The following is a 280,424-nucleotide window of genomic DNA, read 5'->3' as shown; positions in this document are numbered from 1 at the left end:
CAAGGCAGTTTCTATTCAGATCTGTTTTCTTGGTTAGATTTTGCAGACCCTACTGCATATAGTCCGATAACAGTCACTGAATTGGTGCTTTGGCTAAAGACCCTATTGGATGTTGTCAGATAAATGTTAATGCACTGGTGCTTTAGGCTGATTGTGATCCACTTCTATAAAAACCTCTTCCACAGCCTGAGCCTTTTTTACTCAACACTTGTCTGCTTGATATTCAATGAAAGGCTCATATTGCTTTTGGATGTGAAATGGAACTGAGCAAAGAGATGTCAGGAGAAAACAGATGCTGTTAAAAATGTAGGGAAAAGGTTAGGGGGTTTTCTGAGGGGTGGGGTTATTTGGTTTTTTTCAAAGGGAGAAAATTATCACAGCTGATCAGAGTAGTTTATGAGGTTTCTCCAGCATTTTGAGACACTAGCAGATTGGCAGTAAAATGTGTTTTCCTCAGCCAGCAATATGACTGGCCAAAGCAAAGAGGGTCTGGGCAACAATTACTACATAAGTAGGTTGACCTTTTGGATAGGAAAGCAGTAGAGTAAAGATGATGCAATGTATTATGACATTTCACAGTCTGCTGGTACTAGTAGATTGTGTGCTCTCTGTAAATATAGCACATGAGAAGGAAAACAAATTACTAGCCCCAGAAAAATCAAACATTACATCAAGCTACTATTGCTACTTTTTCCCAGTGTATCAAGAGTGTTACTCCATTTTTTGCCATGAAGGTGAACTAGCACATTTTAACACAATAGTGTTTCTATGCAATACCACCAGGAGCCATTGCATCAGAAACATCACATCAAAATCATCATTACAGGCCATCTTCATGAAAGGATTGCCCTAGAATACAGGGAAGATCTTGAAATCCTCTCACGCAACGTATGAAAATACTTACTGATGCTAGGGGCATGGTACTGATCTCCGTTACACTGGTATAAATCAAAAGTAATTTCAGTGAATTCCAAAGGCCTGAATCTCCCTTCTATTACACCATTTTTACACTAGTGTGAGTCCACTGACTTATACAGAGTTACACTAATATAGAACTGTTGCAACAGCCTGGAGAACTGGGCCCAAACTCAAGGAAATCAGGGAGAGACTAGAGCACATCCTGTGACATTATGGTTTCTTCCTAGGCCCCACCTTTCAAACACCATTCCTTGCACCCAAAGTGATAACAACAGAAAGACTCAGAAAGCAACAGCCCAGAACTTTCACAAGGAATGAAAAACAACATTCCTTAGAAGTATTGAGGTTGATTGTGTCTTCTTTTGTCTTGTCCTGTAATAGAAACAATATTCCTGCTTTGGGACAGCCTCAATAAATTACTTTTGTGGCTATCCAAATGCATTGCTCCAGAATTTAATCTCATCTGTTCCTCCATCTATAACACGGTCATTTAAGCAGCTGACTCCATGACATTTGCAACTCTGTAGGTTTAAAAAAAAAATCTATGGATTCAAACACGAATAAATGCTGCTACTTCTCCCTCGGCCTTAAAGTTTAATTGGTTGTGCAGAATTTTCTCTTGAAGCCTAAAATTAGCAATTGTGCAGCATGGTCCATGTCCAAAGCGGTGTGTGAATGATCCTCACCTCAGTGAGATGTTTCTGGAGCATTTCTGTGGTTTTATGTTCTTCTTATAAATGTGATATGCCCATTTAGAAACCCCTATCACAGACATTCAGTCTCAGGCATATTAACCTTTTAAATACATGCAATTTTATTAAAAGTTTAAGAGGTAAACAATTTTCTTATAAAAATGTCTGTGCTGTTCTTTAGATGGGAGTTAAAATATAATGGCCCAACCACCCCAAAGGGGCTTAAGGATTGCATCACTGACAGTCACAATGCCTTACTTTTAGGCACCTAGAAAAATCACAGGGAGAACACTGCAATCCACAAAGCCTGAGTTAGGTGCCTAGACTCTTATGCAATTAATGGGGAACAAGCGGCACCTTAGAATATGATCCATAAAGCCAGCACACTAGGTGAGGGGCTGCTTAAAGTAGCTAATGGGAGATGCCAGTGAAAGGGGTGCATGCTAAGCCCTGACCCTCTCTTGGAGTATAGTGACTAAGTCTGGTCTGCAGGGATGAGCCTATCCTGCTTGTAATTCACAAACTGGGAAGACAGGCATTTGTCTGCCTAAGTCATGTGTGGGGCCTGATCAGAGGCCACCTAACTCCACACAAATCAGCTGGGGGTGAAGAATGAGCCCATCCTCTTTTATAATCTTTAGCCCAGTGGTTAGGGTACTCACCCAATGTATGAGAGACCCCCAGTACTGCCTGACAAGAAGGGATTGGAACAGGGATCTGCCAACTCTTAGGTGAGTGCTCTAGCCTACAGAGTCATTCTAACTCACACTGGCCCAATTAATTATTATTCAATTAATGTGGAAGAGGTTGAGGGAGCTCCACATCAAAATATGCCATAGCCTAAGGGTTAGGGTATTAACTTGAGAAGCAGCAGGTCCCTGTTCAAATCCCTCTTCCTCAATAGGTGGAGATGGGGGGGCTTGAACCAAGGGGGTCAGCCACATCTTAGATGAATACCCTAGCCATTGGGTTAACGGTTACCAGGGAGGTGATCCTTCTCCTCCTTCCCAGCTAGCTGTGTGTGGAATTAGGCAGCCTCTGTGCATACCTACTGGATCAAGCCCCATGTGGAACTTGGGTGGCTGAACAGTTTTTTTTTTTTCCCCTGGTTCACAAATTGCTCGAGGGTATAGGCAGGAAATAGGCACCTGGGTGCCTAGAACAAGGCAGCAGTGCACGTGTCAGAGACAGAAACATGGGGATTAGGAAACTTTCACTGCAAAGACGTGGGCATAGAGTGAGTTTTGGCACATACAGCGTTAGGCAGCAAAGAGGGAGCTTTGTGGATCACAGGGGTGCTTATGTACCACTCAAAGAAACTAGTTTAGTAATAGGGATGGGCACTTCTATGCAAAAATGCACAAGTAATTATAAGAGCCAAATCTTCTACTGCCTTGCCTGTTGTGTAGTCATTAGCATCTCTGCAAAGTAGGTGTCACATGCTATCAAAACAATAATCACACACCAGCGGTAGCATCAGTGCTTAATTTGTAATGAAAGAGGGGCCGGGGCTCAAGCAATATTTTTACTTTCATAACTGACGTGCCAAGTCCAGAGGTGTGGGGCTATGAACTGCCAAGCCGAGAGGTGCTGGGGCTCAGCCCTGACAAGGCCTGGCACAAATGAAGCACTGGGTAAAATCATAGAATATCAGGGTTGAAGGGACCTCAGAAGGTCATCTAGTCTAATCCCCTGCTCAAAGCAGGACCAATCCCCAACTAAAACATCCCAGCCAGGGCTTTGTCAAGCCTGACCTTAAAAATATCTAAGGAAGGAGATTCCACCACCTCCCTAGGTAACGCATTCCAGTGTTTCACCACCCTCCTAGTGAAAAAGTTTTTCTTAACATCCAACCTAAAACTCCCCCACTGCAACTTGAGACCATTGCTCCTTGTTCTGTCATCTGCTACCACTGAGAACAGTCTAGATCCATCCTCTTTGGAACCCCCTCTCAGGTAGTTGAAAGCAGCTATCAAATCCTGCCCCATTCTTCACTTCTGCAGACTAAACAATCCCAGTTCCTTCAGCCTCTCCTCATAAGTCATGTGTTCCAGTCCCCTCATCATTTTTGTTTCTCCGCTGGACACTTTCCAATTTTTCCACATCCTTCCTGTAGTGTGAAGCCCAAAACTGGACACAGTACTCCAGATGAGGCTTCACCAATGTTCAATAGAGGGGAACGATCATGTCCCTTGATCTGCTGGCAATGCCCCTAAATATACTTCCCAAAATGCCATTGGCCTTCTTGGCAACAAGGGCACACTGTTGATTCATATCCACCTTCTCATCCACTGTAACCCCTAGGTCCTTTTCTGCAGAACTGCTGCTGAGCCATTCGGTCCCTAGTCTGTAGCGGTGCATGGGATTCTTCCCTCCTAAGTGCAGGACTCTGCACTTGTCCTTGTTGAACCTCATCAGATTTCTTTTGGCCCAATCCTCTAATTTGTCTAGGGCCCTCTGTATCCTACCCCTACCCTCCAGCGTATCTCCCACTTTTCCCAGTTTAGTGTCATCTGCAAACTTGCTGAGGGTGCAGTCCACTCCATCCTCCAGATCATTAATGAAGATAATGAACAAAACTGGCCCCAGGACTGACCCCTGGGGCACTCCACTTGATACCGGCTGCCAACTAGACATGGAGCCATTGATCATTACCCATTGATGAGCCCAGTGATCTAGCCAGCTTTCTATCCACCTTATAGTCCATTCATCCAGCCCATACTTCTTTAACTTGCTGGCAAGAATACTGTGGGAGACCGTATCAAAAGCTTTGCTAAAGTCAAGGAATAACACATCCACTGCTTTCCCCTCATCCACCGAGCCAGTTATCTCATCATAGAAGGCAATTAGGTTAGTCAGGCAAGACTTGCCCTGGGTCAATCCATGCTGACTGTTCCTGATCACTTTCTTCTCCTCTAAGTGCTTCAGAATTGATTCCTTGAGGACCTGCTCCATGATTTTTCCAGGGACTGAGGTGAGGCTGACTGGCCTGTAGTTTCCCGGATCCTCCTTCTTCCCTTTTTTAAAGATTGGCACTACATTAGCATTTTTCCAGTCATCTGGGACCTCCCTCAATCGCCATGAGTTTTCAAAGATAATGGCCAATGGCTCTGCAATCACATCTGCCAACTCCTTTAGCACTCTCGGATGCAGCGCATCCGGCCCCATGGGCTTGTGCTCGTCCAGCTTTTCTAAATAGTCCCGAACCACTTCTTTCTCCACAGAAAGAAGTGGTCACCTCCTCCCCATGCTGTGCTGCCCAGTGCAGTAGTCTGGGAACTGTCCTTGTTCGTGAAGACAGAGGCAAAAAAAGCATTGAGTACATTAGCTTTTTCCACATCCTCTGTCACTAGGTTGCCTCCCCCATTCAATAGGGGGCCCACACTTTCCTTGCCTTTCTTCTTGTTGCTAACATACCTGAAGAAACCCTTCTTGTTACTCTTAATATCTCTTGCTAGCTGCAACTCCAGGTGTGATTTGGCCTTCCTGATTTCACTCCTACATGCCTGAGCAATATTTTTATACTCTTCCCTGGTCATTTGTCCAATCTTCCACTTCTTGTAAGCTTCTTTTTTGTGTTTAAGATCAGTGAGGATTTCACTGTTAAGCCAAGCTGGTCGCCTGCCATATTTACTATTCTTTCTACACATTGGGATGGTTTGTCCCTGTAACCTCAATAAGGATTCTTTAAAATACAGCCAGCTCTCCTGGACTCCTTTCCCCCTCATGTTATTCTCCCAGGGGATCCTGCCCATCAGTTCCCTGAGGGAGTCAAAGTCTGCTTTTCTGAAGTCCAGAGTCCATATTCTGCTGCTCTCCTTTCTTCCCTGTGTCAGGATCCTGAACTTGACCATCTCACGGTCACTGCCTCCCAGGTTCCCATCCACTTTTGCTTCCCCTACTAATTCTTCCTAGTTTGTGAGCCACACGTCAAGAAGAGCTCTGCCCCTAGTTGGTTCCTCCAGCACTTGCACCAGGAAATTGTCCCCTACACTTTCCAAAAACTTCTTGGATTGTCTGTGCACCGTTGTATTGCTCTCCCAGCAGATATTAGGGTGATTGAAGTCTTCCATGAGAACCAGGGCCTGCGATCTAGTAACTTCCGTGAGTTGCCAGAAGAAAGCCTCGTCCACCTCATCCTCCTGGTCTGGTGGTCTATAGCAGATCCCCACCACGACACCACTCTTGTTGCTCACACTTCTAAACTTAATCCAGAGACTCTCAGGTTTCTCTGCAGTTTCATACCGGAGCTCTGAGCAGTCATACTGCTCTCTTACATACAATGCAACTCTCCCACCTTTTCTGCCCTGCCTGTCCTTCCTGAACAGTTTATATCCATCCATGACAGTACTCCAGTCATGTGAGTTATCCCACCCAGTCTCCGTTATTCCAATCACATCATAATTCCTTGACTGTGCCAGGACTTCCGTTCTCCCTGCTTGTTTCCCAGGCTTCTTGCATTTGTGTACAGGCACTTAAGATAACTTGCTGATCATCCCGCTTTCTCTGTATGAGGCAGGAGCCCTCCCCTCTTGAGCTCTCCTGCTCGTGCTTCCTCCTGGTATCCCACTTCCCCACTTACCTCAGGGCTTTGGTCTCCTTCCCCTGGTGAACCTAGTTTAAAGCCCTCCTCACTAGATTAGCCAGCCTGCTTGCGAAGATGCTCTTCCCTCTCTTCATTAGGTGGAGCCCATCTCTGCCTAGCACTCCTCCTTCTTGGAACACCATCCCATGGTCAAAGAATCCAAAGCCTTCTCTCCGACACCACCTGTATAGCCATATGTTGACTTCCACGATTCGACGGTCTCTACCCAGGCCTTTTCCTTCCACTGGGAGGATGGACGAGAACACCACTTGCACCTCAACCACCTTTATCCTTGGTAGCATTGATTTAAGCAACTAAGCAAAGTACAAGGCAGTGGAGAACCAAGCTTTAATATAGTATTATCTTGCTTCCAGGAGCGTCAAGAGTCTGTGAAATATCACAGTGATGAGAGGCAGAACACTAACCTTTCTCCAGAAGCACCTCCCTTGTTGGCTTTCTGGTCCCTACTCTCTCTCCCCACACTCAAGTTTTGGGAACCCCTGCCCCCAGCACACCTTTCTGGAGCTAACTCTCCACATTTAGCAGCAAAAAGCAGCCAGTTTGCAACTACCTGCCTATTTCTCTCTTCCAGTTAGCAACATCTGTTCCATTTTCTCTCTATTTTACCTTTCTGATTGTTCAGGTGATAGCATATTCTTAAGCAATGCACTTCTCTCCTTTGGCTGACTAATGAGTGGTACTGAGGATGGACACTTCATCACGTATCTTCATTACGTGAAGATGTTCTCAGCTGGTAGGATAGCAGCAAAGGGGTGGGTCAAATCTTCAGGGCTCGTCACTGCTTTTAAGTTTAAAAAGGTTCAGACACTCATGACTTAACCAGAAGGCCCAACAGTTGACCCATTTTTTAGCTGAAATTATCTCCACTCACTGATATTATTTCTATGGTTCTCTTAAGTTCTCAGAGAATTACTTGGCTGTTGTGCAAGCCAGAGCTAGGAGAGATTCCACAGCTGCAGAACCCCATTGATATTTAGTGACAAGCAAAGAACTGCATTTTTTTCCAGAGCTCAGCTGTTTGAAATTTACTGAATGCAAAATCATGGGTAAGTTACAATGTGTTAATTACTTTAAATGCTTCTGTAGTATGACACAGTTCATGATATGCCTTTGAAAATTATAGCTCATGCACCTACTGTGGTGAGTAGGCATAATTTCTCCATCTTTTTATGCAGAAATTAAGAAGAATGGAAAGAATCAAAACTTTCAAGTTAATTGCATCCCAGTCAGGCTTTTATTATCTGAAATATTTTGATAATTTTTGAGCACCCCTAAAAATCTGACAAAGAGGTAAATGGCTGGCATGAATGGCTTTCTCTGACTGACCAGAGAATTGACCTGTCAGTCAATGGGAGCTTTTGGCTGATCCTAGTGTGTTGTTTTTTTTTAAAGCAGAAAAGAATTTTATTTGTGTAACACTTACAAAGAATCACCAAAGAGGATAAAGCAAAACTATGCAACAAAACAAAAGCAAACAGAAGGTATGACACAGCAGCCTTCAGGAGGGAGAAGTGTTCAGGCTAGCCTGGTCCCAGAGCGGGGGGGCTTCCTCGACACTCGTGGTCTTCCACCCCCTCGAGTTACCTAGTGCCACGCCCAGTGTCACCGATTATTCCTCTCCTGAGAGTGCCCAACAAGATGGGCACGGCTGCGGGGTGGGCGGGATTACACCCACGTGTTATAGGACCCCTCCTAGGTGACAGTGATGATGGTATCCACAGCGGAAACGGCTGGGGCTGGGGTCTCTCGCTCTTCCCCTCAATCAAAGGGTCAGACGGAGGGAACCAGACGGGGTCACCGAGCAGAGAACCTCGGACAGCGCCCATCGCTCCTCAAAGGCGTCAAGGGAGTCGGTGGACGCTGCCCAGAGGAACTCCGCCCGGATACGTGAATGTACTGAGGATCGGAAAACGGCCCTACAATCGCAGGACGTTGATCCTAGTGTTATGTAAGGGTTTGGTTGGAGAATTCAAATGGTCACACTTCACATTGCAGTGAATGGCTTGACATATGCTGCTCAGAACAGAGAGTGTCTGCTGCAGCTAGGAGCAGGTTAGTTGTGGGGTCTGAGGTAGATGTAAAGATAAATAATGCATTTGTTTAACACATTTTCTTTGGGTTAATGGGAAGAAAAACACAGTCGTCTCTGTGAAGTTCTTCCTCTGATGACAGGAAATGACACAGAAAATCTGTGGGGCTCCCTGAGTATGTTCGGTGGGGTTCCTCTCAAAAGATTGATTTTTATATCATATTGGATGAATGAGATGGGTAGAGTCCTGGATTCTGCTCTTGTGAAGAATCACAATTGGCTTCTATGACTGGAGAATTGCATCTGGTCTCTGTGACTGTGGAGCTTCCAGGGATTAGCAGTCTGATCAGTCTACACTTGGATTTTACCCCCTTCTTATATGTAATTCAAACACAACAGCAGAAGATTTGATAGAATGTAAAGCAAAATAAATGTAGAACTCTCTGGTTAAGGAATATGAATTAATTGTTTTATAGAACTTCTGTGTCATACTATATTTATGCATAGGAACCAAATCCTGGTCACAGTGTAGCGAATGAGAGTTTTGCCATTGATTTAAATGAGACCAGGTGTTAAGAATACTTAAGACTATCTAAATCTATCCCACAAGAACACTAAAGAAAGGAAGATCCACTGAATATATACTAAGAACTGATGTTACAACATGAAGTCCTGTGTCTTTTCCCTAAAATGCTTTCATCTGACTGCAAAAATACATATTTACAATTTTTGCATAAAATTTAAGAATGGATTGCTTTTAAAAATAAAAGTCAACATGCATCAATATCAAACTCTGAATATTTTACAGTTTTCCTTTAGTTACACAGGTGAAGTTCAATGGAGTTACACAGGCTTTTGTTTTGAAAGGAATCAGACAGTCTGCCCTTCATGGGTAACTTACTTGCAGCAGAAGGAAATGAAGAAATAATCTTCATAGTTCTTATTGATCTCGCATTGCATTATCACAAGCTGGGAAGTCAAGCTATTTATTGACTGCACTCTGGAGAGCCACCTCTAATTAGCTCAGCTTTTGCAAGCAAACGTTACAGTGCAGTGAAAATACAGCAGGCTGTCAAAGTGTAGGAAGATGCGATATTACAAAACAGCTGTCATTTTATTCTTTACTAAATACATTTAAAATAAATCACAGTTAACATGACTGTATTTGATGCCTAAGCAGAAGGTGTTGGCTAACACTTTCAAGATGACACTTTTCTCATTCTTAGTGGTAAAAATATCTAACAAAATTTTCAAAAATTCTTCAGTATATTTCATCTTGAAAAAATATGGCAGAAATCAAGGAAATGGAGTCACTGAAAATATGCTTAATTAATCTGGATGAAATCCTGCCCCCACTGACTTCAACATGGCGAGGATACCACCCTCTAATTTAATATTTAATGCAGGCAAACATCACCATGCAGAATAAAGTCACTAAGGCCAACCCTGCATTCCTTGTGCACTCAGGTCTCACACTGAATCCAAGATTTGTGTGTGCAAGGAGTACAAGATTGGGTCTTGCACTGGTAAATATAACAATGTAAGGCCCCCAAATCCTCTAAGCTCTTCTGCTCTGGCCAATGCAGAGCAGTCCCATAGACATACCTGGAGGGCTCCAATTAGGATTGAGGCCTAATATTATGATGAATAGAATCCCCCACCTGCCTCCTTTTCTCTCTCTCTCTCTCTTTTAAGTTCTCTTAAGTGTCTGGGTTCTCTCTCATTCTGGGACATCTGTAAGAGCATGCATAATCTCAACCATAAGCCCTTCCTTCCTAAATAAATTCATTTCCTTTTTTCGTATCACGTTAGTTGCACTGCTAGAAACTAGGTGGACTTTCAGAGGCATTTTTCCAAGCTTCTTAAATTCATTACAGCTGAAATTTATTAGATAAATAGTCACAAGATTTTCTGTCTAAAATTGGAGCTTTCTTTGGGTTTTTTCTGAGCAAACCTACAAGAGTTCAGCCTGGATTGAAATGCTGGGTTTAACAAACATCAGTTTTAAAAATAACTCCTTTCAATTACTGAGCTAGAAATTGGAAAGTCAGTACAACATCAATAGGCTGTTTTTTTCTATTGAATGTGAATAATTTTTACAAGTGAGATGTGTTCTAACCTTTTAATTTACACCTTCGAGACATTTCACTGAATCACTTACAATTATAACTTCTTCCCTTTTATTGCATATGGTTTGCAAACCAAATTTTAAAGCCCAGAATAAACTTTGAGGCCTGATCCAAAATTCCTTGGCAATTCAAATGCCCAGTGAGAGGAACTGTAGTTACCAAGGCCCTGATACTGAATTTCTTAGGACCAGATTTTCTTTAGCTGCCTAAATAACTTTGTAAATCTGGCCCTTAGTCAATACTAACCAGCTGGATGAACTGTGCCAGAGTCACATTTTCTGATGGTTTGTTCGCACCCACTACTAACTTAGCTCTTTCAGAAAGTAAAGAAAGAGAGGTGTTATTCTCCATATGGCTTTAACAGTACGTCTTTAAAACTCATATTTAAAAAAAAGGTCCCTAGAGGAAAATGCCACAATGTAAACCTTTGGTTTTCTTCCAAGATACAACTTCTAGCTTTACCTAATTAAAATCTGGCAACCTAAGAAAGCATTTTTACAGATTGATACAGTAACATCATTGTAACCACCCATCTCATTCTAAATAGCAATTTTCTGTTTAATTAAACTATATCCTATTGAGAGCTCTTCATTTTCAGCAGGTTTTTTTTTTAAACTATAAAGAAAAATTATGGCCCATCCCAGTCTTACTGAAGTAAACTGGCAACTCATGCATAAAGCTGGATTTGCTTGAGGTGATGACCTGCCTCTTTTAAGTACCCCTTTCTAAATAAGCCTTAACTTGACTCTGCATATTATGAGACCCAGACAGAATAGTTTCCACAGTTGAATAAGCAATGTTAACTTGACCAAAGCTTGACTTTGAAATTTGCAGTCTATCGAGAACATAATCTTTAAAACATAGAAGTATAGTCACTTAGTTTTACAAGAAATTCCAACAGACTATTCTATATTCTCTTTATTTGGTCAATTTTCTATTACATTGTACTTTTATAGAGTTCTGAGAAGTTTGTTGTCTTTTTTAATTAGTATATTTCTTAAGTGTATTTTATCAGCCCTATGTGTCCACCTTCGTTTTGTGAAGAAATCGCTTTGAAAACGTCAAGGTGAAATAAATATCAGCTCACTGAGGAAACGGCTGACCCTTCGGGACAAATTCTGATCTTTGTTACACCAATGTATATTTGGAGTGAGTTCACTGGCTTGACCACATCATCTGAGACAGATGAGATGGAGACACAAAGCTTGTCCCTAACTCCAACTACATGTTGGACAAGAGTGTTGATGAGTTGGAACCTTGCAATAGAGAGACTTGGGCAGAGGGTTAAAGTCTTACAAAAGTGATGACTAAGAGGGCATAGGATAGAGGTCTATCAATCATGAAAGGTGTGGAGAAAGTGAATAAGGAAATATTATTTATCCCTTCACATAACACAAGAACCAGGATCATCCAATGAAATTAATAGGCAGCACATTTAAAACAGACAAAAAGGAAGTACTTCTTCACACAGTGCAGTCAACCTGTGGAACTTGTTGCAGGGAAAGCTGTGAAGACCAAAACTATAACTGGGTTCAAAAAAGAGTGAGAGAAGTTCATGGAAGGTATATCCCTCAATGGCTATTGGCTGAGATGGTCAGGGACACAACCCCATGATCTGGGTGTCCCTGAACCTTTGACTGCCAGAAGCTGGGCCTGGATGACAGGGGATGGATCACTCAATAATTTCCCTGCTCTGCTAATTCCATCTGAAGTATCTGGCATTGGCCACTGTCAGAAGACAGGGCACTGAGCTAGATGTACCATTAGTCTGACCCAGGATGGCTATTCTTATGGTCTTAAATTCTTAATCCTGTGGGATCTCTCAGGAAGAAACAAAAGAGCTACTCAAAAGGCAGTTTCAGAGTATTGGATGTTGTAAGTATTCCAATGTATTCCTGGTCTGGAGCCCTATTACCCCATTCATAACAAAACCGAGGAAAGTGAGGATTATGAAACATTCTTCAAAGTTACCTAAAGGCCAGATTTTGCATTACCACACATGTAGGAAGGAGTAAGATTGCATTAGGGCATCCCATACTGCAGCTCTACGTATTTAGGAGAGCTGAAGGGCCATACCTGAGCTGCTTCTTCCTCCCCCAAATCACTGATGGTGAGTAGGCAGAGCCATGACCTGCCTTTGCTACGTACCAGGTAGCAGAGTTGGCTGGATGCATGGCAGGGAGCACAAAAGAGTGTCATAAGACCAGCCATGCCCATCTAGCCCAGTAGCCTGTCCATCTGGCACTGGCTGCTGCTTCAGAGTGAATCAACAGAACAGGGCAATTTCAAGTGATCCGTCCCCTGTCATCTTTGTCTAGTCCTAGTTTCTGGCATTTGGAGGTTTAAATTACTCTCCTTCCTATTTTTCCTCTTGAACCAACCGGAAGTCCGAGAAGGCCTTAGAGAGGCTTTCCTTGGGCTTGGCCTGATGTGCCTATTGGGTGAGCCATAGGCTTGTTTAGACTAAGATAAAAGTTGTGGTGTTGGAGCATATTTGCCAACATGTTTTAGTTAGCGTCTTTGAAAAGTCAATTGTAGAAAAGGCATGCTGCCTTTAACATGAGCTAAAATGGTTGAATTAAAGCTTAGAGAGGAGCCTAGGTTTTACTCGACCAGTTTAGCACATGTTAAATGCAGAGTGCCTAGTTTACACTAGATATTTTTAAGTGTATTAGTTACCACATTAGCTAATATATGCTATCAACAAACCTTTTGCCTCAGTCTAGACAAAGCCTCAAAGGTACAAGGTAGCTCTTAATAATGACTAGGATGCCACCACAAATTTTATTTTTGCCAAACACCTATCCTGCCAGATCGAGAATATATTTATGCTGGTCTGTAACGTCTATGTTAAACTGCAGTAATGTCATTTAATCTTGTGTTTGGAAAGCACCATGCAAGTGATGTATAGAAGATTTTTAATATTAGTGATAGTAATTACCCCAGCCAAAATCTTCCCCATCCAATTCAGGTGTTTATCTCAGCAAGCAGAATTTGTTAGGTTAGATGTGAATTAGAAACTATTTACTGTAGGTAGCACATTTCTAAAAGTAGATTGAATTTTCCTTGAAGCTTTGACATTCTCTTGCCAAACTTCACACATCTCATTTGATTTCAGAAGAGAAAAAGCAAATGCTGAAATTTCCCTCACCACTTTCCATGGAGTACTCACAACAATAAAATAGAAGTATTTCTAACAATGCCAGCATGCATTTTAAGTAGGGAGCAAATGCCCATTTCCTTTACAGGCAAGGAAGTCAAATTTCATACTGAATTTCATGCCATTTTTTTCTCTTTATTGGGAGAAATGTAAATTCTCTGTGCAAATTGAACTACTGCAGTTCAGATAAACAGTGAAATAGAACTGAGAAGGACGGAACTAAATTACTTCTGTCCATCTTAACATGGCTTTTTAATGAATTTTACTTATACAACCCTGAATCTTGCCACATTAAATTATCACTTCAGCCATGCTCACATACTTGTTAAAGTAGTTTAACCAAGGTGCAGCACGTTATGGTAATGAGGATATTTGAAAGCAGAATGGTCACAGTGAGACTTAATACCTCCCTGAATTTAAATAATTTTTTTTCTAAAGTGACAGCCCATTAAATCCCTAAATTGTTTTATTTGCCACTTATAAGAGTCTTTGCTTCGTCTTTGGGGCTGACAGACTAATAAAACAGGCTTTGGAAAATGTTCAGCTTCTATAAAAATAGGGCTAATGTGACACGCACAGCTTGTGCAATGTGATGATTTTTTTTAAGCTTAGTAGAAAGTGAGACTGTAGATCATGCAGGTGTTTTTTTTCCTCTGAGAAGAAATAACGTTTATTACTACATTTATAAAATGGTTGAAAATGTAGCCACAGCAAAATGTTCTAGACATTCTTAAAAAAAAACCAAACCTTTTCATCAAGAAAATGTCAGTATATTAATTTTATTTCATTATGACTGCTGCTTGAACTTTAGAAGATGATGTTACCCCATTTTAGTAGCTCACTAGCTTTCTTTTAATTCCTGTCACAGAGTTCAGTATGAAGAATATTTTGAAATATCTAGTTGACAAAGTTGAAATGGCTCTTTTTAAAAATTATATTGTGGGTTATCTTCCTCCCCCTACACATATCTTTTGAGTTGAATTTCACTCTTGTGAAAGCTCCAGCCCTCATAGGCTAGGTCTTCTAGCTTATTGAGAGCTATAATCATGGAAATATTTCATATTCTTCTATAACATACCAAAAACATTTAAAGGAGTTTATGGCATGTGGTAATGTTAATTTGGTAATATATCAAAATGACAAATGTACCATTTCACTTGCTCCAGAATTAGAAATATTTTTCCAGCTTCCCTTCTCCATATCAAGCTTTTCTAACTCACGTATCTTATCTTAGTATTCATTACTAACACCAGTAGGAAAGGCTATGGAGATTGCTGAAATTATTCAAGAAAAGTGCTTTTCATTGTATTTCACCAAGAGGGTAAATCATCTACTTCTTTGAACAATCACTAGTTAATCTTCCTTTGCCTCCTATATTCTTTTGTTTTTATACAGGCCAGAGTGCTGCTTTCTACAGGACTTACTTATAATCTGCAGTGGAGATGGGCCAAGATTTTCAAAAGTGACAAGAGGCTTTGGATACCCCAATTGAGATTTACCCCTTGAGATGAAGGGGGGTTTGGTTTTCAGAAAGTGCTGAGCAACCACCCACAGAAAATCAAGTCCCTGTTAGTGTGTCCCAAAAACTGAATCACCCACAACCACTAGTCACTTTTGAAAACCTTGACCCAACCTTTAAAAATTCTATGAATGTTGTTTGCCCTGACATATACTTTGTGTAACCAAATTGTTTTCACTAGGGTTGTATGAGACTTAAATCAGGGAGGAAAATGGCCCATAGGACCAGATCCTCAAGAGATTTTATGGAAGTTAAAAGCCCAAATACCTTTGGGGATCTGAGCCTCAGGGACTATGAGAGGCATTGAAAAAACAAGGGCCATTCATTTTTAATCACAGCTCCTCATTGATTTCAAGATGAGATGCAATGCAAAAATGAATCAGCCAGTAACTCTGCTAGGTAAATGTTTTTGGTTTTTTGCTAGTGATGTAGACCCTGCTGTGGATAAATGGGCCTGTTTTTCATTTGAAAAAAAAAAAGTGAAAAATAAAATAAAACAACAAAATAGTATTAAAATTTCCTTTAGAGGCTAGAGATGGGATATTTCATTTATTCTGCAAATTATAACGAAGTTTAAGAAACTTGCTTTTTGTGGGACTGAGAAAGCTTTAGCATTGTCCACAAATCCGAAGAATGTTTCAGTAAAATTTACAAGGGAAGCATTTAGTTTTAGTAGTTTTATCTTTAAACATTTTTAAAAGAGTCACAAGTCAGAGACCAATAAATAAGTTACTTTAAATGACATTTGAAAAACATACCATTGCAATTTCCTCAGATTAAATGTAATGCTCATTTGAACACATTATGTGTAAATAGCGTCCAAGTCCGCCGATGGATATATGGTGTCTCCTTGTATCTGAGTGCAATATCGGGTGCACAAAATGTAAACACTTGTGGGTAGTACACACTGGCTTGAGTAGGTATTCAATATTAGTCCAAAAATGTTTCCATTTTATCCTTTCCTTCACCCATCCCCACTGTATCCCAGCCTCCACTGTCATGAAAATCAGATTGATTGCTTTATGCTAGACTTAACTTCCCCCGGGATATTTTTGCTACACATTCCAGCGAGAGAAGAGAGAGAAATTGTTAGAAATTGGTGAAATGCCTGCTTCAAGGGGTGGAAATATGATTTCTGCCTGGGACTGGGCTAATTCCAGGTAATAAATAGTATTATGAAACATATAGGTTACTTCATCTGATGTCATATCATCTGAGGCTGTGACTATTTTATGAAGAATCCCAAAGCAAAAGACTGGCTGGATGTAAAGTATATTTTGGTATGACTGGGCTGTATCTCCATAGGAGCTGAAGCAATTAAAGCAATCATGCGTGCGAGGATATGAACTCTTTGCTGTACCTATACCCAACCTGAATGCTGATCTAGACGGACCTTACTTTTCTGCAACTCTGTTTTGGTGCTTCAGTTTTATATCAATATTCAGTCAGAGAGCACCTAAGCCAGTGCTTCTCAAGCTATCTGATGTGGGGGACCAGCAATTTTTCCCCCCTAATGTGCGCGCAGACTGGCAGCCGATGGCTCGTGGACCGGCACCGGTCTGCAGACTGCCACTTTGAGTAGCACTGACCTAAGCAACCAGTAAAAACAAAAACTACTGCTTGACTAGCACAGGCGTTTTTAAGTTGCAGGACAAACAAAATTGGTCTGGAAACCTGGAGTATAATTCAAAGATGGTGTTGCATCAGTCTAGTGTGCTTTCGTGCAGATTTCATTTACAGATTGATACCCTTTGTTAGACGGCTACTATGATACCATCTTTCCTCAGGACAAAAGGTTAAGATGCCACCACTGATATCAGCACAGATACTACTAAACCAATGTCCAACCTGAAGAGGAGGGAAGAATTCATGATGTTTTATCAATGTTGTATGTTTGGTGTGGCAATGACAACTGTGACATAAACCATCATATCTAGTTTGTGGTAGTGGTGTTTTGGGGTTTTTTTTTAATAAAAACTTATTTGTCACTCTGGACAGCCTGCTATAGAGAAGAGTTCTCAGTGCATTTTTATAACTTTGGTTCTCTGTATGTACATTGTAGGGGAGTCTGAATTTTTATTTGATGTTTTTCCTCATAATTGATTACAATATTGTGTTCTATTAACTTTTCCTTTCTTAAAATTAAAATGATGACTTTTCCATTTTTTATTTTATTTTATTTTTATTTTTTTTGCTATGCAGACAACCAGCTTTATGCATTATGGATCCAGTTCAGAGTATTTAAGCATGTACTTAAGTCCATCTCTATTCAGCAACAGAGTGGTACTTAAGCTCTTGCGTAAGTGCTTTGCTGAATCAGGACTGACAGTTCACAGAATCTAAACACATTACCTCCAGCCAGAAAAATCTATGGCTGATAGATCCTCAGTTGGCATAAATCATCCTGGTTCTATTTCCACAAGTTGACCATCTGCCCCTAGGGTCCACTTCCAGGCTGCTTCAGTCATGCTGCCTCTAAGCCATTAAATTGAAATTGGTCCATAATGAGAGATCCTGGAAATCTGGTGTAATTCTGCCAGCTTTGTGCAAATTCTCCCCCAGATTCTATGGAAAATTTTGGAAAATCCTTAGATTTTTGTTAGAAGAAAAATCACTCAAAACACATATGAAAGCAATTGTTTAACATAATTGTATCTCCGTGGAGTAGCTTTAAATAAAATTGATTAACTTCATCTAAGCCTATTTCTTTTTATTTTAATATAATCATCTCCAGAACTACAGTGGTCTCCCAATCCTGCTAGACTTATTTTCTCTCATCCTATCTTTGAAGGAAAAAAAATTTATTATTTGCATCTTTAAAATTTGCCACCTTATTCCAGTAGAAGGTAGTTTCAAATAAATCCAGCTGTTTTGCACAGAGCACCCTTCCAGTCATAGGGAGGAATGAAATGGGGGAGAAGGCAGCTGGGGGTAGGGGATTGTTAGTGGGTTATAGATAGTTATAGTAAGCCAAAAATGCAGAGTCTCTATTCAGTCCATGATTTTTAGTGTCTAGCAAAGTTATGATTTTAGTTCCGAGGCTTGTCTTTTGAAAGAGTTGTGCAGGTTTCCTTTGAGGATGAGAACTGATAGGTCTGAATTACAGCAACTGCTTTGTGAAAAGTGTTCACCCAAAGGTGATAGGGTATTTTTGTCTTTTATCGTTTTCCTATGTGAGTTCACTCGAGAGCTTAGAGATTGTCTGGATTCACCCACATAGCTGTTATTGGGTCATTTAGTGCCCTCAATGAGGAACATCACATGTTGCGTTAGGCTTGTGTATGGATCTTGAAAGGTGTGTTGTAGGGAGTGTTGACTATTCCACCAGTGGATGTGTGTATAGGGTGTTAATGGGCCACCTCACCTTGAAATGTCCCTTGAAATACGTGTTAACTACTAATGCAAAACAATCTGTTCCACCTTGTATTTAGCTGTGACCACTCTTGAGTATGTTTCCTATACCTGAAGAATAACCTTGAAAGCTTGTGTAACCTCGAAAGCTTGTCTCACTCACCAACAGAAGTTGGTCCAATAAAAGATACCACCTCATCCACCTTGTCTCAGCAGTGACGTAGTTAGTATTGACATTTAAATTGCAATTATTCAGCTTTAATGTCAACATCCCACTGAGACAAACAGGGAAGGTCGCACCTCGCTGTTGTTTCATTGTGCATGAATGCTCAGAAAGATACCACACCCCTGCTTTACATTCAGAAGGATAGCTTTTTAACTGAAGAAAAATCAGTATACATTTGGCAGACAACAATGGGGAGAGACCCTTAATCCATCCCATACAGCTTGGTCCTGTGAGGTGCAGTGGACTTGATGGCATGATCCAACAAAGCACGTAATCATGTGCTTAACTTTAAGCATGTGAGTAGTTCTATGGAAGTCAATGAGGACTACTCCTGTTTAAAGCTAAGAAAGTGCATAAGTGGGTTGCTGAATCAGGTTGAGGGGCTCAGCACCTGGCAGGACCAAACTCATAGCATGGAATTTCCATAGCACATATTTCCTGTGGCTCTACCAAGGACGACTCTTTGATAGATTGTTTTCATTTTCCACCATTCCACATTTCTTATCTTCCTCATCCCATATACTTCTCAGAGTCTTCTCTTCTGACTTTCGCTTTTCCTATACCTCCTGTCTTGCTGATTACACTCTTCTGTACTTTTCTTGTCATTGGGCCCACTTTCTATATTGTCTGGCATCCTGTGTTATTCTTTACTCATGTGCAAAGAAGATGTTGGATGGTACCACACTAAACACCCACTTTGCATTGGTGTAAATGACTGCACAAGCTGCAGAGCAACAAAGGATCAAACCCCTCACCTTATTTACCACTGTTTCTTTTGCTCTAGCTAAGCATTTTGAAACGCTCCAACATTTGCAACAGGTGTGTTTTGCAGAGATGACTTTCTAGGAGCCTTTTCTGTCAGGAGGAACAGCTCTAAGCCATCAGGCCCTCTTCTTTCCTAGGCCAGCCTGACACAATGCTAATGTAATGCAATTAATGTACTGGTCCAGGAAGAGTACAAGGCTTGCATGCATGTGTGTACCTACGCACACAGTATTCGTTTTATTTAGCTGCTATGTTGCTCATTGCATTACTTTTAGGAGTTCCTGGCCTTTTCCAACATGCACAACTTTGTACTGAGCAATCCCATATATTGAAGACTGACATTAGGAGGCAAACAAATCATCCTTTCCCAGCTACTGAAAGTAGAGACTCACATGATGTATCAAGTCTAAACAGCAGGGATCCTTAGACGGCTCTTTGAATTTTCCTTGCCGCATGTTCTGCCTCTCCTCTAGTCAAGCTATCCAACACGCCCAGTTAAAATATTGTTCCTTTCCCACTGCTTCAACTATGTCACCCCTTTTACTTTTAACTCCTCTCACAGTTTTTCTCTCTCTCTATATATATATATATAAATAAATCAAACTTCTCTTTCTTAATTTTGCAGCTCTGCACCATCAACATCTCAACCTTAGTTTCCTCCCTCCCATGTCATTCTGCTTTTTCTTATCATTTATTATTAGTTCTGTTATGGTAGCTCCTAAAATCCCAATCAAGGTGTAGGGCCCCATTGTTGCTAGGGATTGTACAAACAAGTAATAAAGAGAACTCATTCTCCAGCCAGCTTACGGTCCTGCCCGCATCTTCTGACAACACTTCTTGGTACCAGTGCCGCACCTTCAGCAGCACAGCTGCCCCTATGCAGCTGCACCGCTGTAAGATCTCTAGTAGAGCTGCTCTGTGCCAGTGGGAGAGAGCTCTCCCATCAACATAGCGCTGTGCACATTGCCACTTGTGCCAGTGAAACTTATGTTGCTCGGGGGAGAGGGGGCAGGTTTTCCTCACGCCTGAGCGTCATAAATTTTGCCAACATAAGTGGTAGTGTAGACACAGCCTTACTCTCTGCATCATTCCATGTGAAAGTGCATGCCTATTTTCATCCTGTAACTTCCCTTTCAAAGTATCACTTCCTCTCAGATCTCACTTCGGCTGTTTTCCCCCACTGCTGACTTCCACGCATGCGCTAGCTCTAATCCCCCCCTTCTGCCATAATCAATAATATTTTAATATCAATTAAAAATAATAATCAGGATTTTTGTTACATCAGGTCTTTATCCAGGGATTATCTTTCTTTTAATTTCTACGTGTCATGCTAATTTTATGACCCCACATCGATGTTTAATAGAGTTGGTTGCAATATTTTGCATATTTTGTTCTTGTTCTTAGAATTTGAAATATTTTGACCAGCCCTAATATTAAATGATAGCAACTTGGCTTGGATTTGAATAAGTGACCTACAGATTAAAGATTACATTGCCTGTTACCAATGTCACACACTGAATTATTGGATGAGAAACTTGATTGGAGCTGCAAGGTTCCATACAGCTTTAGGATGAAAAGGGGAGTGTATACAGGGATAGATCCCTCCTCTTCTGGATGCTCTGCTTCCCACTGGCCAGCTAGAGAGATGTAAGCTAATTAGTTCTTGCTTCCCACATTTATTTAAACCCTGGGCTGGGTTTTCTTAGTCTCTTGCCTCATTTTTAGTTGAGCTCATTATCTCTCCCTATGGTTATATGATATAGGAATTCTGTTTTAGGTTGCTTTCGGTCTGACCAACTGCCTCTTTAAGGGGTCAGGAAGGAATTTTTCCCACTGAGGACAAATTGCTGGGACCTAGTGGATTTCTGTTTTGGTTTTTTTTGCCTTCCTTATAACATCATGGAGACATGGGTTAAGTAGTCATAGGATTTAGGAATTTAATATGAGGAATTGTATTAACTGTTTGTTCATCGCAACTTACAGCCAGCATCCAGTGCAGCTAAAAGGCCAGAGAATCAGCAACCAGAAAATAAGAGACATGAGATTTTCTTGGTGGACCATATGTCTATGGAAAAAAGAAGACCTGAGGCTCTTGCAAACCAAGGTCCCTCTTTGGTACCTTCTGTACCTTTCACAGTGGGGAAGGTGAGAGGATTCAGCAGAGCTAGCTGAATCCTTGGGGTAGGCATTTGGAGTGTCTACCCTGAGTTGCAGGCTATATGATAGATGCCTGAAAACACCACGCTGGACAATCAGCCACTTAAATGCCCAGTCTGGGGAGATGGGCAAATAGTGCCCCGTCCAATGTTGCCATTTTATTAAAATGGCATCTGCCATTTAAAATCCATTCCTGTGTCTGTCCTCATTCTCTTTCATGTCCTGATCAATGCTAGAAGCTATCGAGCTTCATCAAGTGCCACTTGCTTTTTGTTGTTTGTTAAATGACTGCTGTGTGAGCCTGACAGTCGTATAATTCTGAAAATATTTTAACATGAAGATCTAGTCATAACTTTGGAATTTTCTTTTGTGTGATTCTATAATATCTGTGTTAAAGCAGATTAGCAAGAAAAACACTATGCCATTTGCATTCCAAGCACACCTGAAAGGTACCTGTGTCAGACTCCCGAGCCATACCTGCAAATGAAATAAAAATCTAATATCAAGCAAGTAAATATAATTGCACTTGCTTAATAGTAACCATCTCATGGTAACCCACCATTTTCTTCCACCTCTTTATGACTTTAAGAAACATTTGGAAAATATGTGTTTATGAATTACTTACCTGTGTTGAAGCTATTAAATTAGAGGCCTCTCCCTTCAGTATAAAAAGTAGATTAAAACTCAAGTCATTTCATGGTCTGACTCTGCAAAGAATGTCAATAAAAGAGAAATAACATTTGTACAGTTTAGTAAAGCACGCCAACCTTTCTTTAGAACACAGGAATGAAATTATTTTCACAAAAATAATTTGCTGAGTCCTTTTAGCTTCACAGCAGTATTTTTGTAATATATCATGAAAGAGGTGAAAATATCTGTCTTGAGCTGCATGTATTCTTATCATTAACACTTAATAGATTTAAGAACCAGAGCAGTCAAAGAATCCAACAGAACTGTCTGAAAGGTCAGTTATGTCAGTCCCAGCTTCTTTTTTGGAGGAATTTGTGTTTTCCTCTGCAATACTATGACAGTCATTATAGGGTAGCTCTAGAAGTTTTAGCCACTGTGTGTCTACTTTATATTATGCTATATCATTGCTGCTGTTAAGTGTCAAATGCTGCTTGAGATATTTCAGCAATCTATAAGCCTATTTCCTTGCACCGATGCTTCAAGACTATGGGAGAGTGAAGTTATTCTGCAAGATTACATCCATTGCTATATTAAGTGGCACAAAATCTCCTTGTCATTCTAGCCTTTGAAAATGATGATCTAAACTGAGTGATTGTGCTCATATTCTTTATTTGACTGGGTGGCTGCCACTCAGAATCTATCTTAATTGATACCAAATGACTGTGACCGTAAGAAATGAAAGAAAAGCATACAAAAGAACCTACAAGTGTGTATTTAAAATAGAAAAAGGTAGTGTATGTGATGCAGTGTGAAGCGCTGTGTACAGTTAATCATTTTCCTTCACACATTTGTTCTGTTCCATGTAATAGCTGACTTGCATTCTAAAAATTAGCTAATTAAGAATGTCGTTTTTTCCTTCTTTTAATTTTAGAGGGACTTTTAGAATTCTTAAACCAAACCCATTTACTGTGAAAAAGCTGCTAATTAAAGATAACATAAAACAATCACATGCTGTACTGAATGTGGTTAAAGCCACCAATGTACTGAATAATCTCAGATAAATTCAGCTGCTGATGGGAACATATCCTGCTGCCTCTTTGATACTGCAGATATTTCCCTGGGAGTTTCACATCTATCCATTATTTTAAAACGCCATAGTCTCAATGGCTTAATACTTGGCAACCAACCCAAACCAAAGCATATTCCTCTTCACATTGTGGCTGTGACTTCCCCTTATGATGCAGCACTTCATGTTGTCCATCATAACGTAAGCTGATGTGATACATTCTGTAACAAAAATGTTCACTCCCCCAGCAAACGATGCCCAGTGACCACAGCCCATTTCTTTTTTCCCCAGTTGATAGTGTTAATTCAAACTGCTACAGGCTGGTCTTCCAAGAAATTGTGATTGTAGGTAACCTACCGCTCCCACCTGGATATTTCAAAGTACTATTCGTTTTCTTCATAATTCTCCTCCTCATTTGTTTTACTCATTAATGTACATATAGCAGCCCAGGATGAAGGGAAGCCAGCTAATATGCCAGGCATGAAACCTGAAGAGCTCTGTGTAAGCTCAAAAACATCTCCCTCACTAACAGAAGCTGGTCCAATAAAAGATCTTACTTCACCCACCTTACCCCCCAGGCATAAAAGACTAATTTATTTAATCTTTGAAACATACTGGATCATTTTGGAAGAATTTCAGGATATTGAATTAACTGATTTAAATCCAACCTTGTTTATATCTCCAAAACGTCAGACCAATCCAATGATGCTCAAATCCCCCATCTTGGTGTATGCAGAGAAACTTACTATCTTGGCATCAAATTACATGCCAATTTAGGGATGCTAGCTAAATCCAGTCTCATCTTCAAGAAAATCTCTGACATGAACAAAAAGAAAAGGAGTACTTGTGGCACCTTAGAGACTAACCAATTTATTTGAGCATAAGCTTTCGTGAGCTACAGTTCACTTCATCGGATGCATACTGTGGAAACTGCAGAAGACATTATATACACAGAGACCATGAAACAATACCTCCTCCCACCCCACTCTCCTGCTGGTAATAGCCTATCTAAAGTGATCACTCTCCTTACAATGTGTATGATAATCAAGTTGGGCCATTTCCAGCACAAATCCAGGTTTTCTCACCCTCCGCCGCCCCCCCCCCCCCCCCACACACACACACAAACTCACTCTCCTGCTGGTAATAGCCCATCCAAAGTGACCACTCTCTTTACAATAAGAAAAGGAGTACTTGTGGCACCTTAGAGACTAACGAATTTATTTGAGCATAAGCTCGGATGAAGTGAGCTGTAGCTCACAAAAGCTTATGCTCAAATAAATTGGTTAGTCTCTAAGGTGCCACAAGTACTCCTTTTCTTTTTGCGAATACAGACTAACACGGCTGTTACTCTAAAACCTCTCTTTACAATGTGTATGACAATCAAGGCGGGCCATTTCCAGCACAAATCCAGGTTTTCTCACCCCCCTCCCCCCGCTTTTTCAAAAAACCACACACACAAACTCACTCTCCTGCTGGTAAAGCTTATCCAAAGTGACCACTCTCCCTACAATGTGCATGATAATCAAGGTGGGCCATTTCCAGCGCAAATCCAGGTTTTCTCATCCCCCCCCCGCACACACACACACAAACTCATTCATTGTAAAGAGAGTGGTCACTTTTTGCGAATACAGACTAACACGGCTGTTACTCTGAAATCTGACATGAACAGATGCTCATTGAGACAAAGGTTCAAATTCATCCTTTGTATAATTCTATTAAAATTGATGATGTTTGCCAGGGATGAATTTATTCCAGGGAGTTCATTGTTGACACCAAGGCACATATTCAAGATGACTGATATACCATGTGATCTCAATGGAATCAACACAAGTAGTAAATTGAGCAATGAATCTGATCGAAAAAGATGATTGGAATTAAAGCTGTGGTGGGTATATACATAAACCAGTGTAACATGAACACCGAACTAAGCTATATTTAAAGGGATAACAGCCCTCATGCTTCAGAATGTGGTTGCCAGCAGGGACTTCTTAGAATGAGAACAAGTACTATTAGTCCATTTCTTTCCTGGGTATATTAGGATTGCTTTGAAGGCATTTTGGCCAGTGGCAGGATACTAAGAAGACTAATGATCTGGTCTACAGGTGGCTCTATTTACAGATGATATTTACAGTTCTAATTTGAGACAGATAAAACACAGAGAAATGTAAGCGTTATATTTAACGACAAAGACACTCTCATATGAAGAATATTTCCCTTCCCCTTTAAAAAAGGAACATTGGGCCTTATTCTCATTTACACTAAGGCATTGTTCTGGAAGCCTTGAAATGAATGTAACTGTTTCATTACACTCTAAGGCCCCTTTACACTGCCAGAGAGGTGAAGAGGCTTTAGTGTTAAAAATAATGGACTTGATTCTCATTAATATCATTGGGAGAGTATTAGAAAGCTACTTGTAGGTTAATAAATGAGATTGGTAAGAAAGTTAAATATAATTATGTTAGAAATATCTCACATATCTATTGCACATCATAAATATGATCAACTGATGACCACTTTACCTAAGCTACCATTATTTTGGAGTTCTAATATAGAATTCCTCCATGTTGAGTTAGGAAACTGTCATCTATAACATTTAGAAATTCTAAGGATCTTTTATTTCTAGCAGCATGAGACCTCTAACATACATCAATAAAATTGAAGCCTCCCCCCATCACACAGGTTTTTTCCCCCTACACATTATCTATAGGTGTGTGAGGAGCTAGTCATCCTGTTTTCAAGTGTGATTTGGTGCTCTGTAGCAGACACCAACTAATACTCCATCTTGTTCTTTATCTGTTAGCACACTGATCTATAAGCACTCAAGACAATTTTCTTCTGAATTATCAATGACTTTGAAATAGGTAATGCCATTTTTGACAGAGTGCCACTCCCCTTCCCCTTTTGCCCACTCAACACTTCCTAAATATGTTATACCCATTTATTTTCACATTCCAATCATTGGATTCATTGCACCAGGTTTCAGTAATACCAACTAGATTAAGTTTATGCTCATAAATGAGCAATTCCAATTCCTTTTCTTTGTTACTCAGGCTGCTAGCATTGGTGTAAAGGCAATAAAAGTATTTCTTCTCAGTAGGGGGAGGATCAATACCTCCCTGCAGTCTTTTGTCTTTTATTGCTCAGAACAGATTGCCTCTTAAGTAAAAGACTGCTCAGCACACATGATGTTGGAGCAGCACCGGGGTGGGGGGGAGGGAACTTCTCTACCTGCTTCTAATATCAAATCAGGCAACAATGGGCCAAATACTCTTCTTCCATTGGCAAAGCACAGCATAGCTCAGTAGGATTACACCACAGTAAAGAAGAGGAGAATTTGCTTTTAAAGAGATCAACAAATTGATGCTTCTGACTAAAAATTTGTGCCGATAATTTTTGTAAGAAATATCTAAGACTACTACAATGTAAAAAGATTAGCGGGAAACTTTTTTCTGTTTTCTCAGTTTATTTTGTGTATTTGACAGTGCTTTTGGAATAGTCAGTTTCAACATTTCCCACACATGGGATGTATTGTAATAGAAACAATACAATAATTGCCTAAGGGCCCTTGCAGTCAGGCATGGAGCCACTGGTGAGGCCTAACTTGATTTCCCTTCACCCAGAATATAAACAAGTCCACCAAGCAGGCTTCAGATATTAAAGAGTGCCCTCTTGGGGGGGAATGGGGGATGTCAGTCATTTATTTAACTGAAAGTCTACCACAAAGCATAAACAAAACCTTCATCCCAGCTTCCTAGTTAACAGATTGAGTCAGTCCATCTGCCCCCAGGTGAATCTACATCTTGCCTCTATCCAGTCTTTTCAGCTGGAGCTCTCTCAGTTCAGATCTCCTGCTACTACCTGGATAGAGCCCTTCTCAAGAGTCAGGGGTTCGTGCAGATCTGTCAAGGGCAGCTCTTCCCCTGGACAGCTTGCAGTTCCTGGCAGGCCAGGTTTCCTGCCACTGTTTGTGACTCCCCCTGCTGAAACTAAGTCCTCCTGGATCTCTGCCAACTGCAACTCTTTCTCCAGAATTCTCCCATCTCTAGGAACATCCATCTGGTAAGCTCCCTAGAAGTTCTCTAGCTCCAGAAACACATCCTATACTCTCCCTGCCTTAGTAGCACACCTTCTACTTATTTCCCCAGGTAGCTCCCATCCCAAGAATCTTTCCCTCTCCCTCCTTTAACTGAGCTTGGGGACCTTTATTAGGTCCAGGTGCTAATTTACTACTTAACCCTTAATTGGCCACCTGGCCAGTCAGTTGCCCCCAGATAGACCTTCAAAAGGCAGTCACAGACAGACTAAGGCCCCAATTTGCTTTAAGAGGTCTGTTGCCCTTTGACAGGCCCAATCCGGATTAGGGTGTCATTGTGCTCAGCACTGTACAAACGTATAGGTAAGCATTGTTCTTGCTCTAAATAGCTAACAGTCTAATTAGGCAAGACAAAGCAAGGCCTTGATCCTGCAAAGACACACCTTTGCAATGCAATGGGACAGCCTGTATGTACAATTAAGCATGTTCTGTTAGTGTTTACAGAATCCAGGCGCAAGTGAGCATGTAGCCACCTGCAAAGAACTTGGGGGGAGGAGCATAGGTTGCAGGAGGAAAATGTTTGGAGGAGGCACCAGGAAGTCAGTCTGTGTGCACAAGGTTGGTACTCTAGCTGCAGTTGTTGTGGTATTAGTAACTAGTATGAGGTACAGAAAATGGATTGTAATAACATCAGGAAAGAAGTGGGATAGGAGGGAGAATGTAAGAGTGCTAAGGTCAGATGGTTACATAGATATACTTTCTGTACAACATGATGGTTCCAATTCAATTAAACTTTTTTTCCAATCATTATTTTAAAAGTTCCCTTTCACACTATACACCCCGCCCCCACACACAACCTTCCTAAACATTGCTCATCTTTCCCAACTAGAAAACCTGACCCTGGGCCTCAATGCCTACTATTTTAGTCATTTCCCCCCACAACAACCCCTCTGCTGAGTATTGCTAATTCCTTTATAAAAATGAACTACCCCATAGTTCCATCAGCCAGTGAGTCCTCTTTCTCCATGTAAGATCCCGTCTTTGTAAAATGGGTAAGCCACCAGGGTTCCATCACTCTGCCTAATGTCCAGGGAAGGCAGGAGTTGATCCCTGCAGGTATCAGATGCAAAAGGGCAGAAAATCCATTGATGAGTTATAAAGCATACACTTTGAGGTCAGAGAATGTGAAAGTGCCATGAAGGTTTGTCTATTACCTAACTGGCAACACTAGTCCCCCCATTTTTCCCCCACTTCCAGAAATCATTCTCCAAACCCACCAAAGAGCTCAGAGCTCAGCAGCAGGGCATCTGAGGCTGTAAAGAAAAAAACCCTGATGTGATCGGGGGGCTGCATTATTGCTTGGGCCATGTGTCCTCAAAATTCTGCCTCTGAAAACCCAGGGCTGAACTAATACCCTGCTCCTTTGTGCTCATGGCAGTTGCTGTTGGTGTAGGCATTTCAGAGGAGAGAAAAATACTTTAGAAAATAGGAAAATGGTTATAAAACCACAAAGACTAGCAATGGGATTCAGAGGCAGATTTAGTACCATAATGGGCTTTAACTCTTAGCTCCTTTTTGGATATTCACAAGATTTTTAAATGCATGGTGTCCCTTTTAAAAGAAATATTATCAAGCTAAAAGTAAAGGGCCAGATCACCCACTAGATCTGTCCCTGGGAACCTCCCTGTTTGGCTCTTACCCCCTCTTTGAGAAACGGAGGCCCAGCCACTTCTGTATCACCATGTCCTGCTGACCCCCGGTGCTGAGGAGGGCACTCCATGTGATCCATGGTTTGCACAATAGTGAGGGTAGAGACTAGATGCACCAGGAAGAGGAGCTGGTGGGCTGGGATCAGGTTCAAAGGAGATATGGATTGTCCCTATCCAACCTCATTGAGAATTACAGGAAAAAGTAACAGTGTGGGGCTGTATTAACTTTTCTATGGAGTCTCCCCATGTGGGGTACAAAAGCAGCTGCTGCCAGACTGAGTACCTGCTGGGACTGCACTTGCTCCTCCACCTATTGTAAATGATAAATTATACTGTCTATCGTAAAGCCAGATTTGGCCAGATTTTCACAGGAACAGAAAGATGTACCCCTGACACAGGGACCCCCCCCCAATTTCAAGTCACTTCTCCAAGGCATAAAGGCACTGAAGTGTCTCAACAAAATGGTGGTAAGAATGTTTTTAACATGGGCAAAAATAAATTTTCCCTAATCTTATTCAGAAAAACAGCTGAACCGTTCATTTTAGGTGAAATTTTTCAAAATAATTCAGCCTGAGGCAGACATTTGGAATGGAAAAAATCTCAACCCAAATGGTTAAAGTTTGGAAAATTTGTACACAGTTGAAAAGAGGGTCTTATAATGGAAAGTGTCAGGGAAACTTAACTATCAACGTTGCTACTAGCCCTACTTTTAATAATAAATCAGCGTACCAAACCTATTACTGCTCACAGATAGGAGCATCTTGGAGATGTAATGGAGGGAAGAATTTGGTTTGATCTTTCTCCAGTCCTGAGTGGTCACAACAAGAAATATTTTTTATATCCACTCTTCCAATGTATGCACCAAGATAAGTGGATGGCATCTCTTCCCTCTAGGCCTGTGGCAGTGTTTCAGTTCACATAGTTACAGGGCAGTGTGGAGAGATAATCAGTTTAAACACTTCCAGGACAATCTCACTACAGTGACTCTGGGCTTAGCTATAAACAGGGTTTTGAGAGTTCCACCACAGTACAATCCATATAATGCCAGAGAATTGTAATCCAGAATCTAAGCTTTCATTTTAAAAATAACACTTTTCAAATATGAAACAATGCAGCAGTGCTGCCTTTCTAAGTATGCAAACAGCCTGAAATAATGGCTCTGAGGTGTAAGCTGCTCCCATTCTTCTTACTGTGGTGTTAACTACAAACCCTAAGGATCATAAACAAAATGTCAGCAATATTAAATATTTTGCTGCTAAATATGTTAGCAGAAACATCTGATGTGCTTATTTTACATTCCCAAACCCACATTTTTCTGGGTGCCAAAAATCACCACCCGTCTCTTTCCCAGTTGCCAAAACATCCAGATTCCCCCTTGACAACTCCTAGGCTTTTGGTTAAACCTCACATTAGTAAAGATTTTTTTAAAAAATCTACTTATTTTACTACTCCAGAAATGCTTTTCTATCCACTCAAAAGATGAATAAAGATGATCTCAGTGTTGAAGAAGACTTGAATGAATATCATGATGAGGTTACCAGAAATTGTTAGTTTTACTACAGGAATGAAAGTAAGATATTAAGTCCCTAATTCAAGAAAGCATTTGGACAGTAGGGTCAAAGCAAATAAACAGAATTTAATATCAAAATGAATAGCACAAGTAATACTTTACTGACTTTAATACCCATTTTCATATTGAATTTAATAAAACTGCCATAATTGAATTTATCTGGAACTTTGGCACAAAATGTTCAGTCTGCTGAACCAAAATGCCACAGAAACCAGAAAGATTTTGCCACAGTGCCTCAGAAACTTGCAGGAGAATTTCAGTCCAGTTTGCTGCAGAGTTCGTAAGAGAAGGCCTTGGCTACAAATGTACTATCATACACTACAGTGAATATTTTCTAGGAAGGTGTCTGACAGTCACTGATGCTTCCTCCCATTAATGCTCCTCCTTCAGTTTGCCTGTAATGTGTGCTGTGTCAGACTCCATATTCCAGTTCAAGCAAAACATTGCCAAAATTATTTATTTATTTTGCCATACTTCTAATGCTTCTCTAGAGCTTGGGTCTGAAGCACAAGGATAGGTTGGTCTTCTCAAGTTAAGGCTCAACTTTCAAATTTTTCCTTGTCCATGAAGAGTAATTTGCATTTTCACAGATAGAGCTCTGTGTTGCAAACTGTGTTTGTATATAAAATCTCCTTGAATGCACTTCTGTACTTTCAAATCAGAAAACATGAGTAAGGAGAAACATTTCAAGATGGGACCAAATCTTCCACAATACCCTCCTTCCCTTGACACCAGCTACTAGGTCACTACGATGGTTGCCTATAATAGGCATGGCTGTGAGATATGGTTGATATGAATGCAACACTATGGGTGCAGGAAAATGTGTTAGTTAGAATCATGCCAAACAATGATTTGAAGGTATAATTGAGGCTATGTTGTTTATGGTTGCTCATGTCTTTGCCTTCATATTTCTCTTCTTACTCTTGATTCTAAAAACTGCCCCATTATTTTCTAAAATACCAAAAGTATTATCCTTATATTAGCCATATAACTATAAAATATTTTACAGATGTTTTGATATAGCACAAAAATCCTAGATTTAAGGAAAAGCTAGTTACTGGGCTGACTCTAGGGGAAGCAAATGTTATGTTGGAGACTGCAGTGATGAGTTTGTTTAACATGAATATTTCCAGGAATATTGCTGAGATACGAATGAATGATAGAACCTTCAACCTGGTTCTGCAGTACCACTATAGGTGTAACCTTACTGGCATGGAGTTACACTGGTGAAATGGAAGGGGGAATCAGACCCCACAGCATTGCTATCCTTAAAGGCTTTCAGGTGAAGCCTCTGCTTCTGAAGATATGCCTTGCCAATGTCCAAAACTACATAGAATGAGAAGCTTTCATGTCAAGACATGAGTTTGTCTAGTCACTGCTGTAAAAATCAAAATTAAATACTTCTGTACTTCCAAATCAGAAAATATGACTAAGGAACAACAAAGAACCGCACAAGAAACATTTCCAAATGGCACTAAAATTCATATTGAAACACCCCTTAAGCTGCTAGTCAATATAGCCTCCGCTATTGTGTCAAACTTCCCCAGTCTGTCACTTTGCTAGAAATAAGGAAAAACCTCATCTGAACTAGATCCCACTGTCTGCTTGAAATAGACTCCACTTGTGGTCTTGGAAACAACTAATCAATAAACACTTTAAGATCAAGAATTTATTTCCCGTCACTGTCATACCTTCTATGTAACTGGCACGAAACACTAGAAACCTTCTTTTCTCGTGTGCTCAGTAGAAGTCCCTTTTCCACTAAAGTTAGCATTTAGTTCAATACATCCTATTTTGATCTCTTATCATGGAAATATAGCATGGACCATTGGTTATATTGGCTTACCACCAAGGCCCACTTGACAATGAAGTGGCAGCAACTTTGCCATCACTTCTGAAATGTTAACCTAGTAGAGAAAAAAGAATTGGTAAGCAGGCCACTCTGTGTTGGAGGATACTCAGGTTTGCACGACTGAAAGAGTGGGATACAATGTAACAACCAAACCCAGGGAGAACACGTTTCTAGCAATACCATACTTTATTTCATGATCAGTCAATCTGTACATCTTCCTCACTATCTAGTTAATCTTCTCTGAACTCTCTCCAATTTGTTAATATCTTTCTGGTCTTAATGTGGTCAGAGCTGGGGAAAGAACTCCTAGTTTTCCTCAAGTGATGTTATTTTTTTATTAGGTACAACAGATATTACTTTAGTACGTCTGATATTCCAAAAATATTGTGGCTGGTCTGATTTCATACTGAAATATTCTTTTTGTATCTCTTGGGAAGTGGGGGATCCCATTAAAGAGAATACATAAAAAAAAAGTCTGATTCTGCCTCTGACGTAATAGTGCAGAACTTTTCCTGTGTAGAAAAAAAAAGATTAACTGTATAAATGCATAAGTAATTGAGTTGTATAAATGTACTCTGATGAGGCAAGATTTCAAAAACCATCAGCAATGGAAAGTACAGCACTATAGATCCACTGAACCACTTAACAATTGTATCCAAACCTCTGAGTACTTCTGACATTTGACCTACAATAAAGATAATTTATTTGGCCTCTTCCCCTCCACAAAGAAAACAAGCTAATGGCTTATTGTTTGATAAGTGACTTCAAAGGAAACATTTCTCATTCTTCAATAACAATATCAAATCAATTGTAGAGGTCTTTACTAAAGTGAAAGGTTGTGAAGACTCTTTCAAAAGTCCTTAGCTTAGCTCAAGAGTTTGCAAAAGTAATGTGATTTTTTTTCCCTTTGAAAACTGTTTTCACTGAAAGTGTGAAATCCATTCAGTTATCACAAAGAAAATAATCTACGGTCTGATAAAATTTATGTTCTAATATAGTCAAATACCAACTATTTCCTCCTACTAAAGCCTTATTAACCAAAATGCACAATTGATGTGTTTCTACTTCTTCCCATTTGTTATTGCAATATGATTTTGTTCAGCTTATCAAGGAATTGCTATTTTCTCTAATTTTGTCTCTTGCAACAAAACAAAAACCAAAGATTATCAACAAGCAACTCAGATGAAAAATGCTCAAAGTTGTAGAAATTAGAGTGGTTATGATGTTTGCTGGGTAACTTATTTCAGCAAAGAGCCAAAAGTGTTGACTCCAAAGTAGCAGACTCGTGTGCATATCTCTTATGCCCTAATACTGCAAATGATAGAGAAATCCTGAGATCTAATTTTAAAACACAAATTAAACTGGACCTCTTTACAGAAGATAATAGTAAGGATTCCAGTCTCAAACATGGGAGTTCCTTTATAATTCTCTGAAAGAAAAACTATTTAATAGGCCCATATTTAGATTTAGTGTAAACGGGTTAAACGCCATTGAGCTCATTGTAATTGTACCCACCTACATTAAGTCTGAATTTAATCATTAATATTTTATATCAACTGCCTCAGCAACTCACAATATGAACCAAAGTTTGAAGTCTATTTTAGGAGTTACAGTAGATGGCTTGAAATTTTATAAACAAGACAATAAGGATAACACTTCCAGTCCCAAGATATTCATTCTGGAATGAAAATGCTTTCTAGGCAAGGGAGAATATGATTTTAAATTGAGAGGCAGATAAAAATTGATAGTTTGTGTTGCCTTTCAAGAACATTTACCATAGACATGTCTGCAGGATTATGTGAACACATCTTGTACCTTAAGTGTAAAATTCTGAAGTTGAGAATGTTTGGCTTAGTCTATGAAACCTTTTATTTTGAATTGTGCCTTCACTGGTCCTAGATGCATTAGGTATGAAAGGTTGTGCAGATGACATTTATAGTTTTTCTTCGTTTCAGAGTACAGTCAAAAGTGTTTTAATCTTTCAGGAAACAAATGTTATCGTGAAAGTAATCTTTGTAGGTTGGTCTTCTACTGGTGCTTCTACTGTAAAATTCTTGTAACTTCCTGACAAAAAAATCTTATAATAATTTGATTGTAGTATGGGGACTAAATTTTTTAAAGGATATTGGACAAAAACAGTGCAATTTCTCTAAGTCTCTCATGTGTACATGGAATGAACTGAAGTTTCTGTATTTGTTTTAGAATTTTTTTTTCATTTTATGGTAAGAATAATCCATAGTGTCATGAACTCTTCTTGACAGTACTAGAAGAGGAATCATGGCAAGAGAAGAAAGGGTGTTTACTATTTCCATCATGTTGACTGAATTGTCTCCCAACACTTGCCTTTCAAAAGAATGCTGTTTGGCAATCAGGATCTGTTAGCCATTTTGTTTCTGTCCTATTATACACGTAATTGGAACTGTCAAATATAGTGACCAAAAATTATTAGTTTTACTATAGGAATGAAAGTAAGCTATTAAGGCCCTAATGTGAGAAAGCATTTGAACGTGTGTCTAAGTCCATCCATGTACAGGAAAGCACTTAAAAAATGTGCTTAAGTGTGCTTTCTTGAAGAGGAGGCTTTCCTGAATTAGGGCCTAAGGCACTGTGCAATTTCATCTGAAGATCTTAAAGCACATTCAAAATATTATAATAAATAAGAAAAAAATGTGCAAATTGTGTGCTGAGTTCTGTTCAATCACCAATAATATGAAACAGTTCAAAATGTAAGTGACAATTCTAAGCACTCTTAGTTCTGAAAGTGCAGGATGTCCTCTGAACTGGTACACATACAGACTGAGTAATGGAACAGAAACTTGTATAATGCACAATCAACCTTCCTGCAGAAAGTGTTGAAGATACCTTGAAGATGTCTCATTTCCTGCATAGAGCCAGCTCTAGCCATTGCCAATTTACACCAGCCAAGGATGTGGTACACAGTGTGAAAAAGTTTAAGGGTTGGTTGAAAGCACCTCAGAAAGATTTTTAACACATAGATTAACTGAATGTGTGAAAAAACAGATTGGCAAAACAAGCCATAACAATTGCTACATAGATATATAGGCAATATACACAATGTCCCAAGAGAAAGTATACAGGGATAAAAACACTAAGATACTAAATAAAAGATACTAAGTTGCACAAATATGTCATGGTTTTCATATACACAATATGTATGTGAAAATATATGGAGAATTTAATTGAATGTTTAAAGAAAATGTCTGTAACGAGCCCACTCACAGATTGCGAAGCCAGAAGTAACCATTGTGAATATGTAGTCTGACCTCCTGCATAACACAAGCCATAGAATTTTCCTGAATTAATTCCTGTTTGAACTAGAGGACATATTTTAGGAAAACATCCAATCTTGATTTAAAAATTGCCAGGGATGGGCAATCCACCTTGGTAAATTATTCCAACGGTTAATTACTCTCACTGTTAAAAATGTGCACCTTATTTCTTGCTGTATTTGTCTAGCTTCAATTTCATGAGTATGAGCAGACATGATTCCTCTCTTAACAAGTTCAGCCTCGATCCTGCAATTCTTTGTGCTTCAATGGACTGCTACCCCATTGATGTTGTGTTCCATGTATGTGCAGAGGTTTGCCCACAAAGAATAAATGGCAGGATGAGGGTACAGTGACCATATTTCCCAAAGGGAAAACAGGACATCATGCGGGGCTGGCCCCAGCCCTCTCTGCTCCTGTGGGGCTGGCCCGAGCTGTTCGCCCAAGCCCTCCTCCCCATACTAGATAGCGTGACCATATTTCCCAAAGGCTGGGACTGATGTAGCTGCTCGATTGAGCCCTGTCTTCCTCCAGTGTGAGGCTGGGGCTGGCATCACTACTCACTCAAGCCCTGCCTGCCCCTGCCGGAGCCCTGTCTCCCCGCTTTGCGGGGCTGCATCGCCGCTTGCCCCCCTGCACGTTCCTCCACACCCCCCTTGATCAGTTGGCAAGAGCAAATGGTACAAATGTCCACTTTTGCCAAAAAAGTCAGGATGGCAGGGGCAGGGCTTAAAAAAGGGACTGTCCCAGCTGAAACGGGATGTATGGTCCTTCTAGATGAGGGCCTTACACTCAATTTTTCTTTACATGCATATTCAAGTTATAAAAGGAATGAGTAACAAATGGCACCTTCTCACTTGATATCTGCTCTCTGTGGGCCAAAGTTTCAAAAAATGGCTAATTAATTCACTGAGTTTATATCTTTTGGTTAAAGATTCTCTACCACTTGTGGTTAAACCTCATATTGGTAAGATTTTTTAAAATCTATTTATTTTACTACTTCAGTTATGGAATGCTTTTCTAGCTACTCAAAAGATTAATAAAGATGATCTCTGTGTTGAAGAAGAACTGAATGAATATCTGTGATGGAGTGATTAGGCCCAGAGGCCCCTTGCTGGGGGCCTCAGTCTCTTGCCACACCTGTCCCAGAAAAGGAGCAGCAGAGGAGTTCTCCAAGCAGCCTATAGTGGCAGCAGGGAAGCAGCCAATCAGGGCCCAGGAGGGCCATATAAAAGGAGCTGCAGAGCCAGAGACAGTCAGTTCCTTGCTGGAGTAAGAGGAGTGCAGGTGATATTCATGACTGGCCAGTGGGAACTGCAGCACCATGGACAGCTCAGTGATGGCATGCACTGGGAAAATGAGGAGTCTTTCCTAGCTGGCTGCTGGGCCTGCAGTTAGAGGATCCCTGACGTACGGGTGAAGCTTTAGCAAAGGATGGGGCCGGGGAGAAGTGGCCCTGTGAACTAAAAGCAGTGTAGTTAAAGGGACATGGTGGCATGTGGCTGCTATTTTTAGGGTCTCTGGACTGGGACCTGGAGTAGTGGATCCCTCCCATAGGTCACTGGGGAACTGGCCTACAATTGAAGGGAAATTGAACTACTTAGCGGCCATGGTGAGGCCAGAATAGACCAAGAGGGTGAAACCATTGCCTCCCAGAAGGAAGCCTGATACCAGGGCTAAGACTATTTAAAGACTGCAGACACACCTGACCAGAAGGGGCACTCATTAGAGCTGGATGCCACCCTGTTACATCTATCCAATTCATTCCTTCCAGCGTTGAGTATATTTACTTTTAGTGTCTGCAGCTGGTAAACTTTATGGCAGTAGCCCAGAGGTTTTCAAACTGGGGCATGCCCTCTTGTGGGGGAGGAGGGGAGCATGGAGGAACGTTTGGGCCAGCAATACCAGGTGGCTCAGACTGGCGACATACAGCAGGACTCAGGGATACTTGCCACCTCCACTCTGTTACTCACCTCAGTGCACCACCCAGCCTGACTACAACCAAAAATTGTAACTCAAAGGGGAGGCTCAGCTCAAAAAGTTTGAAAACTGCTGCCAAAACAGTAGCCAAATATGCTAAAAGTGTAATATTTGAACCTAATCAATATTATTTGATGATGACCTACCTTTTTATTTGTGGGGTCTACTTACTACTCAAGCTGATTTGAAGTTGTTTGTATCTCAGACAAGGACCTAATGAACATTAATAACCTTTCTGCTTTTACAATAAGTGAAAGACCTACTTAGGATCCTGTTTCAATCATTTGTGTTATTTTTCTTTTAAATTAAAATTGAAAAAAATGTGTGTGGACTCAGACATATTTCCATACTAAAGAATTATCACATTTCCTCTATGACTGATGCCAAGAAAATTAGTCTTGCCCATTCTCTTTTTAATAATACTGTGATAGGATGTAAACTCCACATTGGCACTGAAAGATTAAGGGGAGCTAAGGAACTCAATTAGTGTACCCACCTGGAGAATGGACCAGGACTAATTTAGAATGAGTCCCAGCTAGAGAGGAGCTAGGTGGTTACTACAAAGGAAAAGCTTCAGAGTGGAGGGACAAGAAAGTATGTGAGCCTTGGAAGTCTTGCCTAAGAAGATGCTCTGGTAAGGGTCAGCAGAGACATGGAGCAAGTTCCAGTGGGGAGCTCTGATAAAAGGGCAGGATCTGGACCTAAAGGGAGAGAGTCTTTGAAGATGTTCAACTGAGGAATGGAGCAGGGGAAAAGGTCAAGCCTGAGGAGGGCAGAAGTTGGTATAAGTTTATATCTGCCACTGGAATTGTTGGAGGACCCTTGTGAGCCTTGGGCCTGAAGAAGGGTGAATCTTGAGAGGCTGTGGAGCCTGAGAAGAATGCAGATACACAATGCTCCCAAGAAAAGGCTGTGGGAAAGGTCTGCTGACAGGCTGAGGCAGGATAAGCCCAAGAAGGTAGAAGAGGATGGGTCTGAATGGACAGTCCTTGGCTGCTCACTATAGAATCCCTGGGCTGGAACCCAAAAGACACTGAGGGCCTGGGTTCCCCTATCATGCACTGAGGAAGGTTGTGGGAAGTCCCTTGACATAAGGAGATATGGACTCTTGAAAGCCCGGAATCAAGAAGGTGTATGGATCATGGGGCCCTGAGTTGTGGGCTAAAGACCTGATGTAAGGACACTGGATTATATTGTTGGTGGAACTTTCTGTTAAATCAGGAAGGGGCACCAGAGATTGGGGGGAAACTATAAGTACCTGGCTGGAGGGCGGAGTTATGAGAAGAGGATGACCAGAGAAGGGCTGGAGCAGTTATCTGTGGGGGGTATTAGATGAAGAAAGCTATACCATGCCTAACCACAACGTGGTGGCTGCCAGTAGTGAGTCCACTCTTCTACACGCTCATGTTCACTTCTAAGTGAATCTCCTCTAGCTGTCAGGAGGTTTTATCATTCCCTTTTGGAGGCTGGAATCTGTAGGGTGATCAGATATAAAGACCACAGTATAAATGCTCAGTTAGATCAGCTACTAGACCAATGGCTACCTTTTGCACCTCCGAGATGTTTTATTTTATGTTATATATGGTCTCCAAATTAATAATTTTCAACATTCACAATATATCTTTTGCAGTGAATCTAGATTCATGAACTATAAAACTGTAAAAACACATACAATAACATAAATTGCTTTAATGCTAATAAAAAGAATAATTGCATAGATACTGCATTTACAATGTGGTCAAGTTATGGCTGCTATGGAACACTTACCTTTGAATTTCTTGACTTTTAGATGCAATGGGAAGAAAAAGAATATTAAGGTATTTCTTGGTTTTCTTTTAAGGAGAAAAAGAAGCTGCAGTAAGCATGTAGGTAAGATACATTCTTAAGTACACGGGATCTCATAGTAAACTAAAAACAGCTTAATTTATTTCTGTATATGGCTCCCCAGATAAATGCATGTACATGAGGGTATATCATTATGGGCTTGTCTATGTTAGCAGATTTAGAACCTGTCACATATAGTCACATACACTGGACTTAAGCATTTTCACCACACTGATTCTGCTCACCCTGTACTCAATGGCAAATCTTCCCGTGACTTCAGTAGTACAGGGTTGGGATATATGTCCTTTAGCTCTGCTCTGCCAAAGTCTTCTGGACCTGGTGCTCAAAGCACCTGACTTCCTGCTTCATTTCTAGCAACACAGCTGGTGCACCAGTGCTGAAAAAGAGGCACAACATTTGCTGTTGTAGAAATAACAGAGGTCCACAACATGACCTACACTGAAAAAGGAAGTGGAAACTCATGGATCAAGAATGAACGGTATGCAATATTCAAACACTGATGAAGTCATTCTTTCTAAATCAAATTTCTTTAGGCTGCAGGTTTGTCATGGTGGTCATGGAAGTCACGAATTCCGCAGCAGCAGTAAAGTTTGGGTGTGGGAGGGGGCAAGGGGTTGGGGCACGAGATGGGGTGAGACAAGCTCTGGGTGGCGCTTACCTCAGAGGCTCACCGAAGGTGGCAATGTCCCCCTCGCTCAGCGGCTAGGTGGAGGCATGGCCAAGCAGCTCTGCACACTGCTTCCACCTGCAGGTACCACCCCTGCAGCTCCCATTGGCCATGGTTCCTGGCCAATGGGAGCTGCGAAGCCAGCGCTCTGGGTGGAGGCAGTGTGCAAAGCTGCCTGGCCACGCCTCCGCCTAGCAGCTGAGCGAGGGGGACATCGCTGTTTCCAGGGAGACCGCCCAGGTAAGTGCTGCCCAGAGCCCATCTCATCCCATTCCATGCCCCAACCTCCTGCCCCCTCCCACACCCAAACTCTGCCGGTGCTGGATGGGAAGGTGCAGAGCCAGGCAGGGAGCCTGCTGGCCCCGCCAACCCCCCACCCCATCACCAGCGGGGGTCCCAGGCCATGAGCTGCCACCCGTGTCCCCCACCCCCAGCTGCCGGGCCACCCTCCTCCAGCACCCACGGGGGCCCCTGGACAGCCTTCCCCTTCCCCCCAACAAGTTTTATTCACTGATATTTTTATTAAAAGTCATGGACAGGTCACAGGCCCATGACCTGCCATGACTTTAACTAAAAATACCCGTGACTAAAATGTAGCTTTAGTCATAAGGCCTTTGTTCTCACTAAGGACTAAGGGCCCACCTCTGTTCTCTCCTATGTTCATGGAAATCTTCCATTATTTCACTGGTGTGTAATTAAGCATTAGAAACTTAAAAAATAAAGTTTTGCTCTTCACATAAAAATGTACATGCAAAAATACCTTAATATAATTTTTATATGGTCAGAAATCAAAAATGGTCATTTAAACATGCAGAATTAATATAGTCTTTGGGCTGCATGAGAAACTTCAACTCAAAGGGTAACATTTTGTAAAAAGTTGAAAAGATGAGCTTATAATGAAGCATTGCTTCTGCGATAGCATAATATCCTGAAGGTATTTGTCGTGTCATTGAGGATGACACATTTTCCCTCCATTGCAGCATTCCTATAGACTGCTCCAGGAAATCAAGCTGTGACAAACATCTGGATACCTCTGTACACAAATGGCATCACATTTAAAGATGAGCAGCTGGCAACAGAAAAATCAGTGGTCCATGTAAGATTACACATTACAACATGTTCTCAGTTCAACAGGAATATGAAGAGACTGAACTGCTGACGTCAACTGAGATTTGTGTGTCAGCAAATGTTCCTTGTCATGCCACAGACCATTCAGCCATGAAAAACTTACCTGGAGAACAATCTAAGGGATAGCTGACTAATATTTTTCCATTTAAAAAAGCTGTTATGACTGCATGCTTTGAAGAGCACAAGGAAATGGGAGACAATGGCACAAAATACTGTCTGCATTGAAATGACAGGTGTATAAGCCTAATGCATTCAGAGAAATCAGACCAGCCTAATCTTAAGAAATTCATCAGGCTGAAGCTATTGAAGCAACTGAAAGAGTTATTAACACAAAGTAGAGGTTGCTTCGTTATTTGTCCAACAATGGGCTATGGATTCCTGGGATGAGATTTTCCATAAAAATGAAGCATGAGAAAACGGCAGCGCTATCTTTGTGAAACCAGAGCTCATCGTCAACACAACATGTATGGAGGAGCAAAAGAGTATCGGTCTTGACCGTCAATATGGACAATATCTACATAACATCCATTTATAAGCTTCCAGGGGAGCGATTTGCCTTGGAGTCCAGGAAATTTAGATCACAACAAAGCACACATGATCACTGGTGACTTCAATAGCCACAGTGTCACATGGGGTTATAGCGAAAACAATGAGAATCGTGACTTGGTCAAGATGTGGACCGAGGTATAACACCTAAATCTGATCCATGATTCAAACCTCTCCGGGTCATTTAATAGCTCCCGATGGAAAGGAAGATATAATCCAGACCTTGCCTTTGTTGATAGCAACATAGAAGTTATGTGAAAAAAAGATGTTGGAACCCATCCTGCAAGTACAACACAGACCAACTGCAATCAGTGCCACAGCAGCCATAACTCCAAATTTGACATCAATGCGTAAACACATCAATTTCAAGAAAGCAAATTGGAGCGGCTTCTCTGAACACCTTGACAAAAAATGACTCGCATTGATCCAGCCTCGGAGAATTACAATCTGTTTGTGAATCGTACTGCACAACACCTCCAAGAGGTATATACCTCGAGGATGTAGAACTGAGCACATAGTCGGCTTCACTCCCTTGCTAGCAGTCGAATATAAAAAATACCAACAAATGTTCCAAAGAGACCCCTTTTGGGAAGACACTATTGTGGCAGGGACAGCCTTAACAAGCTTCAAGAAGAAAGGCAACAGAAATGGAAGGAATACACGACCCACACTAGTAGGAAAGCATGACTGACCATTCACAAATTGAATAATGATTCAAAGAAAGTAGAGCAACATCATAGACAATCCGGTGACAGACCAGCTTCTGCTCAGTGTGAAAGCTCTGGACAAAAAGCCCAAAATATTAATTAGACAGCAAACTGATCTGGAAGAAAATTGTTTCAGCGAACCATACACAATAGATGAACTCAGTGCCAGAATAAGTCACTCGAAGAACAGCAAAGCACCTGAATTCAACATATCTGCATGGAGCAAATTAAGCAATCTGGCACTGCAACCAACTTATGGGTATTGTACCTTTTTAACAATTGCTCATCAACCCTGAGATTACCTAAATGATGGTGACAAGCCCATGTGATAGCTCTGTTGAATCCAGGGAAGGATGCCTCTGACCCAAAGAACTTCAGGCCAATATCACTTCTATGCCACCCTTCAGGCCAATTTCACTTCTATGTGGTATGCACACCCCATCCTCCTTTGGGGCATGGCAGGGTTGTGAGACCACCATGGTTACAGTCTTCCTGGAAGTCTTTAGGCTGCAAGCGGCACAGCCCAGAGGCCAGAGACAGTACGGTGGCCCTTGGGGTCAGGGCAGTGCAACCTAATGGCCAGAGTCAATTACAATGGGCCTTGCATTCAGGGTAGCACGGCCTAGCGGCCAGAGTCAATATAACAGCCCACTGACACAGGGCAGTACGGCCTAGTGGCCAGAGTCAATTACAGTGGCCCTTGCGTTCTGGGCAGCGTGGCCTAGTGGCCAGAGTCAATGTAACAGCCTAGTTGCCAGGACCAGGGGGTAGCCATCAGTGGGGCGGCAGCCTGGGTAGGGGGGCCTGGGCCCACCTGACTCCACTGGGCCCCGACCCAGGGCCCTAACAGTGGAGGAGTGGTCTGCCAGTGGGTCAGCTAGAAATCCCATGGAAACATGCTGACCTTACATGGGTGGGAGATACCATTCGCTCACCCTCCCTAGGTCACTTCCTACCATGCTTCCAGAAGCTGCGGTCCATGGGGCATCAGGGTCTCTAGACTCCTCAGTGCAAATGATTCCCTGGGACTCCATTGGCCACAGACCTGCAGTCCTGCTCTCAGGATCTGTGGCTCTCTTCAGCTGGAGCCTCCGCCAAAGGTCTTTCCCCTCCAGTGGTCAGCCTAGAATGAGCTGGGCTGCTCCCTCTTATACTGAGGCAGCAGCTGGTGCATGACCAGCATGGTCTGAGGGGCAGGACTTCATTCACCCATAGTGTGGGGTTAACCCTCTCTTGTCCAATGCATGGTATGCACACATACCTTTATAAACTCCTCATTCTCAGTCACCTCTCAGCTCATATCGAACAGCATCTAATACTAGAACAAGCCAGATTTAGACCAGGAAAGTACTGTACTGCCCAAATAGTAAATATCACCCAACATATTGAAGATGGATTCAAGTGAGGAATGAACAGGTGCTGTGTTCATAGATCTATCAGCAGCATACAATACAGTCAACCACAAAATTTGCTTGCCAAAATCTACAATATGATGCACAACTAACACCCAGTGCAGCTTTCTCTTTTGGAGAACAGACACTTACATAGAACTGTGCAAGAAACAGAGCCATTGGAGACAATAACTAAATGGCCTCCCACAGGACAGTGTGTTAGCCCAATCCTCTTCAACATATATACCAATGACCAGCCCATACAGAGCAACACAAGGAGCTTTATATACGCCGATCTATGCATCCCTTCACAGGAGAAGGACCTTGCCACTGTCAAGAATAGACTGAAATGTTCACTGAGCAACCTCTCGACTTATTACAATAAGAACCAGCTGAATATGGTTGCCCTGGGGGTCAGGGCAAGAATATGACAACCTGACCAAGACACAGGTGATGGCCTTTCACCTACGCCATCAAGATGCCAAGTGGAAATTAAACATCACCGGGGCGGAATCCCATGGGCTAATCATCTGAACCCTGTCTACTTGGGGTGACATTTGACCAGACCTTTTTCTTCAAAGCACATGTAGAGAAGACGAAAGGGAAAGTTACCACCCATAACAACATCCTCAAAGCTGGTCACCTCAAAGTGGGAAGCCAATCCATTTACTTTGTGAACCACAGCTACCACCTTGTGCTACTCCAGAGCAGAGTATGGCTGTCCAGTGTGAGAACAATCTTGCCATGATAAGAAATTAGACCCCGTTCTAAACAACAGTTGTCACAGAATAACCGGAAGCCTAAAGCCAACACTAAAGGAAAGCCAGTACTTACTGGCTGGCATTGCACCACCTGATATCAGGAGGAAGGTAGGAAGCCAAAGGAAAAGATCACAGCAGATGGAAGATCCAAGACATCTATTATATGGTCACACAGGAGTAATCCAATGCCTTAAATCGCAAAAGTGTTTTGCCTTTGACTCCAGCAGCTGGTAAGGCACAACTGAAGTTATGGAATGAAAGACTATACGTGCAGTCAGATGCACTGAAATAGAGCTGGATCCTCAGGAGGACCTTCCTGGAGGGCTGATACAGATGGTCAATGTGGCAATGCCTGAACCACCTGCACACATAAACTGGCAGATCAAATGGGACTACTCTAATTACAAGAATATATTCAAGTGCGGTGAAGTGCAGACTATGGAGCACCTGCTTGTTTGCCAACTCTTTGGGGACACCGGTACAATGGAGGACCACACTGAAGAAACAGAAAGAACCATAGCTTGCGCACGGTTCTGGAAAAACATTTACTTTGCGGCAAGGACATGAGAAGAAGAATGATTTGTCCATAAAGGAAGGCATGGTTCCATATCTTTGTGAAACAAAATGAGATGCCAACAGAAACTCGGAGTAAGGCTATAAAGTTAATATGTCCTCTTAGCCTTTTGTGGTGGAGGGGATGAGTGGTGGTTTGATGGGGGCTGCGGGGGTCTTACTCCTTTTGGGATTTATGGAAACATAGTTTAAGAGTTATGCTATGAGGATTATTGTGGATTATATGATATTGCAGTTTGATATTTCCCCTTGGCTGAGCAGCTAGCCAATATTCAAGCCTTTGTTGGGTTTGTTTCTATTAGGAGGAGACATTTATAACACTTAGGTATTTCTTTAGTGCAATCCTTTTTCATTACACAGAATGTCCCTAAAGTCCTGTTTCCCTGAACATAGTAGGACCAGACTGGAGGCAACTTCCATGCTCTCAATTTTTAGGAAGGCCTTTCCAGCAGTCCTGTGCCCTAAAGGTGCTCTCTCAACTACCTCTTGGGGTTACACTCCTGCAGCTTCTCTCGCTGCCTGCTAACTTCTTGTTTCTTTTCAAACACACTTGGACACAGCTGCAACCAAATCAGAGCAAGAGTCCCTGAATTTGAAATCGGTCCCCAAGCAAAATCCTTGGGCCACATGGCTCATCTTCTACTCAGGTCTGAACATGATAGTCTGTGTCTTGGGAAGTGGCTTTTATTGTTTCAGCTGTCACTAAACTAAGGGGCATTGAATTTCTCCCTCATTTAGCCTGATTAATAGATGGCTAGCATGCTCAGTACACCTAGGTGCTGGAACTAGGGGGTGAGTGGAGCTGCCGCACCCCCTGGCTTGAAGTGGTTTCCATTTTATAAACAGGGTTTACAGTTTGGTTCAATGGCCCTCAGCACCCCCCACTATACAAATTGCTCCAGCACCCCTGCTGGTGCACTCCAGCGAGGGCTGTCATTGCTCACAGGTCAACAACTTGCTTGCTGACAGCCACCAGCACTCCAGCACCACAGTATAACGCAACGAAGCCTCCCTGGATTTGTAATTTAATTGTATTAAGGATACATATCCGATGCGTCTGGTTTGGACAACAGCTTTGGTTTGGACTGCTGATCCATCACCGGGGAGGATGCTTAATCTGTGGTAGTGCCATTTCACTTGTAAATACCTTAATTTGTTTAATCAAAAATATGGCTGCATACCATTAACAGCGCATATTTTTGTATTGAGGAGAATTCTACTCACCTCACGCTTCACATATAAATCTCTTTATTAAAAACAAACGTACAGTAGACCGTCTATAATTTCCCTATTGACTGGGAGACCCATTGTGAATTACTCAATCTTACAGGTTAGCAAGTAAATCAATATACACACAGTGTAATGGTGATGCATAACTCAATGAGAGCTGGGGGGAAATTTTGGAATAGCACTTTTTTCAGTGAAAAATACAAATTTGGATTGACTGAACCGTTTCATGAGTATGTCAGTTCTGGTAAATTGCTTTGGTTAAAAAGAAAAATCTTTGGAGATGTCGAGATGTCAAAATGACCCATTTTGCAATTAATGAGTCAAAGGCAAAACACTTTTGCGATTTAAGGCATTTGATTACTCCTGTGTGACCATATAATAGATGTCTTGGATCTTCCATCTGCTGTGATCTTTTCCTTTGGCTTCCTACCTTCCTCCTGATATCAGGTGGTGCAATGCCAGCCAGTAAGTACGGGCTTTCCTTTAGTGTTGGCTTTAGGCTTCCGGTTATTCTGTGACAACTGTTGTTTAGAACGGGGTCTAATTTCTTATCATGGCCAGATTGCACAATGGGTGGGATTTTGCACAATAATCTTATCATGGCCGTTTTCACATTGGGTGGGTTTTTTTCTGGGCTGGATTCACACATTCTAGATTCAAAGATTCTAAATCTTTAGCCCACAGGCTAGGGCACTTCCTGGGATATGGGAGACTCAGATCTAGGGCAGGGATTTGAACACAAGTCCCCCCCTATTCCCCGCTGAGTGCTCTAATTCCCAGGCTTTGGGTGTTCTGGGGTCGAGTGTTCTCATTCTCACCTACTGAAGCTGTTCTGTTTTGAATAGTTATTGGGCCAGAGAGAGCCGCTGTAGCCCAGTGTTTAGGAAACGCCCCAGGGGAGGGGGTGGGATACCGGTGTTCCACTCACTGCTCCTCTATTTTGTGAATCTAGCTCTTCGTTTCCTTTGCTTTTATTCTACCTATCCAAAACAAAACACTTCATTCAACCTGAAACATTTTCTGACCTTCAGTTTGACCTGAACCAATTTTTTTTCTTTGGAACAGTCAGCAAACTGAAAAATCAGTATTGACAACTCTAAACTCAATTTACTCTGTCCATGTATTTAAACAAGTGTAACATAGCTTAATACATTTAATGATATACTAATAATGAACTGTATAGTTTGCTAGTCAATAAGTCTTAGTAATATGAGACTTCAGTATAATATTCTGCTGTTCATCTTTGAGAAATCGGGAGAGACTGCTGTTTAGTGTGTAAACTAGTGATGTGGATAAGGGAGGGTCCACTGTGAAATCAGATGTAAGTGTAGTTTTTACGACTGTCTCTAGGGGGCAAGCTCTGGAAGCAGAGACCTCAACATATCACAAAATGAGGCCCCAGTTTTGTAGCATATTTAAAGCATTTCCAGTACATTTCTCTAATCTGAAATTATATGTTTTAGAAGAGTGAGTTTCTCATGGAAATGTATAGCCTCATGGTAAAAAAAAAAGAAAAAGAAAAAAAAAAGGAACGTTGTGTTACAGTGAAAGAACCACACTGGGGAAAACTCCATTCCATTGGGTGAAAACATAGCATACGATTTTAGAACATAAAGCAGCATATATTGTGAGTATGTAATCACAGAAATCAGATCTACAACAGACCTATCAGATTATCCAGTCAGTTTCCTTGTCAAGACTGAAATGAATTTTGCACAAATTTTATATATGTTTTGTAGGGAGTGTTTGTGCTTTCTGCAAATCTGAAAAACACACTTTTGAATAAAAGTAACTACTCTGTTTCAGAGGTGAGTATGGGAGGGATGAAATCTCTCCACTTTGTCATAACAGGCCAGGTAATGGATTAACATAATCAGTGTTGGTCTTCTCTTATAGCTTATTCTTATTTGGGTTTTACAAGAAAAATGCTATCAAGCTTTGTAATCCAGTGCAAGCAGGGCAATCAATGGCAAAACCCACATTGACTTAAGTGGGCACAGGATCAACCCTTGGATTGTAAATTCTTGAGGCAGGGACCCTGTTTTACAGTTTTTGGAAAGCATCAAGCACATTTGACATTATAAAAAAGAATAATAGCTTTGGATAAGTCTGATCTAAAATAATCCTGGCCCTTGATTCAGAAGCAATCTCTGATGGTTGGAACATTCTAACAAACTATTGCTTAAAATTTACCAAACATACTGCAAGGCTCCCTAGCTTAAAATAGAGGATTTAGGGTTTTTTTCTATGGCTTTTTAATCTAAGGCATTCAAATTTTTCAGGAACAGATTTGCAGGGTAAGGAAAAGAGGATTCGTGCTGCAGTGGCAGGTCTCCACGTTATGCATTAAGGGGCAGATAATACCAGGTATGAGTATCACCAACTATTATCCTAGTGGAGATTGTAACCTAGAGAATACAGAAAGGACTTTCTTTACTGAAAACTCTTGTACAGTAAATGCGATATCCCTCTTTTGTTAAAAACAAACTTGTTTGTAAATGAAACATTGAGATTCAATTAAAGTAAAAATCCATTAGAGCAGTTCCAATAACACTAAGGGTCCATAAAAGTTTGGATATATGAGGCCAGTCAGACAGTACTGTTGTGGCCCACACCATTTCTAGGACTTCTAATGCTAGCAAAACACTTCAACCAGATTCTCATCTTATTTATACTGGTTTTGTACAGTTGTAACCACATTGATTTCATTGCAGTCACTCCAGATTTACACCAGTGTCAAGAATCAGACCCTTTATGTCCACATGCGGAAATTCTGTGAATATTGCAGATGAATTGTTAGTGCTCTTATGGTTGCCCCATCTCTGACAAAGTCTCAAAAATGCCTTTGCTCATGTTGGTTTAAATCTGTTTCAGGGCTACTACAGTAGGAATCCAGCGTTTGCAACTGTATTGATGCAGCTATTCCTCCCAGTGCAATCTCACCATGCTCCAGCCTTTCCTTCAGCAATTATTAAGGATGAAACTCCCTCTGCATTCTCTCTTCCCTGCCATGGTGAGGGTTATTGGCATTTAATTCTGTGAGATGATCACCTCCCCAGCTGGATTCAGCCACTGAACTAAACCATTGGAACTACAAACCAAATTAGCAAAAAATAACTATAATATTAGTATTATGGGATGGCTGGTAGCATACCTCTTATAAAGGTCGACTGACATTTCCCATTATAAGAACCTTCTACAGTTGCATATAATTTTGTCAAAATCTAACTGTTTGGGTTGAAATTATCCATTCTAGCTCTGCCTCAGCTAGAATCAGTCCAGCTGTTTCTGAGAATAAGGGTAGAAAAATATACAGTATTTTGCAATGACAGAAAAATGTGACCAATTATTTGAGAAGCTCGAGTGCCCCTATGCTTTGGATAAGGCCTTGATATTTGGCAAGGCAATGACCTTTGTGGCAGTGATGTGCCTTTTGCTGTTTCTGTGAAAATGCATCCAAATTTGGGAACATTATAAGCCTCTGAAAATAGCATTTCCACATGCTCACTAGAGACTTGCTAGAGTTAAAGATTCCACCCTCACTGAGCATGCTCAAGCCTCTCACATCTCCAGTGCTGACCAGACTGGTCACGCACTATCCTCTACAGCGCAACTTTCAGGGTACATTATATATTGTTATCTCTTTTGACCCAAGCGGTCAGCCAATATTGTCTGTTGGACACTAGTCTCATGTGATGTAGAAGGTGGAAGGTACACAGAGAAAGAGGCAGGGAATTTCAAGGGAGGAAAAAGGATAGTACGATGGTAGTGTAGTTGAATGCTGCCCTGGGAATCTGGATTCTACCCCTGCCTCTGCCACACAGTTTGTGTGTGATGCTAGGCATGTCACTTAAACCAAACTTTTCAGAGATGGTCTCTAATCCTGTGATCTTCATTTTCTAGGTGCTTAACTTAAGATCTTGGGGTCTGACTTGCAGACCTGCTGAGCACTCACAGCCGCAACCGATGTCAATGAAAGCTGTGAATTCAAAATGTAAACTCTATAATGCTAAATACTCGGAAAAAATCTGGCCTTAGGTGTCTCAAATTGGGCACTTAAAATACGTTTCACCTTAATTCTCTTTGTGCATCTGTTCCCCATATATGAAATGGAGATAATACCATCCACTCACTTAATAGGGTCTTTGTGAAGGAAAAAATAGTGTGTGAAGCACTCAGATACTACAGTGATGAGCTCCATAGAAAAGTTCATTAGGAAATTAATAATCCTGTATTCAGATTATTTGAAAAGTGTGCAGTAGACAAAGCATGGGGTTACACACTGAGTAGTGAGCACTGTCAGTCCTGTGCACTGAATGAGGCAAGGCTCCTGTTGGAAAAAGTATATGATCATGTAATAAAAGGCTATATCACCATGCATACACACAGTGGGGCAATCCTAATTCTAGCATTTCCTAATGTTGAGTGCTTGAGATTCTAATCTTAAAATACATCTACACAGCAGGTGGGAGGGTGCTTCCAAGTGAAGGTAGACCTACACTAGCTCCACTAAAGCTAACACACTTTAAAATATCAGTGTGGCAGCAGTGGCATGGGAACCAGCTTGGGCTAGGTGTCCAAGTCCAACCCCATCTGATCCCAGGGTACTTACTTCTCAGAGACTAGGAGGTGGGCAGTCATGCCTAGTGTTTACAGCAGGAGTCACTCCTAGTGGTTGGACAAAAAGACACTAGCCAGGAATTGGAGCTGAGGGTCAGAGCTGGGTTACTTGAAGTGAGGGAAGGCAGGATCAGGGTTGGGTCCAAGACAGGAGCTATTGCAGACAAGGGTGAATGCTTTGAGCAGCTGCCAAACTCCCATGGCTTCTGGGCTTAAGAGCTGGTCTGCTGACTCTTCCCACCAAATCAGGCAATGTTGCCACTCAGACAGCCTACTACAGGCCAGCTGTGCTCATTAGGGTGCTCAGAGACTGGCTCTGCAGGCCCTGATTCCTGACAGTATGGCCCTTTGAGGTTGCCTCGGGACCAGTTTCTGGGGATACTTTCAATAGAACTCTCGCAATAGGTCTGCGGTGTGGATGTTCTCTACTGGTTCCCGAAGCCATTCATCTGGCCGCTCTGAGTCTACCAGGTACTGGATCCTTCCCCTAATTCACCGAGAGTCAAGGATTCAGTGGGCCAGGTACTCTTCCTGTCTGTGGACTGTATGGGTGGCAGTGGCAGATTGGAGTGGTTTGGGTTTGGGTTGTCAGCGTAGGGCTTTAAAAGTGACATGTGAAAGATGGGTGGATCTTCAAGGATTCAGGCAGCTGTAACCCTAAGGCCACTGGCTTTACCTGTTCTAAGATCTTGAAAGGGCCCAGGTATTGGTAGTCTAATTTAGTGAATGGGCAGCTCGATTAAAGGTACTGGTCAGAGAGCCACACCTTGTTCTCTACAGACAGATCAGGGTCCAATCTGACAGTCTTGGTTTGCATGGTGTTTATAAGGCTTTTCTGGCAAACTACAAGTGTTCTCTGAGCTCCCAGTGTAGGTGGGAGGCTAAATCTGCAGCGGCTGGTACTGAGGAACTCATGGGTAAGTCTGATTGGAAGTGGAGGTGCAAACCATAGTTTGCAAAGACAGGCTCTTCTGGGTTGAGGTAGGGGTTGAATCTGTGAATTTGGCCCAGCAGGAAGAGCCAGTTGTCCTCGTGGTAACTTGGAAAGCAGCAAAGATCATCAACTTTTGGAGCAGTGACTCTCTCTGTTTGCCCATTAGTAGGTGGATGTGTGGAGGGATTTGATGCTAAAGAGTCTGAGAAATTTCTACAAGAATCGGAAGACAAACTTGGATCCCCATCCAACACAATGCCTGTCAGTAACCGTGGTAGTGAAAGATCTTTTCTAGGAAAAGCCGAGCTGTCTCCCATGCAGTAGGAACAGCAGGGCACAGGATCAAGTGTACCATCTTAGTTAGAAGGTCAACACCAATCAGGATTATTGAGTGTTCCCAAGAGTATGGCAGTTCTACAATGAAGTCCATTGATATAGTAGACCAAGACTGCCAAGGAATGGGCCGAGGCTGGAGAACTCCTAGTGTTTTTGATTCTGGCTTCTTGGTACAGGTGCAGAGGTCACAGGACCTAATCCTTGATGTAAGCTTGTAGGACTGGCCAACAAAAGCTCCTTGATACTAGATTCAAAGTCTTGAATTGGCCAAAATGGCCTGCAAATAGCAAATTGTGGTGCAGTTTCAATGCCTGAAGCTGAGATTGTACCTCCAGAACATACCTCCTTGAGAGAGGAGGCTTGTGACAGAGTGTGCATACCCCACATTGGACAAGAGGGGGATAACCCCACACTATGGGCAGCGGAAGTCCCGCCCCTCAGACTGTGCTCATCCTAGGCTGCCAGGGAAAGACCTGGGGTAGAGGCTCCAGACTAAGAGCCATCACAGCCTTTGCCTGTAGGAACTGGACACTCTGAGACCCAGACCGGAGGGCTGCAGCTGATGGAGCTGCAGGGAATCACCTGCACTGAGGAGCCCAGGAGCCCTGATGCTCAATGGACTACAATGCCTGGAAACACGGTAGGAAGTGACCCAAGGAGGTTGTGTGAGTGGTACCTCCCACGTGAGTGAGGTCAGTGTGTTTTGGTGGAAGTCCTGAGCTTGGGGATAGGTCCTGCTTTGAGCAGGGGGTTGGACTAGATGACCTCCTGAGGTCCCTTCCAACCCTGAAATTCTATGACCTAGTGGCAGAGCACTCTGCCACTGTCAGGGCCCTTGGTCAAGGCCCAGTGGAGTTGGGTGGGCCTGGGCCTCCCTACCCAAGCCACCACCTCCCCTGGTGGTGGCCCCTTTCTCTTCCACCTTATGTGCTGAGACTACTTCTGAGCCCGTTTTCCCTGCCAGCTTGGGACAGGGACAGTACCCTGGCTTGTTGAGCCAGACACGCTAGCCTCTGCAAACACAGACCCAGGTCTGAACCATGTCCCCCCCCAAAAGCTGCAGACTTAACTGAAAACAGCTTAAGAAGTGTTCCTGTCTCTAGCACCCTGACACCCAGCTCCCAATGGGATCCAAACCCCAAATAAATCTGTTTTACTCTGTATAAAGCTTATACAGGGTAAACTCATAAATTGTCCACCCTCTATAACACTGATAGAGAGATATGCACATCTGTTTGCTCCCCTGGGTATTAATTGCTTAGTCTGGGTTAATTAATAAACAAAAGTGATCTTATTAAGTTTAACAAGTAGGATTTAAGTGGTTCCAAGTAATAACAGACAGAACAAAGTAAGTTACCAAGCAAAATAAAACAAAAACATGCAAGTCTAAGCCTAATACAGTAGGAAACTGAATACAGATGAAATCTCACCCTCAGAGATGTTCCAATAAGCTTCTTTCACAGACTGGATGCCTTCCTAGTCTGGGCCCAATCCTTTCCCCGGTACAGTCCTCGTTTCAGCTCAGGTGGTAGCTAGGGGATTTCTCATGACTGCAGCCTCCTTTGTTCTGTTCCACCCTCTTATATAGCTTTGGCACAAGGCGGGAATCTTTTGTCTCTCTGGGTCCCCACTCCTCCTTCTAAATGGAAAAGCCCTAGGTTTAAGATACACCAGTACCAGGTGACATGGTCACATATCCTGTGAGACCCCAAGCCTTCATTCTTCCTGGCCTGACTCACAGGAAGGCTTGCAAGTAAAAAGAGCCATTTACAACCAGTTGTCCTAGTTGATGGTAGCCATCAAGATTCCAAACCACCATTAATGGCCCACACTTTGCATAATTTCAATAGGACCTCAAAGTTATAGTTCATATTTCTAGTTTCAGATATGAGAATGGTACATTTATAAAAATTGGATGACTACACTCAGTAGATTATAAGCTTTGTAATGATATGTTACAAGATACCTTTTGCATGAAGCATATTCCAATTACATTATATTCATACTCATTAGCATATTTTCATAAAATCATATGGAGTGCAACGTCCCACTCTAGTGACAAAGTTGGACACTTTGAGCATGATGGCGGATGGTAGAGGTGGTTTTGTTGAAGTCTCTCCACATCAGAGTATACATGATGATTGTGGAGGCCTAGTCTTTCAGAGAAAATTAGGACATCATTCAGGTAAATGATGACACATTGGTTCAGCATGTTCTGAAGATGTCATTTATAAAATGCTGGAAGATTGCCGGGATATTGGACTGCCCAAATGGTAAAACCAAAAACTCAAAGTGGGCATATAGGATATGGAAGGCAGTCTTCCATTTGTCTCCTTCCTGAATCCTCGCCCAGTTATAAGCTCCATGGAGGTCAAACTTTGTGAAGATCTTGTCAGAGCGGAGTCTTTCAAACAGCTCATTAATATGTGGTCAGAGGTAGGTAACTGTGTCAGACTGTAATCTTGTTCAGAGTTCAGTAGTAGTCAGAAGGCCAGAGGGATCCACCTTTCTTCACCATGAAGGTGACCAGGGCTCCCACTGGGGACATAGAGGGGGGAATGAACCCTTTCTGTGGGTTAGTTCTGGAGGGCCTGAAATTCTGAAAGGGAGTAAATACACCTGAAGGGAACCTCTGCTTCCAGCTGGAGGTTGATGGGGCAGTCATAGCTGCAGTAGGGTATCAGCTTTCTTTTGGAAAACACGTCAGCATAGTGTTGATATTTAACAGAAATCCCTGGGGCTGTTGGGGAGGTTCGTGGGAGTTGCTGGGGTTGCCTTTGGATCCTCTTCACTTCTCTAAATTCTTTGGAGTACCTAATCAGCAACCTTTTATAGCTTGTCCCCAGTTGGCACTCAGGAAACAGGATTGTCAGCAAGACAGGAGTCAAAGCATGTGATGGCTGAGCGCCAGTAGATGCATGTGTTGTGGGCAATGAGCTAGCCAATGCTAAGGCAAAGCGCTGAATTTGGTGCATGAATTAGCCCAAATTGGAAGGCCTCAGTGGCCTCAAAGGGTAGTTATCTCTAAGGGAGCCCTCTGGTGGGTGACTGGTCCCAATGAGACAAGTGACTCTTCTATAGAATCCACTAACTCAGGGTGGGGTCCTTACGTTGGATGAGAGCCTTGTGCGCTCAGGTGAACTCCAGATCCATTAAACTGCCTGAGGCATCCTAGTCCACCAGCGCTTCTAGAGTGGTATCGGGCATCACAGAGTGCCAGAGTTGAAGTTGGAGATTGTTGGATGCTGATTGGCCATAAGCAGGATACTGGTGGACAAGTTTTGGTGTGGACTGCTGGGGAGGAGTGGAGATGGAACTGGCAGGGCTGGTGGAAGTCGGAAGGACCAATTTTTTTCTTGGCAGTGTTTGGTCAGGCAGTTGTTGATCTTGATTCCTAAATCGACTAAGGCATCCAGGCTGGTCAGTGATTCCACCCTGCCAGTTCATCATTACTATAATCATTTAGGCCAAGTCAAAAATAACCCTGGGCAGCCTTGTTACATTCAGTGTCTACTACCAAACATCAGAACTCCACTGCATATTTAGCAACTGGCCATTGTCCCTGACACAACACCTGAAGCGTGGCTTTGGCCATATACTAGTAACTTGGGTCATTAAAGATCACCACCATTGCTTGAACAAAGTCCTCAAATTGTCTCAGAATCAGGCATGATTTTTTCAGGTGCAGAAATGCCAAATCAGGGTCTCCCCAGTAACTTATCCCAATTGGGATTGCAGACATAGCAAAAATGAGAGCTGACTTCATTTAGGAACCCATGAAATTTGTCACAATCACCAAACTTGTCAGGCAGGGGAATCTTGGGCTCATGGGGAACAGCAGTCAGAGCTGAAGGTCATGCAACTAAAGTTTGCAGGACTGCATTCTGCACCTGGAGGGTGGCAACCTAGCCTCGCACTTCCTCCATCACAGAGATATTGGGCCTTTGTAAGGATCTCTGGTCACCAGATCAGCTCTAGTTCCTTTGTGGTTGATTGTTTTAGGGCTGCTCAAAGTGTCAGGATGTGGGCAGTTATGCCTAGTGCTAAGAGCAGAAGTCAGTAGCCAAGAATAGAGCCCAGGTTCAGGGTTGGGTTACCTAGAGCAAGGCATGGCACAGGCAAGGCTAGGTTCAAAGCAGGGGCAGCACTGGGAACAAGCATGCACAGAAACTATCACAATCCTGGGCAAATACTTTGAGCAACCCCCAGACTGCTGGGCTTAAGAATTGGTCTGCTGACTCTTCCTGCCAATCAAGCAGCCTGCTACTAGCCAGCTGAAGTCACTGGGCTGCCTGGAGACTGGATTTGCTGCAAGCTGTGATTGCTGACAATACTTAGATGGTTAGCTCATACTGCTACCCATGCTGCTACAACCACATTTTAGCATACTAGCTTGAGTAGAGCTAGTGCATGTCTGGCTACCTTTGTGGGGAAGCACCCTCCCAGCAGCTGTGTAGACATACTCTTGATGTTTTTCTACGTAGTTTTTTGTGTGTAATTATATGATGGAGGTTGGGTGGCTCCCAGAAAGCATGTCTTTGATGGTTAGTTAGATCTTGTTGAACCTATGGGTGTGATAAATGCTGCTCATTCAGGCCAGCTGAGGGAACAGTTAAATGCTCCTACTGAGAGCTGGGGATTGATTTGGGTGGATTTGAGTCAGAAACCCCTAGGATGGCTGCAACACCCAGGAGACAGCAAGGGAAGCACTGGAAGCGTGGCCCTGAGTAAAAGCCAACAGAGCTTTTTCAGCATAGTTCTGGCTGGGGAAAAAAGCTTGGAACTGGGAGCAAGCAAACTTTCTTGTCACTTGATCCTATTACGTTAAGGGAAACAGAGCTTTGTGTATCTTCTTTATAAACAGAATTGCTTTATACTTGGCTATCATCAATTTCTGCTCCTAATGGAAACCCACATGACCTCATATATCAGCTACCTGCTAGAGTCAAAAGGAACAATATATAATATGTATTCATCCAAGTTCTGGGGAACTTTGCAGAGAACCATGGGATAAGTGTTTTAATATACTAATGTAGCCATAGTTGGCTGAAGTGCCATAAACAGACATTTCAGTGGATTTATTTACCCAAACCAAAATGGCTCACTGTGGACACACCAAATCACTGCAGGAATAAGTGATGCTTGGCTGCAATTTTAACACCCTTCTCTAGTATAAATGGCCTTGTAGAGTTATGTTGTAAATACCTCCCTTTGTGCACCGCATTGTGCTTAGATATAACATTCTGCATAGCTTTTGGGAGTTTAAATCTCAAGCAATATGAATGCCCTTCCTGTCATAAGCTCTCCACTTCATATCCAATATTACTGCAATATTACTTGCTAAGTTAGTGCAGATCATATTGATGATACTTTAGTGTAGTCTTTTTGTGAAATTTTTCATTTTAGAAACAGACATTCTGCTTTATAGTGTGTTCATATTAAACACAATACGTATTAAAATGGTTTCAGATCAATTACAATCTATTATGTAAATATGTATTAAATATCTACCAACTGGACCATTAGTTGGAAAGATTTGTCTGAAATGCTGTAATAGGGTGATATGATGGGGTGGACTAGGCCCAGAGGCCCTTTACTGGAGGCCTCAGTGTCCTGCCACACCTGTCCCAGGAAAGCAGCAGTAGAGGAGTCCTCCAAGCAACCTACAGTAGTTGCAGGGAGCAGCCAATGAGGGCCCAGAAGGGCCATATAAAAGGAGCTGCAGCGCAAGAAACAGTCAGTTTCTTGCTAGAGCTAGAAGAGTACAAATGGTGCTCTTGACTGGCCAATGGGAACTGCAGCACCATGGACAGCTCAGTACTGGCAGGGACAGAGGAGGTGCGAGAACTCCTGGCTGGCTGCTGGGCCTAAATTTAAATGAGCCTTGAGGTAAGGGTGAAGCATTGGGGAAGTGGCCCAGGGAACTGAAGGCAGTTTTGTTAAAGGAACATGGTGGTGTGTAGATATCATTCTTAGGGTCCCTGGGCAGGGACTTGCAGTAGTGGGTGGGCTTGGGTCCCCCATAGGCCACGTGGGAATTGGCCTACAATTGGACAGTGATTAAGCCCCCAGAAGGGGAACTGAACTACTTAATGGCCCAGCTGGGGCCAGAGTAGATCAAGAGGGCAGAACCATTGCCTCCAGGGAGGAAGGTCTGAGAGTATGGTCCAATATCAGGGCCAGGACTATTTGAAGACTGCAGGCCCACTTGACCAGAATGGGTGCTCATAAGAGGTGGGTGCCACACTGTTACTGGCGAACTTTTTTTTTTTTAAAACCTGCCTTAAATACAGTCGTGTCCTGAGGAGTACAATGGCTTGACAAAACTAAAAGCACAAAGTCAGATTTCTCTTAGCAGGCATTCTGACCATTAGAATGAATATTTTTAGAACTCCTCACTATTAGGGCCTTTAATGCCTCCACAACTGTGATTGGCAGGGGCCTTTTTCCCACCAGCATGAGTCAGCATTTTTTCCCAATTTTTTTTAATCAAACTATTGCCCGACAGTTTCCTAAAGCCAGCTTCTTCTAGTAGTACTTACATAACAACTGCTTTCCCTGATTGCCGTCTTCCTGCTTCTAGTCTCCCCCGTACAACAATTCTCTTGATTCTTTCAGATCTTCCCAGTTAAAGGCCCCTGGCTACTTTCTTTACCACAGGCCTAAACTACTCCTGCTACTCTGATGTACCTACAAGTCCTCTCCACTGAAACTGGTGTAAATCTGCACAGCTGTGTTAAACCTAATGGGGCTAGGCTGACTTATGCCAGCTGAAGACCTGGGCCTAGTTCTCTAATCTGTTGTAGGCTCCCTCATCTCTCTCAATATAGCTGGTGTGGGTCATAAACTTGAAGGCTCCCTATGCTTATTCTGGTTTCTCTCTACTATGAAGCAGCTGAGGAAAGGAAAAATCCTATTCAGCCAAATGGGACACCAAAGCTGCCAACCAGCAAGTTGTCTGGTAGTCAGAAAGGAACTGCAAACTAACTTTAAAATCATGCACGTTAATCTCAACTAGGTATTTATACTTGGCTCATCACCACAGTATCTGAGAACCTATGTCTGACCTCAGTCTGAGAATTTAAACTGGTCTATTCTCTTAGGTCCCAGTCCTGCTGGTGAGACCTTCTGCAGAGTCCTATTGATTTTATTGGGACCCTACAGACACACAAGGGTCCATGTTTGTGCATCCCAGTGTAGAACTGTAACATTAGTTTCCATGTAAATTCTGCCAAGCAGCAGAAAGAATGAAGGCATTGCTATTACCCAGCTATTTACTAAATTCTTTCTCTCTGGCTCTTCTTAATCCATTATGTCAGACTCCAAACTGGGAAGTTTCACAAAGTTAATTATATGTAGCTGCCTAGGGGGGGAAAAAATGCAGACAACCAGCAGCCTTTCTTGACATAACTACATTTGATATCAAGATAACCTGGCTGAGTCAGCCTAAGAACATCTTTCTTAGCTTATCATGAAACAACAGTCTTGCCTTATAAAGCAAGGGTTCCTAAGTCTTTGCCACTGGTACCTGGCTAGCTACCCTCCCCTTATGCAATGATCTCCAGGGTATGAATCCTCTGAACTTAGGGTTACATACAATTTTAATCAGCCTCAGTGATAGGGGAATTGAAAGCCAAAGCTGCAGTAGGAGCTTTTGTAGGCATGCCTGAGACAGACCTAATGTCTCCAGGAGCTAGAGTGCAGCTGCTGGTACAAACACTGAAAGGCTGCAGTGAGTACCCCCCTCTACTGCCTCGTGCTCCATGAGGGAAGGCAGAAGGCATTGCCTCTACCCCTTTAAGAGGCTAGTACCACAATGGACAAAGGCACGGCACCATCCTTGTGTTTCCTGAATGCAGCGATTCTGATTGTGCCCAGCACTGTGCCCAGTGACTTGTGACTATTCCCCTACCTCATGCACCTCTGTAGAGTGGGGCACAATTTGGATCTTACTGACCTACTCTTATAAAAAGGGCCTACATTATTACTGATCCAGAACATTAGAATGACTGTGTTCTGGGTGATTGCTGCAGAATATAGTAAGGCTTTTTTTGGTTTGTTTGGCTGGGCTTTTTTAACACATATTTGCAGACCATAAGCTGCCCTCAGACTCAAGGGCTGCATGGCTACAGCTGTGTCCTCTTTTCTTTCCCTGACCTCTTCCATTCTATCCTCCTCCTAACCTCAATGTGCTTTTGTGCAACTAGGATTGCCCATAACTTGGACAAAAGAAGGGCTTTAGCAGGACTGCTGAGGGAAGGGGGGAGACAGGTGGGATTTTCAAGCCCTACATTTTCCCCACTAAGTACAAAGCCCATGTTACATAGCAACAGTCCTACCTATTAATAGTTGAAAGGTGGCTTCCCTGGGTCAATTACTGGATCCTTCTTTACTGCACAAATCATTATTCTCGCTCTGCAACATTACTAATTGTATTAAACTATTTTGTGTTATGCTGCAGAGGCCAAGATCAGATCATTTCTACCATTACTGCTGAGACTGGTCCCTAACATGCTTAGCTGAGGAAGATAGCTCCTGTATTGTTTTCCCTTTCTGTTCTCTACTCCTTGTAGAGAGGAAAAATGATGCCTGGAAATCTGTCACTGGATTTCCATGCATACCTCTTATAATTTCTGGAAAGGTGTGTGGGGGGGAAGCTTATACAGCTGCCAGTCCTCTAATATGATTTTTCTAGAAAAAAACAGACCTGGCCGCTCTATACTTCAGAACATTGTCACCAAGAAATGAGAGAGGTGGGAGGAAGTGTCCCCTTCATTCTCCTGACATGATACAATTAGTCCAAGTATCCTCAGAGCTGTAAAGTTCTGAGCAGCCTGTGCCTGGAACTAGATTCTGATTTCACAGGGGGAGAGCTGGCATTTGGCTTCTTAAGCAGGCTGTGTGCAATTGCTTAGGGCCCCAAGCAGCTCCAGAGGACCCCCCTATTCATTATTAGGATGTGTTGTGTGCAAGCGAGGGTTCTCCAAAATATTCCTGCTTAGGGTCCCCAATGGGCTAGCATGGGCTGGGTGTAAATGCAGAATAGCGCTTCAGGGTTACACCAGTGTAAATGAGATCACACCCTCTGTCCAAACCCTCTCCTCATCCCGTCCCAGCCATGTCTGCAAATTCATTCCTCTTTCTCTGCCTGGGAAGAGCCGTGAGTCATGCAAGCAGCAACTCCCCGGAGCCCGCGCTCGTCCACATCCCAACACCTCTGCTGCAGAGCGCGGCGGCAGCCCGGGCTGCGTCCCGCCGGCAGGGAGGGCGGGGAGCGCAGGGCGCACCAATCGGGAGGCGCGGTGGGCGCGCGGGGCGGGGCCGGCGTGACGGGCTCGGGCGGGGCTGGCTCCCAGCCCGGCGAGCGCTGCAGGTGGGAAGTTGGTGCCGCCGCCGCTTGGCTCTCTCCCGCTCCCGCCGCCGTGGGTGCAGAGCGCGTCAAAGCAGCCGGGGACGGCGGGAGAGCGCGCGCGCGCCTCTTCCCGGGTGCCGAGCCGCAGCTGGGACTCCCCTGCCCTGTGCCCCTTGTCCCGGAGAAAGGGGCGAAGGGGAGCATCCTCCGGAGCGGCAGGAGGACCTGTTCCTCGGAGGACTCAGGTGAGGTGCCTCAGTTTCTTGCCCCCCAACCCTCGCCTGCTCCTTGCCCTGCTGAGCCCCAGTTGTATTTGCACGCCCCGGCCAGCGCCGGATAACGATGCGCAGAAGGAACCGCTGTGCTGTCCTTGGCTTGAGGTCAGTGGGAAAGGCTGGTGGACATCGGCTGCTCCTGCTTCCCTGCCTGCCTTCCCCAGTCTGTTCAGCCGGGGGGATGCCCGGCGCGGACTTCATCCCTGCCCATGGACATATCTGCCCGTGCGTTGCCCTGTGTCTGCGGAGCTATGGGTTAAAACAGCTGCTCGGAGCGGGTATAAAATCTCACACTAGACTGCGGTGGCAGCGGGCTCACGTGCAGCAGCGCGGCTCTCCCAAGCTCTGTGAAGTGCGTCTTCAGTCGGGCACGGGGCTGCAGGAGCTGGGCGATCCTCTAAGCTGGGCTCGAAGCGGGTAACCTGCAGCTTTCAGCAGCCGGCTGATTTCATTGCTTTGATTTTTTTCCTTCTGTGCAAACCCAGGCTTTTCTCTCGCTCCCCCGCTAATACATAGTTTCGAGTTGCTGTGGGGCTTGTTTCTTCGCTATCGGTAGGAGTTGAGCTGCAAGCGCGCTTGCTTTTTGCTTCTCTCCAATGTTATCAGCTGCTGCGGGCAGCGTCGGGTGCTGAGCGCGATCCTCCCTCTCCTTTTTGACTCCCTTCTCCGCTTCCGAAGCGGAAAGGTGAGAGGGGCCCGATCCTGCTCCCACTCAAGCCCACCAGATGGGGAAGCTCCCAGAGGCTTCCGCGGGAGCGGGTTCCAAGCGCAAGTTTGCGCCAGTAAAAGCCAATGGTAGTTTGGTTGGTCATTGACTTCACTGCTCCCAAGATCCTGCTCTGGAAGCTTGTGATCTCTTATTTTGAAGGCTCTGACTCGTTGCAGATTAGGCTGTAGCGTTCTGTATGCTGCCAGTCATGTACAACTGTCTACTGCTGTAATGTAAGAGTCGTCTTTGAAATCCCTCGGCGCTGGGGAATGCCGCTCCCCCGTTCATATAATGTACCCTAATTGAAAGGAACATGGAAGGCTTTAATGGATATAACGTAGGGGATTGTAGGTGGCTGTTTACATCTCCCAGCTATAGTTATCATAGGGTGGCTGGAGGAGAGGGTGTGCTAAAGGCTCTCTCCTTAAACTCCGCAGCAATGCACGTTCTTCTTTAGTAAAATCGCTTTGGGATCGGACTGTTTTCAAGTGCGTTTGTGCTCTATCTTTCCTCCTTCGGAAGACCGCGATCTTGTGGGGTTCCTGTGAGTGACCTACGGGCATTACTAGGCACGTTGCCTAAGCTAATGGACTCGCTGATTGTCCGAGCGTGTTGCTGAGATGAGACTTGCCCAGCCACTAATAGCTCGGTGGTTTCATTTCATTGTGGTTAAAAGGAGGCGCGGGTCGTTCAGATGCGTCTAAAGGGGAGGGCTGGGAATCTGCTGAAAGTTGTTTCCAGACACACGGCGAGCTTTAAATAGCCACAGGCGCAGGGTTGTAGCGCACTGATGACAAGCAGAGATCCTCAGAGTACAAAGTTAAACACTGAATCAGCAGATTCAACGTGGGTTTTATCAGTGACTGGAGGTTTTAGCAGCATTATACGAACAACTCATGCTGATGTTGCTACATGCATTCTTTTTGACTGCTATAAAAAGAGCTTGCATTGTACACGTGACTCGGACCCAGGACTACAACGCGCTATAAGAGCACCATTTTAAATTGTCTAAAAATTGCCCATTTATCTGCTCTTTTTTCTTACAAAATGTTTATACTCAATATTAAATTCTAATGATAAATATTGGATATGTCCTAGCATGAAAATAAGATACATAAATAGGAATATGAATGGATAAATAGAATGAACAACATGATTCTAAAAATCTTAACTTCCACTGCCTCAGGAATGAGTTCTTAGGGGCAATTTATGACTTTTAGAAGCATTTTGAAATGCATGTGGGTTGTGAAAGATATTGTAGGACTCAATACAATAACTTGAGCATTTAGAACTTTGCATTTTGTCAACAGTTCAGCATTGGGAAGCCATTTTTCTAACTTTTCCTGACAGATTATAGAACCCAAAATGATTATTTTGGGACTTCAGGTGTGGTTTAAAATGATTTTCCGCAGTTATTTGATTTGTAAGGCCTATTTTAACACCTGACATTGGCATTTGTGTCTGGCTGCAGGCTTTTGCCTCTGGCAGCATAATGGGAAAAGAAGAATCCCTAGGTGCCACTATGTATCTCTGTAGAGCTGGGGCTACTCTCCTAATGGAAGTGTTAATAGTCTGTGTTTGTGTGTTTTTTTTTTTTTTTAAAGGAAAGCCCTAGCCCTTTTTTAAAGTTGATTGTGGGTCAGCTTCCATTTCTGTTACATGAAAAATCTAACACTTGCTCATCCTTCTGACCAGATACATGGGTTTTTCATAGTAATACAAATACCATATACTTCCAATGTATGATTTGCTCCTATTCATGTATAGTCCCTCTCTACTATTGTATGGATACTTTAGCTCAGGCATTGCTGCTCTTGATCTGAAAATGATGCCCACTCCAGCATTGAGATTTTTTAAGATTTTTTTTTCAAAAGTACTTCTGTAGAACAATCTTTTTTTTTCCTTTTGGATTTCATAAGAATGCAAATATCACATGATTTAAGAACATTTTTCTATGGACTATTTTCCTTTTTCCTCCAGGACTTCCCACCTGGCATTCCTATGTCAGATCACACAAGCTGAGCACTGCACTATTCTATAAATACTGTGCATTCCTTTTTTTTTTTTTTCAGGAACGAAGTATGACCACTTCCAGCAAGTGCACTTAATGTGAGGTTGTTTGCCAAATGGTCTTATTTTTCCTTGGTTGTAATTATAAGAAGAACATAGGAAAACGGATTAATTGATTTTTCCCAATCCTCCCCCATCCTTGCTGCTACAACATATCCTCCAGCATGCGATTTATTGCAGACTCTAAGAGGGAAAATTTTGTAGGAGCCCCTTGTTCAAACATTGGCTGCACACTGCTGCCTAGAACAAGCTTATGAAGGCACTTTGTTATCTAACATAACCTTATCTGCCATTCCAGAGCTTCATAACAAACTTACTGGAACATGGAATGACCTTAGAAAGGAATCTTTCAATATGACATGCGGCGTTCTTCTACTTGGAATGGAAATGCTGCACACAGAACTGACATTTTTAGATTGATGCTTCTAAACTGATTCTCTAAAGGGAGTATAGAGATGGGTGGTGCATTAAGTGGAGGGGGGATTTTTTGTTTTGTTTTTTGTTTACTTGTGGCAGTACCTATTTGAAGAATGAGTATATTGAGAATTCACAAATTCTCATGACATCTATATTAGAGAAGAAAACAGATTGCATTTTAAATCTAAGGAAAATCAACACTTCCTCTGTCATTTGCGACAGCCTTTATCTTACTAATAGTCTAGGAAGAGTTTGCTTCTGACCATTTATGCACACCTTCAGAAGCCCCAGGTTATTAAGACTAACTAAAAGCTAGTTTGGTGTACTAAAGCCTGTTGGGTTTCATAGTAACAGCCGTGTTAGTCTGTATTCGCAAAAAGAAAAGGAGTACTTGTGGCACCTTAGAGACTAACCAATTTATTTGAGCATGAGCTTTCGTGAGCTACAGCTCCCTTCATCGGATGCAACCGATGAAGTGAGCTGTAGCTCACGAAAGCTCATGCTCAAATAAATTGGTTAGTCTCTAAGGTGCCACAAGTACTCCTTTTCTTAAAGCCTGATGGCAGCTCTGTTTTTAAACTTTATATTATCTTACATTTTATACATTATATTTCTTCCATTAAAAAAATACTTCAGAGTACTTTATAAATTGTACGCAGGAATCACTTCATCTACTGAAATGCTGCCATCTCTGGAAAGGAATGCAGGAGTAGTTTCAGAATGCACTGGAACACTATGCAGCAGCTTAAGACAAGAACGGATGAAAAATATTGAAACTGTAGGGGAAATTTATGCAGGCAGAATATAATGACCTAAGATGACATTTGGCCTGGGCACTGAGTCTAATAACTAAGCTCTTGCAGAGTTTAATGAGAACTGGAGCATTGGTTTACATTTTGTCAGAAAGATGAGCCCTTTGTTTGCGCAGTGCCCCCTAACATCATGCTGGAGTATTGTTTGAGTGCTGACTCAGTGGTAAGGTCCTACTGGATCTTAAACACACTACCACCTGGGGTATTTTTGGGAGGGTCTGACAGATATCATCCAGAAACAATCCTGCTTAGCTTGTGAGATCTGATGACCTTCAGGCTGAGAGTGTGGCTGTAGACTAAAACAGTACATTCGGGTTTGAAATTTTTAGCTGCAGATAGAGGAAATTTGGGGATTTGCATTTGTTTTATTGAAGGACAATGTAATTGGGTGAGTACCTCCACTTATGCTATATAATCTGTTAAATTTCAAATGTGCGAATCAAGCTGTGAAGACCTCTTGGAGCACTGAGGTATAATTTGAGAAAGTGTAATGCCTAGTTTACCTATGTAAAGTCTGCTGTGTCACATTTTGAATATCCAGAACACTCCATAACAAATTTAAAAAACATAGTAAGAGAACCAACAAAGTAAAAGAAGCAGAGGCAAAAGGGCATCCTTTAAAAAGTGGAAGTTAAATTCTGGTGAAGAAAATAGAAAGGAGCATAAACTCTGGCAAATGAAGCGTAAAAAATATAATTAGGACGTCCAAAAAAGAATGTGAAGAACAGCTAGCTAAAGACTTGGAAAGTAATAGCAAATTTTTTTTAAAGTACATCAGAAGCAGGAAGCCTGCTAAGCAACCAGTGGGGCCACTGGACGATTGAGGTGCCAAAGGAGCACTCATGGCCATTGCGGAGAAACTGAATGAATTTGTTGCATTGATCTTCATGGCTGAGGATATGAGGGAAATTCCCAAACCTGAGCCATTCTTTTTAGGTGACAGATCTGAGGAACCGTTTCAGATTGAGGTGTCATTAGAGGAGGTTTTGGAACAAACTGATAAACTAAACAGTAATAAGTCACCAGGGCCAGAGGGTATTCACTCAAGAATTCTGAAGGAACTCAAATGTGAAATTGTAGAACTACTAACTGTAGTCTGTAACCTATCATTTAAAATCAGCTTCATTACCAAATGACTGGAGGATAGCTAATGGGATACCAATTTTTAAAAAGGGCTCCAGAGGTGATCCCAGCAATTACAGGCTGGTAATCCTGACTTCAGTACTGAGCAAACTGGTTGAAACTATAGTAAAGAACAAAATTCTCAGACACATAAATTAACATAATTTGTTGGTGAAGAATCAACATGGTTTTTGTAAAGGGAAATTGTGCCTCACCAATCTACTAGAATTCTTCAAGAGGGGTCATCAAGCACGTGGACAAGGAGGATCCAGTGGATATAGTGTACTTAGATTTTTTGGAAAGCTTTTGACAAGCCTCACCAAAGGTTCTTAAGCAAAGTAAGCTGTCATGGGAGAAGAGGGAAGGTTCTCTCATGAATTGGTAACTGGTTAAAAGCTAGGAAACAAAGGGTAGGAATAAATGGTCTGCTCTCAGAATGGAGAGAGGTAAACAGTGGTGTCCCCCAGGGGTCTGTACTGGAACCAGTGCTGTTCAACGTATTCATAAATGATCTGGAAAAAGGGGTAAACAGTAAGGTGGCAAAATTTGCAGATGATACAAAATTGCTCAAGATAGTTAAGTCCCAGGCAGACTGCAAAGAGCTACAAAAGGATCTCTCAAAACTGGGTGATTGAGCAACAAAATGGCAGATGAAATTCAAAGTAATGCACATTGGAAAACATAATCCCAACTATACATATACAATGATGGTGTCTAAATTAGCTGTTACCACTCAAGAAGGAGATCTTGAAGTCATTGTGGATTATTCTACGTAAACGTCCACTCAATGTGCAGCAGCAGTCGAAAAAGTGAACAGAATGTTGGGAATCATTAAGAGAGTAGGGATGTAAAAGGTTAGCTGATAAGCATCAGTCTTATTGGTTTCAGTTAATGATTAAACTCCGCTGCCAGCCGGAGGGGCCTCCAGGGGTGGCAGCTAGCAACCCCATAAAAGGTGGGGGTGCCACAACACACCTCTCGCATCCTTAGTTCCCCAGATAAACATTTAACCATGTAACTGATAAAATTTTAATCGATTACACAGTTAATTTTTTTTAAATAGCTATTTACACTCCTATAAGAAAGGGATAGATAATAAGACAGAAAATATCATATTGCCCCTCTATAAATCCATGGTATGCCCACATCTTGAATACTGTGTGCAGATGTGGACACCCATCTCAAAAAAGATATATTGGAAAAGGTACAGAAAAGGGCAACAAAAATGATTGGGGTATGGAACGGCTTCCATATGAGGAAAGATTAATAAGACTGGGACTTTTCAGCTTGGAAAAGAGACAACTAAGGGGGGATATGATTGAGGTCTATAAAATCATGACTGGTGTGGAGAAAGTAAAGAAGTGTTATTTACTCCTCATAATATGAGAACTAGGGGTCACAAAATGAAATTAATAGGCAGCAGGCTTTAAATAAACAGAAGGGAGAATTTTTTCACATGATGCACAGTTAACTTCTGGAACTCCTTGCCAGAAGATGTAGTGAAGGCCAAGACTATAACAGGGTTCAAAAAAGAACTAGATAAGTTCATGGAGGATTGGTCCATGAATGGGTATTAGCCAGGATGGGCAAGGATGGTGTCCCTAGCCTATGTTTGCCAGAAGCTGGAAATGGGTGACGGGATGAATCACTTGATTACTTGTTCTGTGCATTCCCTCTGGGGCACCTAGCATTGGCCACTGTTGTAAGACAGTATACTGGGCTAGATGGACCTTTGGTCTGACCCAGTATGGCTGTTCTTAGGTTCCTGGTTTCATTTCTTTTCAAGGCATTAGCATCCTATTCTGACATTGCTTAGCACTTTATTTAAAATTTACATTTGCTAAAGATTCACAACATACAGAAAAGGTTAATATTTGGCAAGGAAAGTTTGTTTGCATAAAGCTTTTCCATTTATTTTAATATTCTGAAGTTGTCTTTACCAATTTAGCTATGACAGTAAAATATAAACATCTTCTATAGTGAAACTTTCCTTTCTTTGGCACCTCAGACAATAAAAATCTAAAATCATCAACAATAATGAAGACTTCCATTATCTTTCCTTTCTCTCAAAATATAGGAATATGTAATGGCCAGATCCTGCAACTGGACCCTCGTCCCCATGTGAAACAAGTTTCAGGATCAGGGCCTTGTAGTTACTTTGTATTTTTCAATATAATATTACTGAAAGATGTGCAGTGCAGTTTGATTGTTTTCTTCATTGGACAGCTGACCAAATTGAGTCTGATAGTTAATACTCTGTGTACTGTATTAACTCTGTGCTAGACTGACATTCTTGCATTTCAGTGGTATATGATTCGTTTCAAATCTTTCTTACTCCTAACCCATGGGTTAGGATGGATCCAAGATGAATCATAAATGTTTTTAGCTGAAAGGCTTATATGCATGTAAGTGTGAAATAAATGGCTGAAATTTTGCACAACGCTTTGAACACTTACTCCTTTATTTAGGATTTGTGGCATGATGTATGAGTTGCAGTTCTTACCACCAAATAGGATCAGTGGCAATGCAACAAGTAGTACACTTGCACATATCATGAAGACTGCAAATTGGAATCAGACCCCAGCAATAGAAACTAAATAGATATTTCTAACAACAAAAGATTCTTATGTGGGTTGTGAGTAGAGGGTTCACACTGAAAATAGGAAATAAAAATCCACTGTCCTCTGAAATATTTACAGCTAATATGATGGCTGAAAAACTGATTTCAGCGTCTGGTGAAGAAGTAATTGACCCTAAAATTGCTGCCTGGAGCTGAGAACTGAACCAACACTTTCAGCTTCATAACCGTTGTCGTGCACAAATGGAGCGGGTAAGGGTGGAGAGAGAGTACATAAGGAGAGCAGTGAGAATTTTAAAAAAGTCTTACATTAGACTATGTCTACAGAGCAATTATCTCCTTCTTACCCTAAATCAAGCAGCTACCATGTGGTATGTACAGCAGAAAATCTAGTAGTGACCTAGAAAGTGGGAATGAAAACATGGGCCATCACCTATTGCTTCTGCAATATTTACAACACCCAACACCAAAAATCATGAGATGGCTCAAATTTGAGATTTAAAAAATATGTATCTCTTTTTCACATGCCTTCTGATATATATATTTTAATTTTAGTGGGAAGCTACCAACTCAGAATTTGTGTATGATCATCTCGGGTTCAAAACTGAACCTTAGGAACATACTCAGAAATTCAGGCTTCTCTGCTCACTATGTGGGGACTCCATGTAGCAGCTCCTATCCTCTAAGGTTGGGAAGTTGACATTCTACTCCTCTCCATCTCTACCTAAACAAGATAAAAAGAAAAGGAGTACTTGTGGCACCTTAGCGACTAACCAATTTATTTGAGCATAAGCTTTCATGAGCTACAGCTGTAGCTTATGCTCAAATAAATTGGTTAGTCTCTAAGGTGCCACAAGTACTCCTTTTCTTTCTGTGAATACAGACTAACACGGCTGTTACTCTGAAACCTAAACAAGATATTCTCCCTCCATGCTTCCCCGTAGTCACTTGCCCCTTCCCTTTCTCCTCACATTCTCCTTCTCTGCCCTACCATACCACATTTCCCTGCATCCCTCCCAGTCTGTCGTCGTACCCCGCCCCACCACCACCCATGTGCTTTCCCTGCACCACTCTGTCAGCTGCTGCTTTCCCATGTTTTCTTGACTCCTCAATTGCCTGATCATTTTACTAACACATCCACTTTTCTGCATCTCTACATTCTTCTGTCACCTGTCTGCCTTCCCAGAGTGATTAAATGCCCACCATTTTTTGCTGGGGGTAGTCTCGCTTTCACTTGTGAAGGCTGAGAGGATATGGTAACAATTCTTGCTGAGCACAGCCTGTTGCTTCAGTCCTATGGATAGTAATGGTAGACAGTAGCCATTCTGAATAGGGGCAGAATGTCACAAGATTGAAGGCAGAAATCAGAAGTTAATGAGAAATCTTTCACAAAAAAAAAGTTCACAAGACCATCAGTAAAATCCTGAGAGTTGGCAACACTGCTTCCTCCTTCACCCTGCCGCATTCTCCAAGAAAATTTGTTGGCTAGTGTCAGGGTTCCTCCCCCACTCTGAACTCTAGGGTACAGATGTGGGGACTCACATGAAAGACCCTCTAAGCTTATTCTTACCAGCTTAGATTAAAACTTCCCCAAGGCACAGATTTTGCCTTGTCCTTGAACAGTATGCTGCCACCGCCAAGTGATTTAGACAAAGAACAGGGAAAGGACCACTTGGAGTCCTATTCCCCCAAGCCCTACACCCCATTTCCTGGGGAAGGCTTGATGATGATGATATCCTCACCAATTGGTACAGGTGAACACAGACCCAAACCCTTGGATCTTAAGAACAATGAAAAATCAATCAAAATTCTTCTTTTAAGAATCTATTTAAAGAAAAGGTAAAAGAATCACCTCTGTAAAATCAGGATGGTAAATACTTTACAGGGTAATCAGATTCAAAAGATAGAGAATCCCTCTAGGCAAAAAGGCCTACGTTACAAAAAGACACAAACAGGAATACACATTCCCTCCAGCACAGTGAATTTACAAGCCAAAACAAAAACCTTTTTAACTTTACAGGAGTTGGAGGGCTTGCATCCTTGATCTGTTCCTGGCAAAGGTATAATCACACAGACGGACAAAAGCCTTTTTCCCCCCCTCCAGAATTGAAAGTATCTTGTCTCCTCGTTGGTCATTTTGGGTCAGGTGCCAGCAAAGTTACCTTAGCTTCTTAACCCTTTACAGGTGAAAGGATTTTGCCTCTGGCCAGGAGGGATTTTGTAGCACTGTATACAGAAAGGTGGTTACCCTTCCCTTTATATTTATGACAGCTAGCAAGCTGGCAAATATATCCTCAGTTAAGAGCTTGGGGGGAACACAGTTGAGAACATATTTGCTAATTTTATTTTTATGGGTGGAAAGCAAGGAAGGTAAGTGTGGGAGAATTCTCACACTGATTGCTTTGGGGGAAAATAGTGAACTACTTGTCTGTCACTTCTGGGAGCATAAACTACAGGAACAGACCTAAAGTAGAAATTTTTCTAGGGTTATTTTTAAGAAAATGAGGTGTGAGCAATCAGGGTCTTTCATTTTTAGTCTGTTGCGGTGCAGCCAGTGGCACTGAAGTACATACTGCTTGGTGAGTGAGTAGGATTCTTCAGACAAATGGTAATTCTTGCTAGTTGGCTACCTCTTAGTTCTATTTCCAGTTCAATAGTATGTTCTGACACTTGCAGCCTTTTCATTATAGACATGAATGGGAATTCACAGTTTTGTACCTGCCACGAACTGTGGCCACAGTTTTGTATGTACAGTTCATTCTTACTTTTCCTAGTCATTCACTTGTGGGTCCAAACTGAGTTCAAAATTACACCTGAAAAAATGTAAGCCTGATGTGAAACATCTAGTAGCCTATGAACCGGTTGAACTCATTTCATTTGGGTCACTTGGTCTGGGTTCATGACTGGTGTGCTGGGGTGTGTATGGCCGCACCCGCTGGCTTAAAGTAGTAATAACAAAATACATGGTTTCTACTTGCAGTACACTTAGTATAAAAATTGTTCTTAAACCACTGTTCATGACACAGGAACATTACAATTTTTGATGATAGATTGTAATTCTGTCCTTAAAATGTGGATTAAGCAATGTTGTCTACACATTCCTCTCTAATACTTATTGGATTGGAAAGTAAAACATTTAACTTTAGCTCATGGTCGCATACAAACTAGAATGTAGATGTAAAGAGCTTTTACTTACTATGCCTATTGATGCTAAAGCTGGTTATGAAGATATAGTTAAGGTTGTGGTCAAATGTAGACCGAATGACTTTGTTCATAATGCCTGATGTTAGAGAGGATCTTGTTGCTGCAACAAACCCGGGATTCTTCTGGCTCTGGTAAAATGGGTAGTGTCTGATCATAACATAGTTATTGTGAAAGGAATAGCTGATGAACAATGTGAAACGTACGTGTGTGTGACTGACTGACCATTGTGTATTGAATACAAATAGAATGACCTCACTTTATAATATAATCTAGGGTTCAAGAATCTGGTAGTAAATCTGGTTCTTGATGTTACAAATCCTGTGGCAGATTACTACTAATCTATTACAATTTATATATCGTGTCACTTCAAAGTGCTTTACTTCATTTCAGCCACCAGCTAAACATATTTACTTCTGGGATGAAATGTGGCAGTTTTATAACAGCACTTTAGGAATAGAAATGACAAACACAGCTTCAAGTTAAAAATGCATAGGGAATCCAGGTAGGTAAAATGTACTAATCTGTAATTTAGTCAAATTGGCATACAGCCGAGACACTAAACTGACTTTTTTTTTTTTTTTCAAAATGTCATGGGCAAGGCCAAAGTGGTGGATGGATGCAAGTGACATAGGCAATACAAAGGGAGTTGCGGTAAAATATTTGCATGAAGTGGTCAAAACAATTTATCAATATATCTTTTTGCTTCTTGTAACCTGTCTCTCTTCTCTCACCATTGTATACACCAACATTCTTTACTTCCATAGTAGTAGACATTGGAAGTACTGTTGGGGGAGGGGGGGAATGACAAGTGACTCGGCAACTGCTATTCATAGGAGTGTTGAGTATTGGTTGCAGTCTCCTTAGAGCCTGTAGATTATTTTTCCCCTGATGGCCCATCAAGGACATTATTTCAGCACCAAGTCAGAAGGAAAAAGTACCACCTTCTGCATTGCCAGTTCTGCTTTTTGCAATGCTTTGAGTCTTCTGGACATCTAAACACTGATCATGCCAGATTCTGCTTACTTTGTGATCTGATCAGATCTCAGCCCAATATAGATACAGTGGAGCCTATTATAGTGCTTTATATTTTCCAAAGACACTGAGGGCTTGTCTACACTGGCAATTTACAGCACTGCAACTTTCTCCCTCCAGGGTTGTGAAAAAACACCCCCCTGAGCACAGCTAGTTTCAGCGCTGTAAAGTACCAGTGTAGACAGTGTACCAGCGGTGGGAGCTACGCCCCTTGTGGAGGTGTGGGTTTTGGGGTTTTTTTTGAGTGCTGGGAGAGCTCTCTCTCCCAGCACTGCACTGCAACCACACAAGCCATATTAAAGCGCTACCACGGCAGCACTTTAACATTGTCAGTGTAGACTAGTCCTTGGGTTGAAGAATCTGGGCAGGCCAAAAATATCTGATGGGAAGATTATTACAAATCTTTGACAGCAGATTAAACCAACTTTATCTTCTTGGCACATTTTCAGTATTGGCAGTTTCTTATGGTACAGGCAAACTGTGGTGATCAAATCATTAGTATAATAAAGCTACTATTTCTTTCTTGTCCTTTCTCTTTCCATTAGAGTCCATGTTGTTTTCTTTATCTGACATAGTAACTCTGCACTTAGTACCTCTAATTCTCCCTTAGATAATATGATTGTTTCTGGAATTCATCTAGGAATACAGACTTTGGTCTGCTGTTATATACACACAAAATATTCTGGTTAGTCAGAGATGCATCTAGAAATTTGTACAGTGTCTCAAAATAATTCCATCCCCCAAATTAAAAAAAAAAAGCATGCTAGTTAACTATTTCAGGATATATTTTAAATTTTTCTTAAATTCTGCAGGTGTATTCTATTAGGCAACTTGATAGCTGGAGTTAAGAGTGAAATTTACTTCCCTGAATACAAGAGCTCTATCAATGACCTACAAAATCCATTGATGGGGTGGGGTAAGCTTTAATGGGAAAGACTTTCCTGGATTTTTTTTTTTTGACCATACAAGCACTTCTTGACAGCTCCAGTCAATGGAAAACCTGCATTATTTTGACTTTGGTTACCACATACCTGTTGAAATTACCAGAATTCGGGATGGATGTGATAACTTCTTATAGATAAGGAGTGGGTGAAAACCAGCAGCTTTCAGTTGCACAAAGCTTTTGCATATATTGCTAGCCCCCAGTAAATCAAGTCACATGAGACAGGATCCTGAAAATGACCATTCAGTGTGGTCCTAAGTCTTTTTTTTTTTTTTTTTTTAATTCTGTCCTAATAAATAGTATATCTCAGTATTTAAGGGGTTAGGTGTGTGTATTATCTGTGAAAATGGCATTCCTTTTCTATGCACTGTGTAGATGCAATCTTTGCTGCCTAGAATTGTCAAATGAAAAAAATACAAATGAAAAGACACACTGTTCTTCTAAAGCCTTGTTATGATGTCCTCTTTGACAGACCACTACTAAACCTTAATTTTTTTCAATGCTGAAATATGCTCTCTTATTTCTTTGGTACTGGATTATTTTATGAAGATTTTTCTGTGTTCAATCCAGTTAGTCAATTGATAGAAACGATTCTGTAATGTAAACCAATTTAATGTTTGTTTTTACATAAAACAATGATGCTGTTGTCAAATTACTCAATTGATTTTCTTTTTCTTTTCTGTTTTTACCAATGATTATGGCTGACTGCAACATGAACCTGATGTACTGGATGAAACTCTGGCCCATGAAATTTGGATAACTTTGGGGTGAGTCTTGGAATCCTCTTTAAGTCATTAATGGGGGTGTTCTCCCCCCCCCCCCCGTCCAGTGGAAGGAAAAGAGCATTAGTAAACTAGGATTGGATTTAATGAAAGATCTATTTTGTGTGCCAGAAAGAACTGCATGAGTGTAGAAGCAAAATGAAATTGTTATTAAATCTGGTGCTAATGTTGCTGGGGTCTATTTTTTCCCCCTAAGCTCTGTTTTGATATTGGCAGAAATGTGGAAGATAACATTAAGAGGATTAATTCTAAATGATGATTTTATGAGCTTTAGTATTTATCACTCTTACATAATTGACATGAAAATAATTTCTAAACTATTTTATGAAGCTTACAAACAATTGTACCTAAATATTTTCCTTGGCTTATAATGTTTCTGTAAATCATTCAAATAAAAAATTAATTCATTATGTGACTTTTCAGAAATATAGTATGCAAATCAGTTCATTTTCTCATAATACCACTGTTGCTTGTGGCATGAATCCCTAGAAGAGGTATATAACATTGTTGACTTGTTTGCATTAAATACTGTACCACAATTCTTGTGTATGTAAAGGATTTCCAACCCAACTAGTCTCTGAGATTGTTTAAAAGTAAAGCATCATAGCTACTCCATATTCTTCTTCACTTTACACACAAATTGAGGGTAGAATACCAATGCCAGATGAGGCTAGTATATCTAGCATTCTGGACTTTCTGTTAAAGGTGGTTAGACTGCTGCAGATAAAACTGTTTCCTGCAAACATATCAGCCAAGAGACCCATTCCAGAAACATATTTGGAACTCTTAATATTCACTCAGAATTGTTATAGGATTAAATTTGCCTCTTTGAAAAACATAACTCAAAATGTTTTTCAGTTTTAGAAAGCTTTAAACCTAACTCTTGGAATTATCAGCATGACTCTTATTGTGACACAACAGCATGAATCTTTCATTTAGGGCTAACAGACTGAGTTTTTTATAACTAGTGGACTCAATTCAGCAAAGCATCTACTTAGATCTGAACAGAGTTGAGCATCATCAGTGATTTAGATAATGGCATAGAGAATACACTTACAAAGTTTGTGGATGATACCAAGCTGAGAAGGGATGCAAGTGCTTTGGAGGACAGGATTTTAATTCAAAATGATCTGGAAAAACTGGAGAAATGGTTTGAAGAAAATAGGATGAAATTCAATAAGGCCAAATGCAAAGCACTCCACTTAGGAAGTAACAATCAGTTGCATACATGCAAAATGGGAAATGACTGCCTAAGAAGGAGTACTGCAGAAAGGGATCTGGGGGTCATAGTGGATCACAAGCTAAATATGGGTCAATAGTATAACACTGTTGCAAAAAAAGCAAACATCACTCTGGGATGTATTAGCAGGAATGTTATAAGCTAGACACGCAAAGTAATTCTTTGGCTCTACTCAGTCCTGATTAAGCTTCAACTGGAGTATTGTGTCCTGTTCTGGATGTCACATTTCAGGAAAGATGTGGACAAATTGGAGAAAACACAGAAGAGCAACAAAAATGATTAAAGGTCTAGAAAACCTGACCTGTGAGGGAAGATTGAAAAATGGGTTTGCTTAGTCTGGAGAAGAGAAGACTGAGAGGGGGCAGTTTTCATGTACATAAAAGGTTGTTACAAGAAGAAGGGAGAGAAATTCTTCTCATTAACCCCTGAAGATAGGACAAGAAGCAATGGGCTTAAATTGCAGCAAGGGAGGTTTAGGTTGGACATTAGGAGAAACTTCATAACTGTTTGGGTAGTTAAGTTTTGGAATAAATTGCCTATGGAAGTTGTGGAATTTCCATCACTGGAGATTTTTAAGAGCAGATTAGAAAAACACCTGTCAGGGATGGTCTCCTAGATAATACTTAGTCTTGCCATGAGTGCAGGGGACTGGACTAGATCTCTTGAGGTCCCTTCCAGTCCCGTGACACTCTAAGCATGTACTTACCCTGAATTAGAGCCATAAAACATAACCTAAAATTCAAAAGTGGTATGTTGTAGATTTCCCACTAAAATGCAAGTAGTGTGGAAATGTGAGTAGATGTTTTTTTATTCTCGTGTTTTAATTCTCTGTTAAATGTGCACAGGCTTCATCATTAGCTGCTTTTTGTATTGTAGTTGGATTTAGTTATTTGTGAATTAATTCCCTTTGTTATTGATTTCTATCTGATATGCAGCAAAGATCTCTCTTCCATCCCTCTTCAGATGCCTAGGTCTTAGAAGCAGAGGGAGATTATCTGGGCTACTTCTAATACAACAGAAGAGGGTTAGTTGTGGCTTCTATCAGAACTCATCTGCTAGAGGTGATTGCTCAGAACCATTAAGGTACCCTGGCTTGTCATGCCCCCTTTTCACTGACTGCACAGGTTCCATCCATGGCACTCCCCACCCCTGCTGGCCTGGGGGTAAGAGTGAAGGACAGGAACCCCATTTGGAGAAGACAAACATGGCTTTTTAAAGAATTCCCTAATAAAAACTGGCAAATTTATTTTTTGTTGTACCTTTCCAGGGTGATGCCTCTTAATCCCTTTTTGTTGACCCTGTGCTCAGGCCGCAGAGCTTTTTGTCTCAAGGCAGTAATGTGAATTCAGGGTCCTGGAGGGTAATGGCCTTAATCATTTTCCATATGTTTCATGCTGGATGAACATACGTTGCACTACTACTTCTTCTCATGGATACCTGTTGTTCCTCAGAAATGTAGCTAAAAATGCAGTTAAAGTGGCCTTCTGCATGACTGATGCAAGGTAATTTCATAACTGAGTAGCAGTGGGCTCTGTAAGTGAGCTGCTTCAGATTCCCCTTCTTTGATGTGCTAAGAAGCCTTCATCAACCTGAGAGAGTAATGACTCCTGTGCCCAGGAATATGTTGCATATTTTCTCTGCTATACATACTAATAAAACCTCAAGTCTGAGAACTATTGAAATATATTGTTCACTATCAAACTTCACCTTGTATTTTGTTTTACTTTTAGGCTACCTTAGTTAATATTTTACAACGTAAAAGTATAACTGACCATTCATATGCTGCATACACAGATGCCACTTTTAATACCTTGTTTTGTGGGGCAGAGGCACTTCCTCATACTGTTATAACTAATGATGATTAAAATGGACAAACTTTGTTTCACCCAGTTTTCATTGTTGTAGTTTTGATTAAATCTGGGGCTGAGAAAAAGCAATCTGGTTATATTTGAATGTCACAAAAATATAACATTTTTATAACAAAAATGTAACAATTAGAGCCCAAGTCTTGGTAAACAAGCTAAGTGTTATATGTCTGGTGACAGCATGGTTCATTAGTGGCTCTGAATAAAGTTCACTTTAAGCACACATGCACAACAGAAATGTGATATGCCACAAAATCCATGCCAAACTACTGGCAGAGCTGGCAGCCTTTACTCATTCAGCTGCTGCCTTGAAATCTTGTATGATCCTTGCTTTCTTGTGGTCAAAGAATGCTCTGCAGTCTGATCCTGATGAGAATCCTAGGTTATCTGATGTGAAAGCCGTAGTCAAACCAGCTGTTGTAACCAGGACAAGAAGGGTTGTTTTTTTTTAAGAAGTTACCAGTGATTTTGGTTGCATTTTTTGGGGGGGGGCATGGGGGTGCCTAATTGAATGCCTTTATAAGACATTTTTTAAATGGTGGGTTCTCAGCAGTTTCTGAACACTGGACTTCCTTAAGGTGTCTTGGGTTAGGCACTGAGGATTGCTAGTTACTTTTGAAAACTTTGGACCTAAGATCTTTTGAGATCCTATGAGAGAGAGAGATTGGGATATCAGCAAATGTAAGATGCAGATTATTGTTTTGGGAGGAAAAGGGCATTGGTGACTTCACAGAAAATGTGTGAGTTGGTGGTGGTCTGGAATCAACCAGAGCATGGGTTGTAAAAGGAGGGAAGGGAAGAGAACTGGCTAAATGGATGGAAGAGATAAGATTTCAGGAAGAATTTGCACTTGTAAGGTGCAAAGTTGGTATCTGGAGGGGAAGAGACTTCCTAGCAACTAGTGTAAACTCTGACTAAATATCCAAACTTTAGGAAGGTGACCTATCAGAATGGAACCACTCCACCAAATGCTTTGAATTCAGCTTCTGCTGGAAAGAATAGAAAGTCTGAGGATACTGAATTTATTAGAAACATGTTAAATTGTCCATGTCTTGGGGTTTTTTTGAACTGCTTGAATTAAACAGATTTTGTTAATCGCTTTTTGTTTTGTGAAGGGGCCTAGGATAATTTACAAGTAGCTTTTCCCTTGCTTCATATAACCCAACAAATGGGTGGAGGAGTTGGGTGGGGTGTCCCCAAGACAGTGATTAAAATATAGACTTAGCAACTCCAGATGAGATTTCAGAGGCTTTGACCCACCACTTTATTCTGCGCTTCCTTTTTCTACCATTATCCCATCTGCTCCCACCCACATAGCAGCTGAATTCTCTGTGGTAGTCATGATCAGGTCACAACAGGACAAACTGTAACCAACAGTGGAGGTCAAAAACACAGTATATGCTGCACACTTCCATTTCCAGAGACTGAAAGCATAATGACCATAATATTTTCATCGTCCCCTATGAGAAGCTAAAGCCCTGAGCTTTCTCCTCCACTTGAGTCTTTGAATATGGCAGTGTACAGTGACTGTCCTCAGAGTTGTATTTAAGGAACAATTGTGTCTTAATGTTCACTTTTCTGTTAACCTCATATACTATGCAGGCAGATCAAGCTGAAGAATTTGCCTTTTATTTTTAATTTCTTTTATATATATGCAGAGTCTTTGTATTTTTTTTTTTACCATGGCTGTTCATTTTCAGTTGTTCCCTGGATAATAGTGCTGATGAACAAGTATTTAGTCTGACACACAAAGACTTAGCTGTAAAGAAAATGAAGCAGAGAAAATTATGGTGGCAAAGGTTTCTAAATTATACTTGAACAGGAAGATGTTGATAAGGAAGTAGTTAAAATTACTGTTTAGAGAAGGGGAAAAAAGCTCTTATGACCTATATTTTTAGCTGTCAGCAAAATGAGGAAACAATTGATGCATAAGGTCAGTGAGATAATTTTGGTGCTAATAAAGTAATTGCTCTGTTGAATCTCAAGCCTGATCCAAAGCCCACTGAAGTTGTCATTTCACTGTCAGTGGGCTTTGGATCAGGCCACACATGAATATAAGTGCAAGTTATTTTCATTTGCTTTGAAAATAAAAATTAAATTGTATATTTTAAGTACTTGCAAAACATTTGTTTTACTCCCACTTGGGCAGGCTGAAGATTTTTGAATTAACGTGTGTATTGAAAATGCATGTAGCATAATAGTGCAATTGTTGGGACAGGGAATAAAAAATGTAGATGTTCTAGTGCTGTAACCAACTATATCCTTATTGAAGCTAATGACAGAAATCCCATTGTCTTTGAAGGGAGCAGGGTTTAGGTACAAGCCCTCATGCTGCAAAGCAATCCAGATGCAGTTAAAGGTCCGCTTACCCAGATGGCTTTGTAGGAACAGGGCCATTGTTTGAGAAATTTTTTTGAAGATTTAAATAAAAGGCATGGTCCACTAGCAGTAAATCCTTTACGTAATACCCTTCACCTTGTTTCAAACAATCAGCACTAAGTGGCTAATGTAATAGAATCCATATATTATTTATGGTCCCTTTTCCTCATCCAGGATGTGGGATAAAGAAAACATACCTTACAAATGTTTTAACCGAATAATGAATAAGCAGGGTATTTCTTTGATGGCTGATCCCCTCCCTATACACACTCCACTTCTGCTTCTGGAAATTGTATTTAGGATCCAATAGTGAATTTGGATTAGTAATAATGTCCTCTGGCAAGACCGGTCTTGCCAGAGGACTTATGAAAAGTACTAAGGCAAATGACAACCACAAAATATAGCTTCTGTGATTAATTTAGTGTGAGCAGAACAAATCAGTGATTATGAACAAAATGAAGTTTCTTGTAATAAGCATGAAGGCAGTTAGCTCTGTCTTAATCTTGATTAGCCAATATTCATAGCTTTGTTGGAAGCGAGTTAAGTGAGGCCAAAGGCCTGTACTGTTCAAAGGTTAAAGTAATCCACAATAGTTCTGCTGTCAGCCAAACTGAACCTTGTATAGCCTAGGTTTCCATGTAAGGCCTTAAGCTACTTTTATTGTTCCCAGAACTGATAGATATTAACTGACATGTCTTTTATCAGTCTGAGAAAAGGCAAGGGTTGCCCACTTCTGAGTGGTATCTGAACTTTGCCTTTTGAGACAGAAGTCTAGCTGAAATACTGCAGAAGCGGCAGTCTTTTGGAATGCAGCCTGAGATAATGGTTTGGATTTATCCCGTGGCTGTAAGTGACCACCAAGTTGCATATTGTATCTTAGAAATTTATTTTTTCCTCTTTCTCCAGCATGGCTGTACAGAGGTGTTGTGCTGTTGCAGCCTATTTTTAACACCAAAGCTCATGTACCATACCTAATCACAGGGTATGTTGTGTTCAGTGAACTGGCATTTTATCAAAGGCATCCCAAAGTATTTTAGCTTTCTGATTACAACAAGTGAAAGCTAAGCAAAATTCAATTGGATTTAAGCTATTTTATAGATAAGAGAATACTAGCATAATCTGAGTCAATACATTTGTATGTCAAAATGGAGACCTGACTAATCGATTTTACTCTTCCATCTGTCTCAATACATTGCTTGTCATATGGCACTTTGTTTCTAGTTTATCAAACTACTGTAGCTCTTTTCTTTTCAAAATAATATAAAATGATGAGATTACTGGTTCTGTGGATGAAGGGAAAGCAGTGGATGTATTGTTTCTTGACTTTAGCAAAGCTTTTGACACGGTCTCCCACAGTATTCTTGTCAGCAAGTTAAGGAAGTGTGGGCTGGAAGAATGCACTATAAGGTGGGTAGAAAGCTGGCTAGATTGTCGGGCTCAACGGGTAGTTATCAATGGCTCCATGTCTAATTGGCAGCCAGTATCAAGTGGAGTGCCCCAAGGGTCGGTCCTGGGGCCGGTTTTGTTCAATATCTTCATAAATGATCTGGAGGATGGTGTGGATTGCACTCTCAGCAAATTTGCGGATGATACTAAACTGGGAGGAGTGGTAGATACGCTGGAGGGGAGGGATAGGATACAGAAGGACCTAGACAAATTGGAGGATTGGGCCAAAAGAAATCTGATGAGGTTCAATAAGGATAAGTGCAGGGTCCTGCACTTAGGATGGAAGAATCCAATGCACAGCTACAGACTAGGGACCGAATGGCTAGGCAGCAGTTCTGCGGAAAAGGACCTAGGGGTGACAGTGGACGAGAAGCTGGATATGAGTCAGCAGTGTGCCCTTGTTGCCAAGAAGGCCAATGGCATTTTGGGATGTATAAGTAGGGGCATAGCTAGCAGATCGAGGGACGTGATCGTTCCCCTCTATTCGACATTGGTGAGGCCTCATCTGGAGTACTGTGTCCAGTTTTGGGCCCCACACTTCAAGAAGGATGTGGAAAAATTGGAGAGAGTCCAGCGAAGGGCAACAAAAATGATTAGGGGTCTGGAACACATGAGTTATGAGGAGAGGCTGAGGGAGCTGGGATTGTTTAGCCTGCAGAAGAGAAGAATGAGGGGGGATTTGATAGCTGCTTTCAACTACCTGAAAGGGGGTTCCAAAGAGGATGGATCTAGACTGTTCTCAATGGTAGCAGATGACAGAACGAGGAATAATGGTCTCAAGTTGCAGTGGGGGAGGTTTAGATTGGATATTAGGAAAAACTTTTTCACTAAGAGGGTGGTGAAACACTGGAATGCGTTACCTAGGGAGGTGGTAGAATCTCCTTCCTTAGAGGTTTTTAAGGTCAGGCTTGACAAAGCCCTGGCTGGGATGATTTAACTGGGAATTGGTCCTGCTTCGAGCAGGGGGTTGGACTAGATGACCTTCTCGGGTCCCTTCCAACCCTTATATTCTATGATTCTATGAAATTCACATTCTTCTAAATAATCCATTTTTACTACTGCCCTGTGTTAAAACCAGTGATTTTCATTCAGTGATATAATTGTCTAGTATATATTTTGGCTGTAATGATTGCCACAGATGTTTGGGGGTTTTTTTGTTGGGGGGGGGGTCATGTTTATTCATAACCAGATACTATAATAGGTTTATAAGAAGATGTTGTAAGGGTAGTTTTTCATTTTCAGTTTTGGGAAGTGGGCTCCACCTAGTGTTTAAATTATAGGATTAAATTTCTCAAATTTGTTTTCCTGAATGCCCTTGGTATATAGTTAAAGGACACAGAAGCAAGTTGAGATGGGTATCATTTTCAGTAATGGTTATCTAAACTATGAGGGTTATAGGTACAGTTAGTATACTAATGATGACCTGTAATACTGAAATGGTTATAATCTTTCGCAGAGAAAATATAATATTCCTGTTCTATACAATGGAAAGCCTTTTGAAAAGAAATTAAAACGGCATGGCAATAATATGTTCCTAAATATTCTGCAGTTGATTCCCACATATACTTTTTGATGTGGAATATTCAAAAATGGCATGATAGTTGATTTAAAATCTGATGCAGAAAAACTAAGAATTATTTGAAAAAGGCAATAAATGTGAGCGTTTATCTGGATTAATATTGAATCAACAAAATATTTTTACAGTATACAATACCTGTTCATTAACACACATGAGTTCTGCCTCTATTTCTTAATTACACCATAATTTTTCAGTAAAAGCAATTTATAGTTAGTCTTTGAGTGGTTGCAGATTTGTATTCCACTCAGGTACATGAGTGCCCAGCACACCAAAGCCAGAGAACTTTGCCTAGCAGTGCTCATAGGGATGGTGCTTGGGTCCTGTGGCTCTATCCCCTCTGCTGGCTATTTAAGGTTAGTGCTGCCCCAAGGCACGCCTCATCCCTTCTCTCCTCCCCCCCATTCCTTCTCACCACCTGTAGCTAGAGTTGAAGCATTCTGTGTGAGATTTACCTCACGTTTCCCCCTTTTTTTTCTTCCCCCCTCATTCTTTTCTGGGAATTTAATTCATTGTATGTAGTTAGTGTAGCTCAGTGGTACCCCTTATGTTTAGTTACAGTAGTTAGGCTAGATAGTTAATTGCCCTGGATAATGCCCTCACTGAGGTTTAAACGTGGAGTTGCTATCCCCAATAGTGACCCCCCCCACACACAGAGAGGATTTGTGGTGCCTGGGTAAAGGGCACATTAAGGAAAAGTGATTGCCTGGTCCCACTTTGGAGCCATCATGAAGTGTGGCTCCTGCCTGAAGAACCAGTGCTTCCATTATCAGGAAGAGGGATTGTTCCCTTGCATCACCATTGGTACTGGGATTGGCACCATTCCAGAAGTATGGATATGGGTCCTTGGTCTGCTACCTACTAGCCACTAATACCTCACCCCTATTCCTAGTTGTGTCCATGGAATCCTTGGCATGTGCCTTGGTCTGGGAAATCCCACTCTTTGGGAGTTCTGGGCAAGATTGCTGATTCCATCTGTGGTTTCTATCCTGGAGCTGCCTCTATTACAAGTGTAATCGGAGGTTATTCTTCCTGAGTCACTCCAGACTGACCATCTCTTGCAGAAACCAGCCCCTTCACATCAGCCTCCATTGATCATACACCCTTCTTCCTCTCTGCAGCACTGCATTCTTCCTCACTGATGCTTGAGGACTTTAAGTTATACCAGGACCTTTTCAGAGTATGGCTTCTGTAATGGAATGCTAAACTGTATTATACTCTTCAGCCACTAGGTGACACTGTGTATAAGCAAAAAGAAAAGGAGGACTTGTGGCACCTTAGAGACTAACAAATGTATTTGAGCACAAGCTTTCATGAGCTGCATCGGATGCATCCGATGAAGCGAGCTGTAGCTCACGAAAGCTTGTGCTCAAATACATTTGTTAGCCTCTAAGGTGCCACAAGTCCTCCTTTTCTTTTTGCGGATACAGACTAACACGGCTGCTACTCTGAAAACTGTGTATAAGAGATCTTATTTAAACGAACCTCAGCCATTCTTGGCAGAGCATTTAAAGCTGTTGTGATGACCACATCTGCTGCGTATCTTGCTCAGATACAACTAGGCCGTATCTGGTACAGAAGTACATGACCACTTCTTCCTTGCAGTTCCAGGCCGAGTATGTGCAAGAGAATGCCCATAAGTTGCTGGATATTCTCCAGTCCTCAGCTCTGGGGAGAGTGGTTTGCCAGATAAATTTAGTCTACCAGGTTTCCTTAGAATACACCCATTACCACCTACAGCTAAGTGGTCTGAAAAGCCATTTTATGTCCCCCTGCAAGACTTCAAGTGTTTACTCTCATTCAGCTCCTAATTCAGGGATCGGCAATCTTTGGCATGCAGCCCATTAGGGAAATCCGCTGGCTAGCCAGGACGGTTTGTTTATCTGCAGCATCCACAGGTTTGGCCAATTGCAGCTCCCACTGGCCGCAGTTCGCTGTTCCAGGCCAATGGGGGCTGGGAGAAGTGGCGGCCAGCACATCCCATGGCCCACGCCACTTCCCGCAGCCCCCATTGGCCTGGAACAGCAAACCGCGGCTCACACAACTTTACATTTTTTTAAGGACTCTCAGGCTACTTTACATTCTTTGGGAGTTTGTACCCCAGCCACAAAGTGGTATCATTCTTCTGGATACAATTTCAATCAGCCAACTTGTTCCCCTCTAGCATCCTGCAAGCATCCATTTTGACTTGCATGTCCAAACAGAGTTTCAGTTGTGATTTTCTGCCATCTCTATTTACTCTGTTTTGGAGACACACTGTCTCACTTTTATAATGCTTTGGGATATGGTTACCACAGACAAATGGATCATAAGCTGATCTCACAGTACTTATGCCATTCAGTTATTGTCCATCCCCTTGCCTCTGCCAGCTCCCTATCCTGTCCCTCTTCGGGGACCCCCTCACACTTCACTGCTTCTGTAACAGGCCAGACTCTGTTTTCCAGGGGAGCTATAGGGGAGGTTCCTCTACAGCGTTGGGGAAAGGGGTTTTAGTCCCAGTATTTCCTGGTCCTCAAATCCAAAGGAGGGATGAAACCTAGGGAAATACAACCTAGCTGGAGCTACTATAAGGTGGGTGCATATTTCCACATGACAATTCTCCTGAGCCATGGGAGACTTAAGATTTTTTTTTTTGAAGGCCACCACTATCAATACACCATGCTTCACTTCGGCTTATCCTTGACATCTTGTTTTTTACAAAATGCATGACACTAGTGTCAGCATTCTTCAGAAAAAGAAGAATTCTTGTTTTCCTGAGCCTTGCTGATTTTGATTAGTGAGAAGAAAGTCCAGAGAACAAGTCCTTTCCCATGTCCAGTTCACACTACTACTTTTCAATCATCTGGGTCTCCTATTGAACAAAAGTTGCCATTAACACCAACTCAAATTCATGTTTATTGGGACCTTACTGCATTCTATGACTTAAAGAGCATTTTTGCCAAGAATGATTTCAAGTAATTCGGCATCTGTCTGGCACTACAGCCTCAAGCTTCAACTATGATCTTTGTATGCCTAAAGTTACTGTACCATATAGCTGCAAGCATTTACATCATCCAGCATACAAGATTGCATCTTTGCCCTCTTCAGGCATGGCAGAGGTTGGTCTGTTGCCCAAGTTGTCATTCATTGGACATGCTTATCTGAGTGCCTCCAGAGATCCTGGACTACTTATGGTGGTGGACAGTTCAGAGCAATGTATGCCAGTGTGTTCCGTTTCCATGTCATCCTCCAACCAGGACTCTAATCACCAATGCTGCCTCAACAGTTTCACAATTTCACCTTAACCAAATGATTTACTTTTCAGTGTTCTTTCCTAAACCACACTCCAATGCGGACAAACAGTGCCGTCACTCACTGGATGTGAAATGATGCTTAGTGTTCTAGGAACTAAGCTTCCTAAGAACTAAGCATCACTTCATTGGTTTGTATCCTGTGAGTGATCAGGTGATCTCTGTACAAATGATTTCCAGATGGATAACTTCCTGTATTACATAAGGATATGACACATGCAACATATGCCTCCCTACATTGGGGGGGAATCCCCAAGTGGTCTGTTAAAACACCTTTTTGCCTGTTTTATGCAACAGGAGTGATTGGAGAACGGGGTCCAAGATCTGGTCCTGTATCTTTGGCAAAAGGCCAGTTCTTATTTCAGCTGTAAAACATTCAGAGTTTACAGATTTTCCAGCTTAAGCATGTCTGTGCTTAAACAGCAAATATAACGTGAACCATCTGGTGTCTAAATGTTTTCTACTGAAATGTGTTGGGTACAGTGCCCATTTAAAAATAGTAAGTTGGTAGCTGTTATGGTGGTTCAGCGTGCTGAGCACTAAGTTAAATTGCACTAAAAGCTTGAATTTGTACAGTTCAAACTAAGCTCCAGATTTTGCCTCCTGACTCCATGGAGGGGGGAGAAAAAAACAAACCACAGCTCTCTGTCTGCAGCAGGGGGCTGGGGGGAGAATGTAGGGTAGACTGTTGCTCTGTAGCATAATTCCCACCTTTCCTTCCTCTCTCAGCCCACCCACTTCCCCAGAATTTGTGGAACCCCTTTGCTGGAGCATAGAATCCACACACAAAGAGAGAGTACAGTTAAGCCACTACCAGGGATAGGAGGAAAAGATTAATTCATTATTAACACTTGTTTGCATCTCGCTCCGCTCTCTGGGGTCTCTCCAAGAGGGCAAGGATTCAGGGACAATGGCAAGAAGGGTGTCCCTGACAGCATGGCTTCAAGAACCCAGTCCTAGGAAAGCTGGAGTAGGAATAACCTCACAACTAGTCCAGATGCAAAGTGCCTCTGGAAGACCCACCCAAGTTCAATTTGGAGACCTAAAGCTCTGCTGCATCAGATGGTAGGAAGGCAAGTTATGCCATCACTCCCAAAGGAATAATGTCCACCAAATTCTGAGTTTTCATCGTCCCATGTGGGAGGCTTCCCTTGTACAACAAAGCTTAGTCTTGGCCTTTCTAATTGGTAGAGATGGTCAAAAAAATTGAAGTCGCAGTTAAAAAAGAATTTTAAATGATTTTTTTCATAGTTTTGTCATTATTCAAACAATTCCATGTTAAGAGGAAATATTACAAGTGTAAAATTATTTTCCCTGCTTCTTCACAAGATAACCCTTCACTCCCAAAAAGGGATCATGAGGCCCAAAATTTTCATTGGCATTGGGTCCTAAATTTTGTAAGCAAACACATTTCTTTGTTACTAATAATGTGTTTAAATTCATTAAAATGAAATGTTTATAAATCCAGTTTTCTCTTTGCTGTATGTCGTGCTTGCTTTTTGCATTTCTCCTTGCTTGAACAATTAATTAATGCAATCTGTTTCATTTTAAGCTACTTATCACTTCTGGGGATTGTTTGTTTATTTAGAAGCAACAGTTTCCACTGGAATTTCAAAACAAAAACATGGAAACCTATTAGACTTAAATTTATTAAGTTTGGGTTTTTGTAATCTAAATTTTGGATGAAATTTGAGTTCATGATGCCCATCTAAAATCTACTTGTAAGATGTAGGGTGTCCCCACTCCCCCCTTTTTAGAATGTGAGTAAAATTGAATTGATGTATGGAGCACAGTGCCCACAAAACCACTTACATAGGGACTATTGGCACAAATTATTTGAAGGGTCAAATTTATTGCAGTCCAGAAGGGCTTGACGCCTCTTAAGACCTGTAGTGAGATGTTGCAGGAATCAGCTATTGTAGTGGATACTAGTAGAATAAATGGGCCTAATGCAAAATAAGGAAGTAGTATATGACTACTGAAAATTATCAGTCCATTAAAAGCATTAAGTTACAATAATATTATTTCCAACAATTGGTGATACTAAAAATAACTTGGTGGTAGTTCTGGAGCAGTTTAGGATTAATGGACTTAATAAGTCACTCTACAAATGTCTCTATTGGGGGTTTAGCTTGTTTACCTTGGTACAGAAAAGGCCATGAGGAAGGTAACATTTTGAAAGAGGCTAAATTTAGAAAATTGCATGCTAAATTGAAAATGAAGTAAAAACAAAATGGAAAATTTAAAAGAATGGTGTATTGTGGTTTATGTTCTGTATTGAAGTGCAAACTAATGAGACAAACACCAAATAATCAGTCTGTCCTGGGAAAAGGTAATGTGGAAGATAATCTTGGAAAAAAAAAGTGGAACCATTTTCAAAATAAACAGTTTATGGCAGCAATTAACAAGAAAAGCAAAAGTTTTGGGAACTTGGAATGATTTTGGCAGAAGGAAATCACATTTGGAGCTTTCTGTGCAAATACTGGTCACCCTATTGTAGGACAGGAATTGCTGAGATGACAGTGCAGTAGACAACAGAACATCAGGTTGTTGAGGTTATGAAGAAAATGTAGTCTTGACTGACTTAGCCTCGGGGGGGGGAAAAAAGAGGGGTATTTCGGGTATGGACAACCTTGAAATAAAAGGGATGACCGGATGATAAAAATTGTTTGAGAGAACTGTTTCACTCTGTAACTTCAGTTCATGAGTGTGAACGAGTATATGAACCATCCAGTCAGAATTTCTTTACAGTATAGGTGGCAGGAGTGTATATCAAATTGTTTAAATTAATAAAGATAGTCTATATCAGCTAATCAGAGAACTACTCTGTTTCGGGGGAGGTATGAAGGAAAAAAAATACTAATACATCAACTAACTAGATTATTGGCATCCACATACGAGCCTTAATTAGATCTGTTTTTCTTGCATTTGTGAAGGCAGTCTCTGATGGTCTGAACACACAATCATGTTAGAATGGATTTTGCACCCTGTATGCTAGAAACATCATTGGATTGTAATACATGCACACAGTTGATTCATTGTTTGAAAATGACACCTAATCAGTGGTCAGTTCCTTTCCCCTTTGTTTCTCAATTTCCTGATTCTAAAAACAAATATGTAATATCTTCACTTTAAGGATTGTTCAGAGCGACTGCTAACCCCTTGAGTCTATACCATCATGTAATACAACATTAGAGATGTATGCTGTCTAAGACTAATGCCAGCAAATAGACACATTCTGTTCTACAGTGAAGAGAGTTAGACAACTTTATTACCAAAATTGGGCAAGATTGTTTGTTGCTTAAATTTATTTATTTTTGGAGTGCATCAGAGAAAGAGTTGTTGGGTTATAGCAGGTTGCCAGCATACTGCATTCTTACTGTGCTTGCAGAAAATTTGGGATAATAATGGAATGGTCTTGTTTTGTCTAAAATTCCTCATTGTGAACCACTCTTCTTCCTTTTTATAGCTGTTTAAATTATTATTTTTTTAAAATTCATCCAATTTTTAGTTATTAATTTGGTAGGCATTTATTTGTCTGTTGTAATAGTTATAAATTCTTCTCTGGCTGGCCACTACCACCTCACATTGGAATCATATTACTGAATGTAATTTAAAAATTGCTAAGGCTAATAAAGAAGAGGTCAGCTGTAAGTGTTTTGTTGGCTCGATCCAATCTGTGTTCTTTGCATTCACTGTGGGTTTGTATCTAGCTCTTCAGTGCTGACAAGTGCCATTTAGCTTCATTTATTCATTATGGGAAAAACAATTTTAAGAAGTTAGTTACTAAAGCTACCTTCTGAAGGGGAAATAAATGAAATTTCCTCGTCCTAGAGATAAGTTGTATAACCTAATATAAATATCCAGAACAGCATGCTTAAGTCAAATTACCACTATTAAAAACATTAGAGGCTCATCATGTTTATGAAAAACAAGAATATCACCTTCTATCTATAATAGTTTGTAAGGCAAAGAAGCCAAAAATAGACTGTGCAGATAACTTCATATAGCAAGACACCTTGACCAACAGCAACTGTTTTTGTGCATAAAACAAGTACAGCTTGTAGCCATTTTTCTTTCTAAATAAGAATAATACATATGCTGTGATTACTGTGGGGTTTTTTTAGGTATCAGACTCAATCATGTTGGGTTGTGGAAAAACCTGTGGTTTTACTATTTTACGCAATCCAGCATAATTTAGTCTGATACTTTTATTTAAATAAGCATGACGTATGCCTGAACATTTTTTGATACTAGAAAAATTAGGACCTAATCTTTATTTGTGAATCAAAATTGTACTTCCCTTTGAATTTGTTAGAATAGTTATGAGACTAGTGAGGTACTTTATATGTCTATTAGCTTTACAATTTTTGTAGGCTTCCTATCTAGAAGCCTAGACAGAACATGAATTGGTGGAGTCAATGGTGATTGGAAAGAAGTGTAAGGTTAGCAGGAGGACTTGACTGTCGCTGGATGTTGAAGTGACCAGAGTGGGCACAGTTATGAACTACTGGAGTCTTGCTAGAATCTACAAGGCCAGATTCTCAACTGGGTAAATCAAAGTAGGGACATTGACTTCAGTGGCGCTTGCTGGTTTACCCTTGCTGAGAATCTGGGTCAGAGATTTCTGGAAGGTGGGCAGGGAATCTGATAACACAATTCTGTATAAAGCTGGCTATGCTACTTTTAGTTTTCAGTGTCTAATTCAGAATGAGATGGTTTCTCATAACCATGGTAAATCTGAAAACTGCTGGTCAATATGGCAAGTGTGAGTCAAAATTTAATTGAATCAAAAATATTTAAGCTTTTTTCACAAAATTCATTTAACTTTTTGGCCAGCTCTAGCGATCAGTAATTACCAAACATTAATGTATGAACTCTTGACTTACCGTGCCTGAAGTTGATGGAAATAAGATGTTGACAAAAAAGATGAAAACAGACCATTCTTTTAAAATAAAATGTAAATGTAAATATTTTCAAGAGTTAGTGAGATTTTTTAAAAAAGAAGACTGCTGTACATCAGTTTATTTGGATTCTTCACAAGTGAAAGTGCCATTGAATGAACTTTTGTGTGTTGACTAGAAAAGCAACATACTGCTGATATTGATATTGCAAGTGAGGCATTTTAGATGCCATTGTCACCAGAACGTAGACTGGTGGCGATTTGTCTTGTTCTGGGCCTTCCATCAGATCTTCAGTATCAGCTTAATTCCAGAGCAGTCTCTTTGACTGCTGTAGGATTCTTTTATTGACTTCGAGTGTTTAACTTTCCGCAGGGAGGGAAATCAGTGGATTTTTTTCTTCAGATTTCTGAAAATCACAACAGGTCTGAGATCCGATACACAGGAATTTCCTCTCAAAGAATGTGTGGGGTCCTAATAGTGTGCAACTCTATCAATACCTGATAGCGTGCAACTCTACGAAGGAGTTCTTCTGTGGGGGATCATTTAAAAAGGTCTTAATTTGAAGACTTGATTCAATAATGTCTTATTGTTGAAAACTTCTTCTCTCTTTAGTTACTTGATTAAAGGAAATGTTCTGGTAAATTCATTGACTGTGGCATATTAGAGCACAGATTTCAGGTGGAGCAGTAGATTTTTTCACATACAATTTATTTAAAAATTTAATGTATTTCTAAATTGATAGTTTTCCTGATGTTATGACACACTTCCAACTGTTTGTTAAAGTGTTTAGCAGTAACATTTCTATTACAAAAATGCTATGTTGATTGAAACAAGCACACAAAACCCCTTCCTGTTATAGATCCAGGCTTTTCTGTGAAAAGTAATCATGTAAGGGGGCATACAGAAGGGAACGAAATCATGAGAGAAAGTAGAAGATAGAGACTCTTGTACAATTAAGGGTTAAATTAAGGCACCAAGCCTGTAAACAGTATGCACCTGCTTAACTTCGAGCATTGGAATATTCCCATTGAAACTGAAGGGACTATGCATTGCTTATAGCTAAGCAGATACATAACTTTTTGAATAATCAAGACACAAAGCCATCTCCTAAGAACCTGATTCTGAAACACTTTATCAACCTATAAAGTATATAAGAAGAAATGTTAAGCATTTTGATAAACTACATGCCAAACAAACTTAAAACTTAAGTTATAAAGCAGGTTATTACAGAATACTAATGCAGGATAAGTGTCTTCTTTAAAAAAAAAACAAACAAAAAAACCCCCATACTACCACAACTGGCTGCCTCATACTCCTAGTCTTGCAATTATTGATACTACATAGATCAATATTTCTAGTGGTGGGTCCCACAGGGATTGGATCTTAAGCCTATGATATTTAAAAAAAAATTGTTAATGAAATGGCCTAAAGAAAACACAAAATTATAACTAATAGTTTGCAGATGACCCATCACTGGAAACTTTAAAATCAAGATTGGATGTTTTTCTAAAGACAGTTTTCAGACTAACAGCCGTGTTAGTCTGTATTCGCAAAAAGAAAAGGAGTACTTGTGGCACCTTAGAGACTAACCAATTTATTTGAGCATAAGCTTTCGTGAGTTGAGCTGTAGCTCATGAAAGCTTATGCTCAAATAAATTGGGTAGTCTCTAAGGTGCCACAAGTACTCCTTTTTTTTTTTTTTCTAAAAAGATGTGCTCTAATTCAAATAGGAATTAATTAGGTAAGTCTTGTGGCATGTGTTTATACTGGAGATCAAACTAGATGATCATAATAGTCCCTTCTGGCCTCTTAAAAAAACAAACCTCGGAACTGATCCATATGGCACAAGTTCTTAAAATGGCTTGCTCATCCTTCAATATAGTGCAACGTGTATGACAGACTTTCCTTATGAGGCTCATCTCTTAAGAGCCTATCCCCTAGAATCCCATATGCACGGAGTACAGTTCTTCTCCACCTTTACTGGAAGACCACTTCAGTCAGTTAATAGCTTTTCCTTGAGTGGACTCTGAAGACAATTTTTACCATGTAACCTTTAGAAAAGACACTTTTCCAGTAATGAAATTTAATTTTACCCCTTTTTGCCAATATTGCAGACATGTGGGTTGTTTTGTCTTGTGGGAAATGGGAAATGTTGCATAGGAAGTTCAATATTTTAATTATACATTGTACTTTCTTAATTTATTGGAAGAGATTTGCATTTCACTTAAATTTAGTTGTGCCCTATTGCAGGGCAGAAATGAATTATCAGATGTTTGCTTTGTCATTATATTTCATCTTTAATATATTCTTTATAATCTCTCTCCAAATTTTAAATTATTAATAGAACATTGTATGCCCAAATCTCTGGAGTACAATATGGTGCAAATAGTTATTGCTGCTTATATGTAACAGATTAGATAAATTAATCATTAGTTCATGATGATGTGTGTGTTGCAACAATAATCACATTTTGACTGAGACCAAGAAATTTACTGCTGTACTGTATAAATGTCATGATTCATGTCAAAGCTTTTTTCTCATTAAGCATAATTCTCTCAACCTTCACTTACTCCTGCTATCCCAATTCCCTTTTTTTAATGTAAAGTAGATTTTTTGTAAGTACTCTTAAAGCATGGAGTAATGGCAGCACAATAGTAACCAATTTATTTTTATCACTGGTTAGTGATAGCATTAATATGCTACAATCTGTCTCTGGTGAAAATCCCCGATCAGGCTGACGTCCTTCGCTACAAATTTGTTCTCTCCTTGTTCAGTTCTGCCGTGTTCCTCGCTAAACATCTCTTTCGGTTTAGTTGACTCCCATGTCCTCAATCCCAGCTGCCTGTAATTCACTCCTCAAACCCTCACATCATCCTGCCTCTACTTCTCTTCCAGCACAGGATCTCACTGTTTTCTTCCAAGAAAAAATTGGAAAAATATGATATGACCCTCCTCCTCTTGGTTTGCTTTCCTTTCCACCTTCCCCTCCTACAGCTCTCACTGCCTTTTCCCCATCACAGAAACACGAGTTTCTCCTCTTCTCTTCCTTTGCCTTTGTGACCCCATCTCCTGATCTCCCTCATGCCCACTCTCAACACCATCCTTACTCTTCTCCTTAACTTTTTATTGTGCTCAGGTTCTTCCCCCTTCACAAGCACAACCATGCTTAAGTCTCTTCCATCCTTTTTTTTTTAAAAAAACAGTCTTGACCCCACCTGCCACTCAAACGTCTGCCTCATTTCCTTTCATCTCTAAGTTCACTGAATGCACTTATAACCACAGTCTGGCATTCCTGTTTTCCAGTTCCTGCCTCAGTCCTCCCTAATGCAGATTCTTCCCTTGCTCACCACTGAAACAGCTCTCAGAAAGGACCTCTTCCTAACCAAAGCTCAGAATTCCACCCTCCTCCTTCTTGACCCGTCAGCCACCTTTGACAATGCTGAGCCTTCTCCTGAAAATCTTGCCTTCCCTTGGGTTGGCTGTGACCTCTGTTTGTTCTCTTTCCACTTCTCTAACTGCATCATCAGTGCCTTCTGAGAAGGAGCCTCCTTGTCCTCCCCAACTTTCTGTTGGGGCTCTGTACTTGGTCCCCTTCCATTCTCTATGTGCTTTTATCTCTGGGTAGTCTCATCCACAGACAAATTCAACTACCATCTCTATGCTGTTGATTCACAGATGTCCCTCTCTAATGTCCCTCTCTAATGCAGACCAGTCTCTTTCTGATCAAGCTAAAAATCTTGGCCTGTCTGACATCTGTTTGTGGATGTCCAGCTGGCAGCTCAAGCTAAACATGGCTAAAAGCTCTTAATCCATCCCCCTGCGAATCCTACCTGCTACCTCATTTCTTGATCACTGTGGACAACACCACCATCCAGCCCTTACTGGATTTGGACTGCTTTCAAGGCTATATCTAAATCTTGCCAATTCTTTTATGCATAGCATCTCTAAGATATGGCTGTCACACTCTTTGGAGCTGCTCATGAGCATGAGTGCCAACCTCAGAGCAGACTGTCAAAAAGCAGGGCAAAACCCCCAAACTGACTGACCTGTATGTTCTGTAATTAGATTTTACCAACCTGGTAACAAGTGTGAACTCCTGAGACTGATATAGTGCTTTCCCATGGACGCACAGTCTCCTATCTTGCCACCCAGGCAAGCTGGACTATGTGATGGTCACTGTGACCAGGGTCCTAGTGGGAAGCCAGCTGTGGTCACTCAGTTAGGGTGAACTGCAAAGAATGGGGCAGACAATCCCCAAAAAGATGGTGGATATTCCAATACTTAAAATTACCAAGCCAGCATAAAACAGCTTCTTTACTACCTCACTGGTTACTCAAAAGTCCAAACAACACAGTTCCCTTAAAGTGATCCAGCCTCAGGCCTCCATCCAGGTACCTAAGTCAAATATGATGACTTCTGAAAATTTGATTTCATCTTATAAAAGAAAAGGTTCTACCAATCTCAAAGGATCAAACACATTACCTCCCGCTTCATGAATGTTTCAGAGCTTACCCAAATACACGCTACAGCCAATTCTTATTAACTAAACTAAAATTTATTAAACAAGAGTATGGTTAAAAGATCAATATACATACAGACATGAGTTCAATTCATTGAGGTTCAGATTCATAGCAGAGATGGTGAGCTTTGTAGTTGCAAAGAGTTCTTTCAGAAATAATTCATAGGTTATAGTCCAATGTCAAAATATCCTATTCAGGGCTTACCAGCATAACTGGGACCTCAGTCTTGTGAGTCAAACTTCCCCTGATGAAGCTTAAGCCCATCTGAGATGCTAGAATCAGGATCCAAAGATCTTTTATACAATTTCATGTCTTTTGACAAGTTGGGAGTTCAAAAGGTTATTAGCATGACTTTGAAGGAGGTCCATCACTGGAATTTAGCTATAGAATTAACATAAGGCAATTTGCCTTGTTCCTCCGCTATTCAGTTTATTTGCTATATATTTCAAAGAGAGATGAATACAGAGAGATCCCACGTTTATAATTCATTTAAATGTTAGGATGTTTTTTTAAATCAGAATGATCAGAATACAACATATACAGGGACTATTGACTACATTGTCGACCCTACTCATACATCTGTAAATACACAAAACCACAAACATCCTCTCCCCACCTGTCTTTTGAGGGTTATTTATTTTGCAGGATGTTTAACCCTTTCTAGCCATGCGTCTGTCACTTTACACCAAAAATCATAAGATTCAGTTTATTCCCAGTCCCAAAGGGACCAGTCACTTACACCAGGTCAGTTGTACTCGGATCTCAAACCAAAGACAACACCTGTAGCCAATCCCATAATAAACTAAAGATTTATTAACTAAGAAAAGAAATGAGCTATTTAGAAGATTAAAACGGGAAACATACAAACACAAATGAGTTAGTCTTAGATTTTTAAAAGATAATATAAGCTTCTATAATCAGCTCTCCTCTTATCCTTTAGGGCTGACCTATGCCAAGCAATATGGGGCTCTCTTGCTTATGTTTATGAATCTTTGCCTCCAGACAGCATAGAGATCCAGTTTCTCCTTGTCAGGGATTATCACCGTCACCCCAGAATTCATGTTGATGGGGCGAGTTCATGTGCAGGCCTTCCCTCCCTGTAGGGAGTGAGGAATGCAGTCAACAAGGTCTCTGTCCTTTTGATGCTATCAATGACTCCTTTGCCCATCTTGTGTGCAGGACGAGCACTTTACCTTAATTAATGCTGCTTTTCCTGTTTGCGATGTTACACGACAGAAGTTTACAATGCAAACACTCGATATTTGTATTCCATAGTATAAAGTTATATTATAAGTATATAAGCATCCTACAAGTATTCCATAAAGTCTAAACATATTCTTTCAACACTCATATCTGAGTAAGCGAGACTAATTTCCAGCGATGCATTTGTCAGTGTTCAGTGAAGCTCTGGGCCTTTGCATGAGCTGGCACCTGGTCTGTCAGCATCACAGTGCTTTTCCTATCAACCCACACATCTAATGCTTTCTCATCCAAGTTCTTGTCTCACATCTCGGTTATTGCAACATCTTTTTCACATGCAATCTTGCCCTGCTAAGCCATTCAGAATGCTGCTGCAAAAGTCATTATAAGGTCATCTTGTTTGTTCTGTTTGTATATCGCCTAGCACAATGACGTCCTGGTTCAGGGTGCTTGGTGTTACAGTAATAGAAATAATAAATAATTATAGATTTCTAGGTCTAGGAGGGAATGATTGTTAGGTGGTCTTTGTGAGAAGTAACCAAATCTTAAGATCATATCTCAGGGTGAGGAGGTGGGGTTTTGCTCCCTAGAACAACATAAGGGGAACCTTTCTTCACAGGAGGGAATGTAAAAAAAAAAATCTGCTTTCTCTGTGTCATCTTCAAATCCCCCAGGCCTCAGGGCGGATTGTCTGTGAATCCAGGGATCTCTGGGAAGGGCTGGTGGAGAGTTGATGAGAACTGGGTTTCCAAGTGTGAGGGGCTTCCATGGCTTTGGAGATTACCTTTCTTATCCAGCATAGTAGTATTTCCTGGGATGTTATCTTTTCCTTAAAGTCCCTCTGTTTCAGGGATTCTCATTTAGCAGGCACCTGGGGTGAGAGCAGGAGTGGTCAGCAAACAGTTTGGAGGTGGCACCCATAGGTGCTGGAACTAGGAGTGCAGGGGGGGTGTGGTTTCCAGTTTGAGTGGCTTCCATTATATAAAGGTTTACAGTTTGGCTCAATGGCTCTCAGGATCCCCAGTATAAAAATTGTTCCAGCACCTCTGGTGGCACCAAAAGCCATAACTGTACTGGGGGAAAGAGCCTCTGCATATATGGCCCAGTCGTACGAAAAATTTCCCAGGATCCACACACATCCCTGGAGATCCAACTGATGTCTGGATAGGTCCTATGCCTGTTTCACAGATGTGTGAACCCTTCTTCAACAGTAACCTTCCAGGAAGAACTCTGTGAGAGGTTCCTCATGGAGACTTCTCCTTTGGGTTTTATTGTGGGAGGAGTGAGTACACCCTCTGTTTTTATTTAGCCCTCACTTGAGGGCTATGTGGAAGAAAAGAGAAAGTCAAAAGCAGCTGCATGAGTGAGAGATAATCCACTCTCCCCCTGAATTTTAGAAAACTTTATAGGAAAGAAATGATTGCTGCTATTAAAATATGCTAGAATGACTTTAAATCAACATTGTTTTGGCTGTTGAAGCCATTTTTTTATTTTATCATGCTCCTTTTTCATATTTTTCCATTTTTGTTTAATGAAGTCCCTTCTAGTGGACTGGTTAAAAATCCTACAATGTAGGAGCTGAACAATGTTATATCTGAAATGCTGTTAGTCATATGGATGCACTTTGTTTCACTTAATGGATATCTTGACAGATTTTTTTTTATGAATCCTGGTTTTAGAGACTGCAAGCAAGCATATAAATATAAATTCTATATGTCTTTATAGCACAGTAAAGAAATACCATCAAAACAACTGTCACACTTGTGTGTGATAACTTGCTACTTAGTATAACAACAACTTAGTATAACAACTAACACCTTAGATCTGTTTGTCTGAAAATGATTAGCACATAATTCAAAAATAATTCTCTATTTGTTCAGTATGCTTCCTTTGTGCATTTAAAAGAAGTTTGGGTATCGTCAGTTTCACTGTTTTCAATTCTCTAGTACGTTTGTTCAGTTTCCCCGTTTGCGTGTGTCATGGATTTTGTTATAACAAAGTACATTGTAGAATATGAAGGTACAGCATGGGAAACTGGAGATTGTCTATGATTGCTGGTTAAAGATATAGTTGCATTGTTTAATGTTTAAATTTCCTTCTTCCCACCTTACCCAGTCAACGTGATGCAAAATTCAGTAGAGGGATTAGAGAGGCTTTTCACTCCTCCTTCCCCCCCCCCTCCTTCTGTCCCAGAAACTAAATAAAACACAATCCCCCTAAGCAAGAATTTTGGCAATTACCTAAGCAGAAGTATAATACCCCTGTTCTATTTGGCAGACATGAAATACAGTAACTGTTAAATCGACAGTAAACTGGGCAGTTACTTTTTAATGGTGTTGGACATCACTAAGGAATCAAGAAAAGAATGCTTTAGAAATGGCAAATAAGTTCCAGTAGTGTGTTGTTACACAAGCTGTGAAGCTGTTTTAATTTAGAATGCTTTGCAGACATTATCGAGAATATCTGAAGTTTCACAAACTCAGTTCCTTATCTACAGGAGGTAGTTTCAAAATATATGAACTCCTTAGTATAAAATTTTGCTGTAAATATACAGTTAGTGTACTCATTCAGTTTCCCCTGTTTGAGTGTTTCACAGTAGTGGTTAAAGTTTGCAGCTCTCCTTAGCTACCTTCCCCTCTTCCTGCACTAGTATTTTTCCTATGTGTATCCTTCTATGACAAGACCTGGGCTTGCTGGTGGTGGTGTCTAGTAGTTAGGTTGCTGGACTTCCCACTTTGCCTGGTTACTGGTGCCTCTCACCAGTAACCATTCCAACACTGAGACAACACGCCTCAGGCCAGGTCACCAATTTGTTCAACCCCCTTCTGGGGTGACAGAGTTCAAAGAAATCTATAAAGCCCCACATCCTTGCAGCAATGAAGGTCTTAAATCCATCTTCTGCCTTGGGGCTTTCGATATCTCTATCCTCTCCTTACTGCTGAGAGTGGGTTGTGGAAGGGAGGTTTATGCCCTCTCTGCAAATAGGGTAGCTGTTAAGGGAGCTTGGGCCCTCCTGCTTTAGTAGGCTCTGGCCCAGTGCCCTATCAGAAGCAACACTATCAGATGCCCTGGACTTTCTCGAGGTTGGGTCACTTCCTACCATTCATCTCTCCTCAAAGTCCAACGGAGGATAGCAAAAAAGAAAATAACTAAACCTTCAGCCCAGCTGGTAGTCACTTCCTGGCAGTGGAGGCTTCTGTAGTTCACTTGTTCAAGAGCTTTCAGGATAGGTCTATCTTCCTATCCTATATGTCCCCTTCTGAGCAGTCTGGCTCCCTTTTTAAGTTCCTTCTCTACCTAGAGCAGGATCTGCAGGTGCGAGAGGTTGAAGTCAGCTGGACCTGGGACTGCTTCTGAAGCCCTTCAGTTCCAATGTGGAGTTTATATACCCCATCTCACACTCCTTTAAAAATAGTGGTCCAAAATATTGAAGTCAGTGGAGCTGCACCTGTTTACACCAGCAGAGAATTTGGCTCAGTATTCATTTAATAGTTTATGTACTGATGAACTTGGAGAGTAACATTGCCTGGACAGGTAAAAATGGAACATTAAAGAATAATACAATAATTTGTATATCCCGCCACCAGGAATCTGTGGCCATATGCAGAGATATGTCATTGCAGAAGAGCAAACCAATGGCATCTATTGGTTCTATTCCATTGGCCTTCTTAGAAGATATGCTGTCAGAGTTGTTCACTCTTCTCCCTGGCTTCCTGCTTCTGTTGTGTTTAGTCAGCTTTGGCAATTAAGGGAGCAAGAATCCCAAATTTAATCTTGGATTTAGCACATGGCAACGCAGCACACAGCTGTTCGTATTATGTAGAGGAAACTGATTTTGCCTAATTATATTGAAACATACATTCTGATGAAGCCCCTTAGCTCTACTATGGGTTGAATTAAAAATTGTCATTTAGAATTGCCTCAAATTTGATTGGTGCTGCAGTTTGGTTTAACTGTTCCCTACAGGACAACTAATCAATCACTCTTTGACAGCTAGTTGGTTAAGGGCAAGATCTTCACATTATTGTAGCTTATGTGTAGAATTTCAAAAATACTGCTACAGTGACTGGTTAACAACGAACTCTTGGTGACTTAAAAAAAAAAAAAAGTTGGGGACAAACTTTTTTCCCTTCTCCTTTCTGTTCCTCTAATCTACTAGGCACCTGCATTTTTCTTGTTCAGATTCTTACTCTTCTCCCTTCAGGTGACTATATTAGTATGATCAGACATGAGTAAATTTTGTAATTGCTGGCTCCTTTGAATGGATTGGGATATTTCCTCCCTTTAGCTTTATTGCAGGATGGATAAAAATTATTTTTAAATGGATTTTTAATTTATAATAAATACAGGTTTATTTTTTTAAATAAATCTATTTGAAGTTGACAACCATGTAAAGCCTAAACTTTCAATAATTAAAATAAAATTTAAATTAAATAAAAATATAATAAACAGTACATGTTTGGTGCTAAGTTTTAAAGAACGTGAAACTATTTGAGCAGTGAAAGTTGCTGGCCAAGCACTTGAAACCAGAGTTCCTTGAAGTGCTAAACTAGCTCTTGGCCGCAGTAGCCTCTTCTGCTTGTTCAGGGAGAATATGTTCTTTTTTCAGTTGATTTAACTAGTTCAGTTCAATGATTAATTCATTCAAAGTTAAGAAACTAAGGGAAACTGGAAGAGGAAAATAAGCTTTTCTGCTTTTTCAATCTGAGTAAATACCTAGGTGTGAGAAGGTGAGATCTACTAGTTCTACAATCTTGAACAACATGGTACCCAGAAATAATTAGTTTAGTGCAATAACTATGTTCTCTTTCTAGTAAATCAATTAGGTTTTTAAATGCAAAACATATTTTTGACAAACTTGTTTATGTATCCACATTTAAGAAAGTTTTCTGTAACTAATAAAAAAGCATTTTAAAATGCTGATTTTGTGCATTTAATTGAATTTGAATGTCCATCCAGGTAGAGCGTGATACAAATCACAAGTAAAAAATAATCATCTAGTAAATTAGAAATGTATAGTTTGCCATTTTCCAGCGTAATAAAAATGTAAAAATTAAGAATTTGAATTAAACTATATAATTGCTTAAACAAATGTGTACAGATGTTGTGTATCCACCTACTTGCAAAAAGCACCACATTTAGTATAAAGACTATATTTGGTTGCAAATCAATGTTTTAATGGTTATTGACCAATGAGAATTAACCTAAGTACAAATACAAAACATAATTAAAGTTGATTGATTAAATCAAGGTGTCCTGCTTACTGATTTCAATCATGATAGACAGTTGGTGATTTAAATCAATTCACCCTGCTTTATTGTGTGCAGCAACATAAGAACGGCTGTACTTGGTCAGGCCAGTGGTCCATCTGACAGTGGCTAGTGCCAGATGCTTTAGAGGAAACAGACTAGGGCAATTATCAAGTGACCCAGTTTCTGGCAGTTAGAGGTTTAGGGACCCCTAGAGCATGGGTGTGCATTCTTGACCATCTTGGAAAATAACCGTTGATGGACTTAGCCACCACAAACTTATTTAATTCTCTTTTGAATCCAGTTCTCTAACTTCAAGGTCAGAAGGAACCATCATGATCATCTAGTCTGACCTCCTGCACATTGCAAGCCACAGAACTTCATCCATCCAGTCCTGTAATAGACTCCTACCCTCTGGCTGAGTTACTGAAGTCCTCAAATCATGATTTAAAGACTTCAAGTTACAGAGAATCCACCATTTTACACTTATTTAAACTGCAAGTGATCCATCCCTGTGCTGCTGACAAAGGTGAAACTCTCCAGAGTTTCTGCCAACTTGACCTGGAAGAAAATTCCTTCCCAGCCCCAAATATAGTGATCCGTGTTAGACCCTGAGCATGTGGGCAAGACCCTCCTGTCAGACATCTGGGTAAGAATTCTTTCTAGTAACTCAGAACCCTCCCCATCTAGTGTCCCATCACCAGCCATTGGAGATATTTGCTGCTAGCATTTACAGATTGGCTACATGCTACTGTAGACAGGCTCATTAATACCATCCCCTCCATAAACTTATCAAGCTCAGTCTTTAAGCCAGTTAGGTTTTTTTTGCCCCCACTGCTCCCTTTGGAAGGCTGTTCCAGAACTTAACTCCTCTGATGGTTAGAAACCTTCACCTAATTTCAAGCCTAAACTTGTTGATGGCCAGTTTATATTCATTTGTTTGAGTCCACATTGGTGCTTAACTTTAACACCTCTCTCTCCCTGATATTTACATTTCAGATGTATTTATAGAGAGCAATCATATCTTCCCCTCAGCCTTCTTTTTATTAGGCTAAACAAGCAAAGCTCTTTGAGTCTTCTCTTTATAAGGTAGGTTTTCCATTCCTCGGATCATCCTAGTAGCCCTTCTTTGCACCTGTTCTAGTTTATCTTTCCTAAATATGGGAGACCAGAATTGCACACAACATTCCAGATGAGGTCTCACCAGTATCTTGTATAATGGTACTAACATTTCCCTGTCTGTACTGGAAATACCTCACCTGATGCATCCTAGAACTGCGTTAGCCTTTTTCACAGCTGCATCATAGTCCTCATGTGATAGTCATCATGGCTCATAGTCCTCCTGTGATTAGCCAATACACTCAGGTCTGTCTCTTCCAACTGATACATCCCCAACTTATCGCAGAAATTCTTGTCTAGTCTCTAAATGTCTGACTTTGCATTACTAAATTTCATCCCATTTGTATTGCTCCAGTATACAAGGTTGTCCAGATCTTCCTGTATGATATTCTGGTGGTCCTCCTGTATTGGCAGTACCTCCCAACTTTGTCATCAGCAAATTTTATTAGGACACTCAAACTTTTTGTGCCAAGGTCCGTAATAAAAATGTTAAATAAGATTGGTCCCAAGACTAATGCCTGAGGAACTCCACTGGTAACCTCCCTTCAGCCTAACAAGTCACTTTTCAGTATGACCCATTGTAGTCTCCCTTTTTTAACCAGTTTCTTATCCACCTTTCGGTTCTTTTCATCCCCATTCATATTCATCCCCATCTTCTCTAATTTAACTAATAATTTCCCGTATGGAACTATATCAAAAGCCATATTGAAATCCAGTACATAAGATCTACTGCATTGCCTTTGTCTAAAAAAATCAGTTACCTTAAAGGAGATCAGGTTGGTCTGTCACAATCTATCTTTTGTAAAACTGTATTGTATTTTATCCCATTTACCACTAACCTCTGTGTCTTTGAACAAAATTTTGAAAGAAGTATTTAAAGACTTTGCATACAATTGAGGTCAGACTAACAGACCTGTAGTTTTCTGGATCACTTCTTTTTCCTTTCTTAAAAATAGGAACTATATTCACAATTCTCCAATCATAGAGTACGACCCCTGAGTTTACAGATTTATTAAAAATCTTTGCTGTTGAGCTTGCAATTTCATGTGCCAGTTCCTTTAATATTCTTGGATGGACTATTTTGAGGGGCCCGGATAATCTCCCTTTAAGCTGTTCGAGTTTGTTTTCTATCTCAGATGTAGTAATTTCTACATCCATAACCTCATTCCCATTAGCCACTTTGCAACTACCCGCTATTTATTAGCCTCGTTAAAAGCTGAGGCAAAGTATTTGTTTAGGTGTTGGGCCATGCCTAGATTATATTTAATCTCCATCCTCATCCTCTTTCCTTGTTTTCTTTTTATTTATATGGCTATAGAACCTTTTACTACTGGCTTTAATTCCCTTTACAAGGTCCATCTCTGCTTAGCTTTTGGCAATTCTCACTTTATCCCTATGCTTTTTGACCTCCAAGAGAGCTTTCCTTGCTGCTCCATACCATCCTCCATCCCTTGTAGGCTTTCTGCTTTCTCTTAATCACCTGTTTGAGATGCTTGCTCTTCCATCTTGGTCTGCAAACCTTTCCTATGAATTTTTCCATTTGCTTGGGGTGCAGGCTTCAGCTAGTTTCTGCAGCTTTGACTTAAAGTAATTCCAAGCCTCCTCCAAATTCAAATCCTTGAGTTCTTCATTCCAGTCCACTTAGCTAATTTTTTTAAGTTTGCCCTGTTGAAATCAAGGACCCTAGTTGAAGATCTGTTTTTGTTTATCCTTCCATTTAGTTTAGTTGTGGTAGTGCCGAATAGCCCCAGTCATGGACCAGGACCCTGTCCTGCTCGGTGCTGTACAAACACGGTGTGCTTGGCTATATTTGGAAATTCAGCGCTTGCAAGGGGAAAGACCACTCTCCTGTAGGAGAGCAGAACACCGATTATAAGTAGTTTCCTTGGCTGCTGATGGTAACTGTAGCTGGAATAGTGTGGTATTTTTTTGTTTTGTTCTCCACCCCCCCTCCCAGTAGTTGATGGGATTCTTTCCTTATGACACTTTGACCAAATATTCTAGCTACCTAAATCGCTCCTTTTCTTAAGCAGTGCAGATGTGCCTTGCCCTACCTTGTCTCGTTTGCTGAGGCACAGACCATTTCTAGTAGGAAGTGGACATAATTATTCTGCTTTATAAGTGTAAAAGTAGAAATACCCATCCCAAGACCTGAATTAAACTCAGAATTCAATTAATCAGTGTCACAATACAACACCTTTTATATCAATATCACATAATACTGGATAAGAGGAAAAACATACATCTGTAAAAAGTGAAGTCTTTGCTATTTATTTATTTCCACACCCAGAGAAAACATTACTTTTAGTATTAGGGGACTGAAAGGGTGCTGAGATCCTAGTTCCTAGAACCAGATCCTAGTTCTTTTGAAATGTATTTTGTCATACCCCTGCCACACAGCAATGGGAGTCTTTGGAGGAATTCTAGCTGACCCAGGCAGAATTCCCCAGGGTTCTAGGGGAGCACATACTGGAGCAAAACCTCTGACACCCTTTGAAAGCATGTGTGCTTCAGGGCAGTTCTGGTGGGAAAGTTGAAGGGGGTAGGACATGGCTTCATCCTGCCCGCCACGTCTATCTTGGTACATGCATCCTCTTTACCCTTTCCTCATCCTCACACATCCCAGTTAGGCATTATGCAATGCCAGCCACTAACACAGATATATGCTAGCAAGAAACTGCACTTAATAATCGGGAAGCTGCATTCCGAACCACCTTCTGTTCCTGCCTGGCCTTAAGGTGTGACTCCATTTAGAATGCATTGCAGTAATCTCATTTTGAGATGTTACCAAACTAATCTAATTTACTGCATCTGAAATAACCGGTTGCACTCTTCCCAATTGTAGATGGAAACCATAATTATATATGAGAAAATATATGGAATGATACTGGTTGATATTAGGCAAACTTGATAGGCTACATTGACACCTTTCTATGGGACATTCATTTGTTTTTAAGGTTTCTCTTGTACAGGTGCCATTATTTGAAACCATGGAATCTTTTATAGAGCACAGTCTAATTGTATCATGTTTAAGGTTTCAAATCTAAATATTTAATGTTGTGGAAGACTAAACTATAGGTTCCAGATGTGATCTAATTCTGTGTGGAAAAGGGATTTAAAGCCAATGATCCCTTACTAGCTGTGAGTCAACCAACCCATCTCTTTTATGTTCTTCTGTTATCCTGGTGAGGAATTTCAGAATTTACTTCCAACTTGATTTGCTTTCTGTTCTTTTTCACTTTTGCTGGCAGCTTTCCTGGGCTGTGTATCAAATTGTACCTCTCTGAGGTTCCTCAACAATTTTATGCGTAAAGCTGCTTGATTGTGACATCCCCTGGGGCTCTGAGTTTTTTGACTTGAGAGAATGTGCTTGTGCTCTGTGAATACGGAGCCACTGAGGAAACTCTGGCTGAGATGTCTAGAGGCCTTTGATTTAGTTTAAAAATGGATTGCTTAGAAAGTCATTAGTCTGTCTCTGCTCTTGCTACCCTTTGTACAACCTTTCACTGTCATTTGCTTTCGAAATTGGAATGATGAGGCAATCTTGAGACAATCAAATTGTGACCCTCTTATCCAACCCAGTTACAACAAACATAGTTGAACTGCATGCAACCAGCAGCTTTTTTCAGAATGCAACCATGTGTGTCAGCCATTTTCCACATCTACCTTACTGTCTGTCTGTCTGGTGTATTCTGAGAAAACTGGGCAGGTATTTGATACCTGCATGACATGCACACAAAGCAGCACTGGCAGGACATGGGGCAATGTACTCTGGGATTTCACAAAGAACTTAGAGGAAGGAGGATTGCCATACTAGATATACAGCCATAGTTCAGGGGTTTTGTCTAAAGAGCAAAATAAGTGTTATGATCTGATTACAGGAAGATAACCATATGACAGGCTGGGTCACTAGCAACTAATATTGTGTGCTGCGAGTACCATGTTTAGAGCCAACCATGTGTCTCGATGGTTACAAATTTAATTAAAAGTGTAGACACACCCTAAAATGATTGTTAGCATCACAGCATCAGAACCTAGCAGCAGTACATGTAGACAAAAATGATAGACCTACCACTCTAATTTTTATTTTAGAAAAGATGGAGTTTCTAGTAGTAGAAGATGGGATGTAGCTTTGTTTGTTCAAAATGATGAAACTGAAATCTCAAATACAGGTCAAGTAAATTTAAAAAACTATTTTTTTAATTTCCACTTGCTATCTCTTCCTCTGCCTTCATGCTTAATACTTGTTTAGCTGTTTTAGACAAGTAATTCAAATTGATTCAGTAGCCCATAAATGTTAGAGATGTGTTGCCAAATTTTACAAAGATACTCCCTCAAAAAACTAAACAACAAACCCTCATCAACTCTATACTCTCTCTTCTTGCAGCAAAAATATCTCTTAATTCCACACACAGCCATGTCCACAGATATATCCATTAGTCGTCCTATTTCCATACTTAGCCCAGTACTTCCTGACCCACATTACTTTTCTCTTCCCAGTGTGACTCCCTTACATGGTAGCTGTTCCTCACAGCAGGAGTGGTGTTGGAAGGAGAATGTCCTGAATCTTGTGGTGGCAGGCAGGTTATCCCGAGACCTTTGCAAATCAGAGGCCCTAGGATGACGTACCTGTCACCACTTGTTTTACATAACACTTATTTTGCTCTCCATGCCTGAATGTTGGTGCTTTCTGTTGGTTGGCAGGTTCTGTTGATGCCTTCTGTTTTGCTCTCCATGCCTTCTGTTAGCAGGTTGCGTTGTTAGTTTGGAAACATGTAGCCTTGAGGTGGACAGCCTTCCCTTGATGATGAAAGGAATGGGAAGATTGGATGGGGAGTAGGAAAGAGTGGAGGAGGGGGGGATCCAGGTTTTTTCCTGATGCCACCTATTCAGACTTCAAGCTTGGGCTGGGCCAACAGGCACTGGAAAGGAGAGGAGCAGACTGCATGACCTCTCACTCAGTCTTACATCAGCAGCTTGGCTCCACGTCTCCCCTTCTCCTCCTCTGAATAGGGTGTGGGAACTACATGGCAAATCCCCAGAGCAAAGCTTAGATACAGTGGTGAAGGATACACATGCAGAGTTCCTTTTGCATTAGTGGTCATGATCATGAAAATGGTGGCAGCATGGCAGCTCCCCTTGTGAGCGGCAGCCAGCTCAAGCCCAGACTCAGAGAGAGCTTAACAGTTTTTAACAAGCAGGATCAGCAGTCACAGTTCTGAATGGGCCTGCCAAATGACATTATAATCCCTAGACATTTCCCTCTCTAAATGTAACCGATTCCTGTCCATAGTTATTACATTGCTATGCAAAGGGCTGACTAAATGATTTTTGAGGAGAGTTAGCAAGATCCTTGGAATGCACTCCAAATTTAAGTGACTGATTGTAGATGGCACTGGTAGCACTGCCCATTATTAAGGTTGCCTGATGCTCCCCATTAGAAGACCCTGTTTTCTGTTCCTTATATATTTACCAGATTTTAACCATTTGGGATAAAATTTTTTCTGTTGGGTGTCTGTTACATGCTGATTTATTCTAGAAAGTTTCAGCCAAAATGTTCCAGCCATTTCTGAGAACAAGGCAAGGGGAAAATAGCGTTTTGCCAATTTTTAATTTTTCTTTGAAAAGCTCTCCTATCCCCATGTTTGGGAGCAGAGACTTGAAATTTGGCAGAGTGGTTGGTGTTTGTGTGAGAGAAGTGCCATTTGTCCATGTGAATTTGGCCAAGTTATTAGTCTTTTTTTTTTTTTTTAAATCAGGTTTGCATATGTTTAGCCTGAGGCTTCTTCAATTTTAACTGCTAAAATCTCGAAAGAGTGTGTCCTTGCTGCCCCCTCTGCTGGCACCCATGCAGTATGGAGGAGGAAGCCATAGGATTGGAATGCAGAGGAAACAAAAGCCAGACATGAGAAGGGAAAGGAACAAGGCAGATTGACTTAAGTCAAAGTGATTTTTAAATCAGATTTTAACTGTGACTTAAATAATTGATTTTAATCGTGTTTTTCATTTGTACTTTTTAGTTATTTTCCAAAAGAGAGCTTGATTCTGATTGGTAACTATAACATGCTGATTTAAATGTGAAATTTGATGCTTCCATTTGCTGACCATGAGGATACACATTTATTTAAGCAACTGTATAGCTTAACATTTATTCAATTCTTATATTTTGCATATCTTTTTATTTTAGAAAATAGTGAATAATGTATTTCTTATTTACTAAATTGTTTTGTTGTGATTTATGTCAAGCTCTACTTGAATGGAAGTTCAAAATCAATAACATTGCACAAAAACAGCATTTTAATTTTTTATGAAATAACTACCTTAAATATGCTGAAAACATATGAAAGTGTATCAAAACTTGTTTTCCATTTATAACTGATTTATTAAAGGAAGAAGCATTATATGTAGTTAGTGAGCTGAATTTATTTTTTCTAGTCAAAATGGCCTTCAATAATTTAGAACTCATAGATGTCATCCTCTCACACCTAGGTTGAATTCATAGATTGGAATATGAAAACAAGTTGTTGTTGTTTTTTTTTGCCTTTTTCAGCTTCCACTTGGTTTCTTAACTTTGAACACACTAGTCATTAAACTGAACTAGTTGAATAAACTGAAATGCGGGGGGGGGGGAGGCTACTGCTGTCAAAAGCTGGTTTAGTACTTCAACAAACTCCGGTTCCAGTGACATCCACCAGTCCAGTGATTCCACTTTCTTTTGAAACTTGGCAGCAAATGTGTATTGCTTGACATTTTTTGTATTTAATGTAAATTGTTTTAATCGATTATGATAAATTTAGGCCTTAGCGTATATTGTCAATTGAAAATTAAATTTCAATATTTTTAAAAGGCAAAAAACTAAACTTTTAGTTAAGGTAAATTTAAAAAAATCCAATTATGTTTGGGGTTTTGTTTTGTATAGATCATTGATTTTTATCTTTCCTGGAAAGGAACAGATTGGGACAAGAGTCTGATGAGATTAGGACTCTAGGGGGAAGAGAAACTGTGTCTGGGAGTTGGAGGATGAGACAGAGGTGGGCTGGGAAAGGGCCCTAGGAGCCAGAGTGAGAGGGCAGGCTGGGACCAATTTGGTGGGGAGGCTGAGGCTGGGAGCTGGGGGGAAAGGGAGGGAAGTAGGGACTGGTTGGGCAAGGAGACAAGGACTGAGAGCTGTGTGTGGGAGGGGAGGAGAGGAGGGAACATGGGTATTGTTTGCCAGTTAGCTGGTGTGTGAAATCACTGAAATTAGATGTGGTGCAAGGGTATCAGGTTTCAGAGGGGTAGCTATGTTAGTCTGTATCAGTAAAAACAAGGAGTTTTTGTGGCACCTTAGAGACTCACAAATTTATTTGGGCATAAGCTTTTGTGGGCTATAACCCACTTTATCAGATGCATGGAGTGGAAAATATAGTAAGTAGGTATAAATATACAACATATGAAAAAATGGGAGTTCCCCTACCAAGTGTGTGTGGTGGTGGGGGGGGTGTCACACCTTTTTGTCAACTGCTGGGAATGGGCCACATCCACCTTGATTGAATTGGCCTCATTAGCACTGACCACCAACTTGGTAAGGCAACTCCCATCTTATTTCTTCTTACAGACTGGACCCGCATCTCAGTCTGGACTCACCCCTGCCTTTCCCTTCAGGTTAGTGCCTTTCTCCCTTCAGGTTCTTTCAGCACTCCTTCTTCGGTAGGCAAAAGAGGAGAGTCCCGTTTGCCTTCCTCCCCACCCTTAAATAAGATTTACATAAGGTGGGAATCCTTTGTTTCCTAAACGTGACCCCCTCCCTCTTCCCTTTTAGTGGAAAGATACAAGAAGTCCAAGATAATATTTAGTATCAAGTGACAAGACCACCTGACCTAGTAGAGTTAGTTATATCCCAGGACGCCTTCCAGGAGGGGGAGAGATTAGTATCTTCACAGTCATCTTGTCAGGTTTCAGAGTAGCAGCCGTGTTAGTCTGTATCCACAAAAAGTCTCTAAGGTGCCACAAGTCCTCCTTTTCTAACACATTTATTTGAGCATAAGCTTTCGTGAGCTACAGCTCACTTCATCTAAGCTGCTACTAGACCTCTTGAGGTCCCTTCCAGTTGTATGATTCTATGAAAAGTAGCACTAGAAACCAAAACTCCTTTGTCTCATTAGTAACAGCCTTGAACCCTGCTGCATACCACTATAAACTTTAAATTGTGCCCCCTTACTATCAGCAGGTACTAGTCTCCTATGGTTTCCAGCTATCTACTCCACAAAGGGGGTTAATTACTCTTTCCATTTAAAAATAAGTGCGTTTAGCACACCCATGGGCATTACCTTCCTCTGTGATAGATGGTGGCCACTAACACCTTCCAGCATAAAGTCAGCATGGAGAAATATTGTCCTTCAGTGGTTGCGGTGCAAATAGCAACTTTGCTGGTTTGACTACAGCATGCATTAACTCAGGACGTGGCCATGGAGGTGGTAATGTTATCTGGTTCCCTCTCTGCATCTTTTTGAGACGGAACATCTTTTAGGATTGGGCTCAAGTCCCTGCAATGTGATAAGCAATCACTGGATCCCAGCAGTAAAGGGGAGGGAGATGGTGAGGAATTCTTGTTCCTTCCTAATGGCCCATCAAGTCTGGCCTGTCCTCTGGTGGGTGTCTTCCCAATCCCCACCCTATTGTAATTGTTACAAGTCCACATTCCAAACTTTAGATACAGAAATGATACATGCATACAAATTGGATAATCACATTCAGTAAATCCTAACCTTTCCAATGATATCTTACATGAGCCATCTTGCATAAAGTACATCAGTTATGTCATATCCATATCATAAGTGTATTTCCATAAAGAATATGGAGTGTAATGTCCCAGGGAGATACAGAAAATGTGTACGAAGAGTTGAGTGGAGATTGGGACTTGGACCGCAAGTCTGGATGGGGCTACTAGGACTGGTTGGGCAAGGAGATTGGAACTGGGATGACCAGTCTGAGAAGTGGAGACTGGGACAAAGAGCCAAAGGTGGGGAAGAGCTTGGACAGGAATAGGGATAGGGACAAGATGAAGGGGATGGAGTAGAAGGGGTCAGTTTTGGGGCAAATGGGCAGAAGATCTGTGCCCATTAGAGCACTCTCAGCTCCAGTGCCTGGAATGGAACTAAAGATTCTTGAGTCTCACCATTCCTCTGCTGTCAACTCACAAAAAATTACATTAAACGTTAAGGCTGTGAAGTCAAGCATTCCAAAGTTAGGAAGCCAGAATTAAGAAAGCTTATAGTTTTTGTGTGTGTCATTTTGTATAAAGTGTGGTGGTGGGGTTATCGTCCTCCCCTCCTTCTCCCCCAGTCCCTGTTACACGAGCAGGACCAAACTGCTTATTCCTCTCAACCCTAGCAATCAGTTTACACTTAAGGGCTAGAATCTTGTTTTTAAACAAAAGCTGACCTTCTTTTTCATAAGACAAATAAGCCAGCTCTGTAAACAAGGGGTGTGCACAAGCCTCTTCTGTCTCATCGGTACTAAATCTATATTTCCTCCACATGTAAAGTGGCTTTATTCACACATTGGTTCCTGTTTTTGAAACTATGACTTCTTTTTATTTTTAGAACACTGCTATCTTCGGTTCCCTTTCTGCCATGTCTGTCCATGGCTTATTGAACTCATGCCAAGATACACTTGTTCTACATACACCAATTTTATAGTTACATGTAAGCTTCAACATAACTTTTCTTTTGAAATATTGTTAATCTTGTTCTCTGGAGTCCTTAGGTGCCATCACAAAAGAATGAATAACAATATTTAAGTATTTCTACATTGAAAACTGGAAATCACTGAATTTTAACAAATAGTTCCAGTAATAGAATAGTTGAGATAACTAATTAAAACATATATAAACAATTGATCCAATAAAAACTTAACATAGAGAGAAGCATTTATCCACTACCTTTTAAAAAACGTCAGTGAAAGAAAGAGAGTGTGTGTGAGAGTGAGAGAGAGTGAGTGAGTGAGAGATACTAGGGGCTACAGAGGAAAAGATTTTACTTGGTGACTGGTTGATGTCTTTCTACCTGGTGAATATAATAGTCCCCTGACTGTACAATGAAATGAATAGACTTCTAGGCATTCTAAAAATCAAAATTCTTGCCCTAAAGGATAACTTTACACCTTTTTCAACCTTCTTTTAAGTGTAACAGCAAAATAAAGAAATGGTGCTGTCGGTGATAATTCAGTGGACACTTATTTCCATTTAGCACTGAAAAGCAAATACCTGTCAAGCTGAAATGTAATAAAATATGTTACCTGGAAAAGTGCATTCATGACATATTCACCTGTGCAAGTGTTACAGGAAGAATAATTTATTAATGGTCTGGATTATGGTATTCACTCCAGTGCAGACACAAAATTGGTTTTAGTTGCACAGATGTTTTGTTAACTATGAAGCACGTTGAAAGTTAATTGTGTGGTACAAGTAAAGCATGAAAGTAAGGTGTATGTTATAAAATGAACAAAAACATACATTACAATATAACATGGATCTGTTGTGTGTTCCCTCTCTTCTCCCATATGATAACTTGAGAGCCTGTGACCTGATTGGCCTAACTTAGACTTGATTGCAATGCATGCTGTTAATTTTATCTGGTTAGTTCTCAGTTGTAACAAATATAGTGCTCAAAAGTGGTAACAAGGTGCAGGAATGAGGAACTGTTGCTCCTTGTTTGTACAATTATAAAATGTGTCAGGGCCACTGTCCTCTTTAGGCAGACCCTCGTGTTGGGGGTGGGTGGAGCCAGACAGACCATAGGCTGAATTCCTCTTGAGCACTCCCCTGTATGCACTTTACTCCCCAGGTTGCACCAATCCTGCTCTATGGGTCAGTATGGAGGGATTAGTGGGGACCATGGCCCTGCCTCCTTACAAGTGTTGTGCATCTGTCGGGAAGCAGGAAGGGAACAGCCTCCCTGGGCTCACAAACTGCAGTTATGCCAAGCGCTTGTGCAGGTTGCACCCTGGGTGGCTGCAGGGGAAGAAAGGATGCACTTTTCACTCTTTCCCTATCTCCTGTGCACCCAGGTAAGGGCCAGCCACAGTCAGGCCCTCACTGAGGGCAGAAAATAAGACATACTCCTATGTAGAGTATTTCAAGATAGCATGTAGATGTGAAATGGATTAGCTTGTTGTAAAGCTTTTCATGTTGACAGAGATAATACAGGCATAAAAGAAAGAGGTACAGTGGTTGTGTTATTGTCTGGTCTGGTCTGTTTCTATTCACATAACATTCATTTAAATTCACATTATATTTTCCTGGCTTACTCATCTCCTTTCTGTCCCAGAGCTATTTTAATTGAATTTACTTGTTCTGTTTACTCGGGAGCTGAAAGCTTTACTGAGTAGACACAGTACCAATGTAACAGCAAGGCAGACTATTTTACTAAATTTCTGGTGTTAAAAGCAGCTGATCTTTATGTAGCGCTTGGAGCCGGGGAGGGGAGAGAATATAATGGGCCCAATTTTGAGAATTATACACAAATATATGCACATGAAATTGTGCACCTAACTTGCATGTGAAATCCCTGCAACTGTGCACCTACACTGGGGATTTACACATGCAAATAGCATGTTATCAACCTAACTGGCCTTTACTTGCATGTATTAAGCACAAGATTGAGAACAAGATTATTAATATAGTAAAATACCTGTTAAATTTGGTAATTATCAATTCCTGCCTCCATTGGAATATTCATTGGAAAAGTTGTTTGGAGAACAACTGCTTGCTTGCATAGCTGCTTCTTTCCATCATGCTCTGCTGTAGTCCTTCATTTTTATGCTCTCTCTCTCTCCGAATACTACATTAGCAAGACAATTTTAAGTTGAAGTGAAAGGGTGATGAACAATTTTATATAAACTCATATTAGTTCCTTGTTTATAGCTGTTGGTTCCAGTTCTCAGAAGCTGTAACAAGGGATTATTAAATAACAGTTAAAGATAAAAGGGATTACAAAAAGTCTGTTCATCTCAAGGGGATGTTGAAACAGAATTTGAAGGATAATAGTAAATATTTTGTAGTACTGAAACAGATACTAGAGCTTCATGGAAACCATTCAGATTGCTGTTGAAACTGGTACCCCCAAAATTGGGCTTTAAATGGGTTCACAGCAAGTGAACTATTTAGCCATATATTTACATTTTTTCCTCTCCTCATTTTCTCTACATTATTAGCCTGATACCATTTCTACTGTAGGCAGTGAAAGTCTTTCCAAGATAAGCTCCCCTCAAAAATCAAATGGGGTGGAGACATGCATTGTATTCAAATAAATGGACACATTATCAGTGCAAATGATGAACATCAGAGGACAAAATAGAATTTTTCAAACTTAAAGTATTATTTACCACTTATTTTGTCGTAGTGTCTAAAGTCCAACCAGGTCAGGGCCCCATTGTGCTTGACACTCTACAAGCATGTATAAAATGACAGTTCCTGCCCCAAAGAGCTTGGATAAGCGCAGTTCCAATAAATTAGCTTAACATGACTGTGTATATATGCAATTACTTTGCCCTATTGGGAAGTCAAGATTTATAAAATGCAGGGTTATTATATGAACTTAAATTTAAAAAAAATACAGTTATTGTTTCTAGATTAACAGATGCTACCATCCAACATGGTTCATCCCCCAACTTCTCCTTTTCATCCTGAATTTGTTTATCTTATGCTGGCAGTTCTTCTTGTACTGTTTCCACCCAGTAGGACAGATGAGGAACTCCCTCCAAGAGCTGGTAATTGCCGTTCTCTGGATCAGTCAGACAGTGAGTCCCGTAGAAGTGCAGCTTTGCTATCAGCTATTTCACACACGCAGCCTCTTGTGGTCTGGATTTTGGACTCTCAAGACATTTCGAATTGAGATTTTTATGTTCTGCAGCACAAAGCTGTCATTAATCAAGTTTACTGATCTTATTCTACCTCTCACTTTAATCAACCACTCACTCCTTTCCATTTCTACAGGGCCCTTACACAAGTGCTCTCAGAGTGCTTTACAATAGTCATATAATCCAGAAATGTAAAAAGCTAAATCAAATAACTAGGTTGAGAAGGAGGATGGAGAAGGATTCATAAAGGAAATGCATTGAGTGGGTGTGTGATAAATAGGCTTCATAAGGTAAATACATGAAACCCAAAGAACAGGAACCATATTCACAGTATAGGCAAAGTCTTAAAAAGTGAAGAGAGTGCCCTGATAAGCATGGGCCAAACCATTGGGACTTGAGGGGTTTAGATTCTAAGAGATTACAAGATAACATACTGCACTGTCGTGTAATAGTAGTATTTTTCTGCTCACTGCTGTGCTCCGGGAGAGTCTCTATGAAGTTCTTTTGAATATGGGAATTGTATGACGAATATTCTCTAACCCAGCAAGTACGCTGGCTGATAAATTCTGCACTAGCTCTAGAAATGCCATAAAACTGCAAAATAAGAATTCTATTGGTCTAGTCTAATGGAAACTGAGATATGAATTAACATTTCAGGAAATCACTGCCGGGAACACAAATTTTAGCTTTAAATGGGTTTCAGGATGTAACTGAATAAAATAATCTTGTGGATGATATGGGCTTTAAAAGAGAGCTCAAATCACACAAATTCCAAGATCCTAAAAATTGTTAGAAGAATGAACAAGGTAGTCCAGCACCAAAGGAAGCTATTAGTTTTAATCTGTGCAGGTAGGAAATCTTTTTCACTCTTTTTTGTGTTTTTTAAGATTAAAAACATTTTGAGGACATCTAAGATGGATATCAGGTAGTTGTATAAGAATGTTAAACCTTTCACTGAGATTGCAGAAACTGGAGAGAACATTTTATCCCACTCAAATGGCATATTTTTGTTTTAGTTCTAGGAAATTATTTTCCAGACTGCGCCGTTGCTATTCTTACATGATACTAGTAATACATTTTTTTTACTGATCAACTGAAAGACCAATTTTTGAGATTTGCTTTAGAATACATAAGGATTGCCTTCCAACTTGCCTTTTCTTTCTGGATGACTTTAGCAATCTTTGAAGGAGAACCTGGAATGTGACCTCACAGCTGGATGTGGAAACCTGATCTGGAGCTCTTGCTAGCACAAGACTCCATATCCCCTCTTCATTCAGTTGGAGCTACAGTTCAGGTTTCCTCATGCATCAGTACTGTCACATTTCAGGTCCTTCAGTTTACCAGGATCTTCCAGGAAAAAAAAGATGACTGGTCCTGGTATTCCTGGTATCCCCCTTCACTACAAAAACACACACAGAAAAGAATAACTATTCCTTAAACTGAGATTTGTGCAATAGTTATTCAGTTGTGCCTACATTGTTAGATCACTGCGGTTAGCCCCCAGCTCTCCTACTGCCTTCAGTGATCTTTCCAGTGGAGATACTCCATAGCTAAGGCTACTTAAAGTTGAATCAGATAACCACATTGGCTTTTGTTGTTTCTCTGTTGGCTTCTGTCTATGCCGTAGGGGAAATATGCCACTTAGGGCAGCTGTTTCACAGCCACTTCCTTCCTATGACCCCTTTTTCCATGCAGGTTTTCTGCGAATGGGGAAGCAGCAGCTTGGCAGTGTCTGATGGAATAACTCTGATAGTTGCCTTTCCCCTCAGTATGGGTCATCTATGGCTCCTTCTACAACTTTGTCATGCAGGATATAGAAGAGCACAGGGGGTCTTATTCTGAAAGCTATTTTCTTAATCCTAGATCATGTCTTTCGCTCATCTGTGTGCCTGTTTCATTTCTGTCACTTAGCATAATTCTTAAAACTATGGATTAGGATGTGCCTGGAAAGATACAAAGATAAAATAACAGTGAAACCCCAAAAGTGCATTTGGAACCAAAGATGAAATGGTATTTTGTTGTCAGCCAGGTGAATTGAATGAGTGTATTTTCTAGTAAATGTAGACCAAATGAATTCAGGGAATTGAACTTCTGATAGTCTAATGTTCAGCATTGAGATCTATCTCAAAAAATAAGGTTGACTTTGTAATGCCATTCCGTACCATACCTTCCCTGTGAGGAAAACACATGTGTGGCCATCATGTCAGGTCATTTTGCAATATACACAGGATCTAACTCTGATTTTAAAAATATATGTTAAAGTTTTGAAAATCATGGACTTCTGGCACTGCAGTAATTAGGAGTAGCTCCACAGAAGTCAGTGGAATCATACCTGTGCAAAATGTAGCTCAGATAAGAGGAAAATATGTTTGCATCTGTCCTCACCCAAACTCAATACTCTGTCCACATACAGTATGAATATCTGTTGTTCATAAGCTTTTTTTCAGAAATTAATGCTTTCTGATTACATGTATGTAACCCCAGTCTAGCAAGGCACTTAAGCATATGTTTAAACTTTTAAGCATATGTAATCCCGTTGACTAAATTACGCATGTGCTTATGCGTCTTGATGGATTAAGACCTATGTCTGCAATATTGTGAGACAGGGAGTGGAAAGGCAATACGTGCTACTCTCCATTTAAATTTCCAGCACCATAGCTAAAAAGATAGAATGCACATTGCAAATTAGTGGTGTTTAGATTCTGATTTCAGCCTAATGAGCCTCAAGCATGGAAAGTTATTTTCCTTGTAGTCATTGGAATCTTGTTAATTTTATTTCCCTGTTAAAAAGGGATATAAAGTGCAGATAATATTTGAGATTTTGGTCACCTGTTGCAAATGATAGGAGTGCATATTCTTGAGGCCTTCTGTAGTTCAAGTTTGCCTAATGTTTCCTAGCATTAGGCAGCTTGTGACTTTTTTGACAGATGAGGCACAAATCACAAAATAGCTATTTCCACCCCCGCCTACTATATTAATTTAAAAGCTTACCTTGTTTATAGTGAAACAGCAGCAGGTGGGCCCGGGAGCTGCAGCCGCCATTGCAACCCAGGCTGGCATCAGGTGCAAAGCATGAGGGAGTCCAAGGAAGGAGCTGGGAAAGTTCAGGGTGCAGCCCCAACCTCACCCTCTGTAAACTTCTTGCAGCCTGGGCTTAATTGCTACAATCTTGTTGTGGCCTCAGCAAGCAATGGTTACCACAGCTATTCCCTGATAAAGAGACTCCTGGGTTGGTAAATTGCCATGGTAAAAGGCAGCTTCCTGAGGCACAATTAGCTGTACCAAGATCTGAGCCTCTCACAGCACTACATTTTTCAAACTTCCTGGTGCTGAGTTTTGCTACTGGAGAGAGTGAGTTTTGACATTAAAATCAAAGCATAGTTTGTCCTTAAGTCTGTGCATATTTATCAATTAAATAAAGAATACGCAAAATGTATTTTGTAGCTTTGGGGAATTCTTGGTTAGGCTGTGCCTTGCTGGCCTGGCCTGATGAGCAGCCCCTGGTAGGGTGTGTACAGGGCAAGGGAAGACAGAATAAACATAAGAGACAGATGCCATTTGGATCCTTAGAGTTTTCAGCTGTTGTTTGGCAACGTTGTGTTATATCCGTTACTCTCCAAAATCAGTAAGCCAAGTGTTTACGTACAGACTGACCTACACCTGGCATTTGATAAGTAAACAAATCATGGTACTGAATTTATCTAGCCTAGTAGTTGGGGAACTGTTCTCAATTAAAATGTGTGCATTATAGGAAGCTGTTCGTCACTGTCATTTATTAACAAAGCATAAAGAGGTTTTTGTTTTTAAAGTTTTGAGAGGTTATAGGTGTTGGGACTCAGGTCTTTATAGATAGGACACACAAAATTATTAAAATACCTGTAACTAATGAGAACATGAGTTTTTGGACTACAGTTTAAGCTTTTGAGGAAGAGGGAGAAGCTTAAAATATCCTTCGTTCTCTTGGAGTAATGACAAAACCCCTTAAATATCACGACCATGAATAGGGTTAAGCTCTAGCTGTATTTCAGTTAAAAAAGAACCTGACTGATGTATTGAATCTGTTTTTATTTAGGGCTGTCAAGCGATTGAAAAATTAATCGTGATTAATCATGCGATTAATCACATTTTTAAATAATAGAATACCTTTTTATTTAAATATTTTTGAATGTTTTCTACATTTTCAAATATTTTGATTTCAATTATGACACAGAATACAAACTGTACACTGCTTACTTTACATTGATTTTTCATTACAAATATTTGCACTGTAAAAAACAAGAAATAGTACTCATACAAGTACTGTAGTGCAGTCTCTTTATCATGAAAGTTGAACTTACAAATGTAGAATTATGTAATTACAAAAAATAACTACATTCAGAAATAAAATAATGTAAAACTTTAGTGCCTACAAGTCCACTCAGTCCTACTTCTTGTTCAGCCAATTGTTCGAAAACAAGTTTGTTTACATTTGCAGGAGATAATGCTGCCTGCTTCTTGTTTACAATATCACCTGAAAGTGAGAACAGGCGTTCACATGGCACTGTTGTAGCCAGCATCACAAGATATTTACGTGCCAGATGTGCTAAAGATTCATATGTCCCTTCATGCTTCAACCACCATTCCAGAGGACATGCATCCATTCTGATGACGGGTTCTGCTTGGTAATGATCCAAAGCAGTGTAGACTGATACATGTTCATTTTCATCATCTGAATCAAACGCCACCAGCAGAACAGCAGAAGGTTGATATTATTTTTTAGTGGTTCAGGTTCTGTAGTTTCTGCATCGAAGTGTTGCTCTTTTGAGACTTCTGAAAGCATGCTCCACACCTCATCCCTCTCAAATTTTGGAAGGCACTTCAGATTCTTAAACCTTGGGTCGAGTGGTGTAGCTATCTTTAGAAATCTCACATTGATACTTTCTTTGCATTTTGTCAAATGTGCAGCGAATGTGTTCTTAAATGAACAACATGTGCTGGGTCATCACCTGAGATGCTATAACATGAAATTTATGGCAGAATGTGGGTAAAACAGAGCAGGAGACAAGGAGTTGAGTCACAAATTTAATTAACACATTTTTTTAATGAGTGTCATGGGCACGGAAGCGTGTTTTCTGGAATGGTGGCTGAAGCATGAAGGGGCATACGAATGTTTAGCATATTTGGCGCGTAAATACTTTGCAGTGCCGGCTACAAAAGTGCTATGCGAATGCCTGTTCTCACTTTCAGGTGACACTGTAAATAAGAAGCAGGCAGCATTATCTCCCGTAAATGTAAACAAACTTGTTTGTCTTAGCGATTGGCTGAACAAGAAGTAGGACTGAGTGGACTTACAGGCTCTAAAGTTTTGTTTGAGTGCAGATTTGTAACAAAAAAAAAATCTACATTTATAAGTTGCACTTTCACAATAAAGAGATTGCACTACAGTGCTTGTATGAGGTGAATTGAAAAACTATTTCTTTGATTTTTACAGTGCAAATATTTGTAATGAAAAAATAAGGTGAGCACTGTACACTTTGTATTGTGTTGTAATTGAAATGAATATAATTGAAAATGTAGAAAAACATCCAAAAATATTTAATAAATTAACAATGCAATTAAAAGTGCTATTAATCAGTTTTTTAAATCGTGATTAATTTTTTTGAGTTAATCGCATGAGTTAACTGTGATTTATCAACAGCCATAGTTTTTATTTATTTGTATTGCAGTAGCACCTAGGTGCCTCAGTCCTAGATCAGGACCCCATTGTGCTATCTATCCACTGTACAAACACAGACTGAAAACATGATCTCTGCCCCAGAGATTCCTAACATTCTTCTTGATGAGAAGACTGTTTTTCGGGTGTGCTGCTTTTTCATATCACACAACCCTAGGACATTGTCATGTATTCTATGAAATGTGATTTAGAGAGTTACACCTGAGCCTGGGTCAATGTCTCTTTATTTCTCCTTCCTCACAAAATATGAGGATAAATTGTGGGGGGGGAGGGAGTAAATTACCTAAGATGAGAAGAACGATGTAATTGTTTTGCTGTGTTCCACTTGACTCATTTTTATGTTTGAACTGTTCCTTGCAAACCACTTGCATTCCTTCCTGTCAGTCAATGTGAATTTGAAAGAGAAACAAACTACAAATTGAATTGAAGAAATAATATGAATGTAAGAGACAGTGCTTCTTGAGAGGGACTAAGATGCTACAAACATAACAAATTGGGGCCCAGTGGAACTCCTATTACAGCCACTGGGAGTCTTTCAGTTGGGAGCTGGATTAGATCCTGTGAATCTGATCATGCAAATACTTAGGAATGCAGGTATTGATTTGAGCAGTCCCACTGATATCCATGGGACTGTTAATATGAATAAAATTACGTGCCGAAGGGCAAGTCTACACTAAAGCACTACATTGGTGCAGCTGTGCCGCTGTAGCGCATCAGGTGAAGATGCACTAGGCTGACGGGAGAGAGGTCTCCCGTTGGCAAAATTACTCCATCTCCGTGAGAGGTGGAAGCTATGTTGGTGGGGGGAGCGTCTCCCGCCGACATAGCACTGGTGTGGACAGTGTTTAGGTTGATGTAACTTATATTGCCTGTGGGGGAGGGGTGTCTTTTTCACACCACTGAGCAATGTAAGTTACATTGACTTAAGTGGTAGTATAGACCAGCCCTAAGATTTTACAGGATTTAAACAAAGACTGGGTATATGAAACCGACTGTAAACTGCTCACATTGGAGGTGATCATTCATAACTGCCCCTTAGCTCAACATTAATGCTGATTTTAGGCCCCAGTGAAGTCCATGGGAGTGTTACTGGCTGGGCTCACCAGCAGTCTTGCTTTGCAGTTAGGTCACTTGCTCCCCACTTGTCCTGCCTCTAGTGTCTAACTGGTAATTACTACCTCTGTGATGGTCTGCCTTTTTGTGGGTCACAAAAGGGCTCTCCAGCCAGATCACCAATTTAGTCCTGCCCCTCTCTGGAGTAATAGAGTCCCAAGGTATGTGTCGGGTTTTACACCCTCCTGATTGCCCTGGTTATTAAAGAGACTAAAGAAGTGAACCAGTAGATAATAGCTACATGTCTAAATAATCTTTTAAATTCTCGCAGTCAGTAAGTTGCTACAGGTATGAAAATGACAAAGGGCAATGCTGAATTAATTACAGTAAGTGAATCCTTACTCAGCACTTTAATTGTAATAGCTCTGGAGACGGAGTTCCTGGTTGTTCCGTCAGTAATCTTAAAAGGATGGTTTTGGCTCTGGGTGGGAAGGCAAGACCAATTTTAGACAATTTCCTGTGTCCCTTGTATAACTCCATTGAAGTCAATACATTTATTCCAGGGGTAAATTTGACCTATTGAATCACTGAAACTGGCATATTTATCTACTCTATGTCATGGGTATGTACGTATGGCATCCCAGAAAGTGGTCTCTTCAGTTAATAATCCACACAGCTTTATTCCCTAGAGGGCATAAGGCCTCTTCTGTTAAGACCCAGGGATCAGGGTACCAAAAAAGGAAAAATCCCCTTGAAAAGATGCGTGCTTCTGGTACCCTTAAAGAGCGGGGAAATAAGTCAAAAAATAAAAGGAGCACAAAAACAAATTCAATAAATGCAAGATTAACCCTTCTCGGAATTCATTCTCTAATGCCTCCATTGCTGAGAAAAAAAGTTTTATATGACTCTCTAAAAAGACTGTCACCGATTATTTTTGACTGTTTAAAAGAATAATTAAAACTTTAGGAGATATGAAAACAGGAGGAGCTTCATACAATCTTGGAAGACTAGAAAGCACTTGAAAGAGTTGTTTATTCCTCTTAATGCAGCTTTCAGAGAGTCAATACACTCTAATGGAACAGCAGCCCAGTAAGGATGTAAGACAAAATATTAGTTATCTGTTGGTAATACTGGGCCTTGAAATAGAGGTTTTGGCTGGGTTCCATTTCTTAGCACATCCTGTTACAATCAATGGTGAATCACACCATTTTGGTGTGTTATAGCACTGGGAGACAATAACTGTTTAGTTCTATTACCAGTTCTTCCATTGACTCATGGCATATAGATCTGTTATATGCCAATATGAGCCTTGTGAGAAAAGACACAATTAATGGCATAATCTTCATCATAACAGATCTGTTTGTTGTTGTAATTTTGTTTGGCTAACATGGTGTATGTTTTTGAATTCCTTACAGTTTGTAGCCATATGTATTGAGGTGGGATGTGGGAGGCGGGGAGGGACTTGATATCCAGAGTGCATATCTCACCTTGAATTTTACTGTCTTACAATATTTATCATAACTATAATATTAGCTTAATATAGATGTGTAGGTTTTATATTTGCATAGAGAAGGAAGGAAGTATTAGAAGGCTCCTTCTAACTTCCAGAAGTCTTACTTTCATTCATTGTCACACAGTGATCACTCTTAATTATCTGAATTTTGTTTCATTGTCATGCAGAAGGCTAAGCTGCAGGAGTCATGAGCAGAAGTTTGCTTTTAATAAACTGAAGATATGGGAATAAAATTAAAGTAAACCTGAAATCAACTGACTGTCTAGACCTGTAATGCCAAAGTGGTATTTACTGAACATGTTACTAATACTCTTACAGTACTTTCAGGTTTTCTGAGTGCTGTCTCGACTAATTAATTGCTTAATGGGAAAATGTACTATTTAAGAAAAAAAGTTAAATAGTTACGTAACTGTATCAGGGTAAAGAATTGCAAAAGTATTCTTTGTTGTTTGGTTTTGATTGTGACTGTTAGTGCTCCATGAAAGAGAGAGACAATGGCACTGGCGAAAGCCAAATATAGTACATTTGGGTATTAGGTTGCTGATCCCGAAAACGAGCATGTGCATAACTTTACCATGAGTGTAACGACTCACATCATAAAGTTATGCACATGCTTAGATATTTGCAGGATAAGGGAGGAACTGTGCAACCTTCTTTGCATAGGTTTGTCATGATACCACGAACGCACTTCCAAGCATGGATCTCCTTTTGAGCAGAAATGTCCAATTGTGACTAATTGTACCAAATTGTAGTGGTTATTGAAGACAAACAGATGCTAACATAAAACTATGAAACTAATTTTCATTTGCTACTGACACCTAAATTTGAAAGACAAAGTGGGTGAGATAATATCTTACATTGGACCAACTTCTGTTGATGAGAGAGGCAAGTTTTTGAGCTTACACAGAGCTTTTCTCCAGGTCCAGGTGACCTGAAGAAGAGCTCTGTGTACCTTGAAAGCTTGTCTCGCTTATCAACAGAAGTTGATCCAAAAAAAATATTACCTCACCCACCTTGTGTCTAATATCTTGGGACCAACATAGCTACAACAACACTGAATACTTAGATTTGAAGACAGTCTCCAGAGGTGAAAGGAGTAATCTGGGGTCTCTTCCTAGTGCTGCCTAGACCTTGTCTGATTCTTCTCTCTCCTAATTGAACACTGCTGTAACTTCAATCACTCCAGTGGAGTTATTCATGATTAAGGCTATGTTTTAGTCACAGGTATTTTTAGTAAAAGTCATGGACAGGTCACAGGCAGTAAACAAAAATTCATGACCCTGTGACCAGTCCGTGACTTGTACTATATAACCCTGACTAAATCTTGGGCAGTGGGGGTGGCCCGGGGGTGCCGCAGGTTCTCTGGGAGGAGGGGGCGGTCTGGGGGTGCCGCTGTGCTGGGGGAAGGGGCTGGCAGAGCTGGTAGGCTCCCTACCTGGCTCCTCGCGACACCCCCTTAGGTGGAGGTGCAGCCAGACGGCTCCGCAGCTCCCATTGGCTGGGAACCACGGCCAATGGGAGCTGCAGGGGCAGTGCCTGCATGTGGGGGCAGCACGTGGAGCTAGGAGCTGAGGTAAGGGCATGTAACCTTTTCCAGGGAACCCCCTGAGATAAGCACTGTCCAGCACCCCAGCCCCCTCCCATGCTGCAGCCCTGAGCCCCCTCCTACACCCAAATGCCTGCTGCCGCTGTGGGGGCACGGCGGCCCAAGAATGCCCCAGTAGCAGCCGGTGCAGCTGGCCCAGGGGCTTCCTGAGCTGCTCAGGTGGCTCCTGGGCTAGCCGCACCGGCCGCTGCAGAAGTTATGGAAAGTCATGGAATTTGTAACCTCAGTGACAAACTCGCAGCCTTATTCATGATTTACAACTGAGTCGGAAGGGAATACTAGAGCCGGGTGAAAACTTTTCAACAGAACAATTTTCTGTTGGAAAATGCTGAGCTGATGGAATTGAAACATTCTGCGGAAATGTGGCTATTCCATTAAAACTTTTGAGGAAAACTGGACAGGGAGGCAGGCTCGCTGGCCCTGTTCAGAATTGAACAGCTTGAATTTTTTGGAAGAAAGGAAATTCTGCTTTCCAGCCAGCTCTGGTGGAGACCTTTTTGTGAGGGCCTGGGGAAAATCATGAAGACCAGTGTTTTGAAAAGTGGCCCAGTGCTTTGAGGTGAGGGGGGGGGCGTTTAGCTTTTGGGTACAAAGATTTAAGACTCCTTAGGCCTGAGCTTCAGCGATACTGAGCACTTGAAATATCCTTTGTCTTCCAGGGGAGTTGTGAGTGCTTAAAATCTTTGAAGCTCAGGCGCAAGAATCTTAAGTTTCACATCCAAAGCCCATGGCCACTTAACCTCTCTGTTGCTAAGATATCTTATGTCTAAAAAAATCCAGAAATCAATGCATCTAAGTGCAGTGCTGCAAAATTCCAAATCTGGATCCTGCCAGATAAAATGGGATCCAGATTATTCAAGTGTACTAGGAAAAGCTGCGTATGTACTGAAGTTAGATGGTAAAGCTGGAGGAATGCAGCCAAAAACTAGCCCGATCCAGGCGCTAATTTAGAGATTGGGGAAGAATAGTAGAAGCAAAAACTAATCTTAGTGTTGCTACACTGTCTGGTTTATCGTCAAAATTTGGCAGGCTCCAGAGCTTGGCTCTGAGTTTGTTGTGATACGGTGGAGCTGCAGTGTAGCAGGGTCCAGATTCTGAAGGTGCGTTAGGAGCAGCTCGGCCTTTAGACAGTCTCTCTCTTGAGACAGTGAACGTTGGGGGTTTGGGGGGGCGCAGGGTCCAGGTGCTGAGTCTGGGGTTGGTCGCTGCCTCGGCGCGCAGTGCTGTTCAACGCCGTCGGCCTGCGTTTGGGCGCGGGCGCGCAAATCTGAGCCGCTACACTTGATCTCCGAGCCTGTGGTATTTGCACGGCAAGGGGCCAAATTTGGGCAGGATCCGGCCAGGGGCCAGAGCCGGGTGCTTGCCGCGCGGACTACACTGGGATACATTAGGGTGAGGAGTTCCCTCTGGGGGTGGGAGCCGCGGAGCCGGCGCGGGGCTGCTGCGCGCCAAAGCCGGCGGATTCCGGCGGGCTCCAGCTTTTCCCGTTTTCCGCGGCGAGGGGCTTTTTGAAGGCGCCTGCCTCCCCAGTCCTGATTTGCTGGGCTACCGCGGCGGGCTCGTCCTGGGCCGGGCTGCTGACGCGTGGCGGCGGCGGCGGCACGTCCCTCTGACGCGTTGGACCCAGACCTGGACCTAGCGGAGACCCGGGCTCCAGCTCGCTGCTGCTGCTGCTGCTGCGCCGGTTTGCCAAGGTACCTTATCCCGGCACCTCGCTTCGCTTTTACCCTGGTTGCCAGTGCGGTTGCAATTTCCTCTGCTGCGGGCGGGCGGGGGATCTCCGCGACCAGGGGCGTTTTTCTTTTTCTTTCTAAAATCTCCTTTCGAGGAGCCATTTTTAAAGTGATCCGTGGCGGGGGGTGAGGGGGAAACTAGGGCGAGATCTGCGCGCAGAGCCCTGGGTGTCGCTGCCCCTTCGCTCCGCACCCCTGGAGAGCCGCTCGGATTTAAAAAAAAAAAAAAGCCATTGACCCGCCTGCCCTCCAGCTGCGGCGATGCGGCTCGCCAGCCAGCCGCCCGCTCTTCCGGCGCCTGGCTCGGGTGGTCCCGGGGCTGCGATGCGGTGGTCTCAGCAGCAGGGGAGGCGTCTGTTCGGGTGCCTCGCCGCTGGGTTTGCTGCGGTTGCCCGGGATCTTCCCGCCGACGCGCTGGGAAAAGCCTGCGCTGGGCAACGGGTGCCAGGGGAGGGGGCGGATAAGGGGTGTTTACACAGGGCATCGATTTCCCTCCCTCCTCTCCCCCCCCCCCGAGGAAACTTCTCTTGTCTACGGGACAGCTGCGCCAGTGCGGGGAAGTGGGGTGCGTGGATTGAGCTCTCTTGTCATGGCACCTCCATAACCCCCCCCCCCCCCCCAAGCTGGGCAGCCTCCAGTCGAGTTGTTCCCATTCATCCCCGTGCTGAGCGCAGTGGCGTGCCAGCTGCATTGTTTACCTGGCGGGCTGGCAAGGGGGGTTGTTGCATGTATCGTGTGAAGCCTGATGTGGCGGCGGCGGTACTTCTGCGAGTGAGCGGGGTTGGGAGTCAGCTGTCCGGCTTTTCCCCTCCTCTTGAAATCGGTTAGGCTCTTCTTGTGCGTCGTCTTGTGGCGGCGGAGTTACTGCTTGTTGTGTCGTGTCCCCCCCCCCCCCGCACTCCAGCCCGTGGCTTCTGCAATGCGGTGGGTGTGGTTACATAGTAACTTGGAGCTCTGGACCTCTGCAGTGGCAGCGCTGTCTCCTCTCCTGTTTTTAACGTTTCCAATTCCAAGGTTTCTCTCGGCTGCACACTGGCCTGGCGTCTGAAGTTGGGGAAGAGAGGTTCTTGCGAGCGGAAGGGAAAGATCGAGGGAAACAGATGGTATTAATCAGATGTGAGGGATGGGGGTAGGGAGGGAGAGAAACAAGGGGTCGGACAAGTTTTGCAATCGTGTAATTTCAGTGCTTGTGTTTTCAGTCGTAGCGTTGGGTTGAGGTGGGTACTTTAAAAATGTTGCAGAGATAGATGTGTGCATGTTCTTCACCACAGCTTAGACAGCAAAGATAAACCAGGTGGGCTAGAAAGTTCACAGTGTGCTGTCATACAGTTGCCGTATTTTCATGTGCAGTTACAGAATTATTCATACTCTTTTGGTTTTATTCGCTTTAACAGGAAACTTGAGGGTATTTTGTGGGATTTAAAAAATAGAAGAGGGAGTGGCTCTGTCAATCTCGTGGTACTAGATTCTGTATTTAGCTCAGAACAGAGTTTGTGGAGGAAGAAGGGATAGCTGGGAGGGGTATTTTTAATTGTTTAGCTTTGTCAGAAATACACTACACTTGAACATTTACACTTCCATAATAATTAAAGGCAGTAAAATCAGTCTTTTGTAGCTTTTTTAAATTTTCCTCATAGCATTGTCATTTTATTGATATAATAGAATGTATTGAAAGACTCGCATTACTCTGAATACTACTTCTGAATATGTGCCTAAACCTTATTTATACTTGAGGCAAACCTGGAACCCACCTGCTAAACTGACCCTTGTGCATCACTTTGAGGTAGGAACAAGCAAAAGTACTTATTTCACTTGACTTGTAATTTTTTAGGGAGAAGAACTGAAGAATCACAGGTCAAAGGTGACACTCTTCCACAGTAGTGTTATCTCCTACGCAGTGAACCATTTACAGTTAAATAATCTAGAATTAAAGTAGGTGTTTTCACTCTTAATTTACTGTTAGACTTTGGTTAAGTTAATATAGTGGTTTGTTCAAAATAAATATTGAAGATAACCTTTAAGTACAATATAAGAAGCAAAGTTAATCTTCCTGTGTCAGTTAATTGGTTAAAATCGTTGTGTGACAATGTGCTGCATCAGTATTTTTTTTCCTTCATGTTGTTGTACCACTCTCCTTGGATGGGAACTCTCCACTCTAACATGACGATGAAATTTGCACATCAGGAATAATATAGTGGATGGAAAGAGAGGGATCACCACATTAGAGTGAAGAGCGACTGCAAGTTTATTCTGTATGATTCCATTAGAACAGGAAGGCTCCTTGTGATTCTGTTTTGCTACAGTCCTGTTCACTGCAGTGGTGAATGATTAGAACCAGAGAATATTAGCTTAAACACATTGTGAAATATTTTTAATATATCCTACTTTATTTAATCATACTAATATAGCCAACATTGAATCTCCCTTCACCTAATTCATCTTACAGTGGCGTCCCCTTATTAAAGTGATGTTTATTGATGCCAGTGATGTTTTTCTTCTAAAGGGTTAGCCAATATTATTGGAAACTTGACAGGTACATTATAAGAGCTCATCTGATGTCAGTCTGCCTTTGACTTGCTACTGTGGTCTAAAGGTTTTGTCTTTGTCGTGAAGAAGAGCGGGGGTGCGTGCCCAGAAGCAAGGAGAACTGTAGCAATGAAGTCATTGCGCTGCCTTGTTATGACATCACTCTGGCTCAAGGAAATGAGGGTGGGGCACTGAAAATCAGACTGTCTGAACCATCTTTGTTTTAACTTTGTGTCTACTACATGAACGAGACTGATGCAGCCTTGCCTTAGGAACTGCAGCACAGCTGTTGGGCATTTTTTTTTTCCCAAAGGAGGGACAAGTAGAGGTGAATCTAAAGTTTGTATATATTTACAAATAAAACAAGATGAGATGCAGGTTTTCATCTGTAGTGGAAACCTGCAAAATATTTACCCTTGCTGAACAAAAATTTCCTCTAAGAGGAAAAATCCTCTATTTGTGTGAGGACTTTGTTGTTTATTTATAAAACAATGAAGCTCTCAAACAATGTGAATATTCACAATCAGTTTGATATATGGAAATGTATTCATTTAACATATTTCTTTACTAGGTATATTATATGTTTTGGTGTACTGGAAATGATGTATTCCTTGTTAAAATTTATGTAAAATGTCTTTCTTGTATTTTAAGTATTTATTTTGATTTAACTAAAAGTAAAATAGAACTTGAAATTGGGTATTCATTCAGTGGGTAATATTTAAACTTGATTCATGTAATTCTCATGTACCAGTAAATGGTGGTATATGACACGGAGGAACAGTCAAAGAATTTTTAAAGTATGTTACAAAAGAACATTTGGTTCCTAAGATTCAGTATATCAGTGGTATCAGTTACTACTCTGACAACATACTCAAAAGTACTTGCTTTTACAACCATGAAGTTTTTTTTCCTTTGAAATACAGAATATAGGTCTAATTCTGCAAGTACACATGACTAACCTGGAGTAGGTCCATTGAAATCAGTGTGGCTACTCGTTTAAGTACATTTATTTTGAAGGATGTGGTTCTTTAAATGTAGATGACAATGTTGTGCTATGTTTTGTTTCAGGATCCTATTTATCGCATTTTATACTGGCAAGACATTACATTCCTGAAAAAGTGTTTGAATTTTCAGAGTGTTCTGTTAGGGCTTTGACTTCTAATTTAATTTAATCAATCAGTGATAAATATGAATATAATTGTGAAAAAAGTGATTACTTCCCAGCTGCGCTGAGAATTGTGTGATGGGTTCCTGAATAGGGTATGTTAATTCTCTAGGTGGATTGTTTATACTAGGTACACAACCTGTAGAACACGCAAAAAAGTCTTATATTATTATCCACAAATGTAGAATGCTAAATGAAAATAGATTTAGAAAAGGGTAGTTAATAGCTGAGACGTTTACTGCAGTAGCAAACTTTTTTAAAGACTTTATAGATATGAGCAGGTTAAAAAAATATCCTGAAAGCTGTCTAACACTGAAAATGAACTTCTACCCTTCCCCCCCCCCCAATTTGTGGTGATGAGGGAAGTATTGACTGATTAATTTCTGAAATTAGGTGTTTAATATATACTCCGGTGTGCACTTCTTGAAAACAAGAAGTCTGGCTATAGTTCTGATTCCACAAGCTTGTAACTAAGAGGAATCGTATCGATTTTTCCGTATTATCAGAAGGTCCATATGTGGGTCATAACGGGACATGAACATTTCCTTAAGCAGAGCTTCCGTTTCTTACCTTGGCAATGGACCTAATATTTCAATTATCTAGTGAGAGACTCCTAGATGTGTAATAGGAAAGAGGATGACCTTCCAAAGCTCTTGACATCTGGGAGAAGGAACAGCTCGGGTAGTAGAGAAGAAATAATAGCTAACCTATCAGTCTGCCTTCAGTAAGAGAAGTCCTGCAGGCTTATTGCTCCTGCCCCTGCCATTACTAATGGTTGTCACTATGGGCATCAGTGCAGAGGAACCTCAGGAAGAATGTTTAGAACTGATTGGCTGGAAAAAAAAAACCCAGAAATGGGGTCACAGTCTTTGAGACAACTGAGTTAATATGAGGATAATGTGGAAATGTCGCATGCAGATTCAGTGTTTTTCCCCTTATGAATTACTGAATAAATAAACTCAAATAATTGACTTTTTACCTTTTAACCTAAATTAAAATTTAATGTTCACATTTCACCTGGTCATTGTTTATTATTCTATCGTACCAGCAGAACTAAATGATTATATTTAATTCCTGCTTTCATGAACATTCCATATCTTAGCCTTCTAAATCACTTGTGACTTGCTTAGGGTGCAGTCAGTGAGATACAATGCATGAAAGGTACTACATAAATAAAATGAGGCCTGGTGAGTGTTTCCTGTCTGTAGGGTGCTTATATGAAATATTTGTTTTCACTTTCAATCCTCACAGTCTTCCACCACCCTCTACTGTACAGATGGTTCATTTTGAAAGCACTCTGCTTTACAGAAAGACAGTCATTTTTCATTGAGTTCTTAATCTATAAAATTTGAATCTCTGTGCAAGATGAGAAACCAAGATAGGAGTAAGTGTGTGAGTGTTGGGAGAGAGAGGGAGGAAACAGGGGAAGGGAGGGAAAAATTGTCCACCAGATGTCTGATACCACTGTGAAAAGGTTTTCATTTATAGGGTTAAAAAAGAATGTGGAAACCAAGGGGACTTGGTATTGGGGGGGGGAAAAGGACTAGAAGAAAATTAAAAGCATATGTGATCAGTGTATAAAATTTTAGGGGAAAAGAACAATTGAAATAATGTGTACTGTTATGAGCATATACAAGTATTTACATATGCGGGGAGGGATAGCTCAGTGGTTTGAGCATTGGCCTACTAAATCCAGGGTTGTGAGTTCAATCCTTGAGGGTGCCATTTAGGGATCTGGGGCAAAAATTGGGGATTGGTCCTGCTTTGAGCAAGGGGGTTGGAGTAGATGACCTCCTGAGGCCCCTTCCAACCCTGATCTATGATTATGATTAATGTGTGTCTGTGTGCAAGCACTGTAACATTGATAAATATAATAGCGTCCATAAGTGGCATTCGAGGAGGTCTATAAAACTCTTGAATGGGGTGGAATGAAGTTGAAGTTCCTGAGTTAAAAGCTAGAGAGACTACCCTCGTACGATATGTGTACATTGTGAAGTAGATTTGCATTTTTTCCTAAAAGAGGTTGTCAGTGGCAGCTGGTGCCCAGGATAGCTGATGGTACTGTGGGGAGCAGTCTCCCTGTAAGGGGATTATATTTTTCAAGTGGAAAAACTGACATGCTCTGGTAAGTGGGTTGGGGGTACAGTAAGAGGAGTGTTGGGGATGAGGGAGAAAAGGAAAAGGGGTACTGTGTTTTCTCTTCTCTCTTACCCATTCTCTCTTTCAAACTGAAAAACTGGAGCAGTTCACAGTAAAGGGCAGGGTAGACGATAACAGTATATTTATCATTGTCAGCATGTCACTGTTGTCTCCTAGTCCCAATCTCTTCCCTTCAAATCTAGCTCTTGCCCTACCATCTCCTTCCTCCACCCACACTGCCAACTGACCTACAACTTAATTCGCCAACTGACTTCTTCCTTGCAGAATCAACCATGCCAACTAAATCCATCCCCTCGTGAGTCAGAACCTCTCCAACCCAACCCCTATTGGCTCAGGAACGCTCCTCATCCACCGCCCTCAGGAACACTCCTCACCCTCCTTACTTAACCTCTCTACAGCTCAGAACCACACACTCAGCTCTTAACCCTTTCCTATCGGACAATCCTCAGAACAATCCCTACTCCTGCCTCACACCCAAGGTTAACCATCTTGCCACCCCTCTCAGAAATCCAATATTTTGTGCTAGGTCTGGAAAAACAGGAGCAGAGGCAAAAGGGGGATGAGCGTGCAATCTGAGGTAGTCCAAAAGAAGCCCCTATTCCTTGCTCATTTTCTCCTCGCACTGCTGAGTGCAGTCTACATGCTTCAGGCCAAGAAGTCCCTGTGGAAACCACATGTATTGCAGCCTCAATGGGCTGGAACATCTCCAGCCCCTGCAAGAGTTTCCCAGTGGCAGCAGGTGGTACAGAACCTTGCAGAAAATCAGCCACACAGTGCAGTTGTGACATTACTGGGGATTATTTATGTCATTGATCCCTGGTGGGGGTGGTGATGTCTGGTCCTCATGAAACCAGGGGCAACTGTAAATGACACCTCACTGTTTCCTTAGGAGTAGTGGTTGCAATCAAAAATGTTACTTAAAAAGACTGTAACAAACAAACTGAAGAGAAGGTTCTTGCCGACCCAGGAAAAGTATGTTTTAGACTGACTCAGGGCCGGATTCCTGCACCCTCACTTGTGCAGAGTAGCACCTAACTCTGCAAATAGTCCCATAGAAATCACTACGCCTACTTATAGAGCTTGGAACTATTCAGTAAAGTGAAGGCCTCAGAATTTGGGCCTGTGAACATTAGTTAGTTATACTGAGAGCTTCCCTAAGGGTTCTGGAAATGGTAAATTCTACTCATCAGATGAAGTAATCAGAGAGGTTAGCATTTTTGTTGAGTTATTACTGGTCAACTTTTCAGAAGTTGATAGCAATATATCACTTTAAAAATTACCTTGCATACGTAATTGTATCTTTCCTTTCTTCCTTTTTCCTTTGTGCAGATATGGTTTTGTTTGTTAATAGCAAGGAGCACTGATTTAGAAAAATTGGCTAGTACTTCTGCTCTCATCCAAAAGGGAGAACCTCTCCCTTCCCTCCCATTATTGTATGATTACTTTCTATACTTTTCCTGGCCAAGAGTCTGGAGTCAATTTGAAATAAATGTACGTTAGCGAATAGTTGTTTATAATGGAGGGTTTGTGTCATGTGGCAGTGTCGTCATCTTTGATTTCCATCTCTCAGCTCAGCAGTTGCTATGGGGCCGAATTTCTATCTTCATTCAGTTTCTGTGGTCTAATATTTGCCAAGTGTTCAATCATGACTCCTTGGCATGCACTTGGAGGGCCAGACACGCCTTTTGCTACGTGGTCACCACCGCCAGCTACTCTCACTAGATTTGGATGAGAGTTGAGTGAATTGCCAGCACCAGCTGCAAGCAAACCACCCTTTCTGGGTGTGGCTGTCTCCTATGCAGTGGTATTGCCTGTTAAATTCACCCCATACACCCCCATTATGCAATGTATATTATCTTCAATAAGAAAAGGCATAACTGGAAGTTCAGATATAAAAAGGTGATGTTTCTGAATAGTGATAGTAGTATTATATTTATTATATCTCACTGTTTGACTGGAAGTCCTTGTGTCCTAGGCACTGTATCCATAGTAAGAGAAGGACATAGAATCCTTCAACCCGACCTGAACCTAATGGGACCTGACTCCAAGTGTCAGGTCTGGGATGGGTGGGGTGGGAAAACAACTGGACCATCTTGGGCACAGGTCAAGTCAGCTGTCCTTCTCCTGCCCGTGCTGGCCACCACCACCTTGCTGCGCTTTGTGTGATGGGTGGAAGAATCACAGCACCCCTCACTCCGCAGAATGTTACTCCTGCCGTGCTGACCCCACAGGCAGGGGGAGGTGAGCTGACCCCATGGGCAAGAGGTGCTGAACTCACAGGCAGGAGGAAGGAGCACTGACTCAGATTCCTGGAAAGGGTCAGGAAATAACTTGATCCTCTCGGACTAAGATCGGGCATAATTAGACCTCTAGACCCTGGTGCAAAGACCTTTTGATCTAAACAGGTAAGACAGACGAGGTGTGTCTACACTGCCATTAGACACCCTTGACTGTGCCAGCTGTCTCAGGTGTGTGGGACTGTGTCATTGTGATGTAGATGTTTGGGCTGCAGCCCAGGGTCTGGGACCCTCCCACCTTGCAGGGTCCTAGAGCCTTTGCTCAGGCCCAAGCCTGGACATTTACAGTGCAATTGAACAACCCCTTAACCTGAGCCCCACGAGCCCAAGTTAGCTGGAAATAGAACCCATAGCTCTTGATTCCCAGTCCTATGCTCTATCCACTAGAGCAAGCTGACTCTCAGCCAGTAGTCTTCGGATACCGAGGCTTGATTAACCAATATGTTACTTTCACCCCTGACAACAGGACAACATTGGAGTAAGTCGAGTGACTTACCGGTACTCTGGGGCCAGCTCTGGCCCCCGGAAGGGGCAGGGCCTAGGGTGGAAGGGGCAGGGTTGAGGGGATCAGAGCCAGCCCCAGCCCACCCTGTAAGGTAAGTGCTACCCCCCCTCCCCCACTGGGGTAGCAGCAGCAGCCCGGGACTCCGAGGGCTATTTAAAGGGCCCGGCGCTCCCCTGTTCTACCACCCTAGCCCTTTAAATAGCTGCCGGAGCCCTGGGGAAGCGGCTATTTAAAGGCCCGGGGTGGCAGAGGCAGCTGGAGCCCTGGCCCGTTAAATAGCCCCTGGAGCCCCCGCTATCCCAGGGCTCCGGGGCCTATTTAAAGGGCCCACGGCTCCCCTGCTTCTACCGCCCCGGTCCTTTAAATAGCCACCGGAGCCCTGGAGTAGCGGTGGTGGGGCTCCAGAGGCTATTTAAAGGGCCCGGGCGGTAGAAGCAGGGGAGCCCCAGGCCCTTCAAATAGCTGCCGGAGCCCTGCAGCCACTACCCCAGGGCTCCAGCAGCAGGGCTCTGGAGGCAATTTAAAGGACCTGGGGCTCCAGCCACTGCTGGGAGCCCCAGGCCCTTTAAATTGCTCCCTAGGGAAGCCGGGCTGCCCCAGTACGGTCACCGGCTCTGGCCAGTATGCCGTACCGGAGCTTACTGACTTACTTTCACCTCTGGCTGGTGTAGTCATTGATTTCAGTGGATTGATACTAGTGTAAAATTTAAGAAAAGAAATGGAGCACCAGGCCCAAGATGTAATAGTTAAATATGTGATAACATTGTTAATTTCTTACACTGCAACATGCATTCCCCATGTCTCTTTATGGATCACTATAGAATCCAGAAAATTTCTGTTAATTATATATAATTAAGCCCCTTCATTTTCAGTTTAAACCGATTTTTACTGTAAACTCCCAGGTTTTACGAAAAGCATTATTCATGGGTTTTTTTCCAGTTTTCACCCTATTTTTGTATCATTCAAATATATAAAAAATAACTTGTTTTATTAGGAAAATACAGTACATTTCATGAGATATATGTATTACGAGAATACATTAGTCTGTGTGTATATGCAAACCTGCCTGTTGAAGTAAGGTTATATATTAGTCTAGAAGATACACACAATAAACCAACAGGCATGCATGCAATCTCTGAAGTGCATACGCATCTGAATGTACTGATGAATCTCATGCCTACCACATACATATTTCAGGCTGTTAGCAGATAAATATTTAAAGACCTGACACACTAAAATGGGAAGAAAATGAAAATCCGTATCAGAATTCATTTCAGAACACAAGGAAATATTCAAAAGTTTTAAAAAAAAAAAACAGGCGAAAAGGATGAAGCTGAGTGTATGCGCCGCAAATTGTGTGTCCCAATTATTAAATGTAAATATTTATAAGCTGATAGTTCTGTCTACAACAGTAAACTATTTATTCAAATTAAAAGTTTTATTTGGATATTAGAGTTGTATTGTTCTCTTAAACTCAGAGGTAGCATTGTGTTTTGACTTCTGTTTTAATTCTGCAGCAAACCACATTGAAGTCCATTCATCAAATCATTAATCTACTGAATACTTTTTCCCCTGTCCTTCCGTCCACCAAAATAAACCCCGATATTTAACCAGAAAAATTATTAATAGCTTTTTCCACTGATTTTCATCTTTTTGTTGTTGTAATAAACACTGATAAATTCCTGGGAAAAATTAAATAAAATAAAACCCAAAAATGAAGGGCTATCTCTCTCTCTATAAAAGAGAACAGTAATGTTGTTTCCATGTATTGGAGCACTATTGTAGTACAGCTCTAGTTGGTAGCTTTTCATTCCTTAACCGCCACCTTTTTCTCCTAAAAATAGTAGCAAATTTTAGTGGACTACAGGAGCCGCAAAAGAGAGTTTTTTGAGCAAAAATTTTAGTTGAACAGTAGTATTAAGAGCAGATTTAGGATGATCCAGGGGGTATAAATAGGGATAACATAATAAAATTGAGCAAAGGAAAAGATGGGCTGGATAATCAAGGGGAAATGTACTAACAGTGAGACTTATTGGACTGTGTAAACAGTCTCCTTGGGGAGCTAGTAGAAAGCCCATCGCTTGAATCATTTAAAAGTTGACTAGACAGAGGACTCAGCAGTACAATATAGGAAACAAACTTGCGGTGGGGGGTGGTGGAGATGGATGGACAGGTTGACCTAATTTCCATCTCTGATTTCTATGATTTATTAAAGACTTTTGCAGGCCTTCTGCTAGAGAGCTAATGGAATTTGAAACATGGCAGTTATAAGCGTCCTTTAATAGTGTGCCAGCACACTGTTGTATTTGGTCGCTTAGTTGTAGCATTAGTGTGGATAATTCATCCCATTGCTGCAGACTGAACAGACTGTAATTACAGGCAGGGTTTTCCAGTTCATTTTGGCATTACTATTCCTACTGGTTTGAATTCTATGTTGAGTCACAGCCCTGCAGTCCCATTGCCTTCAAAAAAGCCTCAGCTGCTGCAGGGTGGTTTGGCTGATTTAGTTTATTAAGAGCTGTGAGGCCTGATGCTGCTTGTGGATCCTTTGAGGTGGGGTGCTGGGGAAGAAAAGCCTCTCGACCTCCACTGAGAGAACCCTGATGCCTTGTGATAGGAAAGAGACAGCCCCCACCCACTTCATTCAGAGATGTAAATATATTCAGTTAGGCTCTCTCTCTGCATATATTAAATGCATGTCTACTTATATATGTGCATAATTGAATACACCACGTCATTAAATATTGATGGTATGGGGAGACACTGCACTCTCCAAAGTTACATCTAAAGCCAGCCTGATTTGACCCATCCCTACTGACCCCAATTCATACAAAACTAAACCATCCAGCTGACATTTCACAGGCATAACCTCATACCTGGATACAAATTTTCTCACTCATTTTCTTAATGGGGATAGCAGGACTCCTCTTTCCTAGGTTGTTGATGCTTTGCCCTCTTGCCTGCTTCTGTATGCTGCATGCAGCTCAGAGAAGGAGCTTTTCCATAGACTGGATCACTGAGCAGCCAGGGGAGAAGGGAAAAGAAGATGCAAAACCACTAGGAAACTGTGGACCCTTCCTTGAAATAACAGGTTTCCCTTTTTTCTAAGATCCTGTGTCTTGTTTTTTTTCCTCCCCACACCGAGTGCTCTCAGTGCTCTGGTCTACAGTCTCAGCCAAGACGCTATATCTACACTGTAATTAAAATCCCACAGCTGGCCCGCACCAGATGATTTGGACTAAGGGGCTGTTCAATTGCAGTGGAGATGTTTGGGCTCGGGCTGGTGCCTGGGCTTTAGGACCTTATCACTAAGATAAATATCTTGATTATGCCATCATCTCTACTTTTCCCAAGCTTTGCTCGGTGTATTTACCACAAGCACAAAACTGAAAGAAAAGCTGACTTTCACATTTTTCATCAAGTCAGTATTTTTTTATGGAGAAAGATGAAATTTGTTTTCTCTTAAATCCATGCCAAATGTTTAATTCTGTCTCCATCATAACTCATGAATAAGACTCTGTGTGTGTTACGGAGGTCACAGATTCCGTGACTTTCCATGACCTCTGTGACTTATGCAGCAGCCCAGTGTGCCTGGCCCAGGGGCCGCCTGAGCAGCTCTGGCAGCCCTTGGGCCAGGCGCGCTGGCCACTGCTGGGGCAGTCTCGAGTCTCCCCACCCCAGCAGTAGGAGTTTGGGTGTGGTGAGGCTCGGGGTGCGGGACGGTGCTTACCTGGGAGGGGCTCCCCAGAAGGACAACAGGAACTCCCCCGTCCTCATCTCCTAGCTCCATGTGCTGCCTCCGCCTGTAGGCACTGCCCCCGCAGCTCCCATTGGCCACGGTTCCCAGCCAGTGGGAGCTGCAGAACCAGGGCTTGGGGGCAGAGCGGAGATGGAGCTAGGTGATGGAGGTTGTCGCTTCCCGGGAGCTGGGTAGGGAGCCTGCCCCATCTCTCCCCCCCCCTCCCCCCCAGCACCCGCAGTGCCCCCCTGAGCCATGACTCCCCCCGTGCACCCCCCCCCCCGCCAGACCACCCGCGGTGCCCCCTGCAGCTGCAACTCCCTCCCCAGCACCCGGGACATCCCCAGGGCTGACCTCCTGAGCCGCCCCCCCCCACCAAGTTTTAGTCATGGGTATATAGTAAAAGTCATGGATTGGTCACACCCTATGAATTTTTGTTTATTGTCCGTGACCTGTCCATGACTTTTTCTAAAAATCCCTGTGACTAAAATGTTACTAATGAATGGTTTGGCCTAGAAACACCAAATGTGTTTGGTCTTGATGAGAGTGGTACTTTGAGTAGCCTTGGAGGTTATGAGGGAACTTTACATTGTGAAAGCTGCTTCCTCATATGTTATGAAATGTGCCCCCTCTGGAGTTTCTAACTTTGCATAGATTTAGTTGATTTAAGACAACCTGCATCTGCCCACTGAATTTCTTAAACTCCTTATTTTTTCCATCAAACTGCATGCTTGTAGATCAGAATTAAGGTTGTGTAGGTTACCTTAACTCTGTACTTCCATACTTTATCATTCTTTTTCTTTAGGTGAATCTTAACATACAAATTCCATGCTCTCAAACGTTTGTGTTTTCCGAGAAAACAAATCTTTCCTTAAAAGCCTTTCCCATTAAGTAACGGATGGACATTTGCAAGCTTAACTCCAGCTTATAGTTTTGTTTGTTTTTGTTTCTTGGTGTTTTTTTTCAAACATGTGCCTCCCCAAAAAAACCCTAGTTTTCCTGCGGGTTTGGGATTCCAGAGTAGGTAATGCCATCTCTTCACTGCACCCAGTTAATGAAGAGGGAGGTGCAGAGTTAAGCAATTGTGGAGGGATTCTGGTTTGTTTGTACAATACTCAGCACTTTAGGGTATGTTTACCCAGCAGCTGAGTGCGAGTCTTCCAGTCTGGGTGGACAGACTCAAGCTAGCATGCTAAAAATAGCAGTGTGGATGTTACTGCACTGGTGGAGGCTCGAGCTAGCTACCCTAGCTCAGGTGGCTTCTGCCAGTGCAGCTGTGTCCACGCTGCCCTTTTTACCTCGAGCCCTGGTAGCATGAATCTGCCTATCCTGGCTGGGAGGCTCACTCCTTGCTGCAGCATAGACAGATATACCCATAGAGTGTTGGTCCATGAGTAGGGCTCCTAGATGCTGTGGTAATAGAAATGATTAATAATAACGATGGTATTTTTTTAAAAAAAAGTCGTGCTTAAATTCTCTGTAATGTTCTGTTAGCAAATGGTTTGCTCTGGAAATATCTTAAGTATTTAAAAGGCTCCTGTGAGGTAGTTTTGAAAACATGCTTTGCATCTATGCTTCGCTTGTAGATTACATTTAGAATGTTTTTAATTAATGGGAGTTTATACTACCACTGCATTGGTTAAAGATGTGTGTAGACTACGTAACAAGATCCTCTGTATCAAAGTAGGTTCTTTGGCTGTTCTTGCATTCAGTCCCTTCTGATTGCTACTTTCTCTTTAATTATCCCCTCTGTCGACAAGAGCAGTGCATTTCCTGCAGTACCTCATTGTTCTGAGTATCGGCAGTGTCTCACCACAGTAGCAGCTGTACTGTGCCGCTTTGCTGTTTGCCCTTCCTTTTTTCACTGACATTTTTGTAATCTTGTCAGTGTTTATTCTGTCCAAAGGGCAAGGCAACATGTAGGAATGAGGATGCCTGATACTCCACTCTGATTTTGTCACATTACTTTGAAAAAACTCACTCCAGAATGCTTGGCCCCAAACTTGACCTGCCTTTGTAACTGTTTGCGAAAGTCTGTGCAAATATTTGTTCCCTGCCTCCCACCCCTCCCGAATTGAAACACCTCTTTCTATGGTGTGTTTTCATAGAACAGATACCAGTATGTATTAGATGTTATAGCAACAAATTATTGTGTACATGCCATGGTGATACAAATTTCAATAAGGAGACAGATGTCATTTTCTAGCTTCCAGGGGGTTATAAACTGTTAAATAGATATATTTAGATTATTAAAAATGCCTTGCCACATTCCTTTTAAGCAGCTCTGGGGCTAGTTGTCTCTGTTCATAACCCCAGAGTTGAGGATATGTTTCCTTAATAATGTCCTCTCGGCTTATAAAGTTGTAAAAAAATAAAAACACTGTGGGATGGAGCTTGGCAAATGAGCCAAGGTCTCAGCCAAGGAAATGCATTGCTATTAATTTTCTAAACAAAAGTAGTTCAGCTGAGTGCAAATCTCCCTTTCTCTGTTTTGGATGCTTTTCACACTGGTATGATGTGGTTTTTTGATTTTTGCAAAATAGAATTGAGAAGCAGTTATTAATTTCTCTGTTGTAGGAGATTGGCATTAAAAAGCTGCTAAGATAGTGATCGAATGGTAGTTACTGTGCATGAACAATAACTTAAAAAAGAAAATAAAAGTTTATACAGTACATAACCTTGAGTATGAATGTGTTTGCGTGATAGCATGAACAGAATGGCTTCCTACTTAAAAATTGCATTATCACTGATCAGAGGTGTTAGTTAGGCCACTATTCAATCCTTGACCATACTATTTGAAGTCCAATAGCTGGCAACCCATCAGGCCTGGAATCCCACTGTCCAGTGGTATCAGGCTTTTGTTTCTAGTTCTTGTAGATTTCTGTAGATCTGATCTTGATATCGTGTGACGTTTTGTATAGAAAAGCAATTTTAAGTAACTTTTTTTCCAAGTTTTAGTTGTTTTCTCTGTGAGCCCAGAACTGTTGGACACCTGTTAACAAAGGCCCCTAGCTTTAAAAATTGAGGGATACAAAATTAGTACCAAAGACTAATGACTTTAGACATTATTAAATATTATTTCTGTAAAATATGTAGCATATGCTGAAAATCTGATATGGTGTGGAATAAATATTTTTTAATACTCTCTTGGGAGGATTTTCTTAAGACACTCATGGCTTCAGTGCTTGTGAGTAATGGAACCATCCCAAATTCATGTGTGCCATTCCTCACCAGCAAAAGAAGGCAGCTGTTTGAAACTTTGCAGAGACTTAGAATATTAAAAATAGTCCAGTGAAAGATAAAATGAGTGAGCAAAATACAGTGAGGCATTCAAAGATGAATTTATCACACAGTTCCACAATTTATTACAAGGAAAGCACCAAAACAGAATGACCAGATGTTTAAGGCACAGCGCTCTCTCTATCCCTCGGAGAGCAGTTCAACCAAGCTTCTTCTCTCATTCCACCATTGCCCAAAACCAATGCATCCTGCAGATGGGGGTGTCTGTACATGGACTGCAATGCATAGGAAGGTGGAAAAGCAACATCACCTGTACAATTTTCACACAGAGTCCCCACCCGTTGCTGTAGCCTCTAAAAACCAAGCTTCATTTGCCCAGTACTGGTCCACATGTGACCTACTACCCCCTGCACTGGCAAGTCACAATTGTCTGGAGTTCTGTAATTGGCCACTGATGGGAGGAGGGCGAGTTTTATCCTCTTCATCATGTAACCAGGCCCACCACTTGAGAGTTCTGAGCAATGCAATTTTTTCCCCAAGAAGTCATTTGTATTTGATTTTTACATACAGGTATCATTGTTACCAGAAACAAATGAATCATAATGGTGGTGCCCATCATGTGCTAGACATTGTACAAATTTACCAGGACCACATCAAAACAGTAGAGCAGATTGCAGACTTAAATTAGATCGGTAAATTTAATTTAACCCCGCATTGCTAAAGTTGCACAGTGAAAGCCATAAAGTCAGGAGATGGAAAAACTGGGGTTTTGACCACCACAGTAACTTGGCTATATTGCTCATTCTGTGTGTTTGATACATATGTTAATTGATTTAAAGATAATATATTAGACTGCATCTATAATGAGGAAAACAGAAGCAGGAAATACGTGTGTGTAATGCAGCTAATTAATAATGTATTGGAACCTTACCTCTTTCATTTGCTGTAATTTGTATATGGTGGAACCTTATACAAAAAAACTTCAAAAAAAACAAAAACAAAAAAACCCAACTTTTTAAACTCCCCCCCCCCCCCGAGTTTTTAAGGAGTTAGAAAGGGGGTGGTCCCATCTCCCTCCCCCCCCCATCCCCAAAAAGAGAGAGAGATTTAAAATGAATAAAAGATGGAAACAGGTATAATCTAAAGCTTTTCACTTGAGAATCATATAAGGTCCTTGCTCTGGGGATTCAGGTGGGAAGAGGTTAGAAGCTCTGCTGACTTTGCCAGGGTACCTTGTAAACTCCTTAAGCAGCTACAGTAGCACTTCTACACTCTGTCTGCCATAAAGAATAATATTTTCTGCTAATAATATTTTCGACCTATGTGTAGAGGTGGTCCTCCACACAGGGATCTCATTCCTCCCGTGTGGAGAGCTGGGTCAGCACCTTGTGTGGCACAATCCCCAAATCCTTTTCCTGGGCCAAATGAAGTCTCTCAGCAGGGGTAGAGACTGATCAGGCTGGGGGGGGACTGATCAGGCCAGGAGTTGGGTGGAGGGTGAAAAAAACACAGAGGGAGCACAAACCTCCTGGATCCACCAAGATAAAGCAAAAAGTGCAAAACAGCCCTATGTATTACCTTTTCTATACAAGCCTGTGACAGGATGTGGGCCCAATTCTGGGGGCAGCCTTTTACTAGGGAAGACTCTGACTGGATAGCACCATTGGAGCCTTATGGACAGGAAGTGGATTGGGTGCCGAGGACATAGAGCCTCCACGTGGACCCTCCCTGCCTCCTTCAGATCCCCCCTGGATATTACGTCTGAGAGCCAGACTATGTTTGGGGATGTGGCAAACCTTCCTTTCCCAAATTACATAGTAGCTGTTGAGTTTAATAATTACACAGAAATTGTCAGCTATAGTGAACTAGATTCTGTAGACTCCTAAAAGACTAATAATTCTTTTTCAGCCATATGAATATTTAAATTATATCACTTACACTGCTAGTAATGACCATTATAATTAAGACGTGCAAACAGTTTTCAGTTAGACACTCTGCTTTCATATGTTCATCATAACGCTCCGAAAAAATTGCATTTGAAGTTTAAACAGTTCATACTCTCTCTGTGCTCAAAGGTGATTTAAAAAAAACCAGAACAGTTTAAGGTAGGGGGATGGAGGGAAGGAAACTTTCAACTGTGTTTTTGAAAGAATTACTAATACATTATTTCCCCACTTACCCCCTCCCTCCCTTCCAAACTACCACAAGGATAACTCATACATGGACAAAGTGTAAAGCTTCATGTATGACTTGTACATAATCCTTAGCAAGGAGTGATTTTTTTAAAACTTGACATGGCTGAAACAGAATTATTAATCTTTTAAGAGTCTACAGCAAAGAATCTAGCTCATTTTAGCTGACAATTTTCTGTGTAATTATTAAGGTTGGCTAGAAAACAAGAATTGTTACATGAACATTTCATTTTGAGGTTTCCATTCTGATGCATTTGTTTCCATGCTGATGCAGAACAAAATCAAGACCTTTACAAAAATTATAGAGAACTCTACCCCAGAATAGCCAAGAGCCAAGCAGCTAGGGCACTCACTTGAGGTGTGGGAGACGCATGTTCAAGCCCTGCTGTGCCTGATTTGAACCTGGTCTCCCACGTCCCAGATGAGTGTCCTAACCACTGGGCTAATGGCTATTCTAGGGTGGATGCTTTCCCACACCTACCAGAAGTTTCATTTGGGACCAGAAAATCTGTCTCATTAGTTGGCATTTTTTTCAACAGAAAATAATTTTACCTAGGGCGGTGATGGAATCTCCATCCTTAGAGGTTTTTAAGGCCTGGCTTGACAAAGCTCTGGCTGGGATGATTTAGTTGGTGTTGGCCCTGCTTTGAGCAAGGGGTTGGACGAGATGACCTCCTGAGGTCTCTTCCAACCCTAATCTTCTATGATTCTACGAAACACTCCCAACCAGCACGAGTAATTATTAAACTGAACAGCTAGTATGTAATTTTTAGAAAAGACTTTGCCATGTGAATATCTGAAGGTAAGGCATCTTAGAGAAACTCAAGAAGAAAATCAACAACCTCAACAATAGTGTAATTTTAAAGTTAATACATTCCTTTCCTGTGATGGTGCCCCCATTTTGTTTAAATAGCAGATAACTTTTAGAAAGGTGCAGCCTTAATCTCATTTTAAAGCATTCTTTAGTTTCAGAAACATGAAAGCTAGATCAAAGTATTCAATTTATCTCTGACGTACTAGGCTAGACTTAAAGTCAAAGCATGTTGTGACTTCTAAATGTTTTAAGACAAGACAAGGGAGTAACTGACCTAGAATGTTCATCAACAGGCTAAATAATTGCTTCATGGTAATATTTTATTGGGATTGTTGATGGACCTTTGCCAGTCTATTGACAAGAAGACTATTCACCGTAAGACTGGCAAAGGTCCATCAACAATCCCAATAAAATATTACCATGAAGCAATTATTTAGCCTGTTGATGAACATTCTAGGTCAGTTACTCCCTTGTCTTGTCTTAAAACATTTAGAAGTCACAACATGCTTTGGCTTTAAGTCTTGCCTAGTACTTCTGAGATAAATTGAATACTTTGATCTCACTTTTTTAATTATTATTTGTAAGAGTTCTCTACTGCTGAAGTGCTAATGTTGCTTTTTTGTATTCTGAAACTGAGTGCTCCATCCTGATTTCTAATGTATGGAGTACAAGATCTGTAGTTTGAAAATAAGCTACTGCACAGCCTGGTTGCTAGCATCACAGTGAATTAGAAGCAAGAGCGTATGATAGGTTTTGCAAACCTCTCAAGCTTATTTTATTTTCTGGATGCTCAACTAATCTAAGTTTGACTTTTTTATCTGTCAGTTGTGTAATATTTTTTCTACTGTTTCTGTGCTATGACTGTACAAGGGATAGCATAATACCCCCTACCCAAAAAGCTACGTTGTCACAAGTAGTTACCGTAGTTGATATGTGGCATATAAACAGAGTATTTGGTTTCTTTTTATTTCAAGCATTTTTGCTCCTTTTTCAGTTGCCAATTGAGTAATGTTTAAGTAAATCAAAATTTTGCAGCCATGATGTTCAAATGGGCTCAAATTCAGGGAAAAAAAAGTTTATTCACCCCTATTCAGAAAACAGGATATTTATTGATGTGTGAAAAGCAGTCTTTTCAGGTGGTTGTGTATATATGATCCTAATCCGAATTAAAAGCTTCAAAGTGAGATGTTCGATCTTTTACTTGCATTTATTCAGAATGGCCTTCCAGACCACAGCTATTTCATTGTAAGACTGGTGTCTGAGCTTTAGAATTAAACTGAACATTTTTGGAAATGGTTGTGGATATACTGTTCTTTTCAGAATATTTTGCCATTCATAATGTGGAAGAGTTTACCCACTTTTGGCCACCATTCTTCAGTTCTTTTTCGCACTCAGGCTATTGATAAATCCACTTTTTAAAGTTAAATTAATTAATAAAAGATGACCTGATTTAGAAGATAATGAGCATATTTAATACAAAACTTGAATCTCAAAAGGGGTGTGGTTCCAGTGCCTGGCTCTTAAAAACAGTAAAAAGAGCTTTTTTAGGAAATATTATAAAACAAGTGATGCATATTGGTGCCATCTATGAGCGCGGCAGCTGGAAAGTTTAATTATAGGCTGGGAAGCCCTTCAGGGATTAAGGGAAGTGTTAGCAGAAGGGGTGAATGTTAATGACAGCTGTTTGCCGCAGGCCTCAAAGAGGCAAAGTGAATGTAGAATAAAAATAAAGTGTGGTGTTCAACATATGGTGGCTTTAAACATTTTAAAGCCCCAGCTTATTTGGCTCTTGATATATGAAACTGATTTATATGAAATCATTTTAAGAGCTTAGGCAAGAGAAGATTTATGTGTAAGGAAGAAAAATACGTATTAATTTCACAAACAAGTGTGATGGTTTGCTCCTTATTCAAGGATAAAGCGTGAAACTGCATGACAGCACTTGCACATGACCAGATATAAATAAAAACTGGAGAATACGCATTTTTCACCTTGAGTTTGGTTATCAAAATGCTAATTATAATTGCAGTTGTGCTGGGAATCTGCATTAATGGTTAAAATTGGGTAATTCCAAATCCTTGTGCTCTTGACAGCAAATGGCATGGGGAAATCCTCCATTTCTATTAATAGCGCCCACTAGCATCACTGCATAGTTGAGGTTGGGTCAGTATTCCATTAATGCCTTTTTTATTGGGTCTGGGGTGGTTAATTATTTCATAAAATAATTTAATCACGCCTGAACCTTCAAAATACATTTTCCTTTTTAAATACAAGTTCTCCCAAAATAAGTTGATCAAAACATTTTTTACACTTGTATAACTGAATAATTGTTTTTCAATTGATAAATTATTAATTCATGACATGCTCTAATCACTGTTGCTGGTTCTTTGGGAGAAGGAGGGGAACAATAACGTCCAGATTATTTAATTTTGCATGGTGATTATAGTACATGTGTTGTAATTTCATTTCATCAGGATTTTTACTCTAAATACCTCAGAGAATAATGGCATTTAAAGAGATGTTATTGCTTACCAAAGGAAATAAAGTGTGTTAAGATCTGTCTTCATTAGATTAATAAGAAGTATAACAGATCTGCTGCATCTCTATTATAGATCTTATGGTGTGGAAGCATTGGTACATTGGTGTGAAAGTTCATTGCCGGGTACAAGCTAATTTAAATATGTAGCCATTATTTTAATATATTAAATAGTAATATCTATATCTCGCATGATCTTATTTGGTGATTTAAAAAAATACACAGTCTCAAGACAATGTATTGTAAATAAAAAAGGAACCTACGTACCCATATATATATAGCACATTTTTCTTACCGTATTAGGTCTCTGGATGTTAGAACAGTTATCCCTGGAGGAATTTGCGTATGAATACTGATATTAAATGTATAGCTAAGAGATAAGTCAGTGCAACTGACTTGCCGAAAAAGAATTAACAGGTTTAGTTTAGTTTTTAAACTAAACTGTTTTAGTTTAGTATTGCACGTTTTTTGTAGTTTTTCATATTGTCTGTTATACTTGTACTCCAAAGCTGCTTGCTAGTGTGGCCACATAGCTCATGATCCTGCAACCCATACTCCCACAAATATTCACTACTCGCATGAGTGTTCAGTGGGACTACACATGTGAGGAAGGATTGTAAGCTCAGGCCCACGTCCAAAACTAAAACTCTTTTGCAGCAGTGAGTGATTGTTGGCTATGAGTCTAGTGCAAATGCTTTCCGCTTGACAGAAAAGGACAAAAATATTTACACCTCTTTTTCTTAAAGTGCTTATGTTCCTTGGTAAACTGTCTGGTAATGGAAGTAAAGCACTTCACTTGGTATTTAAAATGCTGGACAAGAATTTGCAGCTGGAATTTCCTGTCTTTCTGAAGTGCAAATGAACAAAATCCAAAGAAAATATAGTGCACTCTTGAGAATGGTGAAAAATTTTACACTTTTACCTCCTCATTACTTAAGGAAAGCATTCCCACATTCTTTGTCAGTAGGAAGACTAATGTAAGTCAAGTGATAAAATGAGTTGGTGTTCTACATTGGCAGCTCAGTCTATCCTTGGAATCCAAAATATCATGAGTCGGTCTTAAAGTAGGGAGAAATCTTGGGTTCAGGGTGTTTCAGATGTGTGTGTTTTTTGTTTGTTTGGTTTTTTTGGTAACTCCCTCTCAGCTTATGGACTGATTATGGGGGTTTTATCTGATTCTTTTCTTCCTCTGCCTGATGTACCAAAGCTTGGAGAATCATATGAATGCAACAGCAACTCTAATGACAAGAAGTTATCTGGGTACAAAAGGCTCTGTCATGGGCCCTGTTTTATCAGTATTAATGGAGTTTGATTATACAAAAATCCTGTATCTACATCCCTAAAGTATTCTGGTTGCTTTTCCTGTTAAGAACTCCTAAACACCCTAGTCCACAATAATATCTGCTAATCACAGCTTGAGGGAACTTTTCTCTAAGCTTTCACCAGAAGAATCCTTTGAATGCCAGTCATTGTTTAGCAACTGGTGTGCCAGTTTATGGGAACTGCATCATGTAATTGTGTGTCAGCCAGTTGTCTGGCATCTCATGCAAATGACAATTGCTGTCGGTAACCCGCTTTCAGAGAAACTAGGTTTTTTTGGCTGATTGTTTCTTAGGGTCTGCTGTCAATTGAAGATATTTAATTGCTGAAACAGAGGAGATGGAGAAGGCAAAGCAGCCAAGCCACTCCATAGTTGCTAGTGCAGACCTAGGGCTGCACTGTTTCGTAAGGTTCCTGTGCCCCTGTTCTGCAGTGGTGGAAAGATCTAGTTAGTGGCACATCCTTCAGCTCCATGTTTATGGCTTCTCTGCTTTTACTTGTCACAAATTCCTGTAGTGAGGAGATGAAGAGGAAATTGCTATGGAGTTGAACTCTGCAGGGTGTGTCAACTTCCCATGTAGCCCTCAAACTTCTTCTCAGCCTTCCCCTACAGTGCAATTAAACTGCACAGCACTTGGTCCCCTCATAGCTCTAATGCTGTCTGAATGTAATCAGAATGATGTGCACCTACACTCCACCTAATAGAAATGCTTTGGCAGAGCAGAACAAAATTAAGAACCCATAAAATCAAAACATACTGGACTTGGACCAGTGAGTATAAAGAAGAAAATCAGCCAGTGTTTGAGCATTTTTTAGTTCTGAGGCTTAGCATATAATACTTTAAATGAGCATACTGAAGTGTAAAATGCACAGAATAACATGAAGTTTTAATCTATGTTCGCCATTCTAATCCCTGGTTCAACAAGAGTTGAAAGCATGCATTTGCCAGCATGTTTAAGGAAATCTGAAGACTCTGTTGTTGCAAATAGCATCTCTCAGAAATCCTTTCTGATGTTGCAGTAGTCTCTGAACTCTGGATTGTATCTGTTAATCTAAACATGTTACAAGAAGTGACAGGTAGACGGAAGTAATATATATTTAAATATTCTTGAGTGGGATAGAGGCCAGTGAATGGTATAAACCATCTTTTGCTTTTCTCATGGACATGGATTTACTCCCAATTTATTAATAAATTATGATACTGTCAGCACTGCAACTCAGGTCACCATATGTCCTAGGAGCTCTTAAAACGAGACGAGAAAGATTTCCCCCCCCCCTAAAATATTAAGTGTTTATAGTACTGCAACAGACTGGCCAAACAATTATTCATTAATCCAACACCTGTCAGATCTTAAGGCAGGTATTTCTTGTATCATTGTTAGATCAAAGGCGGATAACTGAAGGGGAGTGAGGAAATATTTCTAAGTAGTTGCATTCACTAGCACATTTTAATAAATAAGCAGAGGTAAACAAAAAGAGAACATACCTACTTGAGTTTGCTTTAACTAGACAAAATATGCCATTTTAAACCATGGATGGAGAGTACTTCAGTGTTATGAAATATTTAATATATTCTGCTTTTGTTTGACTAAGAAATATAAGCAACAAACTAGGCAGGAAAATCTGATTTATATAGATCAATAATTCAGTCCAAAATATTACTAGGGAGTTTTATTAATATTACTGCTTTTTTTTTTCCAGAATGAAGACATGTAGAATACATCTCACATTAGATCTGATCCAAATTCCATTCAAGTCAATGAGAGTTTTTCCATTGGCTTCAATGGGCTTATTATCATGACCAATGTTTAAATAGAAGGCATATTGAAATTACCCTAAACTTTCTGCCTTAAACATTTAACTGAATATAATTCTGCAGAAAATATATGTAGAAATATTTGTCCTCCAAAAAGTAGACAAGTTTGGATATGTAAACTGTTGAACTGAAATTCTTTGTCTCCACTAAGGCATGCCCACTAACTTGGCACTGAGTTGGATCAGTCTCTAGTGTCTGGAGACAGTCATGCAGCTCCTGTGTATTCTTACGACATTGCTGTGTTTTGTTTATTGAACAAATTCAGGGAAGTGAGATCAGTGTATGCAACTCTCAGAAAACAAAATGTGCTTATTTTATATTGGTATTGTCAATTGGCAAACCTAAATAGGATTTTACATTTTTCTTTTAGCTAAGGTTAGCTCAGCAAGCACTGGGAGGTTAAATATGGCAGAATAAAAAACCAACCAAAGTGTAAAATAGAATTTTACTCTTTTGTAGGCTAAGGACAGTTTCTGTGGCCTTGGTCCTCCAAAAATTTACATATGTGGTTAATTTTAAGCACTGTGAATATTCCCATTGGCTTCACGGTATGTAAACTTAAACACATATATAAACTTTTGTGGGATTTGGTAAGAAATTTCTGATTTTGAAGAGGACATCTAGGGAGTAATTAGGTTATGTCATTTTTAGGTTCAGGTGCAATAGACATGTGAATCTTAGATGCCAAGGTTTCCACCCCAACAGAAGAATAGGAAGATTTGCTGGAAGGCAATATGTAGAGTTAGCAGAAAAGAAGAAAATTGAAATCCCTTATTTTCTACTTCCAGTCATTTGGTTAGCAACCAAACATGACTGTTAGGAGAAGTTTGTTGGGATCTGGAAGGGAGCACTTCTCAGAATTATTTGCCGTTTCAGCTTTCTTCTTTGATTCCTGAAAAGTTTGGGTAACATGTTAGGATATAAAAATTGATTGTTACAGGTAAACTTTGAGACTACAAACACATTATTGGACAGATCTGATAAGCGCTCCCTAAGAGGAAAGCTGGTACAATTCTCATAGCTCTTTTTCTCTGAAACTACCAACCAAAGAGTCAAAAATAAAAAGGAAGAAGAAATAGTCTGAATTTTTCATTTGTGTGTTGTGCTCTGATCTGAAGGGTGCTGATCCTAGTGCACAAGTATATCTGTCCCGATGTTTTGAAATGATGCAGTGTAAACCGATATCTGGGTTGAACATGAAATGTAAATCATACAAAGCTGATTCAACAGGTGCCAATGTTCAGCAAAGGCTGGCTGTGTCCACATTCTCTGTGGACATGTTTTGTTGGGTAACAGAACCATTTGAGAAGACATTTGCTCTCCTTTGCTAACGGGAGTGACATATGTCAAGGCCGAGAGATCCAGATCTGGCTAGTCCCCTGTGATAAATCTTCTCCTGCCACAAGCTAATAATAATATAGTTAGTCCTGTGGCTCAAGCTGTGCTGAAGGTTCTGTGATGCATACCCCAATTGCACATAAAATAATTTTATTTTAACTTTAAAAAAAATTGGGAAATTGCATATGAGAATAACTATGTGAAAAGAACATTACTGAGGTATCAAGGTCATTCACTCACTGAGTATGGAAATGTCAGAATGTAGGTTGTCCATTTAAATGGGCATCATTTCAGAATAATTTGGCAGGGAGATGGGGAGGGAAAGTTGGGTCAGCAAATAAAATATTGTATTACATCCTGCAAAGTCTGGTGGGGCAAAAAGTGGAAGACATAATGGAGCATATAGGCTCATGAAAAGTCTGGGGGGGGGGGGGGGAAAGGGTGTAACTGCCCCTCTTCCCCCACAGCAAATGATGTCCCAGCATTTAAAAAAGGTAAAAGGAGACTGTGATCAACAGGCTCAAGTCCGTGGACAACAAGATTAATTTATGTCTGAATTATAACCTCATTTACTTCTACTCCAGCAGATCTAGGAAGAAGCCAGATTTGGCCAGATGTATTCTGTATCTGAGGTAGAGTGATCCAGTGTACAGGGCATTGGGTTGGAAAATTGAGCTAATAATAATAACCTTTCTTCATGGTGGAGCACTTTTAGATCTGTAAGTGAAAAGTAGAAAAGCATCCCCTTCAAAAATAGCAATTTTCAGAATTGAACTGATCCACTTCTCAATGATGGACTTTATAAAATGCCAGTCTTAGTCTTTAACTGTTCCTTTAAAGTAGGTGTAAAGATCCATTTGTGTACCGGATCTATTACTGAAAAAGTTTCAATGTTCTGCTTCAGGATATCAGGGATGATACGAGGTGTTTGGTCTTCATTAACAGTGGAGTTGATCATCTGTAGAAATTTAGCTAAAACAGTCCTATTGTATGTTCCAGTAGCATATATACTGTGTTCCGTGTTCCATAAAGCATCTTTAACAAGTAACTGAGCAAAAGTGAACCCATTCTGTGAAACTGGGATGGTGTCCCATTTGCTCAAGGATTTTAAATTAGATTGCTGTAATATGCAACTCCATGGGTCCATCATAAATGTTCTCCTAAATAATGCAATTCCATTCTGACTGCTTAGTACATGGAAGTTTTTGCTTCCACACCATCTGTAAAACTTGATTTGAATCCAGCAAATTGTTTAACAGCTGGTACATTTTAGAAGTTGCTAGGGAGGAGTTATGTATTTGACACCACGTGGACCACAATGGATGGTTTTGTGGTACATATTTTAGTTTTAGCGATACTTCCAACAGCAAAAGCACATTTCAACAGTATCTCCCAATTTGATCATCTGGCAAACGGTAGTCTTGTTAGAGCTAAAGAAATGTTTTCATAGTGCCATTATTAGAAATGTATTTTGGAGTATGGATATTATGGTCCAGTTAACTTTGCCAAATGAACAGGATTCTTGTAATCTGTAGTAGGGGATTAAACCATAAAGGAACATAGGAGACCTAAAAAAGGTAAAATATAAAATTATGGCTATCTGATGCCACGATTTCTGGCTGTTTACACTCATAAGATTTTATTTGTTTTGAGGAGGCAGTAGTAATTATTTCAAAAGCCAATGGTTTGCTTAAGTGAAGCTCCAAATTGGAAAGCCTGTTACTTGCCATTACAGAAAATGCTTTACATTTAGAGCCAGCTAACATGATCACCCAACAGATTAAAATATAACCGTAAGAATGGCCATACTGGGTCAGACCAAAGGTCCATCTAGCCCAGTATCTTGTCTTCCGACAGTGGTCAATGCTAGGTGCCCCAGAGGGAATGAACAGAACGGGTAATCATCAAGTGATCCATCCCCTGTCACCCAAACCCAGATTCTGGCAAACAAAGGCTAGGGACACCATTCCTGTCCATCCTGGCTAATAGCCATTGATAGACCTATACTCCATGAACGTATCTGCTTCTTTTTAGAACCCTGTTATAGTCTTGGCCTTCACAATATCTTCTGGCAAGGAATACCACAGGTTGACTGTGCGTTGTGTAAAAAAATACTTCCTTTTGTTTGTTTTAAACCTGCTGCCTATTAATTTCATTTGGTGAACCCTCTTTCTTGTATTATGAGAAGGAGTAAATAACACTTCCTTACTTACTTTCTCCACACTAGTCATGATTTTATAGACCTCTATCATATCCCCCCTTAGTCATCTCTTTTCCAAGCTGAAAAGTCCCAGTTTTACTAATCTCTCCTCATAGGGCAGCCGTTCCATACCCCTAATAATTTTTGTTGCCCTTTTCTGAACTTTTCCAATTCCAATATATCTTTTTCGAGATGGGGACAACCACATCTGCACGCAGGATTCAAGATGTGGGCGTACCATGGATTTATATAGAGGCAATATGATATTTTTTGTCTTATTATCTATCCCTTTCTTAATGATTTCCAACATTCTGTTCATTTTTTTGACTGCTGCTGCACATTGAGTGGATGTTTTCAGAGAACTATCCACAATGACTCCAAGATCTTTCTTGAGTGGTAACAGCTAGTTTAGACCCCATCATTTTATATGTATAGTTGGGATTATGTTTTCCAATGTGCATTACTTTGCATTTATCGACATTGAATTTCATCTGCCATAGGACCTATCTCTTGGACCAGATCCTGTGCTCCACGTAGGACTAAATCAAGAATTGCCTCTCCCCTTTTGGGTTCCAGGACTAGCTGCTCCAAGAAGCAGCCATTTAAGGTGTCAAGAAATGTTGTCTCTGAATGGCTGTGAACACAAGTTACCCCTGTAAAGATGATCAGTCCCAACATAGGCACAAAGATGTTACTGCCCAGAGGTGACATGTACCCAGTCAACACAGGGATAGTTGAAATCCCTCATTATTATTGACTTTTTTATTTGAATAGCCTCTCTAATCTCCCTGAGCATTTCATCATCGCTATCACCATCCTGGTCAGGTGGTCTGTAATATATCCCTATTGCTATATTCTTATTATTAGAGCATGGAATTACTATCTGTAGAGATTCTGTGATACTGTTTGGTTCATTTAAGATTTAAGAACCATGAAGTGAATAATCTATTTTAAGGGGAGGGGAGGTTTTTGCTTGCTTAACACCAGGTGAAACCTAATAACATTGTCCTGCCGTGGCAAACCCACTTAATTTCTTAGGAGGCTGAAAATCCGGAGAGGGGGTAGGTAGAACATTCAGAAAACTCTAATAAAATTAAGTTGGAAAATTTTAGGCCTTGATCCTCCCAGTTGATCTCTGTGGGCAGACCCCGGAAGCCACATGAAGCTCCATTTATTTTAGTGGGACTCCATATGGGTGCAAGGGTCCACCCATGCAGGTCACCTAGCAGGATCAAGGCCTTTTGAGAGTTTCTTCTGATTGACTAATGCTCCTACTGTCTCAGTCCTTACGTGCCTGTGGGTAATGGCAGCATATGAGGGTCCGTAGGGGGGGAAAGAACGAAGCTGGAAATCTGGGCTTTGCCTGTTGGGGGCGGGAGAGGGAATAGGAAAGGACAGGAATATAGACTTAAAATTGGCACTAGCAAGAATTGTACCTAGCCATACCTTTTCATTTTGCTCGTATATTGCACCCCTTTGCTCCATCCCGAGCCTGTATATTGCCTGCTTATACTGTAAGAACTTCAGGGAAGGGACTATGGATGAAATCCTGACATCAGTAAAGTCAGTGGAAGACTCATGCTACCCAGTAGGCCTGAAGCTGTTGCCTTTTTAACACGCTAAACATTGACTATTAAGGGGAATGAGGAAATGAGAGACCATATTAATTGCAATCCACAGTGTAGAGCTATTGCTGAAACTTGTTTTGTCTGGCCTGGCTGACATTTGAATATCCTTTTTATGTGCATGACTTCACCGAGGTCAGTGGAGTTTCCTCACTGGTGAATTTAACCCAATTACTTTAATCCACCATTCAAAAAATGTCATGTACCGTTCTTGAAAGTTGTTAAAATTGGAAATATTTGAATAGTTTCTATATGGAAACTGTGCGCTGATCTGGTATGATGACTAAAGACACATGGGAAAAGTAGTCACCCAAGCGCCTCGTTATGCATGCGCTCTGCCAGCTGTCTCCTTGTGACATTCATAGTCTAAAGGGTTGATTACATTTTAAAAAAATCTTCATTCTGGACGGGTTTACAAAAATGAACTGGCACCTATCGAAAATGAATATAAAAATGGGCAGTAACATCTTTGTGCCTGTGTTGGGACTGATCATCTTTACAGCTGTAACTTGTGTTCAGAGCCATTTTCAAAAATAACGCATTAGCTACTCGTATAGACTAACAGCAAATGATGGAAAAGATAGGCACTGACAGTACTGAATTTTTCCAGCTGACTTAGAAATCTTCATCTTCTCTGTTTCAGATGCTTTTCTCCTTTCTTTTGTGATACTGGGTAGGAGGAGAAGATACAGAAATATCGAAACCAGTAAAAATGGGGAAAATATCCACTTACTGTAAAGGCATAAGAATCTAAAGCTACATCTTTCTCATCATGCAATAGATTCATGAGTGTATAAAGCAATGGTATTTCATGAATAGTTTAACTATATAATGTAAAGCAGAAGCAGTTGATTTTTTTAACTGAATTCTAGTTATTAAGATGCCATGGAAATTAAAGCAGGCATTTAGATAATTCTAAATAATGTTCTATAATGTGAGGTGTGGGGCTTTCCCCCCTCTACTTTGTAGAGTTTTGCATAGAGTTAGTTTTTATTTCTCTGAGGTGGCAAAATAAATGGGTGGGGTCTGGACAAAAGGCTCTTGCATGGGATGTTGCTCTAGGAAGTCCCTTGCATTTCTAATTCTCTAATGTACATAATGATGGACTGGTCATTTGCCTATGAGTGCTGAGGTATGATAATTATATATGAACTACTGCAGGTATGTAGAATGTTGGTCTTCTTAACACTTAATTCAGTACAATATGTTAGCCTGAAGGGTGAGTGGCCACTGTAGCCATCCACCTCCCCTTTCATGTGTGAGCAGATGGTGCAATTTTTGTATTAAATGCGTTCTCTTGTCTGTACTCAAGCTAAGTAAAAGTGAAGTCTGAAGAGCTGATGCCTGAAGTGCATTCAGTTTTGTAAAACATTAAATGAAGCTTTTAAGTGGTCAATGGTGCACGTGCCCCCCTGTAAACAAAGCATTTCACAGCAACCATTGAGGCAATGGCTTGGGACTGATGATCCCCCTCCCTGCAAGAAAGTGATGAGGCAGTAACTTGAGCTCTTTCCAGAAACTCATCTGTACCCACTGAGGTCTTTATAGAGCGCTCACTGCAGCCTTCATCAGTCATAAGGCTGGAGATATTGGCTGATGCATAGCGATGAAAGTAGGATAAATGAACACTTGGCTCTTTAGTTCTTCAGAAAGGTCAAAATCTCAAGGAAATTTAAACCTGAATATTCAAAAATGCTGGTCTACAGAGAACCATAATATGCCATTTCTGTGGCTCTTTCTACTCTTCTTAATGGCTTGGTGAAATATCTATCATTCATTTGTATTCACAGTAATAATAGCAGTTCAGCTGTAATTTCTTCTGTATGCATTTTTGTTATGTACATGTAGTAACAGAAACCAGCAATGGATGAAGTCAGCAATTTCTACTAGTCCCATTCCCCTCCCCCTCAACCATTTCCTGATCACTTTCTGTATCCTATATTCTTGTTTCCTTCACTTCCTTCTCCTCCCCCTCATAACATCTGTTTTCTTGCTCAATCCCCCATTGTTTTTCTGCAGACTCTATTATTTTACTATCTCACAGCACCTCATTGAGATCACAATACAAGATGTGGATTAAAGCTGCTCAGTAATAGGCAGCTTTATGGAACACCATTATAAACAACAGGAGTTTCTCAGGTTTTTCAAATGAACTTTGATATTTTTATACTGAATGAAATAACCGTAAAAGCTTTGTTATAATCTGTGCAGTTTTCAACAGTTAAATTAAATTCAGAACCCTCTGGAATGCTTACATTTGGTAAGCTTTGGTGTGTAGATTTCTTTTAAACTGGAATGCTAAATGAAACTGCAGCATTTGTGGGTAGGCAGGGGAATGATGCAATACATTTTATGAAGTGGTGGGAAAAACACAGGGACAGATTCTCTGCTGTGGGAGGTGTCAGGGAGCTGGTTAGGGTTCCCTGTTTGTCCTTCAGCCTTTCTCCCAGACAGGTTAGAGCAGCCTGGGGGCTATTCTAACCTTTGCCAACTGGTAATGATCTCAAGGGCATTATTCATTAGCTGGGGAATAGCTATTGCATGCTGTTCTCTGGCCACGCCCTATTTTATTTCTGTGTCCTGGAGCCTAGGCACTGTGGCAGTGTAGGATGCTACTGTTCTGGTTCTGCTCCTGCTGAGAACTGTTTCTCATTAGAGAATCTCCTACAGAACCAATGCAGTAGTTTCCGACTGCTTCCTGCAGTTTACTGACTTTTTAAAAAATGTATGGATTCGGCAGTGTGATCTTAGACACTCCGTAATGCACAGCATGCTAGCGACCTAAATTCAAACACAAGAATCAATAGGCAGCAGGAGAGTAGGCAGCCTACGTGGAAAAACCAAGCGCCAGGGAGATCATAACACAAAGTGGCAATGGTACTTCCAACCCACTTATCAGAAGGGAGATAAGAAAGAGATTTTTTTTAAACCCTGCCCCTGTAGGGCCTTAATGGAGGAGATGATGAGGGTGGGGTAGACAGGTGCAGCTGGGCCAGTATAGTCCCAAACACCCACCATAAGTTCTTATCTACTTTTCCTGGAGGTCCTTCTCTCCCCAGTTCAGTGTGTGCAAAACCAGTAATCAGCCCTAAGTCCTTCACATACACGTACACAACATTCACACAAGTTAAGGCAATAAAAAAAGGAATATACTACTACTTCTTCGAGTGCTTGCTCATGTCCATGCCATATTAGGTGTTTGTGCTCGCCACATGCACTGGGTGCCAGAAATTTTTGCGTCAGCAGTATCCGTAGGGAATCGGCTCTGGCACCCTCTGGAGTGGCGCCCGCATGGTGCAGTATAATGGGACCACTGACTCCCCCCACCCTTACTTCCTTCTTGCCACCAGTGATGGTGCTGGAACATCTGCTGCTTCAGCTAGCGTTGTGTCGTTCTCTGTCCTTGTGAACTTTGAAAACCTATAATACAGTTGTATATAGTCAGTAGTTTTTTACTTATGCATAGTAGTAGTTTTCAAACTCTTTGATAGTCCCAAACAGGACTTACCAGGGGGACAGGGCATGCTGCGGTCCCCAGGCTTTAAGCCCTGTGATCGCTGCAAATGGCTGATGCCCATCAGCGATCCATAGCAGCTGCCTAAGGTGCTTAGGTGAAGGACACATAAGTGAAAAGTGCATATCTGCAAGTCCTTTAAGCCTAGGACAAAGAAGGAGCGCGATATCCATCTGAAAGCGCTCCTAATGCACTGACGCTGCACCGAGCACAGTACTCTGCCAGCGCCATCCATGAGCCGGCATCGGTTTCCCTCCATGGCTCCAGTCAAGAAGCCGAAAAAGACTGGGGGGTATAATCTCCTACCTCCTGTAAGGGAAAAGAGAGGGCTGGGGACGAGCCATGACCTATGCAGGGCAGCTCAACGCCCCCTTTGGGAAGTTGGGCTCGAGCTCAAGTTGAGCTGTGCACCCCATCCCATATTTCGCTTGCACTCCAGATAGTGGTGCAGGCCCTGGACAGCTTCAGGTGCTGTTGATGCCTGAAGCCCTTCAAGCAGCTCAGGAGATCCTGACGCTCCTGGTGCCTCCCACGCCGGCTCCAGCAGTATCCTGGTCTTGGGGAAAACGCGCGTTGGGACCTTTGTGTGTGTCCCTGCCTTAGCAGCACCATTCCCCAATGAGCGGGACGTCCCGCCATTGCTCACCCGCCTGAAGCCGTCACGCCTCAGGACTAGAAAGTCAAGCCCAGTGGAGCCCTCTTCAGTCTCTGCACAGGGGGCACCGATCGAGGGACTCGAGATGTACCTTGCTGGTAGATTGGTGCAGACACTCTGAGGCATGCGCCATGTGGCAAGAACTGCCAGACCGGCCCCGACCATCTCTAAGGGCCTGGTACCAATCATGGGACCGTCTGAGGATCAGAGACCACAGATCACTGGGCCATCATCGCCCGTCTCTAAGAAGTAGGTCGCCCTACTCAGGAAGATCCTCCTGGCAACCAGCCCTTGGTAGCTTCCGGTCCTGTTCGACGTCCTGGTCCCAGTCGAGTAGCATGAGGCATGGATCGCCGGGTGTCCAACGCAGATCCGCCAAACGCCAGCAGTTCCTGAGATCCGGACCAAGACTCCAGTCTTGCTGAGATGGGTTAGCTTTGGGATGCAGTGACCAGCACCAGTTGGACAAGAGCCACCACTCCGCCTGATCCTTGTTGCCCGGTACCGACCACTCCGTTTATACCTCCAGCACGGAGCAGGGTTTCCTAAGTGTGGGGCAGGCTCCCGTACAGACAGTGCCGATTACATTATCAGCACTGAAACCTGTCCCATGGCCCCAAGCACAGTAGCCTGCGTCATGGAACCCCTGGGGTTCACCCAACCTTCCCAGGCTGTCCAGTAAGCTTCGGGAGCTTCAGAGAGGCCAGTGGCTTCGGTATGCCATCTCTCTCTGGTGCTTGAGGCTCCAATGGTAGGAAGTGGAGGTTCCCATGGCACCGGCATCGTTCTAGTCATCGCCAGACGAGGCTATCACAGGGCTCCCTCACCCACTTCCTCAGGATGATGCCAAAGTGCACCAGGAACTGTTGAAGAGGGTTGCTTCCAACCTGGGACTTCAGGTAGAGGAATTGGAAGAGCCCTCGGACTCTCTGATGCCCTCTGGTCTTCGGCTCCTGCCTGGGTGACTCTACCCCTTCGTGAAATCACTAATGCCCTGTAGCAGACCCCCTCTTCCCTGGCCCCTGTTAGGATATAGGTTTCAGAGTAGCAGCCGTGTTAGTCTGTATTCGCAAAAAGAACAGGAGTACTTGTGGCACCTTAGAGACTAACAAATTTATTTGAGCATAAGCTTTCGTGAGCTACAGCTCACTTCATCGCCAGGGGGGACTTGCCAGCACAGGGACTGTCACGTGGTAGAACAGCGCCAGCCTGTGCCCTGCAAGGGGATCCACATGTGCTGGGCGGTGCCCGTGCCCTGCACCCTCCCCCACCCAGCTCTGCCACCCCATGGCTGGGGGGGGGGAATGAATCCGATGAAGTGAGCTGTAGCTCACGAAAGCTTATGCTCCAATAAATTTGTTAGTCTCTAAGGTGCCACAAGTACTCCTTTTCTTTTTGCTGTTAGGATATAGATATTCAGGCCTGTCTGTAAAGGCCTATACTCTAAGAATGTAGGTATATGTTTATCATTTAGCTAGTAATAGAGGTATACAAGAAAGAATCTGTGTAAGGGCCTTCTCTCACTGTGGCAGTCTGAGGCCCTGTTCTTAGGCCAGTGCCTTTGGCTAAGCAGCAGAGGCAGCCATAAGCTGGGAAGCATATCGTCACAGCCTCACATTCCAGACTAGTCAATATGGGGCTGTTAGGAAGGTGATCCGATCTATCACCTCCAGAGAAAAGGAAGAGCCTAGAAGATGTAAAAGGAAATTTAGGTTGATAGTTTTCTGTCTGGTAAGAACTCACTTATCAATAGACACCGCTGGGAAACCCTTATGTCTTTATAGATGTAGCTGTGAAATCCTCACTTCTGTATTGTTCGTCATTATAGTTCCCACTTTGCTATTGTTTATTTGCATGGTCTCTGTCTGGTTCTGTGATTGTTTCTGTCTGCTGTATAATTAATTTTGCTGGGTGTAAACTAATTAAGACGGTGGGATATAATTGGTTACAATATGTTAGGATTGGTTAGTTAAATTTCAAGTAGAATGATTGGTTAAGGTATAGCTAAGAATATTATTAAAAAATTAGAGGCAAACAGGAAGTAAGTTAGGATTCAAAAATAAGGAAAAAGGAACTTGGATTTAAGCTTGCTGGAAGTTCACCCCAATAAACATCGAATTGTTTGCACCTTCGGACTTCTGGTATTGTTGCTCTCTGTTCATGCAAGAAGGACCAGGGAAGTGGGAGAGTGAAGGAATAAGCTCTCTAACAGCCCCTATCTCTAAGAGGGCTGGACCAAGTATTTTATGCGAACCAAGGGACATGGGTACTTATACTCTCACCCTGCCCCCAACTCCCTTGTGGTCAAGGCGGTTAACCACAAGGAGAGGCAAGGACAACTAGGGGCCACCCCCAAAAATAAAATCTTGAAGAGCCTGGATCTCTTTGGATGTAAGATTTATTCGTCTTCCAGCCTTCAGCTGAGAGCAGGCAACCACCAAGCCCTCCTTGGCCGATATGACTGTGTGGCAAGCCATGGCCAAGTTCGAAGGGTCGCTCCCCGAGGCTTCCAAGAAGGAGTTCTGAGAGATCCTTGATGAGGTCATGACCGCGGCCAGGGCGGCCCTCCAGGCGGCGTCAGATGCCGCTGATGCTGCTGGTGCACCATGGCTTCTGCTATCTCCATGCGGCGAGCCTCCTAGTTGCTTCTCTCTGGGTGGTCCTCTGAGGCCCAGCAGTCAATGCAGGACTTGCCCTTCGATGGCCGAGCCCTATTTGCGGAGCAAACGGACAGCAAGTTGCATGGTTTCTGGGACTCCCGCACCACCCTGAAAACCCTGGGTCTCTATGTCCCAGCTCCAGTGCATAAGCGGTTCAAACCGCAGCAGCCTCAGGGCCGGGGGAGCCAGCCTCAGCAGGACCAGCCCCCCAAATGAGCCACGGGCTACAAGCGCCATCTGAGCCACCTGGCTCCACCCCCTGTCCAGTTGGGCTCGACCCATACCAAGCAAAGGGCCAAATGGTCGTTTGAGAGTGCGCCCGAGTGTGACCTACCAGACTATTCCCCGGATCCATCTGTCTCAGAGTTCTCCAACTGCCTTTCCCTTTTCCTCCTTGCTTGGACCACTATAACCTCGGACCGTTGGGTCCTCAGCACAGTGGGGCAGGGTTATATCCTCCAGTTCCTTTATACCCCACCCCCCATTCCCACCTGCCTTCCCTGTACCTCTTCAGGGACCTCTCTCACGCGACTCTCCTCGCACAGGAAGTAAGAGGGTTGCTACAGCTGGGTGCGGTCAAAGAAGTTCCTTTCGAGTACAGGAACAAGGGGTTCTATTCCTGGTACTTTTTAATCCCAAAGGCCAAGGGCAATCTATGGCCCATCCTGGACCTGCGAGATCTCAACAAGTACCTAAAGAAGGTAAAGTTCTGCATGGTTTCCCTGGCTTCTATTATCTCCTCCCTGGATCCGGGAGACCGGTATGCTGCCCTCGACTTGAAGGACGCACACTTCCACATCGTGATTTTTCAAGGACTCAGATGCTTCCTCCGGTTTACGGTGCGGCCCCACCACTACCAGTTTGTGGTCCTCACATTCGGCCTGGCGACAGCACCGAGAATGTTTACCAAGTGCATTATGGTGGTAGCAGCTTATCTCAGGCGCCAGGTTATCCAGATCTACCCGTATCACTCACTTTGATGAACAGAGTATTTTGAAGTTTTGTGGCCTGCATGTATAGGGTGAAAAAAGATCTATGTTTTATAACTGGAAGGCAGGGTCTGAGACTCTTAATGACCGTGTGAATAAGGAAGGTATAATAGGATTTTTTCAGTCAGGAGAAGGAGTGTGGTAGAGTGGACATTACCTCACAGTAGAATGATAAACAGGGGACAGAGTAGTTTCTGAACTAGTACTCTTGGGGGAATTCTGCGCCACTGTGCAGGTGCAGAATTTATGTCCCCCACAGATTTCTTTGCTTCCCTGCAGAAAAATAACTTTCTCACTGGGAAGCAAGGAGAAGCCACAAGAGCAGTCATGCAACCCTCCCCAGCAGTACGTTTTGGGTGCCCAGGGCAGCCGGCAAAGAGGTAAATCCCTGTGGTGCAGGGGGCAGGACTACGGAAGACCCGGCTCCCTACCCTGCGCTGGGCTCAGCTGCTAGTCCTGGCTGGGCTGGGAAGGACAGGACTTCCTCTTCCCCTGCACGGCATCTGGGGCTGGGTCAGACCCACCCCTATATTTCTCCCACAGCTGCAGGAAGCTCTGCAAACTTCCCCTTCCTCGCTTCCTGCACCCATTGCTCCTCAGCTGCAGGGGGAGGGATCCCTGTACAGGGAGCTGCTCCCCCATCCGCCCAAACTCCGTGCATCCAGAACCCCTCATGCCCTCCTGCCAATCCTCACTTCCCCACACTCAGAACCCCCCTCAATGAGCCCCACTCCCCCTGCACTGGACCACCCCAACAAGCCACCAACACCCAGATCCCCACCCCACTGAGCCCCACTCAGCCGCACCTGGATCCCCACCCCACTGAGCCACATTCCCCCAGTATCTGGACCCCCACAACGATCCCCTGACACCCAGACCCTCCTGCTGAGCCCCAACAAACTTCATTTGGACCCCCTGCAGTGTCCCATTATCACTCCACCCAGAACCCTCCCGTGCATCCAGACCCCCCTTCACACAGATCCCCCACTGAGCCACCCTCACCCAGATTGTCCCACACAGAACCCTCTCAACCCACACCTGGATCCCCCCCACACTAAGCCCCTTTGTACTTGAATACTGCCTTGCTGATCCTGCCTGCCCATTCCTGGTGCACCTGGCATGGAGGGGGGTGTTTCTGGGGCAGGCCCAGTCCTTGCGCTGTGTCAGGGTTGGGTGCAGCCTCACCACTGAGTCCATGTCTGGGGTGAGGGGAGCTGCGCAGTGATCTCCCACCTCTATGCAGAGAGTGGCCTGTGCTCCCCAATGCCGTGCTGGAGCCTCCACATCTATTTGGCAAATAAAATTTGCAGAATTTTTAATTTTTTGGCACAGAATTTATTTGTTGGTGCAGAATGCCCTCAGGAGTATGAACAGTATATGGAGAATGCGGTGATAGGCTGTTTTGTCTTAATCATAACAAGTAATTGGAGAGGGGGAGGGTAGAGTCTCTGGTCTGCACATGGAAGGTAAGAGATAAGTTGTTGGTGTCTTTACCTAACACTGATTAGATAAACTGGAGGATAGTTATAGGCCATATGTGATGTGGGGAATGGTTTGCAAGATTGAAGCCCATATTGAATATGTGTGCATATGCAGGCTAACGTGGAGAGGTATATGAGGATTTCTTGTCTATAGGTTAAGGCTGAAGAGGCATACAGACAGAATTATGCTTATTTTTAGCGTATGCATTTCATTTGTGTATATTTAGTTAAAATATTTTTACCTGTGAGTGTACATTAATATATATTACCTTCCCTTTATTGTTCATCTTGATACTTTCAAATGCTTAGACTTTTGTTTTTTAAATGTAATATTGCTTGGTATATACAGTATTTTTTAACTTCAGTGTGAGGTAGTCCTTTTTAATTAAAGTGAACAGTCTTTGCTACATTCTTTAAAACAGTAAACTGTATATAATTCAATAAGCATATTGACTTCAACTGGAGCAACCTTTGCCTATTCAATGGCAATAGCATTTTTATTAAGGGTGAGAATTTAATTTTTGGAATCTTTGGGTTCAGAATTTTTAGGCAAAATTGTATTAGATACCCAACTATGAATCTATGTATCGAATCATGTCACACAATTTGTATCAAATGGTGACTTGTTTATTTAAAAATTGACTTGACTTTACTTCTGATTAACCATTTCATCAAGTGTGCTTTTAAATAATTCATGTTTAGGAGGAGGAACATGACCCCAGGCTTGTACTAAATACGGGAAAATTTCAAATCACTTCAAATGCAGTGTCTCTTTGTCTTAAATATATTAATTACTGCCTCAGATTTGTTTCCCCAGTACTACGACTTAATGAGTTCAGATCACAGAGTCATTTTTTGGCACCAAAACCTATTGATTAGCTAGAAGGGAGTAGTAAAGTGAAGATAAGAAGTTATTTCAGCCAATTGCATTATGTTTGACAATCCACAAGTGTGGTTTATGTGTACATTCCTCTTGCTATGTACAAACAAAAGTGAAATAATTTAAATTATATCTTTGCTGCTTTTTAACATTCCTATTCTATTTCTTCTAAAAAAAAATAAAAAAAGAAAGTTTCCGTGTTTGTCGTGAAGGTCACAGAAGTCACGGAATCCATGACTTTCTGTGACCTCCGTGACTTCTGCAGTAGCCCGTGCAGATAGCCCAGGAGCCACCTGAGGAGTTTGGGCAGCCCCCCAGCAGCAGGAGTTTGGGTGTAGGGAGGCTGGGGGTTGGGGTGTGGGACGGTGCTTACCGAGGGGGAGGCTCCCCGGAAGGGCGACAGGAACTCCCCTCCCTCAGCTCCTTGCTCCATGTGCTGTCTCCACCTGCAGGCACCACCCCCACAGCTCCCATTGGCCACGGTTCCCAGCCGGTGGGAACTGCAGAACCAGGGCTTGGGACAAAAGCCATTCAAAAATTGCGCACACAGAGCTACGCATGTACAAACAGAGCCCCTTTGAAAATTTGGTCTTCAGTGTATAGAAGATGTCGACCAACAGACAAATACTTATCAAATTATATTTTCAAATACCTTACAAAACATTTTCATTTAAACAATGGAACCTTAGTAAATGATCTGGAAAAAAAAATAAAGCTGTTAAAATGGAAAAAACAAACAGAGATAACCAAACTTATTGTACTAGCAATCATCATTAGTTTAATCTAGGTATTGATAGTGGACTCGTATACCAAATTAATATGCAGCTTTATGTTCTGTGGAATTGCTTGTAATTGGAAAGTAACTATGGTTACCAGGTTAAAGAAAATTATGACTTGATGAACAGAAATAGATTGCAAGAGCCTGATTTTTAAAAAAAAATAGCTTAAAATCAAGATATAGATCTATAAGACAGTGATGGCTAAGAAGGTGCAAATATTGAGGATAATGTTAGATTTATTCATTGTGCCACTTGTGCTAATGTAGAATCTGTTCTTTCAAATCCTTGTTAGATGTAGAATGGTTGTGACGGTGTTTAACTGGGTTTGGCTCCTCTATGATATGAGGCTCTTTTAATGGGAAATATTTTCTTGCTAATATTTCATGTTGATTTATTATTGAATCAAAATAAGCTCGAACACAAACTTCATACTGAGGCCCCTTGTTTTTTCCATTTAAAAAAAAACCGCACAAAGTTTAGAGGTCTTGGGATAAAATAACAAAGTTTTGGGTTTTTTTAATATTCAGGCATATTGAGGGGAATGATGAAAGTATGATTGAATCATATCCATGTGGGGCTGAATAAAATATAGGGCCAAATTCTGCTTACTCATTGAATTAAAGCCTCATTGAAGGCAGTGGGACTGCGGGGAGCGCGCTTAAAAAGTTCATACTGATTTTAGAGAGATTGTGGGTTTCAGAGAGATTCCTTTGACTTAAAATGTGAAATAGTGCTAGAATCAATAATAGCTCTAGAACCAGAATGAATTTTTATGTGCATCCACTGAACCTGGATAAGTATAACCCTCTACCCTCTAGTTCAGGTCACTGAGCAGAATTTGGCTCATAGAAACACCTTCATTAACAGCTAACCATGTCTCACAGCTACAAAGGGGTTAATTGTCATGCAATATCTCTCTATATCAGTTAAATATTAACACTAAAGATACTGGGTAAAATTTTCAAAAGTGCCAAAGTCCCATTTTCAAAAGTGACTTGGGAACTAAGGCCCAGTATCCCATTGACTTTAAGTGATACTAAGGAGCTCTTAAATGCTTAGGAAAATCAATGGGACTTAGTCTCCTGTGTCATTTACATGCTTTAGAAAATTGTACTAATTGGCTTTCACACTCTCTATCCATTTATTATATCTGATTATTATTGTGTTAATGTACTTTTGCTACAATATGTTCGTTAAATGGCAATAGAGAGTGAAACTTAATGGACGCGTAAACCTCCTTAAAATTCATAAATGTAATTAGTCTAGTCCTCTGCATCAAGAGATGCTTTTCCAAGAAACCAGACAGAGTGGGCCACAAATGAATATGATCCACTGTACACTACATTTTCAGGGCCAGGAACAATGAGACAAAAACTTAGCGATTGTCTTTCTCCATTTTCAAATATAATTGAAAAAGAGAAAATAGCAACAGCTGCAAGAATAACACTGAGTAGGTCTGGCCATCTTGTTTTACAGCATAATCAACCATGACTACAGAATCGGGATCAGACTCTGAATCCAAGGATCAAGACCAAGACCAGCAAGAAGCCCCTGCTCAGCAAGGGGCAGCTGGGGCACAACCTCAAGACCAGCAGCAGCAGCGGCAGCTCAGTGAGGAACATCAGAACGCGATAGACCAGTTCTCTGCCGTGGCAGCGCACAGCACACCTGTGAAAAAAGAGCAGGCAAGTGAACTATTTCTAGGTTTGGTGAACATGGTTGATTAATTGCCATCTTATTAACTAACGGCTAGGAGGAACCTGTGGTTTTGTCAAAACAATTTTTTTCCCCTGAATTAAAGAGTTTCATTCGTCATTTTATTCGCAACTTTTGCGATACTGATTGACTGGTCCTGCGGGCTTAAAAATATTTTAGTTCACAGTCAAGCAATTATCTTTTGGAATTAATGTCAGATCTCCTACCTGATGCACTTAATATCAGAGTCCAATGTTATCCTTAAAGGGAGGAGAAAACCCTTCAGTCTTTCACGGCATCAGAGCACACTAATATTTTTTTTAGAAACTGAAAGAATTTATAGGGTTTATTTTCATACTGACATCTGCTGAAAACTGATGCTTGTCTGATGTGTGACCCATATAAAAACTCTAAGGTCTTTTAAACCACTATAGTTTTAAAACAACTGCACTGTAATTACTTTTAAGTGGTGCTGTTTTAGCTATGAGAAGTTATTAAATGGTTATTCTTTTTTGTTCATCTATACATTTACTGTAGTTGTAAAAAATTTATCACGTCAAAACTTTCTCTCACCCTTTTTAGTCAGTAGGTCAGGAGTGCCAACAATTAGCTTTAGCAGATAAGAGACCCTCCATTAGCTTCTGGTGTCTGGCAAACACAGCTCTAAGTGTCCTAGGGTTAATGACCCTTGTCTAATCTCATTCATCTTTGAAGTATAGAATAGAAATCAGTTTAAACCTTTTAATACTTCTGTATTAAACCTTTTAACAAGTTCAGGGCATTGCCTTTGAAGTGAGGACATGTTATTTTTTAACTGGACAAACTATTTATAAGTTTTGAGAACATATATTTAAAGCATTCCTAGTGACCTATGACTGCTCCTGTGCAGGTTGTGGATTTGAAGATATCTCATTTGGTTTTTAAATGTGTTCCCACAGTGTTATATCCAAATTTACTTTGAGAGCAGAATTGTAGGCACAAATAATTTCTGGTGCAAATGATAGCATTTTGATGTCTGCCTGGTTGGCCTGGTGTATTTGCATAGTTGAACACCCAAATTCTGTCATTTGTGCTAGCAAATGATTGTGGTGCAAAATTTGATTATGTGGTTATAAATCTGTTGCTTTATGTCAGAGTTACTACACACATTCACTATTCGCTTTTCATTTTCTCCTTCAAACTTATGCACCAGTTTTTGCCATCTTGGTCTCAACTTCCCCTATGAGACTGGAGGGATCACATGTTTTCACAAATTACTTAATTCTCTAGTTTCACAGTAGCAGCTGTGTTAGTCTGTATCTGCAAAAAGAAAAGGAGTACTTGTGGTACCTTAGAGACTAATAAATAAATAAACAAACAAATTTGTTAGTCTCTAAGGTGCCACAAGTACTCCTTTTAATTCTCTGGGTAGCTCAAGGCTCTTAAAGAGCTGGATTTCTCAGTAGATTGGTAAAGGAGTATGGAACCTTTTGCCTCTAGGTCATCAGTTTGACTTCAGAAGTCATGACTGTGAGATGGCTGTATAACCTATTTGAAATAATGCTTGTAGAGTGTTTCCTAGTGAACAAGTCACAGAAAATACCATTAAAATTGTCATTAATCAGCACTATTGTTGGCTGTTTCAGCAAAGAAGGCAAAAACTGATTGGGCAATGGGCTTTATTTTCTTCTCATCGCCTACCCACAGTTCCTCTGTCTCAGAAGTGAGAGAGACAGTCAGAGAGAGGAAGTTTGTACTGTCGTTATTGTCAGTTCTGTGAAAGAATCCCTGGGACAGGATATATTTCATTGCCCAATTACAATGGCTTTCCTTACTGTCATTCCAACCACAAGAAAAGTTTTGCTTTGTTTCTTTTTTTTTTTTAAGGAAGGAAAGTACTGTGTATTTTGTACATTGATGCCAAGCCCCTCGCTGAAATCTATTCCAAAAATGAACATTCTTTCTATGCAATACAATAATTTAATCCTCCCATCTTTTTGCCTTACCTCAACGTGACGTAGTGAGAAGAAAGTCCACATGCAGGGCTCTAAACGCTAATCATCTACCTAAATCTAAGACATGCAGATTTTCGGCAAATTTACTAGTATTTCATGCCTGATGCAGAGGCTGGACAGCATCAAAGACCACTGTTGCTAGATTCTGTAACTCTGAAGTGTCTGTCAAAAGGGATTCCAGTTTCAGAGGGGTTGAAAGCGTGTTGCATCAGAGCAACATCTATTCATGGATGGAAAAGTCACAGGCCTAGTGTGTCAAGTAATATATATATACGCCTCGGCCTTGACAAAGGCTGAGGCGTGTGTGTGTGTATGTGTGTGTGTTTGTGTGTGTATATACACACACACACACACACACACACACACCCCTACCTTTCTTGGTTTTTTTTAGAGAACTGAAACGTGAACTGGCACTCCTCTCCAGATGCAGTTTTCTGCATGAAAGATTTCCATTATGTAGTGTTTCTAAACATACACAGGTGCAATCAGTTGCAGTAAAATTTGTGTTCCTTATTTACTGGGGTTGATCCTGAATTATGAGTTAGTTGTAAAAAAGTAGGGGTGGAACAGAAGAAATTATTCTGGTTTTACTTGGCCGGTTATCAAGGGCTTTTCTCAGTCATAACAAGAAATAACTAATCTCTGCTGAAATTCATTAAAAAATGTTAAGCTTTTTTTTATATCACAGTCATAACAGTGATAATATGGAGGTGTCAGCATACTCGTATAACTGTGCTAAAGGAGCTGCAGTAATATACAAGAGTTATACACCTTTCAGGTACCCTGATTTGATTTACATAAGACAAATTGTTAGGCCCTTTATAGTTAATGAACTGTGAAGTGGAAAGCCAAGCAAGCTGTTCTTTGTATTTGCTTAAAGCTGAGATGGTCATACTGTTTTTAAACTTGTATTAAACCCCATATCCCAGTGTTCTACCATTCTGGTTTTTGACACTTACCCTCCATTATTTTTGAGGGAAGATAATTCTCTAATCCTCTAGACTACTGTGTAAATCTCAACCTGTGTGTCTTGAATGTTTTTTGCCATTTTTGCCCAACTCAAGCTAAAAAGATAACCTCCTCAAACTGCACATCCCAAATAGCCTAGTGGAGTCCCCTGACTTGTACCAAGCCCTGACTCACTTCCTGTCCTCACAATGTTCTTACCACCAGATGAGGTCCTTTTAATTATCCATTTCTTGTCCAGTTTGTGAATACTGGCCCAAATCTATCACTTTAGGGGCTCCACCAACCCAGCTGTGACAATTGTCCCACTCTGATGACCTCTATAGTTAATCCAGTTTTCCATCACACACCTCCATAAATCCAGGCATCTTGAAACTTACCAATAAATGGACCAGTTTGGGGAATTTTCCATCAGAATGATTTTTCAATGGACAATGTAGTTTCCACAAAAATCAACATTTTCTGTGGGAATATCTTGATTTTGCTAATATATTTTTGATTTTTTTTTCATCAGGAAAAATGAAATGAAATTTCATTTTGGTTGGTTCAACCCAAATTGGAATACTTCATTTCTCAAACTGCCTTGACATTTTTAATTTAGAATCAGTTCAATAAAACATTAAATTGCATTTCCTTATCAGTGCATTGCTTTATGGGAGTTGTAGTTCAGGCCCTTTCTCTCCCATAATGCAATGTAGATTGCCCTCTGACCAAGCTATGTGTGATGCATAATGGGAGTTGCATGACTGTGGGTGCATTGTGGGAGATGTAGTCCAATCAGGTCCCCAGGGAAAGTGAGGTCTTCCTGTTTCTGAACTGCAGCTCCCATAAAGTAATGTGCCACAATGGGAAAATGCAGTTTTATGCTGAAATGACACAAAACATGTTGGATAATTTCAACAAACCAAACTAGAACAGATTTTGAGAATGTTGAAAAGCTTTTTGTGTTTACATTTCTGAATCAAAATTTTTTTCAGAATGTTCATTCTACAAACATTTTTGCAACTTCAACTTTTGGTCCCAATTTGGGATTGAAAACAAATGTTGGAATTTCTCACGGTATGAAAATTCCAAATCCTTTGCGGCTCCACCAGTACAGCATTCCTCCCATGCACCAGAGAAGGAAAGAAAGTCAGCCTAATCTTCCAAGGAAGGGAAATATTTTTTCAGTCTCAAGTAGGTTGCTCAGCTCTACCTGGTGCAGGCAGCAGAGACTTCAACCAAAAGAGGTCCCTGTAAAGCAGCACCAACAAAATATTGCTCTAACTCAAGCAGAATCACACCAATATCTTGACTGAGGGACAGAAAAAACTTCATAGTTGGCCTTCTCTGTTGCTGTAAATGGTCCACAGCCATGTAGCTGGGCCCTTTAATATACCCAATCCAGTACACCACTTAAGGCCAAAAAGTCATGTGATGATGTGATGACTGGCCCTTCACTATATGCCATTTAGAAGGAGCTTGGGCATGGAGAAGAGGCAGAAGCAGCTCCTACAGGCTCCTTGAGATGGCGGGGCTCAGGGGAAGGCAGAGCAGAGTGGCCTGGCGAGTGAAGAGGAAGCCTCTGTTCTTTGAATAAAATCTGTTTAGCTTTGAGTTAAGCAAGTATGAAAGATATACTTGAAAAAGTGTCCAAAGTATTTTTGCTGTCTCATTTTAAAAGGGATTTATTTAAAAACTTGTAGCTTGATGTGTACATTGTTTTCAATAAGGAAATTAGAACTGATTTTGAAGCATGTGGTGCACACTGTACTTTGTGTGCCATAATGAAAAAAGCACTTCAGACGTTCCATAAGCACAGCAATTGCATGTTCAAATGACCACGGCAATGTGAATATTCACATGTTTTTATTTGAATTGCCTGCTTATGAGGGCCCCTTCAGCTGAATGATACTGTAACTCAAATCTTCCAAACCAACTGCAGTTCATGATCTCTCTCCCACACTTTCTTCATCTCCTGGTTCTCACAAAAATGTGACTCTCCCTCTGACTCCTTGTTTATTACTCTGTGTGCTGTCATATATCAGTATCCCAGGGCTGTGGGTCTTCTCTTTGATGCTTCGCTTTTCCCTGACCGCTCTCCCAGTCTTCCACTATTATTTTTAATCTTCTGTGTTGATGACCCTCTCACTGCAGAGAATAGCACTGAACTCCTGCTGACTTCACAGCGACTGGAAAAAAATTTTACTACTTCTTCACACATGTTTTGGAATTTCCAAACTTTGTTCCCTTCTGAACTAATCTATTTAGTAAATCCACCAAGTTCTTGGAGGGTGAAAGACTTCTTGAACAGACCCTATTTGTACCAGACTAATATCCAGAGGATTTCTGGGATTTGACACTGTTCTCTCTCAGCTTCTAAAGCCAACAAGCTGAAATGAAACCAATGAAAATGAAATGGGGATATATCAAACTAAATACCAGATACCCGCCCACCCCTGAAAGATTCAGAAGTAAAACAGTTGAGTACAAAACCCCTTATTTATTCACTGACTCTGAATCCCAAAACTGGCAGTAAATTGCTTGAACAACGCCCAAATTATATGATCAGAAGACAGCCCTGCTGCTGTTCAGCTGTTCTGTCTGTATCACTGATGCTGTAACTGCAAAAATTATGTTCCAACAACAGCCCAGAAGCAACTTCTGCTCTATTAGATGTTGATGGCATGGCAGGCCGTGGCATTGAAATTCTCCAAAAATACAGGATAAATTGGCCATGAGAAGAATGTGGCTGGGAGAGAATGCACCTATGCATGCAAAATTAAAAATAACCTAGTGAATGCAGTTGCTTCTCAGTGGTTGCTTTTGCCCTAGATAACGGCACCAACAGAATGTCAAGTTTCTTTAAGAGGAGGAGGCTTAATTCACTTTGAAATCATCTCAATGCATGGACATGTCATCACGGTTTTGGGGCCCTCTCTAATAGTTCCTGGCATGTTTTTGTGCTCTGTGCAAATTATAGAAAATCCTTTGTGTTTCTAACCTTGGACAAATTTCATTTAGTTTCATGTGGGTCTACTTGATTAGTCCAACAAAATAATACCAGTGCCACCTCTTGTATGCATATGTAGAGAAATTAATGTCTGTTGTAGGTTGCAGTGAAACAAATCAACAATGCATAAGGAGGCGGTCTGGGAGTTCTTTCTGACTGAAGATGCCTCTTACTCTTAAAACAGCAATCTCTTCTGCTTTTGTTATCATTGATCTTTCCTTTTGAGCAACTTACCTGCCTTCTTAAGGGATGTTCATTCCCTTCCCCTCCAAAGCTTTCCTTCATCTACACACCATGGGCACTGTCAAGGTTCCTTCCCCACTCTGAACTCTAGGGTACAGATGTGGGGACCTGCATGAAAACCTCTTAAGCTTACTTTTACCAGCTTAGGTTAAAACTTCCCCAAGGTACAAATTAATTTTACCCTTTGCCCTTGGATTTCCACTGCCACCACCAAACTTTATCTGGGTTTATTGGGAAACGTAGTTTGGACACGTCTTTCCCCCCAAAATCCTCCCAACCCTTGCACCCCACTTCCTGGGGAAGGTTTGGTAAAAATCCTCACCAATTTGCATAGGTGACCATAGACCCAAACCCTTGGATCTTAGAACAATGCAAAAGCATTCAGTTTTCTTACAAGGAGACTTTTAATAGAAGTAAAGGAATCACCTCTGTAAAATCAGGATGGTAGATACCTTACAGGGTAATTAGATTCAAAACGTAGAGAATCCCTCTAGGCAAAACCTTAAGTTACAAAAAAGACACACAGACAGGAATAGTCATTCTATTCAGCACAACTCTTTTCTCAGCCATTTAAAGAAATCATAATCTAACACATACCTAGCTAGATTACTTACTAAAAGTTCTAAGACTCCATTCCTGTTCTATCCCCGGCAAAAGCAGCATACAGACAGACACAGACCTTTTGTTTTTCTCCCTCCTCCCAGCTTTTGAAAGTATCTTGTCTCCTCATTGGTCATTTTGGTCAGGTGCCAGCGAGGTTACCTTTAGCTTCTTAACCCTTTACAGGTGAGAGGATTTTTCCTCTGGCCAGGAGGGATTTTAAAGGGGTTTACCCTTCCCTTTATATTTATGACCGGCACTATGAACATTAATTGTTCTTCGAGGCCCTAATCCCCTGGCATACTAAATGCTGTCAACCCCCATTAGCTTTAGGGGGAGTTGAGGTTCTTTGCCCTACGTGGCTGAAAGAGAAAGCGTTCAACTAATACGTGGCTGAGCTAAAACAGGAGACCCAGCTGAGATAGCAGGGATTGTTTTCCCATTGTCATCCCTCACCACCCCCCAGCATGTTTTATTGCTGTTAAGAAGATGTGCTGGATTTTGAAAGAGGCTTCTCTATTCCTTTTTATATCTTTCTAGGCTGACTCTCCTTCTTGCATTCTGCTCCAAGATGAGGGCCAGACTGTGACCCTTACTGTGCTCCCACACAGGGGAGCAAGAGGCATAAGGCACTGCCTTACTTCCATGGGGAAACCAGTCTCTGCATATGGGAGAGGTGTGAATCAGCAGACAGGGACGTGGTAACGTAGTAACCAGCCAGTGTATTTAAACGGGCACAGGAGGGGAAATAATGTGAGACAGATACAGGGCTGTTCCCTGTTAGTTCCTGCCTGGAGGAAGGGGGGAACCCAGGACCAGATTATGACTGTCATCGCAATCTGGTTCCTCGCCTGCTCCTGGGACAGCACTGCTATGCTCTGCCCTTTGCCCTGGGGCTGTAGCAAAACCACAACTGAGCACTATATTTGCAGGTTTAGATCACTTGGCATGTATCTGTCTCCCCTTCACACAGAATAAAGAAGGAAAACTAATGTTCGGGAGACCTTTTTCAGGCGATTCCTCAGAGAAAGATCCCTGCATTTAGGTGGAATATTGTGGTGATGCAGTGTGTGTTGTACAGTCTTGTGCACTACCAGTGTGATGCAGGACTGTTTTGGTCTGAAAGCAGATTAAAGCTTTTGGACAGATTTGATCCAGTCTCATGAAGGCTTGTTGCGCTGAAGGAAAACAGACTCAGAGGATTAAATTGTGATGAATTTCAGTGCTGCTGGCTGCTGATTATATTGAATTTGTTCAGAGCCAAATCAGATGTATTTATTCATGGTACTGAGATGACTAAAAGATTAATATTTTATACTTTAGCTTAGGTATTATGATGCTTTTGTTGTCAAAACTTTGTCTGGAGGCTAGCTGGGGCACAACTGGTTATAGAGGTAACCATTATTGGAATGGAGCTACAACTGGTGTAATGCTTTTTACTATTAAAGGTGGATATCTGAAGGTTAGAGTGGCTTTGACAATCTCTTCCAGGGGAAAGGACCACAGTCAATATTGCATCATAACAGCTTTATAGATGTCTCAAATGCTGACCCAGGGATAAGCCAAAAATAACACTACTGCAGTGGGTTTTTGTCTTTCAAAGTGGGAGTTACAGGAAGTCACACGGTTGTTTTATTGACTAAAGCAGGCTTTCCCAAACAATAAAGATGAAGTTCTTGTTTTTACGCTGCAGCTGGGTAACTGTTAGTAGTGAATAGTCTCTCCATACGATGAAAGCCAGTTGTGCATTTTGATTCTGAATGGCTGCATTGTACAGCCACTATTTTAATCTGAAATTGAAACTTAATCTTCCCATTTGCTCTTCACAGGTCACTGACAGAGAACGGGAGTTTGCTGCTGCTGCTGCAAAACAGCTGGAATACCAGCAGTTTGAAGACGACAAGCTCTCTCAAAAATCATCATCTAGCAAACTCTCCAGATCTCCTCTAAAGATTGTTAAAAAGCCTAAAAACATGCAGTGCAAAGTGATGCTCCTGGATGGCTCTGAATATGGATGTGAAGTGGAGGTAAATTGTTATTTCCTCTGTTTTGCTTTATCTGTTCTTACCTGTATATCCTAATTAATTCTGTTTTGGAGAAAAATTCTTCTACTAAAAAAAGGAGTAGACTTGTGGGGCAAGATTTTCAGAAATGAGAGCCTAAATCTAGACTCCCAAACCCATATTTTGGCATCTAAATAAATGGTCTGGTTTTTCACAAGTGCCAAATCCCAATGTCTTCTCTAGGTGATTGAGGACTGAACTCAGATTTAATCCACAGAGCTGGGATATGAGCACTCTGGGGAAGGAGCATGGGATTCTAGATGCATGTGACTGTCTGTGACACTCAGCCTGGACCCACTGACAGTGAAACTCATTAAAGAAAGGGAGCCTCTCATCTCCAAGGGGCCTTTCCCTGGTTCTGTAGTTACCCACATAGCACCTGATTGAGTTAGTGCTCTATAAACAGAGTGTAGCCACCACAGCTCGAATGTCAGGAAGAGGCTGATGGCGCCAAGTATGTACTTGTCCAAGACACTAGCATTACTCACGAAAGCTCATGCTCAAATAAATTGGTTAGTCTCTAAGGTGCCACAAGTACTCCTTTTCTTTTAGCATTACAGTCTACACCTGTCATGTGCTCAGGGTGACTAGCCTCTCCCACCATTCATGGTGCCATTGCTGCATTCTATTTTTAGCACACTAGCTTGATCAGAGCTAGTCCAGGTATGTCTCCTTGAGCTGGAATTTACACTTGCTGCTCAATGTGTAGACTTACCCTGACTCCCAGCAGTAGAGAGCCCCTGGCAGCTTTATAGCAACCCAGGTTCCTTGCACACTCTCTTCAGGCAGGCTGCCCTTTTATGTGCCATGTCAGTTCTCCCATTGCAACCCGTAGGCCTCACGCAGGAGCCATTTGCTCCCGCTACCCAGCATGAATCCTTTTGGTAACTGAGGAGAGTGTAGTAGGGGAGAGAAGCCACCAGGTACAGAAGAGGAAGGGGGAAATGATACAGTAAAAGTGTGGGAGAAGGTGAAGCAGGGAAAGGGAAGAGTAGGGATAGAATAAAAATGGAAAGCATAACCTGTAAAGTATGTAAAAAAGAAAAAGTTTGATGGTGGGGGGGGGAGAGAAGGCTGGGGAAAAACAGCACCAAAGAGAAAATGTGGGAGTGGAGAGAAGAAGGTGAGATGTGGCAACCACACCAGGGGAGGACATGAGGGGCCCTAAACAGTGAAGCAGTTGTTACTCCATCACAGATTTGGGGGCTATAATCTAAAAAGGTCGGGAGCCACCACTCTAAAGGTAGAAGGTTGCTGCTGCAGGTGGGGCCAAATTCTGAAGTTCTTACACAGTTTTCACTCAGTCTCGACTATTGATTTCGATGAGGAGCATTGCTTGAGCAAGGACTTCAGAATTTTGTTAAAATTTGGAGTAAAGGTATGTTTTGCAATGCTAAGAGCTTAGCTGTAAACAGCAGGTGTGATTTATTACATATAGCAACTTGAAAAATATGCTGTCAAGTGCATTTTAGTTTTATTGGCGGAGTACTCTACAGTTTCTTTCTAGACTAGCAATAGGTAGCTGGCGTGATACGCTGCTGGTACATTACCACTAATCTCAGATTGTTGCTTTACTTTTTTACTATTTTTGACTTTTTATTTTTGACTCGTTTTTATATCTGACAGCAAACATGTGTGGGTTTCCACACATAGGTACTTGTTTTAATGGGAAGAGTGGAACTTACTGCAGTCTTAATCACTGAGGTTGAAAATCAAAGTCACTGTGTGGAGTGCAATCAAGCAAATTTCACTAGACAGATGGAAATATTATGAGTAAGATGAGTTTTGAGGCCATAAGATGCAGTAGAAAGAAATTTATTAAGTTACTACTTTATTTGCAAAAATCAGAGTCTAAGAATAATGTTTTCTTCTAGGAATTTCTTCTAGGAATTTGCACTCTGTCTCCAAATATGTACTGAATGTAAGTTGAAGTGTCAAAATGCTAGCATATAGATGTCATTGTCTTTTCTCCTGTCTTATTTCTCTCCTATAAGTCTGTCTGATTAAAAAATATCCAATATAAATTGCACTATGATTTATCAGCTCAGATAACTAAAATATCCTTTTATTCATAATCACTATAGTCCAGAAATTATCCAACTTAAGTGGATAGCACTTTAGCCATTACATATGCAAGGATATGCAACTGCATTCACCAAAGCAGCTGTCAGTACAGGTACTGGAAAGGCAAAATTAAACATATTTGAGAGGACCAAAGTTCTGCTGGTTTGCAGATTTGTACATGTGAATTTGTGCATGTGGCAGACGACAGTATTGGCATTGCAGTTCTGTATCAGGCTTTCCTCCCAATATATTAAACTATCAGCATGTTTGTGTGTTAAGCTTGTGCTTTCTCAAGCCAACTGCATGCTACTATGCAGCACCCTAAAATGCATGGTAGATCCCAGGGAAGTCTAATTTCTCTGCGCAAAAGGTTCCGCTGCTGGCACAACTGATCTGGCAAGAGAAGGATGACATCATGCCAAGAGGAATGATACCTCTTTAACTCTATACACGGACCTCTCGAGAAGGGTTAGTTGGCCAGGGAGACTGAAGAAAGAAAAAGAAGAGAACTCCATGCCTCAAATAGAAGTAGAGGGAAAAGTTTCTGTGCAGCAGCTCTGGCTAGCAGTAGAGTTATGTGACTGATCCGAAGAGACTATCGCATAATAAGGGATACCTCACCTGTCACATCTCCAAAAAGCCCTGTCAACATTTTAAGGACAGCCCCAAAAGACACAACTTATGTTCCTGGGCAGAGTTATGCTAGTTCCATCTTGGTAAGCTGAATAGTAAGAGATCAAGGGGAAAGGCCTAAAAAGTCATGCATGGATGTGATGTGAACTCCGTAAAAAACAGATGCTCTTTCAGAAAAAATATACTCAAAGATTAAATGCTGAAGCTCCTTGGGCTTCTGTCCACTTAATTCCCTCTTACAAGAGGTGTAGTGTTCATTTTTAATTTTTAAGGCAGTGAGTCAACATGAAATGTGGCAAACCATCAGCTGTTGACTGAAGCATCACCACGTAGTAATAACCCTATCAATGCTATTGGATTGAATGCATCATGTCCCATCCCAAAAGGGGCCAAGAGGAAGCAAAATCTCAGAAAGTTAGAATCCCAGTCCTGAGTTACAATCACAGCTTTGCCAGTCGCTCTTTGTGTGGCTCTCTGCAAGTCACTAACCCTTTAGATCTGCATTCCACACTCTGTAAAACAAGGATAATATTTCCCTGCTTGACTGTGAGGACTGAGAGGATCAATTAGTTGGTTTGTAGAGTGCTTTACAGATGACAAGCACCTTATGGAGTGCTAAATATTAATATTTAAAGGAGTTGCTCTCAAGTAGAACACAGCCTACAGAATATCAATTATGTGCTCATCAGGATAATAAGCTGACAGTTAAAATTGCACATACTCATGGAGTCAGTCACATCAGAAACAGGTTTTACTAATACATTATCTCCTTGCCATTCTCTGCATAATCAGTCACACCCTCTTTTTCCATCATTACTGCTTAGGAGTCTTCACCTCCTACTAACTTAACTTTCTGTCTCTCTCATGCTTCCAGTACTTTGTATGACACCAGGATACTCTCTTTTGATCTTCCTCCAATGCATATTTGCAGAGAACTCACCGTGAGTGTAACAGTGGGCAGACCCAAAGTTCCTGTAAGGTGGCTTGTATTCACAGAGAAAAAATTCTAAGACTCAGCTGAAAACTTCCTCTTTTGGTCCTCCAGCCTCCCTGTCTGTTGTGGGTTTTTTTTCCTGGCCAGGGATATGTTTTTCATGGCATGAAGACATTCCAAACCAGAAACAGACAAAGATAGGTCACAAAACCTCCTTTTTGTTCTGCAAAAAACAATAGGTTCAATGCCACAAACTCCACTGCACTTTTACATTATGAATCTACTGAGGGTAGCAGTTGTCTTATGTCTAAGGATGCCTTTCTTTTGAGGTCACAGAGACTGTGTAACTGTAGATGGGGAGGGGCATGTATTTTGACACCCCCCCAGCCCGAAAGAAACAAAAATATAAACCCTGGCAGAAAACTCGGGGGGGGGGGACGTGACCAATGTGCTCCCTCCCAGGTGTCACCTCTGGATGGTCAAATAAGTTTGTAGTCACTTCCCAGGAACTACTACTAGAAGAGCAGAAGTCTTTATTCATACATTATTCCTATATGTACAATACAGTTGTCACTGAAAACACAAAGTGATAAAAATAAAAAATTAGGAGCTGCTGTATATTTCCGGGATAGGAGTTCCATGCCAAAAAAAAAGTCTTGGAATTTCAATTTTTTCTAGAGTCCCTGTCTCACCAATAAACAGACTTCCTCTCAGATCGTCTGAGGTGTCTGTTCCTGGTGAGAGTTCCATCTTATATTCTGGTGCAGCTATTGTCAACCAGGTTAATATCCTCATCTAATAGTTCAGAAAATGCATCTCCTGCCACAAAATAAACTGTGCAGTAAAGAATTAGTCTGTGGAAGACTTAAAAAAAGTGGGGGAAAGAAAATAAATCCCTTCCAAAAAACACAACAGCCACTGACTTGGAATACACTACAAGGAAGAGAGCAGCTGAAGGAAAATAGGACAAAGGTTGCTTTGAGCATTGCAGCAGAAGTCATAGGAAGCATGCAATCTGATACAACAGTGAACTTGAGCAGCCATATGTAAAGTATGTGGTATGTAGCACATCTAGCAGCACTACAGAGGTGGAATACCAGGCCCAAACATGGTGCAAAAGTGACAAACTCTTGGGAGAAGGAATAATCTCACAAATGCCTGAAGGAGGAAAAGATGATTGACACCTAGAATGGACTCAGGGTAGCTCATGAATTGCTGTGCTTTCTAGGAAGATTAGACAGATGAGTGGAATGAAGCAGAAAAGGAACAGGTTCATGGTTCAAATTGTGAAGGATTAAAGTACTTGCCAGTTATGAAAATCATGAAGTTGTCATATTTAGAGGCCGAGTTGGAAGGATAAGACAGAGAAGACTCCCATTCAGTATTGTTAGATACACAATTCAAGGACTTGCTCTGTGGAAAAGTGAAACCTGAGCTAATCTAGTTGAATAAGAGAGACAGACAAATTTTACCCTCTAATGGGGAGATTATAGATGAAAAAAATTGTAATTATTTTTGTTTGTCAGACAGTGCTGCTTAGAAAGATTACTACATCAGCTAGGTATCCTGTTATACAAAGCATCCTAAGGAGAGAGAATCTATTTTTTAGCATCTCTAATGTAAAATCACAGCCCAAGAGGAAAGGAATCCATCTAGTTCTGTACAGTTTAAGAGCTTGATTTATGAATAAGCAGTACTCAAAGTACAATTATTTTAGACTTTTATATTCCCTGGGTTTTGAATGTGAAAGATTTGTTTTGATAAAATGTATTATTATGGAAATTTCCTCAATAAATTAGCTCAATTTAGAAATTATTTCTGCATTTCATAGAATCATAGAATATCAGGGTTGGAAGGGACCCCTGAAGGTCATCTAGTCCAACCCCCTGCTCGAAGCAGGACCAATTCCCAGTTAAATCATCCCAGCCAGGGCTTTGTCAAGCCTGACCTTAAAAACCTCTAAGGAAGGAGATTCTACCACCTCCCTAGGTAACGCATTCCAGTGTTTCACCACCCTCTTAGTGAAAAAGTTTTTCCTAATATCCAATCTAAACCTCCCCCGCTGCAACTTGAGACCATTACTCCTCGTTCTGTCATCTGCTACCATTGAGAACAGTCTAGAGCCATCCTCTTTGGAACCCCCTTTCAGGTAGTTGAAAGCAGCTATCAAATCCCCCCTCATTCTTCTCTTCTGCAGACTAAACAATCCCAGCTCCCTCAGCCTCTCCTCATAACTCATGTGTTCCAGACCCCTAATCATTTTTGTTGCCCTTCGCTGGACTCTCTCCAATTTATCCACATCCTTCTTGAAGTGTGGGGCCCAAAACTGGACACAGTATTCCAGATGAGGCCTCACCAATGTCGAATAGAGGGGAACGATCACGTCCCTCGATCTGCTCGCTATGCCCCTACTTATACATCCCAAAATGCCATTGGCCTTCTTGGCAACAAGGGCACACTGCTGACTCATATCCAGCTTCTCGTCCACTGTCACCCCTAGGTCCTTTTCCGTAGAACTGCTGCCTAGCCATGCAGTCCCTAGTCTGTAGCTGTGCATTGGATTCTTCCATCCTAAGTGCAGGACCCTGCACTTATCCTTATTGAACCTCATCAGATTTCTTTTGGCCCAATCCTCCAATTTGTCTAGGTCCTTCTGTATCCTATCCCTCCCCTCCAACGTATCTACCACTCCTCCCAGTTTAGTATCATCCGCAAATTTGCTGAGAGTGCAATCCACACCATCCTCCAGATCATTTATGAAGATATTGAACAAAACCGGCCCCAGGACCGACCCTTGGGGCACTCCACTTGATACCGTCTGCCAACTAGACATGGAGCCATTGATCACTACCCGTTGAGCCCGACAATCTAGCCAGCTTTCTACCCACCTTATAGTGCAAAACTGAGTGTAAAACTGATTCTGAGTGTAAAACTGATATCTAGATATATATTTTTCTGCATGCAGATGCAGTATTCTAGACAAATTTGAATGTTCATATACACAAGCTTACAGCAGGTTGTAATGATGCGGGACTCTCCCCTGCGGCGCCTCCTGCTGGATGTCTGGGAATTAGCTCGTTTTCCAGGTCCGGAGCGCCCTCTGCAGGCCAGTGTCGTCGCCGCCGCTGGCCCCCCCCATGTCCCTTCCGGACCCCAGTGCCCCTTTGTCTGGGGGTTCTGCTCCAGCACTATCCCCTCAGTCTCTGGGTCTCCCCTCCCTGGGGAACCCTTAACCCCCTAATCCCACCTTGCCTCAGTGCCTACTGCCAGTCATCATTTCGCCTCCGCTCACTGGGGCCAACTGCAGCCTGTAATAGCCACTCATCATGGGGAGGGGAGGGGGGTAGAACCTGCTGCCTCTGCCTAGCCCCAGGATGCCGCTTTGCAGCCCCAGCACCTGGTTTAGGCCCTGCAGCCTGGGGGGTTGTCAAGCTGGAGCTCCCCAGCCCTTCTTACCTTTCCCCCAGCGCTGCCCTACCTCAGGTCCCTGCTCAGCTCCCTGGGCTGGGGGCCTGAGCAGCCTCCCCACCCAGTGTCCGGGGACCCAGGCTCCCCACAGCTGTCTGCGCTGTTCTCCCAAGCCTGGCTCCGGCTAGGGGGGTGGCTCGGAGCTGCAGCCCAGCCACGATAAGAGCCGGGCAGGCCCTCCACCTGCCCTGGGCGGGGGGCCGAAGTAGCACCTAGCCTGTGTCCCTGCCCCCCAGCCTCCTCCCCAGTGTCCCTGCCCTCTGCCCAGGACAAGTAGAGGGACCCAGGCTCCCCACAGCTGCCAGCACTTCTCTCCCCAATCCGGCTCTGACTGGGGAGAGGCGGCTCGGAGCCACAGCCTGGCCACTATAAGAGCCGGGCGGGCAGCTGTGCGGAGCCACAGTGGACCCTCCACCTGCCCTGGGCATGGGGCCCAAGCAGCCCCTGGCCCAGGGCAGGTGGAGGATCTGTGCTGTGGTTCCTCACAGCTACCTGCCCAGCTCTTACCGCCGGAGCCTTGCACAGGTACAAAATTTGTATCCGCATCCACGCTGCTATCCGCAAAAATGGTCCACAGATATTAAGTGGATACCCGTGGATTTGCAGAGCTCTACAGACAGGGTTTCAGGAAAGGAAAACAAAAGTTTCCATGGTAACTATTTCTGTGGTCTCTGTAACATTAAATAAAACAAGTTGGGTTATTGCCATATTATTTTGATATTCCATAGAAAAGTTAGATAACTGATATTTCAAAGAGCACCGTTAGTTTTGTCCCTCACTTTTCCCCAGGACTGAATCTTTCTTTCATCCAGTTCTTTCAGTCAACTTGATGTTCCTGGGTAATAATGGGAATAACATGTCGACTCCATTTATTTATTAAAAATGTTCTATGAGAAAATAATGAAAACCCCACATCTTAACACCAGAGGTTTCCCCGGTTCCCCAGGCAATATCATATGTTCATGCTTAATTTGAAATGAAATAAGAGTTTTTATGTTCAGACATTTGTGTCTGGCCAGTTACATGATTTATTAGATACCTAGCGTTTCTCAAAATAGTATCCTAAAATGAAAGGGGTAGACTGGAATAAACAGATTATTTGTTCCACCAGTGCATGGTGGAATTCCTATTTGGGAGACATACTTTTAAGCTAGATAAATAGTGCCTCACATATCACAGAGGCATATTATATCTCCTTCCCTTTTGAGAGAAAGTTCTTTAAGTGGGAGTATGTAGATCCTTTCCAGGAAGAACTAGACAAGGTCAAAATGGCATCTAGTCCTAAAGGACAATCACAGGAGAGATTTCAAATGTATACAATATGCAGTCTCACTTTTTTCTTTACCACCATTGCAAGCAATTAAGAGGCATAGAAAATAAAATTTGGTAATTTACTTTAGTGGCACCTGTATTTATTTTTCTGCATTTTCCACACCCAGCTTGTAATACTACTTTTGCATAGAAGATCCCCCAGAGATTATTTTCTTTGCTTGACAAATGGGTGTAGTGCTTCCCTTACCTCCCATGAAGCTACAGATCCATTGGTGATTGAGATGCTCAGATACTACAGTGATGAGAGCCATACAAGTAGACAGATGCATTGGCCCTCTTTAGGGAAGGAGAATATGGTGCCTGCATACAGGAGCTCAGGAGACACTGTCTCTCTGAGGCAGAATGGCTCTGTATCACCTCCAAAGCAGGCTGTGCCTAAGTGGCATGATCTATTCTTTCGCTATAGAATCATAGAATATCAGGGTTGGAAGGGACCTTAGGAGGTCATCTAGTCCAACCCCCTGCTCAGAGCAGGACCAATCCCCAACCAAATCATCCCAGCCAGGGCTTTGTCAAGCCTGACCTTAAAAATATCTAAGGAAGGAGATTCCACCACCTCCCTAGGTAACACATTCCAGTGCTTCACCACCCTCCTAGTGAAAAAGTTTTTCCTAATATCCAACCTAAACCTCCCCCACTGCAACTTGAGGCCATTACTCCTTGTCCTGTTATCAGCTACCACTGAGAACAGTCTAGATCCATCCTCTTTGGAACCCCCTTTCAGGTAGTTGAAAGCAGCTATCAAATCCCCTCTCATTCTTCTCTTCCGCAGACTAAACAATCCCAGTTCCCTCAGCCTCTCCTCATAAGTCATGTGTTCCAGTCCCCTAATTATTTTTGTTGCCCACCGCTGAATGCTTTCCAATTTTTCCACATCCTTCTTGTAGTGTGGGGCCCAAAACTGGACACAGTACTCCAGATGAGGCCTCACCAATGTCGAATAGAGGGGAACTCGATCTGCTGGCACATCCCTCGATCTGCTGGCAGTGCCCCTACATATACTTCCCAAAATGCCATTGGCCTTCTTGGCAACAAGGGCACATTGTTGACTCATATCCAGCTTCTCGTCCACTGTAACCCCTAGGTCCTTTTCTGCAGAACTGCTGCCGAGCCATTCAGTCCCTAGTCTGTAGTGGTGCATGGGATTCTTCCGTTCTAAGTGCAGGACTCTGCACTTGTCCTTGTTGAACCTCATCAGATTTCTTTTGGCCCAATCTTCTAATTTGTCTATATTTGTCTGTATCCTATCCCTACCCTCCAGCGTATCTACCTCTCCTCCCAGTTTAGTGTCATCTGCAAACTTGCTGAGGGTGCAATCCACACCATCCTCCAGATCATTTATGAAGATACTGAACAAAACCGACCAAAGGACCGACCCTTGGGGCACTCCACTTGATACCCGCTGCCAACTAGACATGGAGCCATTGATCACTACGCATTGAGCCCGACAATCTAGCCAACTTTCTATCCACCTTATAGTCCATTCATCCAGCCCATACTTCTTTAACTTGCTGGCAAGAACACAGTGGGAGACCATGTCTAAAGCTTTGCTAAAGTCAAGGAACAACACGTCCACCACTTTCCCCTCATCCACAGAGCCAGTTATCTCGTCCTAGAAGGCAATTAGATTAGTCAGGCATGACTTGCCCTTGGTGAATCCATGCTGACTGTTCCTGATCCCTTTCCTCTAAGTGCTTCAGAATTGATTCCTTGAGGACCTGCTCCATGATTTTTCCAGGGACTGAGGTGAGGCTGATTGGCCTGTAGTTCCCAGAATCCTCCTCATTCCCTTTTTTAAAGATGGGCACTACATTAACCTTTTTCCAGTTGCCCGGGACTTCCCCCGATTGCCATGAGTTTTCAAAGATAATGGTCAATGGCTCTGCAATCACATCTGCCAACTCCTTTCTTACTCTCGGATGCAGCGCATCCAGCCCCATGGACTTGTGCTTGTCCAGCTTTTCTAAATAGTCCTGAACCACTTCTTTCTCCACAGAGGGCTGGTCACCTCCTCCCCATGCTGTGCTGCCCAGTGCAGTAGTCTGGGAGCTGACCTTGTTCGTGAAGACAGAGGCAAAAAAAGCATTGAGTACATTAGCTTTTTCCACATCTCTGTCACTAGTTGCCTCCCTCATTCAGTAAGGGGCCCACACTTTCCTTGATTTTCTTCTTGTTGCTAACATATCTGAAGAAACCCTTCTTGTTGCAGCTAGCAAGAGATGTTAAGAGTAACTCCAGGTGTGATTTGGCCTTCCTGATTTCACTCCTGCATGCCTGAGCAATATTTTTATACTCTTCCCTGGTCATTTGTCCAATCTTCCACTTCTTGTAAGCTTCTTTTTTGTGTTTATGATCAGCAAGGATTTCACTGTTAAGCCAAGCTGGTCGCCTGCCATATTTACTATTCTTTCTACACATCGGGATGGTTTGTCCCTGTAACCTCAGTAAGGATTCTTTAAAATGCAGCCAGCTCTCCTGGACTCCTTTCCCCCTCATGTTATTCTCCCAGGGGATCCTGCCCATCAGTTCCCTGAGGGAGTCAAAGTCTGCTTTTCTGAAGTCCAGGGTCCGTATTCTGCCACTCTCCTTTCTTCCCTGAGTCAGGATCCTGACCTCGACCATCTCATGGTCACTGCCTCCCAGGTTCCCATCCACTTTAGCTTCCCTTACTAATTCTTCCAGGTTTGTGAGCAGCAGGTCAAGAAGAGCTCTGCCCCTAGTTGGTTCCTCCAGCACTTGCACCAGGAAATTGTCCCCTACACTTTCCAAAAACTTCCTGGATTGTCTGTGCACCACTATATTGCTCTCCCAGCAGATCTCAGGGTGATTGAAGTCTCCCATGAGAACCAGGGCCTGCCATCTAGTAACTTCCGTGAGTTGCCAGAAGAAAGCCTCGTCCACCTCATCCCCCTGGTCCGATGGTCTATAGCAGACTCCCACCACGACATCACCCTTGTTGCTCACACTTCTAAACTTAATCCAGAGACACTCAGGTTTTTCTGCAGTTTCATACTTGAGCTCTGAGCAGTCATACTGCTCCCTTACATACAGTGCAACCTTTTCTGCCCTGCCTGTCCTTCCTGAACAGTTTATATCCATCCATGACAGTACTCCAGTCATGTGAGTTATCCCACCAAGTCTCCGTTATTCCAATCACATCATAATTCCTTGACTGTGCCAAGACTTCCAGTTCTCCCTGCTTGTTTCCCAGGCTTCTTGCATTTGTGTATAGGCACTTGAGATAACTTGCTGATCGTCCCTCTTTCTCAGTATGAGACAGGAGCCCTGCCCTCTTGCGCGCTCCTGCTTGTGCTTCCTCCCGGTATCCCACTTCCCCACTTACCTCAGGGCTTTGGTCTCCTTCCCCTGGTGAACCTAGTTTAAAGCCCTCCTCACTAGGTTAGCCAGCCTTCTTGTGAAGATGCTCTTCCTCTCTTCATTAGGTGGAGCCCGTTTCTGGCTAGCACTCCTCCTTCTTGGAACACCATCCCATGGTCAAAGAATCCAAAGCCTTCTCTCCAACACCACCTGCATAGCCATTCGTTGACTTCCACAATTTGATGGTCTCTACCCAGGCCTTTTCCTTCCACTGGGAGGATGGACGAGAAGACCACTTGCACCTCAAACTCCTTTAACCTTCTTCCCAGAGCTATGTAGTTTGCAGTGATCCGCTCAAGGTCATTCTTGGCAATATCATTGGTGCCCACATGGAGAAGCAGGAAGGGATAGCATTCCAAAGGCTTGATGAGTCTCTGCAGTCTCTCCATCACATCGTGAATCCTGGCTCCTGGCAAGCAGCAGACCTCTCGGTTTTCCCGGTCAGGGCGGCAGATAGATGACTCAGTCCCCCTGAGGAGAGAGTCCCTGACCACTACCACCCGCCTCCTTCTCTTGGGAGCGGTGGTCGTGGAACCCCTAACCCTAGGACAGTGCATAGTTTTGGCTTTTAGACTTGTTTAATAATGTTGAACTTCCTACATGTGCTGAGGGAGCATACTGAAGGGGGAATTTCAAACATAGTCTCTTACACACAGCATAATACACTAAACTTATCGCTGGATACAAGAGGGAGTTTTTACTCATGCTGCTTCTGTTGGCTGAGTCCTCACTTACAATTCAAGCAGCTTAACAAAAGGAGTTTTGGTTTTGGGGGTTTTTTTTTTGGTTTTGGGGTTTTTTACTGAAATATCCTTGGTAAGGAGTGAAAATGTAACTGGATTGAAAAACATCATCATACAGAATGTTTTCTTTCCCCACATTCCCTAATTAGGGCAGACTCAGATTATCCAAGGAATTCAGCTAAGGCTATGTTATCTGACACATGTCGGTAGGAGCCTTCCAAGTTTGAGTGTGCTCTTAATGAATATAGTTACACATCAACTTTGCTGGCTTTCTATCTAAAGTTACTGTTTCTGAATACAAATACTTAATTTCAAAAGCAGAGTATTCTAGAAATCATTAGCCAGGCTGTGGTATTTTCCAGCTTTTTCCTCTTTCCTTCCAGTCAGCGAACAAGTTGGAAATGGGCTGATGGGGGGAGCCTTGCTACCCTCTGAATAATGTTTTTGTTTTTGACACGCCGTGGAAATCCAAATCTTATTGTACAGCTTGTAGATAGCCCCAAGTAAGAGTTGGAGAGGATAGACTGTTCCACCATCACTTTGTATCTCCTGTGCAAGGGCAGCCACAGATGCAGTCATGCTTTGTCCTGGGCATGAGAACTGCTCTTTGCTAACAAGGAAAACTAATCTCCTGGAGAGCTAAGGGAGTAGGGGTAAGGCAGGGTTATGCCTTCCTTCCCATTCACTCTGCGCAAGCCAGCAGAGCTTGCTTGATGTACAGGGGAGTGTGTGCTGCACCTTGACAGAATGTTGCCCTCTGTGCATTAGGGAGCACTGCAGGAGGCAATGTGACTTCTGAAGCCCAAATGCCTCTGTTACTTCTGATTGTGGCTAAAAGCCACTGCAGTGCTCTACAGGTCCCTAAAATTGTTCCTTAAAAAGAAACTATCCATGGGTCTTTGCCCAGGTTAACCCTTAGACGTATATTTGTCATGTGTGAATTGCGCGGTAGACTAATACTGTATGTTTCTCCATGAACTTTGCTCTAGACCACCCATCAGCTACTTAACATGGAAAGCAGTATGGTGTAATGAATAGGGCACTGGACTGGGGGTTCAAAGACTGGGGTTCCTGCCTCAGTTGCTCACTGCCGGTATGACCTTGGACAAGTCACTTTTCTCTGTGCCTGATTCCTTTCCCACTCCAAATGTGTCTTGTCTACAGAGATGATAAATGCTTTGGGGGCAGGGACTGTCTGTCTCTTACTACGTGTTAGTACAGAACCTAACACAGTGGGGACCCAATCTTGGTTGAGAACTTTACGCACTACTGTAATATAAATAATCAAACCTATCCCCAGTAGCTGAAGTGTCCTGTTTAACCTTTCCTCTCCCTGGCCAAGGAACCTAACTTGTAACTAAATCCCAGAAGCTAAAGCCTCCTGCTACTTCTGAACCATCTGTTCATTTCCATACCGATCCCAATTCTAGGTACTCCATCCCAGACGTTTGACAAGAGCCATTATCCAACCCTCCCAGATGTCTGATTTTCCTGCCACCTGCCCAAATCACCCTGCTGGTGAGCCTCCCTGATGTCTCCTGGAACACGTCCTACCCATCTTCTCAGTTGCTGAATTGTCCTTTTACTCATTCCCCTTCACCCCTGAACAACCTACATTAACCTCCATCTCAGGAATCAATTGCTCCTATTTTCATTCATATGGAAATAACTGTTCTAAGTGATAACAGGCCATAACAAAAAATAAAAACCCACACCCATTTGTATCTAAAAACATTAGCTGCCATATATATAAAATCCTAATGTGTCAGCTGGGTAACTCTCCAGTCAAACCCAGTGCAGTGTTCTCTGGGTTTTCAAACAAAGGCTGTATCTCTGAGCTTAGGCTGTGATTACCAGCTTGCATAGATATACATACCTGCACTAGCTTGATGAGTGCTAATGTGAATGTAAATGGTAGTGGAGTTGCTTTTAACACGGGCAGCGGCAGCTCAGCTTAGCTGTGCCGAGCACAGACCCGCCGGAACCCTGTGGGTATGTCCTCAGCGCTGGTAAGCCATGCCACCACTGCTTCTGCCGTTGCTGCTATTTCTATTCACACTGGCGCTCATCAAGCGAGAGCAAGTATGTATAAGCAAGCTGGGAATTGCACCCCATGCTCATAGTGTAGACACAGCGAAAAAAACAACAGCGAATATTGAAAAACATATATATAGTCCAAGCTATTTTTCTTGACTGCTACAGGCAGTGAATGGTGTGATTATTTACAGAGGAATCTCAAATCTAAAAACCTGAATGCCACCACCACCTGTCCCATTGCAGAAAATGGCTGGCTGTGCTTTGGTTGCATTGTGATTTTTTTTTTCTTTCCTGCATGACAATGTAGGTCAGGGATAGTGCCATGGTTATTAAATTCAAATGGCAAGATTAGACATTAAATCATTTTGTATTGACAGGAGATTTCTTCTTGTTGAAAATAAACAAAAATGTTAATAATACAACAGACAGATGCTATAAACTAGCCCAATATGTAGTGCTTGATTACTCTTCTAATGCAGGAAACAATCAACTGTCTTTTATGGCATGTTTACAGCAGTGAATCCTCTGCATCGTCTTGCAACAGATCGACATAACAAATGAAAGGTGGCGTGCAGCACAGGAAAGAGGAGAGTTTGCTGTTGCCTTTTAAGAACATATGGAATGAGGAAAATGACTACATTTATTATGCCAATAGGAAGGCTTCAACTGCTGCATTTGAACCCGATAGAGCCACCTAATTACTGCAGAACTTTTATGGAAGTATCTAGTTCTGTTTTTAAAAAAAAAATCACACAATTTCGGAAAAATACCTTGTACCCCAAGAACATTGTAGATAACTAGTTTCATGTTGACCAGGAAGCCTCCAGATGCAGAGTCTGATTTATCTCCTTTATGCTGTGATTTATTATATACAAGAGCATAACAAACAGACTGGATATTTAATTCATGCTTCAGAAATATTTTCCTGATACATTTGTTATTTGGAATGCCCAAGTACTTGATAATTATCACATTAGACAGTAGAAATGATGGGCTACTATACATTTAAGCAGCTGGCTTGCATGTGTGTCTGTGGCTTGTTTCTGCTCCCATGTGCAGAGACACATACTCTTCAAATATTTGTTTATTATTATTTACATAGTTCCTTTTGCTGCTTTGGATTTCAGTACACAAGTTATTCTGAGATGTGCATTTTATACAAAAACATGCAAATTCTGTGAGCCAAACCAATGTAGTCAGAGCTCATATAATGCTAGGTCTAGTGTGATCTCTGCTGCTGATGTAGCATTTAGGCAGAGATCCTAATTTGGTCCAATTCCAGAATTGGGACTAGGTCACCAATCTTCTTAGCAGGATTTAGCAATCTTTTTTTTTTTTTTTTTTTTTAAAGATTAGTGCTGGCTTTTTAGAATTGTGAGCTCAAACAGTATTAAAGAAGGTTGTCCCCAATAGAAAATATGTCGTGTTATGCAATGTCACTGACACTTGACCTATTCATGTTACTATAGCATAGCAAGTGCTATGTATTCATCTACGTACTTCACTTCAGAATCTAGGTAAGATATTTTCAGGAATGGAAAGGTGGTTGAAGATGCTAGATACAATGAATGTGAAGAAGCTTGTATATTATAGTAGCAAAATACACAGAAGAATTAAATGAAAGCAAATGAACACCCTTAATTGTAGGTGTACATCAAGATGGTACTTTCCAATCTGTAATAAGAGGTTTATTTTTTATGAGGCATTAATTTAAGTTTGATTCTATGTGTAGCACTGAAGTAATTGGAGATATAGTGGAGTTTTTAGTTTAGCAAATACATTTCTTTAACAAATAATTTCTGTAATGCAATTCTTTAGTGTTCAAGATATGTATCTTTTAGTCACTTAGTAAGAAATATATATATTGTGAATAAACAAATGGAAGTACTGCTTGCATTGTCTGTGTGCAAAAATGTGTGCAATTTTTATTAAACTAAATCTTTTTGGATCGACCAGTCCTCAGTGATTTCTCATGCCCAGTTAAATACTGTCCAGTCAATAGATTTCATTCTGATGTGCACTTTTCAACATCTACCAGTGGATTTACCATCAAAATTCTTGAGTGCACAATTAGTGATAACTATAGTTAATATATTTACTTGAAAAATTAATGTTCATTTTTAACTACCATAAAACTGATTATGTTTATTCTCTCTCTTTCTCTCTCATTTTATGAGGAATATTTTCAGATTAGGAGCCTGAAAGATTGGCAGAAAGTTCTTTCTACATGCTGTGTAACTGGTTGTAAACTGAGCTTAGAATTTTATGCTGGTCCAAGAGAAGCACATGTCTGCATAAACATTTATTTACAGTAGTCTGCATATCTGTTTGATTATGAAACTGAAAGGACAATAGTTGCAGTAGAAAGAGACAGGCTGCTCATTCCTTATATACTTCAGTGTGTTACTCACGTGTAAAGGTATACATGACTGCATCAGACTTTTCAAGATGGCAATCTGAATTTTGATTTAGTAGGCTTTACCAGTTTATGGTAGAACATTAGCATGATTTCTTGGATTTTAATATTTTGGTGACTGAGTAGTGAGCTATTTATAAAATGTTTCACATAATCCACAGGATATTTCTATCAGAATGTTGTATTTTCCAGGTATCTCAAATTTGGAGTTTAGGTACCCCTCAGGGAACATTTTCACAAAGCACCTAAGAGACTTAGGAACCTAATTCAACAGTTCAGTCACATTGGTGCTTTTAAAAATTCTGTGCCTTAATCTGTAAACTATGTATTTGCAAGCTTAAGGATCAGGCAAGGGGCCCGTTTGTTAAAATTGGCTTTTGCTCTCATTTGATTTAAATAAATGTTAATATTTGAAAATATGAGGGCGTTACTGGGAGTAAGAAAATAACTGTTTTCCTTTAACAATGTGCTGAATTGTGTAGGCATTCTATATGTATATGTAATACACATGAGTGCAGAATCCAGTTCAGGGTCTCTGCCCTAATATTCAAAGCTCTCCATGGGATTCATTGGCCATAGCAATCTGAGAGATCACACCAAGTCTCCATGACCAGAATACCTCTCGACAACTATGTTGACCAACAGGGGAAAGCTTATACATGTGGGAGACAGAACTTTCACAAGAGATGGATCTTGAGTGGATCTTTGCACTCTTTAGATGATACAAGTGGAATGGAAATAATCCACAGATCTCTTGATGGGGATTTCCCCAACATGGGGGGGAAAGTAGGAAAACAGTAAGGACATGGGAGAAGTAGGTTTTATCTCATTTTCACGTACTTTTTTCCCCCATGCTACCCCTCTTTATGTTAAGAAGAATATTTGTATTTGATTATGAACTAGTTACCCTTGAGGGTCCAAATTTAAGACCACAGGTTAGACACCTCTGATTAGAAAAGGGAGCTAATTCCCAAAGAGATATGAATGATTGCTGGCTTCATTGCATTTGAAACTAAATGCAAAATTCAGTTTTCATAGCGCTATATATATATAAATACACACACACAGCAAACAAAAAATGTAAACTCATCAAGATAGTTCTTCTACAGTGTGGGAAAGAAGGGAGTATTGTTGTTTCAATTTTTAAATATTTGGGAGGCACTCAGATAATACTACAGTGATTACCCTGATCCTGAAGACTTGTCTGTATGTGACTAGTTCCACTGACTTTGGTATAACTAATCATGAGAGTAAAGACTAGGTTTTTCAGGATTGGTCCCAGTTTTTGTATAAGACCTCCGAAGTACGAGGAAGGAACGAGTGCAATTGTATTGACATTAGACTGTCATGGAAATCAACAGTTCAGAGAGTGACCTACTATAGAAAATAAAATCTTTCCACTAGGGGAAGGGGAGGGAATGTTCACTACACCAAATACAGAGTATTTCTGACAACCAGCTAAGGATTTATGCTTGTTTCTGCTACAAGGTTAATTGTGGAAGGTGAAGCACGGGGGAGATGGGGTGGATGGGTGGGTGTGTGTACCAGAGAGAGAAGGTGGGTGAGGTCATATCTTTTATTAGACCAACTTCTGTTGGTGAAAGAGATGAGCTTTCCAGCCACACAGAACTCTTCTCCCGGTCTCAGCTCTGTGTAGCTTGTGAGCTTGTCTCTTTCACCAACAGAAGTTGGTCCAATAAAAGATATTCTCTCACCAAACTTGCCCATCTAATATTATGGGCCCAACAGGAGCACAGCAATATTGCAACACACACACACACTCTTTTTCCATTTCTCTTTTTGATTAGCAAAAAGATCGTGAAGAGGCTACCATGTGATTTTTTGCAATGCAAAAATGAAAGTGTATAAGAAAATCTACAAAACTTATGGAGCCAAATCCTGTCCTCCTTACCCAGACAAAACTCCAGTTAAAACAGTGGGATTGATTAAAACTATAAATTAGTGTTAAGGTAAAAAATTAGCCTTTTCCGTAAGGCACATTGTGAGAGGAAAAAATGGTCAGTAGACCTGTACTGAAAAGAATGAGAGGAAATGGAAAAGGTCTGTACTGCCACATGCCAAAACATATTACACTATGCAAGATTAGAGTAAGCACACGTTTATATTGTTAAGATCCACTGGAAAGTGCAAATGCTAATTAGGAATAAGAATCCGATAACCTCAGAATCATTCAAAATCCAATTATTTCTATCAACGTTGCATGATGTTAAATCTGTGTCTTTGTTCCAGCGGTCATGCCCACTGTAATTTTTATAACAGTTGTGTGCTGAAATAAACAACCTAAAAGTCACTCGTGCTAATTCTGACTCTTAAGGGCTGCACTGGCAACTTTCCAGCTGTTCGTGTGAGTGTGTGTGTGAGAGAGAGAGAGACACACACACACACACACACATTTTCAATTTAAAATTAATCCCCATAGCCACAGTATTTATTTGCACTGCTGTGCTCCTTGGTCGATGAACAGAAAGAGTGTGTTTGAACTCTGTTTTGTTCTGGCCCCGTAGTTATCGTACAGGGAGAAGATGGGCACCAGTGATGAAAATAAATTCATTTATAGCTAGCCTTTTGTAATGTTTTTTCCATCTTTGCTTCCATCTTGCCTATAGAACTCACGCTGAATGTGATCACTTTTAATTGCCTTCAGAAGACAGACATTCCTTGCCTGCTGCAGTGGGCTGTGGTTTTTTGTCGTCCTTGTTCAGCATTTTGTATACACATGAGACTGCAGCATTGCATGCAAAAATAGCTTCACTCTAAAACGTGGCATTTTGGCCGCTGTAATAGGTTTAATTTCTAAGAAGATGAGACTGTTGTGTTGTGCTCCTAACCTGCTCACCCTATCTCTGATAAATCTGCAAAGGGAAAGTAATCAAGCAGTGAATTAAAAATAGAGGAAGGGGGTAGCCTGCCACTCTACTACTCAAGCAGGTATATAAAAGTCAGAGTAATTCACTCTTAAGTAACTGTACGCACACACATGTAGATACAAATATGGTGTGTGAATTTATAGGGATGAATTCTGAATGCAAATGGCCAGCATGAAATTCCCCTGACATAGGGGAACTTCCCCCTGGGATAAAGCTAGCAGAGATGGCATCTATGCAGACCCATGCTCTCCACACTAATAGTAGACTGCCAGAGGAGGGCAAGGACAAGGTGAGGCATGACAAAGCTAACTGTGCCAATGTTGGGGCACTTCCCACTGGCATAAAGTTTGTAGACGCAGGTCCAGTACCTGCCACACATCCCCACCCCATAGGGGATGTATCTGGGAAGGAAGGGAAAGGAGCATGATGGAGTACATTACGCTACGCTATGCCATGCCTGTCCCATGTGCCCTATGCCAGGGACAGAAGTTAAAGCGGCATCTTGGCTCTCAGAATTAGGAGCTCCCTGCCATCTCAGCCTGACCTTTTCAGTGCAACTGAGAGAGGGCACTCAATCTGCTCTTTGCCTGGCTACATTTTTGCCCTCTCACCAGTCCCATTATTATACCTTAAGTCCTCCTAAATTTTGAAGAGAGAAATTTTCTGTGATCCTCACAGCACCAGCATGACCAACGAGACGATGGCATCTCTTACTGCTGGAGGCAGTGGACCACCATTCTGTTTGTTGTCCATCCTCAGTAGACTTCCACTAAGATGCAGGATCTTGTCACAATTCAGTAACTTTTGGTTTGACAGCCCAGTTGCTGTAGCACAAGGGTTGAGTGAAAAACTGTAGTAGGAATCTGTGCTCAACATGTTTCACTCCCCCAGAAAGAGATTCAATACCATGGCGTAAGCCAGAATCTGGAAGAAGATTAGATAGTGGGACAAGGATAAAGAGAAACGTGTTGAAGGATCAGATTCCATGTATTTTAGAAGAGGGAATATGAATTGGTTTTACTCTAAGTGCCCTAACAATGCAGCAACTATTGCTAGAATTCTCAGCTAGAACAGAAAGTTTGGTTAGCTTCCTGGGGGCCTCTTGTACCTCTCATCTTCAGAATATCTATCTTTTGCAAAGTCTTAACTTGGCCACCTGTGCATTGATAGGTTCAATACTCACTGTCCCCATGTCAATTTCCTGGAAAGAAACTAGCACAAGATGGATGTTACCCTAAACAAATAACATTCAACCCTGATGTCATTGATTCATAGATTTATAATAAAAAACGCTTTTCTAGTGTAAGTTTGATGAGAATAATTCACAATGCTTATTTTGGTGACTAGAATGGCATAATCTATAAGGAACAAAAGAATATACAAAAGCTTTTTCTTTTGTGTCACGTTATGTCCTTTCATCTTCTCAAATACAATTCAGTTCATGAGTTTAATGCATAAGTGAACAAAAACTTCCTCCTTATTTCCCTGCTCTAGGAAACGTCGATAATTGTACCCTACTGTTAACAAGTGAGAATACTTGGCCTGATGTAAGCCTGTTATCCATACAATGCTAGGCTGAAGTGTTTAATTTTCAGGCTTCTCATTCATGTCTGATGAGTAACATGTTACTTCAGTCTCATATTTTATTGCTGAAATGTGAGGCGTGGAAGTGTGTGTGTATCTGTAATGGCTTGGATGAATACTGTGGTATGAGAGGCTGAAGAGAATTTCAGACCTCTATAACTTCCTCCAAGTGGACATGTATCTAGAGAATATAAATTTGTTTCACTAACAAGGATATTATGCCATTATTTTTCATACTGTTAGTCCCTTCACTCCAGCCTTTCTTTTCGGTATTGTGGGGCTGAAGAAATCGGTGGCTAGGAGACACATAGGGAGTGTGTTCATGGGACAGGGAAGGGGAGAAGGGTCAGGTGGGTTGTGACTGCTGGGGATGCTCTTAAACAATGGGAGAAAGAGGAGAAGCAGTCAGGAGAAGAAGAGGGAACTGGAGAGGGGTAAGGAGGGAAGCTAGAGTGACCAGGGAGAAGGGAGGTGAAGCGGTGGGTAGGGATTGCTGAAGTAGGATAGGAAAAAGGAACAGAGTGGGAGAGGTAGGCTATCTATCATGGTAGGATCTGCAGAAGCCAGTTGGGGGAGCTTGAAGAGGGAGAGTTACAGATCCAAGAATAGAAAAGGGGGTAACAAAGAAAAGAGACATCTTCTCCTCTCCCTTGCATATGGGAATCACTGACAAGTGTGGACCTGCCAAGTCTACTGCTTTTAGCCCTTTCTACTAAGAAACTTGACCAATTTACTGCCTTTTCTGGTTCCCAGGTCAGTGAGAATTGTGGGTTTTGTGTGAATTCAGAGAGCAGAGTATGTGTATGTTTTTAAATAGACCTGGAACTACAATTCTGAAGAGTTACCTTTTTACTTCACAACTTCTCTCCTACTTTATATTATCCAAATCTAGATTTCTCATACACTCTTTTGCTCACTCAGTCACTCTCAAACTAATTCTAAGCAAATATTTTTCTGTGACTTCTAATGGCCACGTCTCATTTAATCCCTTTCATGTTTAAAATGCATTTGAGAATTTGTTGAGGAGGGTGCTGTTATGTTTGAATTGTTTAGGGTGTTCTCTTGGATTAGAGAGCAAAAGTTCTAGAGGCTAGAACTTTTTGCAGACAGGGAAATTGGAATATATCTTTTTTGATCCATGATTTTCCAGTGTACGGACTTAAGATCTCATTCTGATTCTGCTAAGCACATCAGTACAGATTGTTGAGAATGACCTGACACTTTTGGCATTGAGAAAATTAAGTTATGAGTCTTACTAACAGACAGTTGTTCCCCCATTACTTTACTTCTTAAGGCTTGTCACCAGGGAACAGATGATAGGAATCATATTAGAAATATTATGGCATAAACGGAGAAGCTCTGCGATCTTGTTGTTGTACCCACTGTCCTTCCTCCTCTCTCTTCTCCTCCTGTTTGTTATCCCTCTTAAGGGGCAGGACCATGTCTTATCTCTGCTGTAATGTGCCTAGCACACCTTTGGGCACTGCAAAATAATATTAATTAATAATGGCCTGGAAGTTTTGTTTGTTTTATTTATTTATTTGTTCATTGATACATGGCACATAACTAAAACACTGTGTCCTATCTATATATGCAGTTATCTCCCCACATTAGTATAATTTTCAAATGGGAAGGCGCACACGTCTAATGGTGTTTGTGTGCTAGAACTGGTTGGGAATTTATCAGTGAAATGTTTTTTTTCAATAGAAAATGCCAATTTGTTGACACTGAAACTTTTGATGGAAATGTATCTGTTACAATGATGTTTTCATCAGGGAGGTTTCTCAGGCCCATGGTATGGGGGGACAAGGAGGAAGAGAGGAGGGGTGAAGGTATGCGGCCTGCCTGGTAGTTAGGGCAGTCACCTGCAGTGGGAGACCCAAGTTCATCTCCCAACTCTGAATCAGACAGGGATTTGAACCTGGGTCTCCCACATTCCGGTTGAGTGCATAACCCCTTGACTATTCTGGAGTGTGTCTCTCTCGTGTCTGGGGGTTTGGTTTTTTTTGTTTTATTTTTTTTAAAGAAAAGTCTGAAAGGTCTTGTTTTCATTCCTGTGTGGAACAAAAACAGATTTCAAAAGCTCAACATTTTTTATTAAATGGAGGTCTTGTTTTATGGCCAGCCCTAATGTACACAGGAATTTGTGCAAATATATGAACAGTTATGCAAATCTGCACAAATTCTTTGACTGTGGCTTGTGGGTGGGAAGCATGTGTCTGCTTTTCTCTTTTCTTGCTGTTTGCAGCAGGAGGTCTCTGATATAGGTGGTAGCACCTCTTCCAGAACTCATTCATAGACTGTATAACAAGGGCCATATAAGTACCCAGACATATAGTGTGAGATAATTTACAGCAACTTGTTAAGATCTGATTGCGGCAATGGAAGGGTTTGACATATGAAGCTCATCTATCCTGATACCAACAGGCACTGATGTGATGGGAAGGTAGGAATTTCATCCCAGCAAGGCGCCTCTCTTAACCACCTCCTCATCACAGCATCCTTTTTAGCAGCTGCCATAGTAACAAGAAGCTGATTTTGCCATATTCTGTTCCGATGGAGCTACAATGCTGTGGAGATTTCCTGAGTAAGTATAGGGTATCTGCACGGAAAAGGGCTAGAGAAAGTAGAGGACATTTTATAACAGCTAAAACATGAACCATCCAGTTTTGCACACAGCTAGCCAGACTTTTTGCTCTTACCTTCATCACCTATACCCACTGAGCACAGTGGGACCCTGATCGGGCCTTTTGGGTGACACTTCAGTAAGAAAAGTGATTAGAGATCACATTTGGTCTTTAATTGTACTTAGCTGCCTTATTTTTATGCTTATTGTACAGTGGAGCTACACATTAAAGGCAATTTCCATTCACACACGTCTTCTTTAAAACACCTTAACTTGCAGCTGCTCTGTACTATTTGTCAAAGCTGCAAATGCATGGATCCTCCAGCTGAAACAGCTTCAGTTTTGACCTTGTGTGATAAATGAAGGGGGGAGGGGGTAGCTCCCTTTTATGGACACCCAGCCAGCCAGTAGCTATAAAATCCCTCTTAGTAGCTGTTCTCTAATTGCTCTACCTGTCAAAGGTTAAAAAGTCTCACTGTGATGCATAGGTAAAAGGAAGTGAGTGGGCGTCTGGCCAAAAGAGCCAATGGGAAGGCGAGAACTTTTTAAAATTGAACAAAGACTCCCCTTTTGTCTAGTGTCTGTCTGTGGCTCTACCGGCTGGAGAGGGGCAGGGCAACAGCTGTGCTGTAAGAAGCTGGGGGCCAGGTATGAAAAATCCTCGGTATCCTACCTAGCAACTATTTATTTGAAACCCCAGATATGTAAATAGATCAGGTAATGTCTAGAAAGACGTGATTAGGTTTATCTCTTTTTATTTCTTTATGGCTTCTAGATTCCTCTGTGCTAACCCCAGGTGCTTTTGTTTTGTTTTGTTTGTAACCTTTAAACTGAACCTCAAGAAAGCTGTTCTTGGTGCTTATCCCTTGTATTGCTCTTTTAAAATCTAGCAATAGCCTGAGTTCCCTAATATGTTTTCTTTCTTTTTTTATTAATAAAATTTACCTTTTTTAAGAACAGATTAGGATTTTTGTCTTAAGAGGTTTGTGCACATGTTGTTTAATTAGCTGAGGACAACAGCTGATTTCCTTCTTTTTCTTTTCTCAGCTCTTCCCCGGAGGGGGGGGGTGAAAGGGTTTGGGGGTACCCCACAGGAAAGAATTCCCAAGTGCACCTACCTGGGCTCTCCGAGGGGTTCTGCACTTCAGTGGTGGCAGCATCTACCAATCCAAGGTCAGAGAAAAGCTGTAACCTTGGGAGTTTAATACTAGCTTGGAGTGGCCAATATTAATTTTTAGAATCCTTGCGGGCCGCCGCCTTCTGCACTCAAAGTGCCAGAGTGGGGAATCAGCCTTGACACTTTGCATGACTTAAATGACAGGACACTGAGCTGTCATAATGCAAATACATGTAAATGTAACAGTTGTGTCGTATTATTTTTCTTAAGACAAAGATTTTTGTAGATTTAAATCCACCACTTACTCCCATTCAGAGATCTCGTCATTTAGATTGATATTAAAAAGTAAAACAACAGTGTGGGGAAAACCTGGTGTGGTCTACTGTTTTAAACCAAATAGTTGTCAGATTTCTGCTAGAAAGTCTTGATTTCCTTTCTTCTCAGTAGTAGGTTCTGTCTTTTGGATGTAATTAAAAAGCTGTATAAAGCTTAAAAAGAAAACCAGCCAACTTCTATTATCTGTTGAATTCTGGGGTTTAGGAGAGTGGATCTGTTGGCTGGAGGATAAATATTTGTTTGAAAGTCTACAGCAATAGTGTCTATATAGCCAAGCACTTCATTTAATCTAGTGTTTAAAGTAAGTGACTAGTACAATGCCCTGGGGCTACATCCTCAGCTGGCATAGGAAGGCATAGTTCCATTGTAGTAAATGGAGTTACGCCAATTTACACTAGCTATGGAGCTTGGCCCTGTGGTCTATGCCCTACTCTGTTGCAGATTTCCTGTGGAATCTTGGACAAGTCACTTTAGCAGTTGTGTGTCTCATTTCCCCATCAGGAATAATTTTTTCCTACCTTTTTAAAGTGCCCTGAGATCTTAAGAAGAAAATGTCAAGTAAGTGTAAAGTGTTACTTTGTTGTTGTTAATGTGCAACTACTCTTACCATTTCCAAAATGTTTTCTCAAACACTTTTTCAGTGAATTGCACAATAGCATTCATTCACATTCATTTATTTGTTTGATTTACTTAAAACAAATCTAAAACAGTTTGAGACTTTAAATGGCCAGCTTTCGTGGAGTGACAGACTGTAATGGATTTACTCCGTGTTACTCAAAACACAATTTACTGTCATACAAAGTAGACTGAAATAATAATATCTACAGTGCTCTTTATTTTCATTAAAATAATGAACTAATGAAATAAAGTCAACAAGTACTAGAGTATTACTATTCTGCTCATATAATTGTTGAATTTTACTGATAATGAAACTGTTCCGCTTATATTTATGTTAAACTAAAAAGTTGTGTGTGCATATATATGTGTGTATATATACACACAGAATCAAAGAAACAGAGGTATTCATGCTTAATATAAGAAGATTCTGCAAAGGGTCTAGCTTTGGGGGATATGTAACACATGATGAAATGATGGTCAGCATGCTGCTTGAATTCTGTGTAGTATGAACTTTAGATATGACTAAATAACATAACAAGGCATAACTAACGAGTATTGCATTGCCACACAGGCAGATTATAAAAAGGGGTCTTTTGCCTTGTAAACTTACGCTTAGAGTAGGAAATAATTTGAGTTCTTAACATCCAGCCCAAAATTTGCTGAGCATCTCCTGCTATGTGTGGAATATTTACCACTCCCATTAGTCTCAATGGGAAGTGCAGGTGCTCAACAGTTTACAGGGGACACTTCAGTGCCTCCGAGAATCTGGCTCTCACGCAGCGTAATACAGCTTAAATATTCATTGATAAATAAAATACTCATTGATAAACCTTAGAATTGATTGACTTAGGTTTCGTGCTCCTAGCAGTGTTGCATGTTGAACTGTAATATCACTCACTATTGTAACAGTTTTACTTCAGCTGTTAGTTTATTAATAGAAACTGTTCGCCTCCAGGTCACCAGTTTTATCTGGCTCAGAATTACAGCTTTTGAAAGTTGCTATAAACTCATGGCTCTCTTGGACTCAATCTACTGGTACTTTGTCAGGGGCATATGCTCATATAACAAAACCATCACCACAACTGGTACAATCTTAGCAGATAGCCGGGTCCTAAATGAGCATACAAAACTAACTATCCTCTCATAGGGGAGGTCTGGGCTGAGAAATGTCAGTGGGATTCTGGAGAATCCTGCTCTTTCACTTTCTTAACCCAGTCCAGCTCCCAATGATGGTAATTGGAGTTTTTCTGTTGAATTTTGTGGGTGCAGGATCAGCCCCTCCCCCCCCTGTGTAAACATAAAAGAAGGACTTCATGGGGGGGAAGGGGGTGAGGGGACTTCAATCCACACAAATGCCTTTGCTCCATCATCCACAGGTTTCAAACCCACTTAGGTGCGTATTTGGGACCAATGTTTGTTACTACTGTTGCATATAGAGAAGGCTATAGTTCTACTGCAGTATAAGCTCAGAATATATTAAGTGCCAGTATTGGTGAGATAGAAGAAACCTTCTAAGCTACCCCTTGAATGTTACATCTATTGATTTATTTTTAACTCCACATTGAGACCTGAATTTTTGCAGGAGGCAAATTAGCCCCGTTCAGCAGATTTTGTACAGTTCCAAATCAATGGTTTTTGAAAGGTGTGTAGGTTAAGATAAATCAGTATTGGTTTCGTAACTTTATTATGCTCAAGAGGGTTTATGTAAATGTTGCTGTACCTTGAAATTGATGAAATTGTTCTTTTGTTTTCCATAGAAACGTTCCAGAGGTCAAATATTGTTTGACAAAGTATGTGAGCATCTGAATCTTTTGGAAAAAGACTACTTTGGGCTAACGTACAGAGACATGGAAAACCAAAAGGTAAAAAAGACACTTCAGTTAGGGTTTTCTTGATTTAAAAGGAAGTAGAAAGAAAATCAGCAGTACTGGAATCTTGCTAACTGGCATTGATCTTGAGTTTGCATGGGATAAGAAATGCAGCCATCAGATTTTTTTTCCTGGTGATCAGTTACCTACAATCCAGAACTGATGTTTTAGTTTTTCCTCCCAAAGGATGCATCCTTATTTAATGTCATCTATGAAATGCCATTTTAATTGTTTGTGCCTCCCAAGAACAGGAACAATATTCTCCTGTCTTTCTTCTACCTTGGTTATTTATGATGTAAGAGAAGTTAATCGTGTAGCTTTTCCCTTTCTAGTATGGTTTGTTCCAATACTGCCTTGAAAGTCAGATTTACATCCATAAATATATTTAACACTAAAAACGGTTTATTTAATGTTAAGGTTGTGACACAGACAGGCAGAAGTTGATTCACTATTACTGCTAATTCCCTTTCAAGACTCACGTTATCTTTACCTGAGCATTATTGCTCAATTACTACTGGGATACGATGATCTAAGATCCATACAACATGTACATTGTACACTCAGGAGCATCAGAGAACCCTCTAAATGTTTCTTTAAAGTATTTTGTTAACTCCCTTTTGATATGTCTTGGTTAAAATGTATATTATAAAAGAGTCCCCTAACAGGTTTTCATATAGGTATGTGGTGGTTTTCTGTCTTAGTGAGAACCCTTGCTTTCTATATTTGTGGACTTTTTAAAATGAGGATTTTGGTACTGATGCAAAAAGGAATTAAGCAGGTCCTTGGTCACATCTTGATTCAAGAAAGCATTTAAGTATGTACTTTAAGTTAAAGCTCAAGGTAAGCATGTGCTTAAGTACTTCCCTGAACAGTCATGCTTTCCTGAAGTGGGGCCAAAATAAGTGTGTATTTAGAGATCCTGTCAGATAATTAATAATAATGATGTTTAACATTTATAGATCTCAAGTTACTTCATAACAGTGGCTAGAATAAGTCAATAATTAATTTTAAAAACAGGTACATGATAGTCTCAGAGCAATAGTTAATTTTTTATTTCTACATATATTTTTATATTTTACAATGTAAAAACAGCTTGTTCATCTCCCTTCCCCCCCACCCCACCCACACACAACACAGAAAAAACGTCTTCCAGGCTGAAGATCTTTATGATGTATAAGAATTCACATCACATTTTTCCATCTGAGTTACCTGAGTTACAAGTATGTGAAAACAGGGCTTTAAAAAGAAACCCTGAGGTTAATTATAGTGGCATATTATACTCTTGTAGCCTCATACCTTGGAGTACTGACTAATTGATTCTGGGCCGCTGCCAGCTTAAGGGCTGGGGTGGGAGGGGGTTAGGTGCAAGGGTTGTTCTGGGGTTTGTTTGGTTTTGGGTTTTACTATATTTGTTTATCTTTCCTTGGAGAAAGTGGAATTTTTCCTAGGGGATTAACAGACTGTTTTTGTTATGAACTATATGCATATTAAATATTAATTTGTGTTGGTTAAGACAATGCTGAAGGCCAGGGACATAACCTCCCAATATCTGAGAGAGAAAAACAGGTACAAAGCAGTCCAGACTGTGGATTTTAAACCATGCTGCCTGCTGAAATGGTTAGCGATACTATGCTGAAGTAAGATATCCCAAGTGGAATTGTGATGCAGCCATAATTCCTCCTTGACTGCCAGAGAGGATGCACTGCAGTGGCAGTTCCCCCATCCTTTCAACAGCTGTATTGTACAGTTCTCTCATACACCTCACAAGCTCTGCTGATGATGGCACTGCACAGGCCACCTCACCCTTTTGGGTAGCTAGCACTGGTAGAAATTCTAGCAAGAGACAGTATCTGCACTCCTCAATGGATTAGAGCCTGATTCCTCCACTGGGGCACAAATAGAGGAGAGGCTCATGTCCCCTTCCTCCTCTTTATGTACCTAAGCAGGGCCAGACTCTTCAGTCCCTCCAGCCTTTCAAGGTTTAAGCAAACAAGAGCCTCCTGGTGTGTTAATGAAAGGTCAGTGGACATGCTGTCACAGGATGCCTGTGTTCTAAGCTAATCTGCAGGTTCCTGTGGTCTAAGAAGTTCTTACGACAACAACGAAACCCTCTAAGGAATCAAATAAATGTGTTAACGTAAAATAATTGCTGTAGTGACAGTATTCCAAAGGAGAGAGATGGAGCAAGAAGTTAATTTAGCCAACAAACATGGCATCTGTTGCTGAGTTTTTAAAAGGCCACTGAACACATTTAACATTATTTTGTCTCATTTCAGTGCTATTAATATCAATGTTTAAAAATAATTTTCACTGTATTTTTAGTCAAATTAAAAAAAAATGTCTTTTCAGAACTGGTTGGACCCTGCAAAGGAAATCAAAAAGCAGATCCGAAGTAAGTTGTAATTAATCATGTGTCTGTGTGAGGAGATCTGGGAAATGTTTTAATATGGAGAGCAGTGTTGATAATATGAAATACTTTTGAACAAAATTAAAACATTGATTGAAAAATAACTTTACACTGCTTTGTATACAGTTGGAAATGCTGCGTTCCCTGGCATTCCACATTGTTTGCATGTAATAAATGGTGTGAGAAAAGTCTTACATACTCATACAAGGAATTTCACATTAACACACTTTCCCAATTTGAGAGAACATATTGCCAATCTAAGTGACTTTATATAAAGCAGCAGTAACAACTGAAAGATCGCCATCCAGGTAGAACCCTACTAAGCACACTGACACAACATTTATGGTTTAAGGCCTCCAGATGCAACTTCATTTATGAACCAAGTTAACCTGGTACTTAACTATTAATTTGTTGCCCAACAAATAAATCCACCAAGCAAACTAATGGTTACCCAAAAAAGATCCACTCTCTCTCCATGGCCATCTCCTTCTGAGAGAAATTAGACACTTCACTGGAAGTGCCCCACACCATATACCTGCTATTATCTCGTCCAGGGCTCTGGGGGCCTTTCGGACATTAAAAATAATATCCCCCTTAAAAGAGCCAAAAAACATCATAAATACTTCTCACCATAACAGATTGCTACCCATCCACCTACATCATCTGCCTACACCAAAACACATGTTTATAATTATATCAGGACTCTGCTGGATCAAGCAGGGAAGTGGAGGACAACCTGACTCCAAATGTGACAATCTGTCTAACTTGCTGTAAGGCACAGAGACCCAAAAAGAGTGGAGGACAAAGACAATTGAACTCCACTCAACTGAGCCATAAATAACATATTGCCTCAGTGGGAGATTCCAGTCCAGGCAGTTATAGTGTGTAGGGGTGGATCACTGCAGGAGAAGCTCTCTGGCTGGCAGCCTGTGGAGCAGGAATATTCCTTACCCAAGCATGTGGTTCTTTAAATGCCCTCACCCCTTGGGCCTGAGTTACCAGTTAGAATGACCAGTGGGGTGCAAACCTACCAATCACTTGCAGGCCTGAGCTCCAACCTCACCCTCCCTAGCCTCAAGGACTGGTACTGTATGGGGAAGGCATGCAGGGAGCCACAGGTAGTTGGAGATGTCTCCATGAATACTGCACTTTCTCTTCAAGAGAAAACATCATTTTTATCATGAAGCCCCATCTCAAATGTTAAGTTTCATATTATTTATTCAGGTCTGTTTCTGAGTCTGTAGAAGAATTGTTGGACGTTTTTCTTCATCTTCTTTTTACCCTCTAACAAAATCAATCAGTTGGTCAGGATCATGAAATATAAATGTCTCATTGCTAAAAACAACTTGATATTTACAGAGAAGGAAAAGTCTAAACTGAGCATTAAGCAATATAATCTTTGGGGCCTGGGTCACAAGATATAAATTGTTTTCTTTGAATTACTGTCATTTGGGTCATGTCTGGGAGAACTGCTGGTCTCGCATACCAAAACACGTAACTGTGTTAGTACAGATATCCCTCTACCCAAAACATTTTTATCTCGTTCCTGCATTTCTCCAATAACATGAACTTTGTTCCTACGATGATTTACTGCTTCACAAGGAGAATCAATTTGCTGCTTCATGTGAATATTTTAAAAGGCTCAGTTGTTAAATTTAGCTGTATGCTGTGTTAGTAATCCAAAAATGTCTTGAAGGGACCCTGTGTCAAGGCTGCTAGGCTCAAAAAGTGACCTGCCTTTCTTTTCCTCCAATAGCTCTTTGTAATGTTAATAAATGTGATTTTTATTTTGGCAAGAAAACTTCACTATTCTCCTCCACACACCTTATAAATAATCACGTTCAGCATCCTAGCAGTTACAAGCAATTACATCTGGTAGTTTGTGTTTCTAGGATCAGGCCCTAAAATAGTAGGATGCGATTTCAAGATTCAAAGGTTTAATTTAAACTTTGTGTGGAAAATTTCCCTTAATCATTACGAAAAATACTTTAACTTCACCTTTTCCAAACTATCCTAGATGTTATATATACTATCTAAAAATGATGTGTAATGAAAAATAATTAAAATCTGTGTTCCATTGTGTTATTTTTAATAGGATACTGAAAAGTTATCACAGGAAAAGAAAGTGCTGTAGACTTTGATAAGTTATGTAGATCTTTGATGCAATTAAAGGAGTCCAACTACTTACAGTTGATGGCAATATTTTTAATGTGTGTCATATCTAAGAGCTAGGCAATGAAAGATTGTGACAGTAAGAGACTAACCAGGGCAGGAACGTCTAGTCCTACGGTTGACACTGGGAACAGTTAGAGTTGTCATAGATGACAGTGTTAATTTGCTTGGTTCGGATAATAACTTTGGAATAATAAAACTATCTTACAAGTTATATATTTCATGAATGATTAAAACCATAATCATATTGAATACTAATGAGAATATAGGACAAATTTCTGCTTTTAAGAGTTCTCAGTTCCACTGCAGACAGGAGGAAATCCAAGCCAGTATTTGAGAAAAGAATTTGGCCAACACTGTTTACAGAGTTTCTGGGTCTGATTCTCCTCACACCAGTTTAAAAGCATTGACTTCAATAGAGTTATTCTTGATTGAAACCAGCATAAGCGGAGGAGAATCAGGCCTGTTATACTTTTTTTTTTTTCTTACAGAATCGTACTCCCAAGGCACACAATACGGATTTAAATTTATTTCTTGTTTGTCAAAGGGATCTTCTCTCCTCTTTCTCAAAAGAGGGCGTGTATCCAAAAATTTCACAGAGGATTTGGGACTATCTTCCTCAGTATTAAATTTCATCCTCTTTTAGCATACGCAATCTGTGCTCTCAGATAGATTCAATAAATTAAGGCCGCTGATCCTGCAATGAGATCTGTACGGCTAAAGATCTGAAGGCCCTGAAGTCAATGGGGCCTTCTGCATAAGGCAAGTAATGAACCACACAGATCTCATTGTAGGCCCTAAACAAACAGTCCCAAATACATGATCAAGAAAACTTATGGAATTTTAAGGCAATTTAAAAGTAGCATTTGCAATATAGTCAACATTAACACTTCCACTCTTCTATCCAGCATAACATCCAGTAGTAGAAGTTGACACACCTTCAAAACATATGTTCATCACAATTTAGACAGTGCAAAATACCTATTTAGTTGTGCTAGCATGAAAGAGTACTTTGTAGAGTTTATAAAGAGGAGTTCTTTTTCACATAGTAGCCACAAAAAATCTGTAACCATCATTATAGAATATCAGGGTTGGAAGGGACCTCAGGATGTCATCTAGTCCAACCCCCTGCTCAAAGCAGGACCAATCCCCAGTTTTTGCCCCAGATCGCTAAATGGCCCCTCAAGGGTTGAACTCACAACCCTGGGTTTAGCAGGCCAATGCTCAAACCACTGATGCTCAAACCACTGAGCTATCCCTATACAAGTCTGTTGGGCATATTTTTTAAAGTGTATTTTTCAGTTCAGTGCTGTATTTTAATAGGTTACCATATTTTAGAAAATAGAAGCATCTTGATGTCCATTTCTCAATTCCCGCAGTAATGTCACCTCACATATTGATTGCGTGTAGGGGGGTGATCAACTAATAGAGGGTCTCTGTAGGAGTAGTATAGGTGAAGAGCTAAGTAATTATGCAACAGAATCTTGGTTGCTGGTAGGCTGTACCAGAAGTGGGGGAGAAGGTTGGTTGTTTTGTTGTTTGTTGGTTTTGCTAGTTAGCCAAGCATTTGGCTTTTTTACCTGTGCCATTTATTAAACATGAGACATCCGTTTTATCTTCTAGGAATCCTTATCCCCTTAAATTTTCCCTACTTTTTTGGAATGTTCTTGGTATTTTTTTTATCTATAGTACTGAAAAGTAAGGTCCTATTAAAAATGTCTTATAAGATGTGTAAAGTTATTGCCTGTGACCTAAATTGGTGACTGACATGAGTTATCTAAAGTACTACAATTACTAATGTTTCCCTAGTGTTAAAAATTTGGGTCCATTTTTTTTCAGTAATGGCCTCTAAATTTGTCCTTGCAATTTTGTCTATATGATAATTTATGCCAGCTAAAGAGACAGAGTGTGTGCTAAGACAGCAGTCAGACACTGCTGAATGGGGGTTTATAGACAGATAGAATTATCTATTTTGCACATAATTGTGGTCACATATTTAAAGCTCATTTTCATTTTTAGCCTGTGGTGTTTCCAATGCTTATCTCCACGTTTTGTTTTCTTTTTATTTTATTTCTATAGGCTACTTTTTAATATATCTAATCTCAGTAAACAGACTCTTTTCTTGCTAAATTTTCAGAGCATTAGAAATAAATGACGGTTCACTGTGCAAGAAAAGAACTGTAGGCCTAAAACTGTAACTGTGAAAAGCAGGAAGGTATCTTAATATTGCATACAAGAAGAAGAATATAAATACTGTCATTACTGAGTATTTGACTGGAATATTTCCTAATTTATCTTTTAGATCGCTAGTAACTTAACAGTGTGAACATCTTCATTTTTACTTGTGTAGGCAGTTTCACTGAACTTGTGGGTTTTTTTCAGGTGGTGCTTGGCAGTTCTCCTTTAATGTGAAATTTTACCCTCCAGATCCTTCTCAGCTGTCTGAAGATATTACCAGGTATTTGAAACAATAAATACCTTTCCAAAACTGCTTTTAAACATACAGGCAAAGGGTGGGAGAAAGGAAGACTTATGATCCCCCATTTTTCAGATGTGGACTCAGATGCAGAGATTAAGCAATTTGCTCAAGGTCTTGCTGTAAATCTGTGGTACGGTCAGGATTTTCTCTCTCTGTTCTGTGCCTTAGCCACTAAACCACCCTTCCTTTCTAGTTCCTCTGAAACTATTTTCGGTTTCTTCCATCGGGCCCTCACATTGCATGATTAATGGGATCATTTTTAGCAGCATAGCTGCCTTTTTGGGAAGTAGTAATTTGTTGTTTTTGCTTTTTAGCTAATCAATTAACTGTTATTTCTAAAGTGCTTATTACAGAAAATTATAAATCAAATAAGATGAATTGCTCAGGATATCTGCGTGACAGTAGATACCTTAGTATAGTTAATATCTAATGGGGAATTTTCTCTGTAACTTATACCAGTGGTTCTCAACCAGGGTCCGGGACCCCTTTGGGACCATGAGCAGGTTTCAGGGAGTCCACCAAGTATGGCTGGCATTAGACTCTCTAGGGCCCAGGGCAGAAAGCCAAATTCCGCCACGTGGGACCGCAGGCTGGGGCCTCGAGCCCCACAACCCGGCGTTGAAGCCGAAGCCTGAGCAACTTAGCTTCGTAATGCCTCCTGTGGTGTGGGGCCCCAGGGAATTGCCCTGCTTGCTATCTCCTAACACTGGCCTTGGCTTTTCTATGCAGAAAACCAGTTGTTGCAGCACAGCTGAGCCGGGGAGTTTTTATAGCATGTTGGGGGGGCCTCAGAAAGAGAGAGGTTGAGAACCCCTGACTTATACCATAGTTATAAAACACAGAGAGTGGCCTGTTTCATCAATGGATCTCAAAGTGCTTTTCAAAGATTAGTTATTTAAGAGTTAGGACTCATTTGTTACATAGGCAAACATTTATCCCAGTTTTACACGTGGAGGAACTTGGGCATAAATTGGGTGTTTTGCCCAGGGGCTGTCAGTGGCAGAGTCAGGGAAAGAACCCAGAAATTCTTACTAATGATTAACCCACATCACTTTTCTAAAAGTGCTGGAAGAACTCCTATAAACTCTTGCTTTTATTTATTGTAGGTACTACCTCTGCTTGCAGCTAAGAGATGACATAGTGTCTGGACGGCTGCCTTGTTCTTTTGTTACTCTTGCTCTTTTGGGGTCCTATACTGTTCAGTCAGAACTTGGAGATTATGATCCTGATGAATATGGAAGTGATTATGTCAGTGAATTCCGGTTTGCACCAAATCATACTAAAGAACTGGAAGACAAAGTAATTGAGCTGCACAAGAGCCACAGGTGAGCAGCGGACCTGAAAGTAAAATCCAGCTTCCACTCAACTTTGGAGCTTGAGCATCCTCCATGTGAAATATTAGAATCTGCTGGAAAGTGTTATTTTTAGGGAACTAACAGTTCTGTACAGGTCTTTTGAAGGAGTGAGACTGTTTTGCTAGCAAAAAAAAATGTTCTTTAGCATGGAAGATAATGATGTAAAGTGTGTAATGGCTTTTAGCTAAATTCTGACAGAATGTGTTTCCCATGTACTGAAGTTTATTCCATATGATGCTTGCTCAAAACTGACACTAATAATGACTTTTTTCTTCAGGGGAATGACACCTGCAGACGCTGAGATGCATTTCTTGGAGAATGCCAAAAAACTGTCTATGTATGGAGTGGATCTACATCATGCCAAGGTTTGGACTACAATTAAAAACTATTTGTTTCATATTATGGGCCCATTCCTATACCCCTTCTCAGCTTGACTAGTATGTTATTTCACAAGATCCTGTTGATTTAATTTTTCTTACTGATTTCAGTGGAAAAACTTGGAGATTAAGTAACTACTCAAGGAAAGTAGAGGTGGCAGAAATAGGCCCAAAGTGATTAGTGTGTCATGATGTAAACACAGCTACATTGTGTAGTTGTTGCAGAATTTAACTAATTGATTCCAGTTCCATCAATTGTTGATACACGTTTCAAAAAGTCTGTCAAGCTGATTAAACAAATCTTTTTTGAAAGCCGTGATCTAAGAAACAGTTAATGTAATGAGCCTCAAAGCTATTGACTGGATTGGTTTGAAAAATATGCATGAATTTGTATCAGAAGACATCCAGACAATGATCAATTGTCATTTCATTCAGGTGAATTTTCCAATTTAATAAAGTCAGTTATGGTGTTTTAGCTAGACAAACGGATCACTTCTAACACTACAAAAGTACTTTGAAGCACTTTGTTAACCATATTGGAACTTAATCAGATTGGTAGTGATAAAGGGACTGACGGTTAGCTCTCATTGAAAGAAGTGTATTTGTTTCAGTTAGCCCAATGATTAGGAACTCTTGGAATCAATCTCCCATGATGAAACTGTCTCTAAAATCATCAGCTAGCTTAGGTACATTCACAGATCAAGAGGTACTCACTCAGTGTGGTTGATGAGAGATCTCCAGTCATTTTGTAGTCTTGTGGGAGGGTTATTTTTTAATTTTTCTGTTTCACTATTCAGAAAAAGATTAATAGATTCCAGCAACTATAGAGTGAAGTCAGTAAATGTCCTTGGCAAATTGATGCTGGATGAAAGAGCCAGAGCTTTGGAAGAGCATCACATTTTTGTTGAAGGGTCAAATTACTGTAGAGCCATTTTCATTCTGCATCAGATCCTTTCAACAGTTGAGATAAATGTGCTGCTTGGATCTTGAAAGGGCCTTCATCCATGTGCATGAGGCATTTCGTAGGAACTGTATATGTGTATTACAGAATTCAAGGTAATCCTTCGTAGTCTATTAATTGCCTACACTGAAAACAAAAATGCTGACTATGGCTCAGTGGACCGCATTCTCCCAATAGGCATGCTGTTGCTTTTCTTGTCTTTTGCATGTATGCACAAGATCTTGAGGCACATTTGCAGCAAAGCTAGAACTGGAATAGGAAATTTCACTCCTTTCTTTGTAGCATTTTATCATCCTCCATCCCTCAGAGGGAGATCAACAAAGAACATTTGTGAGTTTTTGTGCAAAATATGTTTTGGTCTTTGATACCAAAAGTTAGTTACTTTGCAATAGGACCTAGTTATTCTATCAAAAGAATCATGTAATGCTGGAGAAATGCTGGTAACTAGAAGAGTACAACTATTGGAGTAACCTATTCTGTGCCACAAAGACCTAGTTGTCCAGTTTTATCTGACAGAGTATGAAAAACAAAAAGGATCAGGGCAAAACTTTCAGTAAAGTTGATGTGTATTTATATCAAAGCTGCTTACTATCTAGGAACTAGGGGGTGCTTACTAGAAAAGATATCATCATAAAAGATGCATCAATGAGCTGAAGGCTGCAAACAATCACTAAGTTAAGTATTCTGTTCCTTGATTAAGTGCTCTCCTTGAAAACTGGACTGACAGTTGTGTTTATAAATGGGAATTAATATTTTGTTGTTAATTATGTAAGTCGCCTACATATGCAAAACTGTACAAGTATTTGTAATGTATTCTCCAATGTGGCTATGACCTTGCTGCTCTTTAGAGCTGCCTTGAATAGTCTCTTCACCCATATAGTAAGAGCCAGAGTCTGCCACTCACATTGAGTAATACCTTCTTCCTCAAGTACAGCCATTTAAATCAGCAGGACTCTTTGGGGAATAGAGGTGGCAGGATCTGGGCCTGAATGCAGTTATAACTGGTACAAAAGTTAAAGTTCAGGAAAGAAATCTTTTCTTAAACAGGAAATGTGAAATAGTCCCTTGCATCTGAGACATTGTGTGTGCATTTTGCATATGGACCTCAAGCCTTTTTTTTATTATTTTTATTTAAATCTGTCTCAGTATGTTTAAACATTTCTTTGTTCTTAGAAAAATGAAAAATTGAAATACACTGCAGACACTAAATTTTATTTTTGGATGGTACATCCCAACATTGAAATCTAGTTTTATTCAGGTGTCATTCCCCTTTGAGGGCCCCTCGCACATTATCGTTGTATCTCTTATTGATCTCTCATTCACGGTGCAATACGTTTTATACACTGTCTAGTTCTTTGCTGTATATCTCACCTTAAGAAAGTTCCGCATAAGCAATTTTTGAATTGCAGTAGAATTTTCAGATTGTGCATGTCCTTTACATCTAAATTAACTATGCCTCTGGTCTTTTGGTTCACCTTAAAATGAGCCAGATTTTCAGTATATCTTTAAAAGATGATTTCCTAGAGGACTAAAGGAAACCAATTCACTCATTTTATGACTGTCATAGTATGAACGTTTTGTAAGTTCTGTTGTCAGATTGCTGTTAACTTAAAATAGTTTTTAAAAAAGCCTCCAAGCTTAAAGTGATAACCTTTTTGTTTCCGATGGCAGTTAATAAGCTAGATGACACAAATATAATGAGAAATGAATCCTTGACAAATCTCCAGCTGCATTCATCTGTAATAGTAAATGGCAAAGATAGTTTTTTAGACTATTTTGTAAGATTTCTAAAGGGATGCTGTCATAAATATAAAGGGAAGGGTAAACCCCTTTGAAATCCCTCCTGGCCAGGGGAAGCTCCTCTCACCTGTAAAGGGTTAAGAAGCTAAAGGTAACCTCGCTGGCACCTGACCAAAATGACCAATGAGGAGACAAGATACTTTCAAAAGCTGGGAGGAGGGAGAGAAACAAAGGGTCTGTCTGTCTGTCTATATTCTGTCTTTGCCGGTGATAGACCAGGAATGGAGTCTTAGAACTTTTAGTAAGTAATCTAGCTAGGTATGTGTTAGATTATGATTTCTTTAAATGGCTGAGAAAAGAACTGTGCTGAATAGAATAACTATTTCTGTCTGTGTATCTTTTTTTAACTTAAGGTTTTGCCTAGAGGGGTTCTCTATGTTTTGAATCTAAGTACCCTGTAAGGTATCTACCATCCTGATTTTACAGGGGGGATTTCTTTATTTCTATTTACTCCTATTTTTATTAAAAGTCTTCTTGTAAGAAAACTGAATGCTTTTTCATTGTTCTCAGATCCAAGGATTTGGGTCTGTGGTCACCTATGCAAATTGGTGAGGCTTTTTATCCAACATTTCCCAGGAAAGGGGGGGTGCAAGTGTTGGGAGGATTGTTCATTGTTCTTAAGATCCAAGGGTCTGGGTCTGTAGTCACCTAGGCAAATTGGTGAGGCTTTTTACCAAACCTTGTCCAGGAAGTGGGGTGCAAGGTTTTGGGAAGTATTTTGGGGGGAAAGACGCGTCCAAACAGCTCTTCCCCAGTAACCAGTATTAGTTTGGTGGTGGTAGTGGCCAATCCAAGGACAACGGGTGGAATATTTTGTACCTTGGGGAAGTTTTGACCTAAGCTGGTAAAGATAAGCTTAGGAGGTTTTTCATACAGGTCCCCACATCTGTATCCTAGAGTTCAGAGTGGGGGAGGAACCTTGACAGGTGCTTTTGACACCTCCTTAAAATCCTGAGAAATGTGAACTGCAGCCTGGTTTCTCAGGCAAAATGAGTGAGAGCACAAGCTCTATAAGCTTTAAGGATCCATTCCATTATAAATGCTTCCTTCTTTTTCTTTTCTTTTTTTTTTCTATTTATTTATTCATTTACACTGGCAGAGAAATGAGGAAGGAAGAGTATTGGGCATAGGTACAACTACATAAATAAGTAACCTTGGGAAGAACTAGATGTGAAACTGCACAAGACCAACAATCTTGATGATAAGGGATATAGTAAACAGGATAGTAAAGAAATGCCCCTTGTCACTCCAGGTCTCATGGTTGTGCTTATGGCATTAGGGAGGTAATACTGTTTAATAAAGCAATTATCAATATAGTTAAACCTCTTATGCTATCTTTTTTTCCTTTTTGGAGTCTTTCAGATAAGTTTTTATCATTCAGTAAAATCATCTTCTTTGTATATGATGTCGTTAAATATGGCACCTTACAGCTGTTTGTATAGATATGAATAGTAATTAAATGAGGTTACCTGGTGAGTCACCACAGCAAACACAGTTTAAATATGTAGCTCAAATAAGAACATGACATATAAAAACTATGGAACTTTGGAAAAGGAGAGAAGAAATCAACAAACTATGTTGCTTACTTTTTCAGGATTCTGAAGGAGTTGAAATCATGTTAGGGGTTTGTGCCAGTGGTCTTTTAATATATCGAGACAGACTCAGGATAAATAGATTTGCTTGGCCAAAGGTTCTGAAAATTTCATACAAGAGGAACAACTTCTACATCAAAATCCGACCAGGAGAGGTAAGCAGATCCTGACACATACACTAGAAACTTATTCAGAATACCTTGTGACATCATGGACTGGTTTGTTTGCCATTGTTCACAAGTTTGTAGCAATACTCTTCATCTAAATTAAGATGTATTGAATTTTTTTCCCTTTCTTAGGAAAGATTAGGCAAACCCCTTATTTAAAATATGTCTAAAATACATTCTGGGTCATGAAATTACACGAAGGATGAATTTGTCCTGTTTCATTTAAAGATAACACTCTCATATACCTTGTAATAAATGTTTTGTGACTATGAAAAATATGTTGATAAAATATTAGTAAATACACTTATTTATTGGGTGCTTATCACTGTAGCTGGTCAGAAATTATACATGGTTTAATCTGGGGTCTGTTTGCCCTTCCCAATCAGAGGAGCACATAGGCCACACATTCAGAGCTTTACAGATATCCTGGAATACTAAATCAATGAAATCAAATATCTATCCATCAGTAATATTGGTACATAAGAATGTTAGTCGTTTCAGATCTACAGCACTTCATCTTCTGAAGTGCCTGAAGATGTTATGAACTATTGTACGAAGAGTGCCCTCTGGTGGTTTGACTGGATGCATAGCATCCACCACAAACCCTTTCAGTGACCTGCCCTTCTCATTTGCTTCTGAAGGTATTCATATCCATAGAGATAGATTAGCCAAACGCTTCCCACTCTCATTTACTAACTCTAGTTCCTTTCCTATATACCTCCTTAATCCTAGTGGTCTCTGAAACCCAAATCAGTCTCAGGGGACTCTCTAACCTCAGGCTACTGTCAGAAAATCCAAATGTTTTCTCATTGCGGTTAAGTTGTTAAAACATTAGAGCAACAAATAGTTGAGAGGCACTAACCACATAAATCTTTCTCCTAAATCTCCCAAGTCCTTTCTTAAAAAGTCTGTTCTGTACTACAATGCATAGAGCAGCCATCTTAATCAATAAACTCTCACTCCTCATTCGGAGTCCTAACAAACTATTCCATCACCACCCAAGCCGGGATTTCAAGACAGGAATCAGGAGAATGTATGTGTATATATTTGTAGAGATGTGCAGATATGTACATACGGGTAATGAAGCTATATAGGTAGAGAAAATGAATTTGAAACTGTATCTAGACAAACTGGAGAAATGGTCTGAAGTAAATAGGGTGAAATTCAATAAGGACAAATGCAAAGTACCTCACTTACGAAGGAACAATCAGTTGAACGTGTACAAAATGGGAAATGGCTGACTATGAAGGAATACTGCAGAAAGGGATCAGGGGGTCATAGTGGATCACAAGCTAAATGTGAGTCAGCAGTGTAACACTGTTGCAAAAAAAGCAAACATAATTTTGGGATGTTGTGATGGGGTGGAGTAGGCTGGAGGCTTTGTGGCCCTGCCACACTCCACCCCAGAAAAGGACAATAGAGAGGTCCTCCAGACTGCCTAGAGCAGCTGTGTAGGAAGCAGCCAATCAGGGCCCAGTGGGTCAGTATAAGAAGAGCTGCAGGGCAAGAGTGAGGTTCAGTTCCTTGCTGGAATTGGAGGAGTGTACATGGTGTGTGCTGGCTGAGGGAGCTGCAGGATCTTGGATGAGGTAGTGCTGCCAGAAGCCAGGGAGGGTGAGAAGGAGCCCTGAGCTGGTTGCGGGGACTCCATCAGGACAAGGCCCTGAGGTAAGGGTGAAGATGGCATGGGGCCACAGGAAAGGCCCAGGGAATTAGAGCAGTAGCACAACTTAGGCTATGTCTACACTACCACGGTAAGTCGACCTACACTACGCAACTCCAGCTACGTTAACTCTCCCATTGGCTTACCTTACTCTTTTTGTCAGGGGCAGAATACAGGGGTCGATTGTAGAGCGATCTGCTGTCGATTTGGAGGGTCTTCACTAGACCCGCTAAATTGACCGCCGGTGGATCGATCTCAGAGGGTAGATCCTGGCTGTAGTGTAGATGAAGCCTGAGATAAAGGGACAGAGTGACAGCTGCTATCTACAGGGTCCCTGGACTGTGACCTGGAGTAGTCGGCAGTTCCCCCAACCTCCCCATTAGTCACTGGGGGAAGTGGCTAAACACTGAGTTACCCCAGAGTGGGAGCTGAAATGTAGTAGCCCAGTTGAAGAGCTGGGGCCACAAGGGCCCTGAGAGGGCAAAGACATTGCCTCCAGGGAAGGAGCCCTGGGGCACCACTCTATTCCGGAGCAGGGTCAAACTGAGGCATTACTGAGGGAGGACCCTGTGGGACTTGTACCCCAAAAGGGATTTGCTTTGCTTTTAACACACAGACAGACTGTGTGTGACTTGGCTGGACGGCTGAATCATCAAAGACACACCACAGAGTGCAGGCGCACACACACTTGGCCGGGGGCGGGGGCACGTGGGCTCGCGAGAAGTGAGTGTGCCCTGTTATAGATGTATTAGCAGAAATGTTGTAAGCAAGACATAAGAAGTAATTGTTCTCTGCGCTGATTAGGCCTCAATTGGAGTATTGCGTCCTATTCTGGGTACCACATTTCGGGAAAGATGTGGACAAATTAGAGAAAGTCCAGAGAAGAGCAACAAAAATTATTAAGGGTCTAGGAAACATGACCTATGAGCGAAGATTGGAAAAAAATAGGTTTGTTTAGTCTGGAGAAGAGGAGACTGAGGGGGGACATGATAACATTTTCATGTACATAAAAGATTGTTACAAGGAGGAGGAGGTAAATTGTTCTAGTTAACCTCTGAGGATAGGACAAGAAGCAATGGGCTTAAATTGCAGCAAGGGAGGTTTAGGTTGGACTTTAGGAAAAACTTCCTAACTGTCAGAGTAGTTAAGCACTAGAATAAATTGCCTAGGGAGGCTGTGGAATCTCTGTCACTGGAGATTTTAGGAGCAGGTTAGAAAAATACCTGTCAGGGATTGTCTATATAATACTTAGACCTGCCTTGAGTGCAGGGGACTGGACTAGATGACCCCTCAAGGTCCCTTCCAGTTCTGATTCTATGATTAGAAAACATGCTTTATAGCGATAGACTCAATCTGTTTAGCTTAACAAAGAGAAGCTTAAGGGGTGGTTTGATTACAGTCTATAAATACTCACACAGGGAACAAATATTTGATAATGAGCTCTTCAAAAAATTAGCAGAGAAAGGAATGGCTGGAAGTGAAACTAGACAAATTCATATTTGGAAATAAGGTGAAAAATTTTAACAATGAGGGTAATTAACCAGTGGAACAAGTTACCAGGGGTTGTGGTGGCAATTTTTTTAATCAAGGCTGGATGTTTTTGTAAAAGAGCCATGCTATTTCCAAAACGAATTAATTTAGGGAAGTGCTATGGCCTGTGTTATGTAGGAGGTCAGGCTAGATGATGACAGTGGTCCCTTCTGGCAATCTATAACTACTCAGTTTTTCTTTCTTTTTACCTAGTTTGAACAGTTTGAAAGCACTATTGGGTTTAAGTTGCCAAATCATCGTGCTGCAAAGCGTTTATGGAAAGTATGTGTTGAGCACCATACATTTTTCAGGTATGTGGGGTTTCCTTCCTAAAGGTTTAGAATAAAGCCTGACCGAAAAAAAAAAAAAAGAACAATTGTGCTAATACGGCTAAATGACTTGGGATCAAATTATTACCTTTCTGATTGCTGATCTGGAACCATATTTGGAAAGATTACTATTCCCAAAGTATTTGTAATGCTTCACCAAAATTATTCCAACTGTGGCAGGTCCTTAATTGGACCTTAAAATATCACATGATTTTGATTGCCAACTTGACGTTTTTCATTTCATGTGCACAATGATGTTATCAGCTAACGCAGGGTTGGCCAACCTGAGCCTGAGAAGGAGCCAGAATTTACCAATATACATTGCCAAAGAGCCACAGTAACACATCAGCAGCCCCCACATCAGCTCCATCCCCCGCTCCCAGCGCCTCCCACCCATTGACAGCCCCACCGATCAGCGCCTCCTCCTCCCTCCCCACACCTGCCAATCAGCTGTTTTGTGGCGTGCAGGAGGCTCTGGGGGGAAGGGTGAAGAAGCGAGGGCACGGCAGGCTCAGGGGAAGGAGCGGGAAGGGGTGGAGTGGGGGCGGGGCCTGTGGCAGAGCCAGGGATTGAGCAGTGAGCACCCCCCGGCACATTGGAAAGTTGGCGCCTGTAGCTCCAGCCCCGGAGTCGGTGTCTGTACAAGGAGCCGCATGTGGCTCCGGAGCCACAGGTTGGCCACCTCTGAGCTAACATTTGTCTGACACCTACAGTTAATGGGCTGATTGGAAATTTGGCCCATAATTTCTGTACCCGTTCTCTTTCATACACACACAACTTGTGTGGCAACTGGAAAAATTTTGGCAGACTTGAGTAAAAGTAAAAAAAAATGAGATTTTTGGTTGAATTAAATATGAAACTGCGGAATTCAATCGTGATTCTTGGGATACATATGTAAATGTTTTAATCAACTTATTTTGTCCATCCCATAATTTTAATTATTTAATGTTCCTTGGGCACCTGAGGGATTTAGCAGCTGTGAAGATACAACCAGGCTTTTGTCACCCGAAAATGCCTGAGAGACAGGTTGGGAATGTGGGAGAAACACACTAGCTGGATGTTTTTACTAAGATAATAAGCAATGGGACATTTAGTAATGTTTACCTATGAGAGTGGGATTTTCAAAGGCACCAAATGCATCCAGTTCCCATTGAAAATCATCTGATTCTGTTGGGTGCTCTTGAAAAATCCCACCCTAAATTAACACCTTTACATTTTAAGGTAACACACCATTGAAATGAATGGGGGATTTTACACCTTTCTGAGAGCTGTTGTTTCAGGCTGTCTGTAGACTCAGGCAGATATCGCTGCATTGGTTAGCAGGGTAGATTGATTTAAATCACTTCAATTTAAATCAACAGGCAGGAAACCTTGACTTAAATTATTGATTTTAATTGTCCTTTGCATTTGTACTTTTTACTTATTTTCCTAAAGAAAGGCTGATTCTTAGTGGTTGGTAAACATTAAAATAAGATGAATTGAAACTAAAGATATAGAGCCTTTATACTAAATTTGGTACTTCTTTTTTCTCACCAGGAGGGTATGCTATATCTATATAGATTTATTTAAACAACTGTATAACTTAACTTACATTCATCCAGCTTGTTAATTTTCTACATTTTTGTTATGTTAGAAATGGTGAATGAAGCATTTATTTACTAGACAATTAATTTTTTACTTGTGATTTGTGTCACATTCTGAATGGAAATTCAAATGCAAATAAAAATGCACAAAAACAGCATTTTGATTTTTTTTAATTACCTTAAATGTTCTGGATACATAAGAAAAAAATTTATTAACTTGTTTTGTGTTTAAAATTAAGAAAATATTCTCTATAATTAGTGAATTGAACTGATTGTTTCTGATCATCGTCCTTCTAGATTTTAGAACTAGTAGATCTTATCCTTTCACACCTAGTTTTTTATTCATAGATTGGAAGAGGAAAACTAGCCTTCTTGCTTTGTCAACTCCCAGTTGGTTTCTTAGCTTTGAGTGAACTAGTAGTTGTATTGAACTAGTGAAATAAACTGAAAGAATATATTCTCTCTGTACCTGCAGAAGTGACTACTGCTGTCGCAAGCTTGTTTAGCCCTTCAAGGAACGCTAGTACTTGTTGCCTAGCAGCGGTTTCCACCAATTCAGTGGATTGATTTTCTTCATGACTTGGCAGCAAACATGTACTGCTTAATATTATTTTTTGTATTTAATGTAAATGATTTTAATATAATACAGTAAATTTGGGCTTTAACATAGGTTTTGAATTTCTAATTTCATTTTAAACTGGTTTATTGTTTAAAAATAAACCCGTATTTAATTTAAATTTAAAAATTCCAATTTAAATTAAAAAATCTGATTATTTTATTTTTTAAGTCATCAGTTTTTATCCATCCTGTTGATTACATTTGGTTGACATTTGGAAAGTTTCTTTGCAATCACACGGGGGAAAAATGTGTTACTCCCCTCCCCCACCCCAAAGGAAAGATTAGTTTTCGCAGTATGACTCCATGGTAAGAAGGGGATTCCACTAGCCATGTAATTGCAGAGTACAGGGGGCCCCAACACCTGTATGCATGTAGGGCCTTGTGTACATTGGGAATCTGGCCTGACTGCAGGGATCGATGGCTAGTCTCCAGTGTAGCTGTATCAACAAAAACCTCAAATGTACGCAAGGGCCTTATCCTGTTTTCAAGCAGCATAACTGACAGTCCCCAAGAACATGGGATCTTTGTTTCTCTTTTTGATGATTATAAAAAAACAGTGCTGAGGTGTATCTCTTTATTTTAATAAAAGAAGAGATTCATTCATTAGATAACCTGTTTCTCCCCATACAGACTTTGTGAAAAATTCAGCCTTTCTGTATATCATTACAAAATTACTTAGCCAACGTTGAGGGCATGCTCTATGTTTCCCTTTACACAGAGGTTTACAGAACAAAGATAAAGATACACAACATTTTATGCGGTTTTTTTAATCCATAAAATAAATTCTTTGTGTTTGGAATAATATTTTTACTGTTCTGTGTGTATTAGGCTGTTGTTACCAGAGGCACCGCCAAAGAAATTCCTTACACTGGGTTCCAAATTCCGCTACAGTGGAAGAACACAAGCCCAAACCAGACGAGCCAGTGCACTAATAGACCGTCCTGCACCTTACTTTGAGCGTTCTTCCAGCAAACGTTATACTATGTCTCGCAGCTTAGATGGGGGTAAGATGCTCTTAATTGTCTTCCTCGGAGTTTTGTCACAAATTATAATGGTAAAGGACAGTGCTAGAGAATAGCTATAAACCTCTTGTGATCTCATATCCCTTCAGCTTCTGCTGAATGAGACTTGTAAGTATATTCACCATGATTCTTTATTGTAAGTAGATAGCCTTTAAATAAACACATTGGCCCTGCTTCTGCTTTTAGTAACTTTGCACAGTCTGTAGCATAAGACTTATGTGGCAAGAGAACCAAACATTTTTCTGTATTGTTGTTCATCTAAGTGGATTTTAAAATGTTTTGATTCTGGACAGATGTTACGTGATGCTAAACAGTCACACCACTGAGCACCTTTCTCCAGTTAAACAAGCAGGGTGCGATTTTCAAAGGCTCCTAAGTCACTTAGGCACCTAAGTCACCAAGATTTTCAAAGGCCCCTAAGTCACCAAGTCCCACTGACTTTCAAAAGAAGCTGTTCTCCTCTGTCACTCTGGGCCTTTGAACGTACCATGCGCAGTCAGTTATATGTAGTCATGTCTGGATTAGGAAGTTAATGAGCAAGTTATTGTCTTGAACTAAAGGGCTGGCCAGCTCCCCCTTGCTTACAAGTGCATGGACTGTATCCTGGAACCAATGCCCATCTGTTGGCTACTGGTGTATAAGGAGCACAAAGTATGTTGGGACAAGACATAGAAATAGCACCCTGGTGACTTCTGCTCCATAGTGCTCATTTTAGTTACAGTAGAACCTCAGAGTTACAAACACCTCGGGAATTGAGGTTGTTCGTAACTCTAAAATGTTCATAACTCTGAACAAAACGTTATGGTACTTTCAAACGTTTACAACTGAATATTGACTTAATACAGCCTTAAAACTTTACTATGCAGAAGAAAAATTCTTCTTTCCTTCTTTTTTTTAATAGTTTACATTTAACACAGTACTGTACTGTATTTGCTTTTCCCCCCGTCTCTGCTGCTGCCTGATTGTATACTTCTGGTTCCAAATGAGGTGTGTGGTTCACTGGTCAGGATGTAACTCTGGTGTTCGTAACTCCGAAGTTCTACTGTAGGAAGAATCTCAGCAGGCATTCCCAGCAGCAACCTGCATAGGCCAACTCCCCTCTCGACGCCTCCTGGCTCCCAGCTACAAAGATGTTTCTTACCATTCACCTTGCTATCCAGACAGGATGAGGCAGAGGCCCAGTTCCCATGTGCTTCCTATGGTGTACCTGATCTCCACTGGAGAGCAAGAATCCCTTGCACTGAGAGTTCCCTTTCTAGGCCTCAAGAGGAAAAGAGATGATCTTGAGGGAGAGCAAAGATTCCCTTTGCTCCATCAGCTTTTTAATCCAGCCAGAGAAGGAGAAGAACAAATTTCCTAGCCTTTGAAGACTGTGAAAGGCACCCAGCCTAGTATGCCCCTTCCCTTCAAGATACGTTGCAGATGCACTAGCCAGAAAAAGGAATGAGTGAGTGCCTAGTGGAGTGGGTGAAGTTAAGCTGGGTGTGAGGAATAGCGAGCGAGAGATTTGAGTGTGCATGCAGAGGTGGACCGTGAGAAGGAGAGGTTAAGGCTGGGGTAAATACATAATTTAAAAAATAGTGAACAGAAATATGTGAAGTTGAATGGAAAACAGTTACAATAAAATACAGCTGTTGTCAGATTTTACATAGATGATAAACTCTTGCTGTCTTTCCCATCTTGGAATGTTACTAGTCCATTCGTGCCAGTGATGACTTTTTTATCCTGGACTCATAAAGACTCTTCTGAAGAACACTTCACAGAGTATGGGACGCACTAAACCGCATGTACAATAGTTTAAAATAATTGTTTGGAGGTTATATCCCTGGAAACATCCTTCCTGGGCTGCATTCCTCAGCCCCATCACTGCAAAGTACTTTTGTATTTTGGGGGCTGTTCAAAAGTGTTTGCACAGGCTGCTAGCATCTGCCCATCTGTGTGTAGCAAACCAGCATTCAAAGTTTTCTCCAGGATTTAGATGAATTATAGGTTTCGTACGAAGGTTGTAATTTAATTTTCTGCATGGAAATGGCATAAGAATATGATAGAAGTTCACAGGTGAATCATTTCTCTTCAGTGAGTAACAAATAGCATTTGTTTCTTATTTCCAGTCTAGCACAGCTGCTTAGCATGATATGAGATATAGCTTTTTACATAAATTAATTCAGATTATGTAATATTAAGGATAATATGGCATAGGTTAATATTACTTCCTTCCTCCTTCTCTGTAGCTCATGGAAATCAAGGTTCTGCTTCTCCATTAGGTTAAACCAGCATGCTGTTCAGAAACCTAAACTACTTGGTCAGTTTTTAGTACTGTACTGTTTCACCCCACATTCATAATTGGTTTCTGAATATTTCTTTTGTGCGAAAAAAGTATTTTAAGAAGCTTTATTTGAAATGACTGCATTTTTAAAAAATGAATGCTGACAAAAGGATATCACAAATGCTACACAGATGATACATAATGAAGACTACTGAGGTTAGGGAAAAAATCTGTGATTTAAACATATTAGTGACAATCCCTCCCTTCTCCCCATGAAATGGATGCAAACGGTGCTTATTTTTCGTTAATTTGGATCCTTCTAATTCTCATATGCTTCATACTGGTTACCAAGCAACTAGTGACCTGACTGCTGTGCATGTGTCTCCAAGCACAAATTACCCTTCTGTGTTATTTTATTTTATTTTATTTATAATATCCAAACAGTCCCCCAGGTCATCTAAGAGACAAGAAATCTGAAATGCTTTCTTACGAGTGTAGTAGGATCTGCAAAGTTTAAAAATATGTTAATTTGCATAGATACACCTACTGGGGTGGCATTCATTCAGATTTTCTCATGAAAATTGTTATGTAATGCAAATCTGACTATAACATTCACATTGCGTGAAATTGCAGGATCAGGGCTAGTGTAAACTTTCACATGTGATAGTAACCTTATGGGTGTGAGCAATCCCATTAGATTAGGACCTGCTTATATGCATAAAGTTATTCCTGTGCAGGATCTAGGCATATAGTTGTATTGTATTTGTTAATCCGCTACTTCTTTTGGAATCATTAATATGTATTTAGGTTTATAGATTATTGAACATTTAAGACCTCAAATACTGAGAAAAGCCATATCCTGTTTGGCTTAATCACATAGATAGTCAATGGACCTGAACACAATATTTTTGCCATCCTGTTTTTGAGGCTGTGGGCATATTTGACTGTCAGATTTTAATTCTGAATAATAATAATAATATTAAGAGAGAAAAGCTGTTTCTTGCTTCTCAGATGTTATGCATGTGTTACATTAAGAATGTCATTTTGTGAAATGCAGTGCAGCGATATACAATGCATTTGATTTGCATTAAGTTATATTGTAACAGAGATTCAAAAAAGTCCTTTGTTCCTCTACCCATGGCTGAAGTCAGTTTTTTTTTCTTACATTCCTGGCCTACTAATATGGCAATGCACTAATTTCATTCAGATATTAAATCATGGTAAGCGCTTTAACAGCTTACTAACAGTTCAAAATAATGCGTAATGCATGCATTATGAATGTAGTGTGTGTATACACATACATCTGAAAAATGTATGTATGTCTATACAACCCAGACCTTTAAAGTAAGCACATAACTTTTATTTAAGTATATATGCATGTTTGTGGATTCCTGAAATATGATATTTTAATGTTTTCAGCAAAATAATGTTTTACAAACCCAGCTTCTAATTTTATTCAGATCTGCAGAACAAGCTATTTCAGACTTGATCTCTTTAAATTATATTTGCTTTTAGCATCAGTGAATGAAAACCATGAAATGTACATGAAGGATTCTATGTCTGCTGCAGAGGTTGGTACTGGCCAGTACGCCACAACAAAGGGCATCTCTCAAACCAACTTGATAACCACTGTGACGCCAGAGAAAAAAGCAGAGGAAGAAAGAGATGAGGAAGAGGGCAAAAAAAAAGGAGAGGAAATCGCTCCAGTCTCTGCAATACGCCATGACACAAAGGTAATGTTTTCAGGTTTACTATTTAACTTACCCAGCTGTGAAGTACTTGGCGCACCACAGTAATTATTAGAGAGAGAAGCAAAATTCAGTAAGGATAAGAAGCAGCATAATGTGTATTAAACGCATAACAAGAAAACTTTGTATGGTGCTGTGTGTTCTCTGTGAGTGAGTAGGTGATGTGTTTAAAGTTTAATTCATGCTTTCTGCTATTTGATTTAGAAACAGTTTGGTTTAGCAGTCAGTGTGATCTGACTTTCAACAGGGAACATCTAAAAGGAGTGGCATTTACGTAATACACTTTTGCTCTTTCTTTTGTGTTTTTGTTTTATTTATTTATTTTTGTTCATTTTTGAATGGGCAGCAATATTTTTTCAGGTTTTTTTGCACAGTTCAGTGTTTGAAGAACCACTTGGGGTTTTTTTCTGGTCACATTCCATACCTCAGCACATACTTAATGGGCATATATTCTCTACACCTAACTGTTCAGCACTAGTGTACTGTAGCATGTTTTTTTCTGGCTTAGTAAGGTGTTGGCTTCCCTTTTGTGTAGCTTTGCACTGAAAAACCTATTTTTACTGGTATTTCTCTACTCCTTAGTCATGTGGTATAGATTTCTGTCATTCACTACATCCCATCCTCCTCTCCCAATAACTCTGGAATTCAGCTTGCTCTATTCTTGATAAAGTGTAAATCAAACAGAGCAGATGCTGTACTTCAGAGATTAGCACTGAGGAAAAGGCATGTAGAATCGGGAAATATGCAGCCAAACAATCTTCCTGTTCCCCTACATCAGAAAAAAACAGCATGTGAAATATTTGTATCTAGGATATAATGCAAAGGGATATTTCGTGAACTTTGATGCTCCATATTAAGGAGTACATTTTCAAAAAGGGTGAGGGCCCAGCCTTTCTGCTTAGAAGCACAAAATTGCACCCCCACGTTTTATAACCCCCACAAAATGAATTATGGATACAAATCTGAGAGCTTGCACTTCTCACTCCCTGAGATATGCCTGCAATGAGGTAAGTAATTGGAGGTTTGAGTCCCTAAACAGACACCTGCAATTAAGTTGCAGGTGCAAAAATTCAGGAAAAAATTTACAGATGCAAATTGTACCCCAAAACCAAGACCATCCTTTAGAGCTCTCTTTTTAAAAAAAATACCTTTGTAATTTTTAACATGGATTGTGAATGGAAAAGACTATATTGAAATTCAAATGTATGGGAGAAAAAAAGAAAATGTCCACTGGAAATAAATGCTGTCCCTATAGGATTGTTAACTTAGGTCAAGCAGGAGGGTGAGCTGCAGTTCAAAGGAGACATATAGCTGGAAATTGCTAATGAGAGTTTCAGAAGAACATTGTTACTTACCCACCCCCAGAATACATAATTTATTTTCCAAAAATAAAAATTGTGTTTAAGTAATCAATTAAGTAATGCAATTTTAAAATATTATTGAAGACCCAGTTCGGTTTCTATTGAGGACCATGGGAGTTTTGCAGTTGACCTAAATGGGTATACGGTTCAGGCCTGAAGAAGCAACTGGACCAATTTTCAATTTGTTTCTTATTCAAAGAAATCTAAACTTTTGTATATAGTTTTTCAGCTTTTCTGATAAGGAATTTTACAGTTTGAATTAAGCATTGCAGGTCTAACTAGTGTACCAGGAGAAATTCTAAATGTTCGTTCTCCAGGCATGTAAATAAATGCATTAAAATATTACTGGCAGAGGAAAAATTTACAAATTATGACTTTTGGCTTCATATTGTAAAGAAATATTTGTGTGCATATATCGCATAAAATAAAGTAATTTCATCCAAATTTAATCTGTTTGGACACTTCAGAACAAGTATGGACTTGAACATAGCACTTGAACATGAAATTATTGGCAGATAGTTAAAAAAGGAATTCATTTTGAATAATGTTTAAAATTGATGTTATATTAAACTTAAGTATCTAAAATTTATAAAATGCTTTTTACTTACTTGTTTTTTTTAATTCTGGAATGCTATGAAATTGAATGCATCATTACCTAAACTAACTGGAATCAGGAAGTGTGTAGTTATGTGATCTGTTTGAAGACTAGGCTAAAGGAAAGTAATGGGGAAAAATCTGTATTTTTTTAAATGTAAATGTTCATCTTAAGGGGACCAGCTCCTGCTACTAAAATACGTAGTAAGGTTTACGCATAGTAACCAGTGATTGCAGGATATGGCATTAAGGCCCCTTATCTTCCAGTTGGCTCTGTTGCAGGTGCCTGTTCCCACATGGAGCTGGTTTTGGGATCCAGGTGTAAGACTGTAAATGCATGTGAAATGTAGAAAACTGGTCTGGGAAGACAGTAATAATGGGTGCAGTTCAAGTTGTCGCAGTTTGGGTAATGGAGCTGGTTCTCTGTTCCATTTATTCACAAAAGTGGTCCATATTGAATTTGACCCAGCATGTCTAAAAATAAACAAACATTATGCTAAATCTACTGGCCCTTTTTTTAAGAATGCCAGTGAGAGGCTACAAGGGAATGTGATAGTTTCACAGCGCACTAATAGAGTGCATTCCCTCATGGCAACTCGCACCATTGTCTTGTCTTATTTGTTTACATTTTAAATATTTTGTTGAATGCCCTTCTAACATTCTTGCATCTCAATGAAAGAGTAGTAAATCCTGCCTGTTCTTCATAGGTAGAGCGAACTTTCTAGCAAGAGTATTGGCTGCATTTTTTTGCCTGTGCATAAAGGGTAGAAAAAAAATCACTCTTCTAGCGCAAAACCAGAGGGATTTGGCTTTGTATGGAATTCAGCCCTTACCCCCAAGGCTCATGTAGCTAGAATCCTAGCACATAGACTGCAATGATATTCCCTTGCACAGCCAATGAGGTGCTGTTGGGGACATTGCATCTGCATAGCCAAGGATCCTATGTCCCCTCCTCCAGTCTGCTCCCAAACCTCCTGTACCTAGTGGCCTGTTTGGGGCCAGTGCAGTTGCTCTTTCCAGGGGATATTGAAGTCACACAGTGTACTCGTGTAGCCCTTGGTGAGAAGGGCCATTCCTGAGCCTTCTGAAAAGTTATTTAGAACTATATATTATTTGATTATTAGATGAGGCTTCTTTCCATGTGGCCAAATTGATTAGGGGTTTGATGGCCCCAATCACAAAACAAAAGTGAGACAAGAAATTTAAATACACTGAGCAAATCTTCACCTGTTGTAAAGCTAGCTGAGGATCTGTCCCACTGTGTTCATCTACTGAGTATGATTTTTCTGCTTAGTTACCCACCCATGAAACTGGCAACGGCTGAGCTAGTAAGTTTTCCCAAAACCAGAGTAAGTTTTCATTTTTGATCATCTTTAATTTTGGGACATTTTATTCTGTTAGATATTCTGTGGAGGAGACTTGGGAAAAGACTATTGAAAGCCTTGATTTTTCAGTCATTTTGGGGGAGATTTTCAAAATCTCGGATGACAGACACCTAAATGTCTTTTGTGCTTTTGAAAATCTCCCACTTTGTGTTTAGTCCTTGCCCAGGCTAATTTCCCACTGACTTGACTGAGTAAGGACTGCAGGACATGTTGTCATAAGCAGAATAGTTATTAGAAGTTCTTTCCCTTGTTTCAATGCCTTTTTTTGTTTTGGGATTTTTATGTTTGTTTTTAGGGTTTTTTTGTTGTTATCCATGTACTTCATGTTTGAAAGCACTTATGATAGATGGGAATCCACAGTATCTGGAGGTGCACATAGACTAGGTTCCTTTAAAGGACTTTTATTTAAATCGTGTACTACATATGACTGGACAGACAAATGTTGAATGAAGAAATTGCTTTTGTAAGCTGCAACCCTCCATCACTAATAATTGGCATGCGACTTGAGAATTCGTCTCATTTAACACAGTGAAAAGCTTTGGTGTTAAAATTCTGTTTTGTGAGTTTTGTATATATAAACACAGAAGAAAATTAACTAATTACAGTTTTCTTTTTGTCCTTTTGCTTCTGCACCTTGTTTGCTGGTCTTTCTCTTTCATCAGTCATCTTTGCTTGGCACTGATTCATTTAATTCCTCATCAACCTCACAGTCTGGTCCCCCTGTATTTTCAACAAAGCTTCGTAGGAGATGTAAGGAGAATGCTCAAAACCCATTAAGTTATGAGTCATCTAAAGACATTATGCAAATGCACAGTGAGTCTGACTTGGACTCTGATAGAAAAGGAAGAGTTTGCTCTGATGAACAAGACATGGCTTTTAGCTATAAGCAAAAAGCTGGTAACAGCGGAACACTGTTTTCCTTCTCCTTACAACTTCCAGAGTCATTTCCTGCTCTCCTGGATGATGACGGCTACCTTTCCTTCCCTAACCTCTCTGAAACCAACTTCCTGCCTGAAAGCGTGCAGCATTACCTTCCCATCCGATCACCATCCCTTGTGCCTTGTTTCCTTTTCATCTTTTTCTTTCTGCTATCTGCCTCATTCTCAGTGCCATATGCTCTCACTCTCTCCTTTCCTCTGGCTATGTGCCTCTGCTACCTGGAGCCCAAGGCGGCCTCCTTGAGTGCCTCACTTGACAATGACCTGAGTGACAGTTCAGAGGAAGAGGTGTGTACCTCGGCATAGAACACACTTCTTTTTGTGTTCAGTGCTTCAGTCCTAAACAGTGTTAGAATGCTGCAATAGTGGTCCTACTTTCAGAACCTCATTTCTGTCTGTGCTGATATGTAAGAGTTTTTTGTGTTGGGAGTGCAGCTTGGGTTAGGCACAACACTGTGAATGAGGTAACAGCTTGGTTCAAACTTTATCAGTTGTGCAGTGAATTACACTTACGATTTGCCACAAATCAACTCTAAAGAACAATATCTGAAATCTCTCTCTCTTCCAATCAGTTTTTTTCCCAGTTAATACTAATTTTTACTAAAGATAGTAGAAGAGTTGTTTAAATAGCGAGTAGTTAAGTACAATTGCATGCATAGTTACATATCAAACAACTAATAATTGGAACTATCCCCAATTTTGGGGGTGCTCAGAATCCAAACCAGAGTCAGAATTTTGAAAATGGCCTTTAATTTTGTAACAGGCCAAGCAAAATCCCCAGTTCCTAATATCCCAAACTTTGAATGTCAAAATCTGGATCTGGTCTTTGTGGCTTGATCCTGTCTCTACTGTAGATTCAGCTAGTATCCCATTCAGTGCAGCATTCCACTGAAAATTTGCATTGGTACGTTTTTCAATTGCAATGGTAGCATTTCCTAGTTACCACTTGGTGCTTTAAATTAGCACTACCAGAATTAGTGCTTTCTGTCAGTAAACTGAATGGGCTTATAACAAAATACAGCTAAAGCAATTTGCCTGGCAACAAGATCTGTAGTGCTGGTGAGAAATTTGGATGTCATTACATAGAAGAAGAAGAAAGGGAATCTACTTGATTGTATAACAGATACTGAGTGATTGGTACCTATTTTACTCCTGAGCCTTTCGATGCTGACAGAGTAAAAGCATGGGGTCAGATTTTTAGAATCTTTAGATGCACAACTACACGCCTGTTTTGTGCACACAATTGTACTGTCCTTGCAGACACAAATCAGGTAGTTGCATATATAAATTACCATTAGCCATTTGTACATGCAGTTATTAGTCTGACTTGCATTGTATGCACATTCTGTTCGCCTCTAAAGATTTTTAAAATCTGCCCCATGAGTTTCAGCAACATTTGGCCATAGGATTGTGATTCCCTTTTGTGGAATGCCAGAGTTACATCTGTTTGCACCAAAACATTTTCTTTAGATGTTCTTGGTTCCAGTCTTTAAGAAAAAAAAACTGCAATTTAGGATGAAAGGCATCCAAGATCAATTTTACTATCTCATTTCATGTCTTCACTTTGAGATAGCATTAAATTTCAACTTACAATAGCTCTGCACTCAGATGATTATAATAGTAAAAACATAATAATATGTTGTCTATTATAGAAGCAGAGTGTATAGCCAAAAATAATAATAAAGCAGTGTTTATATAATCCATTTGTGTATTCTTCTTTCAGAAATGACCACCTCTTTTGATATTAGACTTAGTGGTCAAAGTGAATAGCATCATAATAACAATGTGTAAAATAAACTTTGCAATTTAGTCCTTTTGTGATAATGGTTACCCCAGAATCAATACTTGTATGGCAAATTACACAGACTTGTGCCTAATCAAGGGTGTATTTCTTGTTCAAAATATTGCATGAAAGTTAATATGTTTTAAAGTTGGGCATGTCTGCATTACATCGGCAAAACAAATCACAGCAGTTATTGTCACAAACTAGAGGACAAGCAGCTGAAGCTTATCAGAATATAGCGATCTTTTTTCGTTCGTATTCCCTAGCCTGCCAATTAGTTCCAGCAGCTGCATATCATTCAGAGCACTACAGTTGGTCTATAATTTTAACCAGCCATTCTTTTAACTCTCTGTTCCTAGTGAAATCTGCCTTGCTGAGCCTCTTAAACCTCCATTTCATTGCTTTTTAAATGACTTCAAATCTTTATTTGACAAGTAGTTCAATAACATCAACTTTTAGCCTCTTGGTGTAGATTGGTTTATTAGTAGATTTGTCCATTGTGGTTATATACTGATTTCTGTATTTCATTTAGAATTTTAGTTTCATTAAGAAAGAAATAGAAAAAAACTCTCTGTATGAACGTGTACTTTTAGTTAACAGTAGTGTACCCAATGATGTGCATGACATATTTAAGAGCTACAATAAGTATCCTGCCCCTATGGACCGTATTCTGATAAAACTTCTTCTTTGACCACATTCTATCCTAAGACGTGCATCGGTGTCAGGCTGTGTCTCCAAGGGCAGAATTTGTCCCTTTACATTTCATTAGCTGCTTGATCCACACTTTAGTGATTAAAATTCTTGACAGCCTTTTCTTTCCAATCATAACTGTTGTAATAACAATCTGTGCCAAAATTTAGCATTACAGTGTCTTGGCCCCAGACATTTTTTTATTTATTTTTAAAAAATACCTGGACTCCTCTATTCAGATGGTTTTTAAGTTACAGGTGTAAATTGGATTTCAGTTATACTGTTTTAACTCAAACAGTTTTGCTTATAAAATTGTAATGATCTCTGACCTTTTAGTTAGTACAAAAAAAGAATGATTGCTTTACTAGCAAAGCAACTACTTTTACAGAATCTTTTTATAACACTTTATGTTTATAATCAATGTATTTTGATTTATGAATTATTCTGGCACTAAACTTTCATACAAAAAAAAGTAACCTGTCCAATCAAATCCACTTACTAGAAAATTGTATATAATATTTTGTATGTACCCAGTAGACCAAAATGACCTAACCAGTTCTGGCTAGCATATGAATAATGCACATTCTGTACCCTTTATTCAAAACAAGGAGTGATAGCCAAAGGCAAAGGAAGTATCAAAAGTGTTTTTAAGGTAACATTAAAATTGTCACAAACTGACTGAAGAAAGGAAATTCAAAGTTGAGTCTGACCTTCCATCCATACCTTCAACTGTGTTGCCTTTTTTCTCTCTCTTCATGTTGATGAGACTTAAGGATGAAGAGTATTGTCTTAACTATAAATTACTTGACTTTTATTACTTTATATATAGTCTTATGACCATTTATGATCCTTGGTCAGTTGAAGAACCTTCATTGATTTTAGTGAAAGTTGTGCATGCAGATCAAGGGCAGGTGACTTAATGGTACTTAATTTTTGCTTTTAAAGTTGTTATTTTGATGATCTGCAAGCCTATTAACCATTTTAACAACCACCTCATGAGGAGTTACCTAAATTTGGCTCTATCTGTATTAACTTATTGACACTCATATTGTCTATTCCAAGACGTACCTGACCGTGTCAATGTTCTACTTGTGCAGCCTGAAAAGTAGGCTTACATTAGGCTGCATGATGCTGTGCTTTGTTTCATTTTTACCACTTGTACTTGGTTTGGTTTTGGGTTTTGGGGTTTTTGGGGGGGGGGGCGGTCAGTATTTTTAATTGGAATGAAAAGTGTTTAAAATTGTATTCTTTTTTGAAATGGTAAGGTTGTCCCTGTTTAATATTAGAAACAATATTGGCAGCTCTATCTTGCCACTAGCAAATGGGGGGGTGAGCCATCCAAATGACATAGGTGGACTGTAGATAACTGTGTATATACTTATTTGAACTCCTTGGTAATGCAGACAGCCTCATAATGTTTAAATGTGGGGACAGTAATAAAATCTGTACAGATGAGGGGCTGAAAGTCAGGTGACTGTTAAAGTAGCTTTTTTATTTTAAAAAAAATTATCATCTTTTCCCCCTCGAACTACAAAATCAAACACTGCAGTAACTATGTATACTAGCATAAACAATTGATTAACAGGATTGTATTTATTTATTTTTATGTTGTGAGGGAAAAGTTTGTTAATTATATATATTTTTACAAGGTTTTAGTTCTTTAAAAAAGCCACCTGGCTTTCTTAAGAGGAAAAACCTGTGATTCAATTAACGTTTTTTCAGATAATGTTTTGTTGGGCTAATCAAGCTGTTATGGTAAAGCCATATACTGTGTACAGTATGTCTTGAGTCTTCCTCTGAGTCTGTTCTGTTTATTAAATATAGCATTTTTATGTTGCTTCTTTAAATTATATATGGTTTAAAAAGCCACGCCACAGAGATGTAGACTTAGCAATTCAAGCTGTGACCTGCATTTACTGACAAGTTGGGTTTATTCTTTATTCCTGCTTACTTCTTGGAACCTGGTTACTTGTGTAACAAAATAGACTGACAGTGAACAGACGGATACTGCAGCTGATGGTGAAACCACTGCCACAGAGGTTTGTACAGTCACCAGCATATAAAGTTATCAAAGAATGTAGCATGTAGCTTCACCTCTTTCAGATCCTGTATATTAGCACTATTCTGTGCCTCTGTTGCTGTAGTTTAGATACCTTTCTGTATATGTGTGTGTTGAAGAGTTTATTTGATTCCTTAAGTTTCAAACATCCATTCTAGATTAATTTTATTTTGGGTTTCTGTTTGAAAATTCTGCTAAACTACTTTGTGTATTGTGTACGTAACAGATGGTAGTAAAGTAACTTGAACAAATGCTGTTTTCTTGGGCTGTAGTGCTGACTGAGATTGAGTTATCCTGTTTTTAAGATGAACATGTTAAGGATAATTAAATGTATAAAAAGGGAGAACAGACAGATATTCAAAAGTTTCTCCTGGGAGAATTTTTCTCCTCCTGGAGTGTACTCAAGTTTGTAGTCATATCTGAGACTAGGCCTTGATTAACATGTAACATTTATAATACATGTATTGTTACATGTATTATTTTCAGAGGATGAAAATAAGTAGCTTAGCCCTCTTCCTCAAATAAACAAACAAACAAAAACTTAAAAACGTATACAATATAGTAAGTATACTGAATACACAAAATTCAGCCCTATTAAAACTCCAGTGAAGAGGGTGTAACTTCTATGGAGTTAATCGAGTTGCAACTGCATACACCAGGACTGAATTTGATACAATATGAGGTAAAGCCGCACAGTGTTATCACATACATTATGAAAGGGTTTCAAAATGATCCAATCACTATTTCAAATTATTATAATTAAAATCACCATCAGGGAAATATTCTGTATGCAGCATATCAATGGCAATCAAATCTTGCCTGTAAATACAGGAGACTTGAATTGAGTGATAAAGTGAATGTCAAATACCGAATTTGCAGTTATTTGAATAATTAAGTGTAAATTTAAAAATATCAACAAGAAAATATGGCCCAAAAATCAGCAGAACCCATTATGAAACTGTGACATTATGAATGTTGATAACCAGTAGGAAAAATATAATTCTGTATTAAGTGTTTCCTATCTAAAATTTTATTTTTAACTAAACAGAAAGGATATATTGAGAACATTTAAGCTAAATTTTCACAGGTAGAGATTTTGGAACCCTGAACTTTTGAGTTCCCCAACATGGTGTCTTATTAGGGACCTGATTTTTCAGAAAGTGTTGAGCACCTGACAGCAAATAAGGGCCTAATTTTCAAATGTCTCAAGTTGGGCACTCACAAACTGAAGCAACTGAAATCATCAGTCACTTCAAAAAATTTAGGATCCCAGTGAATATGCCATTCCATAGTGCAGTTCCTAAAAGTGGATCCAGAGACAGTGTATACATAGTATAGTTAAAATGTGTGTATAAAAAAACTCACAGAGACAGAGAGAGAATGAATAAAATTAGTGAAATAGCATTTTATGGAATTAGATGATGCTTCAGCTTTGTAGGCAGCATTGTGCACTGTTACCCTGTGTCAAGGTTCCTCCCCCACTCTGAACTCTAGGGTACAGATGTGGGGACCTGCATGAAAAACCTCCTAAGCTTATCTTTACCAGCTTAGGTCAAAACTTCCCCAAGGTACAAAATATTCCCCCCGTTGTCCTTGGACTGGCCGCTACCACCACCAAACTAATACTGGTTACTGGGGAAGAGCTGTTTGGACGCGTCTTTCCCCCCAAAATACTTCCAAAACCTTGCACCCCACTTCCTGGACAAGGTTTGGTAAAAAGCCTCACCAATTTGCCTAGGTGACTACAGACCCAGACCCTTGGATCCTAAGAACAATGAACAATCCTCCCAACACTTGCACCCCCCCTTTCCTGGGAAATGTTGGATAAAAAGCCTCACCAATTTGCATAGGTGACCACAGACCCAAACCCTTGGATCTGAGAACAATGAAAAAGCATTCAGTTTCTTACAAGAAGACTTTTAATAAAAATAGAAGTAAATAGAAATAAAGAAATCCCCCCTGTAAAATCAGGATGGTAGATATCTTACAGGGTAATTAGATTCAAAAACATAGAGAACCCCTCTAGGCAAAACCTTAAGTTACAAAAAAGATACACAGACAGAAATAGTCATTCTATTCAGCACAATTCTTTTCTCAGCCATTTAAAGAAATCATAATCTAACATATACCTAGCTAGATTACTTACTAAAAGTTCTAAGACTCCATTCCTGGTCTATCCCCGGTAAAGACCAGCATATAGACAGACACACAGACCCTTTGTTTCTCTCCCTCCTCCCAGCTTTTGAAAGTATCTTGTCTCCTCATTGGTCATTTTGGTCAGGTGCCAGCGAGGTTACCTTTAGCTTCTTAACCCTTTACAGGTGAGAGGAGCTTTCCCCTGGCCAGGAAGGATTTCAAAGGGGTTTACCCTTCCCTTTATATTTATGACACCCTGCTTCAAAGTTTATAGGAGACTGCTAGTGGACCATTATTTATAATTTTTAAACTCTTGGTGTCATGTAGATCTGAAGCTCTTACTATTAGCATTAAAGTATAATACATTACATCTCGGTAAGAAAGTCTGAATGCTGGCTCATAAATGAATAGAGGGGCCTGGGAATATTTGAGCACACAGACATACACAAAAATGAAGTTTTAATATCCTTTTTTCACATTTAGCAAGTTTAAAAGAAGGCTCTTGTATTAGATCTGAGAACTATGCAAGATTGGGTTGATAAATGTGTCCACCCATTTCTCCAGTGCTCTCAGTGGAGAGAAAATGTGATCTTAGCATTATAAAATATACAGATCAGCTTTTGTCACCTTACGTTGATTTGTGTTGGTAAGGTTTTGTTTTCAAATCTTTCCTGTGCTGGCAGTCGGATCAAGAGGAAGATGGAGATCTCAAGGCACAGGTAAAGAATGGAAGGCCATGCGCATTACTGAATTGTGGGTGTCCGCAGTGTTCATATCTCTCAGCATGCTATTTGCCAAGTCTCTGTAAAGCAATGCATAGAACAGCATTTTGTATCCTTTGAATATTGTGTCCCTTACCTTTCCCTTTCTTTTCACTTCTTTCAGAATAGTCTGATTAAGCGAATAAAGGGTGAAAATGTGTATGTCAAACATAGTAATCTTATGTTAGAGGTTGGTATTGTATATACCAGTGCATGTACTGTACATGTGTGTTGGTTTTAGTGGTAAACCTGTGGATCTGCACTATGCTGCATGAACCGTGTACTCCCACCTTCTAATAAATTAAATGGCTATTTTTTTCTCAGATTATGATGGCTTTCTCTACCTTGTTCCATAAATATCTGTGTGTGTATATATATGTTCAAAGTTTCTTTATCAGGTATAGCTTACAGTGTATATGGGTAAACTTAGGAGTATTTTATTGCTCACACGAACTAGATTTTTCTGTGCAGTTATCCTTCAAAATACCACATTTTCACAAGTGTTGTGTTAGTGCTGTGATCCCTGATCCCCTAAAATACTTACTACCTTCTTCACTAACCAATTTACACATTTTGATTTTTACATTTTGGCAGCTTAGGTGAATGTTACAAAATGCCCTTGTTTTTATATTATCCAGGAGCTAGACAAAAATCAAGAAGACCTGATGAAACACCAGACGAATATAAGTGAACTGAAACGAACCTTCTTGGAAACCTCCACAGACACTACAGTGTCTAATGAATGGGAGAAGAGGCTTTCGACATCTCCTGTTCGGCTTGCTACAAGACAGGAGGAAGCTCCGATGATTGAACCACTTGTGCCTGAAGAGGTCAGTGCCCACCTTTTCATTAGACTCAGAATCATAGAAATGTAGGGCTGGAAGGGACCTTGAGAAGTCATCAAGTCCAGCCCTCTGTGCTGGGGCACAACCAAGTAAACCCAGACCATCTTTAATAGATGTTTGTCCAACCTGTTCTTAAAAACCTCCAATGTTGGGGAATCCACAACCTCCTTTGGAAGCCTGTCCCAGAATTTAACTGCCCTTAGAGTTAGAAAGTTTTTCCTAATATCTAATCTAAATCTCCCTTACTGCAAATAAAGTCCATTACTTTTTGTCCTGCCTTCAGTGGACGTGGGGAAGAATTGATCACAATCCTTTTTATAACAGCTCTTTAACATATTTGAAGACTATTATCAGGTTCCACTCTCCCTCAGTCTTCTTTTCTCAAGACTAAACATTCCCAGTTCTTTAACCTTTCCTTGTAGGTCAGGTCTTCTAAATCTTTTATCATTTTTGTTGCTCTCCTCTGGACTCTCTCCAATTTGTCCACATCTTTCTTAAAGTGTGGCGTCCTGAATTGGAAACAGTACTCCCGCTGAGGCCTCACCAGTACCGAGTAGAGCAGGAAATTACCTTCTTTGTCTTTCATACACACTCCTGTTAATATATCTGTCAACTGCTCTTGGTGCAGTCTCTCTAGGGGTCCCAGCTTTTTCCTAATTGGTCCTGTTAAATTCATCTGCACTTAAGCCAGTCTATAAATTCTTAACTTAAATTGAGTCTACCAGCCTTTAAAATCCAGGGCTTACAGTCTCCTTTTGTTAGTTTCTCAGAGGCCGCCTGTTGCCCCTCTTCTATCCCAGACCTTTCTGCCTCCTTTCTCTCTCTGTTCTCCATCCTTTATAGTTGGGCTTGTTTTCTTTATTGGTCCAACCTGTGGATGCATGTCACCACGATTGACAGTTCTAGCAGCTGTGCTAGGATGTGGTCAGCCTGATTACCTGTAAGCAGGAAAGACTCTCCTCTCCCTTCTGCCTATGCTCAGTAAGGGGTTGCGAACCCCATTACATAACCCCAGAATGATTATTTGCCTTTTTTTCAACTGTATCATGTTGGTGACTCATATTCAATTTGTAATGCACTATAACCCCGAGATCCTTTTCAGCAGGACTACCACCTCACCAGTTATTCCCCATTTTGTAGTTGTGCACATGATTTTTTCCTGCTGAAGTGAAGTACTTTGCACTTACATTTATTGATTCCATCTTGCTGAATTCAGACCAATTCTCCAATTTTTCAGGGTTGTTATGAATTCTAATCCTGTCCTGCAAAGTGCTTGCAACCCCTCCCAGCTTGGTGTCATCTGCACATTTTGTAAACGCAATCTTCATTCCATTATCCCAGTCATTAATGAAAATATTGAATAGTTTCGGACTTTGGACTGACCCATGCCATGCACCACCGGATACTCTTTCCCAGTTTGACAGTGAACCATTGATAACTACTCTCTGGGTACCATTTTTCAACCAGTTGTGCATCCACCTTATAGTAGTTTCATCTAGACCACATTGCCCTAGTTTGCTTATGAGAATGTCATTTCGGACTGTGTCACAAAAGCCTTACCAAACTCAAGATATAGCATATGTACTACCCCTCCCACCCTCGCATCCAATAGGCCAGTAACCCTTTCAAAGAGGAAATGAGGTTGGTTTGGCATGATTTGTTCTTGACAAATCCATGCTGTCAATTCCTTATCACCCTATTACTCTCTATGTACTTTATTTGCGGTCGCTCCCATTAGGTGCTAGGTGCTTTCCAAGCCCTTAAAGGCATTCTCTGTTCTGAGGAACTCGCAATTGAAAGGCAGAGGTCAGGGAAAGGGGAAGAACAGTAGGCAATTTATGTGCATTTACAGATGAATCAGTAAGGTTCACTGTAAGCAGCATGGCAGAGGTACGTCTTGAAGAGGGACTTAAATGTGGATAGGGTTAAGGGGTCTGATGAGCTTGGGGGGGCGGGTGTGAACCAGCCTAGAGGGCTTTATGAAAGAAGGCATGGAGGCAATTGTATGAAAATCTGGCAAATGCTTGGACAAAGGTCAGGAGCATTGGCAGAGCAGAGGAGGAGGAGGGGATGACAAGAGGGAGTAGGTAGGGAGGAGCAGAGTTATTTAGAACTTTGAAGATGGTGATGTGTTAGTTATGCCTAATTTTCCAATTTCATAATCCGGACTAACATTTTGTAGGCATTAGCTGTAAACTATGTGATACATTTTTATTTGCGACCAGCTTGAAAGGCTAGATTGCCAAAAGTAAAAACCTGGGGCACTAAGTGGTCAGGAAATGCTCGTAGAAGAACTTTCCAACAAAAAGAAAAGGAGTACTTGTGGCCCTTAGAGACTAACAAATTTATAGGAGCATAAGCTTTCGTGAGCTACAGCTCACTTCATCGGATGCGTGCAGTATTTTCCACTGCATGCATCCGATGAAGTGAGCTGTAGCTCACGAAAGCTTATGTTCAAATAAATTGGTTAGTCCCTTAGGTGCCACAAGTACTCCTTTTCTTTTTGCGGATACAGACTAACATGGCTGCTACTCTGTTTCCAACAAAAATGTTTCTTTTTAAGTTAAGCATAAATTGTATGGTTTACGATATTGACAGAAGTGGTATTGTAACATCAAAACAACCTAAGACACGAAGCTGCCTCACCATTCCTAAAAGTTCAAAGAAAATGGGGAATATGGAGCCTTCCACTAGTTTGAATCTAGTTCAAGTCGGTAGGGACTCAAAGTTGTTACCAGTGGTCTTCATGAGAAAACCCATGCTCTTAATCCAGTTCCAGAACCATTATCACAATTGTCAGTAACTGTTATCACTATAGGGCAGTGATAAATGATCCTGGAAACTGAACGCCTGTTGGGTTGTACTTACAGAAAAACAATGATGGGAAAATATGGAGAAGCTTGCACTTGTATTTTTGGAAACATTCCTCAGCTTCCTCTTCTTTGAACACCTGAAGACAGAAACAGTCTCTCACTCAGAAAAGCCTGGACCCCAAATATTACAAGGAACTGCTTATGCAGATCAGGGCAATGCATTCAGGGATTGTGTACAATCTCAGACTTGTAAGGAAGGCTAAGCCAGGAATCAGAAGGGGATGATCCTAAGGATCTTTCAGCTTGCATCCAATATATACAGTGCTTAGACACTATGGTGATTGGTACCCTACAGATGCCTAAGGAAGAGCCTCTAAAAATGCAGTGACATAGTAGGAATCCAGTTCCGGTATAGTAAAAATTGGTATTCCTAAACACTGTATTTAAGCTCTGAGTCAGGAAGTATAGAGCACAATGCGTAGTTTTAAGCATGCGAATAACCCTGTTGATTTGTGTGGGGCTACTCAAATGTGTAAAACTATGCACGTGCCTAAGTATTTTGCTGAACTGGATGGGGCCTTACAAAGGAAATTCTGTACAGTTCTGCAGTGAGTAGTAACACCCTTTTCTAACAATGTGGTACGGTAACTTCCCTGCCATTACATTTCCTAAATTAACTCTTTTTTTTCCCCAAAGAGAGATCACACTTTCTAACATCAGATAAAGTTTAATCCACATAAAGGTAACCAAGCAATACTAAATGTATTAAATCTCTGAGTGCCTCTTCTATAAAACATAATTTCTTCATTGATGGTTTACATGAATATGAGAGCACAGATTATGTCCCCTTGTTTTGAGAAAATCCTCAGAGTTTATACTTGGAATAGCAGCTAATGACACCTTCATGAATCGGGCGGTATCTTTATAGTCACTGTAATCTGTTATGTCAATACATCAGTGGTAGCTACAATTGGCTGGAATGCTCTTGCTGTCCTCCCCAAGGGATGAATCCCTGTGAGTAGATGACAAAGCATTCGTGATGGACAGCTTTAGCTTTAGAAATCGCACTATGCCAGAGTCTCAGTTTGGCTGCCTTCTGGGATACAGTGCAAGACTCATCTGTTTACCTTGGCTTTTTAAAATCAGTGGCTGGGAAGCTATTTATTATCAGTGGAAGAGGTGATTATTGAAATGGCTTTTTTTCTTACTACTATTTGATAGAAATCATTTTGGTTGTCATTTTGATAAATGTGCCCAAATATGACCGAGAGAGGCATGATAAAAATGTATAAGCAACTAAAAATCCCTGTTTACTTTTGTTATGAACGTACCATAAAGTTATTTATCTGAAACTCTAGGCACCTTAACAAAATAAAAGCCCAAGTCCATACGTAAGACAAAAGCCAGCAGTAGCAAACAAACTCCCCACAAAAACAGCCATTTCCCCCTCACCAACCACCTAAATTCTCTCTCAAAACCGTACATGCCACCCAATTTCACCAACCTTAATATTCAGTTCTCCCCAAAATCCCACCCAATAAATGAGATTCAGCAAAATGCTCTAAAGATTCACAGATGTGAGGGCTCTTGTGGACCAACGGTGAGAGGGGGAATTCCAAAGGCGAAGGGCCCTCACTAAACATGACACCTCAGTATGCTGTCTCTCTTATAAACCAAAGGGATTCCTGCTCAAGTACTGCCCAGAGAGGTGGGTGTCTGTCAGGCAGGTTCCAAGCAATTTATAGGTCAAAATCAATACCTCAAATTCCACTTGGAAACCCACAGCCAGTGCAAAAATGGGAGGATAGGATACAAGTGCACCCATATTGACAAAGGTCAAGGAGTATTCAGATACTGTGAGAATTGTCTCATGACAACAGTCTTCCCTCAGATAGTTTTTATTATTATTATTTCTCAGTCAGATAGGGTCAGATTACAATACTCTTTCTCAGATAGAGTATAATCTTTCTCTACTGTTAGCCCCACTGACTTTAATGGGGCTTTTCAACAGGAGTCAGGGTATCACAACCTGTCCAAAAATAAGTTTCATTCAACTCAGCACACCATTTCTCACTTGTTACCCTTGTCTTCCCCAAATCAGTCCTTGAATTATTGTTACCTTAAAATTGTTCTAGGCTCTCTACTGACCCATTTGGTAACATCTGACACAGGAAACTGGGAGATATTAGTTTTTAGTATCACCTACTGATTTTTGTGATCTGTATTATAAATTAAGTCATATTGGCCCCATTTACTTTGACTAAGCACCACTGATCTCTCCAGTGCATTGAGTGATAGAGTTATGTTATTTTGTATGTACTGGAAATGTATGGTGCCTAAATAAATTGCCTGGTTCCTCTGGAACATCGTATATTAATATAAGAATTTTGATAACACCCAGTTGCACTTGTTTTATTAAAATAATGTAATCAATTCAAAGAGATACACAGTCTACTTAAATCTCACTTAAGAATTGTTTAGTACACTTAAAAGTAACACTTAAGATTACTGTAAGGAAATGTATAGTCCACTAGTCAGTTTCACACAACAATAGGGGAAAGACTAACATTTTTAAAAATAGGAAAATGTGATTTAAAAAAAAAACACACACAGCTTTTGGCAGTGAGGTTCAACCAGTAGTAGCCGTTTGTTTCCTGAAGTTCAGCGAGTTACCTTTTCATGCATAGTTTGTAAATGTTCTTTATTTTGTCTGTTTTTTCATTGTTAAAATTTGTATTCTTCTCAAGTGACTAAACCATGTAGAATACGTGTCACATTAGATGTTGAAAGATTACACTTTTATCACTTCAGCAATAATACTTGCAAAAAATATAATAAAAGATAATACACTGGATGTTATAGTAGATGCGGATTTTTCCATAATTCTACCTCTCTGCCTCATCACACTGCGGGGGATATTTGGCCAAGAAAATGAATTGCCCTAGAAGTGAGGAGGGATAGAGCATGCCTGAGAAATATCCCCACCCACATCTCAACAAGTGAGATTGTGGGGTGTTGGACCAGAAAAGGGGATGGACCCCTCCTAGAAGGTATGGATGGAGTAAAACCCATGCCCAAAGATGCAGAAGTCGTGTCCCTCCTCCTCGGGTTCTTGCCTCCCATTGGCTGGCTTTAGGGAGTGGGGGTACTGGGAGCTGATTGATCCCGCCACACCCCTCCCAACAATTTAAACTTTCCTCTGGACTTCAGGAGCCTCTTGCCTCTTCGTCTGCTCTCCCCTCCCTGCCTTTAGCTGTAACCACAGTGAGTTTTGTTTCCAGAATGCTGGATAGGAAGGGATAGGTCTGGCCAATCAGTCTTTGGGGATCAGGATTTTTTCCCCACACTGGGCCAAACTGTCAGTTTCCAAAGGGTTTTTCACTTTCCTTGAATCATTATGGAGGCACAGTTGAGGTACAGAAGAATAGGATTTGGAAGTCTTAGTTAGGGATTATTTAGGAATATTTAGTTTGTCACAATTTTCAGCCTGTGTCCAGTGTACATAAAGGCTAAAAGGGCCAGCTACCAGTGGTAAATGAGACCTAAGTTTTCACAGACCGAGATCCCCCATTTGTAACCTCTGTCCCCCTCATGGGGAGTAGGCGAGTGGGTGAGAGGACTCAGAAGTGGGCTGGGCCCTGTGGGACAGGTTGGTTTTGGTTATATGGTGGAAGCCCTGTAACCCCACACTAGACTCCGTTAAATGTCTGGTATATGAGATGGGGTGTTTATATACCATCCATACCCAGTTGTAAGTTAATAAAGTTGTAGCCTGCTGCTTAAAATCCATTCCAGTGTCTATCTTTCATTCACCTGTGTGTCCTGAGCAAAGATGTACTCCTTGATATTTTTTTTTATTATTGCTTGGAAAATTCTTTGCTACAATCATTCCTGTTTAATTCTATTTGCTATTTCTCAAATGAAATAGTCTGGCAATGAATGGTTTGCTTGTACATTAGAAATGTATGAAACATAGATAAGTTTGTGTAGAGTATGGAGTAAAAATGCATTTCAGTTATTAAGAGTGTCTACTCCCTGGCCCTCTCTTATTCATTAGACCAAAGAAGAAAAAGAAAAATATGAAAAACTTATATTTTTGCAGAAGGGAAGTACTACATTCCTGGAGTCCCAGGTAAAAACAAAACATACTTTATTAAAATGCAATCAAACAGACTGGCACAGAGTTACTCTTTTGCTATCATTTTCCTTTTCAAAGCCACAAAATTATGTTAAAAAAAGCTCCACAAGTAGGTATGTTATTGTGGACAGAATACTGGGGAAGGAGAACAAGTACCCTCCAAAGTTTTTGTCTACCTACTAGAGATTTGTTTCCCTATGGTTAACAGCCTTGGGTGAGTGGATCTCAGGGGGAGAAGGTTCTCTAACTGTGCATGCATTTGCAGAGTACAGAAGTCTCACTGAAAATGTTACAGTGAATGAGGCACTGTTGTCGTTAGAATGAATTTCCTTTATGGTGTCAAGTGAATTCAGATTATCTTGAGTGATGATGAAGTTTGAATTCTTACTGGTTTTTCCATTAGCCAAGGGAGATAGAGAAGAAGCTGCAGGAAGGAGAATCCACTGGCACTGTTACTTCTCATCAAATCATTTTCCAGAAAACTGTCCCATCATCCTTAGAGGTTATTTTTAATTCATTTGATTTAAACCAGTGCATTGGTTTAGTTGAATAAATTAAACTATTGTAGGGATAAATAATTGGACACTGTGTGCATTGAAACTAAATCACATAGCATACTTGTATATGTATACAGGCACATTGCATTTGTATATTTTGCATTATGTTCAAATAAAATCCACAATACTCAGGGTGTTTAATATACTGTATAGCTAAATTTAAACAATGCTAAAGAAGTCTGATTTATTCCCATAAAAGCAAGGAAACTCAGTTAAGACTGGCATATACAAACATGCGCTGTCCTGAGACCTCAAAGTACTTCCACAAAATAATATTTGCATGGTAGTGGGGTGGGGGGAGTGACTGAATGGGCTAATTTATCCTATTTTTATAATTTGACCTTTATTTTAAAGAAATAGGGTATTGTTATGGTGCATGAGCTTATAGCCAGCCAGGATTACTCAAAAACAGCCAGTCAGATGTGTGTTTAATTTTTTTTAAATGCTACTCAGCTGCAAGTTATCAGAGAAAGACTGTGCCTAAAGTAATGTTTGCAGCCACATCATAAATGGCTTCAAATGGGGGGTCACAAAAGAAATTCTTTGCAGATTTTATGTTGCAAACAGTGATGCTGTTTATAAATTTAATTGCTGCTGTACTAGGTACAGCTATTACATGTTCTCAAAATAGCTACCTCAAATTTCTTAAGTTTTAATATTTTAGTGTTCCTAAAACAAAAATAAACAATTGGATAATCTAATGTAGCTTTTATATTTCAAATATAGGGCACTGAGGATTGGGTTATTGTAGACAAAATACCTACTGAGGTAGTTGATGGTGAATCGAAAAAAATTGTGACATACAAAGTAATGACTGTGAGCAGTAGAACTGGGGACATTCCACCTGAGATATTAAAATCCAGTACCATTGAAATGCAAAGCTTTGAGGACTTGGAAAATGAAATACAATCAAAAGAGGAGAATAAACAGAAAATGTACACCTTAGGAAAGTCCTATGACACTGTATCCGGGAAAATTGTAACCATGACAAGTAAAGCTAAAGAGGGAGAGAAAACAGTGCAGTCATCACTAGAAGCATTTCAAAAAATGGAGAGGGGAATGCCAGAATCTGTGAAAATCATTCCAGTAGTGGCTGAATATGAAATTCTAGAGCCCATCACTGACGAAAAAGCCAGGAGGGGATCCGATGTACAGAGTACAAAAAGAAAGCTGTCTGAATCTTTGACACCCATAAAGGAAGCAGAGTCTCAGTTGCATAGTCCTGAAGAGGAAAGTTTGAAGAAAGCACAAAAGATGGACCAGGATTTTCATGGTACACTGGGAAGCTTGCAGTTTGGCAGAGCTGAAAAACACCTTGACAGTGAAGCTCTGAAAGCAGGGGCATTTGGTCGGAAAGATAAGAGCCTGTCTGAGTGGAGATATTCCAGAGAACAGCCATTTACCATTGCTACTGCTCACTATGTTACTGAATCGTCTGCATCAAGAGTAGTGGTAACAAGTGGCTTTGACTTTGTGCCACAATTTAAAGATTAAAGCATGACTTTTGTAGGCAATACCCTCACACTGCCCTACCTTTCAGTTATCTTGCTGCTTGGCTTTATGTTGACAATAGCCAACCCAGCTTTTTTTTTTTTTCCTCATGATTTAAGTCAGTACCACAGTCCAAAGCAGGCATTATAATCCTTTAAACTTTTCCAATTTATTTGAAGTCCATGTCGCTGAAATGTAGTGTTGCTGCTGTGGCTTGTAATTGGGGGTGGTGGGGGAGGTTTGCTTGAACCAGCAAAATCCCAGTGCTAACAAGTATGCTTTTCAATTACTGCTTATAGTCATTACAGATTTGTGCTCATTTATTTTCCCATTCTTTTCCTGTTTTCAACCTGTCTGTGTCCTTGCAATCTTATCCTCCCTTCCTCTATCTCAGCCTAGAGTTTTGTCAATTAACATATCTCTTTGTGTGTGTGTGTGTGTGTGTCTCTGTCTGTCTGTCTTTTGTGTATGACTCTGCATTTCTTTGTCCACTTAGACTAAACAGTCCTCCAGTGAAAAGACCTTGGATGGTTCAGATATCTTCAGTTTATTAGAGTCTGCAAGAAAACCAACTGAGTTCATAGGAGAGGTTACTTCTACTTCACATAGCAGGGCTCAGGTGGCCGTTTGATTCCATCTATGAATTTTATAACTACACACTACTGATTTTTGTTTTTCTTTTGTTCCCTGTATTTGCACATACGTGTATTTGACTCATTGATGTTTCAGAATCTGCATGGTTAATATTAATTCAAATGCTTGGTGTACCTTTTACTTCCTAAAGCTAGATCACAACTAGAAACCTCACAAGAAAATCAAGTTCTATTCCTTTGTTTTTTATTTTTGTCATTTTACAGGCTATTTTATTTGCGTTTAGAATGCTAGGGCATGGATACAAACGAAAAGGATAGTATGAGATTTCTTCTCCCTTTTTTAAATGCTGGTTCATGGTGCGCTTTTGCTATAATAATAACCTTAAAGCGAAAACTTTAGCAACTCAGGAGAAACAAAATGGCAAACTTTAATATCATTTGTTACTTATATTTACAGTACATTGGCATTAGGAGCTGAATTAAGTTTTATTTTTCACTTCTGACATTTAAATCCATTTCCCTACAGAGAACAGAAACAAAGACAGGCCAGGAGATAAGTGCCAGCGAAATGAAGGAAGAGATTCAGCCACATCAGGATGCAGTGAAGAAGGTTGTGCAGGAGACTGTATTGGTAGAGGAGAGACATGTGACGAATGTGCATGCAAGTGGGGATGCTGTTAAATTGGCTGGAGATCAGCTGGATGCTATGGCACAGGCAGTATCTGCTGTTGCTTCTAGCATGAAAGGAAAGGAGGGTTCTGCTGTGACTGAGGGGGCTAAGGAGGAAAAAAGGGAGGAGGCTGATAAAGCTGTAACCAAACAAGAAGAAATTGCTGCTGCTTCTTATCAGCAAGAGGAGGAGCAGAGTGCAACAGTCCACGTTTCTGATACATTGGAAAGAAAACCTCATTTTGAGGTAACTAGTTATTAATAATCAGTTATTTCTGCATTGAAGTATAATGCAGTGATACTCAGACTGAGGCTTGGGAGCTGCAAGTGGCTCTTTAATGAGTCTCCTGCAGCTCTTGGCAGCACATGATATTAAAAAACGGTGTGATTTAATTATTAACCAATCAGGATATTTTTACTATATTATTAACCAATTGTAGAATACTTGGTCAATCATTTTGCTATGAGCGAAAATATATATATATATATTTATATACAAACACTCACATGCATGTGTGTGTGTATATTATTTTATTTATATATATAAATTCATTGTTTCATTTATTTTTTGTGTGTGTGTGTATACACACACATATACATGCATACACACACACACACACACACATATATATTAAAAAAAATAAATGAAACAATGAATTTACACTACTGTGGCTCTTTTGGGTAATGATTGCTAATTTGGCTCCTGAACCGCTGAGGTTTGAGTATCACTGGTATAATGTATACAATATCGGACTAAATTAACTGCACTGATGAAGAGTTAAATAAAACATACACAGGTAGTAGATTACATTATCACATCTTTATAGTGGGCAGTTTGTTTCTCCTCTTATTTCCGTCTTGCATGGCAGTTCTGAGGCGTGTTGCTGGTTTCCATTATTGACAACATCAGGGCTGGCCTTAGGGAAAATGGTGCCCTGGGTGAACTTGTATTTTGGCGCCATTGGCCCCCACTGCTTCCCTGGGCTCCCCAACCTTCTATTGCCCCCAGACCCCGCTGTTTCCTTCCCCATTGCTCTGAGCTCCCCTCCGCAGCCTCGCACCCAAGGTCTACCCCACTCCGTTCCTTTTTGAGCATGGCGTCTCCCCAGACCTCAGCACCCTACGCGGTTGCCCACCGGTAAGGCCGGTCCTGGACAACATGCAATGTATATTTTACCTAAAAGAGTGGGCAGTGCTGAAGACTGATACCTTTTATGTAGCTGATCATAAGGATAAGTTTCCACTGCCTTTGGAAAGTTCATTAAAACGTATAAAGTTCACTTGTCCAAAAGCATCAGAAAATAATACATTCGCCTGTTTTTGTCTCAACTGGAAATAATTTACCTTGTCTTAAACTACTAAGTTTTCTCATTTTAGCCTCATTAGAAGGATTTCTAGACCTATTTGTACAAAGGGGTTAAAAACCTTCACATTGTTTTGCTTCTCTTTCTGAGAGGTAATTACAAGAAAATAAGCTTGTAATGTCAATCTGCTCTACTGTAATTTTGAAATAAGCAAACTTTTAATATTTGCATCTTTTCTAAAGTCAACTTCCACGAAGTACAGCTTAACATTAGATATAAAAACCACCTTGGAGTATTGTTAACATATATACATGTATGGACCGTTATGCTGACATTTTTTCCCTCCTGTAATGCAGAGCACATTTATTTTATTATTTTTTTCTTCCACTCCCCAACAAAAAACATTTCTCTGAGAAATCCAAAAGCTTTAATAAATGCTCCAATTACTTTTCCATTGAAGCAGTCACCAGTTGTGAAGACTGAAACCATCAGCTTTGGCAGTGTTTCTGCAGGTGGGGAGAAGCTTGAAATTTCTACCAAGGAAGTTCCCATAGTTCATACAGAAACAAAAACCATTACATATGAATCATCACAGGTAAGAAACTTTGCAAGACCCAGGACCTAATTTATCAGGGACTAAAAAAATACCTGAGTGTCAGCTGTGTTAAATATGTTATAGTATTAAATAGTCATATCACCCATAGTAACTCTGTACTAAACAAAAGAACTATATAAATATGACAGGTTTCAGAGGAACAGCCGTGTTAGTCTGTATTCGCAAAAAGAAAAGGAGTACTTGTGGCACCTTAGAGACTAACCAATTTATTTGAGCATGAGCTTTCGTGAGCTACAGCTCACTTCATCAGATGTTTACCGTGGAAACTGCAGCAGACTTTATATACACACAGAGAATATGAAACAATACCTCCTTCCACCCCACTGTCCTGCTGGTAATAGCTTATCTAAAATGATCAACAGGTGGGCCATTTCCAGCACAAATCCAGGTTTTCTCACCCTCCACCCCCCCACACAAATTCACTCTCCTGCTGGTGCTAGCCAATCCAAAGTGACAACTCTTAAGGGTTGTCACTTTGGATTGGCTAGCACCAGCAGGAGAGTGAATTTGTGTGGGGGGGTGGAGGGTGAGAAAACCTGGATTTGTGCTGGAAATGGCCCACCTGTTGATCATTTTAGATAAGCTATTACCAGCAGGACAGTGGGGTGGGAGGAGGTATTGTTTCATATTCTCTGTGTGTATATAAAGTCTGCTGCAGTTTCCACGGTAAACATCTGATGAAGTGAGCTGTAGCTCACGAAAGCTCATGCTCAAATAAATTGGTTAGTCTCTAAGGTGCCACAAGTACTCCTTTTCTTTTTATATAAATATGTAGGCTTATCTGAAGGTACCCTTATTTGTATCAGTATACGGTCTTTCGTGAACGCTGGTTAGACTACAGGACTTTGATGTATATGTTTAAACATATGTCCTTAAAAACTGTATGAGACACATTGTAATACAAACAAAAGTACTATTGTAAACTTATGAGGTGATGCAAAATTCTGAAGTAGAGACATAAGTAATGAAATAACATCGAAATCCTACGGGACAGGTCCTGACCACTCCTGGCCATTAAAGAACCACATGATTCTTTTTGTAAAAGTAAGGATATTAATTTTGGTCTTCAGACTAAATTCCAACTCAAGCAATTAACTTCTACCTCTGAATTCTCCAGGCGGTTCCAGTTGCATGTAGAATTCGTCACTTCATGTTCCAGCTGTTGATGTATATTGTTAAGCAGCTGCTGCGTTGCACTCTAGAAGTGGCCAAAATAGGAACTATTTGAAAGCACTTTGAACACCTCAAGACAGTATAGAAATGCTGTTGTTTCAGGCAAATGGAATAGCCTGTCGGCTACAAAGGAACATCCCAGCAGCAATTAGTTTATATCATCAGCCGCATTCTTTATGAAGAAGTCTAAAGATGGGGAAAGCTCAGCCAATATCCTCATTTTTCACGCACTATTTCTGGCATTCTTTTTCTTTAGGCGGATTCTGGTGCTGACTCGGAGCCAGGTGTATTGATGAGTGCACAAACCATCACATCTGAAACTACCAGTACTACAACCACTACCCATATCACCAAAGTAAGAAAATGATAGGTTCAGTCCTTGAGTAGGTGCATTTTCAGAACTTTGACATGACTCTATAAATCAATATTTATTTCAGAAGATGGATGCAAGCTAATATTTTCCGTGTGAAATCCTATCTGGCTTGTGTAATTATGTAGTCCCCATGGCTGTAGTGCCTGAGCACCTCACAACATCCCTGTGAGGTAGGCAACTGTAATCCCCATTTTACACATGAGACCCAAAGAAATTTGGTGGCTTGCCCAAGGTCACCCAGTAAGTCTGTGGCAGAGCAGGATATTGAATCTGGGTCTTCCAAGTCCCAGGCTAGCACCCCAGCCCCTGGACCATCTTTCATCCCTAAGCATAACTCCCATTAATCTCACTGAGTATGTCTACACAGCAAGGAATAACCTGCGGCTGGCCCACGCCAGCCAACTCATGCTGCGGGGCAGTTTGATTGCTGTGCAGGCTTCCGGGTTCAGGATGAGGTCTAGGCTCTAGGACCCTAAGGGGTGGGAGGTTCCAGAGCTCAGGCTCCAGCCCAAACCCAGAAGTCTACACAGCAATAAAACAGCCCCACTGCCCAAGCCCGAGCCAGGTGGCACAGGCCAGCTATGGGTGTCTAGTTCCTGTGCAGACATACCTTTTGGGGCCAGGATTTAATGCTATCTGGGTGAAATTCATCTCTGGGCAAAGGAGTTACACAAGGCCACACTCCATTAAGAGCCCTCACAATGGGACGTAAGTGGGAGCAGAGGCTTTGTGTTTCTCCTATTGTGTGTGTGTGTAGATATTCTGTATATCCATGCCATTTTTCATATGTTGGATATGCAGTTGATGGCAACCATTCTGATATATGCACTGTATAACCATCTTTTCTGAAACTCTTGCTAGGTGAACTGTTCCTGCTCATTTATCTTCAGATTCTGGAACTGTTTCTTGGAACAAGCAGCACCACTTTTAAATGTGTGCATTTATTTGTATTTGTTCATCTCTCTTTTAGACTGTGAAAGGAGGCATTTCAGAGACAAGAATTGAAAAACGAATAGTCATCACAGGAGATGCAGATATCGACCATGACCAGGTAGAGTATATAAGCTACGAGAAGCTGCCCTGAACTGAAGACTACCAGAGAGGGAATATTTAACCTTAAGCTTTAAAACACTGTTCCTACTGGCATGCCTTAAACTGGATTAGTATTTAAATCAATGATAGTATATTTTAATCATTTTTCCTCATTTGTAAATTGTGTAATTTCTCATGAATCTCTCCACCTTGCTACTGATCATGCATGTTCCACCTCCTTTTTGTTTTTGCCCTTCTGTGGTTTCCTTGGGCTAGGCGCTGGCTCAGGCAATTAAAGAGGCCAAAGAGCAGCACCCTGACATGTCAGTGACCAAAGTAGTGGTACATAAAGAGACAGAAATCACACCAGAAGATGGGGAAGATTGACCCACAGGTAAGAGGAATAGATGATTTTCCTAGGCACTCACTGGGCTGGCATGCAGCAAAGGCATTCTCCTTCCATAATTCACCTCTAACTCCTTATTTCTTTCACTGGCATTTGCAAAAACCATGCAAGTATTAATTCTGGAATTTACTCTAGATGTAAATTATACACATTTAGTTCTATGTATTTTTCCTTGTTTAATAGTGCCAGTTAGAGAAATGGAAATTTGCTTTTGTTGGCTCTCTGGATGTTACTCATTATCCATGCTTTGATGTATTCCTAAAATTTCTAATTCTGCGATCAAAAATCTGTTGTCTGTTTATATATGTGACTTAAGAACAAAAGCATTTTGTTCTTAAAGGTACACTTTTAATTTCTTTTAAAATGCTGAGGAAAATAACTATAGCTACTTACCCTATTTTAGGCACAAATATGGCACAATTTAGGTTTTTAGTTCAAACTTGTAAAGCTATGTGGTCCAGTTTTCTTTTTTTAAATCCAAATTATTTTTGTGTCAATATTTGGATGTCTTCACTTCCTTGTATTTTGAAAGGACATTTTGTGTTTGAAAGTGGCATTGTTTCTCAGGATGAGATGATAATGCAGCTTTTCTTGTGTCTAGCTGTCTTCAGTAAAGGCATGCTCTCCAACTAAGTTTGGCTAAACAGTCATCTTGATAATATTGTATTTACTGTATGTGCAGAAACATATCATGCCTACTAACCTGCTATGCAAGAGCTCTTAATGACAGCATCATCCATAGGCTGCTTTGAATGCTGTATGCACACACAAAAAGAGGATGCTTGTCGAATTTGTCTGAAATGATAGCAGCATCATATTCTTGAAGCACTCTGTATTCCCTAGCATTTGGTATAAGTAACATAGTATGATGTGCAACATCTCTTGAAAGTTTACTACTTTCCTGCTTTGGATGAGGAAATATAAATGCCTAAAGTAAATGTGAGTAGGACAACTGCTACTTATTTTGGAAGATGGAGCCAGTCCTTAAGGAATGAGCACCAATAACAGTTATGGTCTTCTGCTAATCAATTCAGAGAAAACAATGAAGTGGCCAGATGCAGAGCCCACTGAAATCAGTAGGGGTCTTTCCAATGCACCTTGGATCAGGCCCAAGGTTGGCAGTTACTTATACTGGAATGATGCGGTTATTATAATGTTGTCACCTGAAGTATTCAACATGAGCCCCTTTTCACCCTTGATTTGAGAGAGAGAGAAATTCAGTTGTTTCAAATAATTAACTCGGTTCTCTTTCCTGCAGGAATAATTTAGCTTGCATATGAATCCAGTCATGCACACCCTTAGGAATACCAGAGCCTATATGGAGTCTCAGTTCTAACCTGACTGACATGTATCTGTCTGTGGAAAATTTCAGTACCGAAGAATTGATCTTAAACGCTAATAAAGACACTGGCAGAGATATTTTCCCGTATAAAGCAATCTGAATCAGCATCAGTGAAACAATATTGCATGAAGCAACAATAAATTTACAGAAAAGCAGCATTTTTAATTTTCATTATATCTAAGTTTTCAGCTATACCTGCACGTTCATAAACAATATAAACAGTGATCTAATGTAACACATAAACAGTTCATGCCTTTCACATTTTATTAAATCTAAACATATTAAAATTTGTTAGGTGGCAAACCTTTTGTTTATGGATACTGTATATGAAGATTACCCGAAACTGCTAGAAGCTGTATAGGTACTGTGTATAATGTTTTATCACACATTAGATGTGCCAATAACACAGTTTATTCAGGAAACAATTTGAATCTTGTATTTGTTTTATCTGGTTTTATTACTATTGCCTGATAAAAAATGATGAATCTCTAATCTTATCAAAATATTTAAATTCTTACAAAATGTGCTTTGCATACCTGATTTAATACCTTGTGAGGTAGTAAAGATTTCAGCACATTTACTTGACTTTAAGATTTTTTTGTCAGCATTGATCAGAGTTTGTCAGAAAGTTTCCAGTCGCCCTTCAGAAGTTCTAACCCTGTAAATTATATGTAGTTATTTTGGAGAAAGTCTGTATTTTCCTTAGTTTATAGTGTTACAAAATTATTACTCTGAAATAACCTTGATGGGTTTTTATTGACTTCCCTTTTGTTCTCAGCGAAAAAAATGTTTCATTTCAGAATCTGGTCAGCAGCATTTACTATCTAGTTCAGAGCCAAGCCTTAAACTGTACAGAACATCCACTGAAAACTCATTAGTATTCCGTTATAATATCCATTGCAGGGATATAGTCTCCATTACACTCTCAGCTGCGTCACAACACATGGTGAATGTATGTTTCTGCATAGTGAAATAAAAGTGGTAAATGCATCCAAAATTGTATTGTTTTGTGTCTAAAAGAATCCATTGTTTTTTATATTCAAAACCCAAGTAATATCTGTATGATATCAAAGGCTTTATTCATCTGCATAGTAGATGTGTTCTGTCTTACAATGGACCACAGTACACCGTGCAGACAACTGGAGTTTGCAGGGCAGCCTACGGGATAATAATATGAAAATGTACTCCTTTGGGTAAAATGATGATAGCGAAGGAAAGAGAACATTATGCTTTTTTCTATCGCTGTGTACTGTGTTTCAGTTAAGTTAAATGGAAATTATTTGTGTTTGGCTAACAAAATTATAATGAAAATGTAGCATTGGCTCAAGATCTGTTTTCTTTTATATTTTTGCTCTGAATCTTGGATGAATTATCTATGTAAGAGAATCCTTACTTTTCTGTTTGCTATTGTTTGCTCTTTGACCACACTTTGATGACATTCCCTTAGTGATTTAAGATGAATTTGTAGAGGCTAACTCACCCTTCAATCCATAAACCCTGGTAGGATGCAAGAAATAAATACAAGTGAATTTGTGTACGCAGGGCTCCTTCTCATTGACTTCAATGGAGGGCAGGATTTGGCCCACAGATTTGTTACAAGTATTTATTTTCTTAATTTAGAAAGAAAGAAAAGAGAATATATCAAGAGAATAATCTGTAGTTAATAATTAAAAAGAAATCTCCTGAGGCTTTGACTGTTCTACTCTGTCTCTCTAAAATGATGTTTTCAGTTAGCCATTCTTCATGTCTTTGTTGTTTAAGACCTCCCTTTATGTAACTCCCCTTCTAGCACATCAGTCATCTCTCACCTATTACCTAATGAGTAATGCAAAGATTGTGTTCTTATGTCCATATTTTTGAAGTTATCTCTTCCTGACCCTCTTCCTAATAAAACAAAATGTGTCTGTAAATTCTGTTCCTTCCCAGTGAAGGTAGAATTGGATTTATTCCCCCACCACCACCTCGTCAGCTACAGAGAGAAGAGGTATCCACCCTGTTTCTCAGCAGACTACATTCCAGGCTCTTGCTTCTGCATCAGGAGTTTAAAAATAGACTCTGAAGCCATATTGATCTTCCCTCAGGTGGCCCTTTCCTTGTCAGCTAAGAAACAGCATTATGTTACCTCAGAGATGTGAATGGCTACTATACTGCCTTCTGTCCAGAGTTACCCTTAGCATTATATTTTAGCATGGCTTGAGGGAAATGTACTATAGTGATTATGTACAGTATGTATGCTGTCTGAAGATACTGTATCTTTGAGGTTAGTCTCCGTAAAAAGCTAGGTATGGCCTAAGCATGTACAGAATAAGAGATTAGAGTGGATTGGCAATGACATCTCAGTCATTGTTAGCAGCAGACCTTTGTTTGGGGTAATTCCTTGGGATGGTTCCTGGGAATAATAGTTTTGATTTTTTTTAGTGACTCTTTCTTGGGTTGTCTGCCTAATGCTGTGCCACATGAAATAAAAAACACTTCCCTGTTTCTACCAGATGCCTTTTGTCTCGGTCTCTTCTCACTTCTCCAGCTCTGAGCCGTACGACCGTCCCTAGAAACAAACTGTCACGAGACCTGCACCATTACTAACACAGACCAATACAGAGAGAAATCTCACTCATTACAGCTGGAATAATAATTTCTGACAATACAGCACTGTCTGAATGGGCTGTTCTGCATCATTAAGATAAGGGATCCAAATGTGTAGGTGGAGTTTAGTGGAACTAGCGTATCTGGTAAAAAAGAAACATAGCTGGTATGACCATTCTAGATATAGAAAGTATAAATACAATAATCTCATAATCATTACAAACAAATACTGTCCTTAAGAATCAGTATTGATCTTTCTTAAGCTTTTTGAGGCTATTACTACATAAATAATAAGTAATGTTGACCAAGTTCAAGCATCGCAGGAATTTTCTGATGGGCCTCTGTATTCAGAAATTAGATCAGAACCTGAACTGATGTCTTCACCCATATTCTTCAAACAGACAAGATTTGTTCAGGTGGGGGAAAGGTGAGGGGGTGACAGATGTTCACCTTGTCAGCTCCCATTCAGATATTGTTCCTTGTTAGCACATTTTGCAGGTAAATTCGACAATGAGGCCGTGCTTCAGTCTTGCAACCAACCTATAATTCAGGAAAATCTGATACCAATTTCCTTTGTTATCTCATAAAAGATTGTGGGACACAATCTGAATTTCAGTATTTCATTTAATGTCATTTATTGGCTTTTCCATGGTGTTGTGAACCATAGAATCTTCCCAATTCACAAGCATTAGTGGTGAGATGATATTAGTATCCCCATTTTATAGATGAGGATTGAATGCACAGAGAGGCTATATGACTTGCTCAAGAAATCTGTGACAGAACTCAACCCTGATCTTCTGAATCCTGTGCCTTAATCTTTCTTCAACTTGAGTGCTACTTTAAGTTATGTAAATATTTTGTTTATACACCCATTGTTATAACATCTGGGCACATAGCATATGTTATATATAAAATATTGAAGCTGCCAACAGCAGGCAACACTTCAGATTACCCTGGTCTATCATAAAGAACCATAAAAACAATGCACAGTTGAGCAAATGCTTGATCAAAGTTACCTTGCATCATGCTTTGATAGTAACCCAAGCTTTGACAGATGGCAGTGACCCCCCTATACTAAAATGCCTATACCTTCATTCTTCAAAGGTCTGTTAATACCAGCAAGAGCTCTTGAGCTGATTTCAGCCATTGCAGTGAAACATAAGGAAAAGAGGCAGCATCTAAGGCAGGCAAGTCCCAAACCATATAAGGGTGATTGGACTGGAAGAGTGGTCTCAACCTTTTTCATGTTATGGACACCCCTTACCTCCCCACTTCACAGTTTTGAATCCATGCCGTCCCTGCAGCAACTCTAGTGCCTGGTTGTATGAAGTAAAAGTGTCATATATCAGGCCAATATTAAGGAGCTATAATGAAAACAAGCTACTTGGTTACATCTCTCTGGGAAGAGGTTTTTTGTTTATTAATATTGAATATCTTTGTGTTGTCTGCAGCCCTTACTGCTCTGATCTCTCTTAAGATCCCTTTGCAGTTTAGTTCTGCCTCTCTGAATGTTTTATAGTTCTCCAATTTTGGTAGTGTCCACAAATTTGACCACAGCCGAATATATACCAAAGAAGAGGGACAAAAAAGCAGTTGTTCAGGGAGATGCTTGTTTCTTCGAGTTTAGCTGATCAAAAAAACCCTGTGGGAACTCTGGGAGTGTTTAATTGAACTACAGCAAGGAGCACAGCTGCTTGAATAAGACAAATGGTTCCACTTTGTGACAGAAAAAACTACATAGAACACCTTGAAGTGCTCTGTGGACCACCAGGCTTAACTGCAAATATTTACTAAATATGAGTGCCAAGATGATGGTTCATTTTATCATATGATTTCGATTTGAAAAAGAAAATGAAGGATTGTATTAATTCAGTAACTCCCAAAGAGGTGCAAATGCTGCTTGAGTTAAGAATGCACAGAGGAAGCACCTTTATCACTAAAGTTTGTGCCACTTCAGAAACAAGAGATTCTTTTCAAGTGCTTGTTCACGTCGATTCCAATCAGGTGTGCGCGTGCCATGTGCATGATCATCAGAAATTTGTTCCCTTAGCAGCGCCCGTCGGGTTGGCTAGGGGAGCCCCTTGGAGTGGCGCCCCCATGGCGCTCAATATATGAGCCTGCCAACCTGACCCCCCTTTAGTTCCTTCTTACCGTCTATGGCAGGGTTGGAACGGCATTTCGCTTCCTTGCAAGTGTTCCCTTAGGCTAGTACCTAGTCCTAGTTTTTGTTTTAGTAGTTAGTGTATTATTGTTTATAGTTGGTATAGAAATTGGTGAGTGGGATCGTTCCTATCCTCTTACCCCGCCTTGGGCTTTGGGGCATGCCTCAAGCCCAAGGGTTTAAGTCTTGAATCATAGAATCATAAAATATCAGGGTTGGAAGGGACCTCAGGAGGTCATCTAGTCCAGCCCCCTGCTCAAAGCAGGATCAATCCCCAACTAAATCATCCCAGCCAGGGCTTTGTCAAGCCTGACCTTAAAAACTTCTAAGGAAGGAGATTCCACCACCTCCCTAGGTAACGCATTCCAGTGTTTCACCACCCTCCTAGTGAAAAAGTTTTTCATAATATCCAACCTAAACCTCCCCCACTGCAACTTGAGACCATTACTCCTTGTTCTGTCATATGCTACCACTGAGAACAGTCTAGATCCATCCTCTTTGGAACCCCCTTTCAGGTAGTTGAAAGCAGCTATCAAATCCCCCCCTCATTCTTCTCTTCTGCAGACTAAACAATCCCAGTTCACTCAGCTTCTTCTCATAAGTCATGTGTTCCAGTCCCCTGATCATTTTTGTTGCCCTCTGCTGGACTCTTTCCAATTTTTCCACATCCTTCTTGTAGTGTGGGGCCCAAAACTGGACACAGTACTCCAGATGAGGCCTCACCAATATCGAATAGAGGGGAATGATCACATCCCTTGATCTGCTGGCAATGCCCCTACATATACATCCCAAAATGCCATTGGCCTTCTTGGCAACAAGGGCACACTGTTGACTCATATCCAGCTTCTCGTCCACTGTAACCCCTAGGTCCTTTTCTGCAGAACTGCTGCCGAGCCATTTGGGCCCTAGTCTGTAGCAGTGCATGGGATTCTTCCATCCTAGGTGCATGACTCTGCACTTGTCCTTGTTGAACCTCATCGGATTTCTTTTGGCCGAATCCTCATATTTGTCTAGGGCCCTCTGTATCCTATCCCTACCCTCCAGCGTATCTACCTCTCCTCCCAGTTTAGTGTCATCTGCAAACTTGCTGAGGGTGCAATCCACACCATCCTCCAGATCATTTATGAAGATACTGAACAAAACCGTCCCAAGGACCGACCCTTGGGGCATGCCACTTGATACCGGCTGCCAACTAGACATGGAGCCATTGATCACTGCCCGTTGAGCCCGACAATCTAGCCAACTTTCTATCCACCTTATAGTCCATTCATCCATCCCATACTTCTTTAACTTGCTGGCAAGAATACTGTGGGAGACCGTGTCAAAAGCTTTGCTGAAGTCAAGGAACAACACATCCACCGCTTTCCCCTCATCCACGGAGCCAGTTATCTCGTCATAGAAGGTAATTAGATTAATCAGGCATGACTTGCACTTGGTGAATCCATGCTGACTGTTCCTGATCCCTTTCCTCTAAGTGCTTCAGAATTGATTCCTTGAGGACCTGCTCCATGATTTTTCCAGGGACTGAGGTGAGGCTGACTGGCCTGTAGTTCCCAGGATCCTCCTCCTCTTTTTTAAAGATGGGCACTACATTAGCCTTTTTCCAGTCGTACGGGACTTCCCCCGATCACCATGAGTTTTCAAAGGTAATGGCCAATGGCTCTGCAATCACATCCGCCAACTCCTTTCGCACTCTCGGATGCAGCGCATCCAGCCCCATGGACTTGTGCTCGTCCAGCTTTTCTAAATAGTCCCGAACCACTTCTTTCTCCACAGAGGGCTGGTCACCTCCTCCCCATGCTGTAGTGCAGTAGTCTGGGAGCTGACCTTGTTCATGAAGACAGAGGCAAAAAAAGCATTAAGTACATTAGCTTTTTCCACATCTCTGTCACTAGGTTGCCTCTCTCATTCAGTAAGGGGCCCACACTTTCCTTAACTTTCTTCTTGTTGCTAACATACCTGAAGAAACCCTTCTTGTTACTCTTAACATCTCTTGCTAGCTGCAACCCCAGGTGTGATTTGGCCTTCCTGATTTCACTCCTGCATGCCTGAGCAATATTTTTATACTCTTCCCTGGTCATTTGTCCAATCTTCCACTTCTTGTAAGCTTCTTTTTTGTGTATAAGATCAGCAAGGATTTCACTGTTAAGCCAAGCTGGTCGCCTGCCATATTTACTGTTCTTTCTACACATCGGGATGGTTTGTCCCTGTAACCTCAGTAAGGATTCTTTAAAATGCAGCCAGCTCTCCTGGACTCCTTTCCCCCTCATGTTATTCTCCCAGGGGATCCTGCCCATCAGTTCCCTGAGGGAGTCAAAGTCTGCTTTTCTGAAGTCCAGGGTCCTTATTCTGCTGCTCTCCTTTCTTCCCTGTGTCAGGATCCTGACCTCGACTATCTCATGGTCACTGCCTCCCAGGTTCCCATCCACTTTTGCTTCCCCTACTAATTCTTCCAGGTTTGTGAGCAGCAGGTCAAGAAGAGCTCTGCCCCTAGTTGGTTCCTCCAGCACTTGCACCAGGAAATTGTCCCCTACACTTTCCAAAAACTTCCTGGATTGTCTGTGCACCACTATATTGCTCTCCCAGCAGATCTCAGGGTGATTGAAGTCTCCCATGAGAACCAGGGCCTGCCATCTAGTAACTTCCGTGAGTTGCTGGAAGAAAGTCTTGTCCGCCTCATCCCCCTGGTCCGGTGGTGTATAGCAGACTCCCACCACGACATCACCCTTGTAGCTCACACTTCTAAACTTAATTCAGAGACACTCAGGTTTTTCTGCAGTTTCATACTTGAGCTCTGAGCAGTCATACTGCTCCCTTACATACAGTGCAACTCCCCCACCTTTCCTGCCCTGCCTTGCAGTGTATGCTGAAAGCCTATGCCTAATAAAGATCCCCACGACTCATGCCTGAGGTGCATCAGTCTGAGCACTGCAAGATTTGTAAGGCTTTCAAGCCTAGAACTAGAAAGGAGCATGACTTCCGTTTAAAACAAGTTACTCAAGAAGCTTTCTCTGGGTAGCGGAGTACCCTGGGTACCCACTACCCAGAGAAAGCTCTTCAAGCCTCAACCCTAGCAGCAGCAGAGGCAATATCAGCCTTGCCCAAGGCAGGACACAGATCGCCGTAGGGGCAGGAACAATAGACATTGACCTTCTAACCCGCCTGGGCCCAACCAAGCCATCGTCAGGACCCAAACAAGGGTTTTGAAGGGACACCCAAGGACGGTGTACCCACCACTATCCCAGATCCTTCCCCCAGCTTTCTGAACCGTGTTTCCCACTTATACCATGTGTGGTCCCATATAACATCAGACTGCGGGGTTCTTCGCATGGTAGAAGTGGGATATTCTCTCCAATTCTGCCTCTTCCCTCCCCCACACCCTCCCTTCCCCGTCCCTCTTCAGGGACCCTTTTATGAGCAATTCCTTATCCAGGAGGTGCAATCGCTCCTCACCATAGGGGCAGTGGAGGAGGTTCCTTAGGAGCTATGGGGCAAGGGATTCTACTCCCAATACTTCCTTGTCCCCATCTTAGACCTGCGAAGACTCTATCAGTTCATGGTAAAGTTGAAGTTCCGCATGGTCTCCCTGAGCATGATTATCTCTTCCCTAGATCTGGGGGACTGGTACGCCGCCCTTGACATGAAAGACGTGTACTTTCATGTAGCCATTTGGCCAGCCCACAGACATTTTCTGAGGTTTGTTGTCGACCACAAACACTATAAGTTCACAGTGCTCCCATTCGGTTTATTGAAGGCCCCCCGGGTGTTCACCAAGGGCATGTAAGTGGTTGTGGCCTTTCTCTGCAAGAGGCAGGTACAGGTGTATCCCTGTCTCAATGACTGCCTGCTGTGGGGGCGGTCCAGGGAGCAGGCAAAGTCCCAGGCCCGGTTAGTCAGAGATACCTTCCACAGAGTAGGACGACTCTTCAACATGGACAAGTCGACGCTGTCACCGACCCAACAAGTAGAATTCACTGGGGCGGTGCTGGACTTGGTGCAGGCAAGAGCCATACTACCAGAGACCAGATTTCAAGCACTGACAGGCATCATTAAGACTCTCAGGCAATACCCCACCACAACCACAAGGATGTGCCTCAGTCTCCTTGGACACATGGCGGCATGCATCTGTGTGGTCAGGCATGCCAGGCTGAGGCATAAACCACTCCAGGCATGGCTTGCCTCAGCTTATCACCCAGCTCGAGACAGTTTGGACTTGGTAGTAACAGTGCCGAGGCGAGTCTTAGATGCCTTATGCTGGTGGCTGGACCCTCGCCTGGTCCGTGAAGGAGTCCCATTCAGCACCCCTCAACCGTCCTTGACCTTCGTCACGGACGTGTCAGACCTGTGTTGGGGGGCCGTCCTAGGAGACATACAGACACAGGCCCAGTGATCACAGTTCGAGATCGCCACTCATATGAATATAAAGGAGCTCAGAGCGGTGAGACTAGCCTGCCAGGTCTTCCAGAGCAGAATACAAGGTCAATGCGTGGTGGTGCTGACTGACAACACCACCGCCATGTTTTATATAAACAAGCAGGGCGGAGCCCGCTCCTCCCCTCTCTGTCGGGAAGCTCTCTAACTGTGGGATTTTTGTATAGCCCACTCCATTCACCTGGAGGCGTCCTATCTCTCTGGAGTATGGAACGAGCTTTCAGACTACCTCATCAGGTTGTTTCGCAACCACAACTGGTCCATCCGTCCAGATGTCATGCATTCCATCTTCCAAAGGTGGGGGTTTCCCTGGATAGACCTATTTGCCACCATGAGCAACAGGAAGTGTCCAACATTTTGCTCTTTCCAAAAACACAGTCCAGGCTCTATGCACCAACCCTGTGGTGGGCTGTTTCCTGAAAGGTATGGAAAGGCTGTGTCCACAGTCCTGGCTGCCAGTATCTGCTTGGGATCTCAGTCTGGTCCTCTCTAGGCTGATGGGGGCCCCATTTGAACCACTGGCTACACGCTCCCTTCTGTATCTCTCATGGAAGGTGATATTTCTGGTTGCCATCACATCAGCCAGGAGGATGTCAGATTTAAAAGTGTTAACCTCCGACCCCAGTCCCCCCACACACACACAGTCTTCCATAAGGACAACGTACAACTCAAGTCGCACCCAGCCTTCCTGCCCAACATGGTATCCTAATTCCACATTGGCCAAGACATTTTTCTACCAGTCTTCTATTCCAAGCCACATGCTAATGCACAGGAACAGAGGCTTCGCTCACTAGATGTCTAGAGAGCACTAGCATTCTACATTGAGTGCATGAAGCCTTTCAGGAAGTCAAAAGAAGTGTAGCGGTGGCAGACCTGATGAGGGGGCTTCCAGTCTTCTCACAACGCATTTCTTCCTGGATCACAGACTGCATCCGTGCTTGTTATGATCTCGGCAAGGTCCCAGCCCTGGCTATTATGGCCCACTCGACATGAGATCAAGCCTTTTCTGCCACTTTCCTGGCCCAGGTGCCCATCCAGGAGATCTGCAGAGCAGCAACCTGGGTTTTGGTGCACACGTTTACCACCCACTATGCCATCACCCAGCATGCTAGAGAGGACGCAGCTTTCGGCAGGGTAGTTCTCCAATCAGCGATTCCTTAACTCTGACCTCACTCCCAGGGAAGAGCTTGGGAATCACCTGATTGGAATCAACGTGAACAAGCACTCAAAGAAGAAAAGACAAGTCACCTTCTTGTAACTGTTGTTCTTCGAGATGTGTTGTTCACATCCATTCCAATACCCACCCTCCTTCCCTTCTGTCAGAGTAGCTGGCAAGAACGAACTGAAGGGGGAGTTGCGTCAACGGGGTCATATATTGAATGCCATGAGGGCGCCACTCCAGGGGGCTCCCTAGCCAACCCAACGGGAGCTGCTAAGGGAAAAAGTTTCTGACGACCATGCACACAGCACACGCACACCTGATTGGAATAGACGTGAAAAACACATCTCAAAGAACAACAGTTACAAGAAGGTGAATAACAGTCTTTTGTGGCTGGCTTGCTCGAGGTTCCTTCCAATAACCCAGTGGAAAACATGATTAGACTTCCACATCTAGGAATACGTAGCTTTATCAGACAGCTAGTAAGACCATTACCACCTATGCATCTTGTAGTTCCATCTCAAAGTAGAGATTTAAGGGGAGGTAAGAAATAGGTGTGACACTGCTTAGTCTTGCCGAGCAGTCACAAAATACTGTATTCGTTATCTTGAAGACTAAATAGTACCTTTTATTGGAAGTAATAGTAGCCACTTAGTAATTTTGTTAAATATTCTTTGTGCTTCTTCATATCTGATTAGTTTCCCTTTCCTTGCTCCTATTCGAATGCACAGTCATGCTTCTCAGACTGTTAGCTCCAGGATTTAAAAATACTAGTTTGAAAGAAGACTGATCTGCTTATATGTAATCCACAGTACCCCCTCTCCTTTCATCTCGTGGTCTAGAGTTCAGAACTCACCATTATAGTCTGATGGCCTCATTCTAGTCTGTAACATAATCACCATTCCACATAATTAGGATTAATGGCTATACTGGAGAGAGAGCCTTAAAGGAAAGTAATGAAGATGCCAGCAATAATATTAGCCTCATTGCTATTTTACTTTTATCTTTAGAAGGCTCTATCAGGTCTGTTTTCTCCAGTACAATAGCTTAGCTAACAGCCACTTTATGTTGAGAGATGTCCTGCCTCTCAAGATGTACCAGGATTTTTTTTTATTTTCTTTTAAGAAATCACTCGGCTATTTAGCAGGAAATGTTCCAGTGATACATGAGCTCCTCCATTCACTCACACAAACGTACCCCAACAGTGATGCCAGTCCCAGTACTATTCTGCTTTGCAAAATTCTGCCTGGATACTAGAACATTTTACTGGTTCGAAGAATCACAAATTATTCTGTACTTTTCAACACGGATGGATTAAAGTTCACCTTGTATTCTAAGCCAGGCTTTGTTATTATTAAGCACTGACAGAGTGTTTTTTCCTGGATAAGGCCCAGTCTTATTTCTCAGGGTGATGATAGTCCCAAAGATAAAGCTTAGATAAAACGCATATCCAGGGGATGGATATACAGCGTATCCAAATTCTTCCTGTAGAATGGGGTCAAGGGAAGTGACTTGACGCTGAAGGGAAGAAAAAATGTGAAGGTACAAAATCAAAATATTCATGAGTCTACAAAACCTCTTCCAGTAGGAGTCGTCAGGCCAAACACTATGCTCATCCCTGGCACAAGGAGTGGAAATAGCACAAAGAGTGCATCCCTCAGCTAAGTGCCCTTCTCACAGGGACTTCTAAGGCAGTAGGGGCGTAGGCATTTATTCCATTGATCTAGACCACAACCTGCACATAATTCACACAAGTGTACATCTTGTTACACAGCAGTAGGGGGTGGTGTTAATCTACCCACTAGTACCTCACACTTCCTGGTTCCCTAGCTACTGATGAAACCCATACATGTGCACCATGGTCATAGCTCTAATGCCAAAGCCTGTCAGTGATACTAACTTGCAGCGCAGTACTGAGATTGACTGTGGTACAGCCTCTGGCAAAGCAGTGCTTCCTTTATGTCATCCTTGGAATAGACATTAGACAAACACTTGTCATAATAACATCTGCTACCTATGAAAAACATAAATGGTTAATGCTAAGCACATACCTGTTACAAGGCAGTTGTAGTGTGCTGATGTACAGTGTTTTTAGTATTCTCCTGTATAAGTGTATACCTGACCTAGGAGGACTCTGGGGGGTAAGGACAGAATCACTCTCCTTCCATTTAATAAATTAATCTGGACTTTGCATGTGCCTCTGCGCTAGGAACATACATTCATGGAAAGGTTGTTTGAATCCCTTTGTGGGAAAATAAGAGGCCAGGAGTAACTTTCATTTGAAACCATTGTCAAGTTGCCAATACATAAAATTTTCAGAATTTATGCCTGTCCTAAAGTTTTGGTAACTTGTAGTTCCAATCAGACTTCTGAGCAAACGTAGGAGCTTATTTTTGGAGGATTACCCTTACAAAATTGCTGCAATTTGTATGAAGTCATGTTGCTTCATATTTTGCTAATAACCAACTACATACATGTCTGCAAAGAAATGTCTGAATATCCATGATTTCATGATGCTTCCCCTTAATGGACAAATAAATTGCCCTTTCTTCATGCCAGAATCATCCTTGGCAATTTCTTAACCATACATGAAGACAATATGCAATGACTACTATGTAATAAGCTACCTACTAGTGTAATGGAATAAATTAATTACATCATCAATGAATTGACACCTACTTGTTCTGAAGTCCTACAGCTTGTGTCATATGCATTAGAGACAGATCCCTTCAGAAACAAAAGCTAGTTTGTGCCCAAATGATGGTAGCAAACCCCATGGAAGTTGGCTCCTTGCTCAAATTGCATAGAATTACATACTTTTGACCAGGAAGACAAGTCAGTCATTGAGGGCTGACACTGTCCTCTCTGGTATGGAATGGGCTTTTCATCATTGTGGATAGCTGACATCTAACACTGCGGAGTAAGAGAAACCAGCTAGTGCCTCAGCAGGACAAAGTTCACGGCTCCATTGAGTTGGAAAAGATCTCACTCTCTTGAAACATCAGGTAACGTTATCAGCCTGTTACACTCAACTTGATTAATGACAATGTGTCTCACGGGATACACAATTTGGGGGGAAAATTATCTCAGCAGTCTTTACAATAGCAGCCATCATCCATATCTCTGGGCATCCAAAGCAGAAACCGCGCTCCAGAACCAGTCCTCAGATGACCTCAGCTCCAGTACCTTTGAGAAGCTAAGGTTGGAAGTCTACCAGATGCTGGATGACAGACAGCAGAAGATGCTGCAGAGTCTACAGGGCTACTTTGAGAGTAGAAGTGAGAGCCTACACCTGGTAGAGAAATACAGAGAAGACTTTATTTGAAGCATAACATATCTTCAGGTGGGCTGGAGAGCTATTTGCTAGTCTGAAGAGGCCATTGATACCCAGAAAGGCTGGCGCAAGTTAGACCATCTGCAGGCTGGGTACATGAAAGCCATTGAAGGGAAGGCTCATGAGCAGGCTCATGTGGGTCAGGATAGAGAGGAAGAGGGCACTGAAACCCAAGGAGGGTGTAATGGGAGTTTTCAAAAATGTGGAAGGAAACCTTAACAGAGCTGCCACTGGGGAGCTTACCCCAGCTCCAAATCCACAAAGATGTCCACTACCAGCCATATAAGGGACCTGGAGAACAGACGGAGTCTGGTCAAGTAAATGCTTCATACAGCCTAGGGCTAGCTGAGCTACCAAAGAAAACCCTTCCACATGAAGGAGGAGTATCTGGACCTGGCACGGTACAATATGGAGTTTCTAATGCAGGAATGTTGGTGTGAATTGAGTTTGCTATGTCTCTAAAGGAATAGGTATCTTGGGCTGAAGGTCCACTTATGTAGGGATTACTGCAGGGTATTGCTGCAGATAATCAGTGAGAGGCTCCAGCAGGAGAATCGTGGGAAACTTCACACCAGTGCTTCCTTCCAAGTCTACCTGAAGCTTCACAATCCAGAGGATGTGGCCAGTGCCTTCCAGAAGATGCATGAAGACTTTTGCAAGAACAAAAGTCCTCAGCATCACCTGGAGGAGCTGAGACCTCAGTATTACTCCACCTTCAGAGACATTTACTACAAGAAGGATGCCTGCCAGAAGAGGGCCTTTGATTTCTGCAACCAATGTCCGCAACCTACCCTGCAGGACTGTATGACAAGACTCAGGATAGGAAAACCTGGATGATTTTTTTTTTCTGCTGCAGAGAATGCATCAAGTACAGCAGCCAGAGCGTCATCAAATTCACCATGCAGAAGAAGCTGCTGGAGGAGATGGACATCAATGACTGTGTGAAATACATTGACAACAATGAAGAGTTTGTCAAGGCCTGGATCCAAACATGTCTGATAGATTGCTACAGAGAGACCTGGATCTTTGGGGAAGCTGGAGAGAGGGATTATAGCCATAATAATGAAGAGCACAAAGATACCTTCACAGTTTTGAGTTCTGGGACACATTGTCCAAGAAACTGGTCATGTCCAAGTCCAAAACCTCTTCAGAAATATGGTTGGCATCAGGCAGTTCTCAGCCGCCATCCAGACCTTCCTCCCCAAGGCGTAAGAAGGAGCTGAGTGTGGAGATGATCTCCCCACAGCTCCGGTTCAAGTCCCAGGATGAGCTCTTCGAACGAGTGTTGGGTTGTAGGAAGCAGTATCCGTTCTTCATACACCCCTGTGAAGCCAGAGGCAGGAACCACAAGGAACAAGGGGCTGTCATCTTCAGAGAGGTTATTGTCCTCCTTTCTGCAGATGACAGCCCCTTGTTCCTTGTCAAAGCTATCTGCAGCAACAGTATCATCCTCATTCAAGGGAAGAGTTCTTGGCCCCTCAACGTTGTGCAAAGTGGCTGTTCAACTATATAGCCAGCCAGTAAGACTTCCTGGGTTCTATCACAGAGTGGTGAAAGTACATCTTCGTTATCCAAAACAGACTTTCTCATTCCTATCACTTATCATGTTTTGCAATAGGAAATATTATAAGCTGCTTCTGCCAGAGTTGACTGGTACCGGAACAGTGTAAGTAAACACAGAGGGACTTTCTCTTCCACTATCTCCTGCAATGACAGAACATTAAGGTGCTGATCATTTTCTGTCATGTTGAAACCATGTTATCATAAATAGCACAGTACCGCTTCAGAGCACTACATTTATTTATCCATCTGCCGCAGTTAATGCATTGGATACCACACCCATTGATATCATTTAGTTCATATCACACAAACACGCTCAGCATTCTACACAGCTAATATCTGCAGTTAAAAACAAACCTGGTCAAACAATACTTCAAAATAATATTTGGACAAATTGTCCTAAGCTCAAAGCCCTGGTAGATGAAAATTCACAGTGAAACACTAATGGAATAGAGCACCTATGAAAACAATAAATAATTGGATTTACTTTATAAAAATACACCCATTTTAATATGTGGATACCTTCTTATTATTTATTGCTGAACAAAAAATATGCATGGCACTTATACTCATTTCACTGCCCTACGCTCTCAGGGCTTGCAGATAAATATATAGAGATATGGATCATATCGCTATTTTGTGCATTCACAATTACCAACCACACACAGCAGCCACATGTCATTGATTATGATGTGCAGTCTGTAAGCTCTTTGGACAAGAGGTGATCTTTTTGTTCTGTGTTTGGAGAGAACCAAGCACAGTGGTGCCCTGATTCATGTCCATGGCCCCTAGGTGCTACCACAACACAATTGACTATCTTAGGAACTTACAGAGCTGCTATTACCAGAGTATCTGAGTGCCTCACAATCTTTAATGTATTTATCCTCACAAAACCTCTGTGAAGTAAGGAAATGCTATTCTCCCCATTTTACAGAAGGGGACATAGAGAGACAGAGGGAGACTTAAGTGACTTGCCTAAGGTCACTCAAAAAATCTGTGGCAGAACAAGAAATTGAACTGGAAACAGGTCTGCAAAGCCTGAAGTTAGCACCCTAACCCCTGGACAGCCCTTCCTCTCTATAATAAGTAATAGTTAATACACAAATTGCCATGCTATCCCATTTGGCAATTTGCATACTACTCCTGTTTTTATAACCTGGCTTATCACAAACAATTCTTAAAGCATCCACTGACTCCAAAGTGACTTAACACTGGGCTTTGGGTTCTAAAGTAAGAGAAATCATTAGCGGAAAATTAAAATAAAATAGAATTCAGATTGAAGAATCCTGCATCAGTCTGGTATGGGCAGGCACGTAGGATCACGTTTGCCAGAAAGAAAAATCCTATGCATCATAACATTCCGTGTAGCTTGCTTATTCACCATTACCACCTCATTCACAAGGTTCTGTCACGTTCAGCCTGGCATACACATCGTACTGTCTACAAATAAACGCAGAGTGCTCAGGAGAATTTAGACAGATTATAACTAAACATGATCACCGTGCTATCGAAAAAAATACCATCTTGTGTTTCCTAAGATAAAAGATGCATCTGCTGCACATAGTTCTGATGCACAACTAGTTAACTTAACTTCCACAAGCAGCTCTGTAAGGATGAAATTCACTTCTCAGCAGAAGGCCAGCACAAGACTAGCTCTGCACGTCTTAAATCATACACAAACCCTCAAAATAGCTGTCAAGGTTCCTTCCCCACTCTGAACTCTAGGGTACAGATGTGGGGACCTGCATGAAAGACCCCCTAAGCTTATTCTTACCAGCTTAGGTTAAAAACTTCCTCAAGGTAAAAACTTTGCCTGGTCCTTGAACCCTATGCTGCTACCACCAAGCGTGTTAAACAAAGAACAGGGAAAGAGCCCACTTGGAGACATCTTCCCCCAAAATACCCCCCAAGCTCTACACCTTCTTTCCTGGGGAAGGCTTGATAAAAATCCTCACCAATTTGTACAGGTGAACACAGACCCAAACCCTTGGATCTTAAGAACAATGAAAAAACAATCAGGTTCTTAAAAGAAGAATTTTAATTAAAGAAAAGGTAAACAAATCACCTCTGTAAAATCAGGATGGTAAATACCTTACAGGATCATCAGATTCTAAACATAGAGAATCCCTCTTGGCAAAACCTTAAGTTACTGAAAGACACAAAAACAGGAATATACATTCCATTCAGCACAGCCTATTTTACCAGCCATTAAACAATAGGAAATCTAACGCATTTCTAGCTAGATTACTTACTAACTTTTTTACAGGAGTTCTGAGCTGCATTCCTGATCTGTTCCCAGCAAAAGCGTCATACAGACAGACAGACCCTTTGTCTTCCCCCGCTCCAGCTGTCAAAGTATCTTGTCTCCTCATTGGTCATTTTGGTCAGGTGCCAGCGAGGTTATCTTAGCTTCTTAACCCTTTACAGGTGAAAGGCTTTTGCCTCTGGCCAGGAGGGATTTTGTAGCACTGTATACAGAAAGGTGGTTATCCTTCCCTTTATATTTATGACGCCGCCCCCCCCCCCCCCCCCCAAAATCACAGATAGGGTGAAGCACTGGCTGTGATTTCTTCCTGGAGCTCTAGGAGAAAACAGAGTTAATAAGACACATGCACCTCTAAATATACTACCAAGTTGTATAAAGACTAATAATATTTTCCACATCTCAAGGACGATTTTAACCAGTTGATTCTGGGAAACTTTCATGGAGAGTGCATCAGCCTCTTTGATAGAAGCTCCTGAGATGTGTTGGATGTCGAAATCAAAATCTTGGAGAGCTAAACTCCACCGAATACATTTTTTATTTCCTGTGGCGGTATGAAGCCAGTGTAGCACAGCATGGTCGGTTTGCAGGTGGAAACGCCGTCCCCAAACGTGTGGGCGTAGCTCCTCCAGAGCGTAGACAATGGCGTAACATTCTTTTTCATTGATTGACCAGTTGCTTTCCCTCTCAGACAGCTTCTTGCTGAGAAACACGACAGGATGGAACTCTTGATTCAGTCCTTCTTGCATTAAGACTGTTCCCACACCACGCTCGGACGCATCTGTGGTTACTAGGAACGATTTGTCAAAGTCTGGGGCCCTTAGCACAGGGTCAGACATGAGTGTCGCTTTAAGCTGGTTAAAGGCCTTGAGACACTCTTGGGTCCAATGAACGGCATTTGGCTGTTTCTTTTTGGTTAGGTCTGTCAGTGGGGCGGCGATTTTGGCTGTATTGCGGTACAAGTGGCCTGTAATATCCGGCCAAGCCTAAGAAAGATTGGATCTGTTTCTTTGACTTTGGGACAGGTCACTTTTGGATAGCATCCACTTTGGCCTGTAGGGGGTTGATAGTTCCTTGACCCACCTGGTGTCCAAGGTAAATCACTCTGTTTAAGCCTATTTGACATTTCTTAGCCTTAACAGTTAGTCCTGCCTCCCTTATTCGCTTGAAGATTTTTTGTAGATGTTCCAGGCGTTCTGCCCAGGAATCCGAAAATATGGCCACATCATCAAGGTAGGCGACTGCATATTCTCCTAATCCCGTTAGGAGACCATCTACAAGTCTTTGGAAGGTGGCGGGTGCATTCCGCAGTCCGAAAGGGAGCACATTAAATTCATACAGCCCAACATGTGGTGACGGCTGACCTTTCCTTGGCAGATTCATCTAGTGGTACCTGCCAGTACCCCTTGGTTAAGTCCAAGGTAGAGATGAACTGGGCCCATCCCAGTTTCTCCAATAGTTCATCTGTGCGTGGCATTGGATAGTTGTCTGGGCGAGTTACAGCATTTAGCTTACAGTAGTCTATGCAAAAACGTATTTCCCCATCCAGTTTGGGAACTAGAACCACTGGAGATGACCATGCACTGTTAGAGGGGCAGATTACACCCATCTGTAGCATACCCTGGATCTCTCATTCTATAGCAGTTTTAGCTTGAGGAGACAGCCGGTAAGGTTGGGCTTTAATTGGGTGAGCATTACGTGTGTCAATGGAGTGGTTTGCCCGTTCAGTCTGTCCTGGGGTGGCTGAAAACATCGGCGCATAGCTAGTGCACAGCTCCTTGATCTGCTGTCGCTGCATACGCCCAAGGGTCATGGAGAGG

At 41.1% G+C, this 280,424-nt stretch overlaps 1 protein-coding gene and 1 long non-coding RNA gene across 38 annotated transcripts; both read left to right on the top strand.

The window, feature by feature from the left end:
• Nucleotides 1–61,762: 61,762 nt before the first annotated feature.
• Nucleotides 61,763–263,603, top strand: EPB41L3 (erythrocyte membrane protein band 4.1 like 3). Of its 37 annotated transcripts, XM_048840321.2 has the most exons (28): nucleotides 129,905–130,062; nucleotides 130,694–130,742; nucleotides 170,867–171,075; nucleotides 179,710–179,907; nucleotides 207,875–207,979; nucleotides 210,335–210,377; nucleotides 214,947–215,022; nucleotides 216,150–216,368; nucleotides 216,676–216,763; nucleotides 221,131–221,283; nucleotides 224,702–224,799; nucleotides 227,847–228,022; nucleotides 231,822–232,039; nucleotides 236,057–236,620; nucleotides 240,791–240,844; nucleotides 243,684–243,719; nucleotides 243,886–243,951; nucleotides 244,400–244,591; nucleotides 251,477–251,551; nucleotides 251,961–252,059; nucleotides 252,841–253,566; nucleotides 254,102–254,224; nucleotides 254,725–255,114; nucleotides 256,632–256,766; nucleotides 258,217–258,315; nucleotides 259,304–259,384; nucleotides 259,642–259,759; nucleotides 261,030–263,603. In XM_048840321.2, exons 3-27 carry the CDS (start codon nucleotides 170,878–170,880, stop codon nucleotides 259,750–259,752), a joined length of 4,323 nt encoding a protein of 1,440 aa, XP_048696278.1. In that variant the 5' UTR covers nucleotides 129,905–130,062; nucleotides 130,694–130,742; nucleotides 170,867–170,877; the 3' UTR covers nucleotides 259,753–259,759; nucleotides 261,030–263,603. The 37 variants fall into 37 exon arrangements, with proteins under 37 accessions (XP_048696290.1, XP_048696282.1, XP_048696285.1 ...); XM_048840333.2 differs by lacking the exons at nucleotides 129,905–130,062; nucleotides 130,694–130,742 and adding an exon at nucleotides 61,763–62,014 and having other exon boundaries at nucleotides 170,888–171,075; XM_048840325.2 differs by lacking the exons at nucleotides 129,905–130,062; nucleotides 130,694–130,742 and adding an exon at nucleotides 61,886–62,014.
• On the top strand, nucleotides 181,816–196,426 carry LOC142071054 (uncharacterized). Its single transcript, XR_012667003.1, has 2 exons — nucleotides 181,816–181,864; nucleotides 195,047–196,426. It is a non-coding gene; the product is annotated as an uncharacterized LOC142071054 (long non-coding RNA).
• Nucleotides 263,604–280,424: the final 16,821 nt, after the last annotated feature.

Source organism: Caretta caretta, chromosome 2 (genome assembly GCF_965140235.1).
Source record: "Caretta caretta isolate rCarCar2 chromosome 2, rCarCar1.hap1, whole genome shotgun sequence".
Taxonomy (NCBI): Eukaryota; Metazoa; Chordata; order Testudines; family Cheloniidae; genus Caretta; species Caretta caretta.
The sequence above is the reverse complement of the archived record's forward strand: the minus strand, read 5'-3'. Positions and strand labels throughout refer to the sequence as shown.

Coding starts and splice junctions, on each gene's coding strand:
- EPB41L3 (XM_048840325.2), top strand. CDS start 170,878: ATGACTACAGAATCGGGATCAGACTCTGAATCCAAGGATCAAGACCAA. Junction 224,800..227,846: donor GAGCACCATACATTTTTCAG/GTATGTGGGGTT, acceptor TGTGTGTATTAG/GCTGTTGTTACCAGAGGCAC. Junction 244,592..251,476: donor AACCACTTGTGCCTGAAGAG/GTCAGTGCCCAC, acceptor CTTATTCATTAG/ACCAAAGAAGAAAAAGAAAA.